The following is a 258,592-nucleotide window of genomic DNA, read 5'->3' as shown; positions in this document are numbered from 1 at the left end:
ATAAATTTGATATATTTTTTAATTGTGTGATATCACCAGTAATCACAGTTACATCCCACAAAATATGATGTTAAGAAATTTAAAGTACGTGCACACCGATATTGTACTTGAAAGTAAGAACGAACTGCTTTCTTCTCTCTCTCTCTCTCTTTATTCTTCTTTTTGTTTGTCTGAAAGTGAAAATACTTGCTAGAGTTTAGATCGAAAACTATTATTCCTTTAAAGGAGATCTTGGCAAAAGAACCACTACATTAAATGGAAAACATAGTAAACGTTAGTCCCTGTTTTATCAATAAAATAATAATATTGCATAAGGCTTGAGTGTTTATGACACCTTAAAATATGTGTATATATCTTGCCTTGAGTATCACATCGTCCACTGTTTCTCAGTCATTAAACAGGTTGAGCTGAACGTCGTGTCCACGCTGTTGTTAAAAAGCAGAACATCGAATCAAAAATTATTTATAACTGTGTGATAGATGACTAAGATATCAAACTATTTATTACGTTGCCCAGTGTTTTCATATACGGTTATTTTAACAGATTTACGTCAAAATACATATATAACTGTTTAATATAGGCCAACTGAGACGTATAAGAAACATATTTTTCATTGATATGATTGATTATATAAAATCTACTATAATGCTAAGATCAATGACTTAACTTGTATTTTAATATATCGAGTGAATAAACCATACGCCAGGCGTGGTTTAAAGTGGTTAGCGTGTCCAGACTATCAATTCAAAGGCTCAAGGTTCGCGTCCCATCCTGGTGAAAACGTGCTCCAAGCATTGGGACTATAAGCACATTATAAGATTGACAGTTTAAACCTGGTATTTGGTTAGATAAGAGTAGCCCGAGAACTAGTCGCTTTCACTCTAGTCTATTATTTCAAAATTAGGGAATACTATGCGCAGATACACATTGTACATTTTTGCACGAAGTTCTAAAATGAACGAACGAAGCATAATAAAGATTTATTCCTTTTTGTACAAGCATACTATTATTATTAGTTATTAGAATAACATACTTATTGTTTATTGTTAATGAAAAATTTTAAACTTCACTACGAAAAGATATAATAAATTAAATTTATTGTTATTATTTTCCCTACTGTAACAAATAATTTGGCCCGGCATGGCCAGGTGGTTAAGGTACTCGACTCGTAATCTGAGGATCGCGGGTTCGAATCCACATCCCATTATAATGTGACAGTCAATCCCACTATTCGTTGGTAAAAGAGTAGCCCAAGAGTTGGTGGTGGGTGGTGATGACTAGCTGCCCTTCCTCTAGTCTTACACTGCTAAATTAGGGACGGCTATCGCAAATAGCCCTCGAGTAGCTTTGCACGAAATTCAAAAACAAAAAACTAGTCTTACATTACTAAATTAGGGACAACAAATGCAGACAGCCCTCGTGTAGCTTTGCGCGAAATTAAAAAACAAACAACTAATTTAAATCTGAGCAAAGTTGTAGGATTAATGAAAACAAATTCCCGGTCAATATACTTCGATAATATTGTTTAAAATATTTTATAAACGTGTAATTTAGCTGCGCTCTCCTTGTTGAAATCGCTTTTATGAATGTCTTAGTTGCAAAAAGTGATATGTTTATATTTTAACAGTAAAAGGTACCTTCCATGACAGTGTTTCTACTCGCTTCATATTTCTTTTTAAAAAGTTACACAGTCGTTATCTACACATCTATCACTTATATCTATCACTAATACTTACAATACTTAAACAAAAATATACAGTAAAACACTGAGGAAACTAGTTTTAAGTTTTTGTTTCTATTCTCTAAACTTATATAGATATTCGAAGTTAATTAACGACCGTAAGGATAGAGTGATTACGTTCCTCGCTGTTACAGCGGTAGGCCTACGGATTTACAACGCTAAAACCAGAGGTTCGATTTCACTCGGTGGACTCAGCAAATAGCCCGCTGTGGCTTTGCTACAAAAAAACACGCACACAGAGACTGGTTAATTCATCATAACATTTTTATTTATAATTTAAAGTACTTATAAAAAATTGGATCACACCTCACAAAAGGGTTTTAATATTTTTAAGGGTTAGTTTATTTTTAAGAACAAAAGTATACATTGAGCAATTTGCGATGTGCTCACAGTTGGTATCTAATCTCTATTTGAACTTTATAATCTTCAAGCTTAATATTCAGATAAAAACAAAGAATACATTTGCATACTGTGATATAACCTTTTTAAATATCTGTATGTTAGAAAAACTGAAAATTAGCAAACTAGAATAAATTTAAACAAACTGTGCATTTGAATATCCTATTCCTTTTTGTATGTATATACAATACAATGAGACAATTTTCCTTTGAAAATTTCCTTTTTTCGGCGTATAACGAAAGCTATATAATATGATTTTATAGAAGGTATTTTAATATAAAAACAGAATGTTATTGGAATTTTTCTTTTTTTAAAATAAATTAGATTTTTTTAATACTTTGGAAACATTATCAGGTGTTGAGACATCAAGTTTAACGCTAGAAGATAGAAATTATTGAGGTACTGCTCAAATTTAATAGCACAAAGTGAAGTTTACTTGACTATTTGTTAGTCAAGCTTAATAACAGAAATTAGAAATTATTGGAATATTTGGCACCTCAATCTAATGCGAAAGGTGAAGATTACTTATACATTTAGTACTCAAACGTATTAGTGAAATAATTGGTATTTAAACTCAACTGTTTAAGGTTACTGATGTATTTATTATTCAAATTTAATAGCATAAGTTGAAGGTTACTCAGATATATAATATGGTTCTCAAGTTTAACGATAAAAGATGGAGATTAGTGAAGTTTTTAATGTACAAGTTTAATGAAAAAATATAGAACAAATTTAACTTTACGAATTTGTAAAATACAAGACTAAAAACTTGACTGATAAAGAGAACAAAATGCCTTACAGTTTACCTTCAAACCTACTGAATGAAAGTTTCAGTGCTATATTACTGTAAAATGATCCCTCATAATGAGCTGCATTGTGACATAATTAAAAGGATACCCTTAACACGGGTGAATCTATGCTTATATAAGCAATACTCAAGAGCCCATATTATGAAGAGTCAACTTTTATTAAAATATTAAGACTTAAATCACTCTTTGCTACATGAAGTAGGAATCATTTCATTATGTTTGATATTGTTTTTGTTCATTTTGCACAAAACTGACCACTAGATACACTTTAAAAAAAAAGAATAATAGTAAAGTAGACATGTATGATTTATTATAAGGTAGAATATAGTGAACAAAATTTACATTGGTGCTTTTACCGGAAATATTTTATTTTTCAGAATATCGACAGGAGGTCTACTGACACATGGTTCGAATTAAGCTTAACAAATTTTTCGTGGTGTGTTTCTGTTCCAACTATCTGGAGCAGGAAGTGGTCACGGTGAAGATTACAGGAGGTGCGACAACTAGTTGCCGTAACTCTGATGGCTGAATTAGTCTATTCCTTATACTCAGTAGTCGCTACTAAATAGTACCAGATGTAAGAAAGTACAGAGTGACGTGTAAGAGCTGAAAGAACGGTATGCAGTATATCTACGGTTTGTAAACAGATGGAAACTATACATGATTGTTCTTAAGAGCGATATGGAAATATACTATTGAGATTTGAAATGTTTTCAACTGCAAAAATATACCATGCAAATAGTTATGTTAATATTCCATGTTTAATTTTTCCATATCTGATTAGTACTTTTGTAGAATAATAAGGTTGTTAATTGTTTGACACGTTTCCATGTTTCTTTTTCCTTAATGTACAAGTGTAACTTGTATCATCGGTACTTTTTAAATGTCACTAAAAAAATAATGCGAATAATTAGCAGTAATAAATATTGTATTTTCCTCGTTACCAAACCAGCTTTCAAAATGTTGACTTTCTCACAGTTTTATAAACTACATTTTTTCACGAGATCCTTCTTTTGATACAACGCATACGTTTATATTCTTAGCAGTGACGGATCCACCATGTTTGATAAGGGATAAGGAGACTTCCATCAAGACATAACCTCTTTTGAAAAAAAATCGTTTTTTTATTAGACGTAAGGGAATCTTTATTCGGTAATCCGTCAGATCCGCTCGTTCTAAAATTTCTTATTCTAATGGGAAACTATAAATTGGACGTTTATATAGTTTGTTCCGATGGAAAACTACACATTATAAATGTAATTGTACGTTTTTAGTGTTAAATAATTCTTTCATCATGTTGGTTGCTAACCTAACCTGATCGTTATGAAATTCCGTATATATGGTTTCTCAGGTTTAATAAGAAGTGTGGATTATTTGACGCCTTTTATTTTCACTTGTTAGTAAGGACGCGAAGAAGAAACAATAAAAAAAATGTTCAGTTATATCATACATTTGTCTAGTTTAACTGACATTTCCAAATGAATAGTGAAATTCGTTTGTTTTTGCAGATAAATAAAGTAAAATTAACTTCGTGTTTTCTAATGAAGACCATTTGAGAGTTTTACTAAATACTACAAACAAATATCTTTAAAACTTTTACCTGTATCATCTTTTAAAGAAGTTTAGAGCTACACCACTAAATATGTTTTGATGCTTGATAAAATAATTATACTTTTTGCCTAATTATGGTTCCCTTTATTATCCGAATACAATAATACATATCCATTCTTTCATGGTCAGAAGAAACGAATGTTACCTGGGATGTTGAAGTAGTAATTTTAAGGGAATCAGGGAATACGATTCCCCACAAATGTGCTATTTATAAATTTTAAATGGAGCATTTCCTAAACGCGGACATACAGCATATAGCAGCGTTAAAATTATTAAATAGTATCAGCTTGCCCCCACAGGCATAAACATGGAAGCTTTAGAAAATTAGACTATAAAATAAACGACACTATTTTGTCCTATACAACAAAATTTATTAAAGTTTGTTCTGAGATTTAGGGACGTGTTTTATTATACTGCGATATTAGCATAGCTAACAAAAAATTATTAAATTATTCAGACGTTTTACGGTCGATGAGGACTTTAGTTTGGATAATTCTAACTTTAAATCAGTAGAACGTCTACCAAAGTTGTCGTTAAGTTAGTCTCTATTATTATGTATAAAACATAGATTGTCATTCTATTATGTTTTCATCCTAACACGAAGGTAACGAGGACCATAAATCCTAGCAACGCCCTATACTTAACTAACGAGAAAGTATTGTCACGCAGCCGACGTATTCCCACCAGTGCGCCAATGCGAGTAAGATTCTTTGAAATAAACGCAACAAGCATGGATCACTAATAGCGTTAGTGTGTGAGTTTACTAAAATCGAACAAGTTTTCTGACATAAACTAACCTTTGTCTCTCACTGCCACGTAGCTGTTCTGTTCTGCGTGTCAACTTGATTTATCGGGGAATTACACTTTATCCAAAAAGAAAACTATCGTATCTAATGGGGGGTCGCTGTTGACTAGATGGTGTCACCAAGGTGATAGTTTTGTGTATTGGGTCATGCTTCATGGCGTCGATATGAAACGCTATTGACCGAATTGTCTGGCAAAATGTACACAATAACACCTCTTGTAATGTTGTAATTAGTCACTTTTCTAAAGCCAGTTCATTTTACAACTCGTTTTCTTCCATAAGTTTACTGTTTATTTCATGCAACAAATTAGATAGAGAAAGAGATATTGACGACAGTTTCTGCTGAATATAAATGTTTGGTGCAATATGTAACATACAATGTCATTCTCGCTTTTAATTGCGCTTCTGTCTGTCAAACGAAAAATAAATGTCAAATAAACATATATTGAATATCGCTTCACTTAAATATAATAAATTAATATTTTGTAAAACCTTAACTTTTCACAAAATTTAATTTAATTCTGCCAAATAATTTATTAAACTGTGCACAAACATTCTATTTCTATATTTCTCTAGCTTTAGTTAAACGATCATTTATTTGAAAAAATTAAAATCTTAGCAAATAATTATTGTAATTATTTATTTGTTTATCATGGCCCATATTCAAATATGGATACCTTGAACATAAATCAATAATTATTTGCATTTTCATAGATCCATTTATTCTTTACGTATCCTATCACGCTTGAGTCTGCTTTCCGATGAGAGTATCAATTTTTGTTTAGACTTTGTATGATACTAATGAATGTCTAAAGGAAAACAGAATATATAGAGCAGCGCGTGATAAGAAGAATAGCTCTCTTTGCTGAAACAAATATAATTAATTCGCCGTTTTTATTCAAATGTTGTCACTATGTGTTCAGGCGTCAACTTCTGTTTGAGTGATGAGAGCGTATTTCGTTAACATTTAACGTTATGATAACCTAACTGTACACCACAATTATTAACAGTTATTTCCACATTTAGGTTTGTTTAAAGTACATTTCTTGTTAGTTATCTTTTAGATACAGTGAACCGTGGTGTCTGTCCGAGCGTTCGTCTCTCTTCCGTTTGAAAAGCTGTGCACTCAAGCAAAGTTCAAGATTCACATTTGAAATAAAGGGGAAAACAGGCAGGAATAATGTTGATGTCAAATTTTATTTCGCAAGCAAGATATTCTACACTAAATGGTTAGAAATTAACTACACTATCGTTCACGTTTTAAAATGTGAAGTAACTCCAAGAATAAAAATGTACATTTACCGTATGTTATTCTTGAGCATTTCTTAGCATGACTGAAATGCTCAACAACTACTTTTCATGGTGGATGGTATAAGTAGTTCACAGCTTTGGCTCTGAGTGAAACCTAGGGTGCAATATAATTAAATTTTTAAAGTCCGTGAAATAATTTATATTGACAGATTAACTTAAATTTTTCCTGTCACTAGGGATGGGTACTTTTGCTTGTCATATCAATAAACTTATTTAAGTTAACACTTTGAACACTTTGCAATAAACAACAGAAAAAGGTGTCCAATGTAATACTGTTTAATAAGCAGAATATATTGTGTCTTATATAAGCCAATTATTGAAACGGTAATAGTAAATGTATGATTATACTATCTTGGTGTTTCGTAATTGAGTAAAATCATGTTAGAATTAAATTACGTTTTATTAAAATAATCATGAAGTCACTCTTTTATATGTCTAACACGAGTATTTATCTAGATAGCTGTTTATTGTAATCATTCATGTGTGAGAAACATCATGAAAGTGGGTTGTTGGTTTATTATTTGTTGTTACTTGAAATTTAATATGAGATTTGTTAATATTTCATCACAGCAAAATAAAAATTTAAAAAATCCAGGACTGTGTCGAAATGGTTGAAATCTAGGATGGCAAGTCACTATAAAATCTTCAGTTAGTGTAGCCGCTAACCTTTTTATTTTAAATAAACATATCGCCAATACAAATTGTTCATTAATAATTTATACGAATTTGAAATAACGTACTGGTACATATATTAATACAATAAAATTTGTATTTTGGCGTGAAAATGTATCTTCACGGTAATCTTACATTCATCAAGTGACAACACTGTTGCGCATATTCAAAATCGTAAATAAACATACTAAAATAAAAGTGTCCTGTCGGTATGACATAGATTCAGCGTAAGTATCAAAGAAATCAACAGCAAGTATAGATACTGTATTTTACAGAAAGATAACACTGGTCAACAAAGTTTTTGTTGCATTTATATCAAACACTTGGTATTACATAATTTCTTGCCCTGATTTCAGATCTGAAGTTAGTTTTTTCCTCAGTGCTCTACTTTTTTTGCAATCAAGGTATTTGAAAATCTCAAAATTTCGTCATCATCACGTTGACGTCGTAGTCTATCATGAAAAATATGTGATAAAATATGTTATAAAACTCTTTAATATAGCTGGGTAATAAAAAAAGAAAATGCAAGATAGTATAAATGTATTCAAGTTATTTATATAAATTCAATTTTATATCAAGTTATAATTCAATTTATTTGTATAAAACTGATTAGTAGATAAGACACTTGCTACTATGAGGAGGCAAAGCTCAATTGCAGTCTACTCAGGCATAAATTTCCGCTTGTAGTTCTTGCGTTTGTGGACTGTCTCAGGGCATTCTCGTTTAATGCTCCAGCAGTAATCTGCCATCATATGTTTGTCCCATCTCTCTTGGTGACGCTCTTCCATGGTCTTGAGGTCCTGATGGAACCGCTTGCCTTGCTCGTCACTTACAGCTCCTGGGTTCTCAGGGAATCTATCAAGATGACTGTACAGGTAATGGAGTTTGACACTCATGTTACATCCAAGATCGCGAAAAGCTGACAACATATTCGCTACAAGGGTTTCATAGTTGTCAGCTTTTTTTATTGCCCGAAAGTTTGCCATCACCGCCACAAATGAAAGCCATGCAGTCCTTTCCTTGTCGTTCATTTTTCTGGCAAATTCTTGATCACGCACAAGTGCACGAATCTGTGGTCCATCAAAAACACCTGCCTTGATCTTCTCGAAGGACAAACCAGGGAGCACAGAAAATATGTGTTGTAAGCATTCACCGTCAGTATTCAACGCCTTCATAAACTGTTTCATCAAGCCCAGCTTGATATGGAGAGGAGGAAATATGATCTTTTTTCGACTGACAATTGGATCGTTGACAATATTTGGCATACCAGCCTTCAGAGTCTCACGTATGGGCCACTCCTTCTGGTTCCAGTGCTTTTCTCGAGCTCGGCTGTCCCACATGCAAAGATAGCAGGGGTACTTTGTAAATCCTCTTTGTTGACCTAGGAGGAAATTAACTATTTTGAGGTCCACACAAATTGTCCAGTTGTGCTCGTGGTATTTTAGTAGGTCAATCACAGTCTTAATGTCATTATATTCCTCTCATAAATACACAGAGTGTCCAATTGGAACAGCTGCATAGACATTGCCATTATGAAGTAGAACGCACTTCAAACTTTGCTTAGAACAACCTAGAAATAATCGCCAGTCATTTGGATGGTATACTGGCATCTCTAATTCCTGGAGAAGACCTGAGATATTATGACAATAAACAAACATATTCTCTTCTGTAAAAAATGGCACAAAAGCCTGCTCCCGATTTTAGAAGTATGACACTTTAGTTGTATGGTTCAGCTGATTCTTTTCTTGCATCCTGGAAGCTAACACTTCAGCTGCATTTTTGGAGAGACCCAAATCACGCACAAGGTCATTCAACTCTGGCTGGCTAAACTGTTGAGGAGTTAATGACTGTGGGGTCTCATAAGAAGGATCGCCAGATTCTGAAAGTATTTCTTGAGTTTCACCAGCAGTCTCTTGCTCTTGGTCACTACCCACATCTTCAGATGGAAGAAATCCTTTAAAAACTGGGATTGGGAGCTCATCAGAGTGCAGAGCAGGTCGGATTGCTGAGGGATACTAGGATATGAGATTTTGTGTCTGTTTTTCTTGCCAATGCCCTTTGTATTGACCAGACAAAAATAGCAATCAGTTGTGTGGTCCATCGGTTCTTGCCAGGTCATGGGAATTCCGAAAGGTAAACCCTTACGTTTCTCTTTTGTCCAGTCACGCAGCATTTCCTCGCAGTTATGACACACAATATGTAAAGCCCATTTCTTGTCTTGGTCACCAAGAGCAAGTCCAAAGTACGCTTTATAAGCACGCCTCACAAACGATGTTATATTACGCCTTTGACGAATAAGCGTGAAGCATCCACAAATATAACAGAAAGCGTCCGGCTTGTTCTCACATTGACGTCTCCTTGTAGCCATGATCAGATCTGAAACAAAATCAAAACAATTTTAATATCTCTGTTAATAACATAAACATGTAAGTAATTAATTTGACCACAAAGTCTAAACAATTTTAATATCTCTGTTGATAACATAAACGTGTAAGTGATTAACACGTTTCCTGCGATGGGACCTACCGGTGTCCCACTATTGTCTTACCTTTAACTAAGTTACAGGCTAGAGACAAGTGTAACGACAACCTCACGTTATCATAGCTCATGCAGCACTGAAGCTGTCAGATGTACAAGAGCATCGCAGCAGTTGCCGGTTTGTCAATATAGGCATCGCAGGAAACGTGTTCATTTGACCACAAACGGCTAGAATGAAAAACTTAAAATTGCATTAAAACTAGAGCATGTAGAGCTGAACCGTTTTCATATTTGAATTTAGCAGGTCACAAAGGATAAGAATGAGTAAAAAAATCTTATGCAACTGAGATTTCGAAAAAATTTGTTGACCTGTGTAATCAAACTTAACTCATATTAAACCATATAACAAGCATACATCTACAAGCCTGATGAAAAAATTAAATATATTTTATATATTTCTAATAACATAATGAGAACAATTCCTCTAGGATTAGAATTTATATTAGAAAACATGTAAGAACGGAAAATATTTATCATGTGACTCAAGACATTGATGCGGCCCGGCATGGCCTAGCGCGTAAGGCGTGCGACTCGTAATCCGAGGGTCGCGGGTTCGCGCCCGCGTCGCGCTAAACATGCTCGCCCTCCCAGCCGTGGGGGTGTATAATGTTGCGGTCAATCCCACTATTCGTTGGTAAAAGAGTAGCCCAGGAGTTGGCGGTGGGTGGTGATGACTAGCTGCCTTCCCTCTAGTCTTACACTGCTAAATTAGGGACGGCTAGCACAGATAGCCCTCGAGTAGCTTTGTGCGAAATTTCCAAACAAACAAACAAACAAGACATCGACAACAACACTAAATAAACAAATTATCATCCAACTATAATTGCTACAAAGATTAATCAAGAAAATGAACTTTATAGTGTTTGAATGACTTTCTATAACTTACAATTATGTATGTAATACATTTGTTTAATGGTTTTGGAAATGCAATGCTAAAACGTTTGAGGTCAACGATGTCATGCAAGAACATTACTGTTGTTTAAGGTTTAAAACAAAGCTACACAATGAGCTATTTATATACTGCCCACCAGGGGTATCGAAAATACGGTTTCTAGCGTCGTAAGTTCGCAGGCATACCGTTGTGTATGGAATACTAAACAACACATGTAAAGGATTAGGAAATTCTTAATTTGTTTTGGATGGTTTATTGTTAACGAACAAGTTATATAAGACGTTCGTATAAAACGAAAAATAAAATAAGAAGTTATTGTGTAAACAAATTAAATACAGATACTTCGTTTAATGTGTTTTAACTTCTTTTAACTGTACAAATAAAAGCAATTTGATTGATGGCTAATGTAATAAATAATGTAAGCAACAAAACCTTCTGCAGGGTAACTGAGGTATTAATATTTCTAAAAACAGCTAATCTTATAACCTAGTTGCGCAAACGTAGGTAGCGCCAGTAAGGCAGATCGCGTGAGGCTTTTGTTCATCAATGTATACCGTGTATGTACAAAGCTTTTAATTGCTAGCAACGCAATCGATTTAACAAAAGTGAACTTGTCTGTACAGTAAGTTAAGCCACAGGTATTACTTTCATAGAGTGCACTTTTTTATTACCTAGACGTATATACAAAGTTCGACTGTATATAGAATTCTATCATATAATTACCTGCTGATATGCTCGTGCAAAACATTGTGTTGATGTGTGGTTAGAAATTTATTAAATATTCCATTTTAGGAGACGTTTCGTGCTTAAAGTTCAACATCGAAGCAACACACAACTGTTATGTTAGTGATCATTAAAGTGCAGAAATTTCTTAATAAAAGGTTGGTTTGTTTCTTTTGGAATTTCGCACAAAGCTACTAGAGGGCTATCTGTGCTAGCCGTCCCTAATTTAGCAGTGTAAGACTAGAGGGAAGGCAGCTAGTCATCACCACCCACCGCCAACTCTTGGGCTACTCTTACCAACCAATAGTGGGATTGACCGTAACATTATAACGCCCCCACGGCTGAAAGGGCGAGCATGTTTGGCGCGATGGGGATGTAAACCCGCGACCCTCAGATTACGTGTCGTACGCCTTAACACGCTTGGCCATGCCGGGCCCTTGTTTGGTTGCCCTCAGCTATCACTTAATAAAAGGAACATATAGATGTATTAGAATGAATTGAAATATACGTGTAGGCTACATTTCTCTATTTATGTATATTTATGATAACATTAAGGCGAGATGGATTTTAAAAATTAAGGTTATATATAAAAGAAATTTTTGAAATGAGTTTAAAAAACATGGGTATTATTTTTCAATCACATTTATTAGCAGCATGAGAGCGAGAGAAATTTATATCTAGTATACAAGATTAGAGATTTCTAGTTCTTCATGAATAGTTAACAAGTTTGTTGATCGCAATAATTAAACTGTGAGAAATATTTGCAGTTGTGTCAAGGTGTTTTTAATTAACGGTCGAGAAGTTTGATATTTGAAATGGAAGCCGCTGTGCTAAGAAATTCAGTACCTCAAATTAATATGAAATAAAAAAGTTGGCAGGCAACATTCATTATTTACTCAAATATAGTTTCTTATATTCAAATATTCATCATTAAATATTGTTTTAATTTTTTGGGGTAAAGTAGATAAATCATTACATGAAATCATTAAACTTTTTGTCTCACTAAAACATTTTGAATGCTTCACTTTGTAATTTGTTTTCTATATTAAAATAAATTTAAAAGTAAAATATTTTGAATTACTGAAGAATAACTTAGAGAGATTTTGCGTCTTAAAGTTTTTATTAATGTTGTTAATTATAGAAATATTGGAAATTCAGAATGTCAAATTATGTCATGTCTGTATTCTAAACTGTATATATGATTGACCTATATTTTATAGTTTGAATAATCAAGTTTTTATACAACCTATTACTACGTCATTTTCTAAGTAAAAACTATTCAACGTTATTCATTTTAATGAACGCTTTCTCTATGCGAAAAACTTTGCAAACACTGTATGAATAAAATTATTGTTTTAGCAAGTTATTATTGTTGTAATACGAGCTAGTTGACTTAATGTATGAAAGTGTTTTTTTTTGTTGTTTTAGCGTAATTACCAAGCATTATGATGTTCTAATAGTAGCTATTAACGAACAGATGGGGACACGAAGAAGCCTTTGAGTTCCTTCACAAACACAAAAAATATAATTCATTGTATTTAAAGTTGAGTCTATAATTATTGTTTTTCTTTGCTATCATCTGCAATAAATATGAAGTATGTATGTAGTGACACAAACGATCACACTTTTTGTACTTCAACATGATTATCGTTTTGTCGACGTTTTCTATCTTCCCCATTTATGAAAGGATTGTGATTATTGGATATAAACTTCGAATTTCAGAACCACAGTGCACTTATTACTCAGCCAACCAACTCAGATCTTAAGTAAGGTTCACAAAGGTGTTTATGTGTGTTTTATATCAAAGCCACATCGGGCTGTCTCTTGCATCCATAGAGGGGATTCGAACCACTTATTTTAGAGTTGTATATCCGAAGACTCACTGCTGTCGCACAGGTTCAAAAATGAACATGAAGAACTTTTTTTTTTTTTTTTTTTTAGAATTTAAGGTTAAAATTCTGAAACCATATATCTAGATATTAACCGATAAATTTATTGGTTACCTGTTTGGTGTTCGAAAGTTGTGTAGCTCTTATAGTAGGTGTTTTGGAATATAATCAAAGGTTTCACTGTAAGAATTCTGAAGCTTAAATTCTGGAAAGATAAAGCGAGTTTGATATGATTTTTGATTAATATAAGTTTCGATTCGAGACACGTGAGGTTTGTGATTTTAACTTATTGTTATTTTCTTAGTGCAAAGCTAAATAATGGTCTATGATATATATATATATATGTGTGTGTGTGTGTGTCCAATGCGGGGGTTGAACCTTGGGTTTTAGTTTTGTGAGTCCGTAAACTTGTCACTGTTTGTTTGTTTATTGATGAACTGATTGTGGCGAAAAATAAAATCATTTTGTACACAAACAACGAATGGTGAATGCCACAAGTGAAGCCCTTACGGTGACATTAATTGCAAAATGTTAAAAACATGAATGTGCTTAAAATGTATACTATCTAAGTATTAAAGACGGTAGACATTTTGGAAGCTATATAACAATGGGTGAAGTTTGATGTCTCTGTCTCGTTCCTTTATTAAAACAGACAACAATACAGAACTATTAAACAGCACACAGTTGCGACAGGCTAGCACGCGAAGATGTATTGATGTCTAAACAATGAGGTTCTGAAAGTGTGCTTACGTATATTCAGAAGGAAACTTTGTTATGTATGTTAGGCGAATGTGTTTCTATTTTTAGAAACGTGCTTTACACCCCAGTACTAGTCTCTGTCATTTCGACTAGCTTACCCCTTTGTTGTCAGAGGAATTGGAATGTACAATTGGCAGAAAGTAAATTCGTAATCACACTTGCAGATGGAAGGTCTTTTGAGTGGACAACAGCGTGCAGCTCACACGGATAATCAATTCACATGTAGTTCCGGTCAGTTTTGAACAACTGAACAAATTTATTTAATCCCCTGCGTCACGTTGGCTATATTGCTTGAAACGTGCTCTCAGGGCACAAAGGGTTTAAATGTGAGAGGTCTTACGAGAAGGAACGTCTGACGTAAATCTCTGTGAGCTGGCCAGAAATTGATTAACACGGTTGGAGAACTTACAAAAGCCTGTCATCGGTAAAGGGGAAACCAACAAGCTCTGGTAGATGGATAGAACCTAAACTCATAATTGTTGATTTTATGTGCAGACTGGCAGCATGCCCGAAATAAAGCACTACATCACAATTAAATATCAAAAATATAAGTTGTTTTACCTTAATTATATGTAAATGTAGGATCTAATTATTCAGTTGTTGCATATATACATATATCATATTTTTATATTTTTGAAGTAACATTATAATATACAGATTATTTCACTCTAACGGAAGTATTGTTTCTTTGTTTTGAATTTCGAGCAAAGCTACACGAGGGCTATCTGCGCTAGCCGTCCCTAATTTAGCAGTGTAAGACAAGAGGGAAGGCAGCTAGTCATCACCACCCACCGCCAACTCTTGGGCTACTCTTTTACAAACGAATAGTGGAATTCACCGTCACATTACGACGTACCTACGACTGAAAGGGCAAGCATGTTTGGTGTGACGAGGTAAATCAACATATTAGATTTACGTATATGACATTTACATTACTCTAATGGATATCCGAAACTGACTTTTATAGATTTTTTAACGATTGTAAGAATATTAGCATTCTTGAACCTACTGTTGTTTCTAATTGTCATTGACCTTTAATCTACCTCAAACGTATTTACCAATGAAACACATACCGTCAGCGATACACATAACTATACATAATGTTCATGACCTAATTTGTTTGTAACAATTGCTGTTTTAATGGTGTTTCAAACTACTGATTCCTGTTCGACAGGATATAAGCTGTTATATTTGTTGTTCTAGATATTTTGGCTTCTTAAACTGTTTATTTGTTCGTCATTCTCATCCAGAAATAAGGGGTTAACCATTCTTACGTTCAACCAATGAAATACTCATATAGCTATCGGCTAGTTTTTTTGGTACCACTATTGTGAAGTCACCTACTAAAATTGTTGTAGTTAATAATACCAGGTTAACTTAATAAAAAGTTGTAACTATACAGATACTGATTTGCTGTTATATATTTGTTTTAATATTTAGGTTTGTTTCAGTTTGTAACATGTTTGGAAATGCATGTAACGTGTATTGTTAAATGTGAATTGCGAGAGTCCTGCCCGTTCTCTAAATTTTTAGAATATTTTCGAACGTAGGAATCGAAATGTACCATATGTGTATATAAAATACTAATTATTGCTAACTGAATTTTCGAGAATGTTGTCTAATGAGTATAAAAAGTAGCCATTGCAACACGCAGGGAGACAGTTTTAATGTTTTTGATTTGCTGCAGTTAATATACTATATACCTCGGAAGCTATAATTGTGATAAAAGCTTATGAATAGGAAAACTAGAGATATTTTACCTGGAACATTTATAGATTTCGAACATTATAAACCGTTTAACTTCAGAGAATTAACTTCGGACATTAGATATCTTCCTCGATGAAAGGTGAGCTTATAAGCCGTGTGAGGTCAGCCAAGAATAAGCCAGCCATCTTTTTCGTCACGTGAAGTGTATCTGTGTATCAACATAGAATTAATTCGCTCTTTGTGAGCCGTCGACAAAAGATTCAGTTTCAGACCAGATAGAAGTCTCGGTATTGTTTGTAAATTTGTAAAACTCTTGTATGTGATCCATTATTTGTAATAATTATATGTAATAACCATTATTATAAATTATAAGTCAGTTTCGTCCGAGTTTTGTTGTTTAACTTATTAATCTTTTACCTAATGAATAAAAATATATTTCTCGTTTTGTTACGCCTTATTTTCAGAGTATGTGATACAGAATAGTTTCAGTGTAGATATCCCTATTCATTTATTCAAACTGAATCTAAGAATTTGAATTGAATGCTTTCTTTTTAAACGTTATTTTTACCACTTCTATTTAAAGATAGATCCCCGCTAGAACAGCGGTATGTCTGCGGATTTACAACGCTAAAATTAGAGGTTCGATTCCCCTGGGTGGGCTCAGCAGATAGCCCAATGTGGTTTTGGTATAAGAAAACACACACATACTATTTAAAGAAAAATTGAAATACAATAAATATATCTCGTTTACTACTCGAAAGGAAAAATATTTAAAATAATATTGTGTCAGCTGATTAAACTGATATAACTAGATGCGAAAGACAAAAATAGTTATAAGTTTTTACTTTGAGGAAACATTATTTTAATATATTTTTAAAACAAATATTTCTGGTCCTCTATGCTAGTGTTTCATAATATTAAACACCTAACATTATATAAGGTGCATACACATTGTGATATTTGCTGCTTTCGAAGAAGTGTGGATGTAAAAACTTTACATGTCGTAGAAATACATACAACAATACGTGTTGATGTAGTATATTAGATATCAAAGTTATCATGTGAAAGTAAAAAAATGTATTTATTTAAGTTTTTCTACTTTAACTAATATGAACACGTTTGTCTTGCTAACAACTAGACAAATAATCAGCCCAGGATTAACCATGAAGCAAAATAAGCACGTGCTTAAGGCACAAAGGGAAGGGGAACACTACAAAGTTTTTCCCCTAGTTATACATGCCCTTAACTCTTTTACTGCCACGCTCAACTTTAGTCGTTTTTTTTTTTTTTAATTGTCCTTATCTGCCGTGTTCGACTTTGTTAAAAGAACGTTTTCTTTGGTTCGGTGTGACTAAAGTTTCGAGAAACTACTAAACTATGTATCTGAAATAAGAAGTCATTGATTAAGTTGCAATGTATTAGCATTAGGCTTAACGTTAGTTTTGTTATCTGAGAAATGAGTGACAATAATGTTAGGCCTAAATACTGTTACATGAAGTAGACTATTCCCAATTTAAGGCCGTTGTTTTGAATTTGCTTTCGCATCCAGGCATGCAGATAAAGTTTCATACATATGCTTATTTTGTTGGTGTATGGTTTGTTGGCTTATCAAAAAGTCCCCAGGTCAAAACTGAGCTCAAAGTTGAAGTTACAACTTATTCTTCAGATATTTGATTAGGATTAAGGTACTCTAGCCTAGGCCTAACCCAGTATTTAGTAGTTCAATGTGCACTACAGTTTACAATTTATATGTTATGTATGTGTACCAATACAGAATTATCACTGCGTATATAGGCTGCTACAGTATGTGTTGTTGATCACAAATTGCTTTGGAATACTTTTTGGCTCACAGTGGATTTGCATATTACCATTGATATTGCTTCTTGCATACAGCTGCCATAGCAACAACCTTGATGAAACTTTTGCAATGACTAAAAACTAATTCTCCTAAAATGGATTGAAGACTGGTCTCGAATGGTTTTTAATCAATGAGAATGCAGCAAATCAATAAAGGTATTTATGAATTCATGTTTATGTGCTGATGGACCTAGGTCCTAAGATAACTTTCTGACAATCTTTGTCAAAATGTAGACCTGGAGTTTAGTATGTTTGACTGTCTTACCAACGTTTTTCTAATCATTATAACTATATATGATCCATATTTTTTTGTGTTTTTTATTTTTGTTTCTGTATTTTTCAGACTGTAAGATGAAACGTGGTGCACAAAAGAAAAAACTGGCAAAAAAGAACCAACAAAAGGCTTTGGATTTAGTGGCCAAAACTGAAAAGCTGACATATTTTTTTCACTCAACTTACACAACATGATCTTCCAAATCAAATCCCATCTCTGCCGTCAGAAGTCACTTGTACTGCATTTGACTCTGACAAGATTGAAGTTGAACAAAGCTCCACACCTACAAGTACCACCTTGTCCACTTCAAGATCAGAACATTATGATGACGTTGAGGTGTCACAGGTTGGCTCAACTGGCACAAGTCTTACAACTGATCTCACTTTGCCCGTAAATTATCCTGATATCTCTAGTGTTAATGTTGATGCAAGTTGTTCTACAAGACAGTCTGAAGTTGAAATAATTGCTGAAAATGAAAATCTACAGTACTATGGTAAAATGCTTCAGTTTACAAAAGATGAAGAAACTGATGCAAAAGATCCAAGGTTGTGGCCCGCTCGATTTCTCTGCTGATGATGTGGCTTATTGGATTGCTTGTGACCCACTGACTGTCAACACCACAATGGGCCATTTGTAAAATCTTGCTGGACTTTTAATAGTGATTGGCAAACCAATGAGGTACTGTTCGCAAATTTTTTTCTTTAGGATAAAAGCCAATGGCGAGCAATACAAGAGAGAGTAGTTATTGCATTCACCATCAACAGGGACAGTTTACTGATTTGTTTGTAAACTTTTTGCCCCTAAATTTTCCTCGTGTTTTGCTAAAAGAGAATGGTTCAGTGACTGGCGAAATACTATTGTAATTGATCATCATGAAAGAAGCACTACTCACCGAGACTCTATGCTAACATACTTAACTCGCAAATAAGGTTTAGGCTTGCAACAAGAGTTGGAAAAACAAATTAAAGAAGAGTGCAAGACATGTTCCCAGTAATTGCCAAGCCACATTCAGCTAAGCTTTTCGAGGAACAAATGAAAAATTTGGTTCACTGCAGAATGGAAATTTTTAGGGCTGCTTGAGCTCATAAATCAGTTTGATTCATTTTTAGCAGGGTACATTTTCGAATTATGGAAATTCTTGGAGAGGAAATCCTTCTTACTTGTTCAAAACCACCTGTGAAGAACTCATTGAACCAATGGCTCAGAAGGTCCACACGTTCATTGTTGGTGAAGTAAATTCTTCTGGTTGTTTTAGCTTGTCAGTTAACTCGATGCTAGATCTATCACATATAGATCAGTTAAGTGTTGTACTTCGATACTTAAAAGATAGGCAGCCTATTGAACGCTTTTTAACTTTTCTGGTATCTGATAAGCCATACCGGTGAGGAAATGGCAAACAAGGTATTGCACTACTTACGTGAAGTTTGCAAACTTAATTGTTCAAAATGTAGGGGTCAGTCTTACGACAATGCTGCTAACATGTCTGGACATTATAAGGGGATGCAACAAAAGATTTTAGAAGAAAATAAGTTTCCCATATATGTGCCCTGTGCAGCTCATTCACTAAATCTGGTAGGCTGAAGTACTGCTAACTGCTGTCAAATGGCAGTTATTTTTTTATCTACAATGCATTTGCTCTATACATTTGTTTCAGCCTCAACCAGCCGGTGAAAAATTCTTCACGCTTGTCTTGGAAACGAAAGTTTGTTAAAATCCCTCTCTGATACAAGATGGGAGGCACATTCTATGGCAACAACAGCAATTTTGGAGTCTTTCTTTAAGATTTTGGAAGCTTTAGAATGTCTAGTTGAAGACCAGTGACAAAAGGAAGACACTAGAAAAGAAGCAGACGATATTACAATTGAGATGCAAGAGCTATAATTTGTTTTCATGTTGATCATGTGGGATGAGATTTTGTAAAAGTTTCATAAAGCAAGTCAAATTCTGCAAAATGAGGATGTGAACTTTAAAACACGTGCAGATCTGTACGAGTCATTAGCTGACCAACTACGCAATTTAGGTATGACTGAAAGATTTGAAGCAGTTGCAAAGGAAATACTAACAGACGTTGATTGCAATGCAATTCAAACTCGTAAATGTGTCAGAAAGAAGGTATTCAACGACAGAGATACACAAGAAGTAGATCTGAATGCCAGAGATAAATTTCGTATCACCACCTCCTACACAATTGTCGACAAACTAGAAACCCAGATAAGGAGAAGAGGTGTACAAAGAAATAACAAACAGATTTTCTTTCCTAAGTGATGTACCAAATGGTGTCACTTCATCTGCTGAAACTGAAAGGTACTCTCAGTGTTCCCAAAAACTAATTGATGCTTACCCAGAGGACGTGGACACTAATCACTCTACCGAGCTTTAATAGTTTCACTCATATGTGCGCCATAAGTTCGGTGCAACAAACACTGAACAAACCAGATTCAGTCATGCTGAATTTTATAAAATAACTTCAGAAGACAAAAGTTCCAAACGTAGACATTGTGTTGCGTATATTTTAACATTCATGGTCACAAACTGCACAGCTTAGCATTCCTTTTCTCAACTCAAGCATATTAAAAATCCCAACAGAACAACTATGCGATAAGACAAGCTGGATGTCTTGTCTCTGCCAAGTAGAGAAGCAGATTTGTTTCATCAAAACTAATTTGGCGTAACACTTTCAACATAAAACCATGTAAGCAAATTATTTACTTATACCTTAATATTTATTTAAATTTGCTTACATGGTTTTATGTTGAAAGTGAGAAATTGTTAACATCAAAGCGAGATTTTTTGAATAAAATGGTTTTGAGTAAATTTTTCATTTTTGTTAACTTCAAAGGGTGAATTTGTAAACATTAAAGTGAGAATTGTTAACTCAGAATGAAAACAAATATACAGTAAAAATAATTATTTTTAATTATCATTAATCAAAGAAGTGATTTCCGTCATCATTTCTAAATAAAAGGCCTCAGTCATTGTTTGATTTTGATCTATGCCCAATCTGTTAAATAAATAAAATAAAACGTTTTTGTTTAATATAGTTGTGGGGTCTGACCTGGAAGAAAACTGAAAAAGGGTTATAAATTTTCAAACGTTTATTTCACTTTCAGCACTTCTTAAGTCTTAATGTCTTGTCAGTTAAGCAGTGGAGGGGTCGAGAGGGGCACCGTTGTTGGGCTGTGCTTAGGGCATCAGTTCCCCTTAATCTAGCCCTGCAAGCAATAAAATGATATTGAAGAACGTGATTAATATTAAATAACAGGCTTTATGGAAACATATCATTTGTTTCACGTGAGAGCATTTTAGACGACTTCATGTTCGCTTGAAGTCGGAAATTGGAAATCTAAACAATACACATTTTCATCTTTAGAGACCTACAACTTATGTCTTGTATTTTTATTCACTTTGTGACAACCAAAACTGTGACATTGTTATGTGCTTGAAGAGAGCAAATAGCATAGAAGATATATACCTTCCACAGATATTTGGCCCTCCCTTGCCAAGAACAGCGTATATCCAGATGTCGCATTCCCATCATCACAAGTCAACCTTTCGTGACACTTTTTCTCCACAATGAGCTAAAGTTATTATATTACTTCTCCATGCAACGTGAAAAAAAGAAGTTTGTAGTGGCTTAAATTTATCATTCAAGACTATTGGCTTAATGATAGTATTTCAGTAACAGGCTACTATGTGAAGCAGGATTTCTGTCACATGCGCCAGTTCTTTCTTGATGATGGTTGTTGAAGTAAATTTATTTTAAATAGATTCAAAGTATGCATGCGAATATGCACCACGAGACACGCTTGCAGCAACGAATGAATGTTTGTAATGTTAACGAATCTGTTGTTAACTACAAGCGTTCGAGTTATTTATTGTTGAGTCAATGCATAAAAAGAAATTAATCACGTTTTAAGGCAGAAGGTGAATAGGACTTTCTTCAAATCAAACTTTCTAGTAATAAATATGATATCGCAAATAAACCATATATGTATATCTAATATATACTTTTGCGTTTATTAAATAGTCAGAAACATATATTAACAAAAGTAATATAAAGGATATTCTACACGTCAGCTAAATAACCCGTGATGACAAGAAACCCCACTTGTAGAGAAAAATATATATGTAAAATCGGCTGGTATGAGTTGAAAAAATTTTGTGTGGAGGAGCGAACAAGATTGAAACGTTGTTCGCTCCTCCACACAAAATTTTTTCAATCCATATCAATCGTTTTCACCTATATACATTACCTAAATATTATTATAAATATATATTAGGCGCTGTTGGCGTAGATTCGGGGGGATAATATTCTAGCTTTAAAGACGCAATTTACTACAAATTGTAGTGTGAAACGTGTTGCACCTTTTAAGATAAGAAACAGTCATGATGACTAACTGATGAAAAAGTATAAAATGTATTTTAAAAATTCATCAGCCATTTTGTAAATTGTAACTCAAAGTGCGATAACTATTTCTTGTAATATGGACTTATTTTGAGATACATTATTGCTGTTTTTTATTATTTCTATGAAACTAACTACAGGTGTTTGACATTTTTAACATAGATTATACTAATTAAGTTTTTATATTTATTATTAATTAACTAACTTTCTCACCGTTCAGTCTTAAACACTATTAATGTGTTTAGAATCTGTCGAAATACCTTTCTAAGAGTCCTCTCTGACAAAAGAAAAATAGTGTGAATATAAAAGAAATGTTGTATTAACCTGATTTTATGAAGTATGTCACATAGAACATCAATAATAAAAATCTAAATTTCAAGCGCAAGCTGCTTCTTGTGATCAATATATATAAGAATTTTTATGTAGAATTTATATTGTATATGTACAAGTGTGTTGGTTTCCATCTTTTTTCTCTGGTATCGTAATCACAAGGTCTGTGACGACATTGTTGTTATATACAAGAAACATTTCCTTTTTATCAATCAGTCGAATAAACTCTCTAATGGGTGTCCGTAAATCAATATACAAAAATCAAAGTTGAGTAACTTCATTGTTATTTGAGATAACAACAAAAACTGAATATAAATAGAAGAAGTTGGTTTATAAAGTTTGTTTTATGGTATTATTTCTTTTTTCTTTGACGAACAAACTGTTACTTCAAGATTTCTTTATTTAACAACTCAGAGAAACTCCTTATTTGTTACACAGAACTATCTTCCCACAGAAGGAACACCAACCCATTTTCCTTGAATCGTTAAAAGTGCTTTTAAACCAATCTATTCCGGAACGTTTGATTGGTAGGGGAGGACCTATCAAATGGTCCATTCGTTTGCTCATTTTAATCCCTTTAGATTTTCATCTCAAAAGTCTACCATAACAAACCAAAAGTACTTGAAGAACTGAAACATTGGTTTCGTGATGCTATCTTATCCATTTCTACTGTTGTGTTGAAAAATGTTTTCTCAAAATTAGATTAATTATATCGAATGGTGGAAGAAATGTAGAAGTTCATTAATTATTAAAACTAAAACTTACAAGCTTATTACTAGTATTTACATTCAATTGTTGTAGTTATCTTAGATAAAAATAAAGTTATTGAACTTTATTTTTGGTATATCCATTTTCAGACATGTATGACTGAAGCAAAAAATAAAGTTGACGTTAAAGCTTTAAAATAACCACTAGGGATATGTATTTTAGTAAATTAATGATTGACTTAATCTTCACACTAGGGATAGTACATTGGTAAATTAATAACATACTTTACTCCCACAAGGAAATACACTGTTGGCCAAAATCTTAATGCCAATAAACACAAGGAAAAAATATGCATTTTACGTTTCAACAAGTGGAAACACCGTTGGGATAAGTGTGTGAGTTGGGGAGGAGAGTACTTTGAAGGGGTCCCAGACCTGTAACTTCTAAATAAAGTACATTTTGTTTTATGACGTCACTCCGCGTATTTTTTGAACAGACCTCGTAAGCTTATGCATTCACAAATCAGTCTTAATAGCTATATATGTATTCATGGAGTGAACCAAAATTTCACTATTTCAACGAATTTTCATCTAAGTAAGTAAGTGAATTTTCTAGAAAAGCGTATAGAAAAACCGAATAACCTTATATCTCTAATTCTTTCATAGAACTCTTCCGTTTTGGGTTCCAATGATTCGTAGTTTGTTCTGGAAGGGATACTAGTGTGTGTGTATAGAAAATGGACGATATGCTACTTTGGGCATACAATTAGATTTCAGGGAAGGTTAGTAGAAATCCTTATCAGTAATAAAATCAAATCGGGTATGCGTGCACCCCGCATTTACAATTTCTACTGACCAAAAATGTCGCAAATAAATAAGAAGGAAATAAACAACTATAATAAAAAAAATTAAATTTATACAAAGACAAATAGAAATCGATATATACGTCACCTAGCTGTAGTAATGTAGAAAATTTCAATATTATATATATACACACTGCTGGCCAAAATCTTAAGGCTAATGAACATAAAAAAATGCATTTTGCGTTGTTAGACTCAACCACTTATTTGAGTAGAGCTTTGAAAGATGAAAATAAGAAAAAGAAAATAGAAATAAAAACCTTTTAACATTTAATAGGGAAAATGTGAACACTATGAAATTAGCCTAAATACTACCTAGTCAAAAGTGTAAGACTATACTGAAATTAAGGGTTAATTTGTAAACACGTAACAAAATTTAGTCATCTGTGTTCAGGCATTAGCGTTGTCAATATCTCCCACTGACATCTCCTGTGTTACATTGGGTAAAAACATGGCAAAGGCTAAAAACTTGACTGAGTTTGAAGATGGCAGAATTTTCGAGCTGCAAAAGTAAGGTCTCTCTCAACGTGCCATCGCTGTTGAGATTGAGCGTAATAAAACTGCTCTTGCAAATTTTTTAAAAGACCCTGAGGGATACGGAACGAAAATTTCAAATGGTCGGCCCAAGAAAATTTCGCCGGCGTTGAGCAGGAGGATCGACGGGTTGTCCGGCAAGACACCAGCTGATCATCGAACCAGATTAAGGCCCTTACGGACGCAGAATGCAGCTCAAGAACAATAAGACGGCATCTTCGAGAGAAAGGCTTTAAAAACCGTAAACGTCTTCAAAGGCCACGCCTCCTTCCACACCACGAAACAGTTCGGTTAAACTTTGTTGAGAAGCACCAAACATGGGACGTAGAAAAGTGGAAGAAGGTTTTGTTCTCTGATGAGAAAAAATTTAACCTGGATAATCCAAATGGCTTCTAACGTTACTGGTACGATAAGGATATCCAACCGGAAACATTTTCTACAGGATACAGTGGAAGAGGTTTCATCATGATCTGGGGTGCTTTCTCCTTCCATGGAGAAATGGAGCTTCAGACTATACAGGGGCGTCAAACAGCAGCTGGCTGCATTGGCATGTTGGAGAGAGAGCATCCTTATTGGGGCCCGGCATGGGCAAGCATGTTAAGGCGTGCGACTCGTAATCAGAGGGTCGCGGGTTCGCCTCCCCGTCGCGCCAAATAATGTGACGGTCAATCCCACTATTCGTTGGTAAAAGTTAACCCAAGAGTTAGGTGGTGGGTGGTAATGACTAGTTGCCTTCCCTCTAGTCTTACACTGCTAAATTAGGGACGGCTAGCACAGATAGTCCTCGAGTAGCTTTGTGCGAAATTCAAAAACAAACAAATAAACAAGCATTTTTATTGACCGAAGGCCCTCGCTTGTGTGGAAATGACTGGATCTTTCAGCAGGACAACGCTGCAATCTACAATGCCCGCAGGACAAAGTACATTTTCATGGCGAATAACGTGATTTTTGGACCATTCAGCGTGTTTGCTCGAACTGAACCCCCTTGAAAATGTTTGGAGGTGGATGGCAAGGACGTCAAGGTGGATAGAAATGGACGTCAATTCCAAACAATGCATGATCTTCGTGAAGCTATCTTCACCACTTGGAATAACATTCCAGCCAGCCTTCTGCAAACGCGTATATCGACCATGCCAAAGCGAATGTTTGAAGTTATTGGCAATGACGGCCGTGCAACTCACTACTGAGACCTCTTGTTGGGCATTTCCTACCCTCTTTAGGACTTCTTTTTGGTGTGGTCTTAAACTTTTGACCAGTTAGTAATTAAATTAATTTCAAAGTGTTCACATTTTCCCTATTAAATGCTGAAAAAGTTTTTTTATTTTCCCTTTTCTTATTTTCATCTTTTGAAGCTCTACTCAAATAAGTGGTTGAGTCTAACAACGCAAAATGCATATTTTTTTTATGTTTATTGGCCTTAAGATTTTGGCCAGCAGTATATTGTTAAACTAGGTTTATTTTATGTAGCTTAAATTGCAAATACATTAATAAAACAGAACCAAAAAAATTAATGACTAATTACACCCGGCCAAATGGTTAAGGCACTCGACTCGTAATCCGAGGGTCGCGGGCTCGAATCCCCGTTACATCCAACATGCTCGCCCTTTCAGCCATGGGGGCGTTATAACGTGACGGTCAATCCCGATAGTCGTTGGTGAAATAGTAACCCAAGCGCTGCCTTCCCTCTAGTCTTACACTGCTAAATTAGGAACGGCTAGCGCAGATAGCCCTCATGTAGCTTTGCCCGAAATTCAAAACAAATCAATTTAACCCCCACACTAAGGATATGTACGTTAGGAAATTAATGACTGACTTACGGTTGTAATTCGCTTCTATGGCCCAAGCCAATGTTTTGTTTAAATTAAAGACATTTATTCGTATTTCATATACATAGTACATATTTAAAGGCCCGGCATGGCCAGGTGGTTAAGGCACTCGACTCGTAATCTAAAGGTTGAGAGTTCGAATCCCCCTCACACCAAACATGCTAGCCATTTGCCCCCCCCAGTGGCTCAGCGGTATGCCTGCGGACTTATAACGCTAAAAACCGGGTTTCGATACCCGTGGTGGGCAGAGCACAGATAGCCCATTGTGTAGCTTTGTGCTTAATTCAAAACAACAACATATTTAAAATAATTTTTAACTTTTCACTCCATTTCTATTTCAGTCCTGAAGCTAATTTTTGATTAAGCGTAGGCGTCGACTATTGTCGACTTGTTGCCTTTTCTCCAATCAGAAGTTTTAAGTTTGAAAGGGCTATGCACGATCCTCGGGAAAACAAGGTCGTATACCCATTATGTCGCATAAGATCCCTTGTTTTTCGGGATTAAAATACTAATACTTTAGATTGATTGAAGGATGAAAGATATTATAGCCATGTTTGGTGATAATTGAAGGATGAAAGATATTCTAGCCATGTTTGGTGATAATTGAAGGATGAAAGATATTATAGCCATGTTTGGTGATAATTGAAGGATGAAAGATATTCTAGCCATGTTTGGTGATAATTGAAGGATGAAAGATATTCTAGCCATGTTTGGTGACGCTTGTTTTCTTTTACATGATTTGTTTGCCAGTATCATCTAGGTATGTTTCAACTCGCGGAAGTATTTAATGATTTTATACAAGCTAATCACAAACAAGAGAAGATCTAAACAAACAAGTGGTTATTATTGTTTTGAAGACAAAAATAATTATCTGATTTTTACAATTTCTTTATGTTTTCAAAAGTTATCGCGCTATTGCTATTTGTCGCTATGTTGATAATGTAAGACAATTTGTGTTGATTGTCAACAGTATGAGGTTAACCAAAGGACATTTTCTGACAACGGCCATACATGCCCATCAATGTAATATTTTGTATGGTCTTACACTTTTTACTTTGAAGGTAAACTGCAAACTGTGGTTTTCATTGACCGTTATTCAATCATAGTAATACAACTTTCTTTTAGCGAAGTAATGCTGCCTTTAGTTTTTGTTCACTGCTTCCGTTATTGAACGTTTTAAAACTCCATTCATTTCTTACGTAATCACGTAATTACATTAATCACTCCTATTTACACACAGCATTTACTGTCGTTTTCATTCCTCTCCTGCTACCAGCAGGCTAATTAATTTTTGGCAACAAATAAAAAACGTTAAGGATTTCGTGGTTCTATAAAGGTTTATTAAAACACAACCTGCACTGTGTAAACGTAAAGTATTTAAACGACGAGCGTTAGAAAGTTCTATTGGTTCAAAGTTATGGAAGTGACTATAGTGCAGTTCTTTTAGATTCACTAATAATTATTTTTCTTTACGATGGAAGATATCTTTCACATGTAATATGATCACTGTTTTATCAACAAATCCACAAATCATGTTCTCGATAGCCCTCTGCTAGTACAGCGGTAAGTCGAAGGACTTACAACGCTAAAATCAGGGGTTCGATTCCCCTCGGTGGGTTTGGCAGGTAGCCCGATGTGGCTTCGCTATAAGAAAAAACACACAAGCACAAATTCTCGATAAAATAATTATATCTATACTTCCGCAAAGTTAGTCTGGTGGCTTACGTTACTGCTGGTATGACACCAGGCTTTAATAATTATCAGTACACAAGTTCACACACGCAATATTTTTGATTCATCAACAACATACGTGCAAATTTGATGATCAGTGGTATTTCGAGATCGGAAACAAACTGAACAACTACATGATCATCACAACAATTAGCGGTTCGAGAATCTAGTGTTTGGAAGGTCAAGTGTAGTAATGTATCCTTGACTGGACGAAAGAGACAAGATGAGGAGGCAAAAAGATGAACATAAAAAAAATACTTTATTTACATAGTCACTGAATAAAAAATTAACAATGGGTGAACGTGAGTTGATATTATTAAAGTTAAGTGAATTACACTAATTAAGAATAGATAAATAAAAAGAGAATATACATTTTATTAGCAGTCAAACGAAAAAGGAATATTGTACTTGAGTAGAAATAAAATGGTATTTTAAAATGAACTTGAAATTATTTATGTCACTGGGTTGGAAAAGAGATACAAAAACACACACAGGGCAGGTCAGCTACTGGAAAACCATTTTTAACGCAAAAACAATACAGACAAGACTACACAGACTTGAAGTAAAATGCTGTTAAAATAATCAAAACTGCTTTCATATTTCACATTCTTCATATATAGTTAACAAATCACAAAATAGGATCAGGAGATTGGAAGTGTCTCTACTCCAAATAACAGTCATAATATAATCTCACACTGAAAGTGGTGGTGTTGGATCTAGTTCTATCTATAGAGATAAAAATGTGGGTTCAATTGGCACATGGTCAAATCCGAATTGAAAAACGTTAAGAAATGTTTACAATGTTAAACATATGATATAGAAGAGTGATACTCGTAGTATCTGTATACACCAGTAATTTCTCCCCTTTCTTAGCTCGTCCTAAAATTTAATACTAATAAAATAATTAAAACGTGATCTGGCTTAAATCACATTTTTTATCAGACTTGATTCTAAGAGCATCGCATAAACAAGATGGACACCTAGTGAATAATCTGACAGACACAACACGTAAACAATGAACATGGTGGGAAACTAAGTGAAATCAATTAACATAAAACAATAAAATCTGGACTGTAACAGCAATGATAATAGAAATAAAACATTTCTAAAAATAATGTGAATACAGATTAGTAGAAAGATACGAGTACCAATAATCAGCATCTTCGAAATATTAAGTTGATTCAAACAATAGTACATTATTTGTTTCAGAGTAAAGCCATATTGAGCTATCTGCTGTATAACCCGCGGAGAAAACGGATAAATAGATATTTTCATCTAACCATTCTCAACCAACAACAAACTAATATAAACCAACTTTATATATAAGGTATGTTGATGACACATTTTATTCTTTCAAAGCTATCATCACATTAAATAATTCGTAGATTATTTAATTTCTAAGCACTCTAGAATTAATTTTACTTGTATAACTCAAACAAAGATAACTTGCCTTTTCTTGAGATCCAAATCAACATAATAGGCAACCAATTTATAATAATTATTTATCGTAAAAAACATATGCAGACTTTCATACTCGATTTAGCAGTTTTAGTTTGGGTTCCTTTAAACATAACTTTAAATTCAGTCTTCTCAGTAGAACAGATAACATCTATTTTGAGTTCTCTTTTCGTACTAAAATAACAACTCCACAGCACATTTAATAAATAGTGGTTATTCCTCGGTTTTTATCCAAACCCTAACATGCAAACACCTGTAAAACAAAAACAAACATCCAAGGAAACTATATGTTGTTTACAAAAAACATTAAGACTGGCTATTCATTTTTTGTAGGAAAACAAAATTTTACTCCAAAGTCACAAATTATAAGAACAATTAAACTCTTTATTTTCAGGCTAAACTGCGAACGATATTTAAATCATCCTTCAAAATTAAAATATATCCATATGTAAAGTTCTCTTTCTTACTTTTATGTGTTCCCAAACTATGTAAAAACATGCATAAGGTAGCTATAATGCCACCTTCATTGACATGACAACACGCCAATTACAACTGAAAACCTACCAGCACACGGGAACATCAAATAGATCTAGAAAACATCTTTCAAATCTTTTAGTATTAAAAAAAAGACCCGGAATAGCAGGTGGTTAAGGCACTCAACTCGTAATCCGAGGGTCGCGGGTTCGAATCCTCGTCTCACCAAAATTGTTGGCCCTTTCAGCCGCAGGACATTATAAGGTTACGGTCAGTCTCATTATTCGTTTGTAAAAGAGTAGCCCACCAGTTGGCAGTAGGAGGTAATGACTACCTGCCTTCCCTCAAGTCTTACGCTGTTAAGTTAGGGACGCCTAGCGCAGATAGCTCTCATGTAGCTTTGCGCGAAATTCAAATAAACAAAACAAAAATAGTAAAACCAGCAAGCATTGGTGGTTCAGTGGTGGAAGAGGTCAAATGTACCTGACCCTCCTGGGTATTTAACAACATCAATACCCAAATACCCACACAGTCAAAACCAGCAACCACCTTATTTTGATAAACATTCCAGTCATCTTATGTGTATCATCAAATGATGAACCATTGATTAAAGAAAGTTTAGCTATTATAAATAAACTCCCAACTATAAATAACAACACCGCTTCGTTCCAATTAAACTTATTCTGGATAGCTTGGACAATGACGCTAAAAATCATAATGCCCTAACAATGCTCGCGTTCAGTATCTATGCTGATAGTTTTTAATTTATTCCATTTTTCTACCTTTTATTTTAATTCTTCTTTGTAAAATATATGAACTTTAAAAATATTTATGTCTAGTGTTTCACTTTGTTTCGTATAGTGTACTGAAGATGATACAGGTAGAGTTCGAAACATGCAAGTAGAGCAAACCTTCTACAGTTTGAAACGTTCATGTATTAATGTTTCATACCATTCATTCGTGCCAAATGTTTGTTGTCTTACTTTCATTCGTCATTAAATTTCGATTCCAGTCTAACGAATTAGTTGCTAATATCTCACGAGTTAAGCTTTTGAACAACAAAAGCCAGCGAATCATTATAAACCAACAAGAAAAACTATTATAGAAACCAACTTAACTGCAAATCTTTTTTTTTTATTTAATATTCCCATCAGTTTTTTTATTGTGGCTATAAATTAGACTTGTGTAAAAATAGCATTTCAGCTGTTAGCTGTTAGCTCAATGTATTTATACTTGATTATTCTAGGGAAGCTAAAGACAGCTGTTGTAACATTCAGAAATACAAAGAACTTCAACAAATACACGTATATTCAGGTTTGAAAGTTAAAAATGTTAGTCAAGATATGTGGAAGATTTAATGAGGTTTTTCTGAATATCTTTTATACTTATCGATGGCTTCGGAGCGTAATACATATGACACATAAAATGTATTCTCGAGACGGCTGGTATGGGTATTAAGACTGTAATTACAATAAAATACAGAACAACGTTTCGACCTTCTTAGGTCATCTTCAGGTTAACAAAGGGGTTAAATGTTAACCTAAAGACGATCTAAGAAGGACGAAACGTTGTTCTGTACTTTATTTTAACTCAAGTGTTAATACCCATACCAGCCATCTTGAGAATACACTTTTAATTCAAGTGGGTTTCTCGTCATCAACAATATGACGTACAACTATTACCTTACTAGCCAACATCTTAAAACATATATAAAAATATCGTTACAACAGTACAGATTATAATTTTATGGACAGACATCACTTCGTAGAATAATTTATTAGAAGTACTACTTTATAAAGTATTCATTTATTTTAAAGAATTTTTCTGCTAGTTTGTGGAGGTTGTTTAATCAAACCTTTGCTTCACAAATACAGATATCATGAATTATTTAATCTTCCGCATGGCCAAGTCGGAGATGAGAACGAACCACATGTTAGTGAGCGTGATATGAAGACGAACATATATCCTAACCTAACATTCTCTGGAGTGTGTGAATGTTATAAAATGTGCTTGTTCAGAAAATTATACATACAAAACATGTAGAAAACAATAGAATAGGTAGAAAACATATACAAAATAGTTCTATCTTTTCCAACAACAACAAAAAACCCAACACAGTCTAGATTTGCTAATTTCATTAGGATCTGGCGTAATCAAGAAGTTAGGGTGCCGAACTATGTGTAGTTCGGATCCATCTTTAGCATCCCATTAATGACAATAATTAAAAGAGTCCCACACTTTGGGGTCTTTATACTTAAATGTGTATGATCAAATACCATTGCAGAGGGTTGAGGATATTGTATTAAAATTATTTTCAATATGTAAATCAATAATTCACATAAAAATCAGAGCCGATGTGAAGTCGTGGTGCAACAACTTGTTTCAGAACTAAATTCTGATATTGTTCGATATTTCATGTGAGGTGTGATGTTACCAAAAATTGACCACTTTCAATAAGAGTATGTAATATTTCTTTCCGACTCGAAATATTCATAAACTCATATCATAAAAATGTATTAAAATCGGGGATTAAGAATTTCAAACGTAATGATATTTTTCGCACTTAATGCCATTGGAAAACTAAAGAATATTGATCAACCTGTGGTACCATGACAATCCAGAGAAAGGGCCCGCAACAAGTCTAACCAAACCAAGATAAAAATTTACGTCGTCTTATAACAGGTGAGAATCCACGAACACAGAGGTCAATGGCAAAAGCCACCCACGAGCCCCAGGCAACACTGACATCTGTAGTAGATCTGATTGTTTGTTTTCAGAATTTCGCACAAAGCTACTCGAGGGCTATCTGTGCTAGCCGTCCCTAATTTAGCAGTGTAAGACTAGAGGGAAGGCAGCTAGTCATCACCACCCACCGCCAACTCTTGGGCTACTCTTTTACCAACGAATAGTGGGATTGACCGTCACATTATAACGCCCCCACGGCTGGGAGGGCGAGCATGTTTGGCGCGACGCGAGCGTGAACCCGCGACCCTCGGATTACGAGTTGCACGCCTTACGCGCTTGGCCATGCCAGGCCAGTAGATCAGATAAGAATAAATAAGTTGGCGGTGGGCGTCGCTGACTAGTTGCCTTTCCTCTAGTCTACTTAGATACAGCTAGTTCAAACAGCCCTTGAGTAGCTTTCTTTTTGCGAATATGTGAAAACAAACAAACAAAAATTTCTAGTATACTTAGATATTGTTATTAAATGTGAAAGTAATTTAAACGTTGGCGTATTATGATCCCAAAATTTATTATTAAATTTAATATTTTGATAATAGGAAAATGAATGCTACGACGACCATTGTTTTCCGCAGAACCGATATCCCTTTGTCACCAGTGTTTCAATTTCCAGCTGTGAAAACCAAAACATGTTGAAGTTTAAATAATACACAGAAATATATGCATTTATAATGTTTTCGGATTAGTAAAAATGGAAGTTCGATTCCCTTGGTGGACACAGCAAACAGCCCATTGTGGATTTGCTCCAACAAAATGCACACAGGGGGTCAGGTTAATCTGAAGATGACCTGGAAGGTCGAAACGTTGAACAGTACTTTATTTTAATTAAAGTTCTAGTACCCATACAGCCGTCTTGAAAATACATTTTTATTTCAAATGGGTTTCTCGTCATCACGAAAAACGCACGCATGCATCTTTAGTTCGTCAGTTTAAGTAGCTACGCAAAACGAAATACAAAATTATGTATTGATTAATACTGAATAACGGGAAGTATTATTATTTATAGATCCCTTCAAAGACCACAGGTATAAAATGAACTTCGACACGTTGACACAAGTCCTAGAAATGTAGGTAGAAATAGAATTAACTTCCCAATCTAGCAGGTATATGAGTCATATTGCGGAATATGCAATCATCGAATATACTATTTTTATTAAACAATTTATCATAGTAAATAAAAGGTTATTTAAATTAATGTGCTGCAAATTCTAAGATTACTTCTTGTAAAGTTTTGATAATTTATTAGCGAAATTAAACCACTTATTGAAACGTTGAAATCCAAATTATTCTATGATTTTTGTTTATTTAGAAAAGAAAAATGACACAATTTAGATTACATTTAAAAAAGAGAGTAAAGTACATTTTTTAATGTAAGTAAATCGTGTATCTGTTGTATTGACTGTTATATAAAGAATACGATTACAAATATTCAGATATACTGAGGTTGAAGAAAGGGCGACAATCCTGTCAATGTTTCTGGTGAGTACAAAATTGAGGTTACTTCTCCATATGAGAGTTGATATAAAAAGCTATAGTTCAAGATTCTTCCTGAGATTAATTTTAGCTCGTGTCGGATACTACGTTTATGGATTATTCCAGATGCACTTACTTTCAACGAAGTTAGAGTTAAAAATTCTTTTATCTTTGCATAGGAAATTTCTAAAATTGCTGATACTAACCAATATACACTTTCTAATCTTGACATTAAATCTTTATTCATCAATATTTCATTTGCAAAAATAATACAAATACTCTTAAATAAACTCTTCTGCAACTAAAATGAAAAATGAAAATCTTCCGTTCGAAGAATTTCCGGAACTTTCTCTCAAGGGTATTCAAATTTTCTTTAATGGTCAACTATATGAACGAAAAGATGGGGTGGAAATGGGTTCATTTCTAGAGCTCACTCTCGCAAACATATTTTTCTGTAACAGTTCTTGTCTTTAAGTCTATCTCATTTTATATAAATTTGCTTTATATAGAAGATAAGTTAATGACACAATTTCAATCTTTCAAAGATCTGATCACATTTTTAAAAATCTTAGATCATTTAAATTCTAAGACACCTAACATTATTTCATTTGTGAAACCCTTTTTTAAAAAAAGCAAATTGAATTCTCTTGATATTTAAATGGGCTGATTAGGTAACCACTTTGAAATCACTGTTTATCATGAAAAACATATACTTAATCCACCCAGTGTAGCAAAAAATATATTCTGACTACCTCTCTAGTCATACCAATATAACGACTACGCAGCGCATTCTAATATAAAACGGTTATGGAGTTTATCCAAACAGATCTCCAACAAAACTGAATAATTCTGAGAAAAAAAATCCATTAAAACTCCTTTTTTGGTGGATAAAAATTGTTTATACTAAAGTCACAAATTATAAGAATAATTAAACTTTTCATCCACAGGTATTTAAATCACCCTTCAATATTAAAATATATATCCGTATCTAAAATTCTGTTTCTTACTTGTATGTGTTCCCGAACTGTGTATAAATATACATAGGGTAGCCATAATGCCACAAGACAATACGTCAATTACAATTAAAAATCTGCAAACGCGCGAGAATATCAAGTAGAACTAGAAAGAAACTCTCAAATCCTTCGCACACCACAGTCCTTATATATACAGGGTGGCCCGTACGTCTCTACCCATCCATATGTCTTATGTATTCAGTGTATCTGTGTGCTGTCCCTCATTCTCGCTGCATAATATTGTGCATAATACGCTCTCCAAGTGTAAATGGGCTTACATTGGCCATATTTCTCTGAAAAAAAGAAACAAATTTATAATAATGCGTAATTGAATATAACATAATAACATATGGATGGGTAGAGACTTACGGGACACTGTGTAGTGAAAGCAGCAACCACCTCATTTTGATAAACATTCCAATTACCTTATGTGTATCACTAAATAATGTACTATTTATTAAATAAAGTCAATTGTAAATAAACTCCCAACTGTAAATAACAACATCGCTTCGTTCCAATTAAATTTGTTCTGTATAGCTTGGATAATGACGCTAAAAATCAAAATGCCCTAACAATGCTCGTGCTTTGTATCTATGCTATTTGGTTTTTTAAATTTATTTCATTTTTTACCCTGTGTTTTAATTATTCTTTGTTAAATATAGGAACTTTATCAATGTTTATATCCAATAATTCATTTTGTTTCATATAGTGTACTGAAGATGATATACATATGGTTCGAAACGTGCAAGTACAGAAAAACGTTCTACATCGCGGGATCATCCAACACGGATTTGCTTAGAAACGTAAAAATAAAAGCAAACAATTATCTCCTGAACATGTAAAATTTTATTATGCGTGATTCGTCCAACATGCAAACATATAGATACTCTATATTGCTATAATGCTTCTAACTTTCAATATAGTATGTACACCTTCACGAAATATGAGTCTTTCACATCCAAAAAAAAAAAAAAAATCATATTATTAGCGGTTTGTTTGAAATTTTTCGCAAAGCTACACGAGGGTTATCTGCGTTAGCCGTCCGTAATTTAGCAGTATAAGACTAGAGGGAAGGTAGCTAGCCATCACCACCCACCGCCAACGCTTGGGCTACTATTTTATCAACGAATAGTGGGATTGATCGTTACATTATAACGTTCTCACAACTGAAAGTGCGAGCATGTTTGATGTAACGGAGATTCGAATCCGCGACCATTGGATTAGGAAGCGAGTGCCTTAACCACCTGGCCATACCGAGCCGGAAGTTAAAAGCAGCCGTTATTGTGTTAGAAAACACAAATACTGTCAGCAAGTACGTAAAAATAATTGCAGGTTAACAAGTTATAAAAGAAAGTTAGACGACGTAGGATTAGGTTCGGATTATATTTTGTTTCCTTTTTTTACTTATCCCTAAGTTCTGAGCATAAGAAGAAAATGACACAAAACCGCTATACTTGTCAGCCTTATATTGTATGTGTGTTTCTTATACATATATACACATATTGTTACAGCAGTACAGACTATAATTTTATGGACAGACACACTTTGTAGAATAATTTATTAGAAGTACTACTTTATAAAGTATTCATTTATTTTGAAGAATTTTTCTGCTAGTTTGTGGAGGTTGTTTAATCAAACCTTTGCTTCACAAATACAGATATCATGAATTATTTAATCTTCCGCATGGCCAAGTCGGAGATGAGAACGAACCACATGTTAGTGAGCGTGATATGAAGACGAACATATATCCTAACCTAACATTCTCTGGAGTGTGTGAACATTATAAAATGTGCTTGTTCAGAAAATTAAACATACAAAACCTTCAAAGAATATGTAACAAACATATACATATAGTTCTAGTTTTGCAAATAAAAAACAACAACAAACTCTAGCTATACTATTTACATAGGGTCGGGCGTAGCTAAGAGGTTAGGGTGCCAAACTACGGTATGTACTCATCTTTTGCCTCCCATTACTGAGAAATAAACAAAAAATCACCTCACACCTCGGGGTTGTGAGATGTTTTACAAAGAGTATGATCAAATCCCACTGCAGAAGATTCACGATATTAGATTAAAATTATTTTGAATATGTAAACCACCAATTCACAAATAACCAACCGTATATAAAGTCTATAAAGGACAATGGAACAGCATGTATCAGAACTACATTTTGAAATTGTATGCCATTCATATGAGTATGATGCGGCTGAAAACTGATTACTTTGTAGAAAAGTATATAACAGCTTTTTCAGATTCCCCTATCTTAAAGATATGTTCAGATCGGGGAATTAGAATTTCAGAAATAGGAATACCTCTCGTACTTAATGGAATTTCAAAATTAAGGAATTTTGATCTACTTGCGGCACTAAAATCATCCAAAAGCAAACCTACATTAAGTTGTACCCCAACCGCTGCCTTCCCTTGTGATCTGATGAGCCCTTGATTACCTTATTCAAATATGAGAAAACAACCAAAACTTCAAGTGTCCGTAGATATAGTTTTTATTAAAATACGAAGGTAGTTTGAATGCTCTCAACGTTTATTATTAAACGTAGATGTGAAATATGCTTCACAATTTTAACACACGCACAAGAAATGTACCTTGAAGTGGGATTCACTTCTCAAATAGAAACATGTATCATTTCGTGGAATATACATTCATCTAAGATACTATTTTTACTAAACATAAGTTTTTAGAGTAAATAAAATACTAACTTAAATTAGTGTGTTACAAATTTTTCATTTATTTCTTGTAAGCTTTTAATAATTTTTAAACACATTTAAACTACTTATTTTTATCGGAACATTCAATTTTAAATTATTTTGTAGTTTTGCTGGTTTAAAAAAGGAATATGGCATAATTGAGATTATCTTTAAAGAAAAGAAAAATGAATAAATTTTAAACGTTAATAAATCAACTGACTGTTGTATTGACTGTTATATAAAAATTAAAATTACAAAGACTCAGAAATAGCGAGATTGGAGGAATAGTGGCAATCATCCGAATGTTTTTGGTGCGAAAACTAATACTTTGCCATCTGTTGATGAATATACAAACTATAATACAATGTTTTTCTAGAAAAATGAAGTACACTACTGTAGATACTCTTAAAGAAACAAAGAAAGTACGAAAAAGGCCTACGTAAAGAAGTTCTAAATATATACTCTAAATCTGAAATAAACCTGTCAAAGCTATCTTGCTCTATAAAATTACGACAATGAAAGACCGTAGATTTTCGTGATGAATTGCAGTTACTGTCTACAAATAATATTTTTTTAGTAGCAACCTTCTAGTTCTTATTCGATTTCAATAATTAAAATTGTATCTTTTGAAGTATGTTTTAAGGTTTGTTTGGTTTGTTTTGGAATTTCGCACAAAGCTACTCGAGGGCTATCTGCCCCAGTCGTCCCTAATTTAGCAGTATAAGACTAGAGGGAAGGTAGCTAGTCATCACCACCCACCGCCAACTCTTGGGCTACTCTTTTACCAACGAATATTGGGATTGACCGTCACATTATAACGCCCCCACGGCTGAAAGGGCGAGCATGTTTTGGCGCGACTCGGGAGCGAACGCGCGACCCTCAGATTACGAAGTGCACGCCTTAACGCGCTTGGCCATACCGGGCCAGATGTTTTAAAGTTATAATGCAGTATTTGTCTAGAATATCGGTACTGCAAAATATAAAGGAGGTAGATTCTGAACAAAATGAATTCATTGAATGATTCTAATATGCATAACATTTTCCTGCATTCACTTTGGTATTCTCAGATTCATTGATCTAACTCTTAGGTAGTAGCCGCTAATAACTGAGGATTTGGTCAGAAGATGTTTTACAGAACAAATTTGAGCGTAACTTTGATTGAGATTGGAGAAAGTGTGTGTGTTTCCTTATAGCAAAGCCACATCGGGCTATCTGCTGAGCCCACCGAGGGGAATCGAACCCCTGATTATAGTGTTGTAAATCCGGAGACATACCTCTGTACTAGCGGGGGGCGAGATTAGAGAAAGAAAATATAAAAATTAATATTTATTCAAAGAAGCAGAAGACGTATATACTGGAGTAAAAGAAACAAGAAAGCTTATGTTGAGCCTGTTAACAATTTGTCAAGGAATTGTTCTAAACTAATAGAGCACAAAACTGTAAAAAATATAATCTCTTTCAGTGTATATACATTACCAACGTCAATAATGATCATTTTAATTGAAAAATTGTGGGAGGTTACATCTTCGAAGTATATAAACTAATTTATCTGTGAAAAAAAAAATTCACTGTGCACTCATATGTAGTGTTTTCTACTCCACAGTAATCTTCCCCACAAAAAAAAATAAACGTGGTAACATAGGGAAATGAACCAGAACAATGGGTAGTAAGGCAAAAGGAAATTAGCCGCATTCATTGACCAATGTTTTGTTGTTACAGCTCCGCGAACATACATGTATGAAAAGAGTTTTAAAATTCTTGGCAATCTTGAAACGTTCACCTAACTAACTGTAATCTGGTAATGGAGCTGACAAAGGAAATGCGTGCTTTTTTTTTGTCCATGAATTAGGTAACATTAGTTCAAACACGCTACTCTGTAATTATTGAGAGTTGGCTATTTAGGTTATTGATGAAATCTAGAAAATATGCAATTATATGTAAGGTAACTGAGATTAGAGGTTTCACTTAGATTGCTTGTGTCACACATGGCTGCCAGGTTACTGTTAACATGCATGTAATATACATTCAATACAATGACAGAAACTCGATAATTTATTGGCTGAATATGCCAACGTATTTTTGGAACCAGTTGATTAATTTCACCAGACAATGTTTACTTGCACCACATAGATACAGACTACATGTGGTTTAAGAAAGCAACCTCTAAGGAAGCTTCTCTGGAGCACTGAAATGTAAAATATGTTACAAATAAACTATACAGCTTTTGGAAAGGGTGTGGCTGTCTCCAGTACTAACTATCAAGAAAAAAAGAAACTTGGTGATCCACACTGATACTTTTCCACTCCCATAAGCAAATTAATATCTGGATACACTGGCTAAGTTCATGAGACCTAGAGTCTAGATACTGGAAAATTGAACTGGATTATTAAAGCAGACTAATGACTACTTCATGCACCCAAAACAGCTTATATAACTTTTTTCACATGCCCCTATAACTTTTAAGAGGCTAATGGAGCTTATACTGAAATTACTGCAATGGAAGAGACATTGGTTTATGTATTGATGTAGACAGCGTGTTCAAGTATTCCATTGAGCAGCTGGGCAAGGTGCTTCAGTAGATTAGAGAGGCATGTTTCAAGTTGAAATGCTGATGCATGAGCAGATGGTGTTTCTTGGTCATATTGTAAGTAGAGATGGAATCTCTGCAGGCTCTGCAAAGAGTGCAGTAACATGAAACTGGTCTAGATCTGTGACTGGACGAGAAATCCAGTTTTCTTAGTTTTTTATCTGTTAGATATACACCACTGTTTCAATTTAAGTTATGTGAGCTTTATGATTTAGATGCTTTAAATATTGCACAATTACTAAATTTAGTTATTTCTAGAAGCGATAGCTTATCACAGGTTTTCTTTACATAACATACATATAATTACGTAATTATGAATCGGCGCTTGTTGTATTGTATCCTATTATTAGAAACTTCTAAGTTTTTCTTGCTGTTTTGATTAAGTATTATTGAAATCTCGTAGTATGTAAAGCATTCTAGATCTCAGTCAAACTATAAATAAACGTAAAAATGTAATTTAAATTATTAAGACAAAATAGTTACACAGATCTGGACTGAATTATTGAGTTTAGCAATAAAGAGCGTATAGTGGCAATTGCTGAAGTGAATTATTATATATTGTATTGTGCAACAGAATAGAGAAGAAATAATCTGTCTTGTCAATTGTATTCTGAAATAATTGAGCCATCATGTATGGACTTTGACATTTAAATAGACAATTATTTGAAGCTCAGGATACAATTATGGTAACCAACAGTTATAGTGGTAATTTTAAAGTGAACTTGTCACAGATGTATTTTATTAACCGAGCAGGAAGAATAATTCGTCTTGATAAATGTGTTTTAAAGTAATAGAATCAGTAATGTGGACTTTGACAAAAAAAAAGAGAGAATTATTTAAAGCATTGAATACAACTGTGGTACCCAACATTAAGCCATTTGTATATACGTTTTATTTATTTTAATATATTATTTTAAAACAAGTGTATTATGTACTGTTTGTTTGTTTTTAAAATTTATCACCAACAAGTCACAGGAACTTACTGTAAAGAATCTGGCTTACTTATAAAAACCTGACAATATCGAATTATTTACATTTTAAGGTCAATTGTTCTAACATTGCTAAACTTACCTCCACTAATTAAAAGTGATGCATTGTTAGCAAGCGTTTCACTCATTAAAACATCCTTTTGTTGAGAGTTGTGTAAGCATACTCATAACGAAATTATTAATTTGTGCTCAATACTGATAGCCAGCAACGGTGGAATTTGAGCGGTACTATTGCAGGTGCAAGATGCAATAGAACAGGTAGATGTGACCATTATTTTATAAGTTACCAGATACTGGATAAATTTATCTAGTGAGATGTTTGTACAATGTCTTGATAGAATAACTTACATTATCTACATTAGTAGCAGTGTAATTTTTATGGAGCTGACAACACAATGCTCGCTAGACACATCCATTACATATAAGAATACGCATGTATAAACTTTCACATGTACAGTGTAGGAGATGGGTTTCGTCTCAATAAAGAATGTAGATCAGGTAGTCATTAAAGCCCTTGTTTCACTTTATTGTGCCTGTATTATTATTATTATTTTTTTTTTTTACGGAAGGTGTAATTATCGACTTTTGAATGTCCAAATGTGATAATTCAACCACAAGTATTTATGTCCATCTAGGAGAGTAAATATTGTTTTCAGCTTATGTTTTTGAATGTCTGAATAGTGTAGTGAATATTAATCATGGCCAATGGCAATTTAGCTGAAAAATTGTATTTTTGTTAAATTATTTCACTTATTTATTTCATAAAAAACAAGAGAACGGGTTGAGTTTATGAATCATGAATATCAGCATGTTGTAGCTATCGATACATAACTAGGAGGGATAGCTCATATTAGATACTAAAGTGATGGGATGTAACCTTAAGGCAATCTGTCTAATTTTGATGGTATATGTAGTGATATGTGAAATTGAGGTATATGGATATGATAATACACGTGCAGCAATATATTTATGTGTATAGAGTTGCACATATATATGAATCTCACACAGTCATTCTTGAGTGTCGTATGATACAAGTGAAATCAATTATACAGAGAATAAAATGTCACAAAATGTATAAATGAAATAAAAAGGTTTGATCTAATGTTTAGACATGGAGGTATGAAGTGAGTGGTAATTACTGACATATGAAGCATTATTTGAGCACCCAGTGCACCCAGTATTTTCATTAATGCTGATGAGGTGATATTTTCAGTTTTGACAATGGCATGGATTGAATTGTATTTGAATAGAAAGAGTAATAGAGGTCATATTACAATTAAGGAGGAACAGTTTTATCTGTTGTTTTTATTAATAATCGTGAAAGGTATATTTAGTGAAGTCCTAGAATCAGTGAAGTGCCCTATCACAGGGTGTACCACAACAAAGTGCATCAGACGTGTATTTACCTTTCACGGGATCATTTTATCCCAGAGTTAAAGAAAACCTCCAGAGAACTAAAGTCTAATGTAAACAATCCAGGCAAGGTTAAATTCCGTTAGTCTAAATATTGAGAGTAGCTTCTAACATTCAAACAGTCAGTGTTGGGCCTTTCTCTTCTACATTCACTGACCAGCATCATAACAACATTGCAAATAGTGAGCACCAAGATGTCCCACTAGCACATCCTCATCAAGATGCAACGCTAAATCTAAACAGTAAGCTGCGTGGACTTATTAGGCCTTTGAAAAAAAAAGGGAAGAAAGCAGAAAGATTGAAATACACAGGTTTGAGTGCATCTTTGTATTTGACATCTTATAAATAATGTGACTCTTAAAATTTATAGATTTAGGTATTAGTGTGTGTATGTACATAAACATAATAGCTATAAGTTTCATATTCACGTTCTTAAGCACAAGTGTATGTTATATCTTTTTTTTTGATAACATAATGGCTATCTTCTTCACATTCACGTAATTGTGTTCAATGACATTAGCCTTCTTATTGATTTAAGTGTGATGATGTTGCAATAGTAAATATATCTTAAAGAGTATTTTCCTAAGTATTAATTAATCTTTGTCAAAGTGTTTGTTATATCGTTGAATTATAACTTGTATAACTATTCTAGAGTTTATATTTTCCATCATGCCTATATGTAATGGCGTGTAAGTGTAAGTTACACCAATTTCATGATCAATTTGTTTACTTTATTCCATTGGATCTCAAAATTTAAAGTTAGGGACAGCTAGAGTGGTAAATACACCAGGAGATATGCAGTATTGTACTAGACTTCTTCCATACTAGACCACTGTAAACTTTTTGTATAATGACAGGTACTGAAACTCCCTTCTCAACAAATATTTGTGCAGTCTATTGCTCTTTGGTTGGATATGGTTGGCTATGGGTATCTTTTCAATTTAGTTAATCACCAGTTGACAGAATAAAATCAGTATTAACTGCCAGAATAGTGACTTACTTCGAAGTAGTTGATGTGCTCTGGCAATTCCTGTATCAGTCTGAAATTCTACCTCTCTCTCACACACACACATCTTTATCAGCACATACTTTTCTATAAGAGCGAGGATGGCCACCAATCCTTCAGTCAAATGTCGTAATATTTACTTAACAGCCACACCTGTCATAGGCTCCAACAGATCTATGGAATTGAAACAATGGCAGTTATAGACTATTGACGACCCTCCTACATAGGCTGAGAAGTCAGGTTAAAAAAAGTTTGGATGGCCTGTTGTTTAGCAATGTATGAGTAGTTCATTCTGAAGTGACCCATGAACCTATAATAAATTATGTGTTTTGGTTCCCCTTCAAGAATGGCATCTGGGTTGAGGCATCAACGGTATTTGATGTGGTACAACATCATGGGAGACCAGGAAAGTTTTATCCACTCAGTGATATATTACAGGACAACGAATGCCACTGAAAGCGTACCTGTAAGCTCTACATTACCCCAGGTTTCTCTGAGACCTGTGGACATAGTGACAGTATACTTCTCATCATTTAAAGAGGTTCACAACTGTCATATAGATTATCATCTTCACACAAACATATCGACTGGTTCTCTTCCCCATTAAACAGAGTATGTTTGCAGCTGTCATACACCAGTAGCATTTTCAGTCTCTCTTGATTGGTCTCTGGTAGCCTTGACTAGTCAATGTTGATCACTTTATCTCTTTTCCCCCTAACACTGACCCATAAGTAGAAAAATCATTTGGTAGTTAGGGTGTACCAGATTTCAACAGTTTTCCTTCCCGAATTACAACACTAAAATCCGTGGTTCGATTCACCACCATAGACACAGTAGAAAGCCCTATATGCTTTGTTTTTTCATAAATACGAACAAACTCATTTTTCATTCCTATGACAGAAACAGATTAATCTACAAAACCAATATTCACTAATACTAACACTTGATAAATAGTAAGAAAGATAATTAGTATATGAGCTACAATTAATTAGTGATTAAACTACAAAACGTATGTAACATGAGAAGAATTATATTAAGTTTGATCACATAATTAGTTAATGACTCAAACAGGGTTTCAGTCAGAATGATGTGATTAAACTTATAATGAACATCGCTTCTTTGAAGGTTTGACATCCAGGAAACGACTTTTCTGTGATCCAAAAATTCTCTCAGAGTCCCATCTTTTCTTATCAATAGGATCTACTTGTGAACAAATGCCATATTTTAGTTTCAAGGTAATTAAACTTAGCATACTCAAGATTTCAGTAAAGTACAGTATAATTCATTCATGTATAAAAACAGAAAATTATACAAGAACAAATCATGTGGTCATGATAACACTTCTCATTACTACCTTACAGTATGTTCTGAGGTGTACTGATTTACCTTTCAGATAGTATCTGCTAATAACTAGAGGTTGGCCAGAATATGTATTATGGAGCAAGTCTGAATCCCATCTTTTATTGACTTTGGAGAAAGAAAGACACTAAACATAATGTATCCTGTTACGTATTATAATTAATCTCGAACGAGTTTTCGATTTATTGTGTTACGTATTACAATTTCAAATAGCCGAAAATTTCAATTTGAATTCAGAAGTTAATTAAATGCCGATATGTATTAACTTTGTGATACTTATCAACAAGATCCATACACATAATTTTTTCTTAACACAAATACATTTTAAAGTACAAAAAATAATATGACAACTCTTATTACAAATACTTACCACAAATAATTATTTATATACATAAATGCTACAAACTCACAAACAATATTTAGTCTTCTATCTGATCTCGAACTAAATATTTTAACGACGGTCCAGGTCCATGACGAGCGAATTAATTTCATGTTGATACACAGATACATATCACTTGACGGAATGCTAACTAGCTCTATTGTTGTTTGACCTAACGCGGTTTATAAGCTTACTTTTCACAAAAGGAGATAAACATCTAATGTCGTCCTAGAAATACTAACTTCCGAAGTTAATTCTTTGAAGTTGAACGGTTCGTGATACTCGAAATCTATAAACGTTCCTGGTCAACTATTTGTAGTATTCCCATTAATGCGCGTTTATTAATAAGCTTCCAAGGCTTATAGTAGACTGACTGCAGCAAACCAAGAATGTTCTCTGTCTCCCCACATATTGCGAGGCTACCTTTTATACTCATTAGGCGAAAGTCTCAACAATTCAGCTGGCAACAATACTGGCAATCACTAGTATTTTATATATATCGTACATTGTTGATTCTTATGCTCGAGCATATCCTACAAATTTAGGAGAGGCGAGACTTTCGCAATATACATCTAACAATATAAGTTACATACATTTCAAAATATATATTAAACAGAAACAAACACATATATTAAAATAGTATTCAATCCGTTGCAATAATGTTCTCGTGTTGTTTTTCTATCACATAAGGATTTTGTACAAATCGTGAAGAAAACTTTTTACTTAGATCAAATTATTATTTCGTTTACTACAACGAACATTTTCTATTATTATGTTTGGGTTCTAGAACGACTGATAAGACTCATAGGTCACGATTGGTCTGGAGAAATCTAAAGTCAGTGGTTGTCAACATTTAAGCATAGAGAAATATGACCTAATTTCAATGAAAATGATTGACTTATATAAAAGTACATATGACCTTTTGTGAAAAATCTGTAACTGATGAATAAAAATAGATATTTTCAGGTTCAGTGTACAGGAATTGCTATAGTACATGAAAATTTTCAAGACAAAACCATCGAAGGCCTGTGTAATCAACAGGAACTACAAAAATCAAAAGACCATCAAGCTGAACGTAGTACTTGGGTGATATCAGTTTTAAGAATGTGGAATTGTTGGACAGAATAACACGCTCACAAATTCATAATGTAATTTTTTTTGCTTCGGCAAAAAACTACATTAATAGACTATCTGCGCTCTCCTCACAACTGGGAATCCAATCTCTGACTTAGCATTACAAGTTCCCAATCTTTCCACTGACTCACTAGCGTCTTTTTGTTGTTTTTTTGGAAATTAAAGAAATAATAATTTAGGTAACATAGTAATTTGTTAAAAAAGTACAAAATAAAATTGCGTTCAACTATTCAAAAGAGTAAATCAAGTATAAAATTATACTAATCGTATACAAAGGTTACCACATCTTGTACGATCCATGAAATTTTAAACTCGAAAAAAAGTTTTGATTTCGCATCATATTACCTAAAATACTTTAATCCGTTGGCTCCACACGACCCACCAGTAGGTCATGATAGTCTTCCAGTTTCATTTCCACATTCTGTGATTTTTCTAAATTACTTTAAAAGTGATAATTGTAAGTGGACTGTTTTATTGTTTTGAATTTTGCTCAAAGCTATACAAAGGCTATCTGCGCTAGCCGTCCCTAATTTAGCAGTGTAAGACTAGAGGGAAGACAGCTAGTCATCACCACCTATCGCCATGTTGGGCTACTCTTTTACCAACGAACAGTGGGATTGACCGTTGCAATACAACGCCCCAAGGCTGAAAGGGCATGTTTGGTGTGACGTGGAATTGAACCCGCAGATTACGAGTCAAGTGCCTTAACCACCTGGCCATGCTGAGCCCTGTTTTATTGTGCTTATTTTTTTATTTAAAATACTAAGTGACTGCAGTGATTATACAAGATGTGGTATCAGCTCTAGTTGAAAAAAAGAAAATGTTATAATTAGTACTTAGGCCTGACATGACCAGGGCACTTAATTCATAATTTGAGGGTCGCGGGTTTGAGTCCTCGTCCCACCAAAGATGCTCACCTTTTCAGCTGTGGGGGCGTTATTATATAGGTCAATGCCACTATTCATCCCTCACGGCTAAAAGGGTGAGTGTGTTGACGTAAATTTTGTGTCAAGCGCAATGCCAGGGCTTTTGTTAAAAATAATTCGTTCCACAAATTATTTTTAATATTTTATTATTTTCCGGTAATACAACTTTAAGATACTCAAAATAATCCACAATAGTATATTTACAACGTGCATTCACACAAGGTTATATAAGCAAGTGTTACACCTAAATTATTTTTGTTGTTTTTAAGTAACACCATCATTACAGTTGTTTGATATTTAATAGTCTCAATTAATCAAGAAATATATACTATATTTCTCCTTTTAAAAATATTATTAATGGTAAAAAAAGAGCTGAAGCAAGATGGAAACTTAGTCTTGATGGCAATCCTGTTACAACATTTTCATACTAAAAGTCTTGGAAAGCAAGAAAATTCTAATAAAAATTACATAACACCTACGAGTTTACCACAGCATTTATTATCACAGTAAACTGAGCTTGATTATGTTACCAGTGTTGTTTGAAGAAAAGTTTTTTGTTAAGCATAAAACTGCACAATGTGTTATATATGCTGTGCCCAATACAGTGATCAAACTCTGGATATTAATGTTGTAAGTTCTCAAGCTTTCCAATAAACCATGGTTTCATTCAATAACTGGCAAAGACAATTTATGAGAAGTGCTATAAACTTAGTGGTTTTGAATTATATACAAAAAAACTAAAAAACATAAGAAAAACTGATGGAATATTAAAATTTTACCAAAATATTTCCAATATCTGTCATTACTGTAATAAATTTAAATAAAAAAATAAATGATAGTATTAATTCATCATTTTGAACTAACCTATATACACTTGGAAAAATAAAGGGCTCATAACACACAGGAATCTTGGCTGTTCGTTTTCATAACTGCTTATAACTAGAGGTTATTATAGTCAAAACAGTTTGTTTTATCCTATTTTTCTAAAGTTTTCAAATCTTAGGGCTGTATTTGACAATACAAATACACTGATATATATAATTCAAGTTAGAACTTCATGTAATTATCATATAAAAACCGGATGATAAAGTGAACAACTATTTCAAAAAAATTTAATGCTTACTGGGATTATACAGTTGTTTCCACTTTCATTGATCATAAACAATAGTTTCACCAAGTGGGATAAACTTGAATACATGTCATTATTTCTAAAAATTAAATAACATGATTCAATTACAAGAGAAACAAGGTTCTAATTGGACACTGCTATTTTCTTATATCTTGAACAGATAGCTTTAATCAAACTAAAAATTTTATACATAATATAATTTGGTTTTGTAAAATATTTAATAAAGGATGCATCTTACAACAAATAATGTTTTCTGAATATTTTGTGCTCAATAAAGCACAAGACAAGAAACCATCACTAAATTTGCTCTAAAATACAATTATGCATTATGATTGATACTAAAACACTCCAACAGTTTTTCTGTATTTATAATTTCATAAACACATTAATCTTTAGTGAAAAAAAGATCAAGCAAATGACAGAGTACATTTAAAGATATTACGTATCTGTATTAACATATGTACAAGATTCCCTTAATAAAAGCAACATGAAATCCAAGAAAAACATTATGTTCACAAGTAATGTGTGCATGTACAAAAATACACACATATTTATCTTTAATTCAAATATATATATATCACAAACAACTCATTTAAAACCACTCATATTTGATCATTTTCTTATGGTCACCAGGAGCTTTCTTTTCTATACTTACAGGCACAACAAAGTGAAAGTTAATAGCAGTGAGACAGGCTGGAGAAACCAGAATAATGTATTTCTCTCATTATGCTAAGATGCATAGAAAGCAATAAGATTTTTCATAGATAATTTAGTGTTTGGGAATAAAATACCAATTTCTTTTTCATAAAATCGTTTGTAAAAGAAAAATATAATGCATAATAATTTTCAAAAAAGTAAAACATTACAACATTTAACATGTTTATGATAAAATTATGAACTCTCAAGGGTGAGGCACTCTGTCAGAATATTGTAACATGACTAGAATATGCCTTTTTCCCATACTATTCAAAACTTTCTACAGAATAAACTAAATAGAACCAGCTAAATATTGTTACCACATTCATGATGTGGAATATGTATATTCAGATAGTACCAGTGATATTACAGCAGAAAACATTATTTGTGATACTAACTGTCCAGGAATATTAAATCCATGGGAGCAAACTTACTCAAGAAAGTGAACAATCTGAAAATGTTTCTTTGCTTCCTTTTCCAGCATTAATGTAGTGGTCAGTGATCCCAAAAGGAGGCAGGAAATTTTATAATTCCTCAAATTGATACTTTTATCTGCTTTGCAGTCTTTTTTCCTAACAAACATTTTAAAATTACTATCAATTTTTTATAGTAAACAACTGAGCATATAAAATGTAGAACTGACAGAAAATTATTTCTAAAACTGGTGTTGTTATTATTTTTCTCCACAATGGCATTCTTCTTATAATGTGTACTTTAAAATCACGTTATATGTATGTATTACTACACTAATCATACCACATGCAAAAAAAACAAAAAAACTGTTTAACTTGAATCTTATCACTAAAAGAAAGGATATTTATACAGTACAAAAATTTCTAAATAACCAATTATTCATTCAATGATATAACTAATTTATTTTAAAAAAGTTCATACTTTAACTGTTACTAAGTAAAGTTGTATAATGAATTCATTCAGATTAGGAATACATTTTACAATTTCTTACCATGAAAAGAAGTACAAGTTTTGAATAGCTAATCAATAATGCAATATTTTCATGGAAAGGTCACCAAAATTTGTTACCTAAATAAACATCATTGAAAGCCTTTTTTTTTTTTTTTTAACTAAATGTATTTCTTGGTGTGGTAGTAATTGAGTAGTGCTAACCACCAGATAATAAAAGTTTGCCTAATTTCAATAAACAGCCTTCAAATTGTATTTTCTAGCTTTGGTTTTTCTATGTGACCCAGGAGCACAGATCAATCTGTGCTGAATAAAACATATCTAAATTCATGGTTCTTGTACTGTAAAATAAATCTTTAAATATCATTAAAAACAGAAACAAAAAATTTTCTTGAAACAGTAAATAAAAAATAATCTCTTGATGACAAGAAACCCACTTGAAATAAAAATGTGTTCTAAAGACAGCTGGTATTGGTATTAAAACTTTAATTAAAATAAAGTACAGAACAACGTTTCGACCTTCTTAGGTCATCTTCAGGTTAACAAAGAGAGTTTGCAACTGTTTGATAAATTTAAACTTATCAAAGTATCCAAAGAAATTTAAATCTCAGTTAGTTATTATAGTTTACACTAGAAGACATCTCCAAGTGGAAATAAGACTGAAATATGAATATATTTTAGTTGTAAGGTTTATTATTAAAAAACACTAAAATGTAAATAGAAACTAAGATTGTTTTATTAACTTCAGTTCCTTTTTCGATAAAACTCATCTTTAAACTTAGAAAAACATAAAGACGCAGAGAGCATATACCATGTATCACAGCATGTAAGTCGATTTTTGTTTAATGATAGAATGTTATTCGAAGAACCATAACTCATCTTGCACAATGAATATGAAAAAAAATAATTCTTCATTATTAGTGAATCTTTGATATTGAATGAATTGATCTATTCAGACACACCAAATAATACTCTTCAATCAGAGTCTTTGTGTTAAAATTCTAGGAAATTACTTTACAAAGGTCACAATAAGCATTCTAATTGTTATTTTGGTGTACTTGTTCAACAACTGAATGTAAAAATGCCTCCAAAATGTATGAGATATTAAACAAAGTTTATGATTCAAATTGTGAAATTTGCTGAAAAGGCAAACTGTGCTACGAATAGGAAATTCAGCATAAATGAAAAACTCATCCATGACTGTGAATACAAAGTAAAAATTCAGTCTCTCATGAATGAAGTTTGCTGCTTTGGGATGAAAAACTGGCTTCTGGCCTGAAATGGAAACAGATTATATGAAACTGGTTGACAAAAACCACACATCTAGTGTGATTTTAACAAGAAATCAGAACATGCTACAATCAAAGGCATGGGCCAAGAAAAGAAATATCTTTGAATTCACTGCTCATCAGGGTTGATATAATCATTTTATGAAGTAACACAACTTGGTCCATGACAGAATATAATGCCTGCCCAATAATGGTCCCATGGAGGAATGTGATGTTTATGAAGACTTGATAAAGCAAAGTGAATTCAATAAACTTTTGGGGATTTCAGATTCTCAAGATGAGGGCTTTGATAGATTTTAAATTTTGTTGCCAATACTTTTAAATAAATTGTATATGATCCTTCCTCTGTAAATATTTGTGTCTTTAGAAATATAGTGTATTGGCTTTCTGTATAATTTTGGGGGGTAGGCTTATATGATGGTGATCAGAAAATTACAGGAGTTTTTGGCATGGATTTGTGAGGAGGATCAACTTATATGTCACAATATATTACACTCAAACTGAACTTAATTTTTGTTGATATATCAAATATATTCAACAAATTTTGATAATTTATGACAATTCTTAAGTTTACTAACACACTCTATGGATCATATACAGTCTCAAAGACAAAATCAGCTTGCATTTGAAAATAAACAACTATATACAGATATAATTCTTTCCCTCATCTAACTATTCTATTTGTTGAACCAAACAGGAAGGGTAACTTTACTCCGCTGCTCACTAATGCTCCCTTGACCAACTTGTCAGATGTTTGGTAAGTGGTAAAATCTACGATTGTTTGAATTGGTGTTGCTTCCTTTAGACTCTGGAGTGGTGGCTCCAGGCAATTGTGGCAACAATGTCTGATGCTGACCATTCTAAAAAATAAAAAAGCTGTTAAACAGCTGTATTAATAAACTCGTAATAAATATAAATATATGTAATAACTGGCTTTTGCTGCTAGTTAAATACTAGTGTTACAACTGAAATGTTAATCTTCTTGAAATAGACCATTGCTGGTTCCAGACAAATTACAAACAACTATAGTAATAGTTTTATATTTTATTTAGTTATAGATGCTATGCAATAAGTAGAAAAATAGTAATAACTGCAGCAGACCACTAAAGGTTTTATTGACAAATTGTACCATGTAACAAAAAGTGTGAAACAATTGTCAATTAAAGATCCATTCAAGCATAACTTGAAAATGAAATGAGCAAATGAACTTTCACTCAGAATAAAGTTCTAAATTCGTTTTTTCCTGACTGGAGGGGTGTCATTCACAGTTTCTATTTCTTACAGTGAAAATACTTAACAAACTTTATGAAACTTAGAGATTATTAAAGAGTACTTAGTTTCAGATTAAAAAGAATTAGTTTTCATATAATTTTTTCATGTTGTGAAATTTCGAAAATTTTGTTTAGACAATTCACTAAAAAACATTAAAAATATTTTCTTCTGCTTTAGAATTTCATTTTTTTAAAATCATTATCAGAAAATTCTATTTTATGTAGCCATTCAGTTTGAACTGATTGATATTGATTAACATTTCTGGCTATAAACTGTTAAAAAACATCTCACAAACTGACAACAAATTATTAGTAACTAGTCTTTCAAAAATGCATCAGATTAGGCTAGATAACAATATTTTTGATTGAGATCAATTTATATCTAACAAATATAGTTTATTTTTAAAAACAATACATTATTTTATTCATATGTATTATTTCAATATAATAAACGTAACAATAATATTCAATACAAAGGAATTTGAGTCATCAAAATATTTCAAATTTCCTTATTATACTCATTAAACCTAATTAAGTTTAACTGATGTCTTGCCTTAGAAGAAAATATGTAATTTAACAACAGAACATTTTCAGGAAATACAGAAACATCTAAAGAAACTATTAAAATATTCCAGATCTAGAGTTTGTTTCCAAGTTTTCTACACTTTATCAGAAATTGCATGGTCAGGTTTTCCAATGGGCCACTTTAAAAAAAGTATTTTTTAAAATCCTCTTCAAAAATATAGAGAAAATTGTGTTTCACAACTCATAAGAGCTAAATATATATATATAATTTATATATGATTAATAATAAATGTTAATTTCCATACCCATTTCCATGAAGATATTCATTAGTCTATGTGTAGTTTTTACCATATAAGTTCTGATAATGAAGTGTGAATTATTACTTTTACTTAAAGTTTTATAAGCAGGTATTCACTTGACACCTGAAAGGCACTCACTACTCATAATAATCAAACCTGAAATCTACAGAAGAGGTAAGTATTCTGCTAGTTCTAAACATTTAGTATAAACTAGAAAAAAATCATATTATCAAATCCAAGGTTCTTCTTACCTTGCTCTGAAATTTACTCATTTTTTTGCCATAGAATAGCATCTCATAGAATGACTCTGCCTGAATTTTCCAAATACTAACTTTAAGCTCATAGCTTCATCATTTCTTCACTGATTTGAGATCTAATTACAGTTTAGAACTCAATAGGTTAAACCCTTTCAATTGATGCATTTGACCATTGCCAAGGTCTCATAGATGAATTTACTTTAACCTTGCCTAAAACAATTTGAATTTAAGGGTAGGCTGGTAGAGATCCTGATGTGTAATCAAATCAAATCTGGTATATGCACACCCTATACTTGAGGCACAAAAATGTAGCCATTAACAAGGAAAAGAAAGATCTCATAGATTAACTTACTTCAATTCTACCTGAAAGAAATTCAAGTGCTGCAGCTATTAAGGATTCACTCTTATTTCAATTTTACAAAATTCAGTTTTAAAGCTCAGTCACAAGTTATTTTAACTTTCCACTGGTAATTATTTCAACTAAAATCTAGGAAGATTAATGTATAATATTCACACATAATATTTCTATTCATATTCTCAATAAACTTAAATGTCAAAAAGATAAACATAAATACCTTAGATTTTTCTCTTTTCTGCCTCATCTGATTGTCTTCTGTTTCAAATTCTGATATTTTAACTTGACTTAAATAAGGATGCTTAAGTAGTTGTTCACAAGTAAACCTTTTCTGAGGATCTTTGTCCACACATTTCTAAATAGATACATAAATTTACCTTCAAATTCTACATATTAAAAATACAACTTCCAATACATATATCCAGACAATGTATCTTGCTAGCAAGTTTCTTGCAATTCTATTTCCATGGTTTGTGAAAAAGCAAATTATACATATAATACAGTTAATTAATATGAAATTAATAAAACAGAAGGAATATCATTACTTTTTATACTCATTTTATTCTATTTGTGAAGCTGATGTCCTGGGAATGAATAAAATAATGAACATCAATCTGTTTCTGTTATAAAAATAATATAATCCTAAATCTAAAACTTTTAGAGACTGTTTTTGTTTTGGCATGTTCTTTTAATTGGGCAAGCAGCTTATGTTATGTGATAAAGACTTTAACAAAATTCATCAAAGTAGAAGAGTTTCTGATTTTTTTTTTAATTATAGAATTACAGTTATGACAGAAAGTGTTTGTACCACTGAGTCGTGAGTAGCTTTTCCTCATAACTTAAAAAGTATCATGATTAGGATAATGAAATTAGAGCATATTATAAATATTATATTAACACACATCTACATAAATTTTTATGTAAGTTGAATGACAAATAATCTGTTTATAAACAAATAACCACACATAAAAGGGGCAGAAAGTGTTCGTGCATCCACTTTAATTGTCAGTTGTGTAGCCTTTTAGGTGAATTACTTGGTACAATCTCTCCTCATAGCCTTCCATGATTGTTTGACAGTACTCGACTGGTATTTTCTTCCATTCTTCTTTACAGAAGGCCTCCAACTCTTGCAAGTTTTTCGGATGATGCCAACGAACCCTGGTCTTCAACTCATGCCAAACATTTTCAATTGGGTTGAGATCAGGTGGCTGTGATGACCACACCAGAAAGCTTATATGGTTCCTCTGCAACCAGGATTGCACATATTTCGATGTGCTTAGGGTCACTGTCATGCTGGAAGATCCAACGACGCCAAAGCCTCAAGTTCCGAGCATCATTCTTAGTATAAGTGCCTAATATATCAATGTACTCTTCTTTTTTCATGATTCCGTTGTTGTGGTGAAGGCTGCCTACACCAGAAGAGCTGGAGTTCAACGAGGACAGTATGCTTTGAACCCAGAAGAGCGTAACATGTTCGTAACTGTTTGAGGTGCTTACTTCAACCCCAGTTTCCCTTACCAGTTTCTGAATGTCATTATGTGTTAAACAAGGGTTCCTACTAACTTCTCTGAGAACCTTCCTCTTGGTTCTCTCTGGAATTTTGGTGGGACATCCGGAACGAGGGAGTTTAGCAGTTGATCCTGTAAGCTTAAACATGGCAATTATGCTTTGAACAGTAGATTTCGACACATTAAGTTGTGTAGCAATACTGGAACGAGACACATGAGACTTGTATTTTACAATAATTCGGTTTCTTAAATCACTGGACAGTTGTTTCCTGTTCACAATGATGACCAAGCAGATAATGACGAAGACGGTGCTAAGTTGCTGGAAGTACATTTTTTGCTGGCTAAATTCCAATAATTATGAGCCCAGTGTCTAGTTCTGGAATGGTATAATGTAGTTTATTTGCCAAACTAAATAAAATTTTTATGGGAATATCAATTTTTTCACATGTTCTGAAATGTACAAACACTTTCTGCTCCTTCTATTTTTGGTATTTGTTTATAAACAGTTTATTTGTCGTTTAATTTACATAAACATTTATGTAGATGTGTATTAGCATAATATTTATAATATAATATACTTCTAGTAGTCTAATCGTGATACTTTTTACGTTATGAACAAAAAACCACTCGGGACGCAGGGGTATGAACACTTTCTGTTGTAACTGTAAATCTCAGGAAAATGCTCTGTGATCAAAGAGTAATTATAGGAGCATTTGTTGCAAAGTATAATTTCATAGATCTCTTTTAAGCACTGTATGCAAAATACATGACTAAATTAGTAGCTTAGAGTGAGTTAGTTCTACCATACAATCAACAGCATCACTGAACATACACATGGCCTCATACCTTCCTCCTCAAAAATTCTAAAATGGTAATTATTAAAAATATAATATGCTACAAACATAACATAATGTTTAAGCACAAGAAATCTATTGATCCATCTAGGTTGTCTCATACTCTAAACTAAACTAAAACTATGAAATAAAAAGAACTATCAAAACCAGTGGTTATAATTCAAATAGATAGAAAAATAAAATTGTCTCAATTCAAAATGACTCCTTCCCTGCCAAAATGTACATCTGTGTCCTTAGTCCTCCCAATTTCACTATTAAGTATGAAAAAAAGATGATGCAGTAACACTATCAATTCCCTTAAATATTTTAAACACCTCAACTGGTTGCTCTCTATGTCTTTTTACATTCTAGGAGTCCTCCTCTGAACCCTTTCCAATAATTTAATGTCCTTTCAAAAGTTAGGAGCTCGAGACTGAATATAATACTCCAAACTAGCCTAACCTGTGACCTGTACAATGAAATTACATCATCTTTAAATTGTATTCAATATTTCTGTATATAAAACCTTAAAATCCTATTTGTCCTACCATTAGCAATAGCACATTGTTTGAATGGCTTTAGAGACTAATCAACCATTACACAGAGATCCCTTTCTTTCATAGCAGTGTTGGCATTATTCACATCCAAATTATACTTAGAATTTAAATTATGATAACCCACATGCATTATCTTTCATTTATTACAATTAAAACCCATCTTCCATTTATTCATCCAACCTACTATATAGTCACTAAATCTTTTTGTAAAGCAGCACCACCCTCCTTACAGTCAGCAATACTCAAGATCTTAATATCGTCAGAAAACATAATTTATTGAACGTTCCATCATTTATGTCATTAATATAAATCAAAATGAGCTAAGGCCCTAAGACTGAGCACCTCTGATATTAATTCATTTGACTGAACTTCATATATAACAACCCTTAGCTTTCTTCCATCCAGCAACTCTCCTACCCAATTAGCTAACGCATCCCCATAGCTATAGAGAAAAGTTTTCTCACAAGACTTTTATGTGACACCTTGTAAAATGCTTTCTGAAAATCCAGATACACCAAATCTACACCCTTACCCACATCTACATAAGCAGTAACATTTTCAAATAGTGTCAAACCATTAACTATCCAATAAAATTCTAAACTTTGTTTAATGACTTTGGAAAGCATCTTTTATGATACTTTGAAAAACTTTTCTTGAGACCAATAATTACTACAATTACTGGGACAACTTTTATCACCTCTCTTGAAAAGATGAGTAACATTATCCAACTTCTAATCCCTTGCCATCTGCCCACTATTCAAGATTTCACAAAAATTGTAGCAGGTCACTCACATATCTAATCTTTAACCTCCTTCAGAATCCTTTGGGACATATTTGATTTAAAATACTTGTAATGACACTTAAATATTTTACTGTAGTATAAACATTAATTAATTTTGATTTGAAATGATGCTATGCAAGTTTGGCTTTTAACCTTAATCATACAGTTTATAATATTGCAGTCACTACTTGGTTTGAACCAGTAACTTTCAGATTGATCTGATCTAGAAAATAATGTAAAAAACAACAATAAGCTATAAAAGGAAGCTTAAAACCAGAGAAGATAAAATACTGTGTTAGCCAGAGTTCTGAGTTATGTGAAAAGATAATCCTATATATGGATAAATGTCATTAAATACTACTACTGATGAATCTGGAAAGTCATTTTCAAAAACAGAAATATAAACATTCCTACCTTTACAAAATCAAAACCACTGTCATCAATGCTTTTTGGGAGTTTGTGATCTAGGTTTTCCTAAAGACAAAAGAAGTTCATCCTTAACAATGTTCTTCTTAATGTATTTTCTTTTTCTTATCATTTAGAATAATTTGTAATTAGAGTACAAAAGTTTAGAAGACAATATCGATATAATCTTTGTTTGGCTGTTTTACTCTATAGTGTCCCCAGTTGGTGCATCCTGTCCCAAGAGAAATATTTAAACACTGAATTAAAAACATTACAGAACAAAATAGTTTGTTGTAATTCTCCCACACATGTTTTAATACTTCACGTTAATATTTAATCAATAACAATTTCTATTTGTTTAATTTTGTTATATAAAAATCTCTAAAAAAAATCAAATTGATTTTGAGTTGATTTCAGTGTTCCATGAACATGCTAGTGTATGTTTTTTCTGAGTATAATCCAGCATTCATAATCCCTTAGGAAGAAAACTGAAATAGTTTTTAACAAAATAACATTAAGTCTTGTAACTTCAATACAATTGTACTTTTATTAGTTTAGCCAATCACTATTTGTGATTTAATTGTCTATTTATCAGCTTTAAGAAATCTTAAGGTAGTGGCCTAAACATGTCATGAAAATTCCATGTAAGCCAATAAGACTTCCAGTTTAGTAGAGATCAGAACAAATTAATTAAAGCTTAACTTAATGATATGATGCTAGAATAAAAAATGTTTGTGAAGTACTTCTTCCACAATTACAATCCTGATTTTTTCTTAAAGCATATAAAAGATTTGTACTATTTAGTGCTTCATTTCAATTATGATGTTGCAGTAGGAAATGAAATTGTTTACTGAAAGAGATGAGGTAGGCTTCCACAGATTTTTTTTACACTTGACTATATCAAATTTTATTTCACCAACAAGATTGCTATTTATTAGGCTGTATTTACATTAGAACTTAATTAATACAATGGGTAAAGAAAACTACCAAAATAACATAAATATAACATGTATTAAAAAGGCTTTACTTTCATCATTAAATCTGATTAACAACTTAAAGGTAAAATAAAGTCAAATTGCTTATACTTTTGTCAAAGTAAAAAGTTATTTTTATTGTGCTAGTAATGATAAACACAATGAAAGTGCATACAATGTTTGTTTTTTCAACCAAAAGAAAGATAAAGTTTAGTTTTATAAAATAAAAATTGTATAAGGTTTTTTCACAAGAATATAAGAGCACATTAACAAAAATCATTAACTGAAATTTATAATAAAGAAAAACATGTTACTGTTTCTTAAAAAAAATACCACAATGAATTTTTTTAATATTTGAAACTATGAATTCCTAAAATATCACACAAAAATATTTTATTTGTAAAAAAAAACTTTATTATATGTAGAAAATTCAACTCAAGGTTCACAACATTTCATCCATTAGTTTTTACTTTGCAATAAAACACACCACACAAGAACTGCATTAATCTATTTGGACATCTCAGAGTTACAGATGTTTTGATATTTTCATTTTATGCAGAGCTTACTCAAAAAAAAAGTAAGTAAGATATTTTAGAACTTACTACAACCACTTCTGCATTTTCTTTAGCAAAGAGTGAGTTTAATGAAGAGCTCAGGATTATTTTTAATAAATTAAGCTAAAAGCTTTTTTCAAACAATCATATGAACTATTTTAGTCAGGGATTTAATAATGATGAAAAATATAAAAGATTTATTACATTAAGTTACTTAATTGAGCTCCCTATGTGAGATAATTCAAGTGATATTTAAAAGGAAACTTTTAAATTCAGTTGAATGTAATTAACTGACATAAATCTCCTTTCAATATCAAATTCTACTATCTCTACTTCTAACGATCATAATTCATACTTCATGCCATTAATAAATCCCAAAATTCTGCTTTTTAAAAAAGATCAGTAAAATATTGCTTATTTGATGCATTATGGGAAATGTCTTAAGAAACTACTTTGCAGTCCAATGTTATCTTTTGTGGTCACTAATTGTTAAAAGATGGAAGCAAAAGGTGCTGGAGAATAAGAAAGCATTAAGACAATTTTCCTAATTGTTCCATCACTTCAAAACAATCTACCACTAAATGGCTAAAATATATATATGTAATATACTAATGTTCAGCTTCCAACAAATTGAAAGAAAACTACATCTATGTAACAGGAAATTATATTCTATAACTGTTTGAAATTTCCTTATATTTTGAATACATGTCAAAATATAAATTAAAAAAGCTTGATCTGAACTAAAATTTACAAGTTATCATCCAGGAATTAAAGCAATGTTTCAATCTTTCCTTTCATAGAGCTTTAATCCAAGAAATATCAGCCCATTGCACAACCAATTCAGCTACTACAAATTAGGTTTCTTTCAGACTAAGTCCCATACTTTCTTTCAAAATTAACTGACACAGAGGCAATTAAATAAGATAAATAATAAACAAATAAGCTACAGTATAAAAAGTTCTGAAATTTCATAGAAATGATCAAAAATTGTTTTCAGAGAAAACAATTAAACAGCCAATGTTTTCATTATACAATGAGAGCTATTATGCTCAATTATTTGTTTCTTAAAATATTTGTAACCCTTTCTTTGTAATTTCAGACTGTATTTATATTTGCTATAACACTGATTAGTTGAAATTTATCTAAATGCTATAGTGGCTTAAACTTACCCTAACTTCAGGTTCTGGTATGTTTACCCCAGCAAAAAAGTCATTTGATCTGAAAATCTGCATGTGTCTTGGAATTAAATCTCCTGTAAAATCAAACCAAATTCTTAACAATAACTCAAATGTATTTTCAAAATGACTTACTTCTGCCACAACACATATTACTTTTAATATTTTTCACCTACAAACACATTTGTTTATTGACAAGTTAAAGATATATTCAACATTACAAGATCTTAATATTGGTAACTCATCCTAAGATATATACCAGGTTCATTAACAGCAGGGATCAAAGTAATAGTTTTGTTTCATGACTGTCAACTAAATACAGATGAAAATTCCAACAATTTACATTATTTTTAAGAATAATCTTTCCTTGATATTAAGGTACCATTGTTGATGGTCAGGAAAATTTCTATAAAACTACCTCATCTAACAATTCAACAGAAAGACACTTACTCACAATAATACAGTAAAGAAGTCTATAATAAGATGCTTTCCCCTACAAAAGAATGCTGATATTTTGAGATTAAAATATAATTTAATTCACTGATGAATAAACCTCATACTTTGTAAAAAGGAAAAAGAAAAAAAGAGCTTCCTGTATTACCCATGCATCCAAAACCCTGATAAGATCAATTTTGTTTAAAATCATAACATTAAACTTCATTTAATTTTTGTTATACTGACTTTATAAACCATAGAACAGAATTTTGCTTTTTACATAAAATGTAAAAAAGCAATACACTTTTCAATAATTTCAAATTTGTTTTCATATTAGCCTTATAGTATTTTAATATAGAATATCACTCTCATAATTTCCTGTTGTAGACTGCCAGGTAAATATTTTTATTAACTCATCTTTCAGTTTACTTGTACAGTTACATGACTACTTCTGTATCATTAGTTGTAGCATTATGCTCACATTTTTTTCATTTAGTTATTACAAGAACAGTTGCACTGAAAAATGAAGCATTACTTATTTATACCTAAGGTCTTCCTGATCAGATAAAGTTGGTCCACATCTGACTTTCCAGGCCACAAAGCCTCTCCTCTCATTAGCTCTGCTGTAACACACCCAATAGCCCACACATCTACAGCTGGTCCATACTGCGTGTCTCCCACAAGCAATTCAGGAGCTCGATACCACCGAGTAGCTACATAGTCAGTATAGTTTTCACCAGGGCCTACAACAAAAAATAATGATAATTTTAGTATATGAAATTGAATATTAAGTTTTGTGAAACAAGAAATATGTACAAGTTAAACACAACTATCCATTTTAATCAATTTCCTAAAACACAAGTAAAAGAAAAACTAAATCTTTATAAGCTACAGAAATTAACTTCATATGACCACTCATATGACAACACTTCTAGTGATTCAAGTACAATAACAAAAAATACAGAAAAACATGTCACATAATACAAAAATTTAACACAAGCCTTCTCTCTAATATTAAAACAATATTATATCAGGTCTTTACCATATTGAAACAAAGACACAGTGTGCTTTAACATAGTTTTTGTCTATGCTATATTTTCCATACAAATGCAAATAATATTGAACATTTACTGTGGTAACTATGATGTATCATATTTGCATTGTTAAAACAATGCAATATCCTAAAAATATATTTTTCATTGGATGCTATTTTTTTAGCTATTAGCAATGATTAGAAATGTTTATACTAGTTGTATGTCAGAAATTACACCAACTGTTAATATATAACAATATGCAAACAACTGATACCAAACTGACATTATTCACAATCTTACTCAGTGTCCTTGCAAAGCCAAAGTCACACAGTTTCACTATGCCATCTTTGGTTAAAAGAATGTTTTCAGGTTTGACATCACGATGTATACACTATAACAGATAAAAATAAATTAGAAAAGTCCATATAAGAAAAACCATTACAGAATTAGAAGTAATTATTTAAATTTCATATTCTGTGGAAATCTAATACATATTATCTCTTTTATCATCCAAGCATATCAGTGTTTGTAAAACTTCCAAACTTGGGCTCAGTGTCAAAGAACAACAATAAACCATCAAGAGAAGGTTTTGGGAGAATCGTACAATTACAACTCATAGTGAACCTGTGCCCTACGTTTAAAAAAAAAAAACACATTTGGTGGTCAAACGTTGCATGCAGTGTCTCTAGGAATTGATAATATGTTATTATATAGAAGGAACTTGAAAATGTAAGTACTATAAACAATATCAAACAATACTCTATAATTACACACAAAAAACTGATTTTGTTATCTGTTAATCACATTAGTTTCCTCCACAGTATCTTCATAAAATCTACTTCTTGTTTTGTTCTTTATTCATTTTATTATGTTTTCTTCAAATGTAAAAAGCTTTTCAACTTAATTTTGAAAGATCCTCATAAACTCATTTTCAATTATGGTGGAAGTAAAATCAGTGGATGAAATTCCCAGTATGGTCAGAATAAAGATGAGAACAGTCAAAATGCCAGTAAGACAAAAATGATTACACTTACATTGTGCTGGTGACAGAAGTTCACAGCTTGCAATGTCTGGTATATCAAACGTTTGGTCAATTGTTCTGGAACTCTAAATAAAAAATAAAATAATTAACATAAATTACCTTTACTAGTATTAAAATGCATTCTTTTTCATTAGCCTATTATTCTATTTAAATTCTAATTGTCAGATGTCTTGTATCATACATATAAAGTTATATGACATTTTAAATTGTGACTGACAATCCTGTTATATTATTTGTTCATGTCCTACTAATCTTCTTTCACATTTATTAATGCAATCTATTTATCTTTCAAAGTTCAATCAACACATGTAACTCTATCAATTAGTGCACACTACTGGAAATAAGATTGCACAGTAGCCACAAAAAATGATGAACTTTGTTTACTAACTATGGTTTTAATGTTTTTAACTTTTTAACCTTATATGTATGGATGGGAGTCAAAGTTTGCAGGTCACAACATTTTTACAGAGTTAAATTTAAAACTTAACAAAACAAGCTTATTATCAATTTATTCAATCAACCTAGCATCAACACATATTGTACAAGTTTTACTTTCTTAACTTCAAAAGGAAATATTTAAATACATTCTGAATCTTCATTTTTATGTATTACATGACGCTTGTTTGTTCCTAATTACCTGCTTAAAACATTCTTTCCATCCCTATTTCAGGTTGCAAGTTTTGATACAAATTACAGAATTATGGTATAGTTCTTGCTGAGCCATAATTAATTTTATAGCCTTCAATCATCTTGATTTACAGAAAAATAAACCAAAAAGTCAAACCTACATGCTACACCACATCACATACTATGAATAATTTTATCTGATGTTTGCTATTACATTATATATTACCAACAGAAAGAAAAAGACTTAAATTTACCAAATTGCTTACAATACTAACTCATTCTGATGACAGCCTTTAAATGAGTAAGGAATTATAATAAGCTATTATAATAGAAGTTGCAATGTATACATTCAAAACTCTGAAACTATCATGCTGATCACTCCTTACCACAAGTGGGTAATATTTATAACTAGACAGTATTTTTATAGTATAAGTAATAAATAAAACAGTAGAAATTTACATTAAAATGATATGTTTCAGATTTAACCAATAAAAATTACAAACAAAAAGAAGTAAGTTTCAAATATAAAACAAACAAAAGCCAAAGTTAAAAAAAAATTACTTGTTTATCTTTAGTAAAAATGTCATAAGTGTTGCAATGTAAAAGAAAGGTACTTTCATTGATAACTGCATCCACAAATAAATACTTCAATAAAATCTAATCTGTGATGATAGCTCATTTTTAAACTAATATTTAAATAAAATTATTTTTCTCATAGATAGTGAACATTATTGAATGTCAAGTATGAATACACTATTGTAGAACTGTTAAACAATTCCAGAAAAGGCCACAAGCCCATTAGTTTTCTACAGGAATTAACAGTCATACCAGCAGGAGAGCAGCAGCACAGCAATATGGCTGCAGGCGTGCAATGCTAAAAACTGGGTTTCGATATCTATGATGGGCAAAGCATAGATGGCCCATTGTTTAGCTTTGTGCTTCATTCAAAACAACAACCTGCAGGAAGGGGTTATTTCTGATAGTTATTTTAATGTCCTTATAGCTAAGTTAGAAAGCCAGTTAAATTACAATAGTTATAGGACATTGTATTCTTTATATGTATGATTTTGTGTTTTAAAACAAAGATTTGATATGCATAAAAATTTGGTAAAATATTAAAAACAATCTTACAAAAAACTAGATTTAATGCTAATTGTTTATCAAGACTTTCACATAATAGTACTAAATTTTATGTTATATTCTATATTTATTGTTCTAAAATCAACTAAAAATTAAAAACATATTATGTTAAATAAGACAATACAAATCAAAAACAAATTGAAATAAAATATTTCCCAACAAGGTACGCATGTAAGATGCACATGCATCACACAAGTCAATGTTTTACTTACTATAATTTGAAATGGTAACTTGCCAGGTGATTTTGCATTTTATTACATAGATTTAGTAGTTAGCCACATTTCAGAGTATCAAAACAATAAAAGTTAAAGAAAAGAGGTATAACTGTTACAAATCTCAGCTTGTTTAGGATATATAACTAATTTTCTGTTGTGATCTGTAGCCATTCTAGAAAGAAAAACGGTAATTTAGAATCATTTTGTATTTTGTGGTGATGAAAATGTTGGTTTAATCAATTGAATCTGTATAGTGTTAAGGCCAGTAGAAAAACAACAGATAAAATAACTTTTTTAAAAACTTTTGATAATCATTAAGGAGGTCTTACAGGTTATGCAAATGAAGTACAACACTGTAAGATTAACAAAAGAATTTTTATTCTTAACACAAAAATTACCTTATACTTGGACTAGCCTGAGTCAAACTTACTAAAACAAATATTGAGGCAAATCTTTACTAGAAATACTTTATTTAAAATTCTGATTTTTATGTATAACACATTTTTAATATTTACTAAAAGATGTATTAAGTAAATTTGGAATTGTAAAATTTATAGTAAATTAATTATCCAGTACAGGCCTGGGATAATGGACTAATCTCATGCATTGATAGTCTAAAAACACTGTTACTATACTTGTGAATTCCACAACCCTTTCTGATATGTCAGTATAGATATTATTTTTTGTCGATACACAGGTCTCTAAACTTAACATTTTACAACACTAAAAGTATATTTCCAATAGATACTTCACTCCTCTCACATATTAGTTTGTCCCAAAGTTTTACTCATCATTAGCTTCAAGGCTGACATTTATACATGCTTGTGCTGTGTTTTAACATACAACAACAAGGGTATGACTCACACTCCTAACTCCCTCTGTACTGATTGTTCAATTATCACTTTGAGAATAAGCAAGAACAGGTAAACTGGAAGTGGAAAGGATAGGTTGGAAGTATGAGGAGAGGTAAGTATCTGACAGAAATACATTTTCAGTGTTGAAAAATGATACCTGATATGATACCTTACCTCCTCATATATTAGTTAGAATAGCACATTGAAATGGCAGATGAATTGGTAAAAAAGTTATTTAGATGAACTTCCTTCAGAATGCACACAAAGGGAGAGCATAGAATGTGATACCTTATCCTTTGGAAAAGCAGAGACACATTCATGAGAGAATGCACCCCTTCTGCACTGGAATATATTCTTTGCCTGAAAGAAATATATATCTGTCACTAACATGAGTATAAAATGAACACTATTCAAAATCAGTTTACAGAACACAAATGTGACAAACGGTGTAGTAAGGTTATGGCATGTCAGACTGTATGTGGTAGGTAAATTAAAGTCTGAAACCAGGCAACATACATTGAGTGGAACTGGTCACACACATATTGGTCCACCACTCGAGAGGCTAAGAAGTGGTGAGTGGCAAAGACTCACACATTCCACAAGAAGAAAGAAAGCAAAAGTGCTTTCTGGAGCCCAGAGAAATGTAACACTTTAAGAAAGTGCAATGGGTGACAACAAAACCCAATTTTTAAAAGCAGGCCAATCACATTATTCACTTATGACTGGAAAGATGAGCAGGTACACCAACACTTCTTTACTCGTGGCAGTCTACGAACAGGTATAGTCTGAACCAACCCTATTTTAGTCAATAAGATACCACGAGGAAACTTCTTGCATTCTTATGGAACAACCCATCTCATCAGTGAGTGTTACAAACTCAAATGGTCACATGGTGCAAATTTTTTTTGAGTATACTCTGTCAGACACAACATGCCACATAGTTGGATCCTGATATTAAGAACAGGGTCCCAGTGAGGGTATGCAAGGAAGTAAAAATGAACTTACCCTGTCAGAGGCAGTAAGAATTATATAGAATAGTGATGAGAAGTCCATATCCCAGCAAATAAGAAAAGGCTAAATGATAAAAATAATGTGAGAAGAAAAGGAACAGTTGGTTGGCTGGCATTTTATGGCCCAAAGCAACTAGATGATCTGTGCCAAACAACCAGTAAAAAAATTAAAAGTAAAGAAAAATTATTAAAATACATAGAAAGGAATCACGTTAAAAGAAAGCAAAGCCCAATTTTTGAATTAAAAACTTAAATAGCATTAAAAAGGTCAATTTGTAAGGTGGACAGTGTCATCATCGTCAATAATAACGTCCAATGTCAGGGGTAAAGATTGGGACATAACATGTCTAAAATAGTGCTACTGTTGAAAGTCATAATGACAGTATGACAGTAAAATGTGGACTATTGTGACCCGAGTGTCACACAGACCAAACACTTGTGCATCAGTCCCAGGTAAAAGAAAACGATTAGTTAAAAAACTGTGACAAATGCAGAGTCTAGTTAGGACAACTTCTTCCTCATCCTTACGGAAACAAGATGGCAAAAGTTCAATAGAAGGTTTAATCTAAAAAAGCTTGTTTTCACATTGCTCACTCCAAGTCAACTGCCAACTGGCTTAGATCCAACCCTTGAATCCATGTATGGAACAAGCACAGCAATGATAGTGCCAGAGCAGACAGACTTAGCTGCAGTGTCAGTGAGCTCGTTCCTGCAAATATCAACGTGGCCTGGGATACAGAAAAACTGGATAGAAGTAGATGTTAAAGAGAAGTGGGCCAGCCAGTTTTAAATATTGGTGAGAACAAGGTTAGAACTAATGTGAAATGATTTCAGGGCTAGTAGAGAGCTAAGCGAGTTGGTATAAATAGTACAATTTGAGTACTGCTTAGCTTCTATGTGATCCAGGGCAAAAGAAATGGTGTAGAATTTGGCAGTGAACACAGAAACTGTAGAAGGGATTCTGTGCATAACTACTGAATCACGACAAACCATGTCAGAACCCACAGAGTCACCTGATTTTGAACCATCCATATAAATGGGAATGAAAGGATGGTTTGAAAAATGTTCAGGAAATAAAAGATGGTACTTTCAATCAGTTGTATTGTTTTTTGTTCAGATGAATCAAAGTAATGTCACCCTTTGGCATGGTTATAAGCTACGGTGGGATGGGTTGACCAGTGGATACAGCAATGTTATCCAAGAACAGGAAGGCCAAAAGAAACAATGGCAGATCATCTGTCCTGAAAAAGCATGGCTCACTGAAAAAGGAAAACACCATCCCAGGTGGGATGCTGTGGTAAGGATTGAAGTTTTGAAGTATACAGTAAAGACAGTTGCAAACAGCAGAGGTATAGAGATGGTTCATGAGACTCAGTGTACAAACTCTGGACTAGGGAAGTGCAGAAAGCCCCAGTGCAGAGAAGAGATAAAGTCCACAGGATTCAACATTTTCAAGGTAGATGTTCTGGCAGAGCCATAGACCAGAGACCAATAGTCCAGTTTCAATCAAATGATATCACGATAATACTTAGCATAGAACATTGATCCACTCCCCATGAGGTGGAAGAGAAGACACAGACGATGTTCAGTGACCCTGCACACTTGACTCATAGTTGCTTGCCAGCCACAACCTGATGCAGGGACCACGGGAAGCACAACTTCAACGACACAGAGTTTAGTATAAGGGTGATCACCCTGTTGGTGACAAAAATTCATGCAAACAGTTGTAGAGATAAAACTTAAAACTGTTTGCCGTAATCCACTTCAGTAAATGACTGAGAGCAGTCTGTAGCTGCTGCTCAATAAATCTCACTTTCGATGATTGACACGAGATGTGAAAATTGCCAACACAGAGCTTGTTTGCAACAGTAAGAGGGAGTTGTTCAGTGATGGTGTTAATCTTTATACTAAAAAGTATGGCACTGAAAACATAGCCCTGAGGGATTCCAAGTTCCTATAGAAAAGAATGGGAAAGTGTTGAACCCATAAAAACTTGGAATCACCTGGCCATTAAAACAATTTTAATAAAAATGGGCAAATGGACATGCAACTCATATAAATAAAGGTATTGCAAAATGTCATACCTCCCAGTAGTATCATAAGCCTTCTCAAGGTAAAAAAATACTGACACAAAATGTTGTCATTTGGGAAATGCTTCTCTGACTGACATTTCTATGTTGAATCAGGTGGTCTATGGTGTAGCACTGTCATTGGAACCTACACTGGGTGGGCAAGAAGAGGTTACTTGATTTGAGAAACCAAACAAGACGAGTATTAACCATCCTCTCTAAGGTCATCAAAGCAATTGGACAGTTGTTTGAAAAAATCTAGGGATCCTTCCCAGGCTTAGAGAAAGGTAGAACAATAGCCTGGCACCACATATCAGGAAAAATATTCTCCTGCCAGATCTTGTTAAGAATAACCAGAAGAATAGCAAGAGAAGTAGGAGAGAAATGGTGCAGCTTTTCATAGTGTATATCATCAGGTTTGACCAGTGTATTGCCAGACAAATGAAGGGCAACTTTGAGTTCCACCAGTGTAAAGGAACAATAACAGTCATAGAGATGATCAGTCCAAAAGGAAAGAGGTCATCGCTCTGCCTGAATCTTGATGGCTAAAAAGGAGGAGGACAAAGTAGAAGTGCTAGAATCCCAACAAAAGCTTTCACTGACAGTATCTGCAATGCTTTAGGCATCACAAACTTCCTGGCCATCAGAGAGAAAGACAGAAAGGGGGACAAAATTATACTGCCCACTGACCTCCCAAATCTTGTCCCATATGGCTTTCATGGTGGAAGTGATGCTGGTTGTGAAGTTAATGCAAGACTCCTTCTAGTGCTGATGTCTTACCTGCCAAGCATATGCACAGGGCTTCTGCAAATTGATGAGGTTCTAAAGTGTGGGATGCCTACAAAAAGTAGGCTTATTTTTGAGCCTTCCACATCATGTGGCAGGCAGGATTCCACCACAGATGAGGGTACTGTGGAAAATGTGTTGAGGTTTTAAGAATACACTGAGCAGCTGCCTAGATAATACAGTCAGTAACTGCTGCCATGCAGTTGTCTACCGATGGCTTACAAATGACAGCAGGATCAAGTTCCATGAGAGCAGTAAAAGAAGGCCAGTTGGCTTGACCACACTTCCATGGGGGCACACAAGTCGAGTGGCATTAACCATGGCCAGTCTCTCTAAAAATGACTAAACCCAGATCTAGTGGCTCACTGAAGAAGGAAAACACCATCCCAGGTGGGATGCTGTGGTAAGGATTGAAGTTTTGAAGCATACAGTAATGACAGTTGCAAAGAGCAGAGGTATATAGGTATGTTACTATTTAGTTGTAACACTGCCAAAGTAAGAGCCTCAAAGCTTGTGGTGAGTAATAAATTTCATCTTTATAGGGCAGGGAAAACTCAAGAAATACTTATATGTAAGCAGAAGTAAAGTATCATATTAGAAATACATCTGAGACTTCTTTTGACTGGTGACTGTAATCCCTTATCAGCTATTTTACATACATCAAGAATGAGCAAGTGTTGTTTTGCTGCATATAAAAATTAGTCTACACTCTTTACATCCAGCTGGCACAAAAACGTTTAAGTACTTGCCATCATGTGTACACTGTTTCATGGTATTTTTATCAATGTGTTTTCAGATACTGAATCAGTACCCTTCCTTTATTTGCATATTTAGCCAAGAATAATGCTTAATTTTAGAGCTTTATTTTTAACTTGGATGAACCCCTCAGTTCTTAGTTTATTTTGACAAATTACTTTTATAGTTCTTGATACACCATTTACAAAAAACAATTATCAAATATTTTAAAATTTTATTCTTAACAAACACAATTTTGCAGCAAAAGTAGGCTTATATTTAAAAACAAAAAACACATGTGTTTTGCAATATACAATCATAACTTGTAAGGAAGTACAGTGTTTGTATTATTTTATTTGAAACTTAAGAGAAGTAAATGAGATATGAATTATTAATTTTCCTCATTCTTTGCCAGATTTACTTTGAAGACTAAATACTTGAATCATGCTTAGAAGAGAAAAACAGCTTTAAGTCACACACAAGTCACAATATTTAATAAAGAGAAAGACAAATAAAACCACACAGCAGGTATACTAATTCAACAACATACAGATAATAAGGGTCCGTACAGCCATTCAAAGTTGTCTATGCACATACACTCTTGAAAAAAATTAAATTTTGAGCCCTTTATTTTTCACAACACCACTATTTCCCATCTTCAATTTATGTAATGTGCCACTCCTGTTATTTCCAGCAGCAACTCATTCCATCAGTTAATTACCCTATTTGAAAAATAAAACTGTCTTAACCAAAGACTAGCCTATTTTTTTCCAAATATTAATTATGTATTCTCTTGTTTTATCATCTTTGGAATACAGTACAAAGAAATCAGATGTCTTTATTTTGTTGATCCCCTAAATAATCTTAAAAACCTTAATAAGATCATATTTTACCCTTCTTTTCCCAATAGAAAATAAGTTAAGGTCATAACCTACTCCTATACAATAACCACTTCACCGTTAGAAACATCCTAGCAGCCCTCCTTGGAATTCTTTTCATTCAGTCAATATCCTTGCTTAGATAATACCAAAACTGTATACAGTATTCCTAGTAAGCCTACTAGTTATTTATAAAAAGATGTTTACATTTTTTGACTTGAAATCAATATATCTGTAAATAGACCCTAAATTTCTATCAGCTTTATTGTTAAAAACAGAACACTACTTCAATGGCTTAAGTGACTTAACAACCACTATATTTATCTTTAGTAACACTGTTGCATTCTAATCTATATAAAATGTATAATTTAAATGCATTACCTTGTAGTTAAAATCACCCAAGAATTTAATGCCATTAACAAGAGTTACTACTTACTAGTTTTATCCCTATAAATATCACTGGCATAAATAAGAAAAAAGCAAAGACCCAAACCCTGACACATTCCATTAATACTTTTTTGTTTTTTTTCTCATCTAATTACCCTATAATTCAATTAACTAGTGTTTTCTAAATGCATACTGGTGCAATTTTTTCAGTTGATTTTCTTTGTGGGCTTATAAAATCATTTTGAAACTCTAATTACACTAAATTCACAACTCTTCCATCATTCAGATAACAAGCAACATCTTGAGAAAAGTTACTAGGTTAGTTAAGTAAGATTTCCTTTCACTGAATCTATGGTGGGTTTCTTTTATGACATCATATTTCACAAAATGATTTTGCAAAACTTTGTTTATTACTCTCTGTGGAACCATTCCCATAAAAAAGTAAGATTAACTGGGTTATAATTTGCAGGGCAACACTTATCATCCCACTTTAAAAATAGGAGTAACCTTAACAACTCTCCAATCATTATGCATCTTCCCATTGTCTGTTGACATACCAATAATGAAACAAAGAAGCTCATAACTGAGCTTAAAACTACTTTTAAAATCTTTTACTTTCAATCTCTCAATCTTTCTACTTATCCCCATGATTCAAGCCAATTGCAGTATCTACCAATAAATATTTATGGCTGTGAGCATCTTACCTTCTAAAATAAAGGTAAAAACAGAAAAGAACATTTCAAAGCAGTTACTCACATTGTTCAAAATAAGCTTGGCAATTAGTGTTAAATATCCAATCCTCATGTCTTACCCTGAACATGCTTCAAAGACACCTTTCTCTTTGTTTTACTATTATAAGCCAAATGTTTCTCATAAGCCTTTTTGGATTTCATAGTTATTGTTTTTTAACCTAATCCCTAGCTTTCCTATAGTTCTATAAATGTTATCTCACTTCAGCTTTTGTAACCATACTCTCATTAGTGGTTAATAATAAATCTGCAACAGAACATTTCTACTTGACTCTGACTACATGTTACAAAATGACATCTTGAATAATTTTTGGAGTTCTCTGTTTCACTATACAAACCATATCAATGTATTAAAATTAAAGTACCCATAATTATTACTCCAGTATTATCAACAGTAACTCATAAACTTTCTCACTGACACCATCTTTCTCAACAAGATATCAACTGCCAGTTAGAACTTTCTAACCTTAAAATTCACAATTGTAACACCCATAGAATTCACCTTTGCACAATAATTTTTATGTCATCTGTTCTGACACCTAAAACTATCCATCACATTTACAATCACCTCATCTCCTATTCTAAAATGACTACTACTATGAAATAACATACAATATGGAATTTCAAAATAATTCTCACTCTGAAAGTTCTCCAAATTTAACTAAATTTCAATAATGTTCATTATATTCTAGTCTGTTATTTTGTCTAAAGCCCTGAACTTATCCATTATATTCCTAATAATCCTAACAACAGAATAATACTAAATAAACCTGCACTTGAATTTACTATGCTTTTCTTTAAATTTGACAGTTACCTTTAAAAGTACTATTTAACTTATTATGTTCTAAATCTCCCTTTTATATTCTCCACATAGTCCTAATTGTCCTTTGTCAGACTTACTTTTCACATTACATATAGTAAGTTAAAATATATGTATGGGTGCATTGGGTTGAGGATTTCTCTACAGTAGGTGTCTGTGACAAATTGGTGATAAATTCAATGATAAATGGACAGCACATAATCTATTTGTTTTAAAATAATATAATCAAAACTAGTTAAACATACATATAATGATTCTTTACACTATGCATATCACAGTCATATCTTAAATACTATGCAGTTTTTTTCTTGTCAAAAATCCACTTAGACCAATTCAAATGCTTTAGAATTCAGTTGACAAGTTGAAATATTTTTCTCTCTTTTATCTTAAACACTATCAGTGTATAATTCACTTATTTCTTTTCTTCTTCCACTTTTTTTTCTTTTATTACAAGACTATTGGTGTATAATTTACTTATGATCTCTTGTGAGTTACCACAGTGTTATCCTGAACTTCAAATACTCCCCTGCTTTCTCATATTTAAGCCTACTTCCAAGTAATCATCTGCTTCTTGTCATAATCCAAACAGACAGGTTCAATCTTTAGTATGTAAATTCACTCTTACTCTTAAAATTGTCCCACATATCAAAACAACCCAACTATTGATAAATATTTTACTTAAGCTGTTAATTCTTCTAAGTAATTCACTCAAGCATCTAACATAATACAGTACTCACACAAGGACAACATGTCAATTTCTATCCAACAATATTTGAAAGACATTTTTAAGTAGTTCTTTTAATTTACAGCTTCCACTATCATTCAACCACACATGCACTAAGAAAAAAAAACATACTTCTTGATACCAGCAGATAAACTATAAATATGCTCTATAATGTCATGTACGAGGTCTGTTCAAAAAATACGTGGACTGACATCATAAAACAAAATGTACTTTATTTAGAAGTTTCAGGTCTGGGACCCTTTCAAAGTACTCTCCTCCCCAATGCACACACTTATCCCAACGGTGTTTCCACTTGTTGAAACAGTATTGGTACGCTTCTTTTGTAATGTCCTCCAGCTCCTTCGTCACATTTGCCTTAATCTCGGGAATCGTCTCAAATCTTCTTCCTTTCAAGGGTCTTTTGAGTTTGGGGAACAAGAAAAAATTGCAAGGAGCAAGGTCAGGTGAGTAAGGGGGTGGGGAAGAACAGTGATCGAGTGTTTGGCTAAAAACTCACGGGTTCTGAGGGCTGAATTTCGCAGCAACGCAGTGCATCTTCAATTTTTCGGTCAAAATCTCGTAACAAGATCCAACTGATATCCCACACTCTTCAGCACGCTCCTTGACAGTCAGACGTCGATTTGCCCGCACCAGGGTGTTGATTTTGTCGACGTGTGGGTCGTCAGTTGACGTGGAAGGACGTCCAGGACGCTCATCATCTTCAATGGACTGTCGACCATCCTTAAAACGTTCATCCCACTTGAATCATGCTGTACGCTTCATAGCAACATCACCGTAAGCCGTGTTAAGCATAGCAAAAGTTTCAGTCGCAGATTTTCCAAGTTTAACACAAAATTTCACAGCAAATTGTTGCTCCTTCAGGTCATTCATTCTGAAATCTGCCAAATGAAAAAATTGCACTTCACTTAAAACTGCGTAGCTAATACACAAATGAAGATATCTGCAATCGGGAAATGGCATCGTAATCAGCTGATCTGTGCGAACCTAGCGACACCAAGCGGATTCCCCTGGAACCAACTGGAGCTGCGAAATTCAAACAGTTCGCGAATTTTTCTAACAGCCCTCGTACTTTAGCACCTGGCAAGTAAATGCCAGTCCTAGTGTGTCTGTGCTCCACACTACATATAACTAACTCTATTTCCTGTCTTGTTTCCTTGATTTTTGCTTCTTATTTGCCATTTTGACCTTCTGACAGCAAAATTCTTCCCAAAGCTACTTCTTACTTATCTTTGAGTAATCAAAGTCTGGATATTTAAGAACATTGTATCTTTTTGAGCCTCTTAAAGGTTACAGTCAAATCTATAGTTTTCAAACATAATCCAATTTTGACATATATCACAGGGATTTTAGTTAGAAAATAGTTGTAAAAAGAATCCAAAATGGTTATTTACAGTTTTTAAAAGCATAGAAAGAGAGTAATTATATTTTACCAAGAAATGTTGCCCATAAATACTCATTTATATATCATCATATCAGTGTGTTTTCTTCACATATTGGGGCATAAAATTCCAACTTCCACTTTTGTTTCATGTAATTTATACTCATGATGGATCATTCAACAAATACTGAAGGAAATTAAATAACACTTGTTCACACAGTTGCCTTTACCAATCTTAATGTGCAGTTGAAAAATGAATGACATCATACTGAACATAAACTTTTATTCTACTTTTGTGACTTATCAGAATTGGGATTCTTATTTATATAAAGTATATCTCTCATTGTGTAATGAAAACTATTGAGAATATGGTCAATAACCATGTTAAAAAGAAAAAAATTAACCTTTGATCCCTGCTGAAATTTACAGCTAAATTCCACTTGTTGCTAGATGACAATACTTAAAAATCCATGTGTATGCATACAGTGCTCAACAAACAAATCACAATAGCATATTTTGATCACTTGCATAGTTGGAATAATCCAAAACAGTAATAACTAAAAATACTATTTTGAGTAGTTTATTATGTTTAATTTCATCATAATTTTGAATAACCAATTATAACCTAGTTAAATTTTTCACCAATACTGATACAGTTCATTACTAGTACCACAGCTACGATGTACGCCACATCTTCCGTTACTCATAACTAAGTGTTATTATAAATAATTTACTGACATACTAAATTCTAAGTAGCTACCAATTAACAACAGCAACAATAATTTCAACTCTTAAGATAAATAAATTATTTTTACTTAACTAATGCTTGTAATAATTCCATTTTCAATCTAATATTTCATACCTTTAAACTAGTACTCTATAAACATAGTCCTAAGTACTAATATCTAAAAACAGCATGTTAGACTTAATGACCTAGAACTAAGCATGTTATAATTTTAAATTTGGGTGTGCATAAGTAATAAAACCTAAAAGTGTTCAATCCTAACTATCTACATAAAATATTCTAAGACAACTAAAATACCAAAATCATAATTATCTTCTTAAAGAATCAGTTAAAGTCCAAAAGTATTTCTATCTAATTTATGCATCTCAGAACTAAAAAAAATATCCCTTATACAGGGTGTTTGGAAAGTCACTGTGCAGTTTTGTAATCATATTTTATTCAGTCTATTTCAGACAGCAACTGATAGTGGTGTTTAGAAACAAAATAAAAAGGATCCCAGGCCTGTATTGATGCCAACGGGGGTCACTTTCAACATTGTTTATAATTGTCATTCATATTTACCTCCTTTATTCTATATTGAAACCTGTCTGTTAATAAATATATAAGTGCAGAGTGACTTTCCAAACACCCTGTATTACTGATGAAGGACTGTTTGTTTTAAAGTGGATTATTTGTTTATTTTAATTGTATTTTAAAAATTCTGGTTCAGAAAAATGGTAAACCTAACAAAAATCTTCATAGATAATAATTTTTAAACTGTTATTTCTTTGTGATCATTTTATATCATATCTGGCCACGTAAGAACAACATTGTTATTATAAATTAAAAACATTTGTAGCATATCAAATTTAAAGAACCAGTTTTTCTCAATGATATAAATACTAACCCTTTGGAATGTTTTTCCAAAATGTCCAAAACTGTATGATCACAATATTCAAAAACCATATGGAGTTTTCTCTTCCGACGAAACACTTCAATCAAGTTTACCAAGTTAGGATGCTTTAGATGCTATGTAATATGAATACAACAAATATTTTGTAACAATAATTACTCACAGGTCTTATAACATTTAAAAGTGAAATTACAAAATATTATATCATTTCACTTTACTTGCTATATCAAATAAAGATCTTTTACTGATATTAAGTTTCAAACAACATGGAAGTCTGTTGTTTTTCTCAACTTCATCAACAAAAAAATTAACAGCAAGAATATATTTAAATACATTAAGAGTAAAAAAATGTTGGAAAGGAGGTAGGACTATTGAGGGATGATAAAGGAAGGCTTGTATCTAATGTTTACAAGACAGCTGGGTTGTTAATTTCTACTTACTTTTAGCTTTTACAAATGAAGATTTAAGAAATATAATATTGTACAATTGATAGATGGAAAAAAGATTATCACATTAATTCTGAGCTTGATAAAAAAAAAAACAGGAAAGTTTAAAGAATAACAAGGATCCTGGTTCAGTTAATATTTCCACAAGGGTTTTGAAGAGAGTTAAAGGTTGGATAAGTGAGTCACTTGATACTAATTTTGCAAGTCCTTGAACAGTGGGAAGGAGCTTGAGGGTTGTAAATTGGATAATGTTATTCCTCTTGATAAAAATTGTTTTAGTTATTACAGGCCTATTAGTCTTTCATCAGTGATGGGAAACGTTTTTGAAAGTCTGATAAAAAATGCTTTGCAAATTCATTTAACAAAGCTTTGAATTTTATTTGATAGTCAACATGGTTTCACTATGGGAAAATCTTGCTTTAAAAATCTTTTGACATTCTTTGAAATGATTACTGTTTATGCAGATAAGAACAAGGGTGTAATTTTAAGTTATGAGGGATAAGTTAAATTAACTGGATAGAAGAGTAGCTGAATGGAAAAAAGCATAATACAGTCAAACTGGATTAATGTCACAAGGGGAGTACATCACTCAGAGTTCAATCTCAGAACTGTTGTTCTTTTTTATTTACATCAGTGATAGATGATGGAGTGTTCAATAAGTTACTTAAATCTGCTGATGATATTAAAGTATTGGGTATAGCTGGCTGTGAGGAAGAATAGTGCTGCTTTACAAATGGATTTAGATCATTTAATGAGTTAGATAATGGCAGATAGGTTTTAATTATAATAAATGAAAGATAATGTATGTGAGTTATCTGATTTGAATTATGAATATAACTTAAATAGAGAAACCTTAACAGTGTTATGAAAGAAAGGAATTTTGGTGTAATGACTGATTGGTCTCTTAAGCCATCCAAGCAATGTACTATTGATGGTGGTAGAACAAATTGGACTTTAGGTTGTATCTACAGAAACATTGAATACAAGTCTAAAAAGGTTATAATTTCATTGTTCAGGTCACTAGCTAGGCCATATTTGGATTACTGCATTCAGTCTTGGACTCCTACTTTAGGAAGGTCATTAAATTGTTGGAAAGGGTCCAGAGAAAGACTCCCAGAATGGTGTCTGGGATGGAGGGGTTAAGATCTCTGAAATTGTTTTCTCTTTATAAAAGAAGACATAGAAGGGATCTGATTAAGATATATATGGGAATTGATAGTGTTAATGCATCACCTTTTTTCATACTTAAAGGTGAGAATGGTAGAACTAGAGGGCATAACTATGAATGTTGACATGGTAGGAATCATCTGCAGCTAAGACAGTTGTATTTTTCTAACAGGGTGACTGTCCTTTCAAAGAGGTTGCTTTCAGAAGTAGAAAAGACAGTAAACTCCAAGCATGTTTAAAAGAAAGCTTGAAAACTATATAACTCATAAGGGCTGGGTTATAGAAGTTTATTTTTTCACCTAACAGCTTTAGCATAGTTTAAAGAATGGGACAATCTAAATGGACCAATAGATCCCTTGTTGTCCCACAACACTTTGTTAAATATTGCATTGTGAATAACAGTGCAAATCTTACAATACTTAAATTATTAAATTATAAAACAATTTGAACACTCATGAAAGGAGAGAGTTGCAAGTCTGTTATTTGCCGATGTGAATACTCACTCTGTAGGCATACTAAGCCCTAAGATAAAGTTTTCCAGAAATTCACCTTTGCAAAAAAAAAAATGAAATCAAACAGTAAAACAGACTGAAGTTAAAAATGTATAGTTCATACAAATAAGATTGTTTGACAAATATTAAATAAAGCCTAAATGACATCTTCAGTATGGAAATTGTTCCTGTATTAATTCACAATGTGTTTTTGTTTGTCTCTAAACTCATCCCACAGTTTTGGAGCTAGCAGGAGCAAACATGGAAATCAAGGTGGCTTAGTGAAAGGGAAGATACTCATATGTGGGATGAAGGAGAATAAAACAAGCTTGGAAGGTCACCCAAGCCTGATAGGGATATAAGATCAGGCTCACTGAAACCAAATGTAGCATTGAATTTTGTGTTTCTGGTACTCCTAGGGATACCACGGATGCTACATTTCAAACTGTATTCACACACCTACTCACTAGCTTGTGGAACTAACATCGATGGGTGTCCTATTGGGGTTTGTTTCTGGGTATGGACTTCCAGTGGGGTAGCTACAGAAGTAATTGGAAATAAATGAGTAGTTGGACTGGTATGTCAGGATAGCTGTTAACCATAAGGTGGTCTTTCTTTTTCATATTCTACAGCAGAGCGTCACCATTTATGCTATGTTAATCCAAAGTAGCTTTGCCAAATGTTACACAAGTTTATACCATAAATAATAATGCTAAAAATAAATTCCTTTTACAATCATATCAGCTTTTTAAATTCTTAGATTTGTATATTTATGTAGTTTATTCAACATTGTAAAAAGTAGATGTTTTATGTCATACATAACCACCTTAATACCTGTGAATAAAAGTTGATTTTTTTCTAATTAAAATTACACATTTAATACATTAATAGCATATATTAAGATTGGTAATGTTAAAACATAATAAAATCTAAATTATGTGTAAATATATGCAAAGAAACTAGTTTTAACATAACTTTTGTTAAAGTTCTTTTCTTTATCCAAAAAAATAAAATAAAAACCTTCAACATTCGTATTTCTCTTAATGCAATTTTTTTAATCATTGGATCATCCTCTGTCTCCACATATTTTTTCACAGCTACAAGTTGACCTGATTCTCGACTACGACACTTAAACACAACACCATATGATCCTTCACCGATTTTTGAAATTTTTTCATATTTTTCCATCACTGAATTGCAATAACTTCTGTATTTTCTGAAAAATATATACATATCATTTTAATACAAGTGCATAATATAGATATATGTCAAATGATAATACTTAGATTTCTAACAAATTTTTAAGCACGTATAAAAATCAAGCTTACTGATTAGTTTACCTTTTATATTAAGATGAAATACCACAAACTCCATAACCATGCTAACTACTATTCAACAGTCTACAGACAGTTCTTAAATCACTGTTGTTAGGCGCACCTTAGGCTTAACTTAAAGCTATTAATAAATACCAATGTTTATAAACCACTAGCTGATACAAAAGTTAAATATATATATACGATCTATAATTTATGAATGCATCTTGCATACAAGCTGATGGTAGGGTTAGTTACGCGTTTACATCAAGTGAAACCAACTATCGTTACTTTCCTCAACATAGAAATAATAATATTTGCATGACAACAGTTGCCATGGCAATCATTGGATAAAAACAGAAGTGCGTCACACCACCATACTGTTATCGAACAAAGTACCGTGGATACGTAGTGGGAAATTTCTGTCTAACTTTTAAGATTATTGTTTTTAACGTATTTTTACATGCGTTTAACATGGTGAAGAAAGCTGCTACTAAAAATGTAAGTGGCTTAAGCAAAAACAATTTAAATTTATTTCATATGGATGAAAATAATTACTCGCAATCCTCCTTATCTGGCGAGCTACCTTCACCAACAGTGGACTTCATAAGATTCGTTAATTATTCGTATACAAATGTGTACATTTTAGAAAAATGTAATTCAGCGTGTTTTATACGTCAAGACAGCCTCGACAATAACCTTTTTAAAACCATGAAATGTTCCAAATGCAAAGAACTCTCACCTTTTGCTTCTACACGTAACCTTATGCATGAATAATATTTCAGAGATATTTAATATGATAGTTAAAAACAATTTTAAAAAATTCTCATCACCCAAGTAGAAGGTCACTCTGAAACGTATATTAAAATTTATAAGTGTATCTACTTTCTCGCCCATTTAAAATTTTACACCTCAAAAAATGGAAAACAAAGTAACTTATAACACTGAAAATCCAGGAATTTTAAAATTTCGCCACACGCATGAAACATTAAATGGCGAATGTTAATTTTGTTCACACAAGAAAATCTTATTATAATAGAGCTTGCAATGTATACCTCGAATATTCGCATCTTGGAAACTACCGCACCGATTATCACCAATCATAACTGAATAATACTTTTACAGCTGAGCAATAAGTAAAACAATTAAAATGTCCACAAAAATGATATATTTCAGATTTATTCAATAAAAATTACAAAAAAAAGTAAGTTTCAAATATAAAACAATCAAAAACAAACTTAAAAACTGTTTTTCTTTAGTGAAAATATCATGAGTGTTGCAAAAGAAAAGTAAGACTTTCATTGATAATTTCGTCTACAAAGGAATACTTCAATAAAATCTACTTTGTGATGTAATTCTATGATGATTGTTTATTTTTAAACTAAATCTTCAATAAAATATTTTCTTCTCATGGATGGTGACATTATTGATTATCAACTATGAGTATATTGTTGTAGAATCGTTAGGCCACTACTGAAAAGATTGCAGGCTTAAAACCTTTCGTAGAACGTGTATTTCTGCTAGTGTAAATGAATGACAGACAATATTATCCAATGGTCTAATTTTATCACACAACTTGTTCGATCGTTATATTTATCTATATAAAGTACAAAGGTATGTGTGTTTGTGTATGTTATCCAACTATTCCTAGGTCACTGAGCCAATATCGACCACACTTCGCTGGATGATACTTGGAACAAGAGACATGCTAATGGTGGTTCATTACCTCCTCAACCCCCATTATTGCTGTTATTGAACATTTATTATCTTTCACGTAAGATAACGTTAGCTAAATTTATAGATGGCGCCACGCAATTATAAAGTTTCAAACTTTATTACATTTTCTATAAACACACTATATATACAGCGGGAGAAAAGCACAAGAAACGTCATATATATATCTCAAACTGTGCTAGCACTTTCTAAGGAGGAATGCAATAAAAGAAATGGCTACCACTATCGCAATAAATCATAAACTAAACTGAAGTTTCTACTCCAACAACCACTATAACGTTAATATGAAGAGCCACTTCTTGAGTTACATCCACTTTTTAACTTTGACCCGTGACCTTTCAACTTTGGCTAATGACCATCATTATTTAACCACTCAAAGCACTGTGGAAGGAAATTAAGATGTTGATGATGAAAGCAGGTAACAGAAAGCAACCGACCCTATCGTCACTGCGCGTCTGCTACCTCTTCCTACAAAATTGCTCTGACCCTTGCACATGTTTTAAGCATATACATATTGAGTTATTAAAACTTATACAAAACTTTTGGTGAAATAATAATAAATACTGTAATAATATGTTATAAATAAATGTTGTGAAAGTTAGGATTTTTGTGTTACTTATTATAGCATTCACCAACAGATTTGTTTAAGTCCATAGCCCCAATAAAGGGCGGCAACTTCAGCTTGTAACCTATAATATATAAGCACCACAATATATACATAAGACTTTAATACGTCATCTACAACACATGGATCAAATGTAAATGAAACATAATTCCTGTAGTGCAGAGTAGAGTGTGAAAGATATTTTAATACCAATAATAAACGACCCGTTCAGGTTTGTGTTTTGGTAGAATGCTTCTGAAAAAACTGGGTGTCTAATTAAAAAAATAAATAAATTTCATGTCATAAGGTCGTTTACTACTAATATTAAAATGAAACACATCGTTTATTTTATTTTTTTATCTAGTCCCTTACGTAAAGGGAGGTGACTAGAATCGAATCCACAATTAAATATCTGATATCTGCTTCTCGGTTGAACTTAGTACGTCAAGACTAAATTTTTTTTTCAAACAATACATGATAATTATTAGCAAAGCAAATTGGCACCTAATATACAGAACTAAATTAAAAGATAAACTGTTTAATTTTTAAAATATAAACATGTTCAGCATATGATTATTCACTCTGTACTCATATAGTTTCGAAACACAAAATCACTTATATACATAAAATTAATTTCCTACTTCCTATTTTATTTAGTAAATTTGGGCCAATGATTCGGATAAGCCACACACGCACAACAGTTCACAGTAACAGTTAGGCTAACGAAACAACGAATCCGATGTTTTGGCAATAAAGACAGAAAACAAAAAGACATTTACTCTTAATATATTGATAAAAACACAACTTTATTTTAGCCAACATGTCTCGTCATTAGGACTAGTAGTATAATCAGTTCTTGTACCGCTAGCCCTGATTGAAGCCGCAATGACGAAACGTTGATTTATTTGTGGGCTTACAACACTAGAAACCGGGTTTCGATACCCTTGATAATCAGAGAACAGACAGCACATTGTGTAGCTTTGTGCTTAATTACAAACAATTTACTAATATTATCTAGAGAGTAGAGATCCTTTTTTCTAACATTATTACCTAAATGTCTAAATCCCTCCAGTATACATTACAAACTCTGAATCCAATGTTTACTAAAACGATATTTTAACCGTATAGAAGATTAAGAAATTTCGTACTATAGTTATGAGAAAAAAAAAACTGTTAATTAACTACTGTGACGATACATCTATAATGGTAGAAATTCTCTGATTTCAGCGATGACAAAAATAATACACTTACTACACAAGACGTTCTACTGTGTTTTTATAACAAAATAACTAATTACACAGCGCACCATAACAACATATTTGCCATGACAAACTACATATATGTTTAACGGATTAAATAAACAAGTGAAATAAGTTACTTCTAAATATTCACTGAAAGAGAAGTCCGTAGTACTAATTTTTACGATACAATTTATCTAGAAATTGTTTTTAAAAAGAATAAGGAATGTTCAACATTACACCTTACGTTCCTAATAATATATCTAGCGAAATAATTTAAACGATATAAACATTATATAATGCTGTATGCTTATTTATTATAATTTGTAAAGTGGAAATACTAATCGTTACAGCAGTTTCTTAATTGTTAAAATAAAAACATTTTATGCATACAAACCTATAAGGTAGAAGTGATGACGAATCAATCAGAACTTTTCTATGTCCAAGCACCAGCAAATCTTGCAGTTCACCTTCCAACCCCTTCCGATTTTGCATCATGGCGCTGAAGTTGCATGGCGAGTATTAATTTTGTTCACGTTAGAAAATATACGTAACTGACGAAATCTGCATTCAGACAATGACATCCAATGGTCTAATCTTATCATATGTCTTGTTTGATCTTTATATTAATAACCTATAATAATAAAAAATATACATATATATGGATACAGGTTACACCAAGACACACTAATACATACAGGTGACCCCCTACCCACAGTATTATTGTTATGGCATCCACTTTTTTAAAGTGGTGTATGTTAATTTATTGTTTAAGATAAGTTTTTTTGGTTGTGAAATTTTATAATTGCATAAGCCATCATTAATTAATACAACTTATAAAATTTCTCACAAATATACATTCTCAATCGTCTCATGATTTGGTAATTTCACTAAATTTTCTTAAGGTAAATGATCCAAAATTACCACTGCCGCTAAAACAATATAAAATGTATTTCTGAAGTTTCGAAAACAAATATTCTGTGCCACTTCTGCATTAAACAATAAGCATGTGTGTGTGTGTATTACAAAAATTTAATGTTATTTACAAAGCATTTATAAGGAATTAATTTATGGATATAAACAATATTATACCAATAACAAACTGTTTTCGAATTTTTAAAAACCCACTTCATGAAACGTACTGCCGTGGTTCATGATAATTTTGTTATTAAAAAAAAAGGCGGGACATATTTTGTACTGTGGTCGAAACAGCATGCAATGCCTAGTTTCTGCTTACAATTTATGTAGTTATAAGAGGCTCTTTACAATGATAAAACACTAAAAACAATATTTGTAATAAAAATTAGTTTTATTTTAGCTGACAGAGAGTACGGGATTAGCTAACTACCTTTCGTGAAGAAATATACTCAAGAGTCTTAGAACGTTATTTTTTATTAGTTGAAGTATCTGTCCATGTTGCGTAAATTAATGATAAATGAAAGGTTATCTTACAACACAAACTCTTGAATGGAGAAGTGCAGAAAGCCCCCATGCAGAGCAGAAGTCCCAGATGGTGAACAGGGCCTAACATCTTCAAGACCGAGGTCTTGGCAGAGCCTTAGATCAGAGATCCATAGTTCAGTGTTGACTGAATGAGGGCACAACAGAGCTTTAGCATAGAACATCGATCCACCCCAAAAACAACTTCATCAAGAAGAAGCACAGGATAGGAGTAAATACCCTGTTGGTGACAAAAGTGCATGCAAACAGTTTTAGGGAGAGAAAAGGTAAAACCTTTTGATATGACCCGTTTCAGTAAACGACTGAGAGTAGTCTGTAGTTGCTGCTCAATAAACCTCATGCTTGATGACTTACACTGTAAAAGTTGTTGATATAGAGTCCATTTGTAACTGTAAGAGGGAAGTTATCCAGTGATGGTATTAATCTTTAAAATGAAAAGTGAGACACTCAAAACACAGCTCTGAGGGACTCCAAGTTTCTGTGGGAAAGTGCTGAACTCACACAAACTTGGAATTGCAAGTTCATTAAAAAATGTTTGATAAAAATGGGAAAATGGCCACACAACCCATATGAGTGGAGATCTCGCAGAATGCCATATCTCCATGTAACATCATAATCCTTCTCAAGGTCAACAATACAGAAACAAATGTTGTCACTTCAGAAAAGCTTTCCTGACTGACGTTTCAAGTCGTATCAGTTGTTGAACGGTAGAGAGCTGTCATCAGAACCCAGATTAGGTGGGTGAGAGGAGGTTGTTTGATTGAAGGAATCAAATATGACGAGCATTAATCACCCCTCTGAGATCTTAAAGAGTTCCAGCTTCCACTGAAGCACGAGAGGGTCAGGTGGCATCGAACATGACCAGTTATCCTCAAAATGATAAGAAAATGATCACTGTTTCGTCAACCCCCAAGAGAAATGAGAGAAAAGCGAAGGGGAGCAGATAGAAAGATCAACAGAAGTAAAGGACTGACTAGGTGCATGAAAATAAGCATCGAAGAGAGATTGTGATCCAAGAGCATACACTCTATGGAACTATCCCTCCATCAATATCAGCACCACCACAGAGGATATTGTGTCCATTAAAATCCCCTAGGATTAAAAAGAGAAAAGTAACTGTTTAGGCCCGGCATGGCCAAGCGTGTTAAGGCGTTCGACTCGTAATCTGAGGGTCGCGGGTTCGCATCCCCGTCGCGTCAAACATGCTCGCCCTTTCAGCCGTAGGGGCGTTATAATGTGACGGTCAATCCAACTATTCGTTGGTAAAAGAGTAGCCCAAGAGTTGGCGGTGGATGGTGATGACTAGCTGCCTTCCCTCTAGTCTTACACTGTTAAATTAGGGACGGCTAGCACAGATAGCCCTCGAGTACCTTTGTGCGAAATTTCAAAACAAACAAACTGTACAAAGAAATCTGCTAAAAGGTGACTGCATCGGCAGGTTTCAGAAACAATACCTATAAGGAAAGGCACACAGGATAATAAGAATCAATTAGATCCTTAATATTTTCTATACTGGAACCGAACTCTTGACAGTTCCACTGTATCAATGTGGCCATATTTATTTAGGTGGAGAACTTTTCGGTTTATACGACCACGTCGTTTTTCTTTCTTAGAAGATCTTTTGACCTCTATGGATTCTGCCCTGGAACAAGCCAGCAGGTCTTTGTCTCTAGATGTAGAGTCCTGTGACTGATGTTGAGAAGGAATAATCGTTTGGTGACTTTGGGCCGAAGCAGATGGGCCTGAAAGAAGTGGACCCAAGCAGTCACTGGAAGGATTGGTGGAACAGAGATTGGAGTAAACGTTGACCTGTCTACTCTCTTAACCATGGAGGACAAAATACTCCTCACATGGTTGGAGAACGACTCTGTTAGAAGCATGGAAATATCGAAAGTATGAGGGGTATGAACTACTACAGTTAACACAGTGTGGTTCTAATCCACATTTGTAGGCACCATAATTTTTGATACCACAACGAGCACACGTTAAAGATCCACAACAATATGTCTTTGAATGTCCGAATCACCTGTACTGGAAACACCAGAGAGGGTTGGGAATATATGGCCATAGCTTACAATTTAGATATCCTACCTTGATAGTGGTAGGTGGGCGTGGCGATGTAACGTCAAAATAAGTGCATTTGTAGGTAGCATTATTCTGTCCTTTATAGTGGAGACATGGTGCACCACAGAAACACCTTGGTTAGAGAAACCAGCAATATTCTCCCACACGTGAATGTTCTTTAAATCCCTCTCAACGATAACTCCTCTTGAAGAATTCAGAGTAGCATGGGGAGTAACTTCAATGGGTATCTCCCCCACAGCCTTTGATTTCAAGAGTTGTTTAGAGTGTTGTGGTGAAGATGTTTACACCAAAATGCCTTCTGAGTGCAGCTTCTTTACTGACTTTAGGGAGCCAGCAAGCCTCTCTAATAACTTTTGATTGAAAAAGGGAGACATCCACTCTAAAGATTTCTTAGACAAGAAATCGAGGCGAGTCAGAGTGTGATGGTGACAGTTGAACAGAGTCATCCATGCGTGATCGTTTTCTGATAATCTGTTTTATTTTTTTTTTTTTTCAGGTTTTTTTATGAATGGGGTATCTATAATAAAAAAGTACCTTTCAGTGCCCACTGTCTCCACCTACCACGAAGTTCCACGAGGGGATACAATGCAATGCCAAACAAGGACATTGCAGCAACACCAAGGTTTCGTGAGCACTACGCCAAAACACCAGCATGAGGCATAAGGTTCACAACACCTGTTGAAAACGTCCAACACTGGTACTCGGTTGATCCTAGCCCCTGTGAACCAGCCGATTGACCTTGGAGGAGCTACTCCATGGCCGCCAATCTACAGGAATTCAAGATCAAAGTGGCGTGTTAGGGTTGAACCTCTTGACAACTATGATCCTCTCCTCCCCTTAACAGATCGCAACACACAGCAAAGACATTGGTGGATGTTTAGATTTCAAAGGAGGTATATTGAAAGCACAGAATCTTCTCTGGAAGGTCCATTCACCACGTACAGGAATCCACCTCGATGAGAACAGATGAAGTAGTGGTGAAAAGTGTCCGTGTAAAACGTCAAACTGAAAATGTGTACCGCCCTATGGAACAAATGAATCTCCACACCAAATGTCGTGAAGCTCCATCTACAGAGGAAGAATTAGTTTAAAAACGCAAAACTGCAAATGTTTATGTAACACGCATTGACCTGAAAATTTCGTGAAATTTATCCACACCCTGCGAAGTATTTACATGAGCATACAACAGATAGTAATATTATACTTATATCGGTTCTTTATATGCATTTGTTTTTATAAACAAATTATTATATATAAACTCTTAGATGAATCTACCTTTTAGACAAAAATAACTAAAAAAATTGCAGTTTTATGCTACAAAATAATCTTCCAAAATTTGTAATTAAAGAAATAATATCAAACAATCATTTGATTTTAAATTAAAATAACACGTCATATAATTTGTGATATTTGTTTCGATGACATTGAATTCATCAATACAAAATACCTCTTTAGCTTCCATTTACTTCCTTTTCACCACCTAACAACTGCAACTATGATAACTACAGAACTGTGACTTATGCTCTTTTGTTTCTATGGGAACGAAGTAATTATATTCCAACAACGACAAAAAAAATTATTATTCCTATAAGAACAACATTTAACAACAACGCCAAGGATACATCGACTTTTACAGTCTTCATTTTACATATATATAGGTTTGTTAGTTTTTATACTTAAATGAGTAGACTTGTACATTTTTACAACATACCCGTGATTTTTATGCATTTTTTGTTTTTCTGTAACGCAATAAATCTCGCATTATTCTTAGCTTATGAAAATTCATTGCAGTTTTTATTTTTAACGTATACGGAAAATAATGTTTTAGATTCTTAGCCGATACACTATAAAAACAATCGAAAGATAATATAAATAATAAGGAACGTTAGATAAAGAAAATCAGTAAAATAAAGAAAAGTATGTTATAATAAAATAAATGGATAAAGATAGAAACCTAGATAAATATTGTGGCCAGTTTTAAGTTCAAACTGATAAGTGAACAAGTTAAATTGATTTGGTGTATACGCGAAGTTAATGGTATAGACTACTACACTGACGTGCTCCTAGTGGACCGACAGAATAAGAGAGGAAACACTCGACGCAAAATTCTTTTAACTGGCCTAGTTTTCTGCTTAAAATATTGTTTTTATTAATAAAATATACACCATTATTTTCATACAAGTTCCACTTGGTATAAACAATATCTAAAAAAACATATATATATATATATAGATGAGAGCTACCAACACATCTCAGCTTCATGTTTGTTTAAACTCGCACTGATTAATCAGAGGTACGCGCAGTTACTCATAATAATTAGTGGCGTATTTAGGAAGGTACCCCAGGTCTTATGATCTAAATAGGGATCCATTGATAATTTTATTCTATGTAAAATTACATGGGATATAGGGCTTACAAAAATTATTAGCTCATAGGCACACACAACCTAACATCCGCTAATAATAATGCAGAAGAATCTCTCAAATAAACTTAAAAACAACTGGATAAAGATAATACATCTTACTGGTGTAAGAAAGTATACAAGTTGACGAAGTTGCCAATCACTATGACTGGTTTGCTCAAGATAGTTTCACATCTCATTTTTGTTTTTGTTATTTTATTTTGCTATAGTTGCAGAATTAAATACAACACATTTTGATTATGGTGTGTGTTGTACGAAAATTAAATGTAGTATATCAGTCTATAATGTAAAAGCGTAAAAAACAACAGTATAAGAGAATAGACAAACACGTGGCAATGCAAGGAGCAACACCAGTGTTGATACTGCAGTAACTGTAATAATACTACAAAAATGGGGATGCTTCGTTAGAAAAGAGGTCGGGAATCACAGGTTTAAATTTAGGATAGTTCGCGTTTTATAAACGTTTGTCACAATGTCGTGAAATTATTGTTTTGAGATTCAGTCTGTCAGAAACCACTAAAACAGCACTAAACAACAAACTCGTTAATGAAAAGAAAGCAGCACAAACGTTTCGCAACATCATTTACGTTTCACGTCTTAAAATTTTGCCCGCAGCTTGGACTTAATACTTTACAAATAATAATAGGTTGAAGATTATATAATAAGAACATTAATTCGTTGGCAAGGTAACTTCAGTCATTGGGATTTTTAAAAAGTTTTTGAATTTCGCGCAAAGCTACACGAGGATAATCTGCGCTAGTCGCCCTTATTTTACCAATGAAAGATAAAGGGAATACAGCTAGTCATCATCACCCACCGTCAACTCTTGGGTTACTCTTTTACCATTACCAACGAGTAGTGGGGTTGACGGTCACATTATTCTTATGCTTAATTATTATGCAGTTTTCATCACTACAAAAAATATAACTTACTTTTTATTACGCAGCGCTTCCAAGAGTGCCAGTAGTTAAATAATAATAATTAGGTTATTAATCTGCAATATTTTTGAAGAGGCAGTTACATAATCAAACGATTAAAATTAAAAATCTAAAATAAATAATCAACGGAAAGAGCTTTAGAATAAATAACTGTGAAAATATAATTATGTTATTGTTTCAATAATTCTACGTTCATTATTTTAATATAAGATATTCACAACATTTCTATTCTAGTGACTAAAAGTAAAAAACAAACAAAAAACATGCTTACCTTGTCAAAAATATAGTATCTGGCACATCATACATGGTATTAGTACCACCACAGTATAACTATGACGAACAAACGAGGCGTCATAGGTAAAGCACCAACACTAGTAACAGTAATACTGGGATATAACTTTCTGTACCTAAAACTATGTAATATAATTTTTTGCTACTTACATTATTTTAAGCATTATATTTACTTCTCATTAGCATTAAAATAAAAAATTCACATCAGACATACGATCTTAATCCTGCATTATGACTAGCGCTGGAGTCACAGGTCCTACTAAAAAAACACTACGTGAAACGATGACGATACTAGAGCGGCATCTTGCGTTTATTGAACATAAGATTTTCGAAACAAAATAATTCTTAACAGTTATCTACTAGTAACAGAATTAGTTCTGTTTAAAACATCAAATGTTAAGAATAATTTCTTTTTACTTTTCAAAATCAGAGTTTTAGTATCATCTTTTGAGCATCATTTTATTGCAATAAAGAAATGTCTCAAAAGTAAATTTACTTATAGAAATAGAAATTCAATTTCTAGAGTTTAAATCATTTATAAAGCTATTTCAAGTTCTCAAGTTTTTAAACTCTTCAGTATTTTCTAATTAGATTCATAGTATCTTATATTTAACTATACTGAAATATTGTGCAAATAAAAATGAATATAACTCTTTGTATTTTAGGTTAGGGATCAGATGGATTGACTCGCAATCTGTGGTTCACAGGAAGAGGGTATACAACGTGACAGTCAATCCCATTTTTCGTTAATAAAGAGAAGCCGAAGAGTTGGCAGAAAATGGTGTTGACTAGTTAGTCTTACTTTTAGTCTATCACTCATGATTTATGGTCGGCTAGCACAGCTAACCCTCAAGTAATTTTGTGCGAAGTTCATTAAAACAAAGTAGATATTATATTTTTGGTTAAAGTGTGAATAAAACATTTTTTATGCTAATTAAATATTATTGATATTCAGTAAAGCCATTTATGAATAAAGTAAATTGTTATTTTGAATTTTGTTATATTTATTTACTTCGGCGTTCTAATTAATTTTTAAGAGTTTTGTAAACCATAACAAGACAGCTTCTTGCTGTTTTAACACACGTCAAATTACTAATGAATCTGCTCTACACCTTGAAACTTTGGACGTTTTTAATGAAACAGGTTAGAATAAGAGAGCTGACCAATTCTCAACGCTAAAACAAACATTCAATGGCGTTGGTATCAACCACCATACGAAGTACGGATCGTTAATCATACGTAACTCTAAAGTACACAGTACCATGCCAGCGTGTTGATAACGGGCAGTAAAGTAGAGAACTAGATAAGCTAGAAACAGCTTTTGTGTTAAGTTTGGAAAACTGTCTATCGTGTTATATCGAAAAATTTGAGCTTTTTATAACAAACTTGAAGTGTTCAAAGTATAAAATTATTTTTAAAAAACCAACCATAAAGTTAATCAAATATTCCCAAGAAATTCACCGTAAAAAACAAACAAGTAAATCGTCATAGAGAGAAATATGCAAACTTTGTTAAAGAACTAACAATTTAAAATTATACAGATATTTTACCTTTTGTATAAATAACAATGTTTACTACATTATTAATAGAGTAGGTAGAACATTACAAAGCTAGTTTTATAAAAACATATCTCAAGTGAAATTAGACAAGGGTGTATGTGTTGTAATACGACAGACGATTTTGAAGTAAGACCACTATATTGTTTGTTTTTTAAATTTTCGCGTATAGCTACACAAGGGTTCTATGCGCTAGCCCATTCCTGATTTAGCAGTGTAAGACTAGAAACAAAAGGCACCTACTTATCACCATCCACCACTGACTGTTGAGCTACTTTTTATCAATGAATAATCATGTTATAATGTCCTACAGCTGAAAGGGCGAGCATGTATGGTAGGACGAGGATTTGAACCCGCAACCCTTAGATTAGAAGTCAAGCACGCCAACCACCCAACCAAGACCACTACTAATTCCACTATAAAGTGAATTTAAAGTGTTTAGTATTATACAACAGACAACTCTCGAATAAGGTAACACGATGATTTTAGTATTTTATGTGACGTATCTTTTAATTTTTTGTTCATACAAGACTCATTACATAATTTCGAAGTAATGCGTTGTAAAATAATTTTCACATTTCTATAAAAACCTCACTCTACTTAAAAAGGCCCCTAACAGCTCAATGGTAAGTCTAAAGGCTTATAACGCTAAAAACCGGCTTTTGATACTCGTCGTAGGCACAAAACATAAAATATTTAGAAGCTTTGTGCTTAACTAGTAACAAAGAAACTAATTACAAGAGAAAGTAAAGTTGAACATAAAGTTATATGAATTAAAGGAAGTATTCAATATTTAAAATTTAAAATAACGTGGATACGTTTTTTTTAAACGCACCGGAGTAGTGTAACATATTTATTGTCATACATTTATTTCAATGCCTACGTTTGTTTCAACAGATAGTTTTTTATGCATGTGACGCATATGGTTGGATTTTTATTGCGTAAGTCCCTCCTGTTTTCTAAATTTATAGAAGAATCAATAATATGTGGTTTACGTGTTTTCGAACATTGTTGAAAGTTTGAGAATCTCGCGTGATTGATATTTAAAACTGACGCACCGTGAAACAATTATTATTACTGTCGGTCAGCTACAATCAGTGTACTTGAAAGCTATAATGTTATTAACGCTTATTAATTGAAACGCTACAGAATTTGACCAGGAATGTTTATAAGTTTCAAACATTATACACCGTTCAACGAATTACTTGGGACATTATTATTTCTACGAGAATATTAAATATCTTTCTTGGTAATAAATAAGCTTGTAATCGGTGTGAGGCCAGCCAAGCGTTAGCTAAGACGAGGTGTAATAATATTACCTCAGAATTCAATTTCTCGTCGTAGACCTGGTCCAGCGATAAAATATTCAATCCTAGATCAGATAGAAGACACAGTATGGTTTGTAACTCTGTAAAACTTTTGTATATAAACCAATATTTTTAATAACAATTTGTAACAACTGTTATTGTAAATTGTATTGTTGTTTGTATATTAAAATACATTTGTGTTAAGAAAGCAAATTGTATGTATCAATCTTGTTGACAGATATCATAAATTTGAAAGATATTGAATTTCAAATAACTTCTAAATTCAAATTCAAATTTCCGGTTATATGAAATAGTAATACGTAACTTATCATATACATAACATAATAAATCGGAAACTCTTCCCGGATAAAGTATAATACGTAACATTAGTTTGTTTCTTTGTTTCCTTTTCAGACCGTAAGCCTAAAGCGGTTTAGAAGTGTTAGTTTATCAAATTCAAGACGTTAGGTATGATAGCTTTGTAGTATATACGATTATGTCACTTTACGTTTTCAATTGTGAAGTAATCCCACAGAAACCATATTTAATGTACTGCTACACAGGATGAAATAATATCTCTTAAAGTTAAAGCACAACATTTTATTACATAAAAATAAAAATAAATATTATTTCCAATTATTATTACCATTTCCAGCTATGCACAGTAACTAATTTTTTAGTCTTATTTCATTTTAAAAAATCTTCATGTTATATCATCATTTATTATTTAATTAATAAGCTTGTACACACACATATATACGAGTATATGTATATATATCCGTGGGTGTAGTGCTTTGAAATTTTGTATACTTCATGTTTTTATGGAAGCACACAACTGGTATCAATTTAATTTCAAGAACACAGCATACAAAAGAAACTTGAACAATGATAGGATAACATTTTTTCTGTGAAACGACAAGAACAGCAAAATGTGAGGATAATCCCTTAATTGTTCGTTTAAATATTTGATAGACAAACACTTGTATCTCAGGAAAAAGTGGACAAATATTAAATTCCAATGTCACAACGATATGTCTGTGGACTCACAACGCTAAAATGTTTGTTTGTTTTGAATTTCGCACAAAGCTACTCGAGGGCTATCTGTGCTAGCCGTCCCTAATTTAGCAGTGTAAGACTAGACTCTAGTCACTAGAGGGAAGGCAGCTAGACATTACCACCTACCGCCAACTCTTGGGCTACTCTTTTACCAACGAATAGTGGGATTGACCGTTAATTTATAATGCCCCCACGGCTGAAAGGTCGAGTATGTTTAGTGCGACCGGGATTCGAACCCGCGACCCTCAGATTACGAGTCGAACGCCTTAACACACTTGGCCATGCCGGGCCCACAACGCTAGAAAACCGGATTTCGATACACGTGGTGGGCAACGCACAGATGGCCCTTTATGTATCTTTGTGCTTAATTATAAATAAACAAGCATACTGGACATGAAATTATTGCCAAAAGAGTGTTATACTGCACAACTATGCAATTTAAATTTAATACTTTCAAACAAAAGGACAAAAATTGGAAAATATAACTTTATGTGGTTATATCTTTAAATTGTAACTGAGCCATAGGAATTGTAATGACCTCTAATAGTAGTTAACTTTATTTTGAATAGAATATACAATTGAAACCATGTGCTTAAGGATAAAGCATGGATAACAGAAGTTCTCTGTCAACATCTTTGAAAGTTGTACAACTTTAATTACTACAACCATATAGCTAATTGATATTACACGAGAGTTAGAGTAATAATACAAGGCCACATATATATTTCCATAAAGGTTGTGGAGTGCACTTTCATTAAACAACATATAAACAAAGTGTTGGAAAAAAAACAAACACACCTGTCAGCCATAACAAGCTCATTTTCATACGACACAGAGATGGTAAGATTAGCTTATATTACACACTGCTTGAACTTATATATAAAAATTGGGATCAAAATAGCTTACATACTTTAAATGCTTTTACCATACACAACAAGTTCGTTTTAAAATTAAACTAACCTGACAAATCTTAATAATTTATCTTCTACACTTCGCTGAAAGAAGTTAAGCTCAGAAGGTTCCGAGCACTAACAACCACCCGACTCTCTGGTTGTTGTGTACGAGGAGTTCACCTTATGGCAGGTCAGTGAACCTGAATCTACGCACATTTCCGACGGCAAAAGATAGATATTCATATGTGCAATATTTATATAAAAAGTGTCTCCGTAACTTTGTATTTATTATAACTAATTGCATAAAACTAATACGACAGGAAAAAAGCGCATTAAATAAATTTAAATGCTCTAATTTGCGTTTCTTTTGATTTGTATTCGAATAGAATTTTTAGGAAATCGATATTTTCGGGCAGTCAGTGAAAGCGAAAATTAATCTGTTCGATCAAATCTTGCGATTAGTCGTATGGACTAAGTTTGAGATACGGCTAATACAGACAATTGGAATTACAAGTAGTTTTATTTTAATAAAGTGCTCACCCAACCAGTTGTTTATTCCGTTAGAAACAACTGTTCTTTATGAAGCTTATGTGTTAGCTTAAAAAATTACAAAACCTACATAGCTTCTCTGTGATCAATAAATCTACACATAGTTGGTTGCCGAAAACAGGACTAGTTATGACGAAAATGAATATACATCTTTTCTTTGAACATAGCTACAAATTCGTATGTATTGTTGAGGGCTAGGGCTATTGCAGAATGACTACGTTTACGTGTCTTTTTATACATTTTCGCAGAAAAAGGACTGTTGAAACAAACCTATGGATGCTTTTTGTCATTACGAAGTGAAAACTATTGGAATATAGTTGTACATGTGTCTGTTGTTATAAAATGAATACTATTGGAGCATAGCTACGTATGCTTTCTATTGTTTCAAAATAAGTACTATTGGAGCATAGTTGTGTATGCTTTCCTTTATTACAAATGAATGCTGTTGGAACATGGTTTCATGGGTATCGTGAAGAAGTATGAATTATTAGAACATAGTCGCACATTATATCATTTGTTATAAGGCAGGGATTCATAAAGCATAGGTATTGAAATCCGTTAACCAGCCGTGTGGTGGCATATACTTGCATATTTCTTCGTGTTGTTAAGAGACTGGCAGTTCAGAAAATCAGTTTTATATAGCGTTATTGTCTCCGTGTACTTGATGCGTAGTTGAATAACTAATTACTAAATACAACCACTTTCTGTAACTTTAAATAAGTTACAGAGAGTTGTACATATATTTACTAATTAATTATTATATTAATGACACGTTCTGTCCTAGGTAAATTACAGAGAGTTGTACATATATTGAATAATTAATTACTAAACTACAGCAAGAGGAACAATGGTAACGTTGCGTGAACTGTTTCTAAACATTATAATTTCTTATGATAGAGACACAAACTGGCCTCCACCATCCCTGAATTAGTCAGCAGCAAAGTCCGTTTTGTGGGGTTACTTAAAGGACAGAGTATATCAAAACACATCATGGTGTGTCTTTTGGCCAAAAAAACAAGTTAGCTTGGCCGTATATTTTATTTTTTCCGCCATCATGCCCAAAGTTAAACAAACAAATGTAGCTTGGCTAACTAGTGAATGAATATTTGATATAAAATTAATGCCAGTATTGTAAGTATAGCTACCAATATGGTCGTCAATTTTAATTTATTTCCGTCGCACATTCAATCCTTTTTCTTGACTGAATATTTTGATTTCAGTCCTATATGTTGCACCCTGAATCCTTTTTTTTTTTCTTTGGCTACACCTTTTTCCACAACTAAGGTGTTTTGATTAGATGTCAACAAACCACGAACGTTATAAAATTTGAAAGATAATGACAGAAATTAATTGCTTTACGCATGAAGTTTAATTTTGCAACAGTAGGTGTCAGTTTTAGAGCACGCCGGTAGCAGTTCGTGGCGGACATCTACATTATTGTTTTTATACTTAGTGGTAACATGAAATATCATTGAGCTGCAATTTCATAAATAATAAACACAAACTATAACAACAATTCTTGTGGTCGATTATTGCAGTTTTAAATCCTTATATTTCTTTTGGCGGGCTCTGTGTTATAACGTTTGAATACACACACAACTAATATCCATCTTTATAACAAATATTCCAGTACAGTGCATACTACTCTACTCTGCTATAAACAGTGCCGACATGACCTTTCGTCCAATACCATAACTCATTAGTCGGGCTGAGATATGGCAGACAAATTAATGGTCGAAATGTTTTACTTCCTTTAACATGTGACATCCAGCTCATAACGCTAAAAACTGGGTTTCGAGGGTACAGTACAATTAGCCTAATGTACAGCTTTCAATTTAACGACAAATAAACTTTAACACGTTGAACAATCTTTCAACTGCCATTTCTGTTAACAATATAAACTCTTTGACAATTTTATTCTTACGTTACGTTTAATAACTTTACAAATTATCTCATTTCAAGTGCAACAGTAAGTTTGTAACTCCCATATTCCGAACTTGTACAAACTCCTTAATTTTCACGTGTTCATATATTAGTAAGTAAAATAATTTCAGTTTTTATAAACTTTTCTACAGATAAAATGTTTCCGTATAGTATTCCACTTAGCTTCAGTATCTAAATAAGTTGAATAAAACTTATGTAACTTTCCGTAACTGGCACTGAAAACCTTCAATTTTAGATGCTCCACTTCCTTCCTGAATGAATCATCAGGAAAAAATTATCCGCCAACACAAGAACATAAATAAATTAAAATCTAATGTAATCTATGGAAATTTGTTTTCACTAAAAAATGTAAAGAACATATTCTCACCACAGCGTGATTTTACGCTACAGTGTTCACTTGGTAACTGCAGTGTGGAACGATATGGTGCTTGTCCACTCATATTGTAATGAGAAACAAGACTGCTTGCCGTTAAGTGTATTTTAACGCATTATGGTGGTGTTCAGAATATTGATTCGCTAGTAAGCTACAAAAGCATATGGTAACTCGTGAAATTAATGTTTATTTGTGGTTCAAAGTGGGGTGATTTCGCACCACTCAAACCTCACCCCTGATGATGCTTCTGAACTAGTGCATTTTTTGATATTTTTACTTTTGAGTTTGTTTGTTTTGTTTCCTAGTTAAGCTCGGAAGACACCTATACATAAATAAAGTTGATCCACATGTGTAGTTGTTATATAGAGGATGAGTAAGTTTTAATTAAAAATACTTTAGACCCATATCACGTCGTCACAGTTCATGTCTCCACGTCCAGGTATGCACTATCAGACGGTTGAAAATCGTAATAATTACCCGGCCTTAGTGTATATTGAAAAAGGTTGTGTATTATAAAACTGTCATATCCAAAACATTACGGTTTTTCTTTCTTACTATGTACAATTCGCCTGTAGTTTACAAGAATGACGGTTTCCTAGTATGTTCGTTTGAATAGTTTAATTACACGTAAATGCATAGGCGTTATTCTGGCGATTTCAAATAGCATGAACTCCCCTTTCATTATCCATCTAATTGGGGTATATGACAGTTGAACGGAAGATATGGCTGGAACATTTATCTTGGTGAACCCATGCACTGTTGGTGTCTTGACTGTGCTGGGTATTGTTGTATTTACCACTATTCATTATATTCATGGATTCTATTCTGTTACAAAACGCTACAATTTGCTTACTACGGCTAAGGTACGAGTTGTTATAAAGCTCTTTCCTGATGATTTTGATACCCAATGTTGACCTATGTTTCTTTATTTTTTAATACCATTAAGTACAAGGGATATCCTCGTCTTTGAAATTCTAAATCCTTGATCTGAACACATCTTAATGATCTAAGTGTATGAATACTTTGCGTCGGAAAGAGCTGTAATATGCACTTCCCAAAAATGATCAATTTTCGGGAGCATCACATCTTTTCAAATATCAAACAATGATAAACTGTAGTTATAAAACATTCCATTCCACCACGACTTTATATTGACTATGGTTACCACATGGCTTGCTTATATGTATATTCAAAATTGTTTTAGCACAATGTACTTAACCCTTTCTATACAATTATTTTCTCTTCTCTGTAGATGACTTCGTATGTTTTCGTTCTAATCATACAGGTACTTAAACAATATTTTTAATTGAAACTCACAATTTTAGTTTACTTATAAATTAGACAAAATTTCAAAAAGTGTAATTAGGACTTTAAACACGATTACTGATATTAAAGTAGTAATTTACATTGGTTTTCATGGTAGTTTTAACTTTAAAAGTTATTTAAAGGACAGAGCATATCAAAACACACCGTAGTGTGTCTTTTGATAAAAAAAACAACAGGAGTGATAGTTTAACGATTTTCCATTTTCTGTATCTCGGACTGTGGTAATACAAACTATCACATATTTCCAATGGATGCTTGTTTGTTTGTTTTTCAATTTCGCGCAAAGCAACAGCAGGGCTATCTGCGCTAGCCGTCCCTAATTTAGCAATGTAAGACTAGAAAGAAAGCAACTAGTCATCATAACCCACCGCCAACTCTTGGGATACTCTTTTACCAGCGAATAGGGGGATTGAGCGTCACATTATAACGCCCCTACGGCTGAAAGGACGAGCACGTTTGATATGACGAAGATCTCTTTGGTAGAGCAAAGATATACAGATTTAACCAGTAGTGAAAAAGTGTGGACTTTTTAAATCTAATCAGTACATTAAAAGGGTTAAGGAAGTAACTAGTTATGAAGGATGAAATTAACTATTTAGATAATAATTAAGTAAGAAATAGCAAATTAATCAAATTATACTGTTAATATTTTAGCTAACAGTCGAAGAAATGTTTATTTTATTGAAACTAAGAGAGCTGCGAAGAAAGCTAATAATGATAAAAATTAAAATGTATTTCGTTGTAAGACAGTTATGAAAGTATCTGAACATGAAAATGTTTAAGGTTAATCTTTAAAGAATTAATGATTGTTAATGAATGACTAAGATTAATCAATAATTGATGAAAGCCATGGTAATGATCAAGCCAATAATGACTGATGTCACTGGTAAGAGGAGCCAATAATGACCAGTAAGAGGATCATGAGCCACTGGTAAGAGGATAATGACTGATGACTAAGTCACTGGTAAGAGGATCAAGCCAATAATGACTGATGACTAAGCCAGTGGTAAGAGGATTGATGTTTAAATTTATTACATAAGTAAAATTTAAAAATATTTTCACTTCTAGTTAAAGGATTAACCGGTAGTGGAAATAATTAACAATATAAATCATAATTCATAGTTGAATAGTTTAACAGTGAGAAGGTTAAGGACTTGGATGCCAATGAAAGAGTTAAGGATCTGGCAATTAGTGAAAGAGTTAAGGATCTAGCTGACTGAGAAGGTTGTGGAATTGGCTGCTAGTGAGAATGTTAAGTATCTAGCTTCTAGTGAAATGGTTAAGGACTTAGCTGTAGTGAAGGAGTTAAGGACCCAACTAATAGTGAGGATATTAAGGATCGAACATCTAGTAAGAGGATTGAAGATTAATCGATAGTAGGTACAGTTAACAATTTAGCCGATACAAGAAATAAATTAGAAAGTGGTTGATAGTGAAATGATTTAGGACCTAGCTCCTCATGTGAATATTAAGAAAGTGACTTAATTATATGAATGAACTTATAAAATAACTAGTAGTGAAATGGTTAAATAGTATTTCCTTATGCAAGATGCGTTTTATATGAAAGGTTCAATATTTAATGAATAATAAGATGCTAAAGATTTATATAACAATGAGATTTAAGTATGCGACTTGCAGCAAAAGTGTTGAATTTGTTACTTGTTACAATAGATTTAATACGTAATTGGCATTTATATGATTAAGAACGTGACTTCTGCTACAACACTAAGAATCAAATACATGACTGATGGTAAAAAGATTGAGATAATGCTTAAAAAATAAAGAACTAACTAACTACATAAATGTTGATGAGAGGAGTACGGAACTAATATCATGTTCGATACAGTTCTGCATTCATATCTTATACCAATAAATGTATTAATCGCTAATGATGCAGTTAACTCAGTGTACTTATACTAAGGACTTAAATTATTTTTGCATAAAGATAAGTATCTTTTAAAATTAACTGTTAGTCGTAGTGATATTAGACAGAGATTTTAAAATACTTTGAATGTTATGATAAGAACAAAATGGTTTACAGACTTTTCCTTCAAATGAATATAATATGAAATGAATTTTATTTCCATCTGCCTAGAGACTGCCCCCCATCCTAGTAACATAGTGGTAAATTTGCGAAATTAAAATGTTAAAAACGGTTTAAATATTCGTAGTGGGTACGTCACAGCTAGCCTTTTCACTTAACTACAAACAAACAAAATCTAGAATTCTGGTACTCAGATTCCCACAGAGATCTTTAAAAATGAAAGCAAAAAAATGCAAAGTATTTAGTGGATATACATTTACGCATACTTGGTTATTTCAAGAAAGAAAAACGTGTTTGATATTTAGTGCAACGTGTTTATACCACTACTATCTACAAAAAAAAAAAAAATTATAATGCGAGTTTTATCAAACGAAACCACTTTGTCTCCATTAAGTTTGATCTGTTAGTCAAAAAAGAAAATTCTTAACGTTTTAGGTTATCTGGGCACTGAATTTTACAACACTTCTCTGGAGTTCAAGGCGGACTCGTGTTTATCGTAACACTACTTTACAATGTTCCCAGGAATCATGGAACGAAACAACAAAAAGTTATATGACTTCAGATTTCATTCTAGGAGATAAAATAAAGTTGGAGTTTGAGCGAACACATACAGGATTCTAACTTTCGAGTAAATTAAGTTGGAAAATGAAGTACGCTATGATCTTGAAAAAAACAATCCTCTTTTCAAACATTTTAGTCTTCTGTACTGGTAGCGTCCAACATCACCATACAACCTGTACCGATGTTGGAGCTTTAGAAGGAATAGTGGACTCTCTTTCAGAACTGAACAAGCTGGCTAAAGAAAAGATTGCCAATATAGAAGGTAAGATCAGTGCTGCGATTTCACAATTAGTCCAATGGGCATAAATTACTTTTGTTATTGAATGCACACTTTTCTCTAAAGTTTTACCTATGTTAAAATTATCATATTTATTTTGGTAACGTGCAAATATAATTATGTAAATAGTAAATAAAATATATAAATAGATATGAACATTGATGAAGAACACACAACACTTATGTTAATTTCATCATTTAAAAGAAAGAGTGTGTTTGTTTGTTCTTAAGCTTCGGTTGTTTTTAAGAGCAAAGGTACACAATGGGTTATTTATTTTCTGCTCATCACGGGTATCAAAACTTGATTTTTAGGGTCATAAGCCTGCAAACTTATCGCTGAACCATTGGAAGGGCAAAGAAAAGTTCGTTTGTTAAACCAAAGCCACATTCTGCCATATGCTGTGTCCACATCAGGGAATTGAATCCCTGATTTTAACGTTGTAACTTCATAAATTTACCGTTGTTCTCTCGGGAGACAGGCAAAGCATAAAGAGTTCAACGGAATAGCACTCTATTACGATAAAATTTAATTTCAAACAATTAAGCTAAACAACAAGTATCTTCGTAAATATAGGACAGACAAATAAAACTATTATGTAACCTCAGTATAGGAACGGCTCCACAAATACGGTATTTTGTACGTAAGACTTAATATTCGAGTGTTTCCCAACCTTTTACACAACAATGCTCCCTTCAGCAAACAATGAGCGCTTATGCTCCTTTCTAATACATTTTTAGATAATCAAACTATTTTACTAAAATGAAAATTGTAAGACAGTAATAGTCAATAATTATGGTTAATGTTAACAAACACAACTTTGAGACCTTCAAAACGTTCCTGTCTGCTTCCCTGCCACTCTCTCAGAGATTACTCTTCCTTGAATTGTGATACAACCACTATCATTCGTTCTTACGTGCCCCCGCTAATACAGCCGTAAGTCTACGGACTTGCAACACTAAAATCAGGGGTTTGATTCCACTCGGTGGACTCAGCAGATAACCTGATGTGGCTTTGCTATAAGAAAACAAACAAACACTTTTTTATGTTGCTAATACCTAAGTTGCATTTACTTGTGGCAAGTATGAGATTCTATTTATTTTGGCCTAGTGAATTTGTAAAAATATCAGTTTTATTTGGAGACATTCTTAAAAATCAGGAGAGTATGTCACGTATTATAATTAATCTCGGACGAGTCTCTGTTTTATTATGTTACGTGCGTTACGTATTATGATTTCAAATAACCGGAAGTTTGAATTTAAATTTAGAAGTTAAATGAATGTCAATGTGTGTGAAATTTGTGAAATTTACCAACAAGATTTATACACACAGTTTTCTTTCTCACTACAAATATATTTTAATATATTAAAAAAAAACATTTATAATAACTGTTATTACAAATAATTATTTACGTACAAAATATTTACAAACTTACAAACAATATTCAGTCTTTTATCTGTTTTGGAACTCAATATTTTATCGAGGTCCAGGTCCATGACAAGCAAATTAATTTTATGTTGATACACGGATACACTTGACGGAAATGTTAGTTAGCGCTATTGTTGTTGACCCGGGATGGCCAGGTGGTTAAGACACTCGACACGTAATTCGCGGGTTCGAATCCCCGTGACACTAAACATGCTTGTCCTTTCAGCCGTGGGGGCGTTATAATGTTTCAGACAATCACAATATTTATTGGTAAAAGAGTAACCTAAGAGTTGTCGGTGAGTGGTGATGACTAGCTGCTTTCCGTCTAGTCTTACACTGCTAAATTAGTGACGGCTAGGGCAGATAGCCCTCGTGTAGCTTTGCGCGAAATTCCAAAACAAACAAACAAACCCTCTAATTGTACACTGCTAAATTAGGAACGGCTAACGCAGATAACAATCGTTAGCTTTGGGTGAAATTCAAAATCAAACAATATTAGACTAGCTCAAAAGCTGGTGGGTGAATTATTTTAACTAACCTCCTTACTTGTTACCTGGAATAGACATACACACCGAAATTAAGAAGTTTGTTTTGTTGGTTTTTTTTTATTTCGCACAAAGCTACTCGAGGGCTATCTGTGCTAGCCGTCCCTAATTTAGCAGTGTGAGACTAGAGGAAAGGCAGCCAGTCATCACCACCCGCCGCCAACTCTTAGGCTATTCTTTTCCCAACATTATAACGCCCCACGGCTGAAAGGGCGAGCATGTTTTGCGCGACGGGGATGCGAACCCGCGACCCTCAGATTACGAGTCGCACGCCGTAACACGCTTGGCCATGCCGGACCACGAAATTAAGTGCTAATGTCACATGAGGGCACCACTTGAAAAAGTTGTCAGCTTTTACTGAAGAACTGAACACTTTGTAACATAATATTCTATGTCAGTTAAACAGCTTAATTATTGTAATAAACTTGTATTATTAATAAAATTATTTATTAATTAGGCTCTAGCTAAGTTGTATTAACAAAACATAAAAATAAACTGTTAATATAATTAAAACTTTAATTTCAATTTTACTAATTATATTAGCTTTTAAATAGGTACTATATGCTCCACGGAAAATAATGATAGAAAACTTCATTTTTTTGCGGAAGAAGATGCAAACTGTAAGAACCTGCCACAAGAACAAGATTGTGCCAGTTTTTATAACAAGGGAAGCCGTTTAAGTCGGGTATACAAAATTTGGCCTACGTTCCTTAATCATCCAATCAGTGTATTTTGCGATATGGATACTGCTGGTGGAGGATGGACTGTAAGTCGATATAACTGCTTCTTATATTCGAGGCCCGGCATGACCAGGTGGGTTAAGGCACTCGACTCGTAATCCGAGTGTAGCGGGTTCGAATCCCCGTCACACCAAACATGCTCGCTCTTTCAGCCGTGGTGGCGTTATAATGTGATGGTCAATCCCACTATTCGTTGGTAAAAGAGTAGTCCAAGAGTTGGCGGTGAGTGGTAATGACTAGGTGTCTTCCCTCTTGTCTTACACTGATAAATTAAGAATGGCTAGCGCAGATAGCCCTCGTGTAGCTTTGCGCGAAATTAAAAAAAAAACAATCTTATATTTTAATATTTTTATACGTTTTTAATGTCAATCAGTTTTGAGTTAGTCTAAGAGTGAACAAAATCTGTTCGCTGTTATTACAACAGATCAATACACTATTTTTAAAGATGTATATTTTACTAATATGAAAATTATGAAACTGGTAAATACGTTTAGCTTAAGAAAAACAGTAAATAATGTCGACCTTAAGAAAATGCAATCCACCGCTTAGATTATGTTTTCACGAGTAAAAGTTGTTATATAAATTTTGAACTATTTCAAAGTAGCATTTATGAAGCTTTAATCTATTTTAGCCAATACAGTACAATGTTAAACCGATTTGATTAACAATTATATAACATTTTTAAACGATTTAGTGATGATGTAAGTAAAAATTGATATTATATTTATGGAATGGTTATTGTTTGTCAAATATTTCGCGCAAATCTACTCGGATCTGTCTATGCTAGTGATCCTTAATGTTAAAACAATAGACTAGACTAAAAGAAAGACAGCTACTCAGTCAACCACACCAAAACCTAACTCGTGTGATATGAATTATGAGATATAACTGTCACGGCTCCAAAGCTAATCAGAGGACTTCCAGTGCTTACTTTCCCTAATTTTAAAGCGATAGGCTAGAGAGAAGACAATTAGTCAACCTATCCACTTCCAACCTTAAGGCTACTCTTTTACCAATGAATAGTGGTATTGATTTTCACATTATAACGCCCCATCGGGTATAAGGCAAACAAACATGTTTGGTTCTGAATTCGCTCTCACAACCACGTAGATCGTTAGTTGGGTGCCTCAAATACCAGGCCATGCCAGACTCAAGTGCTACTCAGGTCAGATAATATATTGTAAAGTAGCAAACTATTTCAAAAGGTTAATAGTTCATTTCGTCTGTAAATTAGGACGTTACATTAATTCTAATGAATATAGTTTGATCTATTAATTTACGTCTCTAGCCGATGAAATTCTTGCTTCAAAAAGAGAATAACGAACAATTCTTTCAAGCACGAGAAAGAATATTAGGTTACATGGACACTGTTTAATAAAATCGTTTATATAAAATTTTAAGTTATCACAATAACTTGCTATATTTCTTTACACTTCATGGTTAAGAAATTTTCGAATAAGTATTACAATATTCTAAAATAAAGAATTGTTTCTTTTTGTTACAAAGGTAATTCAAAGGCGTGGAGATTTTAAGAATAATATTGAAGTCTTCTATCAGCCCTGGGATTTATATAAAAAAGGATTTGGTAATTTATCCGCTGAATTTTGGTTAGGTAGGTTTGAAAACTTTTCATTTTTTATGTGAAAATATATTTATAAGTAAATATAACTAAGCACACACGCAAATCGGTCAAGTTGATATCAAATGTGCCAAAAATTATGTCATTATATATTTTCTGAGCATATTTTGTAATTTTCTTCTACTCCCCTCTCTTCCATGAAAAATCTTATGATAACTGACATACATCATCTAAAAAAAAGCTTGCAGAGAGTGTAAATGAAACAAATGATTTACCGTGACAACCTTTCATGAATTTCTTAATATAATATTTTGTAATGGTCAACTAGTCATCACTTGATGTAAAAATAGTTTATCGGAAATCTTAGTTTTAAAGATTCAATTAAAAGCTTTATCTGATCAACTGTTTTGTAATTTATTTCTTTTTTGTTTTTGTTAAATTATATAGTTTATGAATTTTATTTTTATTTACTCAAGAACTAAATAAGGGACACTGTATGTATTATCATGATGCTATATTGAGATCGCAAGCAGAATTATCGATTATTTAAATCTTAAAATTGTAGTTACTTGTTCAAACAATTTATCTAAAATTACACCTTACCAAATGAAAATAGGAGTCAACATTTCGCTCTGCATGGTCAGGTGGTTAAGGCGCTTGACTCGTAATCTGTGGATTGCGGGTTCGAATTCCCTTCACCCCAAACATACTCGCCTTTTCAACCGTAGGGGCTTTATAATGTGACGGACAATCCTCTTACTCGTTGATAAAAGAGTAGCCCAAGAGTTAGGTATACCGCTAAATTAGGGACGGTTAGCGCAGATAGCCCTCGTGTTGCTTTGCGCCAAATTAAAAACAAACAAACTTGTCATTTTGTTTCTGTAAAATGAGTAGGCTTCAGGATGCAAATGAAAAAAATTCTAACGAAAAACTAATAATTTTAAAATATATATAGTGATTATCTGTAGTCTCTAAATAAGAATGAAAATATCTTCCTTGTGTGCCTTTCCCTTTGAGCTCTGTAATAAAATATTACTTCTTTAAATATATTTTAATAGAATATAATCATAGTTAATTTTCTTGTAAGTCGATCCCTTTAAAATCATGACAAAACTTTGTATTTTCATGATACCTATTTACCCTTGTAAAAAATTATTAGATGGTGTGCTTCTCTCTCTCTTTCTGTAGGTGTTTGGGTATATATATTTTGTATACCCAGGAGGGTCAAGTACACTAGACCTCTTCCTCCTTCCATTACTTTGTTTGAATGGCCTCATTAATACATTTCGAGTAAATACAAAGGGCTGGAGTAATAGGAAAACTTTAAATCTGGTCCTTTTCAGGGAAATGTTCATTTATATTGTTCTTTCATTTTTTTAAATAAGTCTGGAACGTTGGTAACCTGTTTTATTTTAGCACTATTGTATTATTATTATCATTATTATTATTTTAAATATGATTTTATCTTAATGATCTGATGTACAAGTTTAGCGGGGAGAGGTGTTTAGGTCTTACTTCATCATACATGCAATATCTGTCTAGTTCGCATAACAACTCATTTTTCGCCAATTTTTATCAAAATATTCTAATGTACTATGTAGAAGTCTGGTATTGTTTGTGTATTTGAGTATTTGTGCATAAACTTTGAGGAAGTGGTTTTAGATACTCTGTATGCTGATATAATTAGTGTATTCTGTAATGTTTGGAGTTTGGTTTGTAATTGTTTTTCACTTACATTAATCCATGCAGGAGCTGCATAGTCTATTACTGGTCTTATGTATGTTTTGTATATTTTAATGATGTTTTCTCATATTGTTCCATAGTTTTTACCAGTTAGACTCCTAGCATAGTTTATTCTTCGCCAAATTTTAGTTTTTATGCTATTTACATGTTTTATCCAGGTAAGTTTAGAATCATAAGTCATGTTTGTTTGTTTGTTTGAATTTTACACTAAGTTACACTAGGGCTATCTGCGTTAGCCGTCCCTAATTTAGCAGTGTAAGATTAGAGGGAAGGCACCTAGTCATTACCACCCACTGTAATCTCTTGGGCTACTCTTTTACCAACGCCCCCACAGCTGAAAGGACGAGCATGTTTGGTGTGATGGAGATTCGAACCCGCGACTCTCAGAATACGAATTGAGCGATCTAACCACCTTGTCATGCCAGGCCTCTCAGTCATGCAAGAGTAAGTTTGTGCCGTACAGGATAATTTTTTCTTTCTCGATTTAATGGAACATGTATCGGTTTTTATAATAAATATTGAACAACGTGTGACCAAAACTTTTTGTTTCGGTATTAGATCAGCCTGTAAGTAAAAAATAGAATGAGTGGGTTTAAAATAAAACATACTTTGTTATCATTTCTAGTATACTTCAAAATATATTGTGTTCATTTGATACAAGCCGATGCTGTTATTCGTAAAGGAAACCTAATTATCCAGATTAGTTTATTTAACTATATTTACCTCAAATAAAAATCCACGTAAAAGTTATATTAATTAATAATTACAAAGCTCAGAGACTACATTGCTATTATTGTTTTCAGTGAAACTATACACAATTAATTATATTTATAACTATAATAACACTATAGATATTGTTCCCAGGGAACATAATTCAGTACAGTGGTCTAAAGAATAATGTTTTCACTTGTTTATCGCTCATACCTTGAGTACTTCAATCACTAGAGCTTTAAATGAGCAGTTTCATTTCTAATTATATTTATATTTAATTAATTCTTTCTACTAAATGCATCATCTCTTAGTGTTAATATAATTTCTTTTGTAATAAGGACTATATAACATGTATGTATTTACCAATGCATTATCAAACACATTAACTGTACCAATACGGTTCGTTATTAGAGGTCTGGCATGGCCAAGCGTGTTAAGGCGTGCGACTCATAATCTGAGAGTCGCGGGTTCGCATCCCGGTCGCGCCAAACATGCACCCCTTTCAGCCGTGAGGGCGTTATAATGTGACGGTCAATCCCACTATTTGTTGGTAAAAGAGTAGCCCAAGAGTTGGCGGTGGGTGGTGATAACTAGCTGCCTTCCCTTTAGTCTAACACTACTAAATTATGGACGGATAGCCCTCGAGTAACTTTGTGCGAAATTCAAAAAACAAACAATCTTTATTAGAAGCAAAGTTACACGATCGGCTATCTGTGCTGAGCCACTGGGTACTGAGGGAAATGGGTAAACATTTTACATGTATTATTTAAAAATGATTTGTCTATACACATATCATGGTCATTTTAATAATTATATATAACTTCTTAAATAACACGTTTGCATTTGGAATTTTAAATTCAATATTTTTTTAATAAAATTCAATTTGTAAAGGTTGTAAACCTCTTGTTCTGCCTTTTGTAGGTAATGATGCTATTTTTGCTCTAACAAATCAGAATAACATGCTTTTACGCATTGAGCTAGAAGATTTTGATGGAAGCAAGCGATATGCTGAATATCTGGAATTTGTTGTCAGGAGTGAAGTAAATAAGTACAACATGACCTTTGATTCATACAGGGGAGATGCAGGTAAGCTTAACTCGAATACTTAGTTTTACTTTTGCTTTTTTAACATTTCAAAAAATCTGACAATTTTTTTCTAACGTGCGAAAACAAACCCAATTTATATTTAAAAACAATCATTGTCAATGGTTTATTCACGTTATTTAAGGTGTTATTATCTGTATCACACTTTTTTATTGTAACGTTCGTTTTAGCTTCCGTCCTTTACTACCTACTCCACTTCTTTCTTGCCCATTCACGAATTTTTCTTGTTTTCTGTATTTACCTACTTAATTTTTATTACATATTCGCTCATCTTCTCTGAGTTATATATATAACCTACTACTTACTTTATGTTTACTCTCTATCCGCTAATCTTCTTTGTGTTCTCTGCGTATTCTACTTTTTTAACCAACTTTCACGCGTATTAACAAGTATTTTAAGTGTTCTCTGTCTGATTACTTTTATTCGTTCATTGCAAAATCTGATTTTTATTTTTTGTTATCAGTAAATAATTTACTTTATTCAATTTCCTATTTTTCTAACATACCTCCCAGTGGTTCAGATATAAGTCTGATTGCTAAAAACACTAAAATGAATTCTAATGCCCTCGGCAGGAAGAGAACAGATAGGCCTTTGTATAGGTTTGCGCTTAACAACAAACAAACAAAATCTTCCAGTTACGTAATTCTTACTTACACAATTTTATCTGTATATTCCTTGGCATATTTTATTCTTTTTTTTTTTTTTTCACGTTCTTCATCTTTGAATTGTTATTTGAGAAGCTCGTAATCCCAGTGTCGCGGGTTCGCGCCCGCGTCGCGCTAAACATGCTCGCCCTCCCAGCCGTGGGGGTGTATAAAGTGACGGTCAATCCCACTCTTCGTTCGTAAAAGAGTAGCCCAAGAGTTGGCGGTGGGTGGTGATGACTAGCTGCCTTCCCTCTAGTCTTACACTGCTAAATTAGGGACGGCTAGCACAGATAGCCCTCGAGTAGCTTTGTGCGAAATTCCAAAACAAACAAAAAAAACAACAAAAACTATATGGCATGTATTTTCCCTACACTTTCAATAATTCTCTCTATTTTTATTTCGCAACGTATTTGTACAGTTAACACTAACTAACATTTTTATTGTTCACTGTATGACAATTTTAGAACTAAAGTTATTTCACATCGTTCATTTGCAATTTCCCCCCTGTGGTACAGCAATATGTCTGCAGACTCACAACGATAGAAACCGAGTTTCGATACTCGTGGTGGGTATAGCACAGATAGCCCACTGTGTAGCGCAATGTTTCTAACACTTTGCTTTATTCAATGCTCGTCATTGATATACTTTTAACTGGACTAATTTTGGGTATTAAACTTCGACGTTACCTATTTCTACTTGAAATAACATTAGTATGATGAAATACTAAATATTTAAAACGATCGTAAATTTTCTAGAAATAAATCTTGTTAGTTTTACAGGAATATCAGTAACATTCCTTGAAAGTAATTAATTAAGCTTTTCTTTCAGGAGATGGTATGGCTACAAGTAACGGGATGCCATTCACGACTAAGGATAGAGATAATGACAAATGGATAAAAAACTGTGCAGAAACATATAAAGGAGCATGGTGGTACAATGCTTGCCATGATGCTAATCTCAACGGTCTGTATCTTCGAGGAAAACACAAAGAACACGCCGTGGGCGTTAACTGGAAATTTTGGAAAGGATACGACTATTCCCTCAAAACAAGTGAGATGAAGTTGAGACCTGTTGGCTTTGTGCCAAGTTCAGGCGCTCTTAAGTAAATATGCACAAAAATTATGATACACACACGCTTTAAGCTTTGCCAGTTAACTAATCTATTGGCTAATAAGACATGATTAATATTTTTTTTAGTTTCTAAGATAAACGAAATGTGTCATACAGAAAAAAAAATCCTTATAAGGCAACCATTATTTTATTAATTATTAAAAAAAATATTTCCCAAAATAAAATTATTATAAACTCAAGTAGGGAAAAATTATGCTTAGCTGTTGGATATTTTTTGCAACACTTTCTTGTGTAATTCTGAATTTGTTAGAAATATACATGTGTATTACATGTTTGCTACGATATATATATATATATAAACAGCATTACAGAGAAGTTGTAACACGTCGTTTAAAACAAAAAAATATATACAATTCTTTTAAAGATTTCAACTTATCATTGCTGTGAACAAAGATGAAGAAAAAGATAAAATCTGTAACTTTGTTTCGAAATGCTTTATTATTGTAGGATTGTTTATTTTGGTTACGGAATAAAAATCCCAATTAAAAAGCTGTTAAATTGAAGACATGTTATCATTTACAAAAGATAACTGGCCGTGAAAATGAGATAATTCCGCTCCTAAAGTGTCGTTCGACATTTAATTTTTTTAAGTTCATAGTATTTAAATTGTAATAATTTTCCCCGCTTTCAATTGTCCTCACAAGCTCAGTGAAAATAAAAACACTTAAGTGAATAAAAAATTAGAACTAAAGTGTTAAAACCTAGTGTTTGGCAGACAAATATACTGATGGAGTATATCAAGATTAAATAGTAGCTTTTCTATTGACCTTTTAATGAAAACTTTATTCACTTTTGTTTCTAAGGTATTGTGTAACTTGTAATAAAATCAATTTCATCTTGACGAGTTTAATTATGTCTTCACTTATGTTAGAGAAATAAATCTTTACTGAACAATTTTACTGCTCTTGTTAGACTTAGGTGGCTTGACAGTCGTCTAGAAAAATGGCTCAATAAAAGAATTAAGAAAATAAAGAATGTTTATTTCTTATGATTCCCAATATTTATATTAAGCTAATTTTTATTGCATCTTTTTCTATTGAAAATTATTGACCTCATATAACGACAATAAATATGCCAACAGGGTAGTTTCAGGAATTGGCAACTACGCCTCAAAATTTAAATTAGGCACAAGGTAATATCATAAATTGGCAGAATTTACCCTTGCTCTGTCTCAATTTAGTACCCAATGGAACGGTCACGTTCAGATAAACACAGATCACATTTTCATGTTTTTGACGTTTTCAGCATCAAGCCATTCAATACTCAGTCTTGATTTGTGGTAATCTTTGAAGAGTAGAAAAACTATATTAAGCAATTCCGATCAGTGTTTATCAACATAATTATTACTTTTATACAAACAAAAACAAAACTCTGGTTTTTGAGAGTTAATCCGAGGTTCAACTTATTCCTTTCATCGTGGCATATCTTTTAGTTCTCTTGTTATGTAATTGCTTTAAGTTGCTCAGATATTAAACATTTGTAGGTGGTTTTGGCCTGAGGTATTCCTCGTAGTTCCACTTCACGTGGTTAAAAGTGCATTTAGTTTAATATCACATGAAATACCAAATTCTATTGTATGTATACTTATTTAACTCTAAGTATTTTATCGATCATGTAGCTTAGGCACAACAAAAATGTACAAACAATCAATTTGAGACATAAAAATATAGCTTTTACGATGTTTTTTCCATGAATCCACACATTGGTTAAAATTTTTTGCTTCAGTTTCTTTCCCTTAAGTCGCTTTTTGCTGCATTTTTTGCATGAAGTCGTGTTGAATATTAAGATATAAAAATTGTTTATTAAATGTTTTCTATCAGTATTATCACCACCGTTCCCGTTAGTTATAGAAGAAATTTAATCTTTTCAACATCCATCGAAAGTAAAGTCTGAGATTTTTTTTAAAATTTTAAACACATACGTATACAATTTTATTTATATGGCCAATCTCAAAACTTAAGCAAGCTTTATTTTTGCCACTTCGTGTAATAAATTAGAGATTTTTCCGATACCATTTTTATACTTTTAATCACTTCCTCTTTACAGATATATATATTAAAAAAAATATTGATTTGTATGTTTTAGTTTTACGAATCTCAAACAAGAAATTTTAATCTGTGGCACCCATGGTAGAACAATTCCAACAACGCAGTTGTATCATTATGTCTATAGATATCTCCAAAGCTTTGAGTATATACAGAGGTTTGTATTTATTTGGCACAAAACTACACAAAGAGATATCTGTGCTCTACACACTCCGGGTAAAATCAAAACACGGTTTCTTGTGGTACAAGTCCACAGACATATTACTCTGCTACTGGAGGACGTATGTATATCTATATATATCTGGCTTTATCGGAAAATATCTTAAGACTTACGCTAGTATACGCTTTGCTGTGAAAAATTCTGTAGTTCTGTATGTACATTAGTTATTAATTTCTAAAATACTAATACAAACCATTTAAAAGTGATATCCATAAGAGAATTATAATTATTAATGTTGTGGTATTCGCAGATGCACTGATTTCCCTTTTTAGTAATCTTGTAAGTTTCGTAGAATGACAGGATGCTCAGCAGAAAATGTTTTGCGATAATAAACCTGAATTTTCTGAGTTTTGACCTAATTTAACAAAGAAAGAGACTGGATTTTAAAAAATCAAGTGAAGCAGATTAATTATTTTTCATGTACATTATAAAGGCAAAACGAGTATATTTACAATGGCGTTATTAGAGATTCCAGAGGTCTCAATGAAATCTGCTGGATTTTGGGAAAAAACATCTTATAAACTAAAAAACACATAGCCTTATAAACACATAACAAAAATGCTATTATTTCTCAAAATGCATGTGCTACATAAATTACTGTTGGTCATTTCCAAGAAAAACTAAGGGAAGTTGTACTGTCAAAGTGTCACCTGCTTGCCACTTTTAAAGATTGCTGCCTACCTCTATATTGTGTTCACATCTTTCCTACGACAAGGCAACTGTGATACGCTATGTGAATGATCCAGTTCAATAGATACCTAGGGTGAAAGGTGCTTAGTTAGTTCCCTAACCAACGTTGTATAGTTAAAACTACATTTACTTAAATATTAAGCTTTAACGTTGAACATAGGGATAGAAAACACATAGCATGCCAGTATACTACACCTTTCCTCTCCCCTTTTATTCAAAGCAGTTCTCTCTGGCAATAAATTACTCATGCATTGGTCAAGAAATCATTACAACTTATTGCCCCTGTAGAACACTCACACAACAACAAATTCAAGTAAAACAGAGAATAACAGAAAATTATTACTAGTTAAAACTTGAAACCCAATTTAAACATACGACCTACATTAGATAATTCTTTCAAAAATTAAACAAAACCTTCAAATTGTATAAAAGTGTAAAATAGAACAAATCTTTCCTGAAAGCAAAAATATAAACTAAATCATTTAATACGGGAACAAAATGTAAGGTATTAAAATAAAAAAGGCACAAAGTAAACTATTTGCAAAAAGGAAAACAAAGAATCAGGTTTTTACATAAGTATTGAACAGAAATACATTTAGCATAATATATATACATACTCTTTAATCTTAGCCACTACTAAATGTACACAAATACATAATAGACGACTACAAATAAACAATAATACAAAAAAGCAAAAAAATTGGAATATATTTTATTAAAAAATCAAAACAACCATTTACAGTATAAAATACTATCTACAAATTGACACTGCCATGGTCATGGAAGAAACCATTATTTGAATTTTAAGTCTAAACTCTCAGAAGGATAAGATGAAATATTTATTCTTGGGATCCTATTAGTCAAGTAAAGTCTGTATTTCACAGCAGAACAGAAACCATCACAGGCTTTACATCATCAGCAGTCTAGACAAAAGATTTTCCCAGAGTTTTTGATGTTTCACTGTGCTTTTAACATCATTTGTTGAAGTGTGTCTTCTTCAATGCAATGCCACAGTTTGTCAAGCAAATAATATAAATGTATGTGTGAAATTTCCAACAAACCAGAGTCAAAAGAATTAAATGTTTTATCATGCATAAAAATGTCATAAAAAATATGGGGTAAGCAGATCCTGATAGGTCCACATTTCATTGTGAAATGTACGTTTGAATGATGTGATGGCTCAGCCATTAGCGACTGTATCCCTGGACATATGAATGTCCTGGTCCTTCAGATTTCAACGGATCTCACAATTGACTAACACTCAGCTGTATTTTCCACTGTGGTTGCTGCCATAAAAAAAAGGTAACACAGATACCCTGGAATCCAACCACATTCCCTTCCAAATTAGCTGGTTGTTAAGTAGATGATTGAGTACATTATATTAAAGCTATTTTAAAGATGCAAATCAGCATTGTATATGATAGTAATAAGTGATATAAAGTCATTTTAGTATGACATATACCAGAATTAGATTTTGACATTGTGTCATATTTTATAGGTAGTGTAATGCCACTGAAAATTAGTATTATTTTCAAGATGTCATTCATCAGATAAAACACAAAAGGATGTGGTGGTGTAGATTATCATGGTGTAGTGAGACTTGAAAGTAACTGTAATACATTGAACTTGGCCTTTGTACAAACAAAACCTGGGTTTAGTAGGAAGAAATGGAAGTGAAACTACAGAAACTAGTTCCTACACAAACAAATGAAACAAGACATCATACAACCCTGATGCCAACCCTGAGCTTCTCACCATGAGAATCCATTACAACTGATATCTCACTCTCTCTTAGATGTCTTGCAAATACAAGTTTAATACATGTCAGGTGTGACTTGAAAATGCCACTGTATAGGTGTTACTTTCTGTCTCTGTTAATAAAATCTCCAATATATTTTCATGCAATTTAATAACAAATTTTTTTCATAGCAATGTTAAAAAAAAATATTAAATAAAATTGGATGTTTACAAAATATTCCAATATGCATGGTTAAGAGTATTTGATCATCACCAAATAAAACAGTGGGTGCACCAAGTTTGGATTTGTAATATACTCATTGTGGATACACTTTAGTGGCACAGCAGTAAATCTGTAGACTTATGGTGTTAAAACCTAGTTTCTATATCTGTGGTGTGCACAGCACAGAGAGCTAATTGTGTAGCTTTGTGTTTAATCAAAAACAAACTAATAAATAAATCTTTTTTATATATCCCTCTTATCTACTTTTGAATATTTCAATTAAATTTAATAGAAATATCTTTAACTACTATTACTGAAAAAAAATCAGGTCAGGCTGTATTTTGTCCCTCAAACACAGCATGAGATTATCCATTACTCTTATTTCTTCAAAGAAAATCCACTGCCTGCTGAATATGTAAATAAAAATAAAAGGTCCACTGTACCATTAAATAATGATTCACATGTCAGTAATTACAATTTACTTAATGCCTTAGTGTCTTAATATCCAGATTCAATTTTTGAATTTTATTCATATTTTGCTTTACAGTTGCATTCTCAGTGTAGTTATTCATTCCCATCATGTAACATTCATAAATGACTATGTGACATCTATATATATATGTAAAACACCACACACATCTACACTGAGAAATATATCTTAATGTTACATATTGCTACCTATTCTAGTAATTTTAGACAAATGGCTTCCAGCTCATCCACTATTACCATGGTAGCCAACAAGATTTACCTCTATTAATACTGTTTCAATAGATCCAGTACTGTAACACATTGTCACCTACTAGCCATTAAGCACAATATGTTTTCTTGGTATTTGAATATCAAGTTGGCTTCCCTCAGAGTGACGAAATTAGTTTACATAACAATGAAAGATTCAAAGACAATATTTATTACAAAGTAATTCTGAGTAACTTAGTTTATGAGAAGGAAATAAAGTGACCAGATGCAAATGTACAAAAATACAATGAAGAATATTTATTAGTTCCAAACACAATGCTTGTACTTGCTTATGGATAATGGATGGTCATTTTTACTGAATTGTAAATTACTTGCTCTCCAAGTTGTCTTGGTTAAAAGTCATATTTCACAAAAGAAACTTAATGAAATGCTTCCTGCTTCAATGGTAATGTTATATTTACCCAGTTCAACTAATTCTATTTGTGTAAGTAATTATTTCCATGCAAATATAAAGGAACAGCAAACTCAGGATATCACCTGGTAACCACTAAACGACAGTAATGTCAATTTTCTTACTCAAAGTGCAACTCTTTAGTTATATTTTTACAGGTAGATCAGTTGTTATCTGAATGGAATGATGAAGAATAAAGGCAGCTAGAATGAAACAGCTTAAAAACTTGTCTGGTTTTATATTATGTAAAACTACACATATGTAGAATTGTTGATAATTTGAAAAAAATATACTTTAAAACAAGAAAGTTTTAAACACATGGTATACCTGCATATCACATTTACAAATACCACTCAGTGAAATACTGCTTGATAGCTCAGAAATTTAGGAATGAAACACCTTTACAACCCAATTAATCTTTTGATCAACAAATTTTCCCAACTTTGTAACAATCAAGTGGCAACCACATAATATAGTACATACATTTTATAATGAAACACCACTTGACAACTTGGGAGGCCAGAAATTAAACTAACTTTCAGTCATTTATTTTACAATCAAGTGATTGTTACAGCTGCTTCTCTGGATGCTAATCCAGTCATACCAATCAGGAAGATGACACTGACATCACAGTCAATCAGCATAGCTATCTTATGCCTTCTCTATAGGCACTACTTCATCTGACTGATTTCATGTAGTCAGATATATAATTTCTGTTATTTTCCTACTCATCAGACCAGTCAAAATTATAAAAAAAACAGTGTTTCATTATCTTCTGCTTCCTCAGCATCAAACCCTAAATCAACAAGAGGCTCTGAATAATGTACAGTCTAAGCTTATTTATATGTTACATCCATTTATGAGTGCCATTAAATCACTGTAGTTCATATATTAGCTTGCAGGTTTTTTGTTGAAAATGAAAGAGCAGTGCAGAATTTTTATTTTTTATTAAAGAACACCATATGGTGTGTTCTGCAAATGTCAGTTTACAATCACACCATATGGTGCATTCAGCAGCTGAGGGATTAATGGATCAAGTTGTACGAGGATGAGATAAGGACTCATCAAATCAGAGCTCCTGTGTTAACATGTATCAAAACTACACTCATTCTCTACACAAGAATGTTCATTATTTAACTGTTTTATCATAAGATCTCTTCTGTTATATGGCAATGTTACTAGCAGCTGACTGTGTTATGCTAAACAAAAGTGTTAGTTAATCCAGACCTTAATCATTCCATGTACATGCAGTTTTCAGCAACAGACTCAAACTTACAGTTAAACACCAAACTTTTATTGATAGAGACTAGACAACTTTCCATTCGCAATCCCTTTATTGTAAGATCCATTAGCCTTTTGAAAATGATAATTATGTTACACAGACTGAGTGATATGTTGAAAGTAATACAAACCACATGAGTACTGAATGAAGAAGTAGGTTTCCTCCCATCATCCAGTTTGCCTTTCTAGTATTCTGATGCTAGATCTAAAGTGTTAAGTCTCAAGGTACCTTCCAATCCATGCAGACATCTTTCTATCTGCAAAAGTGGAAAGGAATTACTATGGATCACTACATTCACTTGGCAGAGACAACACAGGATTGACATACTCTCCTTTTTTCCGACAATCAATACCAGTAAAAAACAATGCATCCTGTGAGGGTTGTAAGACTTTAAAATCTACTTTACCTTAGTGCTGAATACATTGCTAGTGCCCTAGGAAAGTCTGCATCTATATGATACTGTGTATTACCCAAATGGCCACCTGGTCCCAAAAAACATTGGCTTATTCAGTCAACAAGTTATTCAGTTGCTATCACTGCATTCAGCATAGATTGCTTGAACAACTCTCAACTTCAGACATGTTGGTAACCATTTACTTGCTCTCAAGATGCAGCCTTAGAATCAACACTAGCTTCAATTAGTTCTATTAGTTACACATGCCAATGACCAATCCATAGGGAAGTCAGATATTTAATTATCCATAACTGTAGAACATCATCAGAACTTCAACAACACCCTTGAGAGGTAAATGTTTAAGGTAATTCTATTGCTGTCCAGAAAGAAAACAGTCTATTTTATGCATGGAGCTGTAGTAGCATTCTTTACCACCTTTTGTTGGTTGTCCTGCATTTACTGAGCCATTAGTTGAAACAACTAGCATTTTCTACCTTATATCTCAGTACAATATGGGCATTTCATTTAAAAGTAACCCAACATTCCATAGGCCAATTAAATACTTTGCATCTCTCTTCCAGGAAGAAGTGAAGGCATCAACAGCATAGACTGTGGCATGCAAACCATAGTAAAACCAAAATAACCCTTTCCATTCATTGAACAGCAAGATTGTAGCACACCCCAAGTTGGGCTTGGACTTGGTATGATGTACTTGTCTGGGCTAGACAGTCTGTTTGAGGTAAACTCACTGCAGCTATTACTGTAGAATTCTTCCTCTTTTGCAACCAATTTGAAGTTACTATTCTGTGCCACATTGCAACAGACATTCTTCATTAAGGGTGAGGATATCTTTCACACTGAAGTAGTACCCCATAATATCACTTGGTATTATTTCCAGAAACTTCTAATTAAGAATATCCTCATGATCCACTGAAGTCATTGCAAGATAAAACCTATGCTGCAAATGACAAAGATCATCCACATAAGTGGTCAAACTATCTGTAGTAACCCTCTTCTAAAATATAAAATTGGATTAATTTTTCATTGTGTTAAACAGTTGAAAGTTACTTCTTGCTTGAAATATTTAATGGAATCCAGGATCAAATCATATAGACCAAAAATCAGATATTGTACAGTTTGATTTTACAACAAGCTGTTCCAAGCAGTTGGATACTTCAAACAATTTAGTATATGACCCAAATCTCTTCCTTTGACTTGTTTTTTCTCACTCATAGGAATCTGTGGTCATAGTAATGGCCTTTCCCTCACAACTTTTAACAATCACCTGATCAAGATTTCCTTAGCTGAACAGGTACAGCATCATCAATACAGTTAGTGTTTTCAACTCTAGTGTAAACATTTAATCCCAGGCTCAGGAAGCAGAACAATAAGTTGCCATCAATGACACATCCATTGGTTTTATGAGACCACAGTTCTTCCATAAGCCTGGGTTTCCTTGGTATTATAGCTTCTAGCTCAGAGAAAACTACCACTGATCCATGGTTCACCTTCTTCACCATCTATAACTTATCATATCACCTGCCCGTAAAGTAGATCCTGTTGGAGGATGTCATCCACTAATGTACTTCCAATCTTTCCTTGACATCCTTGGGTGGCTTCAACCAGAGCTGAGTCTGAATTACTCTAGCTAGTGAATGTTTATGAGTCTTATACAAACTATCCCTTCAGAGTCAGACATGTACATGTAACATCAATATGATGATCCTCAATCATCTCTGTTTCCACTGGAGTGAAGTTGATCATCAGAGAAAGAACATGAACGATCATCCCAGGTATATCAGAAATCAGCTGCTCATCTTCCCGAGTCTTTGGTATTGATAACCTAAGAGCCACAAACCTTTGCATCATTGACAAATGTTCAATGACCAGTAAACAACTTGTCTTAAACTCAAGAGCCTTTTTGTATAACCATTCTTATTTAGTGATTGACTTTTCCTCTTGGTCATAAATTTTCAGTTGTGGAAAATATCATTTTCAATAACATGAAGCTTTTTTAGTCTTAAAGGAGCACAAGAATAAAAGTAAAGGGTAATACCAACATCAACCAAAAACAGAAACTTTTGCAATAAGATATCATGTGATTATAACATCAAAATATTGTTTGTCCTATGCACTCTGGGGTGTATTCAATTAAGACAGTTTATTCCTAGAGCAATAGGACAAGTTCACTGGAAAACAAAAGGTCCAACAAGATATCTATTAGTACTATGTAATATTGAGTTTCTCTAAGTCTCTGAGACCATAAGAAAGAAAGAAAGTGAGCAGACACTTGTAAAATGCAAAAGCAGAGTCTTCATTATAATGGAAAACCAAAAAACAGTTTGTATATTTGCTTAGATGATGGACTGCTACTTTTACTGGATTGAAATTCTTATCTTTCTTAACTAATTTTATCAAGATCTTCTAGATTGTTTAAATTCAATATTTGTTGATTCACAGGTAACATTCGATTTACCGGAAACAACTAGTATTATCCATGTAATTGGTCATTCTCATTCAAACGTAAGGGAGGAATAACTTTCAGAAAGCACTTGACCTGTCACTAAAGGACACCACTGTCTACAGAATAAATGCGACCTCTACGAAATGGTATAGAAACAAAGGCAGTCAAAACTGACTTAACTTAATGACTTTCTTGATCAAGTGTTATATGAAAATTGCACATACTACTCGAGATAACTGATAAGTTTAGAATACTATTATATTAATATCATAAGGTAAAAATTCATGGCATTCTTATATCTTACATAAAACACTCTTAAATCCTGAAGTGGCAAGATTTGTTAGTTTTGCACTCAGAAAACAGTAGTAATGACATAATCCTTTCTCTCAAGAACACTGGGCTGATATATCATAAACATCAAGAGTGTGGTGCAGAGGGCATACTCAGAGATTTCTACATTGAGTAGCACAACAACAAATTACTTAAGTTAACTCATCTATCAGCTCTGCACAACCCAAGGCCATTCTCTGACCTACTGTCAACTCTGACAATATACCACTCATCATGGAGAAGTTTAGAAGTGCCCTTAAACAACTATCATAGCCTCTCAGGTTAACAGATGTTGTCCACTGGTAGCACTATCGTCAGAGTTGAAATAAATCTGTTGGTAAATGCTTCTAAGTCTGTTATAGAGACTATTACATTTAGTCCCAAACTTACCAGATCACCTACAGTCTGCTGCCTACTGAGCTTCATTCTCAGGAATGAATACAATCAACCATTCTGAATGTGCTATATTTCTGCAGTTTTTTCAGTTCTGTGGTCCAAATAAGAAAGAAGTATTAACAAAAGTCTGATGTCCAGACAAGGACTTCTCTGAAACATGAAAGCTCTCTCCCCTTCACTGACTATCTTCTTCCTCCTAGTTATAAGTCCTTCAACCTATGATAAATGCTATTTCCTAAAGGCTTAAGCTTAATAGCACAGTTATGGAAAAATATAGGAAAATACATTTGTCAAGAGAAAAATTAAAACTTGTCCAAAAATAAATTATGTAGCAGCAAACTTTTCTCCTTCCTACCTAATGTATTGATTTTTCTTAAGACTAAATAGGTAGGTTCTGCATAATAAAAGGAAGTTCAAAAAATGTTTTACAGAAGTAAATCTATGTTTAGAATTACTTTAAATTCTCTGACTTTTTATTTAGTTTGTCAAAAAAGAGAATAATCACAAAATAGAATTGTCTTTCAAACACAACCAAAAGATAGGACAATGTTTGAGAGCCCTAAGAAGTATCTCCTATAAATCAGTGAAAAGTTTTTTTCCAAATTAAGAAAACCTAGCATTATACACTCAGGATGATAATTTTATTAATTTTAAGGGTGCTTGTTCTTTTCACATCATTGTTGGTCATTACCATTAAGAAATAAGGTACATTGTACTCTCACTGTCTATCCCTATATAGTGTTCAACTCCTTAGAAATCTTTCTCACAAGACGTCACACATGATACCTAACTGAGTTATCTAGTTTGATAGATAAGTAGGTGAAATTAAGATATTTATCTAGTTCTTTAACTGATGCTATATTGTTAAAACTAAGTACACTCATATATACAACAATTATGAAATTTTATGCCAGACAATGGAGAGAAAACATGTAGTATACCTGCTATAATACAGCAATGCATCATGTATTAGAGCCCCAACACACAAATTAATAAAAAAAATCTTAAAGTTTCTCTATTCTATTTCATTTAAGCTAAGAGAGTCACTCATATTTTGCCAAACAGCAAAATAAACTGATCTCTTGCCAACCAACTATACAGTAAATAGGGAGGGTCATGAACTGTTATTTGAGCTCTGGGAAACAGAGAACAGCAGATAGTTTCCCAAAAGGTGTGGTGCCAGCCCATCTCTTTCAAGGCTAAGTGGTGCTTGGTAAATGCAGGTACAAACATACAGTAGGAAAATGGACCTGATGGATATTACTGTCTGCCAGTCACTTTAAGTAAAGCTACCATTTTGGTCAATGAACAATCAATTCATTCCAGTGAACAGCAGCACAACCAGTAGTTAATGAAGTGGTATGTCTAATTATTTTTCTGCTACATAAACCAAACAGTGAAAGTTGTCAATGCAGACCTCTTTTCTGGCAGTGAAATCCTTGAAATAGACATACCAGAGAAGCTCTCTGCTAACATGACCTAAGCAATAAATGAAATGAATTTTGGTAGTAAATCCATCCAGTGTCAATCACAACTGATCCAGGGAAAGTGAACAGCTCACATGTATCTTGTAGAGGGAACAATAGTGGTACCATGTATGCATGTAGTGTAACAAAATGTACTATGGACAAACACTGAATGTACTGGTGGTATGTAATGCAGTTTTTTGAGCTAACACCTATCATCATCTGTTCAGAGAGTGAACAGAAGTAGTACAGATAGTGCTCTGTTCATCAGGGGAAAAATTCTTGGTATTGATCTGTAATAATTGTTATTGGCAATTCAGCTTTGTACTAGAATGACCATCAGAGTGGTAAGCAAAGTAGAGATGAATGATACAGATGTACTGTTAGTGTTGCTTCTTTCATATTACATTAAAAAATGAATGCTTTTCTACTTGTTCATCTGAAGTTATTATGTGGGGACTGCAGCAGGAATCTAAAGTCAACAGAGCAACAAAATATCAGCAACATACTGAATACATATACATAGGTGTAATTGTTTGAAGAGAACTACAATCACTCACCATCAAATAAAAAAAGTGTTTGAATTCTATAAAACAAACAGTTCACAGACTTCCCTGAAGCACTAAGATAACACAGGTTACTAAATGACAGGATTACAAAGCCTCCCAAGAGTGTGTAGTCATCTCTATTAGTGATTGTCAAGAAGGAGAATGGCAATGACAGTTTATGTAATATTTTATTTCAAGTGACACAATGACAGGCACTGATGCCTCTCTGTTACTGTGTATTGAAGAATATCTGTGTGCAATGGAAGGTGTCCAATGCTTCAGTATTCTAAACTTAACCTCCAGATGCTGGCAACTCAAACTGTATCAATAGGGCAGAGTCAAAACTGTCTTTCTAGCACAGCAGAAGTATATCAGAAGTAATCCATCTGTTCGCCCAGTACACTCATTTTTAGGTGGGAAATGATGATCCTATAGATGTTATGCATAGCCCATCTAGTTTCACAGTGATACAATATCCATAAGTATAAATGAAGTGGGTAAGAATACCACTGGCAAATGTGCATGAGCTTGTGTGTCAGTTTAGAAGTGGTAGAAAAAGTATTTCTCTATTTGTGTTCAATGATATAGGTGAGGAAACACCTAAAGATGTGCCAGAAAGCTCCAGTGCTTGACTGGGGTATCATCAGCAATCCCCTAATCATTATGGCTGGTATTAACTGCCAGGTTAGCACCAAGAACACTCGTTGATTTATGAATCACTGACCAAAATGAAATGTTGATCCTCACTTTCCTAGGTATCAAGTGATGTTCACCTTGCAATTTAAGAAATACACTATGACTGAGGTTTCAAGTCGAATCAGGTGGTCCATAGTGAAGTGCTGTCATCAGAACCAACACTGGGTGGATGAGAGGAGGTTGTTTGATTCAAGGAACCAAACAAGTGGAACATTATCCATCCTCTCTAAGGTCTTACAGAAACAGCTCATCAAAGCAATTGGACAGTAGACTGAAGGAATCCTGGGATCCTTCCCATGCTTTGAGAAAGGTAAAACAATAGCCTGGCACTAGGAATAAGAAAAAACATTCTACTGCCAGATCTGGTTAAAAGCAATCAGAAGAATAGCAAGAGAAGTAGGAGAGAGATGGTGTAGCATCATGTAGTGTACATTATCAGGTTTGACCAATGTACTGCCAGACCAATGAAGGGCCACTTTGAGTCCCACCAGCGTAATGAGACGATCAGTCCGAAAGAAAAGAGGTGATCACTCTGCCCGAATCTTGATGGCTAAGAAGGAGGAGAATAAAGCAGAAGGGCTAAAATCCCAGCAAAAACTTTCACTGAGAGTATCAGTGATGCTTTAGGCATCACAAACTTCTTGGCCTGGAAAGGGGGAAAAATTATACTGCCCACTGACCTGCCAAATCTTGTCCCATAAGACTTTCATGGTAGAAGAAATGCCAGTTGTGAATTTAATCCAAGACTCCTTCTATCATTGATGTTTTAACTGCCAAGCATATGCACAGGACTGCTGAAAATTGATGAGGTTCTAAAGTGTGGGATGCCTATCAAAAGTATCCCAGGCCCATTTTTTGACTCTTCTGCATTGTGTGGTAGGCAGAATTCCATCACAGACAAGGACACTGTGAAGAATGTGTTGAGGTTTTAAGAATACACTGAGCAGCTGCCTCGATAATACAGTCAGTCACTACTGCCACGCAGTTGTCTATTGATGGCTTAAAAATGACAGGAGGATCAAGTTCCATGAGAGCAGTAAAAGAGGGCCAGTTGGCTCAGTCCATCTTCCAAGAGGATACACAAGTCAGGTGGCATCAACCACAGCCAGTCTCTCTAAAAATGATAGGAAAATGATCACTGCCTCATGGGTTATTGTCAACCTTTCATGAAAGTGGGAGTATAGTGAAGGGAAGCAGACCAACAGATCAATAGGAGTAGAAAACTGAATAGCATCATGAAAATAAGTATAAGAACCAGTATTGAAAAGAGAAAGATGATCTGAGAGCATACACTCTACAAAGCAACCCCTCCCTTCAATATCAGCACCTCCCTACAGGGAGTTATGTCCATTAAAGTCTCCTAGGATTAAAAAGAGAAATGGCAACTATTCATCAACAGTATCAAGGTCTCACTGATCATGGGTCTCTTCAGGAGACAGGTAGAAAAAAAACAGTGATGGTACAACCAAAGGAAACACAGATGGCTACAACTTCCAAGGGTGTGTCAAGTGGCAAAGACAGGATGGGCACATGCTGATCAACCAACAGTACCATCCTTCCATGCACTCACCCATCACACAGCCTGTCATTTCTGTACAAAGATAACTGCCAAAAGATGACTGGCAGGTTTCAGAGAAATTTCCTGTGAGGAAAGGCATACAGGATGGTAGGAAGAAATCAGTGCTTTGATTAGAATGTAAACCTCAACAGTTCCATTGTATCAAGGTGGCCACTTTTTATGTGTAGGCAAATTTTTTCAACTATATCTTTTTTCTTTATTTTCTTTATTTGAGGGGGGTCTGCGACCTCCATGGACACTGCCTGGGTTGATTAGACAGGTCTTTGTTGTTGGAAGAGTATTTCAGCAAATGAGAATGTGAACGAATGATCGTTTTGCATCTTGAGGTGGAAGGAGAAAATGTACCCCAGGAAATGCCTGTACTCAAAACCAAAGGAAGTGGATCTAGGGGTTTGCTGGAATGAATGTTAGGGGCAGAGATAAGTGTTGATGTTGATTCATCAACTTTTTGAGCCATGGAGATCAAAAGACTTTTCATATAGTTTGAGAATGATTCTTTAGGAGACACAGAGAGATTCATCTGCACTCCCACTATTGTAGTGGATGAAGTGCAGCAGCATACATCCAAGATGAAGTGATGAACAGTAACTTTGAACCTTGGGGTAAGAAATGTTGTAAACCATTTTCAAACACTTTACACCTCTTTTTCTTCATCCACCTATGGCATGAACGAAAGTAAAATTGGTGAGAACCACTACAGTTCACATAATGAAGGTCTATTTCATTCTCACAGGCATTGTGGTCCTTGCCACCAGAAAGATCACATTCAAGGAACCATGGCATGATGTCTTTGAGTGCCTGAACCACTGACACTAGAAACATCTGAGGGTTTGGAATGTATGGCCGAACCTTGTAATTAAAATAATCTGCCTTGATGGTGGCAGGTGGACACAGTGATGTAAATGTTTAAATGAAGACATTGGTCGGCATCATAATTTCATCTTTGTGAGTGAAGATACACCTCACTGCAGAAACTCCTTGGATGGAGAAACCAGTGAACATCTCCAACTCAGGGATGCTTTTCAAATCCCTCTCAACAATAACTACTCATGGTGAATTCAAAGAAGCATAAGGTGTAACCTCAATAAGTATATCCCCAATTGCCTTTAAATGTAAGAGGAGTTCACTGTGTTTAGATGTGGATGTTTCTATCAACATGTCACCAGAGTGTAACGTTTTGACTGACTTTGGAAAACCAGCAAGTCCCTCTAGTTCCTTCTAACTAAAAAAAGGAGACATTTGCCATGAAGGTTTGTCTGAAAGAGAATGTAAGATAAGAAAATGAGGTACAGGTGTTACAGATGTTGAAGATTGCTCAGAATCTTTAAGATGTGGTCGTTTACGTATGGACTGTTTTTTCACCATTTTATTTGGAGTATCCATAATAAAAAAATAATGTTTCAGTGCCCACTGACTCTACCCACCATGGAGCCCTACGAGGGGACACACTACAATTCCAAACAAGGACACTGCAACAATACCAGGGTTTCATGAGCATTATACCCAAACATCAGCATCAGATATAATGTCCACAACACCTGTTGAGAACATCCAACACTGGTACTTGGTTGACCCTAGCCAAAGTGGACCAGCTGATTGACCCAAGGGGGGCCAACCATTTACAGAAATTAAAGGCCAAAGCAGTGTGTTAGGGTTGGACTCCTCAACCACCAGGATCCTTTCCTCCTCTTCATGGGTCACCAAATATGGCAAATACGTGGGTAGATGTTTAGATTCCAGAGGAGTTAAACTGAAAGATCAGAACCTTCCCTGGGAGGTCCCCTTATCGTGTACAGGAATCCACACCAAGGGGGACTCACAAAGGATAGTGTAAAATATTCATAAGTGTTTGTCAACACAAAATTAAAGAGTAGTTTAAAAAAAACAAAGCAGCCTTTGAATAAGAACATGAGAAAGTAATCAAAATGCTACAATCTCAAATTATCAAGTTAACTGTAGTTACTGATCTGCCAAACATTACTTGGTGAAACGACAGTTTGACTTCTGTTTCATGAGTGCTAATAGAACCATTTCAGTTTAAAATGAATTGCAAACTGTCAGTGGAAATCAAAACATAACAAATGTAAACTTGGTATACTCAGTCTTTTGTGAATTATTTTATCATACAGATTGAAAATTTCCAAAAAACACTGTTTCTAAATATGTTCTTTACATATTTCAGTATAAAGCCAGTTAGAATATATATAAATGCCAGTTATTAATGCAATGCTGGAAGCATGAAGTAACACCTTCATGCAAGGCACAACTGTTCTTCTCTATACTGAATTTGTAGCTGAACAAAGTCACAAAGGAAGTGAGGTGTAGGTGTTTAATTTCACTTATTCACTGGTGTGTATACCTGCTTTACAGTCTTGTTCCCCATTTCTAACCAGCTTGATTCAATAGCAATCAGTTTGTTGTGAAGGTAACCTGGTAGGTTTACAGAGTAATTGTAAACATCAGAGACTACAGCTAAAATTTAATCAAATACAAAAACACAGGATGTTTACATCAGTAAAATTATCCATACATAGTACTCCCAGTCCTAAATTTTCCAATTCATGATCAAATTTTTAACACTTCTCATTTTTGTCATCTTTGCAGTCTGCCAAATTGGAATTACATATATTCTCTTTCGTTACAAAGCTATCCTAAAGAACTGCTGAATCATACAAGAAACTAATGGTTATTCATGTTAGTCTGATTCTTCTGATGTTTTGGAGTCCAGGAATGTGAGACAATGCTTATTTTTATGTTCATTGATCTCTAAGAAACAAAGTGGGAATGTTTCTTGATGCATTAAACATGTGAACAATGGAGGCAGCTACTCCAAGGGTTAACTCTCTAGACTTTAAAACATCAAGAAATTCTGTGCACTACCTGTCCATTCTTGATTGTGGATTCAGACTACCACACCTACAAGTGATGGAGCAGATAAAAATTAACAAGATGATGATGGAGCACTGCAAAAACATTCCACTATCTGTCCTAGAAAGACCTTTCTGTCATTGAAAAGATCCTCAAAATGAGATGGTCACACAAGTAAACATTTCAGTTCTCTTTCCCTGGTGCACATGAAACATGGATTCATTAATTGACAAGTACGCGTTTCTTCTTACATAAAATATTGCTCCTCATGATTTGAGATAGATAGTTGTCTTTTCTTTGGACAAAATAGATATTAACCAGTGACTGCTATTTACCTTCCTACATTTTTAGAATTTTACCTTACCTTTAAATAAAATCTCTTTTGTTTAAGGATACAGTGTTTGCATTTTAACTTAATGTATTTAGGATATTTTTATTTTCAATTTTAACTTTTATTTTTGTGTAGCTCACAAGCATTAAACTCATAAGATAAATATATTAAAGGTTTATCTACCTCTTTCTTACCAGTTCAACATTAGTTTAGGTTTTGTTTTAAATTCTGTACAAAGCTACATGATGACTATCCATGTTAGCCATCCCTAATTTAGAAATGTAAAACAAGAAGAAAGGCAGCTAGTCATCATCACCCACTACTGCCTCTTGGGCTTCTCTTTTACAAATGAACAGTGGGATGTACTATCAAATTATAATGCCTCTACAGCTGAAAGGATTGGCACATTTGGTGTGATTGGAATTCAAACCTATGACCCTCAGATTATGGGTTGAGTGTTTAATCACCTGGCTGTGCCAGGCCTCAAATTCAACATACCCACTAAAAAAATAACGTTTTTTGTCTTGTGTAGCATATCATGATTTGTATTGCTTGTGATAAAGATTTTTGTTGTGAACTGTCTTTGTTTCAACTTTTTTTTTTCTTCTTCATGAAGAACTCAATGTAACTTCAGAACAAAACACAAATAACCTCAATAAATTGATGTTCTCCAAGCCTCCAATTATTACTCCCTTACTGAATATTCTGAAAAAAATCCATGTAGCAGGAAATCTCACACTGAATACCACAAGGAAATTGCAACATTCCAAGTACATCTATTATGCACTAATGACTGGTTCATTTAACTGCATACATATACAAAGACAAACTATCAAGATGATAAATCAGGGCTCTTTGACCACATGGCTGAAACCTGACTGTTGTATGAATTGTTGCATCAGTCTCCTGAAAATTATCTAAACGGTCAAATTCTTAATTTTTGTGATTACTTTTAGGTGTAAAAAATATTGGCTAGAAAGTATAAGCAACATACAAATGAATTATATAAATATTATGTTTCAAATTTCATGTTTGCTATACAAGCTCACCATGCCTTTTATACCTTTTTATTTAAATGAGGAAATTTTCAAAATATTCCATTTATTTTGAATGACACGTGGTTCAGAGAAACATTAAGTTGACTTTATTTCTACTACATTTGTAACTAGAAACTATCTACTCTATCCACCATTAACATTGCTGCAAAATGCTGGACAAAAAAATTCAATGACACAATTTCTTTCTCTAACAGGTCTTTCATATGCTGACTGAAAATAACCAACACATAGTTAAAGCTAATTTGTGTAGATAAACTTGATGTTTCCCATTAACCCTGTATATACTTCTATGCTAAACTGCACATGCCACAACCAGAGTTGCATTCAAAATTTATTTAACACTCCTACGAAAATTGGGGCCTAATAGGCCCCAGAGCAACTTGAAAGGTTATTAATATTAGGCTAATAATTTTGTATTTAAATGAAATTGCCATTTAAATCCATTAATGAATGGATTAACGAGATTCCCACTGTCCCTATCTACTATCTAGCAAAACCACAGCCAGGGGAATGGGCTTGGAGAAATCAGGACTAGAAACGCCTTTTCGTAGGAGTGTTAAGCAACTTAATCATCAGCTTATTTTAATATACTTGGTATTAATACATAACATTTAATGCAATCTTTTATATTATCTAACTTTTAAGTTGTTAATTGAAAAGGATTTTTTTCATTTTACTATTTCATATAACCCACCCTCAATACTATCAATTTCAAAGTCTTTATGCAACAAGAAACACAAACTATGCATAATTACATGCAACAATATAAAATTTAACCTCCTACATTTACAATCTCATGAGTTATCAATATATTTGGCAAACCTACTAGAAATTCTCCTCCTATTTTTATCAGTTTCAAAACAAATACTTGTTTCAAACCAACTTAAATAGATTTTCCTATAATTAAATCTACAATTTTCTTTAGGTGATTAAAGACTAGCATCCATAGTGACTGAGCAGTAAATCTGTAAATTTATAATGGGTGTGTTTTCTTACAGAAAAGCCACATCAGGCTATCTGCTGAGGCCATTGAGGAGAAATGAACCTGATTTTAGCATTGTAAATCTGTAGAGTTACCTCTGTACCAGCAGGGAGCAGATTTATAGTGGGAAAAATCGAGATTCAATAATCATGGTGGGAACAGAGCACAAATACTGCAATAAATAAGCTTTGCACTTAACAGCAAACAAACAGAAAGACCGCAATTGATTATGTTGTTTTGAGCAGTAACAGAAAATTTTAAAACTTTTTTTTAAAAAAAAAACTTAGATTAATTACAGTAGTTTTAAAATATTTCATTCTAGTGAGTGTTATATTGTTTGTGTTCTAAAAGGCATAGCTGAAAACATTTTTTTAAAGAACCAATGTAGTGAGCAAAAAATGAGGCCTACGGAATTAAGCTTACCAGTGCAAAGGTTACGAATATCACATGCGTTCACAAAAAGTTAACAGGCTTTCACTGTGATGTGCTACTTTTAATCCAAGGATCACCACAGCTCCGGTTGGTGTAAGTCTGTCAATAAAACCATAAAATTAAAACGAAAAGAAGAAGAAAAAAGATATTAATCATTTTATTTCATATTTTTCAACATTCATTTCATTATTTATTAATAATTTCGCTACAGTGGTTAGTGTTAAGGTAGAAAAAATAAAAAAAATCATCAACTTTTCATATTCATTAGGAAACATTTGAGGTTATGCATGTGACCAAAAATAACACAAATGGTAATTAATCTAAACTGATTAACTGGTAGAAGAAAGTGAATATGATAATATGTACAAGCCTTGCTACGTAATTAAAAAGTTTTGTAAGGATACGTTTTTCTCTTTTCCTGGTATCTTCAGTTGTGCAAATTTTGACGGTAACCCAACAGTAAATTTGTTAAATTCGTGAATTGCGAAAAGCTATCTTACTTGGTACCACAAATGTTGAATTCTAAAAGTCAAAAGAACAAAAATGAATTAGTCATCGACTTGGCTTGAATATGAAGACAAAGTTGCATTTTTCATCAGACTCACATCACGCTTCAGGGTACTTATTATTCGTTCAGGAAGGAAGCTAAACGTTTAGTTACGTTTACGAAAAACGCATGCGCATAATACTTTTTACTTGGATATGATTTCGACTAAATGTAATTTGATGGGTTTGCTGTAAATGGAATTATTATGATAAGATGTGTTCAGGTCTAATTTGCTTTTGCATACTGATAAATATTTGTGTTAATTTTTTAAACTGAGTAACTTACGATACAGCACCTGCCGTTATGTACTAGCAGTAACACTGGAACTGGAGTAGAAGTATCGACAGTGATAACAGTAGTGGTGTTAGACTGATCGAAGAGTGAGTCTAATACGTTTAATACGTATATGAAAAGTTAGAAATGGCAAACATTCAGCCGTTAAAAGTAATTTTTCATGAAGTGAATTCCAAGAATTTTTGGTTACCACAACATCCACTTTTTGTTGGTATTAACTTGTCAGATATGAAAAAACTAAGACTTAGATTTGAGTCTGGCACACAAATGTTTGATCTTGAATGGGAAACATTTGTTGGAACGTTGATACATAGCAGAATTTTAGAAACAGGGTACTGCAACAATGAAATTAGAATGTTCAATAAGCTAACTCAGTTTGTTAATGTTTTTATTGTAAAAGAAACAATAAATGTTCCAAAAAACTATGATGGAGGTGTTGACAGTACTTGTCAGTTTTCCGAAGATACTCCAGTGGTGAAGTTATATGTGACAGATTTTTTTGTAAAACATTATGGTTTGAATTTGTTGGAGAAGTTTTATTTTAAGCCTGTATACTGTCTTCCTCTTGAGAAGGTAGTGTTTTTAGCAAAATCTGATGAGTGTTATAATTGGGCAACACAAGACAATTGGTGTGATAAATTGTCACTTTCAGTGTGTAACCCTAAAAAAGTACTTTGTCGTTCTGGTGATGTTTTGTTAGGAATGCCAAAGTCATTTGATATTGAAGGCCAACCTAGTATTTCTAAAATACTTGACCTGATTGCTGTTGAGTGTCAGCCAGTGGCCCAGGGTATTCTGACCATAAATACAACAGTTGTAGTAACTAAGTTCAAGCCAGATGATTGTAGAATTGTGAAAAAACCTCAAGAACCTGTTATCAGTTTTAATACAATGCTTCATGTCTTCAGTTACTGTAACAGTTTATTGCCTTATGGATTACTTCTAGGATCTGTCAATCCTTTCTCAGTAGCAGTTCACAAAAACTTACTCCGTCATTCTAACAAAAGAATATTTCATGTTAAGATGTTACCCCAACTTCCTAAGATGTATCTTTTAACAAAAAAGGATCTTTCTTCCATTGATCCTGTAAATTTAATTATAGTGTCTGATGTTTCTCTTAAGGAACTTAATATTGTAAATGGAAGCTGGGTTAAAATAAGCATGTGTATTTGTAAAGATAAACAGACAACTAGAAAAAGTTGGTTAACAGAAGATAGAGAACCAAGGGAAGATTGTTCAAATTATTCAAGAGCTACTGAAAAGGCAAATAGCTATTCAATAGACATTGAATCAGGAATAAGAACTCCAGCAGATAAAGTAAGACTGGTAAGAGTGTTTTCCATAAATACTGATGAAAGCACAGACTTTCCAAAATTTGACATAAGGAACAATGTGGCTTTTATCTCTCCAAATTTATGGTTCAACTTGAATAAACATCCTTCATCTTTTCTTGAATCAGCAGCGAGGCTGAATTGTGAGGTAAGGCTGTTCTGTGTTACCAGATGAATGGTTAAAGTATGGTTCTGGTAACTGTTTTTTGTGTAACTTAAAAGTGTTAAAATTAAATAAAATGTAAGAAAATACAGTACCTTTGAACCAGTATCTTTTTTAAAGTCTTCATTATTACCATGTTTAAGTTTTCCCATGAAAATAATTTATTTAAAAATATAAATTTAAAAACATTTTAAAATCTTATTTCAAACATTTAAGAATATGAAGTGTATCTTACCCAAAATGAAGTTTAATTCAGTCTGTATGACAATTTTATTCACATTTGTTCTTGTATGCTCAGTTGATAGAGCTCAGTCTGGTTTACAACTGGCACAAGGTTCAATTATGCTTGTGGGATATGCTAAAATCAAACTTGCACATGATGCAAATTTATTACAAACAAGAGGAAATTTTCAATGGCACATTTTTATGTTGTGTTATAAAAACTGTTTTCTTTTGGTATTCATTTGTCTCCTTACTAATGATTTTATCCAAATATCAGTTACAATTTCTGTTTCTTCTGCTAATTTATGCATCTCATTTTATATAAACATTCTGTCTAGATTAGAATTGAATGTTGCACCCCGTTTGATCTTGATCTCTGATGGCCAGGAAGTTTCTGATACCCAGTGCATTGCAGGTACTCTAAGCAAAACCTTTTCTCAACATCTAACACTTCTGCTTCATCCCCCATTTTCTTAGCTATCAAGACTTGGGGAGAGCACTCTTTCCTTTCAGGCTAAATAAGGTGTTTCCTTGAGTTGTGCTATCATTATTTGTTCTCTGTTCCTGTATCCTGAAGAGACCTATGATCAGTCAGACCTTGATGCCCTCATTGAACAGTTACCATCTCTCTTTTTAATCCTGGGGGATTTTAATAGATGATAGAAGGGGTGAGAGTAATCTTTTACTGAAACAGCTTTATTTGTTTAATAAGGTGGTTTGGCTTTGAAATGAGTCTTCATGTGGGTATATATAATCAGTTAAAGGGTGTTTAAGAGAAAGTTTGATAAATATTTGAATGGTAAATGCTGGTTTGAGTTGTTTAGTAGTACTTAACTTAGTAGATAGGATGGTCTAGATGTATCAGAAGATTTATTATTGTCCTTTAATGTTGTGTTATAAAAGCTGTTTTCTTTTGGTATTCATTTGTTTCCTTACTAATGAGTTTATCCAAATATCAGCTACAATTTCTGTGTCTTCTGCTAATTTATGCATCTCATTTTATATAAATATTCTGTCTAGATTAGAATTGAATGTTGATTACTTATTCTGAAAGAAGTGCTTAATTGCATACTTTACCAGCAGAAAGTATGGCCTTTTACAAGCTTCTTGAGTCAACACAAATACCAGTGGGTTCTCATTAGTTAATTGTGAATGTCTGCTCCCTCTGTTAATAATAGATTTCCTATATTTGTTACTGGCAGTGCCCTTTATGTATAATTGCAGGGTAAACCATCCTAAAGCAACTTTCCAACAATAAAGGGCAGGATCTATGGAGGTCAATAAACCTTCATCCAATAAAGAAAAAAAAAAGTCAAAAACAAAATACCAGTGGTGTATTCACTCTGATCTTGAGCTCCATCTTGGTGAAGTTGTGCTTCCTGTGGTCCCTGAGGCAAAGTTTTTGGGGCTTATATTTAACCATAAGCTGACTTTCATTCCACACATCAAACAGCTACTCTTCATGTGTCCAAGGGCACTGAACATCCTCTGTGTCCTCTCTTCCACCACTTGGGGAGTGGTTTGATGTTCTGTGCTCAAGATCTATTGTGCCCTCATTCAACTGAAACTGGACTGTGGGTCTCTGGTCTGTGGCTTTGTCAGAACCTTGACCTTGAAGATGTTGGATCTCATTTACCACCTGTGGTTTTGGCTCTGTATGAGGGCTTTCCACACTTTCCCAGTCCAGATTTTGTATGGTGAGTCTTATGAACTTTTTCTTCACCTCTGCGATTTGCAATTGTCTTTACTGTATACTTCAAACTTCAATCTTTACCACAGCATTTCACCTAAAGCTGTGCTTTTCTTCCTCAGTGGATCATGCTTTTTCAGAATTGGTGGTCTGCTACTATTCCTTTTGGCCTTCATATCCAGGCTGAATTATGTCTGTCCTTGGATGATATTGCTGTCTCCACAGGTCAGTTCATCCCACCATGGCTTGTTGCTATTCCCAAGTGTAACCTTTTCTCGAATCATCTTAAAAACTTCTTTTGAACCATCATTCCATTCCCATTTATACATGGGGTAGAAATCCACAGATATTTGTCTCTCATTATCTTTTTCTTTTGATTGTTACATATTCTCAGGATTTTGACTCCCTCTGGTTGCTATACTAGATGCATTTTCTGTTTCATCCCTATCCTGTCTTTGCCACTTGACACACCCTTGGAGGCCGTAGCCATTTGTGTTTCCTTGGGTCATACCATCACTGTTTGTTCTCTATACTTGTCACCCGGAGAGACATATGATCAATCAGACCTTGATTCTCTCATTGAACAGTTGCCATCTCCATTTTTAATCCTGGGGACTTTAATGGACATCATCCCCCCTGTTAAGTGCTGATATTGATGGGAGGGGCTGCTCTGAAGAAAAAATGTTTTCTGATCACAATCTTTCTTTTTCCAATACCAGTCCTTATTTTCATGCATCTAGTCAGTCCTTTACCACTATTGATCTCTCAATTTGCTCCCCTACACTATTCTTCCATTCTTCATGGAAGGTTGACAATACTCCACAAGGCAGTGACCATTTTCCTATAATTTTGAGAGAGACTAGTCGTGGCCAATGCTACCCAACCCACATGTACTGGTGGAAGCTGGATCACACAAACTGGCCCTCTTTCACTGCTCTTGCAGAACTTGATCCTGCCATCATCTGTAAGCCATCAATAGATGACTGTGTGTCAGCAGTAACTGACTGTATTCTACAAGCAGCTGCTCAAGGTATTCCTAAAACCTGGACACATTTTCCATGATGTCCTCATCCGTGGTGGAATCCTGCCTGCCACATGGCACAGAAGGCTCAAAAACAAGGCCTGGGATACTTTTTGTAGATATCTCACACTCTCAAACTGCATTGCTTTCCAGCAGATCAGTGCACATGCTTGGTGGGTAAGACATCAAAGCCAGAAGGAATCTTGGATTAAGTTTGCAACTAGCATATCTTTTACCACCAGTTCCAAATTCATATGGGACAAGATTCAAAAGGTCAGTGGGCAATATAATTCTGTCCCCACTTGATCTTGCTCCCTAATGGCCAGGAAATAGCTGATACCTGGAGCATTTCTGGTTCTTCCTTTACCTTCTTAGCCATCAAGACTCAGACAGAGCAATCACCTCTTTCCTTTTGAACTGATTGTCTCTATGACTATAATTGTACCTTTACACTGGTGGAACTCAAACTGGCCCTTCATTGGTTTGGCAGTAATCAGTTGGACCTGATGATGTGCACTATGAAATGCTGTGCCATCTATCTCCTGCTTCTCTTGCTATTTTTCTGATTGTTTTTAACCACATCTGGCAGGATAATGTTTATCCTGAAGCCTGGTGTCAGGCTATTGTTCTAACTTTCTCTAAGCCTGGGAAGGATCCCGAGATTCCTTCAAACTACCGTCCACTTGCTTTGACAAGGTGTCTCTGTAAGACCTTTGAGAGGACGGTTAATGCTCGTCTTGTTTGGTTCCTCGAATCAAATAACCTTCCCTTGCCCACCCAGTGTGGGTTCTGACGACAACACTGCACCATGGACTACCTGATTCAACTTGAAACATCAATCAGAGAAGCCTTTTTGAAATGACAACATCTTGTATCAATATTCTTTGACATTGAGAAGCTTATGATACAACATGAAGGTATGGCAATTTGCACAACTTCCATATCTTTGGGTTACATGGCCATTTGCCCATTTTTATTAAAAAATTTTAATGGACAGGAGATTTCGAGCTCATGTGGGTTCGACACTTTCCTGTTCTTTTCTACAGGAACTTGAAGTCCCTCGGGGCTGTGTTTTGAGTGTCACACTTTTCAGTATAAAGATTAATGCCTTCACTGAACAACTCCCTCTCATTGTTGCAAACAGGCCCTGTGTTGATGACTTTCACATCTCATGTCAGTCATCAAACATGAGGTATATTGAGTGGCAGCTACAGACTGCCCTCAATAATTTACTGAAGTGGACCACAGCAAACAGCTTTAACTTCTCTCTTTCTAAAACTGTTTGCATGCACTTTTGCTGCCAACAGGGTATTCACCTTTATCCTGAACTTCATATCAATGAAGTTGTGCTGCCTGTAGTCTCTGAGACAAAGTTTTTGGGACTTATATTTGACCTGTAAGCTGACCTTTATACCACACATCAAGCAGCTCTGGGTCATGTACAAGAGCTCTGAACATTCTCCGTGTCCTCTCTTCCACCACTTGGGGAGCAGATCGATGTTCTGTGCTAAAGATATATCATGCTCTTATTCAGTTGAAACTAGACTATGGATTACTTGTCTATGGCTCTGCCAGAACCTTGGCCTTAAAAATGCTGGACCCCATTCATCATCAAGGACTTCAGTGCCGTACTGAGGCTTTCCACACTTCCCCAGTTCAGAACTTATGCATGGAGTCTCATGAAGCTTTTTTGCACCTCTGTCATTTACAGCTGTCTTTACTATATGCCTTGAAACTTTTTTCCTTACCAAAGCATCCCACCTGGGGTTGTGTTTTCCTTACTTGGTGGGCCAGACTTTTTCAGAACAGGTGGTCTGCCATTGCTCCTTTTGGCCTTTGTATCTAGGTGCAGTTGGATGAATTGGGTCTGTCCTTGGATAATATTGCTGTATCCACTGGTCATCCCCTCCCACCATGGCTTCTTACAGTCTCCATATGTGGCCTATCTTTATATCATCTGAGAAAAGCAGACATTCCCAATTGGAAATACTGTCTGTTATTTGCTGAACATCTTTCAAACTATCCTTCTATTCCTAATTATACAGATGGTTCAAAATCAGGGGACTGTTTGGTCTCTGCCATGGTTTGTTGTGGTTCAGTGGTTGTGCGCAAAATCCACTTTACAGTTTCTGTGTTCACTGCTGAACTGTACACTATTTCTCTTGCCCTGAATCACATAGAAGCTAAGCAGTACTCCAACTGCACTACTTATACTGACTTGCTTAGTTCACTACTGGTCCTGGAATCACTTCATGTTAGTTCACACCCTGTTCTCACCTATATTCAAAACTTGGCCCATTTCTCTTTAACATCTAATTCTATCCAGTTTTTCTAGATACTGGGCCACATTGGTATTAGTAGGAACAAGCTCACCAACACCACAACTAAATCTATCTGCTCTGGCACTATCACTACTGTGCCTGTCCCATACATGGACTATAGTCCTGTATTCAATGCTCAGCTCTGTGCCAGCTGGCAATCAACTTGGAGTGAGCAATGCAAAAAGAAGCTTTTCCAAATGAAACCCTATATTGGACTTTGGCTGTCTTGCTTCCATAAGGATTGGAAAGAGGAAGTTGTTCTAACTAGACTACGCATTGGCCACAGTTTTTTAACTCATTGTTTTCTTTTATCTGGAACTTATGCACCAATATGTAGTCTGTGTAACGCTTAGGTCACAATAAGCCACATTTTACTTTCTTGCTGTCGTTATGACTCTCAACGATAGCACCATTTTAAACACATTCTGCCCCAAGGTTTGTCTTTAACATTAGACAGTGTTATTGGTGATGGTGATACTGTCCATCTTGGAAATTTTTTTAGTTTTTTAAAGGCCACTCATCTTTTTAATGCTATTTAAGTTTTTTAATTTATATATTAGACCTTTTTCAATGTGATTCCATTTTAAGAATCAAAGTACATCTAGTTTGATTTGAAATTAGAAAATGGTCATAATGTCCAATAACTCAAATCCAGGACTGGAAAGGCCAAATTCATGTGACTAACGCTGCTGTTTGAACTATCCATTTGAACTACCCGTTAGTCATCCTGGTGAGCTATTATTAAACTTTTGTTACAAGGCTTTTGAAACATTTATTAATTTACTTTTTGAAAATGGTCATAACATTAAATAACTTGGAACCAAGACTGGAAAGGCTAACTTCAGGTGACTGATGGTGGTTTTTATTTTTACATGTTAGTCTTCCTGGCGAGTAATGATAATTACAGTTATGCTACAGAAAGTCCTTTACAACTTTTATTACTGTAGTTTTTATTACTGTACATTGGTTTTATACTATTTGTTTTTTTTTAAACTTCGTTTTGTTTTACCTTAATTTCCTTTTATGAATTTTACTAAATTTACTTTGATTTTAACTTTTTACTGGATATTTGTTGCAGATAGCCTAGCTGCTTTGTGCCATAAAACACCAAGTCAACCAATCAATCAAAATTTTTCGTCATCCTCTTCCCTCTAACAGGATTCTCCCAGGTGGCTGGTTTTGCCTCTGAGTATGCTTATTTCTCAAAATCTGCATTGACTCAGGAGAAGTTGAAATCACTCAATCCATCTGCCCTGGTTCTATCACCTGCCATTGTTGATATGGGGAGTCCTCAATTGCTTCATCCAAACCATACCATTCCATGGACTATTTTGTAAAAAAGCTGACACCAAAAAAGTACTTACCTACTTCTTTGGCTCACATTTATTGGCTTTTCAAAATAGGAGTTTGCTGTCATCTATTGCATTGTATTGTCTTAAGTAAAAGACCTGTCCAGCAGCTGTCAAAAGGGGATCTTGGCACTTATTTGGATCTCCCCAGAGGAAATTTAGCCCCTCTTTCAAGTCGGGCATGGAAGACCTTTGTGAATTACTAGTTCCGAGTCACCAAAATGGTGAACCTTGGAAAGTTCATCACTGATTGTGTGCAGCACAATATGGTGGGAGGTATAGTAGTGGTGGCAGTTTCTAAATTGTGTTGGTCCCTCCTCCAGAAGCAAAATGGATTAATCACCCTATCTTGGTTTGCTCAGTTATGTTGAGGTTAGATGCAGTACTTCTTGATTTATTGACTACTTCTGTGTGAATGATCAATTAATCATTTAATAATTCTACCCATCCCAGCAGCACTTAAGCCTCTTTTGTCTTTTTTCTTTCTTCCTTCTGAACAAAGAGTATACCCTGGTTGAGATGAAATGCAATCTCCCAGGGGTGTATCCCTATGAACTCCTTACCTTCAGATATTACACTCCATGGGCTTTTCCCTCAGGGTACTTTCTGAATGGAGCTCATCTGAATTTAATTGTTGCATCGATACTTCCACAATTTCAGGGTAGGGTTCTATTTATTCTGTGTGTGAAAGGAATATCGAGCACAAGCTCCTGAGCAAACATCCTTGCTGGGTCTGGTGTGTGAGGATAAGGTATTATTTTGGAAGTTAACACTTTCCTTAGCTGAAAATGTAATTCAGGTAGATTCTTACTTTTTGCACCTTCCCACTCACCTTCTTTGTTTTTGTGCACTTTCTTTTTGCTTCACCTGAAAATGAAGTTAGTTTGAGTGCAGTTGCATGAGGGGAGTTACTGTACAAGGAGATTTTGTCACCTTCCTATTGGTGGAGGGTTGCCATTGCAGATAACATTAAACACGATGTTTAGATGGGAATTAGCTCAAGGCCACTGGCATTCAAATCTCATGCACAAATGTATGAATGTTCAAGCTAGTATGTGTATGGAGATGAGTGTCTATTGGAAATAATTTATCAGGTAAGGAAAATATTAATTTTTAATTCTAGGTATTAGAGAAAAATGGTATATTTGACTAGGACACAAAGTGAACTTTCCAGTTATATTTTTGTTTCACTGTAGAGTTAAAAATAAAGTTGTTGGTATTTTTGTATTATATTTTTTGTTTGGGACCCATTTTGGGATCAGATATTTGGTGATGTCTCAAATAAAAACCATTCAACCTAGAGACATGAAACATGATTAAATAATACATATTTATGGCATCAACATATCTGAAAATTATCTTCACAATTGGAAAAGATCTGATTTGAGAGGCTCCTGAAGAGATTGATTTGACATGGACTGACTCACTTTTGATTTTTTGAAATGTATATATAAAATCATACTTTCTTGTTACTTCCTAAAGAAGTGATTCTGTTTAAAGATGACTAAAGGTAAATATATTTTGAGAATTTGGATTTTTTTTTAAAGGAACAGTGGAATAAGATTTCAACTTTGAAATCTAATTTTAACCTTTGTTTTTGTGTTGGTAAAACCATATTTAACTTTAGCATTAGAATTGATATATTTTAAATCTCTGAAAAAATAATAAGCAAACATTCTGACAAAATTTCATGAGGAATTAAAAGTTTACATTTCATTTTGGAACAAAGCCATGTTACAATGTGTCAAAGTTATATTTATTTCCCACTTAGTGCTGTATATTTATCTATGGATTAAATCATTCTAATATAACCAGGGAATGCTTACCCAAGAAGATTTGCCTGAAGATGACTTAGAGAAAGTGGAGATTTCACCTCCTTATGCAAATGAGCTGCATTTGTCTCTTGTTCAGTCTCCAGCCTATACCTCTTTCAGTGACTTACTTTTGCTGAGTAAATATTTTGAAATTGACAGGTAGACCTTGTTAATGCTCATTTGCTGCTTATTCATAATTTGTTTAAAAGTTATATCTAGTATGATAAATAATTTTCACTTTTTCAGATACAATGCCATATCTCCTCTCACATAGTAACCTTCTCAATTTGTGCTGACCCTTCTATATGCATATTTTTCACTTGACAATAGCTGTGAGGATCCCACTTAACATCAAGTGTTTATGAATAGTATAGTTGAATTGTAGCATGTCGTTTGTTTGTCTTTCTTAGACATAAAATTTTCCTACCTTTGTCTTTCATATTGTCTTTTTCCATTATTTTTCCTCCTTTAACTTTCTGTGGTAATCCACTATTCCCTGTGGGTGTTTTGGCAGATGTTCATTCACTTATCTTTTATACAGTGAGGTGTTGTTCTTGCTTAGCCTTTTTACTTCATATATGGTTGATCTGTCACTAGAGCTGATTCTGGCATGAATCACTTGTTATATAGTTGCTTTACTCTCCTTTTATCTCATGTGCCTTCGTGTGGTTCCTTTAATAATCTGCGTAATTTACTTGTGTGCTCATTTCCTGGTGCCATGTTATTCCTTATCCTCACTGGTTTATCCTTCCTCTCATGCTCCATTTTTCCATCTCTCAATCTCCTGTCCACTTTCTTCCTCTTCTCTCTTTCTTATCCCTTCCCATTTCTTTCCTTCCACCACTTGTAGACTTTGGTGTTGTCGGTCTAGGTAGTAACTTTCCTTTCGGCTTGGGGCCAGTAGGATCTATTTCTTTTAGTTTAAAGGCCTTTGCCTTCCATTTGAAGCCAGTTGTTTGGTCTTCCTCTTCTTCTTCATTGTCTCCTGCTCCTATTATATTACCTCCTCCAAAGGATCTTGTTTCTTACTAGTGTTGGTTGTAATGGCTAGAGTTGTTGTTGTATAAGTTTTTCCTCATTTTCCAGGATCATAACCCTATCTCTTTGTGGTTCCCAAGGAATCTGTAAATAGGTGTTAGATCTTACATTTTTCATGTCTTGCTTAGTTTCTCATCCTCTCTCACTTTTCTTTGAGGGCTTTCTCACTCTGTAATGGTATTTTGCTACATGTCTTAGATAGTTATTTTCTCATTTTGCTCCATCCCAACAAGCCTCTTATGGCCATTCTCTTCTTCTCCTTTACAAGATGGCATATTTTGTTTGATTAGTCAACTTAGAGAAGTCATATTTTTTACACATTTTGTTTATCATTCACATCTTCAGAGGGTTCAGCCCTCTCCTCTTCTTTTGAGTGACTTGGAGCAATAACCTCTCCTTCCATATGAATATGGGAGGTTCTCTCTCTTTTGAGGACTTGAGCATCAATGGAATCTCATATACACGAGTTGTGCTCATTTGTGGTGCCTACAACGAACTCTGAATGATAACTGGTCCTTTGCTTCGGATACTTTGTTCTTAACTTTCTCCTTCCTTACTCAAAGACTTCACCTGGTGATTTATTGAAACTGCTCCTTTAGTGGCTATTTCTTTTCCTTCTTCTCACCCAGTTATCCTCCTGTTGCCAGATGCCTTTTTGAAAAGAGGAGGGGGAGATGGGTCAACTTTCACATCCATTTAGGTCAGTGTTACCACAATATACCATCCCTTTATATCCATCTCACTCTTTCTGTTTTCACACAATCAACATCCATTTTCTGGTCTCATTCTTTAAAAGTGCATTTCATTGCATGTTTTATACTGGGTGCTCTGAATCTTATTGTAAATTATCTTTCAAATACTGCTGAGGTACTGCCTGTGAATTGCTCCTTCAGTTCTTTGTTGTTCATACAGCTGCACTCTCAACTGGACACTCTTTATCCTTTATGGCCATCTGTTTATCTTTCTTTAGCTCTAATTGGGGATGCATTCAGTCAGGACTGGTCCATCCTTCTTCTCCAAGTTTACCCTCCTACTTTTCTTCATTCATTTGAGTCTTTTTTTTTAACTCCATACTGGCTGAATTAGCCATGGTTTCCTCTCTTGCACCTTCTCCTGTCCTTTGCTCCTCTTCCTCTATGTCTGTCACCTCGTACTTCTTCAATCTGGCTCATCACTCTAACTTCATGTGTGGTTTTGTCTGTTCTCTTGGGTAACATTCTAGGCTCTCTTCGTATGTAGCCTTCCATCTTTTCACATTTTAACATTCTAGGCTCTCTTCGTATGTAGCCTTCCATCTTTTCACATTTTTCATTGGCTATTCAACGGAGACTTTTACGTTTTGACCATGACTGGTTACTGGACAGCTCTACCTAATACTTTTGGGTTTTCTTGTTATTGTCAAGTATTGTCTTCTGTCTTTTCCTCCTTCATTCTTTTTGCCACAGTTGTTCTCCTTGACTTGCAGTCCTTCCTGATTAGAACCTGAATGTTGTTCTACATACCCTTACCTTTCCTCTGTTTGAACCTTTAGCCTTTTGTTCCTTGTAATATCTTTCACATACAGTTTTTTTTTCCTGTAACTGTAAAACGTATGACATATGTAAGCTATTGGTGCTTCTTGTATGTTTTTACTTCTGTTTTTCACTATTATTCTTATTGTGTCCCAAATCATTTTCTCTTTCCCATCCATGTGATTCATTATTTGGTCCACTCCTTTTCATGCTCTTGTCTATTTATTATTTGGTATTCCTCATCTATCAGAGATATTGTTCCCATTGCTTTCAAAAGATATAGCAACTTACCCATTTAACCTATGCTTCATTGGGTGTAGATTCACATCACATTTTTCAAATATCTTCCCACCAAATCTGATACCTTACTCTTTCTTTATGGCTATTCACTTCCTTCATTTCTTGGAAGAGTTTGTTCAGGCTGGTATGTGGATTACCCCACCTTTCATAGCACATTATTTTTTTTCTTCTTCTGGTCTTCTCTCTTCTTTAGGATATTGACTTCTTCCTATTGCTATTCTACATACCCTTACTAACGTTTAATGACTAAGATTTCTTTTAATATATCTTACCTTTACAGTGACCTTTTTTACATATCTGGACCCAATTCAATGATAAGTAATGTATGTTTGGATATACGTAGCTTTAAATTCTCACCTTGTGACCTTTTTTAATGCTTCCTGATGAGATGATGTGTTCCACAAGACAGTTTGAGGGTTGCTTCTGGTATATTCTTCATAACTAAGGTCCATTTCAGACACTAACATTTCATGAACTATCATAAGTAACTTTTTTTTCCAGCTCCTACAACTTGTAGGACCTAATATTGTTAATGTTATATTGTATTCCAAAAATTAAACTAGTGGATGAAATTATTTGCAATTTGACAAGCACTTTCCTAAAAGTATATAGTAGTTAAAAAAAACAACAACCTTTATTTGCACTGAGACTCTGAATAGTTCACCTTGCAGGGGGATTTTCCATTGAATATAAAAATACCAGTTATTATTTTACAGTTTTAAAATTTGATTTGCATAATCCCCAGAACTTCCTAAATAAATATCAAAAGTTTTTTTGAGAATATATGTTTTTATTTTTTACTTTCTCTAACATTTTCTTAGGGTCATATGTTCAATTTCACATCTTTACATTTTCACTTATAGTTTATTTTTAATATTGTTTCCTTTCCTATTCTTTACTATTGATTATTTATGCAAACACATGTCAGTGAGTGTCCCATGGGTGATTTAGCATTATCTATTACAGACAGTTTAGCTTGCAGCAAAAGTGTTTACACTTGCTTACAAAATGTGCATTGAACAAGGCAAAGCACTGAATACATTTTAATAATTATCAAACCTTTCAGATATGAATTTTCAAACACAAATAATACATAAATAACTCAGATACAAAAATAAAACTTAAATGCAATTTAACTATCCAACTAATATATATATACAAGGTTAGAAGAACTAGTTTTATGGATAATGATCTCAAACAATGTACTTAGTAATTGGACACTTTTAGCATCACCTTTTTTTACATTGCATGAGATCACAAAAAATGTTGGAGGAACATTTCAAAATACTCTTTCTATTTGTTATGATCATGCCATTCAAATCCAAAGGAGGCTTATCTAAGTAACTTTTGTACCACTTCTTCCACCATTTCAGTGTGGAATTCTAGCTATTATATGGGAAGAACTAATAAATAGTACTGGGAGTTAACATTTTCCAATACTGAAAATGTTTTTTTAATAGATACATATCTCTTCTCACACTTCTCACTCATCCTTCCAATTTTTGATGTGTCTTTTCTTGACTACTCTGAAAGTGATGATTGTGCTGTGCATGTACAGGGAGTCATTTGCTATAGGAGGGTTTGTTGGACTCCTGTTAGTGGATGGTTGTTGCATATTTATTTGTATGCTACAATGCAACTATACAATGTGTGAAGTGATCTTAGATAGGAGCTTCAAGGTTAGTGGGGAACAAATGTTGAGCATATAGAAGGTAGTACAAATTGAGGAAAGCTATTATGTGAGTAGAGGTAAGTATTAGAAATACATTTGCAGTATTGGAAAATAACATTTTTAGCAGTAATTCAAGTTGCAAATTGTGTAATTGTCAATAAGTTCAGAAACAGTCTTCCACAACTTTAATAAATTGATAAATTTGAATCAAACTGTTTTTAAATTTCTTACACATTTATTTGAGTAGTGTTTATTTGGTATAAAAAGTGGAGAAATGGTGTATTTTTTATAAGGATTCATTGGCAGTTTTAATGTCAATTTAATGGCCTTTGAATATTGTTTAAGCTACTTGTTTAAAGGAAGCTTCAAACATTTTACTGAAGTTATGTACTATCAATAGAATGTTAAATGCACTCTGTAAATACATTTATAGATACATTGATATTACAATTAACAACTCTTAAGTGATATTTTAAGAAATAGATTATGTTACAATGAAAAGAAACAGTTAAGCAGTGAATAAATGTGTACCAATATTTTTGCACAAATAACTTTCTGTTATTCGTTATTTTCTTATGCACTAGTGTCTATTGTATGATTATATGAAATATTTTGTTGTAGATACTGTGAAAGTTAGCCTTGTGTTCTATTTATGTAATGTAATTTCTTATATATTATATATACATGTATAATTATTCAGTATTCTAAATATTGAAAGCGAGACATCATTTAGATCTTAAAGTTAAGGAAATTTTGTCAACAGGTAAAAATAAATACTGTTAGCATTTTACTTTTACATTAAAAGTCATTATTGTTGTGGTCACTTTTGAATTGCAAAAGTTAGTATATTTTTGAACCACAGTTTGTTTTGTGATGATTTGAGTATAAAAACTGAGTTTATGATGAGAAGCCAAATGTTTACATAAACATCAGCATCTGTGCTTGAAAACAGTAGCTTCCATTTCACATCAGCTTACTCTCTTGGTATCTGATTGACAGTTACTTTCATTTCCCCGATGTCAGTTTTATTGCATTTGCAGGGCAGCACTCTGAATGTTTTTGTTTCTTGGAATTATTGCAATGTGAAGTCTTGTAAAGATCTTTAAAATACTTTTGCTATGTTTTTAAAAAAATTCTGGTTTTAAATTTCTTACAAATTATCCTGCAGTTGTGTTTAGATAAAAAATAGATAAATTATGGCAAAGTGTTCATCTAAAGGGTTCAGTAAAAAGGCCTTCAGCTTCAATGAGTTTTTTAATGAACTGCTTAGGAAAACCATCAGCTTGGAAGAACTTGATGATATTGATTTCATGTTTCAAACTTTCAGCATCATACTTTCTCTTTTCTTATTTTTTTTTCTAAGTTATGTTTTATTGAATGCAGATGTCTAGTAATATCATGGTTTGACTTAAAACTCAGTTTTCTGCCCAAATTTTTATTTTGTCAGCTTAAATGTTGGAGAAAATGTGGTTGTGTAGCTATTTGATGAAGGTATCATCTACATGGTATTTCAGGTTTGAGGCTTCAGTTTAACTGGTTCTAGCTTGTCATCCAAATTCAGACATGAAAAGGTTGCTGGTGGTTGGTTAAAGGCCATGAATAAAAAGCATGTCTTAAAATATGTGGTTTCAAGGCTGTTGGAGATGAGTTTCATAATTTAATCAAATGAAGCTAGGTCACAGACTTAAACAATGATCCATATCTAATATTTATCTGATGACTGAGCAGATAAGGAACTTGTGTTTAAAACAAAACTGGAAGCTGCTTTTAAAATATGGATAGTCTGAATTATTTTAAAGATAAATAATTCCTTTCAGTTTTAGAGATTCAGTGATTATATTTTTAAACAGATTTATTCAAAATACATCATGTTTAATTATTAAAATATATATGACATTTTAATTTACTCTTAATTTGTGAAACATTATATTGGAGTGTAAACTACTTTGAACACTTCTTAGTGAGATCAATACAGGAGTTTATGGCCTCTATTTTTAAATTCATGTGTTAAAACTTGAATGACTGGTTAATGATAAAGAAAGGAAAGATAATTAGTACATAAAAAGTATTTTTCTAAATCAAGCATGTCAAATGAAACTATTTGTTTGAAACATGTTCCCATTGTTATTCCCTTTGTGTGTCACTCAGTGACAATTTTATGAATTTCATATTCAATTAAAAAATCCAGGGTTTAATTCTCTATGGTAAGCAGAGTGAAAATAGCCTTTTGTCTACCTTTGTACCAAGAAAAAATGACAGTTTTTTAATTTATTTATATTTTACTTATAATAAGGGCCAGCATGACCATGTGGTTAGGGAACTTGACAATCGCAATCCCACCAAATTATGTCAGCATTATAAAGTTGTGATCTATCCAACTCTTCATTGATAAAAGAGTAGCCCAAAAGTTGGCAGCTGGTGGTGATGGCAAGCTGCCTCTTCTCTAGTCTTACACTGCTAAATTATGGATGAGTAGCATCTCATGTAGCTTTGCATGAAATTGTAAACAAAAGCTAATACTTTTTTGCTTCTCAGCTTAAACACTGTTAAAACATACTTTTATAGACCTCTCTGTTTTGATATTTTTATTAGAGAACAACTATTGTGAATAGTCATAGTAAACTGTTTTTAATTTTGTGGTCTAAATAAGGATTGTTTGTATTGTAAAGTATACTTGTCAATTTTTTGTTGTTTTGATATTTGCTAGAGGGAGCTCATCATTATGATGATGTTAAGATCTAGAAAGTCCAGAGTCAGTAGTTAGTAAGCTCAGTAGTGAGTTAATGAGTTAAGTGAAGTATTCAAAGAGTAACTCATTTCAGCATTAATTGTGAGAGTTATTGCATTTATTAAGAAACTCGATCAATCAGTGAAGGAATTATATAAGTAAATTAGATACCATTAATCTTGGAATATCTGTTCAAATGTAATATTTTAGGTTAAGCCTGTAAGCAAACTAGCCTTTCATAAATTTTATTGGAAAAATAAATCATTTCTTTTATCATTAAGTGAATTGGACTCAGAATTTTTACCAAATAATTGAAAAGAACTTGCCAAATGGTAGGATGTTTTACAATAGGTTTATAACAAATTGCTATCTAGCTCACAAATTTCCTTCTGTCTCTTCTACAATATTAAATAACTAGGAAAGTCAATGCTATTAATTCTACTATTTAACTTTATTAGAGTTAATTTAATGCATATATCTTAATAGCTTCTTATGTATACGTTTGACAAAATCTCTAATAATTTGTAATGTAATATGTATTTTCAGATATGTTGTCAAAGGAGACATCTTAGCCATTGATTCTAGAGGTAAAAATGTTCTGCTATTATTGATAGTATTCATATTAATGCAACTTATAACTTTTTATGCACAATGTACATTCATTTCTGTAATATATTGAAATTTATTTTTAGTAGTTTATTAACCTAACTTAAGGTAATGCTGTATTATTTATTATTTTTTTATTTGTTAAAATATAGCCCATACCTATAAAGGCCTAGTTGTCAGATGAATATGAAATACATAACAAACCTTTGTCAGATCAAGATTTGTAATATAATTGTTTTTAAACTCCTGTAATCAAGGAGATTTACAAAGGCCAAGAGATACGAGATTATGGTGAAGACATATAAATTCTTTTCATGTGATGTGTTCTGTACTTAGTAAAAATACCAAGTATGATAAACATACTAGTTGTTTTATTACTTTTATTTGCAAGTTATAGACCTTTGTTGTAATAAGTGATCTGACTTTAAAAAAGTACAGAAATTAAAACATTTTCTCCTTCTGGAGATGACAATTATATTAGAATAAATTAAGTATATGGTAATAACTTTGTCCTATATTGTATGGAAGAATGTTAGAAATATATATATTATACTGTGTATAAAAGAAAATATAGAATTTTGAGATTTACAATAACTAAATATACTCATCATAGTAAATGCTATTTCACAACAGCATAGATGGTGCATTTTATTTTAATTTTCAGAGGATGTTTCCTTTCACCAAGAACTAGAAAATTCTTTTTATACCAAGTAAGTCCAACTGTGTTTGTTGTAATCAAGAATATTTAACAAATTTGACATTTTTGAAGTAAAACTTGGGTTGAAAACATGCGGTTTTACTTCTGAAACATAGTTTATTTTTAAGCATAACTTGCTTTGTAAATGTCATCTGAACTAAAGATCTAAATGTCTTTAATGTAGTATTATACTTCTATTGCACTTTACCACTTTTCACATGACTTGTTCACCAGAGTGAGTTCTACTCAATCAAAAGAAGCATGTTGTTTTTCAGAAATAAATATCATTTTTAATTAATTTTAATTCTCAAAATGTAAAAAGTTAACATCAATTTAATCATTTGTTTCATAGTATCAGATACTAACTGTGATTGCAATTATTCGAGATTTATACTTCTAGGTCATCAAACAGTCAATTTGGTATTTTGTTTTCTGTCATTATGAGAGAGAGATAATTTAAGAGTACAAAAATGGTACTTGAGTCTTACTGTAAAAATATAAAATTTCTCTATCTTGGAAAACATCTTTGCTATATATGGAAATGCCTGATTTTTGTATGTAAAATTATTATTATCAAGTTTTCTTAATTACAAGACTAGGGGTATGTAACTCATTAGTCGGTATGACAGATATCTAGATATTGACGTCATATTATGTATGTAGGTAATGGAAGTTTCACCAACTTTTGTTACAAAGTGTGACAGTTTTATTTGTAAATTACTATCCATATTGCTAAAGTCGTCTTACTTAAGTACTTTATGCTTTACAGTGCTTTTTTAAATACTTTGTTTTTGTCAACTAAATACCAGTTGGCAAGAGAAGTAAAATTTAAAAAAAAGTTAATACACATCTCTCTATTTTGTTATTGTTATGCCAATTTACATGTAATGTTTTTGATATAAGAAAGGAAGACAACATGCAATACTCAATGTTCATCTTCCTTTATTGAATCATTAATTTTTGGTAAAAATACTTTATTAGAAATTCGGATTTTTTTCTGTACAAAATACTTGTAATGTTTTCTTGAAAGCTCTCCAAATTATCGTGCCACTTTATCATCACACTTTTACACAAAACATTTTAATTTTTAATGATATTTTTACATTGTTTGATGATTTCTGTTTTGTTAACATTAAAGAAAAGAAATAATTGCAAACCAAACTGTTTATTATTCCGTAAATATTAAACTTTTGATGTTCATGTAACTAGGTCTTTGATTCTCACATTGTTTGGTTTTACACATAGATATTTTTTAAATAATTGTTTTAAAATAATTGATTAATATATATTTAAAAACTGTGTAATTCTCTTTACTATCATTTATTTGTCATTCATTTCTGAAAGGTATGTCATAATTTAAATGTACAAAAGCAGAAAAAGAGGTTTTATTTAAATAACTGCTGCTGCTAATGTGAACCAGGCCTACTATTTAACTTTAGAAAATTAAGTGAAATTATGAATTAATTAATTTAATTGTTGATTTGTTCCTCAAGTTACAACATTTTATATCTAATATAATCTCTGTACTTTACTGGTTCCCCTTAGATGAAAACTTAGGAACAAATCTACTGTATTTTTACTGATAAGCATTTAATTTAGCAGGTAATACTTAAATAATTGAATTCTGTTTATTAAGAAGTAGAAAAAGAATTTACTGTTGTTATTAATTTTGGGAGGGAGATACAGAGATGCCAACCATTGTGATCTGAGCGTAATCATTACGAATTTGGTGTATACATTACAACTATACGCTCATACAGACCAATATTACGACTTGTTGAAGCTCCCACATTATTATATATTATATAGGCCTATATAATAAAGTGATAAATTGTTCCCCCAGGGCTTGAAATGGGTGAAAAGAAAATTTCTAGTGAGATACAACTAAATTTTGATAATAAATAAAAGACATAGTCCAAATGGCTACTTGCGATAATCATGTTTATGCTACCCGTTAGTCATCCTGGCGAGTTGTTATTACAATTTTGCTGCATGTCATTTAACACTTTTATTATTTTACCTTTTAGTACTGGCCATAATGACACATAACCCGGAACCAGGACTGGAAAGACCAACTTAGGGGACTGACGGTGGTTCTTGTACTTACCTATTAGTCTTCCTGGTTGGTTATGATCATTACCATTCTGCTACAGGAAGCCCTTTACAACTTTGTAGACTGGATATCAACATTGGTTTTATGCCATTTTCTATTTTTAATTGCTGTTTTTACCTTTGTTTCCTTTTACGAATTTTAATACATTTACTTTACTTTTACCTTTTCACTGGACATTTGGCTAATTTTTATTACAATTTTGCTATATGTCTTTTAACACTTTTCTTATTTTACCTTTTGATAATGGCTGTTATGACAACATAACCCAGAACCAGGACTGGAAAGGCCAACTTCAGGTGACTGACAGTGGTTCTTGTACTTACCTGTTAGTCTTCCTGGCAGGTTATGATCATTACCATTTTGCTAGAGAAAGTACTTTCCAACTTCTCGTACTCTGCTTTCTATCTCTTAACATTGTAGACTAGGTGTCAACATTGATTTTATACTTTTTCTGTTTTTCAATGATGTTTTGTTTTACCTTCATTTCCTTTTGTGTATTTTACTACATTTAATTTATTTTTACCTTTTTACTGGACATTTGGCACAGATAGCCTAGCTGCTTTGTGCCATAAAACACTAAATCAATCAATCAATCATGTTTATGCTCGAAATAATAAAAAATATTTGTATCTCTGACGTCTACCAATAATTTGAGTGTAGTGCTTCTCCATACTGGGAACGTAGGGGAATCCATAGTTACATCATCAGTGTTTGTCAGCCAATCAGCGCTTGCGTAGATGGGTATTTCTCATTTTTTAAGCGGCATAAAAACACCAATGCGATCGTTCACAACATGGAAGAAAAAGAGGCCTCGTTCACCAGATTGTCTTGTTTCTGGCAAATTTAAAAGGACTAATAAAACTGTGAATCAAAAATTTAGGAAAGAGTATAGTGCAAAATATCCAGTCATTGTATCAAAAGTCACTGACAGTCATGTGTTTTGTACAGTTTGTCACATCGATTTTTCTGTGGCGCATGGCGGGATAAACGATTGTTTCAGACATATAAAATCGGCATCTCACCAACAAAAGACAAAAACGATGCAGATAACGACATTTATGAGTAAGAGTTCAGTATATGAAACCATAAATGCAAAAGTGATGTTCACGCAATTTGTCATTGCTCATAATTTACCCCTTGCTGTAGCTGATCATGCAGGACATCTATGCAGAAAAATGTTCCCAGACTCTGATATAGCAAAAAAATATGGCTGTGCTAGAACCAAAACTACAGCCATTGTACAAATGTTGGGTTGTGAAGATGACAAAATGATTTCAAGCATATTTACTAACAGTGTTTACAGTTTAGCCACAGATGGATCCACAGACATGGATGACTCAAAACTGTATCCAGTGGTTGTATGATATCTGTACGGGCTCTGTCTACAATCATTACGCTCAGTCATTTGAAATAGTTGGCATCTCTGGAGATACCTACAAACATGAGTCTGTTATGATAAGTGGTAATAAAAATTGGCTCTTATATCTGATAACAAAGTTAAATAAAGTTGAAAAATTGACTAGAGTAATATATCTATCAAGTTTTTGGGCAGCTTATGTGGTTAAAAGCAATAACAAGTAGCATCCATTTGATAAAAGAAACTATTGAGGGAGAAATTTAATTCTGAGATGATATTTCACTTCCTCACACAGAACAGTTTGATTCCTTTGTGCTTCTGCCTGTGAGGTTTACATACTGCTAACCTTGAGCTACTTCCCTCCTTAGAAACAGAAAAAAAAGTGTAATATGGACTGCACTAGTACATCATATCATCATGCAATGATAGCTTTCACCAATATTCTTGAGCAGTAGCTCTCCCTTTTACTTGAATTAACTTCTTTATTTTTGTGAGCACATCTAATATGGACATGTTCCAAAATTATTTAACAGTTATTTGAGATTTATGATAATTTATGACTGAGTTTACTTTTTGTTCAAATTTACCCAGTTTAGGCCTTATTTTCATATAACTAGTGTAGTTTCTTTAACTTCACTTAGAAAAAACATTCTTTGGTGATTTCCTGCTATTTTGAATTCTCTAGTTACAATAACTTCTACTTCGTCCTGTAATGGTTTCAAGTTACTAACATGAGACCTGTGGCTACTGGATACTCATTGCCTGTGCAGGAATAACAACCATTGTTCTATGTGTTGTGTATTCTTTTATGCATACTGGCCCTCCTTCTTTCATCCATTTGGGCAATTTTTTTCTCCCCACTATGCAGATGACTATGATAATAATTATTTTGACTGATTATTTCCCCCACCAGGGTTTACTAAACTCACCACTTTATTTATGAAGAAAAATCTTCATCCTTCTAATCTTTTTCTTGGCACGATTTTACAAGTATGTTCCTTTATTTCTCTTTTCCCTATATCTTTCAGTTCCTCCCATGTTTCACTATATGAAACCCATATTCAAGATTATATTGTCTTCTATCCTTTGCCTGGCATATTAGGGTCCATGCAGGCTCATTCCTCAAACAACTGTACACCAGTACTAACATGAATTTTCATCTTCATCTATGTGACTCTTTTGTCTTGGATTAGAACCATTCTTCTTTCATACCTAGTCTTTGGGATCTCTTTTACCTGTTTTGGGACAAGTCTTTTAACTTCTATTTCCCTTTCTAATTCCAAACTTTCACTTTTTTGTCTTTTTTTCTGACCACACTTGTGTGTTATCTCCTCTCACTTCATTGTGCTAAAGAATGGTTTTGTGGAGAGGTTTGTTCTCTTTTTTTCATATTGCATCATACTATTCCTTGACTTTGTACTTTCTTATTCGACTCCTCTGTTGTTAAAACTTATTGAGACAGAATGCTTTCCAAGCTATTGCATACTTACCTCATGCTTATCCTGATGATCTTTGTTGGTCTGTATTTCTTCACCAAGAAGTCTTCAAGAGTCTCTCTGACTCACTGGAGACTTAGCTAAAATGTCAAGGCATCATTCCATATTGTCTGCTTTAGTTTATTCTTTCACAATCTTGAACTTCTGTTCCTGCTCTTCTTTCCATTCCAGCTTCTGTGCCTTGTTCCAGATTAGTACTCACCTTGTTGGTGACTACTCTGTCAAGTCTGGTTGTGTGGAAACCCACCTGTCTCTCTTTACTAGACTTTGGTATCCATATTTTAACAAGCAGTGGGTTCACTAGGTTCCCAATCATAGCATCTATCTCTACTACCACTCTCTCCCTCACCCCCCCTTCCTTCCAGTTCCATTTACCTTCAGAGTCTTGAGGAAATAGTCTTAAGATTTCTTGGCCAAGAGTGCCAGTGAGAGAGAGAGAGAGTACTAATCCCTATTCTGGGTTATTACTCTCATCTCTTAGTGGTCCCCAAGCAAACTGAAGACCAACATCCATTTGTGGCATATTGTCTGTTACCTGATTTCTTGTCATCCTTCAATTCCATGTAGAGGGTTTCTTTACTCTCTGGTAGTTTTTTTAACTTAGACTGTTGATGAATAAGGTTGATGTTTCAGGCACTTTTTACTCATTCTGATCTAATTGTTCTCTCGGCATTGTTTTATCAATCAAGATTGTCTTTTTGTTCCTTGCTTTTTCTTTTTGCATTTCATCTGCTCCTCAGATTTTCAGATTTGTTGGGTCCCCCCTTCCCCAGTGGTACAGCTGTATGTTTGTGAACTTACATCACTAGAAACCATGTTTCAATGCCCATGGTGGGCAGACCAAAGGCACTTCAGTGTGCAGCTTTGTGCTAAATTTCAAATGAAACATTCTTGGACTTGGCTAAGGGTCTTTTATTACATGGGTAGTTGGCATCTTCTTGTCATTATTAGGAAGACTCCTTTCACACATATGTTATTTTTCAGGAGGGCTGTCGAGCCTTGTAAGTTTTTTCAAATATCTACTTAATATTTGGTATATCTAAGCATGTTCTTCAACTCCCATTTCAGTCAGTCTCAGCCTTCACCTCCTCTCTTACAAGCAATATATTGTATTGTTATCATGATTCATGCTTCCCATTTATCCTCTGTTCTCAAGGTTCTTTTACCTTTGGGGATTCTGGCTTACCTTGAAACTCTCAATCTTTTAGTCTGTGCACATGTGCACTTCCTTCTTTGGAACCTTTTTCAAGATCTGTTGTCCACAATTGTATGCCTTCTTTCTCCTATTCTTGGTGGTTTAGCTTTGCCAATGTTATGGAAGGCATCAACTGGATCTCCATCCTTTCAAAAATCCTTCTATTTAGACTAGGGGGAATCTGTAAATGGCGTTCTCAAACTTTTGGCCATTTGTTGAGTATTTTAATATTTGCATCTTCTTCTTGTGGATCGGTTGGTAATGATCCACTCTGACAATTCCACAGTAATTTCTTGTATAATCCATAAGAGAGTTACCTATTTTGAGACTCTGCTTGCATGCATTGGAACTGCTATTTTTGATATATGACCCACTTTGTCAAGCCCTATTGGTGGTACCTCTTTTGTCAGCAGTACAACAGTAGTTTTTTCTACTTTTTCACTTGGTGTACAGGCTCCCTTTTCTTGTGCCATGTTTCTGCATTCTTTTGCTTTAACCACACATGCCCCTTTTTCACCTAGGAGTGTCATTATTTTCATCCTCATATGTAGGATTTGACCAATCCTTTACCCATAGGCATGACTTCTCTGTGTAACATTTTTACTATTTCATTACACTGCACAACAAAGTTTTTGCTTTTTGAACACTGTTGGGTGTTCCTTATAGAGTTTTGGCTGTTGATCATGAAAATCACATCAAATTTGCCCATCACATGTTGTTTCGTCGAAATCTTCAGTTTTGTCATGTTTTTTCTTATATTTGGGTCCAAAAATTTTTGTTTCTGTGAGAGACCTATGACCAATGTTTTGTGCAGTCTGGGAGTATCTAGACATGAAATAAGGCCAGGTTGGAAGCTGTTATTTGGAAGTATGCAGCCCAGACATACCTAAGGAGACCAAAGCCAGCTTGACACTGTCTCAGCAGGCTTTCAAAGTGACTTGCATACACAGATGCTGCTCATTGGATTAATATAGACCTTATTGTGTGTACGTATTGTTTCAGAATATAGCATTGCCCCAATAGCACTGTAACAAGTAAGTTAGATGTTATAGACGTTTTACAGGATGATTGGTGTTGGTCAACATGTCTCCTCAACGTCGTAACAGCCATGATACATTCTGCTATATTTGTGGCAAGTATACGCTTGTTCATCGGAGACGCTCAATGACTGCTCATGTGAAGAAAGCATATCATCTGCACTTCGGCTGTAAAACAGGTGATCAAGATAATGAATGGGCACCTCACATGTGTTGTCTGTCTGAGAGCTTGGCTCAGAGGCACTCAAAAGACAATGCTGTTTGCTGTCCCAACGATATGGCGAGAACAGAAAGACCATGTGACGGACTGTTACTTCTGTTTGACTAATGTGTCTGGTTTCTCTGCCAAAAACAACAAGTCAATTGAATACCCTAATCTGCCTTCAGCAATGAGACCCGTGCCACATGACGACAGTCTTCCAATTCCGAAACCACCAGAGAAATAGACCTTAAACGAACCAGATGAAGAAACTGCAATGCAGGGAACTGGCAGTGACATTGATCTGAATTTTGAACCATGCCTCTCAGGGGATCCACATCTCATAACACAGTCAGAATTAAACAACCTGGTCAGAAATTTGGGTCTATCAAAAGCAAAAGCTGAATTTCTGCATTCGAGACTGCAGGAATGGTGTTTGCTGTCACTAGGTACGAAAATTTTTTTTTTAAGCTGCCAAGATGATATAACCAAATTCTTTGCACAAGTTGACAATTTCTGTTTCTGTGTTGATATCAAAGGATTATTCTCTACTTTTGGTTGTGACCATGGCCTGCAAGAGTGGCGTCTCTTTATTGATTCATCAACGTTAAGCGTCAAAGCTGTTCTGTTACACAATGACAACGTTCACCCTTCAATATATGCAGCACACATGAAAGAAAGCTATGAGAACATGGAAATGTTACTGAAGCACATCCAGTACAGCAAGTACAACTGGAATATCTGTGGAGATCTGAAAGTCATTGCTCTGTTACTGGGACTGCAGCTCGGCTATACAAAGTACTGTTGTTTCATCTGTGAAAGGGACAGTTGTGCCAAAGAGTCACATTATTCTAGACAGAGCTGGCCACTTCGTATAAAGTTAGTTCCAGGACAGAGAAATGTGGTGCAAAAACCACTTGTCGACTCAGCAAAGATTTTTTGGCCTCCTCTTCACATGAAATTTGGACTTATAAAGAATTTCATGAAAACAATGAATAAAGAAGGTGAAGGTTTTTGTTATTTAAGACAGATGTTCCCAAGAATAACTGAGGCCAAGATCAAAGAGGGCATTTCTGTTGGCCATCAGATCAGACATGTTATAAGTGACAAGCGGTTCGAAAATCTGTTACTTAGGCCAGAAAAGATTGCCTGAAAAGCCTTCAAAGACGTTGTTGACAATTTTCTTGGCAGTTACAGAGCCCCACATTACATTCAGCTGGTAGACAAACTTCTCAAAGCATACAAAACAATGGAGTGCAACATGTCACTCAAGATTCATTTCCTCCACTCACACTTGGACTTCTTCCCCGCAAATCTCGTTGCTGTCAGTGACGAATACGGTGAAAGGTTTCACCAGGACATTGCTGCAATGGAAAAATGATATCAGAGCAACTGGAATCTGTCAATGCTTGCTGACTACTGTTGGACACTGCAACGTGATGCACCAGACATTGAATACAAACGAAAATCAGGAGCAAAACTTTTAATTATGTTGAACTTAATAGCGTATTAGAAACATAAATGCAATTAAATACGTTATTGCATACAATTAAACATTTAATTGTCTGTTTCCCAGAATTCCTACATGATGAAGCAAAACCAAAACTATATTTGTGCATACCCACCAGGTACCTGTCACAATCAGCAAAACTTTTCAGGAAGCAAAACTTTTCAAAAAAATTGTTGTGCAGTGTTGCTGGTGTCTTAAACACTGTTTGTCTATTATCAGAAGTGGTGAGTTTTTTTTACATTGGTCCATTTACCAATTCCTTCTTCTGGGCTATGCTACTGTGGCTAACCTTTCAGCCTTTTTTTCATGATTGTTCAGTTTCCAACTTTACTGATTATTAGGTGTCTTTATTAACTATATTTTGTCTTTTATGATACTTCCAGGTTTTTTCTTCCTAGTTTCTCTTCACTTTGCTCACATCCTGCTTTTTCATTGTTTAATCAGCTGGTTCTGTTGGATTAAGATCAACTGAGTATCAATTTTGGACTTTCTCAATGAGTTTTGTGGACATTGGATCTGATGCTGATTTATAAGTATAGTGCACATGAAGCCCTGATGTTGCCTCAATGTCTTTGTTTGGCATTGTAGTGCATCCCTGCATAGGACTTCATGGTAGGTGGGGTCAGTTGGCACTGAATCAATCTCCTTTTATTATGGATCCCCATATCCAAAAAAATAAAATGGTAAAAATATACATCTCATTTGTAAATGATTACATCTTGAAATGTCTCCCTTTTTTATTCAGAATGGATTAAAATGGCTTGCTGGCTCTCCAAATTCAGTCAAGAAGCTACATTCTGCTGACATCTTGTGAAAACAATTACACTGGAAAAAAGAACTAAATTTCTTCTGAATTTGGGAGGTGTGCTTTCCACCTTTCTCTACAATGAACAGGAAGTTGCTTATGTGCAGAGCATTGCTAATACTTTAGGCAAGAGCATTTGTCATCTTTCCAGCACTTCTGCTTCCTCCCCTGCTTTCCTGGCCATCAAGCCTCAGGCAGAGCAGTCCCCTCCTTCCTCTGGGCCAATTGTCTCTATGACTGTAATTGCACCTTTACACTGATGAAACAGAAGCTCGCTCTTCGTTGGTCTGGCAGTACATAGATTGGGCCTAATTATGTTTACTATGACCATCTCTCTTCTGCCTATCTTGCTCTTCTTTAGGTTGTTTCTTACCAGATCTGGCAGGGGAATATTTTTTTCTGATGCTTGACCATTGTTCTACCTTTTACTAAACATGGAAGAGAGCTCAAAATTCCTTCTAATTGTTGTTCAATTGTTTTCACTAACTGTCTCTGTCATATCATCCCTCAGTGGTGATATCTGTATGTGATGAGGGGACCTCCCAGGGAAGGTTCTGTTTGTTCAGTTTACTCCTCTGGGATCTAAACATCCACCTACATGTCTGCCGTACATGGTGACCCATGAAGGGGAGGAGAGGATCCTGGTGGTTAAAAGGTCTAACCCTAACACATCACTTTGAATTCCTGTAGATGAGCAGCCTTGGGGTGGCCCCTCCAGGGTCAATTGGCTGGATCACTTGTGCTAAGGTCAACCAAGTACCAGCATTGGATGTTCTCAACAGGTATTGTGGACATTGCATCTGATGCTGGTTTTTGGGTATAGTGCTCACAAAACCCTGGCATTGCTGCAGTGGCTTTGTTTGGCATTGTAGTGCATTCCCTCATAGGGCTCCATGGTGGGTGGGGTCATTGGGCACAGAAATATTCCTTTTTTATTCATGGATCCTCCAAATAAAAATTTAACTAAATAAGTGAGAAAACAATCCATAGGTAAACAACCATGTCTTCTGAGCAGCAATCTTCAACATCAGTAACATCTATTGTACCTCATTTTCTTATACTACATTCTCTTTCAGACAAACCTTTAGGGCAGATGTCTCTTTTTCATTCAGAAGGGACTTGAGGGACTTACTGGCTCTCCAAAGTCAGTAATGAAGTTTTGCTATGGTGACATATTTGTGGAAACATCTACCTCTCAACACAGTGGACTCCTCTTGCATTCAAAGGCAATTGGGGATATACCTATTGAGGTTACACCTTATGCTACTTTGAATTCATCACAAGGAGTTATTGTTGAGAGGGGATTTGAATAACATCCCAGAGTCAGAGATTCTCACTGGTTTCTCCATCCAAGGAGTTTCTGCAAAGATGGAATTATGATTCCAACCAGTGTCCTCATTCTGACATTTACATAACCATGTTCACCTGCCACCATCAAAGCAGGTTATTTTAATTGCAGGATATGGCCATACATTCTAAACCCTCTCAGATGTTTCCAGTGTCAGCAGTTCTGTCACTCAAAGATGTCTTGTCATGGTTTCTTGACATGTGCTCGTTGCAGTGGCAAGCACCACGATGCCTATGAGTGTGAAATGGACCCTCATTGCATCATTTGCAATGCTCTCACACATCTCACTTTTGTTCTTGCCATAAATGGTTGGAAGAAAAAGAGGTACAGTGTTTGAAAACAATTCAAAACAATACTTACCGTGAGGCTCGAAAGTTACTGTACACCACTTCATCTCGGATGTATGCTGCTGCACTTCATTTCACTACTACAGTGGGAGTGCAGACAGATCTCTCTGTGCATCTATAAGAATCATTCTCAAAACAAATGAAAAGTCTTTTAACCCCCCATGGTTAACAAAGGTGATGAATCAACTTCAACACCCATCTCTATCCATCACATATGTTCCAGCAAATCCCAAGATCCACTTCCTTTGATTCCAGGTACAGGCATATCCTCGGATACATCTTGTCCCACATCAAGATGCAAAATGATCATTTGTTCACATCCTCAGTCACCAGAATCCTCTTCCAACAGCAAAGATCTGCCCAATCAACCCAAGGCAGGATCCATGGAGGTTGAAAGACCCCCTTGAATAAAGACAGTAAAGAAAAAAGACATGGTCATAAACAGAAGGGTTCTCCACCCAGTTTGCTTACACATAAATAAAAATGGTCACCTTGATACAATGGAACTGTTAAGGTTTACGTTCTAATCTGGATGACATCAAAACACTGACTGCTTCCTACCACCCTGTATGTCTTTCCTTACAAGACACATTTCTGAAATCTGCCAATACAGTCGCCTTTTGGTGGTTTTCTTTGTACAGAAATGACAGGATGAGTGCATTGAGGGGTGGCACTGTTGGTTGATCAGCATGCGGCCACTTAACGCACCTTTGGAGGCCATAGCCATCCATGTTTCCTTGGGTTGTATCATTACTGTTTGTTCTCTGTACCTGATGCCTTGAGAAACCTATGATCAATTAGACCTTGATGCTCTCATTTAACAGTTGCTGTCTCCCTTTTTAATCCTAGGGGACTTTAATGGACATCATCCCCTCTGGGGAAGTGCTGATATTGATGTGAAGAGTTTGCTCCTTAGAGTGTATGCTCTCTTTTACCAACCTTTCTCTTTTCAGTGGTGGTTCTACTTATTTTCATGCATCAAGTCAGTCTTTTACTGCTATTGATCTCTCAGTTTGCTCCCCTTCACTGTCATTTTTCATAGAGGGTTGACGGTAATCCATGAGGCAGTGATTATTTTCCTATAATTTTGAGAGAGACTGGCTGTGGTTGATACTACCTGACCTTTATACTACACATCAAGCAGCTACGGGTCAAATGTACAGGAGCACTGAACATCCTCCGTGTCCTGTCTTCCATCACCTGGGGAGTGGATTGATGTTCTATGCTAAAGATATATCATGCTCTTATTTGATCAAAACTTAACTAGGAATAACTGGTCTATGGCTCTGCCATGACCTCGGTCTTAAAGATGCTGGACCCCATTCATCATCAAGGACTTCGGCTCTGCACTGAAGTTTTCCACACTTTCCCAGTTCAGAGCTTATACATAGAGTCTTAAGAACCTTCTTTGCACCTCTGCCATTTCCAAATGACTTTACTATGTGCTTCTAAACTTCGTTCCTTACCATCATCCCACCTGGGGATGTGTTTTCCATCCTCGGTGGGCCATGTTTTTTCAGAACAGATGATCTGCCATTGCTTCTTTTAGTCTTTGTATCCAGACATGGTTGGATGAATTGGGTCTGTTCTTGGATAACATTGCTGTATCCACTGGTCAGCCCATCCCACCATGGCTTTTTATTATCTCTAAATGTAACCTATCTTTAAGTCATCTGAGGAAAGCAGACACTCCTGATTGGAAATACTGTCTGTTATGTTACTGAACATCTTTTGAACCATCCTTCCATTCTTATTTATACCGATTGTTCAAAATCAAGTGACTGTGTGGGCTCTGTCATGGTTTGTTGTAGTTCGGTGGTTGCATGTAGAATCCCCTCTACAGCTTTTGTGTTCACTGCTGAACACAAAGCCATTTCTCCTGCCCTGGATCACATAAAAGTTAATCAGTACTCAAACTGCACTATTTATACTGACTCGCTTAGTTCTCTACTGGCCTTAGAATCACTTTACGCTAGTTCATACCTTGTTCTTACCGATATTCAAAACCGACTGTCCCATTTCTCATTAACATCTACTTCTTTTCAGTTTTTCTGGATATTGGACCACATTGATATTTGCAGAAAGAGGAAGTTGTTCTAAGTAGACTATGCATTGGTCACAGTTTTTTAACTCATCATTTTCTTTTATCTGGAACCGATGAACCAGTGTGTAGTCTGTGTAACACTCAGATCACAATAAGCTACATTTTACTTTCTTGTCATCATTATGACTCTCAACAACAGCACTATTTTAAACATGTTGTTGTTCCAAGGTTTGTCCATAATGTTAGACAGTGTTATTGGCAATGATGACACTGTCAACCTTAGAAATGTTTTTAGTTTTTTAAAGGCCATTAATCTTTTTAATGCTATTTAAGTTTTTTAATTTATACATCAGACCTTTTTTAATGTGATTCCATTTTAAGAATTAAAGTACATCTTGTTTGATTTGAAATTAGAAAATGGTCGTAACATCAAATAACTCAAAACCAGGGCTGGAAAGGTTAACTTAAAGTGACTAACACTGTTGTTTGAACTACCTGTTAGTTATCCTGGCGAGTTATTATTAAAATTTTGCTACAAGTCTTTTAAAAATTTTATTACTTTTTGAAAGTGGCCATAACATCAAGTAACTCAGAACTAGGACTGGAAAGGCCAACTTCAGGTGACTGATGGTGGTTTTTGAACTTTCCTGTTAGTCTTCTTGGCAAATTATGATAATTTTAATTGTGCTACAAAAAGTCCTTTAGAATTTGTATCACTGTAGTTTTTCTCTTAACTCTGTAGACTAAATGTAAACATTGGTTTTATGCTATTTATGTTTTTTTTAAAACTTTGTTTTGTTTTACCTTAAATTTCTTTTATGAATTTTACTAAATTCACTTTAATTTTAACCTTTTACTGGATGTTTGGCACAGATAGCCTAGGTGTTTTGTGCCATAAAACACCAAATCAACCAACCAACCAATCTCTACCATGACCAGCTTTTCTCCTTAAGTCTACAGTTGCTTTGGAAGATGATTATTCTTTCTCTCATATTTCTCTCCCATTGATTTCTCACCTCTATTCTTTTTTGGATCTGGATTGCTTTACTGTGTCCAATTCAGGCTGTTCATTGTTACTTAGCAAGAATGTTTCCCTTTCACACATCCCATCATTGTTTTTGTGCCTCCTGTCACCTCTGTGTCCAGGAAACTCTTTCCTTCTACCCATACTCAATGGATCCCCAGCTGCTTCAGTTTGTATATTCTTCCCTGAATATTTACGCTCACAGACATAATCACTTCCGATTCAGCACCTGTCTCACTCTATTGTGTGTCACTTTTATTGACCCATGGATGAGAGCCTTTAAGTGAGTATGCTAATGATTGCATACTGTTTATTTTTCATTATCCTTATCATCTGGGTGTTTCAATGCCTGTGGAGTTTTGACTCCTCCAGTTGCTGTTCTTCAGTTTACACATTGTCTTTGAAAACAGTAATTACATTTTATTTTTCATAACCCTCCTTTCTTTTATAGGAGTCTAGGGGGCTAGTGTTTCCTCTCAGGGTAGGCTTATTTCCCAAACACGTTTTTGGGCTAAAGGGTAACTGAAAGTGTTTAACTCATCTACCCTGGTCCTACCAGGGCTCACTGTTGAGTTGGAGTGTTCTGCAAGACCATTAGAAGTTTTCTCCTTGGTATTAGAATTACTCAGTTGTCTGATCCAGACTGTCAATTTTATGGACTATCATAGGAAAAAACTGACATCAAAGAAGTGATTGCCCTCTTTTACGTGCACTTGCTGGCTTTACAAAGTAGCTTTATTGTCACGTATTTTATTTTCATGAGTAAAAGAACTTTCTGGCTAATGTTCATTGAGAATTTGAGCACTTCAGCTGGAGCACTGGAGACCCTTGCTTCTTACCAGTTTATAGCCACTGATTAGAAGTTCATTAGTGGCAGCATTATCTATGTAGTGTGGGTCACCCTTTAGACAGCTAGTGTTCTCTCCTTCTGAAGCAGGATGGGTTCAACACCTCTTGTCAGGTCTGTCCAGTTGAATCAAGGTAAAACAAGCTGCACAGTCTGAGAGCTAGTGCTCAACTGGTCATGCTACAATTCCACCCATCCATATGACACTTCGGTGTTTTTTGTTTTTTTACCTTCCAGGTGAAGAGTATACCCTAATTCAGAGATGATGTGGTCTCCTACATGTGTGCCCCAATGAAAACTGCCACTCCACTATTTTTACACAAGATTCTAGCTGTTTTGTGAAAGTAAGGCATTGTTTTAGAAGTTAACAGTTTTTGACCTGGTGCACTCTCTTATTGCCTTTTCTAAGAATAAAGTTAGTTTTAACACAAGTTTGTAGGGGAAGCTACTGTGCAAGTAGGTTGTGTCACCCTCCTTTTGGTAGAAAGGTTTTGTTACATGATAGCTACATCATGCTCCAGTACAGTTCATGTTTTTAGATGGGAGTTATCTCAGTGCTATTGGCATGTGAATCTCATGGGCAGATGTGCAAAGGAATCAAGCTGTTCTGTGTAAATAAATAAATGAATATCTATTGAAAATACATTTTCACATAAGGAAAATTTAACATCAGTCAAGTTCTGTGATAATACAAAGCAATTTGTATATAATTAATAATTTTTTCCACTAGATGTATGAAAGTTAAAATGTCTTTTGTTAGTCAGATTTTGCAAAAAAAAATTGACATAAGTAAATAAATACCTTTCAGCTGGAAAGATAGTCCAAGCATTACAATTCTGCTATAGCCTGACTAATCACCAGACATAATCCCCTTTGAGCATGTGTGGACTATCCTTAACCAATTCATGTGAAAGCATTCCATTAAATCCACTTCACAGGACTCTGTAATGGAGATTCTGTGCCAAGAATGAGCTGAAATCTTTCAGACAAAGAATGATGATGTTTTCTGCACTGTGTATATAAGCCCATTACTGCCTGCATAAAGACATATGCAGCACTTCAAAGCAGTTGAAGTGAAGTTTTACCAACCAGTGCTATTTAAAGTTTCAGAATAAGCTTTTATTCTTTAAAACTGGGTATTTATTTACTTTTGCTAAGTCTTTATTTGTGTGCTGAGATTTATGTTAAATGCTTTTTCTCCAAGGTGGCCAGTTGTCTATTATAGAGTTGTTCTTGTAGAAGGACCTCCATCATCTTTGGGATATCGTGCTAAGAAAGGTCACACCTATTTATATACTGTAAGATATTTGCTTTTTTATAAAATAGTGACTACCAATAAATCTTATGTCCAGCTTTTATAAAATAATATTTTATTCATTTAATATTATTGTTATAAGTATCTAAAATTTGTATATAATATTTTCACTGAATAATTTTGCTTTTGTCAGATATAATTTTAAGTGCAAAAGTAAGATGACAAAGATACAATATATATATATTTGTTTTTAAAAAAACAAGCCCAAACAAAAATAAAAATGCTGCACAAATCAAAAGTATTCATAGGATACAGGTTATAATGTGAGATATAAAATGTACCTTAGGTTTGGAGGTGACTGTGGAAGTAGGACCCACATTGTGGTGGGGATACACCATCTATTAGTTTTAACCTCCTTTTGCCAGTTTTTCATGAAGAAATTCATAAATAATAAAATAATCAAAAGAAATAGAAATTGGGGGAGTGAGATGTGGATACAACATCTCACATTTATACCACCCTTCACTGCCTGCAGATAGTTAGTTGTAGGAAGGTGACTGCTCTCCAAAATAAAGAAGAAGGAAAAGTAAAAATAATAAAATACTATTACTTGGGAGTAAGTAAGATTAACATACCTCCTGAAGTTGATATTCCAACTTCCATTATTGTGTTAAGGAACTAATTAGTAGTTCTTTAGACAAATTATGGTAGTATAAAGAGTCCCAACCAGTTATCTAAAATAACTCCCAACCACAACCCATTAATTCCACTGTAACTACCAATCTTAAGACTCTAAACAAGTCTTTATTTGCAAAAAGGTGTTGATCTTCATAAAAGTAGTGCTAAGCTGTTGAAACAACTTTATTAGCAACTAATAATGCTTAGAAATTTTCAGTAAAATTTCCTTAAGTTTTACTTTATTTATTTAATGCATTCTTCTATTTATCACAGAATATTTTAATAATATTGTTTGGTTTTTTTATTAAATCCATTAAATATTAATTTTTGTATCAGTATTTCAACATTAATAATAAAATATTTTAACTTATTACAGATTTTACAAAATTTGAATAATTGTGATGAAGTTATAATTCTCATAACAGAAGAGTATGGTATGTTACTATTAAAAGAGGGTAAACCATATATAGGAAAGGAAATATATTTTCTTTTATGAAAAATATTTAGATTGATATCATTATCAATTATTTTAATTTCTAAATCTTGACATCAGAAATTCAAGTACTTGCAATTTCTAATTCTACCAAATATATGTATATAAAAATCCAAAAAAAATGTATGATATAAAAATATGGATTTATAATAAAAAATATCTCTATATATTTCAGTTTTTTATTTTTGTTACATATAAATATATATTTATATATATAACCATAATTTTTTACTCCAAAACAAAACACATTAAAATTAAACAAAATATGCTGAATAGGTTATAATATGGGATTATAATATGTATTCTAGGTTTTGATAGTGACTGAAGAAATAGGACCCAAATTGCAGTGGGGATACACCACCATCTATCAATCTTAAACTCCAATTCGCTAGTCAATTCCTAAGAAATAAGATACAATTAGATGAGAAATTAGGAGAGTGATATGTAGGTGCTCAAGCTCACAATGTCCTACATCTAAACCACCCTTTACTGCCTGCAGACAGTTGTGGGAAAGTGACTGCTTTCCCAAGTTAAAATAAGAATAAGAAAAAGATGAAAAAATAAAATAAACATAAGGAAAATAAGTTACTACCATTTGGGGGTAAGTAAGATGAAACTTACCTCTTGATATTAGCATTCCTGCCCTCAGTATGGTACAGGCACTAATTAACATGACATTAAACCATATCAGTATACTACGTTTACTATGACTGTTATGGTTTTATATGCAACTTAATGTGTACATTTGCTTAAAGTAATGCCAAGATCTTAAATGACCTAATTTTTAACTAAAAATAATTATTCAAAATTTTTAGTAAAATTTCTCTGATTTTTATTTATTTAGTATATTTTTGTATTTATTACAGAATAATTTAATAATTTTATTTAAAATTTCTTTATTAAGTCCATTAACTATTAATATTTATATCAGTATTTCAACATTATTAATAAAATATTGTAATTTATTATAAATTTTACAATATCTGAATAACTGCAGAGTTATTTATAACAGATGATGGGTATTTCACATTACTATTTAAAGTGGGTAAACCATAAATTGGAAAGTCAAAATCTTTTCTTTTGTCAAAAATATTTTTATTGATATCCTTTTTAACAATTACTTTAATTTCTAAATCTAAATCATGTTTTATTAAATCATCTATACATCTGTAAGTTAAAGTAAAAATATAACAATGAACTTCGTGTACTGATATGGTTCAATGTTGTGTTAATTAGTGCCTTTACCATAATGTTTTGTTTTGGCTTAAAAATTATGGTTATAATTAATCAGAGGTTGGGATTTGCTGTTTTTAATACAGCCCTTCCTCATGATGCTGTTTACTTATTTAACTTTATTTAAATGTATTTATTTAATTGCATTATATATATCCACATTTAACTGTATTAATTTGTTTTAAGTCATCTCATAGTGCAAATAGGTAAATGAAATAAACTAACATTTCATAGTGTTAAATTTCAGAATGTTTAGCCACACAACAGTTAATCTTGTTAATGGTATAAAGTCTATAGCTTCATAATTCAGAAAGTAATTTTGTTTCAGTAATAACTCACTCAATTTTTTTTTTAATTTCTAAGCAAACTAGGATGCCCAAGAGTTATTTGACTGGTTTTTCCATATCTTATTTGTATACTTTTCCTTTCTTAATAATACACTCAAGACTTTAAGTTACTAAGCAAATTGGCACTTCAGTAAGAATTATTTAACTGTTTCCTATTTCTGTTTGCATAGGTAGGAACATCTCAGTCTTATATACCTATGACAATGGACTCCTTCTTTTCTTCTGTGCCATATCATCCAATATGGTATTCTGCAGAACCACCAGGTATTTTAGAGTATGTGGAACATCTTGAGCTCCTTTTAACACCATTTTTGAATTCTGAGTGAGTTTTCTTTGGTAATGTATAATTTGTAAGGCCTATGTTTTAAGCTCATTTTTTTCTCTTTCAGCAGTATTTCAGTAAGATAAGATTTGTCTTATTCTCAGTTTTATTTTTGCAGGACTTTCAAAGAAATTATAACTGGTATTTCCAGTTTACACAGTCTAAAGCTTTTCTGTGGTATAACTTGCCAAAGTAGAATTTATATATGCATTGAACTCTTATTGTATAGCAGATTTTATTTGGGTTGCAGGGAAAATGTAATATGTGCCACACAAAAGCAAATCCATTAAAAGGGGTAAAAAATCTTACTTCAGAGTTGTGTGATAATGGTAATAAAGCTTTGATTTTGGGTTTTTAGAATGTTTTGTTTTAGTTTTTTTTTTCCTTTGAAAACAGAAAGTGTGAAATCACATAGTAATATTGCACTTTGCCAGCAAACTTTAAAGTTTGTGGTATAAGATTTACTACAGTTATTCTTGAATTAGTAACACTGCATAAAATAAGTTAAAATTTGTAATAATTTAACTGCGACATGATTAGTCACTGTTGTAAAATAATGTTGGTAATACCTCCTTAGTTCCATTAAATTAATGATTTAGCATTTGTTGCTTATAGAATAATTGGTTAAGAAATAACATGATCATAGATGAACTGGTTGTGTAATAAACATATCAAATTAAATTAAGTATGCTATTTGATATTATTTGTGCTATATGATTCACAAATCTAATTGATCCTAATCTAAGCACTTCCAGGTCTGTTGACAATCTTGTAAGATTTTTGAGGAATATATTCTTGTTGGTCGAAGTTAACAAACATTTATTTTGAAGTCTGTATATTTGAAATTTTATAAATAATCACTTAGTTTTCTCATTGAGACTATAGGGCTTTATTTGTCATCTCTTGTTTTTTATTGTTGTACATTATTAACAAAAAGATATTTTTTAGATCATCAAGAACAAAAATAAGTCCTTGCATACTGCTGAGTGGTCCCTTAGGCTGTGGAAAGTTAACTATTGTCAAAGCTCTTTCTCGACGTCTTAACATGCATTTTTACCAGGTACAGAAGGAAACAGCACTAAGCAATAAACTTTAATTATTAGGATATTTTCTCATTGCACTGTTTCATTTTCATTTTGGTTCCATTACTTGAACTACTTGCTAGTAACATTGAACATTTGGCATGTGTGTGTGTACAGTACCAAATATTTAATTATTGAATGTTTTGTAAAATAAATATTCCATCTTCAGCAAGCTATAAAGAACAGGGTAGATTATTAGGTACAAGTATTTATAAAGTTTAAATATTTTATAAAAAGTAGTTAGAATACTAAATAAAAGAATGAGATAAATTAAAAGATAACTAAATAAACAAAGGATAGGATAATGCAACAATATTACACAAGCATTCATAATAGATGTAATTATAGCAAAGTTGTTGGTTAACTTACAATAGATAAACTTTCTCTAGTTAAAAGTTTGATATTGGATGATCCAGATACAATGACATTGAAATTCGTAATCAAGATGGGGTGGTTGATGCTTTCACTATGTGAGCAAATTGTAGAGTCTGGTGGATTTGATAGTTTTTTTTATTAGTTCTGTTTAATATTCTGTATATTCACATGCTTGCAGGTGTAATTGGCATATAGTTTTGCCAATGTAAGGGACATTATATTTATCACGTGTATTTATATATGATTCTTGAACACATAGGTGGAGATAATAGGTCTTTAGATCAGAATAGGTTTTGTATTTTCAAAGGTAATTTAAATAACATTTATGGATAAAGTGTTTTAATTATTCCTAAAATTAGCAACTTCACTATGAAACTTTGCTTACCTGAAAAGGAACAGTCAACCTTAATTGGTATTTATGAACAGTGTGTGGTTTATTTGGGGGTTGAAATTTGTGAGAAAGAAACATGTGTGTTAGGGTTTGAATAAAATGAAAGGGATAGCTGTTGTTTATCAAAATATTTTAGAAGGCAGTGATTTTGATATGAAAATAGAGGTAGTTAGAACAGATGTTATATGCTCTATTGAGAAGATTGAGTATGAGGTTACATAAAACTTTTAAATTGAGTATGTATGCCTGTATGTTTTTCTATTATAAACAGATGATGTGAAATGGTTATCTAATTTGATGGTTTAAATTATCAAGAGAAGTTAGTTTAATTTTTTTATTTATTTTTTTTAGTTTCACGAGTAAACTTATTGTTAGGGTGTTTCAAATTTAAATAATCCAAAAAAAATTATTTGATGTAAGTAGCACTTCAAAATAACAAAAACATATCATCAACATACCTTCTATATAGAGCTACTTTGTATTCAGTGGGACAGATGTCTAGCTAAGAATACTCATAGTGACAAAGGAATTCCCTATTCCAGCTCTAAGGGTTATCCCATTGTTATGCCCTCTATTTACTGTTGAAGACAAACGTATTATCCTTGAGGACAAGGTTAAATAATTATTTAAACTGTTGGTGATTAAAGCTTCTGTATGGTTCATTCTTCTAAGGGAAAGTTTCTTTGAGATTACTTGTACTGTTTCATCATGTGGAATGTTTGTGAATAAAGATTAAATGTCAAAACTGGGAAGTAATTAGTTGATGAGCATTATTATTTTAAAAAAAACTTCTTGTTCAAAGAAAAACGGATCTTTAATTGTAAACTAAATTGTAAATGAATGAATTTAGAATACAAATAAGTATGCAGACTGATGATAGACAAAGTAGATATTGAGGGAATGCTATCTTTGTGAACTTCAGGTAACTGATACATGAGACCTGAGTGGGAGTTTGAGGGGTAAGTGTCTTTACCACAAACAAGTCTGTTCTGAATACTTATGTAATATTGTAACATTATCCTATCCTTTGTTTATTTGGTCATCTTTTAATTTATTTCATCCTTTTATTTGGTATTTTAATTACTTTTATAAAATGTTTAAACTTTATAAGTACTTGTACCTAACAATCTACCCTGTTCAATATAGTTTGCTGAAGATGGAATATGTATACAACAAAACATTCAAGAATTAAACGTTTGGTACTGTGCACACATATGCCAAATGTTCATTGTTGTTGCCATGCTATGTTGTTCATTATTGATCTGCTCATGTAAAGCAAAAAATAATACAAATAATTATAGTCAGTACAAAGCTGCTGTAATATAAGTGTTAGTTGTACTTCATAGGTGTTTCTAGAAAAAAGTTACAAAGTTAAATTTTTGTTTAAAACAGATTAACTGTGTCATTTACCTTATTCTTTATAAATATTAGTGTATTTGAACTGATAATAAAAATGTCAAGCAACCTTTAACCTTACTAGCCTAGTGTGAAACTTACCCTGTAAGCTAAGAAAGTTGAGAATATTAAAGTTAAAATAACCTAAAGTTAAATAAAGAAACAATAGAATGTAAAGTTTCTGGATATGGTTGGTTCAAAGCGTGCATATCATGACTTTTTTAACAAAATTGTATTCAAAATTTAATTAAACAACTGTATTATCAGTGTGTGTCAGTACCATGGCATATTCTATTTACGTTTTTATCCGACATTGGGCCACTGTTTTTGTTCTAACTTAATTTCCCTTTACACTTTCCCTTGGTGTAGATTCCTGTACATGGTGAGGGGACCTCCCAGAGAAGGTTCTGTTTGTTCAGTTTACCTCCTCTGGGATCTAAACATCCACCTACATGTTTGCTGTGCATGATGACCCATGAAGGGGAGGAGAGGATCCTGGTGGTGAGGGGTTCAACCCTAACACACCATTTTGAATTCCTGTAGACGAGCACCCTTGGGGTGGCTCCTCCAGGGTCAATCAGCTGGTTCACCTGCACTAAGGTCAACCAAGTACCAGCATTGGATGTTCTCAACAGGTATTGTGAACATTGTATCTGATGCTGGTTTTTGGGTATAGTGCTCACGAAACCCTGGTGTTGCTGTGGCATCCTTATTTGGTACTGTAGTGTGTCTCCTCATAGGCTTCATGGGGATTTGGGTCAGTGGGCACCAAAATATTCTTTTTTTTTATTATGGAACTCCTAAATAAAATAGTGAAAAAACAGTCCATAGGTAAATGACCACATTTTGAAGATTGTGAGCAGCAATCTTCAACATTTGTAACACCTTTACCTCATTTCCTTATACTACCTTCTCTTTCAGACAAATCTTTAGGGCACATTCTCCCATTTTTATTCAGAAAGGACTAGAGGGACTTGCTGGCTCTCCTAAGTTAGTCAAAAAGCTTTTCTCTGGTGACATATTGGTGGAAACATCCACTCCTAAACACATTGAATTCCTCTTGCATTCAAAGACCATTGGGGATATACCCATTGATGTTACTCCTCATGCTACTTTCAATTTGTTATGAGGAGTTATTGTTGAGAGGGATTTGAAAATCATATCCAAGTCAGAGATCGTCACTGGTTTCTCCACTTAAGGAGTTTCTGCAGTGATGTGTATCTCCACTCACAAAGATCGAATTATGATGCCAACCAATGTCCTAATTTTGACGTTTACATCAGCGAGTGCACCTGCCACCATCAAGGGAAGTTGTCTTAATTGCAAGGTATGGCCATACATTCCAAACCATCTGAGATATTTCCAGTGTCAGTGGTTCAGTCACTCGAAGACATCGTCATGATTCCTTGACGTGTGCTTATTGCGATGGTAAGGACCACGATGCCTATGAGTGTGAGACAAACTCTCATTACATTAATTGTAATGGCTCTCACCCATCCTACTTTTTTTCTTGCCATAAGTAGGTGAAAGAAAAAGAGGTACAGCATTTGAAAAATATTCAAAACATTTCTTACCCTGAGGCTTGAAAGTTACTGTCACCACTTCACCTCGGACGCATGCTGCTGAAAGTTATTTCACTACTACAGTGTGACTGCAGAGGGATCTATCCATGACTCTGGAAGAATAGTTCTCAAACCATATGAAAAGTCTTTTGTCCTTCATGGTTAAGAAAGTTGATGAATCAACGTTAACACCCATCTCTGTTCCTACCATTCTTTCCAGCAGATGCCCAGATCCATTTCTTTTCATTTTGATAAGAGGCATTTTCTGAGGTACACCTTCTTCTCCAGCCCAGTGGGATGCAAAACAATCATTTGTTCATACCCTAATTCACTGGAATCTTCTTCCAACAACAGAGACCTACCTAATCAATCCAGAGCAGGATCCATGGAGGTTTATAGACTTCCTTGTAATTAAGAAATAAAGAAAAAAGACGTAGTCAAAAATGGAAGGGCTCACCACCCAATTTGACTAAACATAAATAAAAATGGCTACTTTGATACAGTGGGACTTTCGAGGTTTATGTTCTAATCTGGATGACATCAAAGCAGTGATTGATTTGTACCATTGTATGTATCTTTCCTTACAGGAAACATTTCTTCAACCTGCCAATACAGTCACCTTTCAGCAGTTTTCTTTGTACAGAAATGGCAAGTTGTGTGATGGACGAGTGTATGAAGGGGTTTATGTTCTAATCTGGATGACATCAAAGCAGTGATTGATTTGTACCATTGTATGTATCTTTCCTTACAGGAAACATTTCTTCAACCTGCCAATACAGTCACCTTTCAGCAGTTTTCTTTGTACAGAAATGGCAAGTTGTGTGATGGACGAGTGTATGAAGGGGTGGTATTGTTGGTTGATCAGCACGTGCCTACCCTGTCTTTGCCACTTATCACACCCTTGAAGGCTATAGCCATCTGTGTTTCCTTTGGTTGTACCATCACTGTTTGTTCTCTACACCTGTCTCCTGAAGAGACCTGTGATCAATCAGACCTTGATGCTCTTACTGAACAGTTGCCATCACCCTTTTTGATCATGTGGAACATTAATGGACATAATCCCCTCTGGGGAGGTGCTGATATTGATGGGAATGGTTGCTCCATTGTGTTCTTGGATCACAATCTTTCCTTCTTCAATACTGGTTCTTATACATATTTTCTTTATACTAGTCAGTCTTTTACTGCTATTGATCTCTCAGCTTCCTCCCTTTCACTGTTCTCCCACTTTTCATGGAGGGTTGACAGCAACCCACAAGGCAGTGATCAGTTTCCTATCATTTTGAAAGAGACTGGCTGTGGTTGATGCCACCTGACCTGTGTGCTTTGGTGGAAGCAGGATCAAGCCAACTGGCCTTCTTTTATTGCTCTCACAGAACCTGATTCTGCCATCATTTGTAAGCCATTGATAGATGGCTGACTGTATTATCCAGGCAGTTGCTCAACATATTCCTAAAACCTTGACATGTTTTTACCATATCCTTGGCTGTGGTGGAATCCTGCCTGCCACAAGGCATGGAGGGCTCAAAAGTGGGCCTGGGGTATCTTTTATAGATACCCCACACTCTTGAACTGCGTCACTTTTCATCAGGCCCATGAACATGATCAGTAGACATCAAAGCCAAAAGGAATCTTGGATTAAATTCACAACCACCATTTCCAAAGTCATATGGGATGAGATTCAAAATGTCAGTGGGCAGTATAATTCTGTTCCCCTTTCAATCTTGCTCTCTAATGGCCATGGAATAGCTAATGATTGGAGCATTGCTGATACTCTGAGTGAAAGCTTTTGCTGTGTATCTAACACTTCTACTTTAACCTCTACCTTCTTAGCCATGAATACTTGGGCAGAGCAATCACCTTCTTCCTTTTGGACTGACTGTCTCTATTACTATAATTGCCCCTTTTCACTGGTGGAACTCAAACTCGCCCTTCATTGGTCTGGTAGTACATCGGTCAGACCTGATGATATACACTATGAAATGTTGTGTCATCTATCTCCTGCTTCTCTTGCTATTTTTCTGATTGTTTTTAACTGGATCTGGCAGGAGAATGCCTTTCCTGATGCATGGTACCAGGCTATTGTCCTACCTTTCTCTAAGCCTGGGAAGGATCCCAAGATTCCATTAAACTACCATCCAATTGCTTTGATGAGCTGTCTCGGTAAGACCTCAGAGACAATGAATAATGTTCCTCTTGTTTAGTTTTTTGAATCAAACAACCTCCTCTCACTCATCTAGTGTGGGTTCTGATGACAGAGCTCCACCATGGGCCACCTGATTCGACTTGAAATGTCGATCAGAGAAGCCTTTCTGAAATGACAACATCTTGTATCAATATTCGTTGACTTTGAGAAGGCTTATGATACTACATAAAAGTATGGCATTTTGTGAGACCTCCACTTATATGGGTTACGTGGCCATTTGCCCATTTTTATTAAAAATGTTTTAATGGGCAGGCAATTCCAAGTTTGTGTAGGTTCAACACTTTCCCATTCTTTCCAACAGCAACTTGGAGTCCCTCAGTGTTGTATTTTGAGCATCATATTTTTCAGCATAAAGATTAATGTCATCACTGAACAATTCCCTCCCACTGTTCCAAATGGCCTCTATGTGGACGACTTCTACATCTCGTGTCAATCGTTTAACATGAGGTTTATTGAGTGGCAGCTACAGACTGCCTTCAATCATTTACTGAAATGGACCACAATGAACGATTTTAACTTCCCTCTCTCTAAAGCCATTTGCATGCACTTTTGCCACCAACGGAGAATTCACTCCAATCCTGAGCTCTGTGTTGGTGAAGTAGCTTCCAATGCTACCTGAGGCAAAGTTTTTGGGACTTATCTTTGACCATAAACTGACCTTTATACCACATGTCAAGCAGCTACGAGTCAAATGTACAAGAGCACTGAACATCCTCTGTATCTTTTCTTCCACCACATGGGGAGTGATCAGTGTTCTATGCTAAAGATATATTATGCTTTTAGTTAATCAGAACTGGACTATGGGTGTTTAGTCTATGGTTCTGCCAGGACCTTGGCCTTAAAGATGCTGGACCTTGTTTATCATCAGGGACATTGGCTCTGCACCAGGAATTACTGCACTTCCCCTGTACAGAACTTCTACATAGAGTCTCATAAACTTCCTCTGCACCTCCACTGTTTGCAATTGTTTTTACTCTGTGCTTTGAAACTTTGATCCTTATCATCATCCCATCTGAGGTTGTTTTTTCCATCCTCGGTGGGCCATGTTATTTCAGAACAGATAATCTGCCATTGTTCCTTTTGGCCTTTGTATCAAAGCAGAGTTGGATGAATTGGGTCTGTCCTTGGATAACATTGCTGTATCCACTAGTTAGCCCATTCAACCATGGCTTATTACCATTCCTAAATGTGACATTTCTTTACATCTGAGAAAAGCAAATACTCCTGATTGGAAGTACAGTCTTTTATTTGCTGAACATCTTTCAAACCATCCCTCTATTCCCATATATAAGGATGGTTCAAAATCAGGTGACTCAGTACATTGTGCCATGGTTTGTTGTGGTTCAGTGGTTGCACACAGAATCCCCTCTTTAGTTTCTGTGTTCACTGCCAAACTGTATGCCATTTCTCTTGCCCCAGATCACATAGAAGCTAAGCAGTACTCAAATTGTACTATTTATACAGACTCTCTTAGTTATCTACAGGCCCTGGAATTGCTTCACATTAGTTCTCACCCTGTTCTTGTTACTGTTAAGAACCATTTTTCTTTAACATCTATTTCTCTCCAGTTCTTCTGGCTACAAGGCTGCATTGGTATTTGCTGTAATGAGCTTGCTGACACAGGAGCTACGTCTGTCTGTTCTGGTGCTTTCATTGCTGTACCTGTTTCATACATGGACTACGGTCTTGTATTAAAGGCTCAGCTCCATACCTGTTGGCAGTCAACTTGGAGTGAGCAACATGAAAACAAGCTTTTCCAGATAAAATCCTCTATTGGACTTTGGCTGTCTTGTTTCTGTAAGGATTGGCAAGAGGAAGTTGTCCTAACTAGACTATGCCTTGGGCACAGTTTTTAAACTCATTGTTTTCTTTGATTGATGCACCAATGGGTGGTCTGTATGACACTCAGGTCACAATACTCCACATTTTATTGTCATGCCATCATTACGACTCTCAACGACTGCACCATTTTAGACATATTTTGTTCCAAGTTTTAACCCTGATGTTGAACAGTGTCACTATCACCAATGACACTGTCCATCTAACAAATGTTTTTGGTTTTTTTAAAAGCCATTGTCCTTTTTAATGCTATTTAAGTTTTTAATTCATAAATTAGGCTATTTTTTAACATGACTCTTTTTTATGAATTAAAATTAATTCAGTACAAAATTACAAAATGGCTGTTACATCCAATAACTCAAAATCAGGACTGGAAAAGCAAACTTCAGGTGACTGACAATGATGTTTGAACTTACCCATTAGACATCCTGAAGAGTTATAATAATTAAAATTATGCTACAAAAAGTCTTTTAAAATTTATATTACTTTACTTTTTCTCTTACCACCATAGATTAGATGTAAAAATTGGATTTGATGCTATTTAAGTTTTTAATTCAAAAATTAAACTTTGTTTTCTTTTAATTTAATTTGTTTTTATGAATTTTAATAATTTTACATTACTTTTAATTTTTTTACTGATTGTTTGGCACAGATAGCATAGTTGCTTTGCTCTATAAAACACCAAACAACCAACCAACCTTTTACAGTGTATAATATTTTCACTGTTGTTTTATTTTTTGCTGGTTGTTTGGTGTAGATAGCCTAGTTGCTTTGTCCCATAAAATGCCAAACAACAACGAATAATTATCCCCTGAGAAGATAATTTTGAAAGCTATGTTTGTTACTGAGTTTTGTTAGTATCACCTTTTTGTTCCCAATCTTTTATAAGCTTGCAGCAGGTTATTGAACAACTACTAAAAAAAAACTTGGTTTTCAAAGTAGCTACAAGCAAAGTTTAAATGTCATAAACTAGTTATGTTAGCATATGGTGAATAAAGTGCTGTGAATAGTAGTTAATGATGGGAAAGTGATGACAAAACCTTGCTCATTCAGAGAACAACGACATTATTTATTGGAAAGTTTAGAAGATTTAGGAATAAACCACATATCTGGAAATGTTTGCATAGTTTCTTTAGATATTGATCTTATTTCTTAAAACTGTGTCAGATTATTTGTTTTAAAACTACATTTTCTTCTGTGGCAAAATATCAGGTAAACCTTATTAAACATGACAAAATGTTCAAGTGGTTAAAATATATTGTGTTAAATTTGTCATTAAAAAATGCACATGAATGAAATAACTTAATTTATTGAAAAGCAGTTATATTTGTCATATATAAATTGATTTGAACCAAGAATATTGTTACCTAATTTGGCTTATCCCTATAATTAGTGTTTCACAAGTATTTCTCTGATCCTTACTAAATAACAAAAATTTCAAAGAAAATATTTCATGACAAGCACTTGCTTTATTCTGATTTATTCTATCACACTTCTAATTGGACTGTAACTTTTTTAAATGGGATTTTAAATGAACTGTGGTGTACACCTATGTAGTAATCAGTAGTGATGTGTACCACAAAGGCCAGGTTCACACTGAAGATCATTTTTATAAAGATAACATTTTGAAATTTTGAATTAATACTCAATAATAAATTAGGATAGATTATATTAGGACCTAGAGTTACATTTGTAAATGTAAGGAATTGTTTAGTACATATTCTAATGATTACTGATAAAAGTAAAAATTCTGTGAGGGTGGGGTGCTGCAATCTCTGAATACCTTTCTAGTTTTTACTTTGTTGGGATATTTAAAAGCAGTAGTAGTTCTCTGTTCATCTTTAAATATTAAATGCTAAATTCAGATTTTTGTTCCCTATTGTACATTTTATTCTTGTGTTCATGTTAATGTTAATTCAGTCCCCAAAACTAGACTTTTACATGTTTTCTTTAAATCAAGCTGTTTTTGTATTGGAGATTTCACAGATGCTTATCTTTGTTTTGTTACTTGTAATTTTTTAGGTCAACTGCCATGAAGTCACAGGAGATTCCCCTGGTTCCACTGAAAATCGTTTAAAAGCTATGCTTCAGAAGAGTATGTTTAACAACAGTTATCTAAAATAATGTGCATATTTTTCCCAATTTAACTTCATATTTAACAATCACTTACCAAGGGTTATATGAATCAATAAGAAAAACTTTATTTTTAAAAAGAAAGAAAAATTTGTTAGTAGGTCTATGCTATAGTTTCCAGTGACTGTGCATTTAAATCCTAAATATGAATTACAAACTAGTCTGTATCACAAAATTCATTGAACTGTTTTTCTCAAAATGTTTTGTTAAGAAAATCCAACTGTTACTTGTATAAGTAAAAATAAAACAATAAAAACTTAATACTGAAATGTATACAATTAAAAAAGGAGAAAGGTGACATGAAAGTGATACTTATTAGGGTTATAAAGTACACTAAAGTGATACTGTATTAATGTTTGTATGAAATCTTATGAATAAAAATAATATCACAGTGATAGTTACTAGAGATCTATTGTGCTCAGATGAGGCTGGAATGATAACTTGTAGTAGGTGTTTCTATTATTGAGATGGTGTTTGAATGCTAGTTACCAGGAAGGGGAAACACCATTGAGATGATAGTTAATAGGGTTCTTAAGCACTAAGAAAATGCCAGATTAGTAATTATTAAGTTCTCTAACAATACAATGTTCAATAGGAGTGAATATAATACATATTCGGCAAAACATAAAGTAACGAAGAGTCAAAAAATTATATTTGAAGTTTTATAATTATTATTATTAATTTGTTGAAAAGAGAAATATTTGTTACTTTCCTATTATTACACACTTAAAACTTACTGAAAGGTAATACCTATCTATCTAGTTGCAGCTGTGGTAACTGACAACTTATGTTATAAATTTACTTTCTTAGTAACTAATTATTTTCCATCATTGATTTATTCTTTAATGGAGGTGTTAATGACAACTATTATCTGCAGTGGTGTTCATGTCTTGATTTTTTTGTTGAACATGGATAAATTGTTTTCATCTTGCTCGTACAAAGTTTGATTTTTATGGTTTATATAGATGGTTTCTTTAGCATGTAATTTATTCATTATCTCTTTCTTCACCAAATCTTATAACAATTCCACATATGTATTTCAAGACTGATTTTGCTAAGTAAATATTTTATGTTATGGGAAAATATCAAGTTTACTTACATATATATATATATATATGGCTACAATGTTTTACCTCACTCTGAATCATCTTTTGCATTTTATGAAGATGATATAGTTTTAGACATCTTTTGATAAAAATGAAAGAGAAGTAAAAAGAGTTAATAAAAAGACAAAATGTTCTGTAAGATATCAACACTTACATTTTCTACAAGAAAATATTTTCTTTTATAAAATTACTTACATGGAATTAATCGTTTTATAGAAATATTAAAAAGTGACTGAAAAGGTCAGAAATTGTTTTTTTTTGTTTTTAGCAATTTACCATGAAAAGAGACAAAGTAATACTAGACCTAAAACATAGTATGTTCATGTGTGTCATTTTATAAAATGTATTAAAATGCTTACACCAATACCAAAAGATGTAGGCATAGTTTCTTCAGGTTTTTCCGGATATTAAACTATATGGGTATTGGATTTAATTAAATTGCTCAAAAGACTTTAGGCTGTGGTGAGTTAAAAGTTAAGTCTTGTTTTGTTTTATAATATTTTTAAATTTGCTTGTATTTCAACTGAGTTTATTATCAATACTACAGCAGCAATGTTTGCTCCATGCATTTTGGCCCTGAAAAATGTGGATGCTGTTGGAAGGGAGAAAGAACTTTTGGGTGATGGTGAGCATAAGTTTATGTAATAGTTATTTAGATAGCTGTTGAAAGAAAAAATAAACCTTTGGTTTAATCAGTGATGTCGAGAAACCCACTTGTTGAGAAATTTATATGCAAAAACGGCTCGTTTGGGTTGAGAAAATATTTTATATAGAAGAGCGAACAACGTTTGACCTTCTATATAAAATATTTTCTGGTTTGCATATAAATAAATCTTTGGTTTGTATCTGTTTTTGTATAAGTTTTTGACATGCTTACATATTTGAATTTGACAAACATGCACAAGAATAATGAAATTTTGTTGTATTTTAAAACTGAATGATTTTTCTTTTCCTAGGTTGTTTTTTAAGTGTCAACAAACGTTTTCAGTTTATAGGAGTTGGCATCAGTTCTTATAAATGGTGTTTCAAACGAAATATTACAAGTTAATCACACATACTGTGAACTATTTAAGATATTAATGTTAACTTTCTGTTTCAACTGACACTTTGAAGTTTTACTCTTAACTATTTCAAGTTATATGTTAAAATTTGCTGTCAACTTGTGTTTCAAGTGATAATTTGAGGTTTTAATGTTAATTGCTTGTTACAAGTAACACTTTAAGGTTTCTCTGTTAACTTTTCAAGTAATGTTTTTAAACATTACTTTTTCTGTTTTCGATAATAGTTTAATATTTCTCTGTTAACTCTACATTGTATTTCAAGATGATACTATTATCTGTTTTATGTGAGGCTTTGAGATTTTGTATCAACTGATTTAACATTTTGACAGTTTTCTTTCATTATTTTATAGTTTAGTTTCTGGAATTTTTCTGTAACAAACTAACTCTTTCAGACCCTCGAGTCCTGAGCACATTTTGTAACACCATTAAGTGTCTCAATGTCAGTAGCACACAGTGGCCAGTAATTATTATTGCTACTACTTCAGAATCCCACTCAAAAGTGTTGAGTGTGGAATTTTCTGGTACTTTTTTACATCTTATTAAAGTGAAGGTAAGGCTTAAGACCATAATTGATTAACTTTAGATTTGATTTCTAGCTGTGAAAATATTTAACATCATATGAGTACAAATATTAAAGGGTAATAAATATATGTATTTGTATATTCAAGAATTCTACTTTTGTTTCATGTTATTGATACAAGATAAAAATTAAGAATTTTATAAGGACCTTGCATATGTATACATACTCATTGAATATTTTGTTAAAAAATAAGAACAACTTTTTTCTTTCATTCTTGTTTTATTTTCATTTTATAAAGTTGTTCTGTTTTTACAGTAAGAAGTTAAATCACACTTAAACCTTTTTTAAAGGAAATATAGAGAGTTGTAAACATAAATTATCTTAAATGTTAATTAAGGATACAGGTAAGGCTTAAAATTTTCCTTGAAAGCATACTAATTGGTGTTGAGAGGTTAATATTGTAATTTAGTTTTTTACTTAGTTTATCTTATTAACAAAAAATAAATTTTAATTTCTTCAGGAAAAAAATTAATTTTTAGTTATGAAGGCTATTTTTCTTTGATTAAAACTTATTTTCTAATTTGATTCAGAACAAAAATACTTGAGTTTTAACTTTATATTATTAACTGTTTTATGAGAATGTACAATACACATTTTTGTTTGCACCAAAAGTAGTTAGATGATGTGAATTGAGATTTACTGCACTTCTATTTCATATATGAGATGATTTGTTGTTTTTTTGAAAATTTAGCATAAATATAATGTTGGTTGTTTTTAATGGTTAAATTATTTTATATTAAACTTTTAGGTAGTTTCATACTATGGCATGTATTTATACATAACATTTAATTACATGAATTTGTAGAGAACAACCACAAAGAAACAATAATGAAACAAAGCTCAATAAACTTAGTTACAAGTTAACTTTGACCTCAAGCTGAAAAGAATTGAGTCTCATTAAATATATTGTTAAAATGCACTTTTATTCAAGTGTTAGTGTTGAATCATGGATCTGCAGATATATTGTCTATGTCCCATTATTAAAAACAGTTTGATCTCCATGCTTTTGAACTATGAGTAAATAACAAGAATGATAACAAAATCCCACTATTTATTCAAACAAATGCTACTGATGAATTAGCTGCCTTTCCTCTAGTTTATTAGTTCAATATTATGATCAGCTAGTACAGATAGCTCTTGAGTAGTTTTGAACAATGTCCAAAAGTAAAAAAAAGCATTTTTATATTTTAATTACTTATGTTTCATAATAACAATATACAGTCATTAGAATATTAGTAAATAAACATTCTGTATGGCAAATGAAATAATGTTTTAAGCACGTGATGGTGGGAGCTTCTGAGGGTTATTATTAAGATCATTAATACAAATAGTTATTCTACTGATTGAAGAATGTAAATAATTATTAGGAGGTGAAATTCATAACTTGTTACTTTTATTTATAGAATGACTAGCTAAGAAATAACTTAATCGTGGATTAACTTTATTTCTGCAAAGTGACTGTAAAAAACTTATTAGTCATAAATTATATACTATACGCTGTTATTTTGTATTTTAAACATCTTATCAGATTGTACCTAAATGTGTTTCATTTTTAATTAAAAAAACACATCTTGAGAGGTATTGTGCTTAACAAAAGATTTGATACACATTATCCCTAAGATGAAGTGTTCAGTTATCTAAACTGTTAGTTTGTAGACCATATATAAATAATGGCCGTTTGTTAGTTATAGTCTGGTGTTATGACCAAAATGTTTTAATTAGTAATACAGTTTTTCTTAAACAGCCACCAAATGAAAAAGAGAGAAAAGCAATGATAGAAGGATTCTTGGAAGTTTGCCCTAGAGGAAATGATGTCAGTGCCTCATACCTGGCTCAGAGGACAGCAGTCAGTTTATTTTTAATGTTTTATTCACTGTAGAAGAAAAATATATTTATATTTATTATTTAAAGCTTAATGTATTAAAACCAAGAAGTGTACACTTAGTAATGCTGGACTTAAAAAGTAATGTTGTAAATGGAGGTGTGAGCTTGCCTCCCTGTATTTTGAGCTGAAGCACATGAACTGCTCATGTGATGCACAATATTAGACATCACATTCATTTAGATTCACTTTATGCAACTAACTGCCTCATTTGTCTGAGCCCATGTTTGTGATATTCTGGTAGTAAAATTGAAATGGTTGCCTTCCTCAAGCCATTTGTCTGATGTCTTATCTATTTAAACTCGAATTTTTTTTTTGATCCTTAGGACCTCTTCTACCAGTTTCCATTGAAGTTGGTTTAACAAGTTTTTACAACAGACAGATGTACAACAATGGTGGCATAAATTTTAGCAATCAAATTTTTGCTCATTTGATTAACTTCTAGCTTTATATCATAAACAAGTTTCAAAAAATATCCAGAGAATGACAAGTTAGACAAAAGGGACAGTGTTTAATGGATGAAACAAGCTAATATACTAAATTAAATAAAAATTTATTTTCACTTTTCTGCCATACTTCTTTATATTTCTAGGAAACTTGTAAAGGATATTTTTAGCTTTGGTAGTGAATTACAGTGCAATCAATGTGCATGAAGTATTAATAGCATTTACTTGTTGAGCAAAAATATATTATTTGGTCTGAGCAACTGTTTTATTTTTGTTCCCATTTTCATTTACATTTTATATCTATTTTTGTTTTTCCCAACACAATATTAATATTTTTAGTAACAACATACTTGAACAATATTAACACCAAAATATTCTTCTTCAACAGATGATTTAAGGTTTGACTTTATATGTAATTGTTCAGAAAAATATATATGTAAAAACGGCTGGTACGGGTTGAGAAAATTTTATGTAGAGGAGTGAAAAACGTTTCGACCTTCGAAAGAGAGGTAACTGACCAACAGCTGAGCACATGTTTGAAGGGGTTGTGTAATTGAGTGCTGGAATGTAGAGGGCGTGCTTAGATGTTTGATTATATTTATTAATACGGGAATAAAGGTGTTTCTTTGTATTGGTTTAATTTGGGCTTGAGTTGTTGTATAAGTAAGGCTTCTTTAATTTTGCATTTGGGAATATACAGTATACAGCAGTATATGGCTTCATGATTATTTTGATTCGTGAGATATATTTACTTTTGTTAGTTGATTTTTCTTTTTGTCTAAGTGTGTGCTTATAATGTTTTCTATGGTTTGTGGAGGAAACTTGTTGATGTTGATGAAGTATTGTTTTATTTTGTCTAATTTGTCATCACTTTTATCTGGTGAGCACAGTTTTATGGCTGTGTTCATTTGGTTTCTTAATATGTTGAGTTTTTGTTTTGTTTCATGTGCTGATTCCCAAGGGATGTATAGTCCAGTATGGGTGATTTTTTGGAGGATTTCTGTTTTAAATTGTGTGTCGGTTCTTGTAATTTTGAGGTTAAGAAATGATATTTGATTGCTTTCTTCCTGTTCACATGAGAAGTTAATGTTGGGATGTATAGATTTAATGTGATTGAACAAATTAGGTGTGTGTTCTGTAGATATGAATCCTGCAATCGTGTCATCTACATATCTGTACCAGTATAGTGGTGGATGTAATGCTGTGTTAATTGCTTGTGTTTCAACTTGTGTCATAAAAATATTGGCTAGAACTGGTGATACTGGGTTGCAAATACTTAGGTCATTTGTTTGTATATAGTTGTGGTTCTTGAACATGAAGTTTGTCTTCATCGTGGTGAATTCTATGAAGGTTGCTAACTGGTTGCTGGGAATATCTGTTGATAGATTAAGGTCTCAGATATAGAGTTCTAAGGCTATCTTGCAGTCTTCAGCGGTTGGTACTTCTGTAAAGAGGGATATAACACCGAAACTGGCCATTAAGGCTTTATGAGTAAGTTGATTAAAATTAGACTTAAAATTAAAAGTCTTTGATGAATGAGCTGGCTGATGTTACATGTTTGGAGAATGCCCATGCTATGTATTTACCAAGATTGTAATTAAACAATTCATATGTGGACATTATTGTTATAGTGGACAATCTGGTTTATGAAGTTTGGGGATGCCGTATATTTGTGGTGTGCGTGAGTCGGTTTTACGTAGGTAGGAATAAAGTGTTTTTGAAATCTTGTGTTGACCTTTTTCATTTTTAGTAGTATTTTGTTTAGTTGTGTTTTGTGTGTCTTTGTTGGATTTGTGTGTATTGGTTTAAATTTGTTTGTGTCTGATAGAATGTTCTTCATTTTTTGGGTGTATTCATTTGTGTTCATTATGACTATAGCATTTCATTTATATGCTTTTAGAATTTTTATGTTCTTGTCTTATTAATTTCATTAAAAACCTAAAATGTCTCTTTTTGTAAGATTGTTTTTTTAGTTTTCTGTTTTGTGAAATTATGTTGATGGTTTTGTGAGAAAATTCTTTGAAAAAATTGTTTAAGATGTTATTTATAGGTGTTTCTGGAAAATATTAATTTTTAATTTTTTTCTGGAAAGGTTGGCTGTTGGATGTCAATAAAATTGTCGAAGGTGTTTTTTTTCTGTTGTTGTTTTCGATTGTTTTTATTTTCTGTGGAAAGTATCACAAGTCTTCTGGCTAGGTCTTCTAAACATGTTTTAATTTCTAAGGCTAGAATGTACCTAGGTGTTATTACAAAGTTGAGTCCTTTGTTAAGTAGATGTATCTCGTCTGTGTTTAATTGTCGGTCGGATCTGTTAATTATGAAGTTAGTCAATAGTTTGTCATGTTGATGTCTTTTCTGTTATCTTCATCTTAGTTTTTCTAGTTTTTTGTTGTGGCAGATCTTTTTGTCCCTGTCATTACTAGTGTTATTTGGTTTATGTTTTGTTGTGTAACTCCGTAAATTTCTGGTTTAATGCAGCATGACAGTTGATGGTCTAAGTTTATTTTTTGTTTCTCTAAGTTATGTAGTTCTTTATATTTTGTGTTCAACATGGCTTTAAGTAGTTTTTTCTGTAAATTTTGGATAACGTTTGTGCATTGATTAAAATGTTTTGGTAGTCTTACCTTTACAAAGTTAGAGGTTAGTTGTTCCTTTCTACATTGTTGAATGAAATAGATGTCATTTCTTCTATTGATAATTCTTTGGTTTAAGTTTCTTAGTTTCTTTACGATCGTATGAGCATGTAGTGTTAATGGTGTAATGTATGTTAGTTCAGACATAATGGTTACATAGAGAAGTACAAATACATAAAGAAAATACAAAGACATACACTTCTCGTACAATTGCCGTGAACAAATGATAATCTGTGATGACAAGAAAACACTTGTAGAGCAAAATATATATGTAAAAATGGCTGGTATGGGTTGAGAAAATTTTATGTAGAGGAGCGAACAATGTTTCGACCTTTTTTGGTCATTGTCAGGTTCACAAAGAAAGAAAAAGGTAACTGACCGATAGCTGACCACATGTCTGAAGGTGGTTGTGTAACTGAGTGTAGGAATGTAGCAGGCATGCTTAGATATTTGATTATATTTATTAATATACAGTATAAAGGTGTTCCTTTGTATTGGTTTATTTTGGGCTTGAGTGTTGTATAAGTAAAGCCTTAATGGCCAGTTTCGATGTTATATCCCTCTTTACAGAAGTCCCAACCTCTGAAGCCTGCAAGATGGCCTTTGAACTTGATATCCAAGACCCTAACCCATAAATACATATTCCCAGCAACCAATTAGCAACCCTCAAAGAATTCACCATGATGAAGACAAACTTCATGTTCAACAACCACATCTATATACAAACAAATGGCCTAAGTATGGGCAACCCAATATCACCAATTCTAGCCAATATTTTTATGACACAAGTTGAAACACAAGCAATTAACACAACAATACATCCACCACGATATTGGAACAAATATGTGGACACACAATTGCAGAATTGACATCTGCAGAACACACACTTAATTTTTGCAATCACATTGACTCTACACATCCCAACATCAACTTCTCATGTGAACAGAAAGAAAGCAATCAAATATCATTTCTTAACCTCAAAATTACAAGAACCAATACACAATTTAAAACAGAAATCCACTGAAAATTCACCCACACTGGATTATACGTTCCTTGGGATTCAGCAAATGAAACAAAACAAAAACTCAACATACTAAAAAACCAAATAAACACAGCCATAAAACTGTGCTCACCAGATAAAACTGATGACAAATTAGACAAAATGAAACAATACTTCATCAACATCAACAAGTTTCCTCCACAAACCATAGAAAACATTATACGCACACACCTAGACAAAAAGAAAAATCAATTAACAAAAGTAAGTATATCTCACGAATCAAAAAATCATGAAGCCATATACTGCTGCATACCATATATTCCCGACATCAGCAGACAAATAATCAACATTTGGCAAAACCTAATAACAAAATATGACATTGTAGTTAATATCAAATTTATTCAAAAACCAGGCACAAAACTGAGGTCTATACTATGTAAAAAATACACTGACAAACTCCACACCAACATTATTTATAAAATACAATGTGATAACTGCCACAACTTCTATATTGGAGAAACAAGTAGAAAAATGGAAACCAGATTCAAAGAACACAAAATATCACTTTCACACATTTTTGAACACTGCAAATCAAATAAACACAACATAACCATAAAACACACCCAAATACTAAATAAACAAACAAACATAAACAAGTGCAAAATTAAAGAAGCCTTACTTATATAAGAACTCAAGCCCAAAATAAACTAATATAAAGGAACACCTTTATATTAATAAATATAATCAAACATCTAAGCATGCCCTTTACATTCCTACACTCAATTACACAACCCCTTTCAAACATGTGGTCAGCTATCGGTCAGTTACCTCTTTCTTTCTTTGTGGACCTAATGATGACCAAAGAAGGTCGAAACGTTGTTTGCTCCTCTACATAAAATTTTCTCAACCCGTACCAGTCGTTTTTACATATATTTTTCTCTACAAGTGGGTTTTCTCGTCATCGTGGATCATGAGGTATTTGTTTAATTATGATTTCTTTTTCATGTTTCATATTTAATACTCAATTACATCCTAGTACACTACTATCAAGTCGTCATATTTAAATTATACTGACCTAAAATCAAATCATTAGTTCATGAATATTTCATCTACTAATTTATTCAGTCAGTAATAAGTTCATGAGTATTTCAACTTCTATTTAATACTGAATCAGAGAATTACAATGTTTTTACATTGGTTTTAACTGTTAAGAATCAAGCTATCAATAATTCATGGATATCTCAACATTTGCTTAAGCCAGAGTCAAGCTGATAATGTACAGATATATTGGTTATTGCTTCAACTAGATTCAGAGCTCAAATTCTTTGATACCTAAACTACTGAATCGAGCCATTAGTTCTCTTGCAGTTAATTCATTACATTATAACATGTTTTTCCATAATATGTTATTCAAAGACTCCTTTAATAGAATGTTGAACAATAAGTAATTTGCTTCTTCTTTTTCTTGCACCCAGGGCTTTGTGTTGGGAGACTTCTCAGCTCTTGTTTCTCAGGCTGTTTGGTGTGCTTATAGAAGAATTAGGAAAACTGTGTAAGTTAGATATGTGTTTATCTTGATACATCCTGGATCAGTGTCAACTGCAGCACCTCCAGCAGTTCTAAATTCTGAAGTTTTTAAGTCCTCAGTAGAAATTCATAACATTTTACAAATGCCTTAAAGTTACACAGTATATTCTATTCCTCAGGATGTCTATCTGATGATGGCACTGACTTGGCCCAACATAAGTAATACATATCTGGTTCATATACTTGAAATGAGGTAGGATTTATACTTGTTTTTAATAATATTTCAGAAGAATAACCTGATTTAGGGTTAAAACATCATCTTCGTATCCACACATAAGTAGTCTGTTTTTTAATATCAGGGAGATATACAGTCTTAATACTGAAAAATTTGTCCTAATATATTTTTGGAAACTTCTCTGAATGTTTATACATTTTGATTTTAAGTACCCCCAAATTGATTATTTTTTAATTTCTTAAAAATACTATTATTGATGAAACTTTATTGAATGGAAGGCAACTGCCTGTTGTGGAGACACAAGTTTAGAGGACGACGTTTCGAAAGTCTTCCGCCTTTCATCTTCAAGTCTTGAAGACAAAAGATGGAAGTTTTTCAAAACGTCGTCCTCTACACTTGTGTCTCTACAACAGGCAGTTGCTGTTCATTCTACAAAGTTTCATCATGAATACTCTGCCAAAACAATCTATCAAAGAATACCATTATTGTTTTATGTAGTGCTTTGAAGTAGCTCATAATAATATTTATTCTACGTTTTTGTTAAGACTTTTATGATACATATCATGAAATATTTTGCATTCTTGAAAGGAAAAACATAAAACTGTAAATTATTACTAATCATCAAATTATTTACTTGCTTTTATGCATCACCACCAGTGGGGGTCTACATATTGTACCTTTTTGAGAAATTGTACAACTTTACCTGTTACAGCACTTTCTGTATTTAACTGACTAAAATACTGGATGATATACCTTTTTCTTTGTAAAACATATAGTAAATTCCAGCAGAAAATAAGGGAATTAATTGTGATATTGATGGATTGAAGGTGTTTTTATTTAAATATTTTGTGTGGCTTGTGTGTTGTTTAAGAAACAAAGTCATAGATCCATAAGGAACTTGATGCATCAGTAGATTAGAAAAAGTAGGATTAAAATGCTATTAGTAACTTGAGAGTTAATTATTCCTGTACATTTTTAGAAAATTGTGTATGACAAAGGGTCATGTCTCTCTACACCTGTAAGGTTTACTTAGCTTTAACTGCTATATGTTATCTGGTAGAAATAAAAACTTGTGGTTCAATACACCATTTTTTGTCATCATAATCAATTTGATCTCATAAAATAGAGTAAAAGACCAGTTTTGATTTGCAGGAAATAAAAAATTGGTCTCTGTACTGTTAGTTTTGAAAAAATTATTTCTTACTTATTTTAAAGTAAGATTTATAGTTTAACATTTGAGGTACTAATTATAGTTTATATTTTAAATGTGTGTTTATGTACTAATGTTATACAAGGGCTGTTCAAAAAATACGCGGACTGACGTCGTAAAACAAAATGTACTTTATTTAGAAGTTACAGGTCTGGGACCCCTTCAAAGTACTCTCCTCCCCAATGCACACACTTATCCCAACAGTGTTTCCACTTGTTGAAACAGTCCTGGTATGCTTCTTTTGTAATGTCCTCCAGCTCCTTCGTCGCATTTGCCTTAATTTCGGGAATCGTCTCAAATCTTCTTCCTTTCAAGGGTCTTTTGAGTTTGGGGAACAAGAAAAAATTGCAAGGAGCAAGGTCAGGTGAGTAGTGGGGGTGGGGAAGAACAGTGATCAAGTGTTTGGCCAAAAACTCACGAGTTCTGAGGCACAAATTTCGCAGCAACGAGGTGCATCTTCAATTTTTCGGTCAAAATCTTGTAACAAGATCCAACTGATATCCCACACTCTTCAGCAAGCTCCCTGACAGTCAGACGTCGATTTGCCCGCACCAGGGTGTTGATTTTGTCGACGTGTGGGTCGTCAGTTAACGTGGAAGGACGTCCAGGACGCTTATCATCTTCAATGGACTGTCGACCATCCTTAAAAAGTTCATGCCACTCGAAACATGCCGTACGCTTCATAGCAACATCACCGTAAGCCGTGTTAAGCATAGCAAAAGTTTCAATCGCAGATTTTCCAAGTTTAACACAAAATTTCACAGCAAGTCGTTGCTCCTTCAGGTCATTCTTTCTGAAATCTGCCAAACCAAAAAATGTCACTTCACTTAAAACCGCGTAGCTAATACACAAATGAAGATATCTGCAATCAGGAAATGGTGTCGTAATCAGCTGATCTGTGTGAACCTAGCGACACCAAGCGGATTCCCCTGGAACCAACTGGAGCCGCGCAATTCAAACAGTCCGCGTATTTTTTGAACAGACCTCGTATACTGTTAAAATAGGGAATGTGAAAGATATTTTGAGGTATTAATATAGTTAATTTATTTTTCAAATTACTCATATTTTAATCACTAAGTGAGTGAAATGAAAGGCATGTTCAAACCTTTTTCTTTACTGCAGAAAAGATTATTCACTCAGTGTAGAAGAAGAGGAAGATATTTGCTATGCAGGGATTTTGCTTTTACAAAAAGACCTTTTGGAATCATTAGAATTTTTACAAGCTAAACATGCTGAAGCTATAGGTGCACCAAAGGTAAATTAAAAACTTACCATAGGTGAAGCAATCTTTGGCTATTTATTGTATATTACACATCATTAGGGATTATTATTTTGATGATGTATTGTGATATAGTTTTAATATAACATAGATAATATTTTATGTATTGTGTTTATGGTAACCAGTTCATGCATCATAATGAAAATTTTCATCAGGATTTGTGTACTTCATCAGCATGGATTGCCAATGTGACGCATAAGTCAACAAGAATTACTAGTGTAATACTAGATCAGTATAGGATATTATGTCAGGTCAGCTAAGGATTACTAGTATGATGCTTGGTCAGTACAGGATTACTGTTCTAGTACATGGTTAACATAGGATTACTAGTATGTTATTAGACCTAAAAGGATTACTACAATAACACTAGGTCAGCGCAGGATTACTAGTATGGTGATAAACTAGCGAGGATTACAAGTATAATAGTGTTGAAATTTACATTCTATGTTGGTATGTAAGAATTAGCCTCATAAAATGAAAAGAATGACAAAATTTTCTCATGTCCTAACACTTTTGCACATTTTTTATTGATATGTAAAACGTTTTATTCTAAAATATATTTTAACAAAGTGGGCTTAATAGTTTATAGTGTCATTAGGACTATAATTGTATTTTACTGATAACTTGATTCTTGGGTCCACAGTTATGGGCATATTGTCTAACTGCAAATTATGCAGTTATACAATGTAATGAATTTTATTTTATCTTAAATTTCAAGCTTACCAAAAAGCCTAATTGAGGTAGAAAAATATTCATTTGTTATCATGCTTTATGTTTGAAGTGTCAAATATAATTTAACTTTGTGTTATTGTTTTTTTTGCGACTATAAATGCAGAAGTAGTAAAATCATACCACCAAGCCGAAAGGGGAAGCAGGGAACTAAGGATAAGTTTGTTTGTAGGATTTTCATACTTTTCTTGTTTTATTCTCCAACAGATCCCTAATGTGCATTGGGAAGACATAGGGGGTATGTCAGATATTAAACAGGAGATATTGGACACAATTCAACTTCCTTTACAACATCCTGAACTTATGGCTTCAGGATTTCATCGTTCAGGTAACTCATAAATGGTCTTTTTTCTTTTTTTTTCTCTTGTGATTTTAAGTAATTATCTTATTTAAATGAAGCATTCTAAATGTGTTACATGCTGGCTTAGTTACACCATTGTGTTTGCCTAATAAACACTATTTCTTTACTTCCTGAAGTCTAGTTTTAGCAGGTTTTAGTTCTGTAATACTTTGTGATTATTATGTTTAATAACCATTGCATAATGTTTAGATTTGTCAAATGAAAACCAGAGTTTATTAGAAACAAGATCACCACAGCAATCTTTGTAAAATTATTGGGGGTTTGAGAACATATAATAACATTTTCTTAAATCTGTAAAAGTGTATAACCTTGATGTATGATGTGTTAGAGATTGATCATGTAACAATGGAATTTGTAGATTTTAAATCATTCTTTTAGCAAATGTGTTAACAATTTTTTGCTGTAGTGCTGCTGTTTTGGGATTAGAATAAATTTTATGTGCAATATAAATGTGATTTTTAAGAATTACATGAAATATGCTTACATCTCTTAAAGCTTACATTTAACATATTTCATTTATTCAGGTAATTCAATATGGTAGGTTCTATTAACCTGAAATGTCAAATAACCCTGTTCAATTTCATGGAAGCTTAAAAATAAAGTGTAATTTTAATCCTTTAAAGATGTGTTACTTAATATTTTAATGAACTTATTGTGAACTTTCTGTAGGTACTTAAAAAGAAGTATCATTAACTTTCTTGCTATGGACAGGTCAAAGTACCCATGCCACAATGGTTTACAGACTTACAAAATTTAATTAAACTACTTTATTTTAATGGTATATGAATAAGCCTGGCATCAAATTTTAATATAAGTTTTAAGTTTCTAATTTTGTAAGGAAATACTTAATCCTAAATCTTCTTAGTACAAAAGTTGTGACATTTTATTCTCCAGGTTTTCACTCTTTCATAATATATTTACCTCTGGTCCAAGACATACAAAATGCAATATATATTACTCACTGTAGTATAGTTATTACTCAACCAAAGCATAGGTTTTATAGCCTTCAATCTTATTTTTTAGAGAGGCATAAATTTGAGAATCAGACCCATCTTGCCATGTCCACCTGTCACATGATCTCTTTCACAAATTACCACTGATATTTAACACTATTATTTATAACCACTAGAATAGCAGTTTTAATCTATCAAATGTCTTATTATGTTACATTGTTTTCCATGCAGATGATTGTCCTTTTCACTTCCAGTTCAAACTTTATTCCAACATTTGTATCACTATACAATAGCATCAGTATAAATACTTTGTGCCAAACATTATTAACCCTTTTGCTATGGGCTCTGTATAATATACACGAGTTTGTATATGCATTTGCACATTAAGTATTTGCACTATAACTTTTAATGCAGCATGTGTACTTTCAAAACATTTGGTAGACTTTTAGTAAAGATTAGAAGTACTTGGTGCATGAAAAGGCAGCTTTTTTAACGAAATATTTTACTAAAGATTTGTTTTGGAAAACAAACTGTTTTGTTACTAGTTTGAGTGCAAAGTGATTTCATGTTATGATTAATAAAACTATTATTTGTCCCAAAAGTCTCAACTATTATTTGCTTAATCTCTAAAACCTCTTAAATACATTTCAAATGTTTGTATTCAGTAAGACTTTTTATTTATATTATTTTCTATACTTTAACTTTATGGGGTCTGTCATTTGATCAATCTTATAACCATCCTAAAAGAAAATTAGGAAATAATTATAAGTTATGCTTTTTTTCATGCTAGAGTTACTACATATTATAACATGAAAAAACAAATGTTTAGTCTAAATGGCTTAAGTCTGACAATGCTATATATTTACATATATATTTATTATATTTTATCGTACTGACCTTCTAGTCATACCAAGCTAACATTACATAAATCGCATTGACACGGTACACATGCACTTAAGTTACTTATCCAGTAATATAAAAACTGACCTTTAGTCTTCCTTGTCTTGGCTGTGTTTTAGTCCACTAGTATTTCATAATATACAGTCTCATTTCAGTAATTATACATTGTATTTGCATATAGATTATTACTATTTAGAAATAAGCTATTAAACATACTTTTCTTAGAATATAGAACGATAAATCAAGAAGTAAAGCAAAAAATTGTCTCTTTTTGCTTTGATATTTGTTCTTGATTGCTGCTGTAAATAGGCTGCCAAGTCTTTTAAAAGTCCACACATGGAGGATATAAAATAAAATTTTATTTTTAGGGTTCATATATACACATACATACATACAGTTGAATAACCAAAAAATCATAAATAACTACACTTATACCATAGAATTCCACTATAATTTATTAAGCTTAGTAACTAAACTTTATTTAGATTTTAAAAAACATTGAGCATACTAAGACACAACCTACCTCCTTGAAGTCTTGGATTGAAAGAATGTGGTAACCTTTATACATATTAAAATGGCCAAGAAAACCACTATAGGGACATTCTGAGCTGTTGATTGGTTATTCACATGTTATATATTGAAGTAAGTATATATAAGAGACTATTTCCAAAAATGGAAAGAGGTAAACAGGGCCACCGTGTTTGATTCTGTACATAAGCAATATCTCAGCAAAGTAAAAATGTGTGACATTCTTATTTTATATTTTAGCTTGTCAGTATTACTAATTTGAGTTTCTAATTTGTATGAAACTGTAGACTTAGTATTTTGACATCATAAACATCTAATTTTAACCAGTGCTGCATTCAGTATATCATGTGACTTACTGATATTTATATTTAGATGTGTTCTTTAAGTATTTACTTTTAAATTAAAGAATTAACTCATACATAATATTAGTTTGAATTATAACTTACAGTTTGATTCCAAACTTATTGACATAAATTCATATAATAGTAGTTCAATAAAACTTTGAATGCAAATCAACAAACATAACGACATGGCCTTTAATCTTTGACCCGTCGGAAAAGGGTTAATATAATTAGCTGTCATCAAACAGTATCAGCATTAGTTATGAATTTCACTTATGTAAAGACTTGTATTTCGTGCAAAATATGAGGATATATGGAAGGACTGTGTGAAAGGTCCACACATTTATATACACAAATAATTTATTGTACTATAATTTGTTGTGTGTACTAAATACTCACTAAACCTAATTAATTTCACCTGATGTTTTGCAATAAAAGAAAACTTTTGAAACTTTCTAGAAGGATAAAATTTAATATGAGGCATTTTCAAGAATGAAAAGAACATATGAAAAGATTATGACAAAATACCAGCACATCTGTTGTTGTTTTAATCTTTTAAACTGTGTTCATCTGTACAAGAGTTTCATTTAATCACTTTACTATAAAACTATAAATTTCTTCTTAAACCATTTTATTTACTCTATGTTGACACAAACAATTTATAACTTTCTTTAACAATTTTATTTACATGTTGCCTGTAGCTGTTTTTAAAGCTGTGCTTTATTAGTAATTGTTTATATCCCATGATATTAAAATGGGGTGAAATTCTGCCAGTACTCACTGATGCTGAGTACCAGAACTTGTTTTTTAAGATGGTAATAACACCAAGATTTATATGAGTTGTTGCTCTACAACCAAGTACAGCAGTAAGTCTATGGATTTACAGCTAAAATTGGGGTCCATTCCCTTTGTGGGCTCATCAGGTAGCCTAATGTGGCTTTGCTATAATAAAAACACACACATTTGAATTGCTTTGTTGTTTTTACGTTTACAAGGAGATTTATTTCTCTTTTCCAAAAACAGGTCCACTTCACTCAGCTGAGTGCCTCTTTTTTTTCTGTGTGACATTATTAAAGAGTGAAAATAAAACCTGTAGTTACATAAAATACTATAAATGAAGGAAATAAATCGTGTGAGACACAAGACATGGTTAATTTTATTCTCAAAGCATTTTACTTTCACAGAAAATATATAACAATAGCCTTAGATTGAGTAGAAAAAGTCCAAAAAGTCAGTAAGTCCATTGCATATAACCAATATTTCTTAAAGTCGTGGAAAAATGAGAACTGTAACATATTTTGGTTCTTCTCTACATAATGCAGTAAATAAATGTTAACAAATGATAATATATAAACTTTAAGATGTTTTAGTGGTACACCTGATTAATACCCATGTAGAATGCATTCAGTATCAATACTAGTTATCAACAGACTGAAACTACTAATACCTCCTGGAAAATAATTTCAACACCAGTATCTATTGTCAACATCATTGTCTGTAGTGGACCAATGTAGGAATTGGGAACTATGGTCAAACAGTATCAGTAATTAGTATCCATAGTTAAACATTTGAAGTATTAGTGCCTCTTTATAATAGCATCAACATCATTTTTTGTTATGAAATAGTCAATGTTAACATCAGTTCCTACAATCAAAATGTGTATTTTATTTTCTGAAAATCAGTTAACGTGCAAAATATTTAAAATCAACATTTTTGAAGTAGAACAGCATAATTTTGTTAGTTTAAACTTTACTGTTCAGATTAGCAGGGAATGAATAACATTACTATGTTGGACAAATGTACATCGATATCATCATGGTTATATGAGATAATTTCAACTTATATTTGTTTCTGTTGAGTAAAAATTTCATCATATCAAATAGATTCACTGTGTGCCTTTATTAAATAAGACTGATGTTTTACCCTTAGGATTATTGCTATATGGTCCTCCAGGAACAGGAAAAACACTTCTTGCCAAAGCTGTTGCCACAGAATGCTCTCTTAACTTTCTTAGGTAATATTTTATAATAATTACTGGCAATTGAGTTTTAAAGAAAAAATGTCTATACTGTGTCTCTCTGGTTAATTGGTTGGTAAACTGATGTTGAAAATAAAGAAATGCAGTATGTTCAATACACAGAACTTTGAGTTTTCATTTTAATTTATATATGTGAGAATTTTAAAATAGTAAATTAAACTTTGATATTTTTGTGTACTTGTAGTGTGAAAGGTCCCGAGTTGATCAACATGTATGTTGGGCAGAGTGAGGAAAATGTTAGGGAAGGTAAGCACTGTTCTTATTGCAGCATATTGTGGATCATGGAAATATTATTAGTGCCACTTGAATAATTATGGTGTAAATACAATGATATCATCCTCTTTCATTTGTTTTATTGATAACCATACTGTTATAATAAACATTCCAATAAAATATTGCAGTAACTCGTGAGTAAATTACGTCGTCCAGTGTTTTACCTTCATATGATGTTTACTGGATATTTTTTTCTAGGATAATGTAAATATGGAAGAAAGAATATACTCCATTAAATCAAGATGTTAGAAAAAAATTAATGTTTACACTACAACATTGAAAAATTTATTGTTAAAAAGGCATTTCGTTATTTTAATATGTTTTAATACTTTGCCATCTATTAATGTTTTTCATCTTTCCTTCTAGTTTTTCAGAGAGCTCGATATGCCACTCCTTGTGTTATATTTTTTGATGAACTAGATTCTTTGGCTCCTCATAGAGGAAATAGTGGAGATTCTGGAGGTGTTATGGACAGGTATTTTTGTGTTATTGGTTACACACTCTAGAATACTAGTCTATAAAATATACTATGGAGGATAGGTTTCTCATCAGTCATTATAATATGTAATATTATCTATGAAACACCAAAGATAGTAAGAATCATGCATAAGTATGGATTTAAATGCACGTGATCCATACTATCTAGCATGTATAAAACATTTTCTATCAAACACAATATAAAGAGTTTGGCAGGTAAGAGTCATTTTGATGTGTAGTTCTACAATATATCATTGATAAAATGTTGGAGCATAAGGATTACCCAATAAATACTGGTGATAAGGTTCATATGTAGAGGTATATATTTATATTATTAGTCAGACTGGAATGAAAGATTATCAACTAAACACTGGGAATGGGGTCATATTATGAGATATTTTCACAAAAAAGTTTAAGTTGAAAGATGGATTATTGTTTATAAAAATACATGTAATTCTGCTATTAATACTAAAAACCTGTGTATTTTATACAGGTTTTGGAAGATACAGAGTGTCCAATAAATTTATTTGTTTGCACATTATAAACTAACACAAATGTTCTCTTTGAATGACCACACAGATGTAGGAATGTAATTATTGCAATAGTAGAAATAGGAAGAAATTATGATATATAAATATAACCTAGTTCTAGATACATTAAAGTGGTTTGCTTGTCTCCTCTTGATTTACATACAGTTTACTAAGTAATTAGAAATGTAAGTAAGTTACTAGTGTGTGTGTGTATGTTGAGCTACATTTGAGACATCTATATTGCTAGAGTACATTGTATCTAAATATTGAATCTTCTGTTGGTGGTTAAAGTATGTAACATTGTAATTTCATGACTTTAAAATTAATCTTAACTTATGCTTGCAATGAATGATAGTAATATATTTCAATGACTGCAAATAAAATGACAAACTGTGGCAGGTAGAATGATTCTGAGTATTTCTATTTGCATATGCACTGTAACTCATTGCAGTGACATGAACCAATTCAGTAACCCTCAGATAATAATGAACTTACACTGTTAGGTGTTATTTCCAGTTGGGTATTTAATGATTTTTTTCTAACAAGTGTTTGACATCCTTAAGTTTTATATACTTCTTTCTGTATTCTGTCCTCAAGCTGTATATAAAATGAAACTATAAATAAAAAAATTAAGTTTATAGTTTTTTATCTATATTTTATTAAAATTTGTTTTAGATCAAGTAATACTAAAAAAATCTTAAACTGCTAACCCTATTTGCAGTTTTAACCCTTGTAATTATTTGAGGAATAAAACTACTTTAAAGTTCAATCCACACAGATAAAACTATTGAACATATGAAACAAAGCTGGAAATCTGGTCTTTGGAAATAGTTGTTTCTTATATCTAGTGTAAATAATTTGAAAGTGTTATTTGTGTGTTTGTTTTTTAAGTTAGTGATGTTAAAGGTATAAAATTTCAACAGGTTGAATTTTTTTTTGTTAGAACATTCAAGCTTCTAATGTTAAAAATCATAAATACATCATAAAAAGCTGGGATTATTTTCTTTCTCACAGTATGTTTCCTTCAGATCACCTTTTATTCTTTACTTGTACTGTTAGTTTCAGAACTTAGTTATAACAACAGGAGTTGTTCTTGACTACTTGCCTCCATACAATCCAACTGTGTCATGGTATTGTATTTTTTGTATGCTATTCAAAGATAAATTTATTATATTGGTGCTCTGTTATTTTTGTTTTGGTTTAAGTAATTGCTTTTTCAGTGTTTTACACAAACTTTCTCTGTATTTTAACTGTGAACTGAGCTTGTGACATAAGCTTGGTGTTTAACAGAGAGATCTTTTTGAAACAGCTGTACATGTTTTCTAAAGAGTAAAAAGTAACTTTTATGGATGTGATGTGTAAGATAATACTGTTTTTATTGGTTTGAATAATGCATAATATATTTTATTGCAGTATGTTTTTCAACAATATTGGCTAGTGCATGGCATTATTACTAATAATCATGTTTGAAACTTGTGTCTCAGGGAAAAGGTTACAGGCATGTTATGTAATGCACAGTATACATTATATCATATTTTGGCTTTATATCATTGTAAAATTTAAATATATCAAAACTTATCTATGTATGTTTCTAAAAGTTCACTGGTTATCATTCTTTGTTCATAATGTCTATATTTCAAATAAAATTTTGTTCATGAGCTACTAAGTTTCATGAATGCAAGTGCAGAGTTAGACTTTATAGTGCCAATGGCCTACAAACGTTTAAAAACAATAATACTTTCAAGATTGAAATATTGTACATGTTGAAAACTCAATCAGTGTTATGCTTATGACACAACATTGCTTTACTTGCTAAGTAGATGTATTCTATAGATTCAACTTTCCAACAAAGATGAAGGAATGACATATGTCTTGTTTCATAAATGAATAAGCTTCTGTGATCATATTTTTCTGTATTTTAATAGTAAAATTAAGCTTTTATTGTTGTATTTTTCTGTATTTTACTAGTAGAATGAAATTTAGTATATTTTGCTACATTCTACTGGGATAATAATGCTTATCTTGTTTTTTTTTACTTTATTGTATTAGTAGAATGAATAAGACTTGTGTTTTAGTTTGATATGATATGATAAATTGTTAAATTAAACTTTTATTACTCAACATAACTTTGTATACAGCTTTATGTGTTAGGTTTATAGTATGCATTGCTGAGGTAAAACTATAGTACTTCCTACATGTTGGTTACTCGCTAATCCTATCTGTAATTTTGAAGCCTGATTTATTGTGTTTTAGAGTTGTTTCACAACTTCTTGCTGAACTGGATGGACTCCACAAGGCTGCAGAAGTATTTGTTATTGGTGCAACTAATCGTCCTGACTTACTTGATCGTGCCTTGTTACGGCCTGGACGGTGAGTATCTCTATCTTCAAGGAAAATTCAAATGTGCAGCTGGCTTTGTTAGAGAAACTTCAGTTGATTAAGAAGAGTATTAAGAATTATTCTGGAGTGGCTAAAATATGCCAAAGATGAGTTTAAAATGTAGTAGTTGAGATAAACAACATAGTAATGTGAAGGTTTAAAGGTACAAAAAACTGATCCAAAATTTTCTAATATGTTTTCAGATAAATATGATAAAAATAATTGTAAATATCTTTTTTATCAGGTTTGATAGACTTGTATATGTGGGTATTCCTGAAGAAAAAGCCTCAAGACTGAAAATCTTAAAAGCATTAACTCGGAAGTAAGTCATTTAATAATCTTTGTGTAGTACATTCATTTAGTTAGACTTTAATGATGAACTTAGATTTATATGCATTTTAGACCAAGTCCTTTTTTTTTTTTTTTCATTATTTATGTTTCCTGATGAGTAGAATATTTTAATATAGCAGTTTTTGGTTAAGGGATGTTGTTTAGAATATCTCTTGTAAAGAAACCTTAAATCTTTTTTTAATGTATTTGTGCTAATTTTGACAAAGAATTATCAAGTAGTAATGAAAATACATATCATTTTATAATGAGATGTCAAGGAATTTATGGATTTACTTTGAATTTCACAGGACAGTAGTTGGGTATATTGTTTCATTGTATGCATGGTTTCTAAAAATACACCTAGTGATAGAGAAATTTAAGACACTTTTGTGATCAAGTTGCCTGATAGACAGTACAGTTGTGAGCAATACAGTTCAGTCAGAAAGTTAGTGTTCAAAAGATCCATCTAGTAGTTGAAGGATTAATTTCATGTCATCCTCACCACACTTGAGATTCCCCTCATCTCATAGCAGTAAAATCATGTAATATAAAATAGGTAGAATGTTCTAAGGTATTTTTTTTGTGGATATGGTTTAATTCGTCATTTAAACAATCATTTATTTTATATATATAATAATAAGTAGCATGTGTCAAATAATTATTGCAAGAAACAATTTATGAGTAGCAAAGGTAATAAACCAGTTCAATCTGCATGTAAAAGCTGTTCCCTCTAACTGTTACATGTTGGTAGTTTTAAGAATTTTCACATTGAACTTAGCACACAATTAATTAGAAAAACGTTTTTAAGTATCAGAGGATTATAGAAGCATTAAGATATAAAACTTAGTTAGTCTTTTGAATAATGCAAAAATGTATTTTATTTTGTTAAGTATAGATTCACTCTGGGGGCTGACCTTGATTTGGAAGTACTAGTAGATAAATGTCCCCCAAGCCTAACAGGAGCTGATTTTTACTCTCTTTGTTCCAATGCCATGATGAATGCTCTTGGTAGAAATATTCACGAGATTGAAACAGGTAAGACTGATTTTCAGTTGTTTTTTCTATAATCAATAAACGTAATAATAAATTGGATATTCTAGAAGTATATTTACATTTATATTTTCATAATTTAAAATAAATTGGCCAAAGAATGAATAGGATAAGACTAGGACACAAACTATAGAATAGAAATAGTGTATCCTAATAAGATAGCTATAACATATTACACTGTTTTCAAGATTTAACTTCTTTTGGCAAGCCTCTCATGGGGGATTAAGTGGGATTTTAAATATTCAAAGCCTATATGCATGTGTTGAAGCTTGCAGTTTTCCATATCGAAAATTACTGTTCACAGTATAATTCTAACTTTGAGGGAGAAGTTATCCTAATCAAACAGAAAAGCATGAAAATAAAAATAGATTAGAGAAATTAAAGAAGGTGTTAAATATTAGAAACATACACAAATGTTGAAGACATAAGCTACTAAACAAAGAATGCTGTAGTTCTTAAATCATTAAAAATTACACAGAGCAAATCCTCTTTAACATGAAGTATTTCAGACATTAGAAGTCTCTTAAGTTATTTAACCCTTTCTCTAAAGATAGGTCAAAAGTGTATATGTCATGACTTTTTAGATTTACAGTCAGAATTTAGTTTAACTACTTTATTATTATGGTGTATGAATAAACATGGCATGAAAATATGTTTTTTTATATTGTACAAGTTTGTGATTTTGTACAGAAATACTTTGAAAAATCCTCCGTTTCTCTTAGTATGAGAACAGTGGCATTTTCTCTTTGCGTCTTTTCTCTTTTCTAGTATTTATTAACTACCCTTCCATTATTTTAATTATTACCAAGGGAAACATAATTTTTATAGCCTTCAATCTTATTGTTTATGTATATGTAGACCAGAGAATCAGCCTTATCTCTTCTCTTTCACAAATCATCAATAGTTCTTTCTGATGTTTAATACTATATTATTTATAACTAATAGAAATTTGAAGTTTTAATGTATCAAATGACTTATTATATTATTTTATCTTCTCTGTAGAGAATTGCCTATTTTGTTTTCAGTTCAGACTTTATTCCCATGGGAAACCTATCATTGAGCTTAACTGGAATTTTAATAACTATTATTGTGTAGTTATAAAGCCAGGAAAATTATGATAGCCATAGAACATTGTTTGCTTTTTACTTGTTATTATTCTGTGTTCTGAGTTGCATTATTTAATCAAATAAAAATTTATTTAGTGTAATAGTACCATTAGTATAAAAAAATATGGTTAAGTTTCATTGACAGTCAACAGAAAAAAAAGATTCAAATAAGTATTCTATTTCTTGTTTTTCATATATATTCTTTATTTCTTATTATAAAAGTAACTAAATTGTCAAAAAATAAGAAATTTATTAGGTAAGATAAAGAAAAAATATTCATGAGGTATGCTTGGAAGCATCTTATGCTGGGTAATACAGTAGGATAATATGAACTACACATTCAAGAAGTGATTTCCAACATGGTGGGATTATTAGTTAGACATGGTTTAAATGGCAATAAACTTTAAATATAAACAGATGTATACTGTTACAACTTTTAAGCTACTTGAGATAAATGAATATAATTTTCTGTTACAAGTTCTAATCTTTCTAGAAAGAAAAAAGGGTAATTTAGATTTATTTTGTATATTTTTGGTGGGTACAAGGTTAGTAAAATTGACTGAATGCATGTTCAGATAGAGTAGACAAAATAATGAATAAACTTTAATGTTTTGCTGAAAAAAGTTTAAAATCATTTAGGAGGTTTTTAGAGATCATGTAAGTGAAATTTGACAATTTACAGATAAAGAAAAGTATTTTCAATCTTAACAGGAAAATCACTTTGCACTCAGACAAGTTGATGTATTCACGATAAATCTCTAGTAAAAATACTTCATTAAATATTCTGTTGTTGTTTTTTTTTCGTCTATAAAAGACTTGTAGTGTTTACTGGAAAGCTTGCAAAATTTTGTGAAGATATATAGAAAATGTTAAAAGTTATTGTATGAAATCTCCAAAGGTTAGTTTGGGATCATGAACTTGATTGAATCCACTAAGCCTGTATTAAAAAAATGAAAATGTTGTTATAAAGAATAATATGGAAAAAATCCATTTTTCTTTGCCAGTGAGAAAACCTTCAGTACAATTTATTTCTCCTCTTAGTCATCAACCAGCTACTGACATAAAATTACATTAATAATTCCAAGAACGTGAAAACAAAAAAAGAACATGTAACAATATTTCAAACACATTATATCTATAATATCCATTATTAACAAACCCCAACCTGATATGGGGACTAATCACAATGCATGGGGATAACTCTGACATAGTAGTGGCCTAAGCACTATATGTGTATATCATCTATTACATGAAACTATGACAAATGTTGAGGAAAATGTTAATGTGATTGCTTAGATAATCGATATTAAATACTGACTCATAAAAACTAAACTGAAAATATTGGTAATTTATGTAAGTTAGGCTAAGTTCACTCATTAAGCAGTTAATGACATCTATTAGTTGATCATTTGGTAGATAGAATGACTTATCTTTGGGGTTTTTACTAACACATTGATAGAGCTGAGAAATTGTTGATTGAAAGTAACTTTTGAAATTTTTTGTTGTTGTATTCAGTATCTTTTAATGTATTTAGAATTTATGGAAGTAAAGTTAGTGAGAATAAATGTTGCAGCTTGTTTTCATGTGAGCAACTGGTTTCTATTCTGTATAGTGTGTGAATGTTTTTCAGTATTTGCATCAATACTCTACACATCAGATATACTTACCTTAAAACCTATTTCTTGTTTGAACATCAAGCTCTATATAAATTAGACTCAAGATAGTATATTTTGTATCCTACTGGTTATATTTAAGTATGATTTTATAAATTCTGGTTTAATCAGGTGAAAAAAGATGTTTTCAGCCTGATGCTTCACTTATCTATTGAGATTTATTTGAATCACAATTTTTCAAGTGTTTTGCAGTAGTATTCTGTAACTATAATATGATAACTTGTGTAGAATTAGCTAAAAATTATACTTCTTCACAGCAGCTCAAATAGCAAGAAGTAATTATTTCTTATCGTATAGAGCCAATGAAAGAAAATTATGTCTGGAAAAACTAATAATGTCTGGTCTATTTTCAGGTCGAATAAATGTTTCAGATGCTTGTATGGTAATAGAAGAAAGAGACTTTGATGTTGCCTTACAGAATCTAACACCATCAGTATCTCCAGAAGAACTGAAAAAGTACCAAAACATAAAACTCTGATACTATCATGGTGTCACCACCATTTGAAAGCTAACATCTACTGAACTTTCTTTTTTTCAAGTGATTTGGATGGCAGAATTGTGCAATCACCTGTCTACTGCCATTAGTGATAATTAATGTAAAATTTTAAAAACCCTGTGATTTGAAAAACAAAGAAATGTAAAGTTTTATCAATGCACAAGAAAATGTTAATCATGAGGAAAGGTTTGTTATATTTTATTTCTTTAAATACAGAGTAATTTTATCCATCCTATTTTATAAAACTAGCTGGACAATTTATGAAATTTGGTTTATGTTAAAAACATATAAAAGATATATTGAGTAGTGAAAACAGTTTCTATGTTACTTAACACTTAAATTTATTAAAAGTATTTAAAGTAATGAAAAGGAAAATTTGAATTTGATTTGCTTGATATATTGTAGTTGGGTAAAAAATGGTCTACTGCCTAAATTGAAATGAAATATTTCACATTTATTCATAATTTTTCAAATAAAACGTATATTGAATATGATACACACATCAAAAAAATGTACAAGAAAATTAAAAGGTTTATTTCTTTGAAGGTGTGTTAGGTTTGCGATAATTCATAATGCTTTATTTAGATATCAAACCAATGACCAATAAAAACAAATTATTGATTTAAATTATTAATAGTGTTCATTTTTCTGATATCTTAAAGTGTATTGGAAGTAATGTACATGTTTAATCAGGTGTGAGTGTATACATTGCAGTTTAAAAACACTTAATATTTTATTATGAAAGAAGTCATTAAAAAAGAGTGACAGTTTATCAGAGCTTGATATAATTATCTGGATGATGAACTTAATTTAAAGCAACAAGTAGTATAAAGTGAAATTCGTACATTGTATCATTGAAGGAGTTTACAACTTCTTTTGCTTTAAGAGGTTTTAACAACATAAAAAGATGTATCAACATTTTACATGTCAATTCACAAATAACATGAGCAATGTTACTACAGAAATTACTTAACAAATAAATCTATAGGAAGGACAACTTTACCATTATCAATTAAAAAAAAAGTTTAAAAAAGGATAATGAATGTTATTGTATATTTCAACCATTAATATCAACTATACAAGAGCAAATAGTAAATCAGTGACTAGTAATGAAGATCACTAAAATATTGGTTATTTTTATTGTATGTTGGAGTTATCAGTATTAGATGTCACAAAGCTTTTAGGATGTTCTCAGTTAATAATATCAAAGGTCACATAGTGATTGGATGCTTCTAGTATTATTGGGTGTTTTCATTGGTATAAACATAAAACTATATTACATGGCTGTTGGGTGTTCCTACTGTTATGAATATAAACTACATGTCACATAGCTGTTGGATGTTATATTTGTATAAGCATAAACTATGTTACCTACCTGTTGGGTGTTCTTATTTGTATAAATATAAAACTATGCTGCATAGTGTTCAATATTACTACTTGTATAAACAGAAAACTATGTTATATAGTTGTTGGATATTCCTGGTATTATAAACATAAACCATGTGTCACATAGTTGTTGGATGGTTCGTATTGGTATAAACATAAACTATGTTACATAACTGTTGGGTGTTTTTAATTGGTATAAAACTATGTTACATAGTTCTTTGGTGTCCCTACTGATATAAATCTAAACTATGTTACATAGTTGTTGGATGTTTATATGGTATAAGCATAAAACTACATGACTTAGTTGTCTGGTGTTTCTACTTGTATAAATGTAAACTAGGTGTCACGTAGCTGTTAGGATTTTCCTATAAAAAGCACAAACTACATGTCACATGACTGTCAGGTGTTCCTACTGGTATGAACTTAAAACTATTACATAGCTGTTAGGTATTATTACTGGTACAAATGTAAACTATGTTACAAAATTGTTAGATGTTCCTAATGGTATACACATAAAATTATGTTACGTATCTTTTGGATGTTACCACTTCTATAAACAAATGCTAGATATTGGTATTTTCCATATAGTTGTTAATACATTTTTGCTAATGCAAACATAAGTAACACATAAGCAGTTTTTGTCATGCACTTGTTGGATGTTTCAGTATTATTGTATTGGACCAGTCATTTCGTTCTGTATGACCCAGTCACTTGTGTTAAAAGTAATATATCCCAATAAGGAGTTGAATCAATTACTAGTTTTATAGATCACACAACTTGTGGGGTTTATTATGATTGTCAAATGTTGTGTGTATCCTGGTATGTTTTTCCAAGTAATGAAATTAATCGTTTGTTAGTGTGAAAGGTTACACCAGTAATTACTTGGATGAACTATTAGTGATAATGGTCACACTGTTATTAGAAAGTTAAATTAAGTATCAACATGGACCATATGGATGTTGGAGGTGACAAAACTATTGGATGTTACCACTGGTATAGACTTGGACCTTATCAGTGTTGAAGATAACAAGACTATTAGATCTTATCATTAGTATAAACCTTTAGTGTTAGAAGTCACAAAGTTATCAAGATTTTATTGCCAGTTCTGATCTGAAGCAGTGAAATTACAATTCTCACACACATATAGTTGTTGAAGTGTTGTGACTAATGTGGGTGTAATCAGGGACTTGCAAGCCTGCTTCTAACTTTCCCCATCATCTCTGTTGTGCCTTGTGACCTTCCATGTGTGTTTTAGTCTTCTGCCAATTCGGTAAAAACCTTCCCCCATTACCACGATACTGCCTACAAAATGTGGTTCTACTACCTTCAAAACTGTTTGCAAACAAATACACAACGTGAATTAGTATATGATATATTTATTTATCCAAAGAGTGATGCCACAGGAATCAATCACATTTTCAAAGTTTCACAATTATAAAGTAAGTATATTTTTAATAAGATGCGAACAAATGTGAATTCAGTAGTGAATTTTCTGAATGCAGTTAAACTGACGTTTTTAACTGTGTCATAGTAGATCTTAGAATGGCATCAAGTTCCAAGTACAAATTGTAGCTCATAGCTTCATCTCTTGACTGATTTGAGATCTGATTACAGCCGTAGCTATTGAAGATCCCTCTTGTTTTCCTATATATTACTTTTTCTTGCTCGAAAACATTTTGGATGACAAGATTTTTTTAAAAGTGACAAAAACTTGTTAATACGTTGTTTTAAAGGGCGATATTAATTAAAATGTAACTCGTGTATCCTTGGAACTAACAAAATGTCGGCAACTTCATGTGTGACGGAAAAACTTAAAGCTTAACTGAGACAAACTGTGCTGGATAAACACTGAAAAGTCTGAACTGTTTAATTAACAAACTCAATTTTTTTTAGCCTGAGCACTCATCTAACAATGTTTGGAATGATAAACCTCTATCCGTATTATTACAAGACAGCTCTTAAAATCAAAGTTTGTTTTACCTGCTCTTTATCGTTGACGTGATATGATTTAAACTATAGCTGAAGTAACAAAAAATAAACAGTTACTCTGGTGTATGCAGTTAGATTACGAATTTATGATTTATTAACCAGTGTATTACAGGTAAAACATAACAAAGTTTACTGTTTCATCCGAATAACGCCAACGCTTCTTAATTGGACATTTTCGTGCGTCAAGATCAAGTCAACATTGTGTGGGAGTTTCGCTTGGTGGTTTTCCGATACTTCTGATGTCGCACTCTTGTAAAGTGAAGAAGTCGAGAGAGGTCAGCCATAATAAAACTAAAGTGGAATGTCAGAGTTATTTAAGTCTTGTGTAGTCGAAAACCTGGTATAAAACAATATTGTTTTACTAAAATTATCTTTTCGTTGAAAGAAAGTCTCCACAAGTAATGGTGTAGGCGGGAAGTTTCGGAGAAAACTAACATGGAATTATAATAATACTTTCGATTAAAATTAACACATCATTCAAAGTAAACATTTCTAGTATTACCAATATACCAAAACAAGCAGATTATATAACTGTAGTATAGACTAAATAGAGAACGCAAGCTTATTGGAATAAATGTTTTACTAAGCGAAAGTATATAATGAAATTTAGGCTTGCTTTAGAAAGCGAAATAACATGTTTAAAACTTTTGTCTTATATCCAGAAGTACAAGACTGCTTGTTTGTAAAGTTTATAAAATGCAACACTTTATTTAAAATGTCAATATGTAGAACGTTACAAAAAAGAGAGAGAATACTGATATAAATTGGATACTGTTTGTTAAATCTATAATATAGTTAGCCTTTGTTGCTTTTTATGGTAACTATACTAGGAAAAGCTTTTTTTTTCGACAGTGTTGAACTATACTGACCTTTGTTGAATGTGTGTGTGTTTCATTTCTTATCGATAGATAAAAGCTGAAAATAGCTTTGAAAAAAACGAAAAGCATTAGAGCTGTCACAAAAGTCGATACACATATAAACTTAATAAAACAATTTCTATTGTTTTTTTGTATCGTTTAAAGTATGAAAGACGCGAGGCTGGTGACATTTATTGGATACTACATCTATGTACAAGATAATATATTTAGATTTCGAGTTGTAGGTGCTCTTGGATACGCAAGTTTAAAATATTTAGTTCGTACTTATTTCCAAAGAAGAAGTACAAACAACCCAAGAAAGTAAAGTAGCCAATCGTCATATAACGTCTTACAGACGGACACGTGTGTTCAATAGTCTGGCTTTCGCCTCCAAATGGCACAGGAGTGTGTCTGCAGACTTATACCCCAAAAAAACCAGGTTTCGATACCCGTTGTCGGTTGAGCTTTGTGCTTAATAATAAACAAACAGCTTTGTCCTTGTAGCAGTTGTCTTCTCACCACATGCAGAACTTAAGTCAATGTTTGTATTCATAGACAGGAAAAATTGATCATGCTATTCTAAATGCCAGACATTTCGTATTAGGAAAAAAAAACGCTTTAAGATAGAGCGATTTTCATTTTGATACTAAGTATTAACGTAATCTTAGGAAATAAAACACAATTAAATAGAAAGCTGTAATTACAACTAACACTGTAGGGATCTATAATGTATAAAATTCTACATATTTGATATACCTGTTATACTGACGTTACCTCTCAGCAGTTAACGCAATTAATTCGAAGAAGGTGGAGATATAAAAGATGATATAGGTATCAAATTCAATATACATATATTAAAGTTTGTTTCATCGTACTGGATGATTACTCAATCGATTTTATACAATTACTTAAGTACCACTTTACACTCCAACAGCCCCCAGTGGCATAGCAGTATGTCTGGTGAGCAGAGCACAGATAGCCCGTTGTACTTAATCTAAAATCACCAAAACATCTACATTACAACATAGTACGATTAGCCAGCAGATTAAATCAAATCTGTAGGTAGGGGTGGAACTCTTTGGTAAGTATATACATACTATTTCCGCGTGTATGCACAATGTTGCAAAAACAAGTAAATAATGAGAGGTTACCATCAAAGAAAGGAAAATAAATGTTACAGACGAGCAGAATTCTGCCGGGAGTGGGATGTTCTTTCACAATGCCCTCCCCGCAGCTACTAGTTTGGACTGAAAGAAAGCGGCCAACAAGCAAGGGTTGATAAATTATCTCCCACGAGATCGATGCCGAAGCTATGAAAATGCAAAGAATTTGGGAAGTTTGGTTGAAACGACAAATAAATGGGCTGAATCACCAAGTCGGTTATCTATGTCGGTTACGTTGTGTAGAAGTAAGAACAATGAATTTGCAGCGGAAGCTTCAGTTAATTCGCTCTATAATATAGTGAGAAATGTGATTTCAAGTATCCACAAAGCTATCTCATTTTCTTTCCTTTATAAAACCACATCTCTGATGGCTTTAGTAAAGCATTTTAACCTAAATTCGTTTTTCAGATTCGTATAGTAAAATAAACAAAGACGCACAATATACGTGTCAATACGAAATTCACGTTTCTATAACGAATGGAAGAGTATGTATTGCATCATGAAACTTTAGAAGAGTGTTTGTTTGTTTTGGAATTTCGCACAAAGCTACTCGAGGGCTATCTGTGCTAGCCGTCCCTAATTTAGCAGTGTAAGACTAGAGGGAAGGCAGCTAGTCATCACCACCTACCGCCAACTCTTCGGCTACTCTTTTACCAACGAATAGTGGGATTGACCGTCACATTATACGCCCCCACGGCTGGGAGGGCGAGCATGTTTTGCGCGAACCCGCGACCCTCAGATTACGAGTCGCACGCCTTACGCGCTTGGCCATGCCAGGCCCTTTAGAAGAGTGAACTTACCCGTATGATTAAAAACTAATCTCTGCACCCTGATCACCCAAAAAATATAAATGTTTTTACAATTTTACTTTCTGAAAAGACGAGTAAATATATAAAATACTTGCTTTTCTCTAAAGAGATATTTACTTCTGTAAATCTAAAGATCCAAAATACATGCCCTATTTGTCGCTTTCAATAAAGTTTATTTAGAATTTTTATGCAAAGTTACACAATGGCTACCTTCGCAAAGAAGCCGTCACTAAATTTTTGAACTGACAGACGATAGAGAAAGCAACAAGTCAAAGGTACTCGCGTGAATATTTGAAATACTCTACTTTGATAAAATAGTGGAATGTTACTGTTATAACGTACACATGACTATAAAGTGTTAAGTGAGAAACAAAGAGTAAATAAAAATAGAAGAGAAAACTTTCAGTCAACCATTAAAAACAATATCTCGCATGATTTATAAAATCACCATTAGATGGCACTAGACAACGATATTCATAATTTGATATATTTTTCAAATTGTTTTTTCATGGAAAAATCACAAAATATTAACACACCGCGGATAACTAAAAAAAAAAATCTATTACTCTAGTAGTTTTGAGTTGGTAGAAATGGATCTCTTTTGAAGAAAGTTGTTTTTCATACAGTATTTCTTTCAGTATAAGTTAACATTCTTTCTCCAATAGAGTAAAAATAGTTAGTTTTGTAGCTTTACATCAAGATAACAACCACGTTAGACCACTAAACTGCATATCTACTTTAAAATAAACATATCGTCCGCTCCATGTCATAAAGGTATAGAATCATTCTTGAATAAGCATGAAAAACTTTTCAGGTTTTTACTTCAGTTTGTAGAATATTATGTTGCCTTGTAAAGTGTACTAAGATGTATTATCGCCTCGCTATTACAGTTTAAAATGAATAACTCCTGTATAATTTAGCTCACTGAATGAAATTATTTGATAAAACCTCTGAAAACAAAATTCTTCAAAAAGGCTAATTACTCCATTGAAGGAAAACGGTAAACAGAATAATGTTGACAGTAGTTGAATAATTCATAACTAGAGACACTATCTGCAGAGAACAGGAAGCCGATATCACATTGAATGATTAGATCAAAGTGATTCTGATATATATATCAGGCTATTGTATATATGAAATGTCGGGTTTCTAAAGAAAAATGTAAAACAAGGGCATCTATTTGCTGTTTAACTTATTTCATTAAAATAAGCTCCACTAGAATCAATACATTTCTGTCAATGAATTGTAAGTTTATAAGTGTCATCTTTAAAGAATTGGACGTCCTTTGATGCAATGAAGTTTTCGAAGGCATTTTCAGTTAATTTTCGGTTTATGAAAGTTTTTTTTTTCCTATAACAAATGTTTGAAATGTTTTTAAAAAGTGATAATATGTACGGGAAAGATTTTGTGAATATGGTGGATGAAATAAAGTTTCATACTGAAGTTCGTGTACTTTTTGGACAGTAACGAGTAAGGCAAGAGGCCAAGCATTCTCATGAAGCAGTTAAGGTCCACTACGATAGACTATTATGAAATGTTTTCGTGACAAATTTTTATGCATAATTTCAGGTTTACAACAATATTTCTTTGCTGTGATTGTTTCTCTTGTGTTTAAGAATGAATAATGGATCACACCTGCTGACGACCACCAAACACTGACCATAGGCTGAAGAGTTTGGTTTTGGCATATGCTTTGGTGCTTTTTCATAGTCAAGCAACTGTCCATATCGTTGTGGAATGTTGTAAAAAATCTATTTTTCATCACAGGTGACAATTCTATGGAGAAGCGGGTCTTTTTTGTTGCGAAACTCGTATTGTGTGATAGTTTTCTGTCAGTTCGTGAAATACCAATTTAACGAGCTTTTACACCTTACCAGTTGCTTCAAGATGTCAGGATACTGTTGAATAATGAATATTAAGTTTATCGTAACTTCTCTCACGATTTGGCGGGTATCTGATTCAACTAAGGCCTTCAATTTTCTCTCATTAATGTCTGTCTGAAGGCGGCCTCGAGGTCCATTTTCAAGGCTTGTGTCATCAGAGCAAAATCTCCTGAACCAAAGGTGTGTTGTGCGCTCATTAGGTGTGTCATCAGAGCAAAATCTCCTGAACCAAAGGTGTGTTGTGCGCTCATTAGGTGTGTCATCACTAAATGCATGATTGATATTACAAGCTGCTATCGCCGCGTTATGATCACGTTTGAGTGTTTGTGTTGTGTTTTCTTAATGCGAAGCCGCATCGGGCTATTTGCTGAATACACTGGTCCAAGTTTGAACTCTTACAAGAAAATTACACGAATCTCAGTTTTATCCATTAGACAAAAATTAATATAAATGCGATTTAGTTTCAGAAATAAGAAACATAAAGTGAGCTTGAAATGAGCCATACAGTATACTATATCATTCTGACAAATTTACGATAATGCTTCTCTTTAAGACACGAAAAATCGAGTGTCAAATTTGTACATAAAAATCCGACATTTCATACGCAACAGCCTGATATAGATATGTACATACTTTATAACGGATGCGTCTTATAAAATGGACTTACTACACAGAGTAAAATTATTAATATTAAAAGGCTATAAGATCAGGAAATTGTTAGAGACTCGCAAATATTAGTAAAAACATTTGTAATGAATATGTTTTAAAGTGGTTATAATTCTTGACAAATCGAGAGTATGTAGCAAATATGAGTCGCCTGTTGTAATTTTGCATTAAGGTGAGTCGGTGTTGCATTAATGTAATGCTACACGATGTATTATTTGCACTTTCTCCACTGCAGGGTATCGAGCTTCGCATTTTATCATTGTAAGTCCGTAAATATAATAATGACCTCTGAGTGACTATATAAATCATATGTATAATTTATAAACTGTATACTTTATAGTTTTTTTACCTCTATAACAAATGAGAAGCATAAATTAACTTGATAATTCATGAATGTCGCTACTGTTTGGTAAATTAATAACTTTGCTGAAAAATATTTATTAGGAGAACATATCAATTTATAATATCCATTTATGAATTTCCTTATTTATTGTAGAAAAAAAACCACATTAGACAATCTACTATGTCCACCGCGGGGAGTCGAAATCTGAACTGTAGCGTTGTATATTGGATGACTCACCACCTTCTCATCTGGAGATAGTTTTATTAAGTCACATCCCTATATATCAAATCTTCTTGTCGATTTTGTGAAATATGTATAACACATTCACATTTCGTTTTATTAAACTGTGTGTTTGTTTTCTACATTTCGACTTATAAAGCTATATGATAATTTATAAACCTAATAAATAATAAAAATTATTATTTAATAAAACGAAGGGTATATTATGCACTTATATATGTATATTTTTCAGCAAACTGATTAATTTGCAAATAATATAGACATTTATAAACCAAGTATGCAGTATATAAATTGCACATACAATTCCGTTTAAGTTGCAAACAAATCATGAAGTTACACTTAACGTTCCCTCATTAACAACAACAAAACAGTTACGTTTCTCGATAATAGTTTGGTATAGTTGTTAAAATTATTATTGTGTTTGATATTTATAGTTTGTTTGTCTCTACACAATGGGCTACTTGTGCAAACCACGGTTATTATTGAAGCCCTCTTTTTAACGTTATAAGCATTTAGACATACCGCTGAGCCATTAAGAAGCCGAAATTATAGTTAATGAACAAATTATCTAACATGTGGCATGTAAGTTTAGGACTTATAATACGATTTCGATATCCAGAGGTGGTCAGAAAATAGCTCATTTTATAGCTTTGAGTTCAACACGAAGTAAACAATATATAAATATTACCACTTGTTAAATAAAATAAGGAATAAGACAGAACTTCAAAAATACTTCAAGAGTTTTCAGGAGCGAATCTACGAGTTATTTTATATGGACTTTATAATATTTTCAAGATATAATTCTTAGGGTCAGTGACATTTAAGTAAGAACGATGTTTTAGGTATTTACCGTTTTGCTTTATATTGTATTACTTTGCTATACCGTCAAGATAAAGAATCATATAGTAATATTGTATTTGCTTTACTACGCTGTGAAGACGAAGTTGTACACAGTAAAGTTATTTGTGGTTTACTATTCTGTCAAGATAAAGCTGCATATTGTAACGGTGCATATGCTTTACTACACTGTCAATATAACGAGTTATAAGTAGTAATATTGTATGATCTTAACTATACTTCCAAGATAAAGTGTTATATAGTGATGTTGTATCTGCTTTATTATATTATCAAGATGAAATGTTAAACAGCAATGTTGCATTTGCGTTAATACACTGTCAAGATGAAGTATTATAGAGTAATGATGTATTTCCTTTATTATACTGTCAAAATGAAAAATTATATAGTAATGTTGTATTTACTTTTTACTGTAGATGTCAAGATGAGGCAGTATATACGAATGTTTTGTGTGCTTTACGATACTGTCAAGATGAAATAATATCTAAAACAGTTACACATACTTTACGATATGCTCAAGATGAAATGGAATGTGATAAAGTTATAACTACTCTACTATATCGGAAAGATGAAGCAGTTTATAGTATAGTTGTATTTGCCTTACTAGACTGATAATATGAAGAGGTATTTTAAAGTTGAATGTGCTCGACGATGCTTGTTTAATACTCTGATCTTTAATTTATTTTAATCAAAATTCTAGTGTATTTAAAGATTGCTTTTCTGTAGTCCATCGCTGACCGCTTAAAACCAGCACTTCAGTGCTGTACTAGTTATTTCTAGTTTTTAATAGCTTATATGTGCCTCGCTAGATTTTTGCCTGTAACACATTGAGAGTTAACCTCCTTGGGTAACTGGTCTTAATTCCCGTGGAATTATAGATTTAATCTGATTGTTGCAGTAAGAAATTCGAAGCTTGTGTTGTGTACATTATTGAGGTTACTCGTATGTCTTAGGCTTAGTCTCAACCAGTTTCAGCCTTTATTCTTACCTCAGTAATGGAAATTTTGATTGCGTGGAAATCCACTTAGTCCACTACAATCCTGTCTTGACTTTGTAACCATGTTTCATATTCAGTTAAGTTAAAGTTAAGCATTGAGAAATTGTCCTGTATTTAAAATAAATAGAGCCGACCAAGAGGAAAAAGGGTTAACTAAGAAAATTATCGGTTAGAAGTGTAACTGAGGCTGATAATTTACAAAAAGATACACAAAAAAATAATGAAAGCAAACAATCGATAACAAAAAGGTGCTTTATGTTAATATATGTAACACTTAAGAAATATATAGAAGCAGTTATAACACATAAAACACGTGATTAATTTTGGAAGATCGAATGATATTAACTTTATTTTTATTGGTATAAAGTAACTTGTTAGGAATAAATGGAGCAAGTGACTAACGGTTAGCAACAAATTCACTATATATGTCACGTGTCAAGGTCACTCCTTTGGCTAAGCTTGATGTTATCGGCCCTTAGTAACAGACTTCTTGGTCCACTATGATGATTGGATGAGTTTTTACATAGTTTTCCAGCGAAAACAACAATAATATTTTAAAAAAAGGTTTATAGTATCTTACGGAAACCTATGGAACACAAAAATCGAAACTAGTAGAAAAATTAACTAACGCCGAAATAATAAATACATGAATTCCAAGAAGTATAATAATAAAAGTATAAGATTTTGTGATATTAAGGAAACAGTTATTAATCTTTAAGAAGAATTAATCTGGAAATAAAAAATAATAAAGTGGCATGTTAGATTGTGGAAAAAATATGAAATTGACATAAGGTATAAATAAATATATGTGTAATAAACATTTATATATATGCATAATATATAACCGTTAGGACCATTCCGATAAAATGTTAGTAATTATTAAAAAAACGTCCAAAAAATAAAACTTGAATTGTTTTGTTTACTGTTCACATCTTCCAAGCTCAGATAGCCCTCTTGTAGCTTTGCGCGAAATTCAAAACAAACAAATAAACACATCTTCCAATAACTTTTGTAACATTGTTTGGCAGTTCATAGACCACACCTTTAATGCAGCTTTGTGTGATATACTTATTATAATTATTAAAAAAAGAAATGTTTAATATACTGCTTCAATTAATTTATGAAAATAGTCTGACTTAATGTTAGAAATGTAAGTTCGAGAGCAGAGGCGTAGATTTTTTACACCCGATGGGGGGATATTTTTGCAACCACTTATGTGGAATGTTCAATTTGCAAATTGGTAATTTCTGATTACGTGAACCTGAAAGCTGTAAACATGCAGTCACAGAGTAATCTTGTTGCCTCAATACTTCAAGGTTTCCATGTAGGTTTGTATAAGTGAGGTGTTGTGAACAGTTTTCAAAATGTTAATAGAATAAAGACAAATGTGTCACAAATTAACTGCCACATGAATTTATTCCTGCACACTGCACAGTATAAAAGATGGCCATTATACTTGACAAGGTTACTAATAACTTTCATTGCATGAATTACGTTTTCAAATATTAATAAAATTAGTAATTACCCTTGATAAGTTTATATCTACTGAGAAACTGTTCATGTTGTTTGATAAAATAATTAAAATGTCTTTGCGAACTCTTGAAAATTACACATCAATACAGTGTAGCACATAATTATTCATACTTTTCATTGAAGTAAGATTCATTTAGTCCTCTAGCCTACATGTTCCCAAACGTAGACCTCCTTTGTGATGATCTGTTTATGAATTCTTTCATAAGCTCTTCTATATTTATCTTGTCGACCTTATCTTTGTGAGTGTGACAAACTGCCACATGGTTGAGGCGGCACTGAGACATAGTTGACCTTAACTACGTCTTCAACCGTCTTAATGCAGAAAAGCTGCGTTTACATTCGCAGCTGGATACTGGATATACAAGCAAAATTTTCATGAGAAGAAACACTTCACTAAACTTCTGCTGGCTTGTTTCATGCATTTTACAGTAAGCATCCTTTGCACCTTACAGAGATACTGCTTTTATTGTTCCTTTGAACATGGGCAACTGAAACTCGAGCCGTTGTGCAAAGATTTCTGGATAGAAGTTTATAACCGAGTTGTCAGTCTTGCCAGATGTGATCATGTTCTCAAGTGCCAGATATTGCCTCAAGTCATTGTTGTCTGCATTGAATCTAGTTGTCAGATGTTTATGACTGTGTCCACAAATTCAAAATATTGGTTTCTGTAGTAATCTCTAGCTGTTGCAGAATGGTGTGCTGAGCCATCACCTGTGATCCTTCTGGGGGGTCTGCGAATGCGTGGTAGTTCAATAGGCACCAGATCTAGAGAAGTTACATTTTTCTCAACTTCATCAAATATCTTGTTGTAATTTTCCTCTGTTCGCAATACCCGCAGTTGCTTAATTGTCATTGCAGATGCTTCAATCATGCCAGATACTGTCACTGATTTTGCTTGGAATGCACGGTTTAGTTCCTCTAATGTAGCTAATGGATCCTGAGCCATCAACAATCCTAAAACTGTCTTTCCTTTGTCAAATCTGTCCAGCAGACCTCGTGCTTTCACTGCTACATCTGATTTTTCATTTGCTAATTCAAACAAAGAATCAACAATGTCACTGTAGTGATCATTAGCACATGTAATTGCAGATAAGCAGCACAACCAGCGTGTTAGGCATAGTAGGTGGATGTTTTTAACTGGACCATTGTGGCTGTCTGACGATACAATATTTTTAAAAATTGTATTTGCCTGACCTCTGAAGCAAGACACCAAGTTCATGTACCCACTGCATAGAATCTCGAACACATTCCCAAGCTTCAACTGCATGTTACATTATTAAATTAGCCTTGTGTGCTCCGCATTAAAAAATAAAGCTGACGGTTGCTTCTCTTTTATTGTTGCCTGGCATCAACTGTATGAACCACTCATGTTGACGGCTCTATCATAAGTTTGTGCTTTTAATCCTGACAGTGGTAAATTGAGTCTAGTCAGTACATTAAGTATAGTCGAGGACATTGTTTCATCAAATATATTGTAAACACTGTACAAACCAAGAAATGTCTCATGAACGTCAAGGTTTTCATCTACGTATCGTACACATATTGCTTCCTGTTTGGTACCTGTAATATCTTGAATGCCATCAACCATTAATGCAAAGATTTTACTTTGCTGCACTTCGTGTGCTATGTTTCTCAGTATTTGATGGCTGAACATCTCCATTATTTTGTTCTGAGCCTGGGGTGATGTGAATGTGGCTTTCTTTGACAAGTAGGCCGTCAACTCAGGATCTTCCTCTTCCAGGAGCTTTATTAACTTCATGAAGTTCCCCTCCGTATCAGTATGTCCATGTAATGCTACGCAGTAAGAAACGTAAACTTCTGAATATTTTGGCTAGACTTCTTTTGCATTCTTCCTGCTGCTTCTTTTTTCCATCATGTAACTGGACAGTCACTGGAGTTACATCAAGTGAACCTTATGGAGATATAGCGAATCTGTGCTGAGAGGAGGATTGGTGTTCGTTGAATTTCTGTTTTGCCTTTTTCCAGTTGCAAAAACCAGTGAATATGAAGGTATACTCCACTGGCTTCTCCAATTTCCCTGTAAAATGGCCTCTATTTTCCGCCTTGGCACAATGAAAGCATATGACTTTTTGAGTCTGATTGTCGAAGTGCAACATAGGAACTCATCAAACCACTTGACCTGGAAGTTGATATTTTGAGATTTTGTTTTCTGTCGTGGTATTAGTTGTGCGTCTGGATGATATGGCTTTCCACACTGTATCTGTGGAGTGTCAGATTTTTCATTACTGCACAAACTTGTTTCACAACTATCTGGTGGTTCATGATGTGCAATAATTGCACAAGCATTTTCAGACTCGTCCTCTGATGAACATGGTATTTCCTCTGTATGGCAAGTTTCTTTTCCATGGCTTGAGGTTGTTGGATTATCTGCATCTGCATTGTCGCTCGTAGTGCCAGTGACTGGCTTACAGAACTGTCTAATATCGGAAAGTTTCAGATTGCTTGCTTGTCATTATTGGAATATGTTTCCCAGGTGACTCAACAGACTAAAATACAGTCCATAAAATAATGTCCATAAGCACGTCTATTAAATAAAAACACCTAAACAAAAACTAGCAATACAATTCAAGTAAGGGCTTCAGACCGTTGAAATCGCTCCTTTTATGTTCTAATTATACAAGAAAATAGAATATTTTTACTATCTATGATAAGAGTACATATTGTTCTTTTACCACAAAGCACCAGCACTTTATTAGAGGGCGGTGATAGTCTGAAATTTCATGGATTAATGAGGGCCACAAACACAGATCTAATGAGCCCTGTTGTAAAATCAAGGCTCAGACTAAAGGGAGCGAAGGTGGGGTCTGGATCCGAGCAGCCCGAACCTGTCGTTAACTGTACACTAAACGTACACTATGGTCAGCGAATTCGGCAGCTAAAGAGAGTAAGAACAAGCATAAGAACAAATGGCGTAGGAAAACCTCACAATATACACATAAGATTGATGCAGCTACAAGCCACAAATGGCCTGCCAGATCTAGATCACAGAAGTTTACGCTTGGGAATAATATTTTCGAATTTCATGCTCTGTTCACTCTGTTGTGATGAAAATTTTACTTAATCTTACACTACGTACAAGACGTAGGTAGATTCTGTGATAGTGCTTGCAAGCCTTGCATGTACACTTAGACCTACTGACTGATACTTACAAACTATCGCTTAGATCGAAAAGCTTAGAAGCACGCCTATATTAAAGATGTACATTTTGGCTACTGAAAAAGCCTACATCTAGGCCTAATTATGTAATTCGGTTGATAAGAACACGAGAATCACAAGAACAAACACACAATTTGTAGGCCTGTGATGCAATAAAACAATTCAACAGACCAAACTGTAGGAAAAATGATTGTATGCACTGTATCCCCCACCTAAAATGAAGGGGGATGTATCCCCTCATCCCCCAGGATCTACGCCCCTGTTCGAGAGCATGATAACTGAACATATCAGTTTTGCTGGAATTCGATAATGGTGTACAAAGGTAAGTTCGAAATATTGTAAAGAAACGCAGCATTTGTGTTGGAAGTTGATAATGGCGTACAAAGATCAGTTAAGATTCTAAAAAATAACGTAATCCACCTTTTTGAACAACTTGTTAAATCCTATAGCAAAACCACTCGCTTAGCTGTACCATTCTCTTGTGTTTTTGTTATAGATAAACATACTTAATAGATCACCACTTAATAGTAGTAACCCATATTACTGAATACAGAAATCAACAATAATTCCAGATCGTGTATGGTAATAAAAATTCATTATTATAAATAATACAAAAGTATGATTGATGATTTTTCCATTCTAATGTAACTTTGCCCAACAATAAAATATTCCAATACATCAAATTGTACTTAAAGCTAAAAATAATTTATATTTTAAATACAGATATAAATGTAAATATGTTTAATTTATATGCGCATACCATGCAAACGTATTAGTCAAAGTAAATATCAAGATACCTTTTCCTTGCATGAAATAGTTAAACAAAATATAGAACAAAAGAAGAGTTATTGAGTCAATACTCAAAGAATAATTTGCACTGTTCGAGACTGAAGGAGCATCACCAGTCTGCCTCGCGAATCGTGACGTCAAAGCATGGCTCCACTTCGTGTATCACTTGAAAGACATGCTGTAATAATGTATCTTGACCTTCGTAGTACACTATCTACTTCTATTAGAGGAGCTAATAACGTTATTGTAGTTGCATGAAAACTTGAATTACTTCAAAACATATCATTGTACATAAGTCCTAATAAATTTTGTTACCCGTAATATATTGTTGCATGTAAGTCCATAAGTTCATCGTGTAACGGATTTAATATTATATATTTATTTTAATATCTATATTTGTTTCAGTTTAATACATATTTAGAAATGTATTAACTTATATTGTTAAATGTATATCGCGATAGTTCAACCTGTTTTCTAAATTTGTAGAAGAAGAGCTTAAGAATGTATGTGTATATAAAATACTAGTCATTGCTAGTATTATTATTACCAACGGAAATTTCGATAATCTCGTCTAATGATTACATAATGTAGCCATCACAACACGCGGAGAGACAGTTTAATATTATTGGTTTCCTACAGTCAGTAAGCTATAAACCTAGAAAGCTATAATTGAATTGTGATTGACGGTTCTTAATCGGAAAGCTACACATATTTTACCAGGAACGTTTATAAATTTCGAACATTACAAACCATTTAACTTCAATGAATTAACTTCGATCATTTGTATTTCTACGAGGACATTAGATATTTTCGTCGGTAAAAAAACTCACGTGTGAAGAAGCTAGCTGGCTTCCCGTCAAGTGGAGTGTACTTGTGTATCAACATTGATATATTTTGCTCATCGTGAACCGTCGATAAAATATTCAATTCCAGACCAGATACAAAACTCAGTATTGTATGTAAGTTTGTAAAATGTTGGTACAAAAATCATTATTTGTAAGAATCGTTATTATAAACTGTAATGTTGTTTGTGTATTAAAATATATTTCTTTTAAGAAAGTTTGTTTTTTGAATTTTGCGCAAAGCTACACGAATACTATCTACGCTAGTCGTCCTTAATTTAGCAGTATAAGACTAGAGGGAAGGCAGCTAGTCATCACCACCCACCACTAGCTCTTGGGCTACTCTTTTGCCAATGAAAAGTTGGATTGACTGTAACTTATAACGCCCACGCAGTTGAAAGAACGAGAATGTTTGATGTAACAGGGTTTTGAACCAGTAACCCGTAGATTACTGAATTATTGTCAGAAATAGTCTTGCTACAGACGGTAGCTCGAACTGCCTTTTTTTTTTCTCTTTTTGTTCTGTAAATGGTTATTTTTGTTTGTATTCTTCTTGTTTAATTAAAAATTTTCTATACACGCCATATTCTTATGTTAGATCAATTTCTGTAATACATTTTGTGATTTTGTATCACACGAGGTTAAGTTATTGACTTAAAAATGTTTACCTTCTCTTCATTACGTTGATTAAAAAAATCACACTTTATGAAAACGAACTGCGCATGGTATATATTAACATGCCACCACGGTCAACATATTTAGTGCCTCGGCATTAGCTGATATCAAATTCTCTACGCTTTGACAATGCAATCCGTCAAAGTGGATCTATGGGGTCTTATTCGTATTTTGAAAGCTATGGAACTCCCTTTTGTATCCACTTTAATAATTCCAATCAGAAGACTACTAACACTAATAGTTTAAGTCAGTTCCGCCCAAATTTAACTTTTGAGCATTAAAACAGTGATGCTAAAATATCCTGAAACGAAAAAATCATGAGGTTCGAAGAAGACAACCTTCAGTATTCTTCATGGAAGAGGATAATTCACAGCTGCCGCTGCTGTCTGGTTGTAGTCCCTCGCATGAACAAAGAATTTTCTAACTAAAATTTTATTTTTATTTATTTTTTGATTATAGCTACTACTGCCCCTGTATAGAACACGGTGTTTAATAATATACTATCCAAACTCCAGACAGTAACAAGGTTTGTTCTATACGTCAGAGAACTGACGCATGGCAACTCTCATAACTGAGCTATTCATTAATTCAGTGAGCTTTCACGTATTTACTCTGAATCATAGTTCAATTTCCGATACTTAAGCATTGCAAGAAAAATATGTGTTTAAAATGTCTACACAACCCATACCTTCTACACAAAAACTGCCATACACGAAAAAGCGCAAATAAAATTGTAATTATTCTGACTCAGGAATAACTTCTCGAAAATCGTGTAATTAGTATTTGAGACTTATTAATGATGTCTAAAAACACGTAGGTCCAAGAAGTCTTGATAAAACTGAAATAGAAACCCTAAGATTTATTAAAATGTTTCACTAGCATTTTGTATATATTGAATTACATTTTTAAGTATCACATGATATTAGGTAATTTATTTTGATGTTTTATTATTATTATTTAAAGTTTCTTTTCCGAGATTCATATAGACCACAAAACGGCACTTTGATGTCGTTATTTTCAACTCCGCGTGACCTGGGGTTTGCCCGACTCATAATTTGCGTGTTCAAATCCCGTCAATGGATATACTTGCCCTTTCATTCGTAGAGGTGTTACAAAGTTACCGTCAATCCCATTTTTCATTAACAAAGAGTAACACAAGAGTTGGTGCTGGGTAGCGTTGACTAGTTGCCTTCTCTCTATTCTATCTCTTTTTACATTAAGGTCAGACTTGCGGGAGAATCAAAGAAACAAATAATTCAGCGTTCTTAAATTTGCACAAAGTTCCGCACCTACCTGAGGCTCGAGCTGTGATAACAGAGCTTTTAGGACAGTAAATGGCACTGAAATCTGAAATGTATTAATTGTTATACATTTATGATGCTTACGCTTAATTCTGTATAGTTTTCTTTTTTGCGTGTGACGTATATTCTTGCCTGTGTACTGCGCAAGTCTCGCCGAATCTCCAAATTTGTAAAACGTTCTGGAAAGTGAGAATCAATAATATTTGCTAACGAAAACATGCTAGAATATTGTTGAAATGTTGAGAAAATTGCGTAATTACTATAAAAAGCGGCTAGTCAAGAGATTGAGAGAAAATATTATTAGACAGCTACAGTCAATGTATTATAGACATAGGAAGCTATAATTGTGATTAACATCTATTGATTGGAAACTACAGAATTTGATCAGGAATGTTATAGATTTCTAACATTACAAACCGTCCAACTTCAGTGAATTACTTTGGATGTTATTGCTACAAAGACATTAAATATCTTTGCTGGAAGGAGTGAACTTCTAGCCAGTGTGAAGCTAGTCAAGAAAGACGTTGTTATCTCAAGCGAGGTGCAACAATATGAACTCGGAATTAATGTGCTTGGCGTGAACTTGGATAGTCGATAAAATGTTCAGTTCTAGACCGAATAAAAGAATCAGTATTGTCTGTAAGTATGTATATCTGTTGTATATAAACCATCATTTATAATAACTATTAGTCATAACCGTCATTACAATTTGTATTGTTTTTGTGTATTAAAATATATTTGTGTTAAAGAAGGAAATTGTGTGCATTAATCTGATTGGGAATTATCATAAATTTGATACACATTAACAGTTAATTAACTTCTAAATTCAAATTCAATTTGAAATTGAGTTTCATACAAAGCTACACGAGTACTACCTGCACTAGCCGTCCCTAATTTAGCAGTGTAAAACTAAAGGAAAAGCAGCTAGTCATCATCACTCACCGGCAACTCTTGGACTACTCTTTTACCAACGAATAGTGGGATTGACTTAACATTATAACGCCCCCACAACTGAAAAGACAAGCTTGTTTGGATTTGAACCCGCGCCCCTCAGATTACGAGTTGAGCGCCTTAACCACCTGACCATACTAGGCCTAAATGTTTTATATGCAAAGCATGAGTTACCCCTTAGTTATAAATAAAATACGAAGCTTTTTGATAAGTGAGGATTGAATTTTGCTCATAGATACACGTGGGCTATCTGCACTAGCCATCTCTAATTTAGCAGTGTATGTTTAGAGAGATGACATCTAGTCATCACCACCCACCTCCGACTCTTGGGTGACTATTTCACCAATGAATAGTAGGATTGAAAATAAACATTATAACGCCCCCACTGCTGAAAGGGCAAGCATTTGTTGTGGGACGGGGATTTGAGCCCACGAATCACAGATTTCAAGTCGAGCGCCCTAATCACCTCCCCATGCCAGGCCTAAAACTTTTCAAGGCTAGAATTCGTTTGTTTGTGGTCCTGGAATGAATGAAGTTTTATAAAGGTTGGAAGAAAAAGAAAAGGAATTTCCTGTTAACCAGCACATTTATGTACTAGAAAATAATACACTTTTTCATACTTAAATACGTAGATATCTGCTATAAATAATCATAATCTTTTACACCAGCGCAAAATTCACCAATGATGGTAACTTATTTATGCACAAGAATTAATATCAAATTTAAGGTATTGTTCCTCTGCCACGAACCTTTGCAGAAATAACTAAAGAAAGCTGTTTGCAGGTGTTTTATCTAAAGCACATTTTAAGAATGTTTTTTTCTTTATTACTAGCATTCGCAGATAAACTACCTAAGAGTATTTAGTATTTATCATGATAAATTTAACTATCTTCAGAATTTCTGTGTGTTTCAAAAGACGAATAAATATCTCAAAAATAGCAAATTCTACGCAAACATGCAACCTAAGATGCCTGAAGTGTAGAACCACGTGCGAAATGGTTTTATTTATCAGTGAAGAAAATGTGTTCGTTAATCAACAACAACAAAATTACCACCAAGAGTTTCAACAGCCACAGAACATTGTTTATTTAGTTCAGCCAACCGAGAAAACAGGGATGTTTTCTATTTCATCAGGTGGGTCGAATCTCATCACACAGCGAGTTATGTCGAAAGATTCGATAAGTCTTTGGACCTTGCACCATATAGCTAGAAGCAACCAAAAAGAACTGCTTTCTCTCAATGACTCAATAACAGCTGGGTTGGATTCCGTTGGGAATTCTCTTGGTTCCTGACTTCTGCCATGTGGAGTGCTTTGAAGAAACTTTGTAGCCTCATTTAATCAAGTTTACATGCAGCTGGTACGTTAGAATATCATATCAGTTGGGGAATTATTAAAAATAAAACGTATTGCAAAGAGTGGGAGATAAATGACGAGAAAATGTTAAACATTTTTAGAAATCGAATAAGCGGTTAATTCTAATACGCTTTTATCAGTAAGTTGATGACATCTTTTTCATAATGTTTCACTAAAGTTAAAACTTGATTAACATAACATTTTGGTTTTTATTTTGACGTGCACCAAGTGATGAAACTTCACTTTTAATAAGCTACACTGTTTAAACATATATTTCAACTGGACTTTTCAGATCTATGCTTCCCAGAGATGTTTTTTACTTATCGACTTTTCACTTAAATTTTAATGCTTAATGTTGTATTTTCATTGTTTCTTAAGCCGCTGTTTAAACTCCGAAAACAAGCGAACTATTAGAAACCAATAGGCTTAAGAATTGTCATAAAAATCAAATTAACTGCAGATTTTTCACATTCCTCTTGAGTTGAAATGTATAAAATGAGAGTAATGGTGACAAAACAACGCTCACAGTTAATATGATTTTTATAACAATTTTTAGGTCATATTGATTTTTAACAGTTCATGGGCTTTCGGCATTTAAACAGTAAATTTTGAAGCATTATAATGCACACATAAACAGCACTTCATAGAATATTTATCTTTCACTATTTAGTCCAATGGTGAGGTTTGGTATTGAACAGAAAGTTTCTTTGGCAGCGACTTGTGAGAAACAAAAGACAGATCTGAAGAAATACTATATTTACACACCCCTGACTTTGAGTTGCAATGTACAAATGAAGAGAAACATCAGAAAAAAACAACAAAAACATATTCGTAGTTAACTAGAATTTTATAAGAATTCATTGTTTTTGTTGGAACTTAAATGTACGCCATGGAGAGACTTCTTGTGGTTTGGTCTTTGTATCTATCACAAATTAGGTATCACAGAAAGTCTTATAAGTGATAATCGATGGAGACAATGTGTATTTTCTTTAGTCAAAGATCCCGGAGTCGTTTTTTACTTATTGGCTTTTTTAATTAAAATTCATTGTTAAGCACTCTTCGAGTTAACGACCACATTATTTATTTGTTCTTACACTGTGCACTACCATATACTGCTACTTACACTGTGCACTATCATATACTACATCATACTGAATAATCTTACATTTTTATCTGTTGCAAGAAAACTCAATATAAATAACTTAAAAGATGAAATCATTTATTTTCCATGTAAGACACATAGGATGTCCCAGCATTGTTGTAAAGCGCAATGCTATGCAATGGACTAATTGTGCTCAGATTTTTAACGTTATAAGCCCTCAGACTCACCGCTGAGTCGCGGGGAGAGCAGTAACTAGTAAGAATGTATCTCAGGACAACAAAAGGTTAACCTGAAGATGACCTAAGGAGGTCGAAACGTTGTGTTCTGCTTTATTAGTAAGTGTTAATACACATACTAACTGTTCTGAAATACATTTTTACCACAAGTGGGTTTCTCGTCATCAGAAAGTAATTAGTAAGATTAAATAATGATTCTGGTTGCATTAATATTTACCCTTTTTGTGTAATTATTAGATGTTTGGGGTCTTGTAATCAACAAAGTCATAGATCCACAAACTGGTTGATACATAAATAGATAAAAAAAATATCTATGGAGGTCCAGGCTCCATTAATAATCCCGAGGTTAAAGAGTTACTGAGATCGGAAGTGCCAAAGAAAAATAGGAAGCATATATAATTTAAACTGAGGAAAATGAACAAAGAATGATTTAGTTTTTAATACTATATTCTAAGGGATACCATGAAAAACACAAGCTCTAGATTACTAATAGTTTAGAAAAGTATATTTTACATAGCGGTTATTGGTTTCTCTACAACCTGAGAAAAAGAATCCCTAATTTGCCATTTTTTACTTAAAGTTTAAAGCTAAATTTTATTTTACTTCCACTATATTTTTATATATTGGAAAAGTTTATTTTATGATGTATATAATTTTGTTTGTGTTCATATTATCATAACTTGTAACTGTAATTACTGTTCATTATTATTATTTCTAGGTTGATGAGTTCCCGATCAAAGCTGTGTCATTTTGAAAACAAAATACTTATCCTAAAGACATGTATGGTATTTTATGTTGTATTTATGCTTAATTATATATATATGATTATTTTAATCGTATTTCTACTTAGCCTGTTGTCACAATTTTTGATATATCAAATATAAATTCCTCTAGTTTATCATTAAGACGCAGGGATATATATATATACTCTTCAAAGAAAGAAACGCAAAAGGGATATTTTGTTATTTTAAAGAGAAATATATGTAATAACGTTACAAGCTCAGAGTATGTGATGTTACACGTGTTAAGGCACTGATTGTCAGACCAAAATGACAATAAAAGTTGTGCACTTTGAAAACGGAGGAAAACATCGGATTTTTCGCCAAAACGGATTCTTGTCCAATAAATTTGTTTGAGAGATCTGCATGTTCTGCAAGTGCAACACGTGCAAAATCCCTATAAAAGTGACGGGTTCTCGGTTTCCATAGCTCAGTGTTAAGCCACCGACACGCAATACAGTTACGCCAAGACTGACTGAAGCACAACGCAACAACGCCATTGGTCACTTGGAAGCAGGCGAATCTCGATCATATGTTGCCAGAGCTGTGAATGTCCACCAAAGCACCATCACAAGGCTATGGAATCGTCACCACCAACGTGGATCAACTCGTGACCGTCCACGATCTGGCAGACCTCGTGTGACCACGCCCGCACAAGATCGCAACATCCGGTTACGTCACCTTCGAGATAGAACCACCACTGCGACGTCTACTGCCTCAACCATACCAGGGCTGCGTAGGATTTCCGATCAGACCGTACGCAACCGTCTACGAGATGCAGGAATCCGACCTCGACGTCCAGTCAGAGGCGTCATCCTCACCCAGCAACATCGTCAAGCACGGCTACAGTGGACTCGGGCACATCGGGTATGGCCTCATCGACGATGGAGGCATGTTTGGTTCAGCGATGAATCACGTTTTATGCTTCGTTGGCAGGATGGAAGGACCCGTGTTTACCGTCGCCGAAGTGAACGTTTAGTAGCAAACTGTGTGCAGGATGTTGACAGATTTGGTCGTGGCAGCGACATGATGTGGGCTGCCATCGCCTACAATGCCAGAACAAACCTTTTGCACATTCGAGGGAATCTTACGGCTCAACGATACGTCGACGAGATTCTTAGGCCCCATGCGCAACCTATCATGGTGAACGTCAACGACGTTTTTCAACATGACAACGCCCGTCCTCACACAGCCCGACTCACCACTGTCTTCTTGAGACACCACAACATTAACGTTCTTCCCTGGCCCTCCAGATCACCAGATTTAAACCCCATCGAACATCTTTGGGACGAGTTGGACCGACGTCTGCGACGGCGACAACCTCAACCGCAGACTCTACCTCAGCTTGCAGCAGCTTTGCAGGCTGAGTGGACAGCCATTCCACAGGATGTGATTCGTCATCTCATTGCTTCCATGGGCAGGAGATGCCAAGCAGTTATTGATGCTCACGAGGGGCATACTCGTTATTGACGTTGAGTGACGTTAAACTTCACCTAGTAAGCGTGGACTTCACCTTTGCAGACTTTGGATGTTCAGCAGTGAATGTGCAAAGTTTCACACATGTCATACAGAACTACTCGGAATAAACTTGTTAACAATTTGTCTCATATTTTGCCTTTTGCGTTTCTTTTTATGAAGAGTATATGTTTTATACGATAAGTCATGAGATTTACTTTGGGGAACTGAGCACTTAATATTATGTGTAAACTTATAAAATATCTAGCAGCAGACCAACAGTTAACATTCTTTAAACAAGTAAACATTTATATAGCTATGTTAAACAAAAATGTGGTGACTGTTTGTCCTTTGTCGATTTAGTCACGTTTTCGACAAGTTTTTGATTTTTCTCTTGGTATAAAACGTTATTATAGGAAATACAAAGGAAAACTAAATAAGTTGTACAATGAATACAATAATTAGAATTTAGTAATAGAACAGAAGACTTTGTTTTTATAAATAGTAACTATGTTATGCTGAACCTACAATTAACTGTTGCTTTGGAAATTCCCAGTTCCTTCAGTCATTTAGAAACATGATTAATAACAGCACAAGTCATTATTAACGGGCCCGGCATGGCGTTCGACTCGTAATCCGAGTGTCGCGGGTTCGAATCCCAATCGCATCAAACATGCTCGCCCCTTCAGGCGTGGGAGCGTTATAACGTCAAACCCACTATTCGTTGGTAAAAGAGTAGCCCAAGAGTTGTCGGTGAGTGGTGATGACTAGCTGCTTTCCGTCTAGTCTTACACCACTAAATTAGGTACGGCTAACGCAGATAACAATCGTGTAGCTTTGCGCGAAATTCAAAATAACACAACAACACATTATTACTGTTCTTTTCAAGAAGAACGCAATGATAAATTAAAAAACGTTACATGACTTAATTTATACACGAATAAACATGTTTACTACTCATTGAAGACAACCTATTTTTTTGTCATGGAAAGTCTGTAATTATATGAGTTTGTATTTTTTCCGGTGAGAACAACGGTGATCTTATGTGTATATAGTGGCCATAGAAGGAATTCTCACGGGTGACATGTTTCCTGTACTTTTAAAAGGATATAAAGCTTTTTTGATAAAATTTCCTTATAGGTACCTTACGTACAGTAACTGTTCCTCCCTTTTTTGAAACCAAATCAATACCACCGTTGTGGTGTCCAGTGCCCTCTGTATAGAAAAATTATAAAAATATGTTTGAAAACTAGGTTTGATTGATTCATTTTTGACTTTTGATTGTGTGTTTTAATATTTTTAAGGTACGAAGAGGAATGGGATTCCAAAATACCCATCTCTCTCACAGAATAATACTACATTAGAGCGATCTTCATGGCTGATCAGGAGGTGTGCAGAATACCTTTACATCAGGAACTGTATTTATGTATCGCCTAACTTTACTGTGCATGGTGAAAAAAAGTAGCTATTATATAAACTATATTGTTTGAGTGCAGCCTTTACGTCAAATCGTGGTTAGTAGGTCTGTAAAATAATCTTACACTAGACATCGAATGTCATTTTGGGTTTGTAAACTATCTTTACATTGAACTCTGGGTGTTCAATTTATCATTATACCACACACTGTATGTGCAAACTACTTTTATAATATATAACAGATACGCAGACCGTCTTTACATGTGTTACAAGAGTTAACTTGGGCAATGTGAGTACTCGCTCTCGATATTATAATAGACTATCAAAAACTAACTCAAAAATGTGCTGGGATTTCATTGATGGCAGATATGAAAAGAAGAACTTAAGTAAAAAAAGTAATTTCAAGTGTTATGGGGAACACAGTTTGCTAAAAACTGAAATTAAATTTTAATTCTACTATCCAAAGATATTTTTCTAGGCTTAATTTTTTCAATGAGATTAGTAAATATGTCCACGAAGCACAAGTAAGCAAACCGACATGAAAACTATGAAATAATATTCTTCAAGATCTAAAGTTTTCCAAAAGTTTGACCTAAACGTAAATCATATCGTAATATAAACTATTTCGGTTCTTGTTTAAAAGCTACATCGAACATTTGTAATCAAACCGATTTTAAAACCTTAAGTTTTTATGAGGTACTGGTGAATTTTTAAGATATTGTATACCGTCTCAATTGTTTTAAGTTTATTTGAATACTGTGACAGTAATGATTTTTTTATATTAATCTAACATTAGACTTTCCACCTAAAGAGTGATAACTAAACACCGTAATACTCACATATTCTCCTGTAATTAATACAAAGATAGTTTTATCTGTACAAACACTTAAGCTAACAAGGTTTAACATAAACAGTTATTTAAGCTATCACGATCCAAACCCCACTCTTATGCTCTAGATGAAAAACAACTCTTTTGTAAATGGGAATGCAATCTACATGATTTAGTTCATCTGTTTCAGAATAAACTACATCTATTGTTTAATTTTCTTATGCTTTTGTGAAAATGTACGTGAATTCAATAATTTCTACATTAGCTAGTAAATAAAATATACTATTCCAAAAGTCCTGGGTGCAAGTTAACTGGGCAGTTCGGCACTAGTTTAGATAATATTTTTTAGAACATACCTTTTGTGTTGTACACCTGGAAAAAAAGATAAACACACTTTGGATCAGTAAAAAAAAAGAAAGAAAAAAGGATAAAACGCCGTTAAAATTAATATAAAGTTAACTCAACACAACACAAAGAATGTTTCTGAATTTAGTGGCAGAGTTCTAGACCCAATTTCAATATTCTTTCTTCCATATACAGAGGTCGAGTGCGTTATATTAAAACGATTTTGAGTCTTGATAAATCATTACAGTACAGACTGCCACATCCAATCATGTTATACCTGACTATCATTTATCTCTACAATAGCCTCACAACTTATTTTCCCTTGAAACCTTTTCGGTAAGATAATCATATCCAAAGTACACACCTCTTCCTGCTAGATTTCCATGAAACATCTAGTTTCCAAGAGTGAGGTTTCCCAGCGTTAGTTTCAACATTTCAATGATATAGAAATCCTTAATGAACTTAACCAATATGTATATGTGGAATAGAATGAATATATCTTTAATACTTTCGTTGCTTGAAGTACGCATTAAATGAACTATATTTCGTAAAAGTAACTTCTAAACACATATGTTGTATTGCTTTTCAAGGCGGTGACTATTTTTGTTTTTGTTGTGTAATTTTATAGACAACTTTTGCCAAGACGCCACATGATGCCTATCGGAGTACGACTTGTCGAATATCTCTTTCTGGATGGTCCTGGTTTCCCAAGATGGTCCGTGCTTCCTTTTTTTTCGACTTCCAATGCCATTAAGTACAAGGAAATTCTAAATCCCCGATTGAGACACATTTTTATAATCTGAGTTTATGACTATTTTGCCTCTGAAAGGACTGTTACTACTTTTCTCAAAATAACTCATTTTTGTTGATGTATCAAATTAGCTATAAAATATCAAACAATGACGAAATGTCGTTCTAAGGCATGCCGTTCCACGTTACACCGTGACTTTATAACGGCCTTGGTCGTTACACAACTTTATTATTTACCTATACAAAATCGTTTAAATATAACATGCTCAACTCTTTATATACGTTGTACTGTCTTAGCATTTATTTTCCATTAGTAATATTGCAGTTATGACAGGCTGTAGCAAATCATTTTTCTTTTTTGTCGCATAGAAACTTTACTTTTTACTTTTAGTGGACCTTTTAGAGCAAGTAATTAGTAATTACATATCATTCAGTATCTCTTGAAACTTCAATGATGGACCTTCATAATTAATTACTGTTGTCAACTGTTATATTTTACGATTATAATGTTTGTTTTTACTGTTTCAAAATTAAATAATTTCTCACCTAGGGAAAATCTAGGAGACATTTCTAGCCTCTCACTATTAACATTAGCTTCATGTGACATTTTTCACGTGCAAACATTATTTTAATGCGTTAAAACCTGTTTTTACAAATGTTTCAACGGAACTTTGATTTTTTTTTTTACATTTCTCTTGCTCTCTTTCGTTTTATGTAATTAATGATTAACAGTAATTTTATCGCCTGATATTTTGGGATTAAAAACTAATCAGGAGATTAAATTAGAACGAATGAATAAACTGTGGTAAACACTATACTTTCAACATATCTATCTGCACCGAACTCAAGAAATTTGGGCGGATATCATCTGCGTCAATGACATCTATTTACATAACAAAGAATGAATAAGCGCTTCTGGAAACATTGAGAATTAGAACCTTCTATATTATATAATTGCCGTTCTATTGAACTAAAACCTTTGAGAACGAATGCTAAAATTTATCTTTCGGAATTGATTTTGTTCGTTTTTAAAGACTATAATGCGAATTTCTATCAGAACCACCTTGATTTCAATACTTAACAATGCTCACTCTATGAAACAGCTTTACTATTCATCAAAGGGCAAACCTCTTTTATATGGTATTTTTAAATTGCTTCTTGTAGCTCTGAATACAAGTATTTTATTAAACTGTAAAAACATTAAAAAGATAAAGCAAACATTTATCAAAGCAACAAAATGAGAAGTAATTAATGTCAATGGTAGATCATGTTTAATCACTAATGGATGAAAGACTGTGAAATCTGCAGGTGGGCTTGATGTGATAACGTCCGTGAATTAAGTAGAAAACTTGAAAAATATTTCTTTTAAGGTCAACCTGACTAGTGGTTTTATATTACGCCATCACTTTTAAAACTGTCACATCACCGTTGTTTAGTTGACGATGTTTTTGGCTTTTTTTTTCTTCTTTTTTTTTTTGTCTGCACGAGTGTCTGAACTGATACGTCAGAATCCAACTTCAAACCGGTCAGCATAAATTTCAGCAGATCTAACTAGAAATACACGGAACTGTTTACACGTGGACTTCAATACCGCTAAGTATACATTTCACTATCCCATTAATTACTGTCAAAGATGACATGAAAATATAGCAAACTCTGTTCTGAAAATAGGCCAGAAAGTGAGAATTATTTTGTATCTGAACGGTAGCAAATCAAATTAAAACTACGGTTTGTTAAAGAACCACATAATACACGTTGTAAACTACGATGTCTCCAATATGTACCATCAAAATAAAATATCGTAATGTTTAAAATAATTCAAAAACCGTTTTATATGATGTGTGACATGCACAAAGCATTTAACATTTACTATTTTTACCATCGTTTAGATGTTCTTGATGACGAGAAACCCATTTGAAGTAAAAATGTATTCTCAAGACAGCTGGTATGGATATTAACACTTTAACTAAAATAAAGTACAGAACAACGTGGACTCAGCAGATAGCTCAGTGTGGCTTTGCTATAAGAAAACACACACACACAGAGAACAACGTTTCGACCTTAATAGGTCATTTTCAGATTAACAAAGATGAACGATAATTGTATTAATTGCTCATAAAAATCATAATCTCATAAAAATCTTTGAAAAGTTTGTGAGTAAGCACTGTAATTTTCGTTTAAATATTGATTTGAACTCAGAAAATATAATTTATAGCTCTTAAGTCGGACGATTCCTACTGATTAGTTTGCTGACTTCGAATTGGAAGGTTTAACCTCCAAACACGCGACATGGTGTTGATCTCGTTCCGTACTTTCAGCAGTTCGTTTAAAAGCACCTGTTTAGTAGCAGGTGCTGCTGACTGGCTGATATTCCTCCTATCAACAGTCCTAAAGAAGGGTCGATTGTACTTGAACTCATGAGTCTCTGACCTAGATGTACACTCCATGTACATTCGGACTAAAATATCATTTATCTTGCAATGCATTTCAAGATAGATTTTAACGAAAACAAAATATTCGTGATTTTGTTTACTTATAACATTTATCTCAATTTAATTTCATATAAAACTATTATCAGGTATAACAAAATTCACCAAAATCAGATATTTCTGGTTACTTCTTGTTTACTAAAAACTGCTCTAAAATCCAAGATTGTTTACTTCAAATTATTTGCTTAATTTTTCTTGAAATTTAAAATTAAAGTTTCATGAAGTCAAACTTATAATAATCGTTTTATGTTAAGGACTTGGTTAGATCTTTGGTTTTAGCTACACTTGGTAGGATGCGTACCCTAGTGGGTCAGCGCTAAGTTTATGGACTTACAACTCTAAAATCCGTAGTTCATTACGAGAAATAAACTGGTAGGATATCATTCAAGCCTAACTTATAATATTCTTCCACAAAATACAACGCAGTTAGTCCTCGCGTATCTTTCCACGAAATTCAAAATAACCCAGAAAATCCACAAAATATAATAAGGGAGAAAGAGGTCTGAGTGAACCTGGTCCTTTCAGGTCGCGCACAATGACCACATGCCGATAAAAAGAAAAGTAAAAACACAGTAAAGAGGTTGCACTATTTCGCCGTGGATTTTATTAGTTCTTTACTTTGTCCGAGAATAGTCCTTGTGTGATGTTGATTAGTTGTATTCCCTTTAGTCTATCACTGCTAAGTTAGAGACAGCTAGCACAGTTATCCTTCGAGTAGATTTGCGCGAATCTTAGATCGAACCAGTTCTTTACTAGAAACACTTTTTTGCTATTTAGTTCTTTGAAATTGCTAATTGACTGATTTAACAACAGTACGAAATGAAAATGTTACGATGAGTATTTCTAACAAAGTATCTGGAACAAGATGAACTCTATTCGTTATGGTTTAATAGGTTAGATCCTCCGTGGGACAGCGGTAAGTTTACAAACTTACAACCTTAGAATGTGTGGTTCAATTCCTCGCAGTAAACACAGCAAACAGCTCAATGTGGCTCTGCTGAAAAGAAAACAGTGAATGCGTTACCTGTCTTACATAACTGAATATTGTAAACAAGACTTCTCTAAAAGCAAAGAAACTACGTATCATTGTCTTTTGTAATAAGTTATCATTAAGTGGTGCAGTTAGATACTTACAGCTGAAACAAAAGTGCGCACAATGTTATTACCTAACGATAAGTTACATTATTTTAAGTATCATGAAAAATATATAATAAACCAATTAATATAGATAAATATCTAAAACAAAGCAGGTAACTTAGAAAACAAATACACTTTATGAGTAACGTTTATTTCTTTTAGATTGTCTCGTAAGATTCTTTGTACAGGAAGAGAAACAAGAGTCACAAAAGTGTAGAAAATACTGAAATATAAATAAAATATGAAAAGTAAAAACAACAACAAAATAAACAAGATAAAAACTGTTTTTTTTAAAGATATTCAAAGTGGCTCCAAAGATGTATACTGAAGATACATTAGGGACGATCTAATAAGGATTGAAACAACATGGAGATAATAAGAATTCAGTTTGCAGCTTTGCTGTATACAGAAAGTGTAGTAGGTGAAGGCTGACTAAAACTGTGTTTAAAGAAACAGAGATATAGCAGAAAGTGTAGTAGGGAGTCTAAAACTGTGTTTAAAGAAACAGAGATATAGCGGGAGTCCGCTGCTTTTGCTGTATACAGAAAGTGTAGTAGGTGAAGGCTGGCTAAAACTGTGTTTAAAGAAACAGAGATATAGCGGGAGTCCAATTCGCTCTTTTGCTGTATACAGAAAGTGTAGTAGGTGAAGGCTGACTAAAACTGTGTTTAAAGAAACAGAGATATAGCGGGAGTCCAATTGCTCTTTGCTGTATACAGAAAGTGTAGTACGTGAAGGCTGACTAAAACTGTGTTTAAAGAAACAGAGATATAGCGGGAGTCCAATTCGCTCTTTTGCTGTATACAGAAAGTGTAGTAGGTGAAGGCTGACTAAAACTGTGTTTAAAGAAACAGAGATATAGCGGGAGTCCAATTCGCTCTTTTGCTGTATACAGAAAGTGTAGTACGTGAAGGCTGACTAAAACTGTGTTTAAAGAAACAGAGATATAGCGGGAGTCCAATTCGCTCTTTTGCTGTATACAGAAAGTGTAGTAGGTGAAGGCTGACTAAAACTGTGTTTAAAGAAACAGAGATATAGCGGGAGTCCAATTCGCTCTTTTGCTGTATACAGAAAGGAGATTTACAGAAAAACAGAGATAACAGGTTTAGTGTGTATGTTTTGAATTTCGCGCAAAACTACATTAGGGCTATCTGCGCTAGCCGTCCCTTAATTTTTAACACTGTAAGACAAGAGGGAAGGCAGTTAGTCATCACTACCCACCGCCAACTCTTGTGCTACTCTTTTCCCAATAAATAGTGGAATTGACCGTCACATTATAACGCCCCAACGATTGAAAGGGCAAGCATGTTTTGTGTGATAGGGATTCGAACCCTCGATCCTCAGATTAAGTCGAGTGCCTTAACCACCTGGCCATAGCGGGCTGAGGTAGTGGAAACACAACTTTTGTTTTGCACACTAGGGACAAGCAAGCTAAACTACAAAGAAACTTAAACAAAAACAGAGATAGTGGGAAACAGAAGAAAAACAGTTTGAGTTTTGTGCAACACGTCATGAAAAGTTGAGATTGTGTAGCGTGTAATATTTTAACTTATGAAAGCACACATGTACTGTTTGTTTCTTATTACTGCCAAGGTTTACTTAATCACCACTGTAAATAATTAAAATCATTAATATTTATCATCATCAGATATGATTTGTAACTATGCCTGCATTAAACCCTATTCTAAAATGCTATCAAAGGTTACTTTTGGAGTTGGTTATATTCTGCTATCACGAGCTATAATAAATATATTAGGGATGTGAATATATTTTCAAATTAACAGGGAATATTGACAAGGGGCTGTCAGTTGCTGTTACCTATATCACTTCTTCATTCTACCACCATTTGTGTAACCTTCAATATCGAACTTAGTCCTAAGTTAAACCATTCAAATTTTCTTAAGCTATACTAATTAAATTAATTATATAAGCTTCACTTGCACAACGACCTCTATTGACTTAAGCTTTATTAGCTCAACGACTTACAATTTATTAGTTGTACTAGTGAAAATCACACAATTTCTTAAGATTTACCAACTGAGCAACAACTAAAAGATTTACTAGCCGAACAAGGCATATTTTTCCAAGCTCTATTAGCCGAACAACATATAATTTACCAACAATCTTTATTAAGTAAATCATCAATAATTTCTTAAGCTTTTTACTAGCTGAACAACACATAATTTCTTAAGCTCCACTAATAGATCAAAACAAAATTTATTAAGCTCTACTGGCTGAACAACACATAATTTATCAATTTTGTTAGGCTCTGTACTAGCCCAACAGTACATAAATCCTTGAGCTCTACTAGCCGAATAACAAATATTTGTTTAAGATTTACTAATCAAACAACATGTATATAATTTCTCAGCTTTTACTGGGTCAATAACTAATGATTTCTTCAGCTCTACACGTATATTTGTTGAAGATACGACAGTTCAACAAACTAATTTTTAAAGCTTGCTAATCCAAGCATCCATTTTTAGTTAGACTTCGATATTGCATCTAATTATATCATAAGCTTTGATGACTAAACAACGTTTTAAACTTAAATAGTTCAAACACACATTTTCTTAAATCAACTAAAGCATACTTTAAAAGTTAAATTTTGATAATTATATTAAACGTGTTTTAGTCTTTAATAGTCAAATTAATGGCCCCCCCAGTGACTCACCGATAAGTCTGTAGTCTCACGCTGCTATAAACTGATTTTCGATAATTATTTCGATAGCTCATTGTGTAGTTTCCTGCTTAACAACAACAAACATGTACATATTGTAAATTACACTTCTATATACTTGCTGTTTATACGAATTGTGCAATAAACGTTTGGGACTATGATATCCTTCCATAATTTGCTGTTAAGTAGAAGACTTAAAGTTAACATCTTTTAAAACTAGGATAAAAAGATACCAATTTAAAGTACTGAAATATGAATATTTCGTGATATAAGTTGTCAATAAATAAAGATATCATGGATAAGAACTGGCTAAAAATTAATAAAATAATATTCAAAATAGCCAAAAAAGCGGCCTGTATAATCAAACTTCAGTACATTTACCGTGATTAGACATTTTACTTTCATCTGTTCATTTGTGCCTTCTTCTTTTTCTCTTTTCTTTTGCAGATCGTGTTCGTTTTATTCTTTAAAAATGATTTTTTGAAACTGCTGATTATTGTGTATCACTTGTACTGTTGAAAATCAATGTTCCTGAGTACCACACAACCAAAAGTTTCAATTGCTAGTATACAAACGTTGGAACGGTCTTTGGTTGGACAAAAAATAATGCAAAGAAAACAGCGATCTAATCCCATTGTGGTCGTTGTCCTCATAGTAACACACAGTAAAACAAAAGCCACAATCACTTTGTACTAATGGACGTCTGAGTTTATATTCTTTTCTGTGAGACATATCCTGAAATGTGCATAAAAGTAACAGTATTTCTTGAAAAGTTTGTCATTTAATGCTCCTAGTTTTTATATTAAAAATTACATTGTGGACTACAATACTAGCCTCGAAATTCACCACTTGAATATGGAAGAACCACAGAACGAAAGAGCATACATATAACTCGATCTAGATATCGTCTTATAACCAGGCAAGTTCTCCATCACAATAACTATCAACAACGTTTGAGTTCATAAACAACTACTTGATTACTAAGTTCTTAGGAAATTTGCATTGTTTCTCATTCCTAACCGTTTTAATAACCATTTAAATTTTTACAGTTTATTTTATAATCGTTTCCGACATAATAATATATAAAAACTTCTTGTTCAAAAATAAATCAAAGAAAGTTCAAAGCGATATCGAATCTTGGAAAAGAAATTATTGAGAAACTAAACTATAAAAGAGGCCTCCTATACCCAGCTATTTACGAATCTTATCTTGAAAGTATTTCACTCAAGAATAATGAGTTCATTAACTATTAGGAGTATGGTATTGGTCCATGGATGTAAATTTCTGAGAAAAGTGAACCACTTCTAAGTAAGGCAGGCTATAACAACAAAAAGGGTAAGAGGAAAGTTATTTCTTCCATAAAATGTTTGAAGAAAGACTAATAAAACTATTATTATATCGAACACAAAGTTTCATGACGTCACAACAGCTTTCATCCGTATATCTTGTCTGTTTAATCTATTTTATGTAAGCGAAATGTCAAACCATAAGAATGATTGTTTGATTGTCCAATTTTACGAACAGTTACTCAACAACTATCTACGCTAGTCGTCTCTAATGTTAAAGTGATAGACAAGAGGAGTGTCAGCCAATAAACAGTTTTTATGTTGCTCTTGTCAAACTGTTTAACGGAATTTAACCGTAGTTATTGTAATGCGCCAATAGCCCTAAAGAAATTGGAAAGTATGGAAAGAAATTACAAGTTTTAGCATAAGATTAAATGCTCGTGTTATAAATGAATAGTTTTTATTTAAATATAATAACCTGAACTACTTTTGTTTATTTGGTCTCTCGCAGTTTGAAATTACAGACGGGAACATATTTAAGTTATCTTGTTAATCATAATTTTATATATTACTTTCACTTACTAGACATGGTTATCACTTTCAGATTGTTTAGGTATTTTAGTGAATTATATATGTACAAATATATACTATATGTACTTACGCAGTTCCCCCGAAAGTGCTCTGTTTTTGCTCAAGGAAGTATTTGTTTGTTTGTTTGTTTTGGAATTTCGCACAAAGCTACTCGAGGGCTATCTGTGCTAGCCGTCCCTAATTTAGCAGTGTAAGACTAGAGGGAAGGCAGCTAGTCATCACCACCCACCGCCAACTCTTGGGCTACTCTTTTACCAACGAATAGTGGGATTGACCGTCACATTATACCCCCCCACGGCTGGGAGAGCGAGCATGTTTAGCGCGAGGCGGGCGCGAACCCGCGACCCTCAGATTACGAGTCGCACGCCTTACGCGCTTGGCCATGCCAGGCCATCTCAAGGAAGTAAAAGCATGTCGCGAGCAGGCTACAACTTTTTTGCAACCCAACTACGAAACCAAAACACGAAACTATTGGGCCACGCTGTTGTGCCTTGATTTAATCATAATTATAGCCCTTATTATATAACTTATGTATTGGATTATAAACTTGAACACATATCCATATGATAACTGAATCCTTCAAAGCTGTAGAAATGGTCAGCCTTACGAACTAATATTTCTGCAAGGTTACAGTACACATACACACACATATATATACATATACTGAAAAACAAACTATGTATTTGTGCATGATATGTAAATCTGTTTAGATTTGCTTATTTCACGCAAAACTGAATAATTTTTGTTAATTTTGAACTGACAGACTAAATGGAAAGGAGGCAGTAATCCATTATTATTTAAGTATTTGTACGTTTTACATTATATAATAAGTTGAAGTATGAATATATTAAAGGTGTTAGGAATTTGCAATAAATATCGACCATTTTTTAGTTTGAACGACACCGTATGCGCACAAGAACTTGACGATTACGTCAAATAACTCTAGGATTCAGACAATATCGTCTCTAGTTTGAACTATTGACTACAGAAAGGGCAGCTACTCAACAGAATCTATAAAAACACCGTATCTGACACATGTAATAAGGAGAGGAATAGGAAGTTTGAAGTGAAAGACTTCCCTCAGGATGTTGTGAATTTGATAAAGTAAACTATAAATATAAAAAGCAAGAACATAATGCATATCATATGTAATACTAAAAGTAGCAATATTCAAGAAGATATTGTACGTCTTCAGTTTGAAGTACCTTCTAAGTAAAGAATCAATTACAAATATATATATATCGACATATAATACTGTGTCACGTGCAGAAGTTTGTTTGCACACCGCTGAACAATTTGCTGTGCATGTATTGAACACATTACAGGGATCAAACCTCGAATTGCATTGTCATACTGCTTAAAATTTGTACAACTGAAATACCAGAGAAAAGTATGTTTGGTCATATTTATTTCCATTAAGTGTTCTAAATATTTATTCTTAATTTATCATAAAAATAATATATTATTAAAGTGAAAGAACAGTCGTTGTCATGTTTAGCCTATACGACAACCTAAGTATAAATATTAATAGCTACCAACTTTTCTATCCTATGTTTTGACTACTAATCCTCTATGAAGGAATATTTATTTGATGTTGGTTAACGGGATTTGAACTTAGATCTTGATAGATAGGATAATTTGTTATTCACATCTTTTGTTTGTCTGTTTAGAATTTCGCCCGAAGCGACACAAGGGATATCTGCGCTAGTCGTCCGTAATTTAGCAGTGAAAGACTAGAGGGAAGATAGGTAGTCATCATCACCCACCGCCAACTATTGGGGTACTTTTTTCCAACGAATAATGGGACAGACCGTCGCATTATAACGCTCCCACGGCTAAAAGAATGAGCATGTTTGGTGGAAGGAGAATTCGAACCCACGACCCTCAGATTGCTATGCCGGGCTTGTTCACCACCTACAAAATGCCAAACATTATCAAATCAATCAGTCACGTGACTTAGTTATTTCCAGTTCAAAATTGTTTTTTTAATATATCGTTCTCAACCATATACTGTGAAGTCGACAAGAAATGAAAAGAAGTTTTACATTTTTTTTTGTTTCGTTTCAAAATTATAAACTATTTTCAACTATTAGCACAGAGCCAAATTACGTTATATTAAAATTATGAAGTGTTAGTCCGATATAGGATAGAAGAATTGATAGAAGAGCTTTACCATAGAGCTCCACAGGATTACTCTACAGACTCTGTGTCTCCTGTTCTTTAAGACTACATTGAAACTCTACTCGCTAATCGTCTTACACAAGAATTAAGACTGGCAGCATAGAACAAAATGCTCAGTAGAAATACTAAATTTTTATGAACTGTGGTTAGGCATGAAAATGAAGTTCTAACTTTATTGAAAAAAACAGAACTTTTCCAGGCAAAATTTGTGTATATAATTTATTTATTTCCACAATTTGTGCTTTCAAAATGTTTGCGACAAAAAAAAATCACATTAACTGCACTAAATAGGTAGTTTCAAGAAATAAAACACGAGCGTTGAGTTTTTATTCAAAGGAATAAATAATTTATTTTCTGCAAAGTTAAATACTACAGTTTTACATCTGAAAAATAAAATCATAAGTAAATTTATGCTTAACTTTAGACTTAAGTCAGGAATTCTCTTGAGCGTACGCCTTTCAGCAGAATACTAGAGAGTTAACAGCAAGGAATACAGAAACTGGAGGTTATTAGCTATAGGTATACTTGCTTGTCATAATTCCTAGTTGCTATTACTTGCAACACTGGCACCAAAGACAGCGAAAGTAATTGTCCCACGTGATAGTTTGTACTGAGGTCGCCCACTTTAGCAAAGAGTCTCTTGTTGAGTATTTCCCACCCACTGGCTCAGTTCAAGCTCCTCCCGTAAAATACAGTTTAATAAATAAAAAAAGGAATATTTTATATCAGTCATTGGTTCAATGCTACTGTGCAGGAGTAATGACGTCAAAACTACCACGTGGTTTTAACATCAGTCACTCTAAAAGTTGGTTAAAAATCCGAGACGCCGGGTCTGCGAACTATATTTCAGGAAATATCTTCTAGAGAAAACTTACTATCAACTAGTACCCAACCTTTTCTCAAGCATTCTAAACGAGGTCTGTAACGATTTAAGCCGTTTCGTTTTAGAAGTGGTTAGTTTGGAGGGAAAACTTTCTCGAACAGATAAAAGCTGTTTCACATTTAGAGTAAGTGTTATTTTTTGTGTCACAATACATTCGATAGATTATCTAGTTGTAAGAAAAATACTCTTTTAGTGTAGTTAATGAAATTAATGTCGCTGTTTCGTAAAGTTTAAAATGTTTTTGAATAGCGATCCAAAGAAACCACTAAGACAGAACAATCTTGTGATTAGTTGTTCCATCTTTAGAGAACACACATTCCCGAAAACAATTTTGGTTTACTAAGAGAGGTTGCGTCTTCACCAAATAGTATTATGGAAACAACACACATTCTACTAAGGCATTTGTTCCCCACCTTTTTTATGCCCCGCACCCTTAAAAAAATTTAATATGTTCTCGCACCCCTCACAGTAATTATTTATTTAAGAATAAAGGTGAAGGTGGCCAAAACAAATGTTATCTCGCATCCCTGGTTGGGAACCACTGTTCTAAGGTAAACATTAAAATTTATGAATACTGTTGTCATTTATTGCAACTTAAACTGCTATAAAAATAAGATTCGTGAATTAGGTAGATTCCAGATTTTTTTGTTTTTATTTATATCCATGCCTTTCATGGCTGTAATCTTGTTTCCATTAAAATATTGTTATAGCTAGTAATACCGTTACTATTCAAGTCTATAAGTTTTCAAACGATTTCAAGGCTGATCTTACGCTCAGGTTTGTTACAAAAGTTAATCCGTGATATAATTTACAAGTTAAGTTTGTCATCACATATAGCGACTAACGACTTAAAACTTCTGTCCATGTTTCTATTTTATACTTAACTTCACTTTTATCTTTATATTGTGATGATTCTCGGCCACTTAATTTCAACCAACCGATCACAATCTTATATTAATAGATTTGGGTATAGTTGATTTTTAGCACAAAGCTGCAAAACGAACCACCTGCGCTGTGTTCACCGCGGGCATCGAACCACCAATTTTACTACTACAGCCCATGCAGGATCGTATCGTAAACAATGCCAGTGGTGCGTTCGCACAAGTTGCCAACTCGAAGTTGGATGCTCCTTGCCCGATTGTGTAACAATGAGAGCTATTAATGGGTTGGATCCGGGGACGCCGTATTTAAATGTCATACGGAGTCCCATTAATCTTGGGTACAGCCCCGAATCCTTGAAATTCAGCACCGAACGAGTTGTGGATTTTACGATCTCTTACACTGGACCCCCAATGGCACAACGGTATATCTGCGGGCTTAACCGCTAGAAACCGTGTTTCCACACTCGTAGTGAGCAGAGGACAGTTAGTGAATTGTGTAGTTTCATGCTTAACTTAAAACAAACAAAGAAATTCATAAATGGGATTTTAAATGTGTAAAGTAATAGCGTAGTTACACCTGCAGAACAAACGAATAAAATGCATGCTTTTTATTAGTTTTCTATACCTTACTTTAGTACAGTCATTTAATATTAAATATGCGACTTTAATCCTTCTTGAATTAAAACAAACGTCTTAAAGGACATAAAGTTAAAAAAATGCAAAATAATGACATGATTTAATACTGTTTATCACATACATCAAGGCATCAAGTAACGAGTGGCACACTAACACAGAATTCAAGGTGAGAATTGGAGTAGGTTAATTAACGGTATAATTATGTTTACCGTCTTTAAAGACATTAAAAAAACGAGCTCTAGCCATTTGTATCCTTGAGTTCTTGTTATGAGATTATGGCATATTCAGTTAGGCCTAGATGTAAGTTATCAATATGAAAAATGAGAAATAACAGGTTTCGTTTCAAAAGTGTTCCGAAATGAGTTTTGTAAATGTATTTTAATGAAATTAATAACGCGAAACGCAATATACACATAACGAATCTGAAAATAGTTGGCCCTTTATATCAGCACGGTTCTTAAGACTGCAAATATATTAAATTACTTTATCACAGTATAACAAATACATTAAAGAATTAATACACACCGTCATAATTCTTTGCAAAGTGATATTGTTTACATTACTTGGCACCATAATACCTTATAAGTGATAGTTTGAGCGCTTTTGTCTCATGATCACTAGAAGGTTCAGCAATTTGTAAGAATATTGTTAATTTATTTTTGCTTTTTCAGAATTGTTTGTTTGTTTCAGACTTTTAACGTGAAGCTGTTCGTAAGGCCATCTGAGCATAGCAGTCCTTAACTTTGAAGTAATAGACTAAGGGAAGATAGCTAGTCAACAGCGCTCATCAATATTACTTATTTACCGACTCGGGGGATTTGAACGTCACTGTTATAGTGTACCCATTACCGCGCAAATTTTCTATGTGTAGCAATTGGACATAATCATGGTATCTGGGGGTTTAAAAATCCTGGCACTTTAATCATTAAATGACGTCTGGGTCTCTTTTCAGAAACCTTTTATATAAAGAAATAACCGTAAAACGTAGAATCACTTAAAAAAAACCAAAAGTTGTGATTGCAAAGAAAGTGATTATTGTATTTTCATCCTTGAACACTAGGAGACCAAACTTAACTTGGGGTTGAGGATGTTTAAACTATTCTTACCAGAAGAGTAATACATTTATCGTTTTATGCTTTTTTCATGTGTATTAAATACTGACTATAAAATTAAGTTACACAGGGATGTCTTGTGGATCATTTCGTTGTAGAAAAAGCGAACAATAAGCATTATCATATGTATTGGCATAAATTCGGATTATAAATGTGAAGAATAGTTTGGAAATTTTTGAGTTGTTTTTTGTTTAATAAATGATCAAGATACAGCTGCAAATACCACCACTTATTGCTGATGAATTACACATCGCTTTTTGGCAAGATCCATGTAACGTTAAAAAAAATGTCCGTTGATTACATGTACCAACGTAGTTTTCTTATCTTACATTTTAATTGAGTTGTGTTTTATAATTTTTCATACAGGCTTCTGTACGACTTACTTTAGAATTATCCTAGTATAGAACTGCCACTTTCTCTTACTATATTAAAACAAAGCTTTCCTCTGTTTTTAGTTCTTAGATTCTCCTCAAATAAGGATGGATTTTCTTCGATTTGGAAAATTTCTCCTCTGGACACTCTTTCTTGGAGGTATACTAATTACTTTACTTAATCATCCTACGATGGCAGCACCTACTCGGTCGTTATTGAAACGTTCCAAGGTGGAAACAACCTCAAACTCAGTGTCACGTGACGTATGTGTGCCAGGAACTGCTAAGGGAGACCTTTGTGAAAGCTGCTCTTCGTTGTACAAGAGTTCCGACGTTTACAAAAGATGTTGCCAGCCGGGTCAAAATTTAATGAAAACTATTTGCGACAGTCTCTTTTCGTACAAGTTACCAGGAAACATTTGAAGAAATAAGATACAAATGTTTAATAGTACAGGAAAAGCAGTTTATACCAAACTTTTAACCCATGTGATAAACAGTGAAGACGACAGTTACGGGTTTTTGTTTTTTTACGTGTTAGATACAGAGGTGGTCAAACTATAATTTTGCTTCTTTTCAGTTTATAAGGTATGTTCATAGACTAGCATCTTCTTTTCGCCATGTCAGTACAGCCTATCCTCGTTAACGATTCTGAAATTTGCATTGATTGATAATTGAACTTAAAAAGGGAAAGTAAAACAAAAACTGTCATTAACACGTCTAACTAAATAATTGATTTTAGTATTTATATTTTAAATGAAGATAAGTAAAACGGTTAAATTTAAAGCCGTGGCATGGCCAAGCGCGTAAAGCGGGCGACTCGTAATCCGAGGGTCGCGGGTTCGCGCCCGCGTCGCGCTAAACATGCTCGCACTTTCAGCCATCGGGGCGTTATAATGTGACGGTCAGTCCCACTATTCGTTGGTAAAAGAGTAGCCCAAGAGTTGGCGGTGGGTGGTGATGACTAGCTGCCTTCCCTCTAGTCTTACACTGCTAAATTAGGGACGGCTAGCACAGATAGCCCTCGAGTAGCTTTGTGCGAAATTCCAAAACAAGAGTTAAAGCCAGCTAAATAAGTGTTATTTTAGAAGTAGCTGAAACCTGAAGTCGCAAGAAAAATATAAACTTTTTTCTAAATAAAAATTATAAATTACACCCTTGGCACAATCCATATGATTGGTATTTCCCATTTTTTTATGTTATATTGTTCAATGGTTGAACAATGATACACATTGTTAAAGCTTAATTCTATTTACTACGTGAGAGTACGAAAATACCGAGATGCGTCCTTCGCTCAAAACTTTTTGAGTCAGCCTACAACCACGTCTATAAAAATATAGAAAATAATAAAAACAAAGGTGGTTAGTATTATATAATTTTAAATATAACAAAAATAAATTTCATAATAATTATGCATAGATGTGTCTTAACTTGTTCATACAGGACATTAAGTTATTATTATATTGTAAGCTATTTATATGTTAATTATACCGGAGGTTTAATCTCATATAAAATTATTACCGATCTTAAAGTGACGATGAAAATCTTTTTGAAAATATTAATTTTCTCCTTGGTCTCCTGGTGACAAATGATTGAAATACTTACCTTGTTCAACCTGATAACAGTAAAACGGAGTTGACTACAATTCCTTCTTATTTGTAAATCCTTCCGTTATAAAACTTATATATTTGTTTTTTTTTGTATATTTCTTCAGGTATCTTTAATATTATCTAAAAAATATTATTTATTGGCATCTTTTTTTTTCATCTAATTTTTGTCTATATTAAAGTTTATACATGTCACGAATTTTTGTGCTGATGTCTGTGCCTTTAAAACTTTTTCATTCAAATAATATGTTTTATTTGCAGCATTTATTTCGTTATACAAATGTTTTCTTACCCTAGAATACCGTAGTTGCGTCTTAATAACATAGTTGATTTAACGTGCAAGATAAATAATTAAGATATAATCAAAGTTTACGAACGATTACGCCAGTAGGAAAATATATCTTTACTTTCTGTATGCGTGTGAAAGAGATTTATTTATATAAATTCTGGTTTCATTGGTTGTATTAACATAAAGGTATATGTAATTAAAATCATGATTTTACTTTAAATTCAGTGATTGTTTCGTTTATGAACTAATCAACGCACACACAGTGTCACTAGAAGAAAGCTTCTATTAATTTAAATGCCAGTCCTTTACTGAAACATTAGCAGTGTGGCCTCAGCATAATAATCGAAGAGTTTGGTTTGATTCGAATTTCGCGCAAACCAACATAAGGATTATATATATATATATACACATACATACATACACGCTAGCCGTTCTAAATTTAGTAACGCAAGATTAGAGGGAAAGCAGCTAGTCATTACCCCCCAATTGTTGGATTACTCTTTTACCAACGAATAGTGGGATTAATAATAAAATTGCAACGCCTACATGGACAAGCGTGTGTGGGGTTACTGGGATTTGAACGCACCGCCGTCAGATTGCGAGGCAAGCACCCTAACCACCTATGCATACCCAGCAGACTGAAAAGTCTTAAACGCAAAAACATCAAAAGATACAATATAGTAGTAAAACATCTCAAATTAATATACATAAACTTTACAATTCACCAATCAAAAAGCAATTACGACGAATTTGGGACTCTCATATTTATTCTTCCAATAATCACAAAAAAGGGAGCAGATTGCATAAAATTTGTTCACATTCTATTAAGATCGCCGTAGAATGAAAATACTGTTATTCATGTATCACGAGTACTAAAATAAGTTTAAGAACGTAATAATGAAAGTAAATATATTATGATACGTTAACCACATTACAATGGCCATGTCCAGTTTCAAGGACGCTTTTAGGAAATACCAGAGTTCTTCAGACTGGTTGGAATCGATAGACATAAATATCGCCTAGATGTTTACAATCATCAAATTTCATGAACAATGATTGTTATTGTGTGAGCTACAATAAGTACGTGAATTTCTCTATACATTTAGTACAAAAATTTGTGCGTGCCTGTCCCTTTAACTACTCCTAGGTTCTCGGCAAATCTCAACCAAACTTCATGGAATGATACTGGAAAAAGGAGCATGTTAGTGGGTGGAGTGGGGTGTTCAACTTCTCCGCCACAATTATTGCCGTAAGTGAGCATTTATTATCATTGATGTGAGTTAACGTTGACTATATTCATAAATGGCATCAAGTCTTTAAACAAACTAAAACAAAAATAATTCTGTAGCATTTTCTAGGAAGGAATTAAATAAAAAATGACCATCACAATACTGACGTGAAGAGCCGCTTCCTTACTTATACCCAATTCTTACTCCGCTCCTTGACCTTCCAACTCCAGCCCATAAGATACATCCGCAACCAATGATCGTCAGTGAACTAATAACTTGAAACAGCATGGAAACACACCGAGGCTGAACGTTAAAAGCACCCCGAAAGGCTACGAAGTGACCATAACGATCGTGTAGTGTTTACCATGTTTTAAGTGTATATATAGAGTTATTAAAACGGGTACTCCAGCTTGTTTAAAATGTTATAAATTTTATTGACTTAATTTACAAAGCAGCTCACAAAAGGATTAGTAACACTATATTATTTATTTCACTGCCATCAGTGCTTGTGTTTTTTGTTATAGTAAATCCACATAAGACTATTTGCTTTGTCCACCGAGGGGAATCAAATCCCAAACATTAGCATTGTAAATACAAAACCTACCGCTGTCCTACCGGAAGACGCTATCAAGTTAGCTACATGACATACTTTTATTTTTCCTATACAACTTAAATACGAACTCTTAAACATATTTGCGTTAAACGTTTGTAACATACGTTGAAATTATAATCTAGCATATTAAATTG

The 258,592-nt window shown here is 33.2% G+C and overlaps 3 protein-coding genes and 1 long non-coding RNA gene across 20 annotated transcripts; 2 read left to right on the top strand and 2 right to left on the bottom strand.

Moving 5' to 3' along the window:
* Window positions 1-51,237: 51,237 nt before the first annotated feature.
* Window positions 51,238-135,650, bottom strand: LOC143255097 (cyclin-dependent kinase-like 1). Of its 16 annotated transcripts, none has more exons than XM_076510318.1 (13): window positions 135,540-135,650; window positions 134,689-134,796; window positions 116,756-116,832; window positions 85,499-85,735; window positions 81,233-81,428; window positions 78,103-78,224; window positions 64,071-64,143; window positions 63,337-63,427; window positions 62,548-62,745; window positions 61,562-61,644; window positions 58,874-58,933; window positions 55,001-55,135; window positions 51,238-52,933 (listed from the first exon to the last, which is right to left on the bottom strand). In XM_076510318.1, the coding sequence occupies exons 4-13, from the start codon at window positions 85,597-85,599 to the stop codon at window positions 52,820-52,822; spliced, it is 1,173 nt and encodes a 390-aa protein (XP_076366433.1). In that variant the 5' UTR covers window positions 85,600-85,735; window positions 116,756-116,832; window positions 134,689-134,796; window positions 135,540-135,650; the 3' UTR covers window positions 51,238-52,819. The 16 variants fall into 16 exon arrangements, with proteins under 16 accessions (XP_076366433.1, XP_076366418.1, XP_076366426.1 ...); XM_076510303.1 differs by having other exon boundaries at window positions 135,530-135,649; XM_076510311.1 differs by lacking the exon at window positions 135,540-135,650 and adding an exon at window positions 135,303-135,434.
* On the top strand, window positions 103,857-114,778 carry LOC143255149 (techylectin-5B-like). The gene is made up of 5 exons (XM_076510386.1): window positions 103,857-104,169; window positions 106,709-106,920; window positions 108,401-108,506; window positions 111,849-112,013; window positions 113,507-114,778. Exons 1-5 carry the CDS (start codon window positions 103,992-103,994, stop codon window positions 113,782-113,784), a joined length of 939 nt encoding a protein of 312 aa, XP_076366501.1. The 5' UTR covers window positions 103,857-103,991; the 3' UTR covers window positions 113,785-114,778.
* A 14-nt stretch (window positions 135,651-135,664) lies between the features above and the next one.
* Pex6 (peroxisomal biogenesis factor 6) lies at window positions 135,665-212,299 on the top strand. 2 transcript variants are annotated; one of them, XR_013030439.1, is made up of 21 exons: window positions 135,665-137,017; window positions 145,451-145,608; window positions 153,245-153,285; window positions 153,969-154,014; window positions 170,528-170,621; window positions 173,500-173,651; window positions 174,600-174,711; window positions 184,521-184,593; window positions 186,285-186,362; window positions 187,191-187,348; window positions 189,123-189,224; window positions 194,815-194,891; window positions 197,434-197,566; window positions 198,527-198,647; window positions 203,332-203,416; window positions 203,625-203,686; window positions 204,080-204,188; window positions 206,974-207,090; window positions 207,344-207,421; window positions 208,320-208,464; window positions 211,612-212,299. XR_013030439.1 is itself a non-coding variant. In XM_076510217.1 (21 exons), exons 1-21 carry the CDS (start codon window positions 135,665-135,667, stop codon window positions 211,734-211,736), a joined length of 3,414 nt encoding a protein of 1,137 aa, XP_076366332.1. In that variant the 3' UTR covers window positions 211,737-212,299. The 2 variants fall into 2 exon arrangements, 1 of the variants encoding a protein (XP_076366332.1); XM_076510217.1 differs by having other exon boundaries at window positions 208,325-208,464.
* Window positions 211,627-239,967, bottom strand: LOC143255156 (uncharacterized). Its single transcript, XR_013030451.1, has 2 exons — window positions 239,738-239,967; window positions 211,627-215,466 (listed from the first exon to the last, which is right to left on the bottom strand). It is a non-coding gene; the product is annotated as an uncharacterized LOC143255156 (long non-coding RNA).
* Between the last annotated feature and the right edge of the window lie 18,625 nt (window positions 239,968-258,592).

This window comes from Tachypleus tridentatus, chromosome 1 (genome assembly GCF_004210375.1).
Source record: "Tachypleus tridentatus isolate NWPU-2018 chromosome 1, ASM421037v1, whole genome shotgun sequence".
Classification (NCBI taxonomy): domain Eukaryota; kingdom Metazoa; phylum Arthropoda; class Merostomata; order Xiphosura; family Limulidae; genus Tachypleus; species Tachypleus tridentatus.
Note: the sequence above shows the minus strand (reverse complement) of the source record. Positions and strands in the feature narration are given on the sequence as shown.

Coding starts and splice junctions, on each gene's coding strand:
- LOC143255097 (XM_076510318.1), bottom strand. CDS start 85,599: ATGATGCAAAATCGGAAGGGGTTGGAAGGTGAACTGCAAGATTTGCTG. Junction 64,144..78,102: donor TTGGAAAAACATTCCAAAGG/GTTAGTATTTAT, acceptor TTTTTTATTTAG/AGTTCCAGAACAATTGACCA. Junction 61,645..62,547: donor TCTGATCAGGAAGACCTTAG/GTATAAATAAGT, acceptor TTGATTTTACAG/GAGATTTAATTCCAAGACAC.
- LOC143255149 (XM_076510386.1), top strand. CDS start 103,992: ATGAAGTACGCTATGATCTTGAAAAAAACAATCCTCTTTTCAAACATT. Junction 106,921..108,400: donor CTGCTGGTGGAGGATGGACT/GTAAGTCGATAT, acceptor TTTGTTACAAAG/GTAATTCAAAGGCGTGGAGA. Junction 112,014..113,506: donor TTCATACAGGGGAGATGCAG/GTAAGCTTAACT, acceptor CTTTTCTTTCAG/GAGATGGTATGGCTACAAGT.
- Pex6 (XM_076510217.1), top strand. CDS start 135,665: ATGGCAAACATTCAGCCGTTAAAAGTAATTTTTCATGAAGTGAATTCC. Junction 204,189..206,973: donor TCTGGAGGTGTTATGGACAG/GTATTTTTGTGT, acceptor ATTGTGTTTTAG/AGTTGTTTCACAACTTCTTG. Junction 207,091..207,343: donor GCCTTGTTACGGCCTGGACG/GTGAGTATCTCT, acceptor CTTTTTTATCAG/GTTTGATAGACTTGTATATG.